The following is a 286,292-nucleotide window of genomic DNA, read 5'->3' as shown; positions in this document are numbered from 1 at the left end:
AACCAAATCTAATATATATTTTTTTTTTCCTCGTGCACATTCGCCCTATGCAGTGTGGTGCCTCCAAGGCACACATTTCATTTTTATTAGCTGGGCAGTGTGAGTCATGCTATTAATCGCTATCAGGAGCAGCACATCACCAGACTGTCCTTTGCTGCACAGCCTATATTTAGAAAGGGAATGAGACTGCTGCTGGCTTATATAATGATGCAGCTATTTATAGATCTCCATTATACCTAGAGAGCACCATCCTGCCATCTGAGCTGAGAGCAGCCAGCCTGACAGAGGTGTGATTATAGATTCCTCATCTTCCCTACCTGTCCTCCAGACACAATTGCAATTTTGTTTACCTTGCCAGTATTTTTTATTCCACCTGCATTAAAAATACATGTAAATTCCTCTGTTCAGACAAAAAAAAAAACCCAAAACCCCAACATTTTAAACCCTGTGATTACTTGTGGAAAGGTAAAACAAAATACAAAACAAAAACTAAAAATCCCCTACATTTTCATTTAACTTCCTTTTCAATAGCATGAAACTCATCAAATGGACTTAAAAACACACCCATATGTCTAGTAGCATTGCACTAAAATTTTCAGATTCTGAGTTTTTTCCGCAATTTTTTTTCTTTTATACTGATTTCTAGTGGCTATGATTAGAAAAAGCAATGAGAAACATGACTTTTTGTTGGGCCTGAGAAAACATAAGGATGGGGGAGTCAAGCATTTGTTTTGGAGGTAGAAATGTGTTTTTTGCTGTATCTAGCATGTCTCACAACAAAGCACTGGTTCAGTCCTGCACAGCAGTTAGTTCAGATGAAATACATTTTCAGACAAATAGTTACAAAGCAGATATTAAAGGCAATTTAAGGTGAGTTAGAAGGCTCAGGGCACAGTCTCTCTGTTTGCACATCACAAAATTTACACATTTGTAAATTTTTTTGAGCTGTAATTTTACCGGTAGAATAGTAAATAGAGCAGATTCCTGCCCTGGCCTCTTGGTGCCCACAGCACCACAAGCAGGAGGCTCAGCCCTGGCTGGAGCTGCTGAAGCAATAATCTCACTGCTGCAGTTAGCTCACACCAAGGCACAGTGTCATTCCACAGCAGGCTCTGGTTGTGGGAAAGCATCAGGCTTGGAGCTGGTACAAACCTGGGAGGAGTGTCAGGTGCACCAGAAGGTCGTGCTGACATCCAGAGGGACATCACCAGGCACAAAAAAGGGGCTTTCCAGGAACCTTGTGGAGTTTAACCAGGGAAAGTGTAAAGTCCTGTTCTGGGGAGGAAAACCCCAGGCACCAGAACAGGCCAGGGACCATCTGGCTCACAAGCATCTTTGCAGAGAAGGATGAGGGGGTCCTGGGGGACACCAGCTTTGACAGGAGCCAGCAATGTCCCTCCTTGTAAAAAAGGCCAACAGCACCCTGGGCTGCACTAGGAAAAGTGTCACCAGCAGATCCAAGAAAGTGACTCAGTCCTGGTGAGACACAGCTGGACTGATGGGGTTGAACTTGACCATCTCTAGAGGTGTTCTCCCACCTCAGCTTGCCTGCAGGCCTGGGAGGGCTGTTCCTCAGCTGCAGAGTCACTTCCTTCACCTTTAAGGTCCCTTCCAACACAAACCTTTCTGTGCTCTACAGCTGCTGGACAGAACAGGGTCAGCACAGGACAGTGGGTGCCAGGCACAGCTTGCTGGAGGAATCCATGGGAGCCATTGGAGTGGATCCTCTATGCAGTGACAGACGGGGTAAGGTATGTCAGAATGGATCTGTGGGACCTGAGGTGCCAAGAGCAGAGTTACCAAAGGTTCTCTGGTTTTCATGCTGTCAGATGCCTGCCTCCAAGAGGGACACAACACATGCTCTGGAGTTGTGCAGCTTCCTATCAGTAAAGCAGCCAGATGCTTGCCCTCCTGTGCAATAAATCACCAGTTAAAGCTCTCCACCAGGCTGTGGGATATTTGGATCTGTCCCTTCCTCTGCTCCCAGGCATTTAAAGCCATGGGGCATGACTGAGGGCTGCTCAGAGTCCTGCTGGTTGAAGCCCAATTGCACACAAATAGTCAGGAGACACCAGTGACAAGCTGTTGTGCTGGCTAAAAGTAATCAGCTCCTACCTGAACAAGTCAAATGCATTTTCCTCCAGCTTCCTGATTTTCCATGCATTTGTTTCTCCCCAGCCCATGGAGGTCCATGCACCAGAGTGAAGCACAGGGAATCCCAGAGCAGTAAGTCCAGGTGTCTTTGTGCTGTCTTTGCTGTTGATTGTAACTGTGCTTGGCAGGGTGTAAAGTCCAGGTGCTGCTTTTGAGCTGCTGTGTGCAGGCTGGGTCACCTGATGCCAGGAGCAGGGACAAGGCAAGCAGGGAACACACCAAGGTCTGCATCTGGCAGCAAATGTGCAGATGTCTAATAAGACAAGAACTTTTCTCTGTCTCCTTTTCTCTTTTTGATCTTTCTTTGGTTTTCTCCCCCTCTTCTCTCATCAGGGTGTTAAATGTGTCTCTTTTAACTCTATTCAGATACCCAGTGCTCACAGAGCTGGCTAAAGTACAATACCCTTTGAAGCTCTGTCACAGCTGATTGAAATCTGCTACTGACTCAACAGTTTTCAGACAGATACAGTCACAGTGCAGTCACATAAACATCAGGAAAACAGGATTAAAAATATTTCCTTGTAGTATCAAAATAGTTTATTTATGCTGCTATAGTACTAGTTACCTATACTATATTGCTATTGCCCAGTACGTATGGCTAGAGGTGGTTTGTGCTAGATTTGCAACAGTCCATGTCATCACAATGTGTCATCACAGGCCACTGTTTAGAGCAAGCACAATAGTTCCAGCTTATTTCATCATCATGTGCTATTTGAAGCGCTTAGAAGACTAACATAAGGCATCAGCCTCTTTACTGCAATTATAAGCAGCTTGTTGCTGCAAATTGAGATAGGTAATGATACAAAAACCTGATGAAATGGCACACATTTTGTTCCTGGCCAGGGCTGCATTTCTCTCAGGCCACAGGATTTATAAAATTCCCTCATCCCCTTTAGCCTGTACATGCAATGCATGCATAAGTACCACAAGAGAATTAAAATATAAAGGGGGCACCGTCAATGTGATGGCCATTAAAATATGGTCACTGACCAAATCCCTTAATATACTGAGTTACTGCTGTTGGCTTTAAATACACTTTGGAGAGGATTAACTGCAAAGCATGTTAAACCAAGGGCATGTCTCTCATCCTCAGCTGCCACAAATGGGATGTAAGTTTTGCATACAGAAGAAAGGAGAAGGATTTTGACAGCTGGAGATGCTTATCTTCCCATACCACAGGGAAGGCTGGGCAAGATGCTGCCTGCCACTTTTCCAGGCTGACATTATCTACACATCAGTGAAGGTGCTGAATGTCAGTCTGTGATAACTGGGGAGCTCCTGCTTCCATATGCAGAGGAGCTTGCCACCACACAACAGCAGCAGATAATGTTCTTTGAAGTGGGGCAGGGCATGCAAGGCACAAAGCATGGATTCAGAATAGGCACCATCCTCACAAATTAATTTGAGGTCTGTTTATTAAAACACGCAATAACACTGCAAATGCCTGTGTTAGCTGGCAATCATTATCCATCACATTTAATTAATCCATTGATATTTAACTTACTCTGAGCTTCCTGTTAATATATAGAGTCTGATTTATTATGATGGGTATTGAATAGTAACCAAAATATTCCCACTAAGACAATGGGTCAAACTGTTGTGGAAGACAAGAACTGTTACTGAAATGTAAGAGTTTTTTGGTGTCCTGGAAGGAATTCAGACCAACCTGTCCTGTCTGGAGGTGGTACAAGCCCAAGCTGTTGAGCCACTGCAGAGGGGGTGGTGCCATTTGTCAACACTTGATGCACATTTCAGGTCCAGAATGTCTCTCTGTTTAGAGAAGAAGCTTTTCCAAATCCCACAGAGAGGTTCTCAGAATACAATGATTAAAAACTATAATACCCCCATAGGGTTATTATTTTGGTGTAACATTGCACTGTGGACCCAGTTTGTGTGTCATGCTGTATCTCAACAGTTGTGTCCTCTTGTGCTGTAGGGCACTGCTCGTGCTTCTTGGTCAGGGAACCCCTCCACCAGCAAACATGTGCCTTCTCTGTCCAGGCAGTCTCTTCCAACAGGGATGCTTATGCAGAAAAAGTTCTCAGTTTTTCCCCCTCACTGTGTATTGTCAGTGTGAGACACCTGAGACCAGGCTTCAGAGAGGCCAGGTAAGGAGTAACATCCAAAACTTCTTTTTCTGCTGCAATATAATGAAATGAGGGTAAGGCACAGGGTAAGGGCAGGTAAGGGGGAACTGAGCTCTCTAGCCCTGTGATTTACTCAGTCAGTCACTCAAGGAGAAGAATATTCAGAAGTTGCTCACGGTTCCAGTGATGCATTTTTACAACCTACAACAAATTGTTCCCCCTCCTCTGCCAAGTGAACAGCTCTATTCCCATGTGAATGGAGGCAGGTACACTGAGGTGGGTAGCAATTTGGGTGTGCAACCACATTTAGAGTGCAATTCACCCAATCATTTAGGTTGGAAAACACCTTTAAGATCATTGACATTGAGTCCAACCATTGACCCAGCTCTGCCAAGTCCACCCTTAAGCCATGTCTCTAACACTACATCTACACATTTTTGATATTTTTCCTCTACTGTCCAGGGTAGCCTGTTCCAATGCTGGTCTACCCTATCAGTGTAGAAATTTCTCCTAATAATTTCAATACAGCCATGCTGTTGATATAGGTAATTGTCCCAGGAGAGCTCTTGATCAGACAAATGTTGGTGTCTGTTACAGGTGAACCCCCTTGCTGACTCGACTGAGTGGAGTCAAGGTTCAGGTACTTAAGTGCAGCAAACCATTATTAAATGATTCTGGTGGTCTGTCCTGTCTCCCATCAGGAGGCTGAGGTCTTCCTAAGCTCCACATCACCTCAGCCAGCCCTGTGTGGGTGTCTTGGCTGCCCTTGGTGTCTCAAGTGGCATTCGAACTCAGGACATCCCTCTGGCTGCCCTGGATGGCTCGAGACCCTGCCAGGGGGCTCAGAGACCATGGCACAGAGCCCAAGACACCTGTGACTTTGATTTTGACCCATGGAGCAAATTATCACCTTTATATGAAGAATTACAAATCAAGAGAGTTTAGGCAGAATAATAGTTAATTTGTCACAGGGTGAAAAATAGATTTTTGGGGTTTTTAGAATGGGGGCTCAGGGTCCCAAGATGGAGGAATTTGGGCGTGCCTCGTCCTTCTTCTTTCTTCTTCCTAGCCTCCATGTTCTGGGTGATGTAGCACTTTTGGATTGGTTTAAGGTAGAAGCTCACTGTCTAACATAGGTGATAGGTATTGGGAAGTTATGGTAAATAATGGACACGCAGTTTTTAGTATAAAAAGACAACACCATCTCTGAGGCGGGCAATGTGCCTCAATCCAACCTGCCAGACAGACCTCGGCAGGACAGGAGAAAGAATTTTAGAGTATAATATAAAAAAAGAATTTTAGAAATAATAAGCAACCTTGAGAACGAGAACAGAAGAATCCTAACTCCTTCTTTGATGGCTGGGCTGTGAAAAGAGACTTTCTAATGCATCTGGGAGTCACTCTGACACCAGCAGAAATCCCAAGAAAGTGGCACCAGGATGTGAGGCTGGGGAGCTGAACTGGAACCTGGCCTCCCATTGCTTACAGTCAGGGTCTGGGTGTGTTTGTCACTGGCAAACCCTTGGTGACTTCCCTCTCAGACTGAAGGACTTTTGCTCCTGGTGTGCAGTCTCATCCCGTGGCCACTGGAGCTGACGGGTGCTGGCTAGCCACTCCCGGAGTGACCGGTGGAGACCACAAATCCCACCACTATCAAGTTCTCTGCCAGAACCCCAAGCAGTGGCTCTGTCTGTGACATGGTGACGCAGGCGAGAGCAGGACTGCGAAGCACTGAGGTGAAGGAAGGAAGGAGCAGACACACATATGGGTATTACTGCGCCTGAGTGGGTCGCTGGTGGTGAGAGAGAGACGGTGAATCTTGTTTCTGACAAAGAAGAACCATCTTCTCTACACCACTGTTTCCAGAGGGCAATAAGTTTCTCCTCTGAAGGGGAGAATTGAATCTCTTCTGGTAAGGCATGTGTCTGCCATACGAACAGCCACAAGCTACGAAGGGCTGAATCCTCAGGGATAGAAAAGCCCACAGTACCTTTTGAAAGAGTCCAGCTTGCTCTGGCCAGCTCCACAGGTCTGCTGCTCTTTTCCATCATCTTTCCTGATGGTTTTCCAGAAGAAGGTTCTGTTGTGGTCAGCCTTGGCTGTGAACTCTGTCCAAATCAGGATCTTCAGTTCTTCAGCTCCTGGTTTGAATCCACTTTTGTGGTCACTTCAAAGCAACCATCAAATGCTACACATACAGGATTTTTACCCAGTGCAGCAATTTGCTCCTCTGGTCTTATCAGATTAATTTCTGCTCTGACACGTCGGGTCACCAGATATTACTGCACCTGAGTGGGTTGCTGGTGGTGAGACAGAGACGGTGAATCTTGTTTCTTGAATCAGAAGGCTTGATTTATTAAGATATTATATATAATACATTATTACTATACTAATAGAATATAGAGAGAGGTTTGCAGAGCTGCTAGGCTAAGCTAGGAATAGAGAGAAAGAATTCCATAACAAAGTTTTGCCCAAGGACTCAGTCCCCTAGCTTGCACTGGTGATTGGCCCTTAATTATAAACATAGAAAATGAGCCAATCAAGAAACCCCTGTTACATTCCACAGCATCTGATAATAATTGTTTACCTTGTCTTCTGAGGCCTCTGGCCTCCAGAAGACACAGATATCCAAAAGAAAGGATTTCTGTGAAGAAATGTCTGCGACATATGGGTGCCAAGGCGCTTTATTCACGCAGGCGGGGCCAGTAATGGCATCAAAAATAACCATAGGGGAGGCACTGATAAAGGGGATGGGTGTGATGGGAGGAGACACGAGGGACCAATGAACGATGCACAAGGGAGGAACAAGGGACACAACTGAACCAATAAGAATGGCACAGGGGAGGGAAAAGGCTCAGGGGACAAATCATATCTTAGGTAAGGGATGATTGACATAGAAAATTCTCGAAATAAAGGGGGGGGGTGGTTACAATGATGGACAGGTAACTGGCAGGAGGAACAAAACATTATGAGGGAGAACATGGGGGGGAACCATGAGGGTCAAACCAAAATCTTCACTTATAAAGAATAACCAACTTTACAATAAAACCCGTATAGAACACACAATGCTACACTGGTGTCCCCAGCTGGCAGACATAGCACTCAGACCCTGCAAGTCTCTGGACTCCGGGTTTTAGCTTTGGCTTGCAGATTAATGGAGCTACAGCAGCTTCAACTCCTCATGAGAGCAGAGCCTGAGGTGGGGGGAGAACAGGGTTGAATGGGGCAGAGCACAAGGTTTTATTGCTTTTACATACCAGGTCTCTTGGCAGACCTGCTTTTCTTTAATCACTGTTGAGTGTATTCTCAGTGTAATGTCTACAAATGGTCCCTCAAATGTATAAACAATTTTTTTTGTATAATAGACACATAGGTAGTAAAACAGTGATTGCTCATTCCTGCTTAAGTGCTGGAGGGAGCTTGAGTAGTTGGGAATAGCTGCTATAAAGGGTTTGAGGTCAGGATCCTTTGAGATTTTGAAATATTTCACCAGGTTTTTAACTAGCCTTAGTATACTGTCTCTCCCTGTCCCCAATTAGTGGGCTTTGTATTTCGGGATTCTGCTATGCATAAAAGTTCTGCTTTACCTAAAGGAAAATAAAACTGCCCTTTAGCAGATATATTGCTTTTCAAAGCAAATTGGTTTCACTATATTTGGAAGCCCATATGTGCTGAAAAAAGCCCTTTAACTGAGAAGAGTTACTCAAAGCCCATAAAATGAACACAGAGTAAATGTTCATGAGCTCAAACCAGGGAGCTGTTTCATTGAACTGCAGGAGACATAATACAACTGTAGAACATTGTTTTCTCCTTTTCTTCACTTTTTGTGCATTGCTATTCAAAGCAGGTGCTATCTAATGGTAGAAACACATTTTAGAGCTATATCCCATCTGAGGTGTTTACAGAATTGATACAATGCAAATTAGACAAATTCCAAGGCTTCCCTCAGCTTCTCAGCTCCCTGGTTTTCAAGTCTCCTGTCATACTGCAGAGCTGGTTTGGAAGCAGCACATCCTTCTGTGGCACTGGGCTTGGGACACTTCTTGGGTCCATATCCATGCCTCACATTTTGCTTGAAACTTGGGAGACCAGGGAGGGCCCAAGGACAGTTCTGGGCTACTGAGCTTCAGAGAATGCCCAAGAGCTGGACCCTGGTACCACTGATGAGCTCTCAGATCCCTCATGGTGAAAGCATTCCCAGAGCTGGGGCTGTGTGGGTGTTTCTTCTTAACATCTCAGGGATTGGAAGATAGGCAAGAGCTGAGTTGCCCTGGGATGGGAGAGCTCCCAGAAAGCCCTGCCTGGGTTGTCCTGCACTGTGCTTCACAGCTGGGCTCCTCCAGACACAGAGGGACATGAAGAGCCTTTTGTTTTGGGGACAGAGAAATGAGTGTGTGAGTTCACAGGGGAGATTCCTTAATGATGAAATCTTTACAAGGCAGATCAGAACTGCTCCTTTGCAGAGACAAGGAACTTGTGAGCCACACAATGGGATGATAAAACAACATTCCACGTTCAGCCCACATTTTCTCCTGCCTCCAGAAGCATTCTAGTTCTTCTGTACACTGCTCAGTGGCTGAGAAAGTGAGACACAACACCTTCCTCCCTGACTTCTAGGATAATTTATTGCTGATACCACAGAAAGCTCAGCTTCTCCTGCCCTTCCCTTGCATGTCCCTATTCCTCTGAATTATTGCCTGAGGTGCTGAGAAAAGCTCTCCTCCCTTTCTGTCCAAAAAAGGACTTTCTTACCAGCAAGCTACAGCTGAAGCTGTGTGGCTTTCCTTTCTCATTTCATCTGGAGCTGGTTAGGGACAAATAAGGGTGAGGTGACAGCTCTGAGTAGCTCCTGGGAGCTACTGGAATAAGCTGCAGGGGAGAAGTGATATTTTGTCTTCAGTAGGCAGAGTAAATAAGAATACTGCCCTGGATGGGCAAGTTAAACCTGGGATAGCTGGTGAGGTTTAGCTGTCACGACCATCTGCCTCACCTCTCTCCTGGAAGCTGCCTCTCCAGATGAATGATTCATGAAGTGCCTCAATTTACAGCTTGGCATACTCATAGGAATTAAAATTAATGTGCACTGGCTTTGATACATTAAGCTGTAAGTGCAGCATTGCAGAGACAGAGGCACATGCCAGTCAGGGTGTGCCTGATGTGAGCAGGAATACTTGGCTCTGCAAGGAGTGCAGGATGGCTCCTAAAAAGAATAAACCTGTCAGCCTTCCTAGTGCCATCCATGTCAAATATGTGCCAATAAATTTATCACCCCCAAGCTATTTTTTCTGTGCCCTCAACAAATAAATTTTTTTTTCAAGAAAAAAAAAATTGGAAATATTTTAGATTATTTGGTTGAAAACTTGTTTCCTCAGCAAAATTAGTATCTTCTTTCTGTTTCTTTCTGAAATGTTTTAAGATCCTGAATTGCAATTGTCACTAAATAGAACACCTCTAACAGGCAGTTTTTACTAACACAGTTGGCTTTGGTTTCATGCAAGGAAATGTCATGGATTGTGATCATGCTTATCAAGAAAAATGAACAATTCTACTCATCACTTCCATGTTATCTGAGATGATCTTGTAATAAATTTCAGGCTTTTAGTGGCATCAAAATCCATACATCAGAATCATGGATAGGATGTGTGAGCTGAATTAGATCCCCAAAATTCACGCTGGGTTTGCTCTGCCAGGTGTGCCTTGGGAGGTCATGGCTAAAGGTTGTGGTTTGTTCCTTTCCAAGGTACCCAGGAGTGAACTCAAAACTTTAAAAGGCTTTGGGACCGCAGCCCCCAGGGTTTCCTGGGACTTGGAGATAAACCAGGCAGTCTCTAACTACGCTGAGCTGAAGAGAGAGGACAAAAGAGAACTTAGGAACTCTGAAATAAAACCAAAATAATAAAAACTTCCTTTGACAAGTTATAAAGACAAAATCAAACAAACATTAAAAAAACCAAGTCTCTTAAGAGAATTGCATTTATACCCAGCTGGTGTTGTGAATGATTTAAGGACAGATTCCAGTTCCATTGCCTTGTTTTCTTTCCTTCTCCTCCTTCCCTCATTCCCTCCTCTCCCTGCTCCCCAGACACGCATGCTGTGCCCTCTGCAAGCCAAGTGTGAAATAGCTGCCTTCACTCATGTGTGACCTGCATCAGCCCTCGGGGAGCCTGGAGGGGAGGGAGTTTCTCCTCCTGATTGTTGAATGCACAGGGTCATAGGCAGGACCTGCAAAGACAGCTCTATTGTCTCACCTCCTGTGCGTGAGGCCCACAGGTTCCTTGGCACAAATACTGAGAATTACACACCAGGGCCTTGGAGTTGCATCTGTTCTGCTCCAGAGGCAGCTGTGTAATGCTACAGTGATGGTAAATGCTTCAGGGCTGTGGGAGCTCGAGAAGAAAATCCCCAGGGATCACTGATAGGGGATCACCTTGCCCTCTGCAGCTCATGCTCTCCCATAGGTTGCTCAGGATAAAGTAGAAAATAAGCAATCCACATGTCCCTGGTATAAAATAGGAGACTCCTTTTGGTTTCATGTGCATGTCTGAGCCACCTAAAACATGCCACCTCTTTATTATTTTGTATGCCTCTGGTGTACAATTGCTGTGATTGTGAGGACAAGGTTATTTTTTGCTTATGAGTGATTTTTCTACAAGAGAAAGTGGTGGTAGCTCTCCTGTTACCTACTGCTGCTCCCCAAAATGTGAGCTTTTCTAATATAAACCAAATCTTGCAGTGACAGGGAGCTGAAGCAGCCCAACATGGCACATACAAAACTGAAAAGTAAATGGAAATTGCAGCTTTGCTTTTATCAGCTTGCAGACAGCTGATTCTTTTTTGTCTTGGCTAGCAGAAGAACCCCACCTCTCGTCTGCCACAATAGATCTGGAGGCTAAGAATAGACATGGCAAGTTCCTCTGATAGGCTTTAGTGGTGTCTCTTGAGAAAAAACTGGCAACCACCAGTCTGTCAAGTTAAGTCTGAGAGAAAGGCAGCCCAGGAAGCACAGGGTGAGCATATTGATGAACTGTTCAGCCTTTGTTTAGGTGCCACCTGTTGCTGGAGAGGTTTTGCTTTTCTCTCCTGTGATTGCGTCAGTGTGCGATGCTTTCCTTGCTGCTTCCTTCCTCCTCCTCAACAAACAAACAAACAAACAATTAAGTTTACAGCCATGCTTATCAGGAAGGCAGGGTTGGATTAGCTTACAAAAAATAAAAATTTCATGGTGTGCTGGAGACAGACACGGAAAGCAGAGGAGCACTTTGGTGTCTGTGTTTGTGCAGTGCTGTGAGCAGTCAGAGCGTGTCACCTTGACCTCAGCAATCAGCAGGAGCCTCCTGCAGCAGAGCTCAGAGACCATCATCCCCCCTCTGGGGCTGCTGACCAGGGCTTACAGCTGGTTTAAATAAGAGGACTCGTTATGGTTCACCCAGCTCTGGAGCACCTAGCTGATAGGTGTTCCCCAAGTGACTGAAAAATGTGCAAAAATTATTGTTGTTTTAAAAAACAGCCAATGTTAATTTCCCTATGAATTACTATGAGCCCAAAGAGCACTTTCACACCTGTGCTGTTGAGAGCAGTGTGTAAAGACCAGCTTGTGGCTCTTAGGAAATAGCAGTGGCTACTTTCTCTTCCTTTTCACCTGCAGAGTGGCAACCCCCTTTTTAAAGGCTAATAAATGAAATTATAGCTTGACTTCAAAAGAGCAATGTGAGAATGGTCAGTACTTTGCTTTTCCATAGGAATGTTGCCTAGGAAACATCAGCCTCTGGCAGCTGTATGTTGGTGAAGACAGATTCACTTTGTGTGTGAGGAGGCAAGTCAAGAAAATGTTCCTAAAAGGAAGGGGGTGCAGGCAGACAAAGCCCCCCTGCAGCCTGTCCTTGCTCTCCTGCAGCTGAGGCATGTCACTAACAGCTAGAGCTGCCAAAGCACCTTGGGATGTTCCTGGCACTCCCTGGTACACTAATTGCTAAATTAAGGTGTTCCAAGCCTCTCTTTGTCTTTGGAGCAGCCCTAGAGGCACGTGAGACACATGGAGTACAACTGAGATGGATCTGCCTGTGCCATGGAGGGGGCACAGTGGGGGGATCTGAGGCTGACTGCCCAAAACACCTGGACAGACACAGAGGTAATCCTTGGAACACTGCTCTGAGGCAGAGGGATGGCATCATTAAAGAATGAGAAGTGACAGAATCAGATAGTAATGAAGACCCTGTCAATACCAAGATAGCAAAGGCACAAGAAAATAAAAGCTTTAAGGGGAACAGGGCAGCTCTCAGGAGGCAGGGAAGAAAAATCTCACTCTTCCAAAGGTACAAGAGCTGTAATTAAAAGCATACTGAAAACAAAGCACAGCAGTTTGGAAACATGTTGAAGTTGAGATGATACTGTCAATAGAGGAGGAAATAAGCCACCTTTTGTTCTTTCACAAAAGCTGTCAGAAACCTACCAGATGAATCAGGAAATAATTTTCTATATGACAAAACTTGAAAAAAAGAAGATTTTGTACAAAAACCTAGGGAAAACTGGAACTAGTGAATGAAGGACTTCAATACAAGCTGAAAAATAACTAGATACCAAAGCTAGCTGAAATCTAGTGGCATGCACAATGCCAGGTACAGTACTGATTTCCTTGGAAGACAGGGTCAAGGACAGGTGACTTCTATAATTTCAGAGTAAATACTCTTTTCAATCCAGCACTGCAATTGCTTAGTGTCTCTGCATTTTCCATAAGTACAAATACAATAATTCTACAAAGCCCATTTCTCTTCACTGCTCAGAACCACCTCACTTGTTCATCTTTTGGTGTATGCACTAGTTGTACATACATGTAGTAGAGAAGGAAAGATTGAGGTGCTCTTTAGAAAAACAGAGGTTGAGATGTGAAGTTTTTAAATTCCAGGACTTGTTTTTTTGTTCAATTCTTTGCTTTAAGTCCCAAAGACCTGGGCATCTTCCACCACTTCTAGAATATGTCTGTATTCTGCAGCCATATCAAATAGTCCCTGCAGCTAAAGCCAGGGACTTGGACCAACAGAAAGATTCCCAAAACCTCATAGAAATTTAAAAATAGAGACTACCCTCTGTCTTTTCTTCTGGCAGGATCTCATGATCAATTTGTCTAATTTAGGCTTTGCAGTCCTCCAGTGGTGACAGGGTTGGCTGTCCTTTTCATCAGGAAACATTACTCTATGTTTATCCTAAACTTCCCTTGCTGCTGTTCAAGCTCACTGCTGTTTTTCCCAGCACTGTTAGGGAGGGGGGAAAATTACTCTGTATTTTGATTCTATATCTTGAACACATAGCCAAAAATAATTATCAACTCATTTTTCAGCCTTCTTTTTAGTGAAACAAAATAAACATCTCTTACACAGCATCATCATCCATTCCTCAGTATATTCCCCCAAGTGATCCCACAGGTTTGTTGACGTATGCTGGATATCAGCAACTAATAAAATAGGGGAATTATTCACCCAGCTACATGGGTTTGTTTATCTATTTCCTCCTGAGTCTGATCCTGTTCTTTCCCTGCAGGAGGGCAAAGATCTTCGATTGCAGCTGGCAATCAGTGGAAGTGTTCTGGCCCAAGGCTGCAGTGTTGGGGTTATGCTCCTTGGGAGCTGTGCACTGGTATCAGAGACAAAACCCAGCCAGAGATTTCTCTGCACTAAACAAGGTGCTCTCCCAAGGTCACTGATTGCATCTGTCAATCCATATCATTTACCTTGAATATTAATGCAAGTGACAGTACACTGTTATGAACTTGTCCTATAATTGCTCCTGTTAGCCCAGGATTCTTGACCTGCTGGACTTCAGGGGATGCTTGGATTGTTTTAAAAAAGCATTTTTGCCATCATTATAATTTTACATTGTGGTTCTGGTTGTGTTAGGCAGTCAGAGATGATCTTCAGGCCATGGATTGATTTAGCAATGAGTGCAGCAGATGCTCTGAGAAGGTGAAGTCTCTAGAGGGGATTTTTGAAAGTGATTCTATCTTCCTCCTGGCATAACTTGCACCTGAGCTCACTGTGGGAAGAAGGAATTCATCAGCACCTGTTAAGGCTCAAATAGAATGGAATCTGCAATATGAATAGTTCATGTTATCCATATTGGCAGATACGGCCCCTTGGGGCAAACTCCCTTTCACTCAAGACTGAATCTTTGCAATAAGGGCCTGGTGGAATATGCATATTTCTGGATTATATGGAAAGTCCTGAAAACATCCCTGGAACAAATGGACTCTACTTATGTGAGCAATGAGTTTAGCTGTGTCATGGGCATCAGTGGAGAGTCCTTTGTGCTTGCAAAGGTCATTAAACTTTCAGCAGTTCCTATCCAAATGTAGCAACAATGGGAATCCCCTTCCTAGGGAAGGGTTTAAAAAAACATCCCTCAAAGAGTTCCATGCAGGTGTCTAGTAACACCTCTGGAACAGGGAATAAGGAGCTCTTCCCTCGTTACAGACCAAAAAGACCTCGTGTGGGCTACAGACTAACACCCACTTCAGTGAAGTGAGAATGGACATGCTGGGAAAGAACAAAAGGCCATTCAGCTCGTTTTGAACGTGTCAAAGAAAAGATTATATGACATGAGAAATAAACTGTGAGGATTTTACATGATGTATTTTCTCAGCTCTCAGCAACCAACCCTTGGTTCAGGGAAAATAGTAAGAAATTGCAAACATTCAGAAGACAGTAATAAGGAGGGGTGGACTGGAGGAAGGCACACAAACCAAAAGGAACGTGGTGCAGGACATTTGTAGTGCAGACACAGGTGGCATCCAGCCTTTGGGCAGTGGGTGTTCACACTTGTGATAGACATAAAATCATAAATTGGAATAAAATGTGGGACATGTTAGCAACTGAAGGGCAAACCTCTCTGCTAGAGACCAGACAAGGGACAGGAACTGTGGATTACAGGCAGAAAAAGTTTCTTGAAGAGGGGCTGAGCTTTGTTGGATTTAGTGCATAAGAACAGATGCAATTAGAAGAGTGTCTGTCTGTGAAGGACAAGGGGGAAAGAGGAAGGAGAAAAGTGGGGTTAGGAATTGGCATGAACCAGCATGGCCCTGCTGGCTCTGACAGTGCTCTGGTGGAGCTCTCCTGAGTCAGTCATGTGTGTAGGAAGCATTGTTAGTGACTGAGGTTGTATAAAGAGATAAAATAACTTTATGCTGACAATTATAGAGACTGACAAGGAAGGAGATCCATGCATCTGTCAGTTTGGTCAGAGGTGTTACCATCAACTAAATATGGGCTCTGACTTTAGGATGTGGAGAATACTGGCTTCAGTGGAGCCCTGCAAAGAATATTAAATGGTAAAGGAACAGAAGCATCTTTAAATTGAGGCTGGAGATTTTGTTCAGAATAGACTCAATAATTCAAGTTGCTCTTCTGCAGTAAAAATCCTGACTGGCTTGCTTCTGAAATTCCCAGAATTTTGTGACCTGATATGTTGAGACATATGAAAACTGAAAGTGATGGGTCAGTTGATCATCTGAATTTACCTGAATGTGAGGGAAAGTCTCAAACCAGAGTGAAAATCATTTGTTCACAGGAATGTGTGTTGAAGTCACTTTTTAAAATTCTGTTTTTAATAGACAGTGCTGCCATTTATTGATTAGAAGGGAGCATATCACCCTGTTACTCCTTGACATCCCATAACACCAGGACACTCAACTGTTTCTGCATTAACAAGAACATATTGAAGAAATATTCCAAAACAAGACTTTTTGGACAATTTTCCAAAAACTCCAAATAAAATCATAATACTCTTCAAACTATCAAAAGCATTGATTTCCCCTTAATTTTAAACAGACTACGATGACAATAAAACATTTTAACTTTACATGTTCAATAGCAATATTTTTATAGAAAACTCTCTAATTAGCTTGTGTGTTTTCTATTTTCTGCTTAATGGTGACAAATGGCATTTAATTCAGGCCAAAATTAATATCATCACAGAATTATGCTGACGAAACCACTGGTTTACATTTGAACTTCACTATTTTCTTCTCAAAGAGGGGAAATATATTTCTGCCTGACACACTGGGTCCTATCTCAAGTCAAGTCACATTCATTGAGTTTTAGGGAAGAAAATACTAACAGTTTTAATGTTCCCATTCTCAATTTGGCAGTGGAAAATAACTGAATTTTTATGGGAAAAGGTTGGATTTATAGTGAATCTTTGTTTCTGACTGATGATAAAGGAAAGAATGATGTGATTATCCTACTTGATAGTGTTTAGGGAAAATAATGATGCATCTGTCTCTTTGATGGATTCCTGTTTTAGCCAAAACTGGCAATACAGAATCCTGGGGATATTATAGCAATTTTCATTTTCCAAAAAGGCTTTCCCAGTAAACAACTCTTCATTGTGAGAATGAGATATCAAAATACATCAGGCATGCATGGGAGAACATGTGTGTTTATAAGTGTGTATTAAAGAGCAATTTTGGATTAAAAAAAAATAAGGCAAATTACTGACAGACTATAAGTCCATTAAAATGAAATTTTAGGCCCTTTGCCTGCAAAATGGTTAAAAACAACTCAATAGAAAGCCTTGAGAAGCACCGAGAAGCACCTTGAAGCACCTTGAAGTCAAAGTTTTCTGCATCCTGTGAACGGGACCATGTCCTGCTGTGCTCTGGTGTAGCAAACCAAAAGGAGTTGAATTCAGGAACCACCACAGTCATTCTAGCATCTTCCTATTCATTTGAAATTTGATATATTTTATTCTTCCCCTTCTGATTCAAGTAGGCTGTGGGTTATGGAAGGTGAAGGTACTAGAATTTTTGAGAAGTTAAAGGGGTTTTGGCAAAAAGAAGATTTGCAGAAGGATAAAGCAGCTGAAGATTTTCAGACAAGCAAAGCACTGTATGTTTTGATTAAAACTGTTCTCATTGAAATCATTAACATTGCTAATTAAATTGTCACTTTTAGATTTCATGATTAATAGTTGATGGAGATGAATGGGGAAAGTCACACCTCTCCAGTCTTTTGCTCCAGGCATTTCAAGATTTCCTTCACAACCACAGAAGTTAGTAGCTGCTTCCACAAGCAGCAACAGCAATGGGATCTGGGTTCCTTAGCTTTGCATTTGAAGCCAAATGTTCCAATATTGATTAGAGTTTGAGAGTCTTTGGATGTTTGGGGGCACTGGAGCCCTCCAAGCACACCTGTGTAGCTTGGCCCCTCTGCTACCTGGGCAATGCATACTGAAGGCTTGTCATCCACAGGGTCATTTCAGGCTTCTCTCTCTAAGCCAGCCACTAATTTTCAGGAAATTGTTAAAAACATATATATTTTTATATGGTTGTCTTTATGTTAAATTTGGATACTGTCCCATCTAAAATGTATTAGAATCAAGTAAACAGGTATTTAATATACTTAGATGCACACAAGAAGCTTTTCTCGGCAGGCAGGGTAGACAACAGACCATCTCCCCAGGTAGGAGCAATACCTGCACACACCATTTTCTTCCCACTGAGAGTTAGGGCTTTCTCTGTTTCCTGCCAAAAGTTTTGACACTGGATGATAAACTCACCACTGCCAGAGAGGCAGCCCTGCCTTGGGGACAGTGGATTGCATGCCAGCCTTGTAATCTTCTATTTTGTGGGTTTTTTGTGTTTTGTTTGGTATTCAGGGTTGTAAAACTCCTTCTCCCTCGGTGCACTTGTGCTTAGTGCCTGTGTCCTATTATTTCAGTTTGCCACTAACCTTTTGCTTCCTCTCCTCCCCTTTTTCTATAAAATCCATGGAACAAATCAGATAATTGGGAAAGAACTGACTACTGTGCTGACTCATACCCATCAATAGCTCTCTTAACAAACTTGTAAATGGAGGATGAGTATTACTGCTGATGGTCCACAAGAAAGAAAATAACTGCTCAATATTCAGATCAACAGCTAAACAGAAGTGGCAATGGGGAAAAACCAAATGCTTCCATTTGCAAATTGACTCAGCTAATGTAGAGCACTTCTAAAGAAAGAAGGCAATTTTAAAGCTTAGTCTTAGGCACTATCTGAATTTAAGCAAAAAATCTGCACACACCTCACTGCAAAATGCTCCCATGAGATAAAAGGGTCACTGTAAAGATCCATTATTGCACTTTCTCCACCTATTCAGTCACTGTGAAGAGGAGGTGAAAATGACCTCTTGCTTTCTACATGGGAAGTGAAATTTCCTCACTTTTAGCTATGCATTCCCAAAGGAGAAATGAAGTAATGTGATATTCAGAGCAGCAACATTTAACATTTCAGCCTGGTTGAGTTCACAGCTGCTGCCCTCGGTGCCTGCTCTCACACATGCCAGGCAGGAGGGCTGGCTGGCACTGCAGGCTCACAGCAGCTGCCAGGCTGGGGGAAATCTGCCTTTCCTGCTTACACAAAGGACTGAAGAACACAGTTCCTATGTTTCGTCCCTCAGGCCTAGGTTTAGGCTCACCTCAGGTCAAGCAGAAAGTTCCTGTTACCCTCTGGGAGGATGAATATCTTCTTTCTTGGAGTTTTCCTGTGTAAAGGCTGAGGTGGTGGAAGTCCTTTCCAGCAGAGACTGGAGACCACCCTGAGCATGCACAGCTTGCTCATTGCTCAGTTTCACTGCTGGATGAACAACCCTCCTGGGTGGGGGAAGTGGAGGAAGCAAAGAGAGAGAAAATAACTCTGCTGCCAGTAATTTAATGCCTGCCTGCCATTAGTGCCTTCTCAGAGCAGGGAGGGTTTTTCCTCTCACAGGGAGGTTCCCCCAGGCATTCCAGCTTTGTGTGCATGGATACAATGCCAGGCTACCTCAGGGACCAGGCCAGGGGTTTGAGATTTAACTAGCTGTGTACTTGCTATGTAATTTAGGATTAGGGGGGAATTACTTGAGTGGCAAAATGTCAAATATAGAGACTTAAAAGTTCCTGAAAAGGCTGTTGTTTATTTATTAACTCTGTTGTTGTTAAATGTATTGACTCTGCCTTTTACTCTTTGCTAACTATTCCACAAGATGAATTAAAATCACAGAAGAATCCCATATTCATGTTTTCAAATAGGTTTAGATATCACATGGATAATTACATTATTTCTACTAACTTGAAGGAAATGTTAAAATGAGAAGCTCATCATCGCACATGAGATGCTATTAATTATTTCAGATATAACCCATTGCTTAATGAGATCCTTTAGACTCTGAACATAGCTTCTGTTTAATTCAGAGCTTTAGTCCCCCACTGCAGCGTAGTGAACACAGGTGACTTCTGGGGTCACACAGACCCATGGGGGAGTGGCCCCATAACACAATAAATTCCAGCAGACAGTCTGGATTGCACCACATCATTATCACTGCCCCACAAAAAATGGAACCCAAGTTTTGAAGGATGTCATGAGAAGATCTTGGTTTGTGAATACCAGGTTTGATCACAGTGTGCTTGGTTGCAATCTGAATCAATGATATTTGTTAGAGAGTTTTGTACAGGGAAACAAGGGACAGGAGTTTGCAACTTCTTTTCTTCCTGGAGATTTTTATTGAACCTTTTTTATTATGATTGTGGGCTATACTGAGCAATAATTCATTATGGACCTGATCCAAAGACCATTTAAGTCAGTGAAGGAAATCCCATGTAATTCAGAAGCCACACCATTCACTGCAGAGTGTTATGGATCGGCTCCAGCACCTATAAAGTCTGTTCTGGAATAGCTCATTCCCAGACTGTAGAGTAGCTCTGTATCAGTGTGATCAGCACATTAATACTGGAAATTTAATGTTTTTTTCTCTGTTTTGATTAAGACTTCCATGTAAATTTTCCCATCTGCCTTCATTAGATATGTTAAGAGAAGCAGCTGTGATCCCCAGGGTTGACTTGGGTTTCACAATAACCACAACCAATGATCTGCTAAGTGCCAGAAGGACTCCATCCTTTACCCCTTTCAGACTGCACCTGGAGAGCTTGCATGGCAATAATTTTTTTTTTCCCATTAAATAAGGCCTATAGATTCATAGACACCATTAAAATAGTGCTGCTCTGGATGTTTCCAAGATCCATGATAATGTAGAGATCCTTAAGGTCCTTCACAGGAATTCAAGGCAAACAGCCAGAAAAAGAAAAAGAAAAAAAAGAAAAAAAAAAAAAAAGAAAAAAAAAGGACAATTAAAAGTTGGTTCTTCTTTGTGCCACTAGGAAGAAAAAGAAAATCAAATGCTATGACAAATAAATATTTAAACCTGTAGAAATGTTCAACAAGTGAAAACAAAAAAGCTAGTCTAGGCTGAAATTAAGCCCTCAGCTTCCTTCCCCACCATATTGCACACTAGCCCTTGTTGAACTGCCTTTGAAATTTCCACATCTTTTATTCTTCACCAGCTCCTCTGCTGTGTTTTCCTTCATCTGCACATCATGCCTAATTCATCACTGGCTGCATATGCATTCATCCAGCAAGAGGTCAAGTCCTCAGTCTGCTCCTTGGGACAGAAAGGTTTATCTTTCTTTGGATACGAGGAATATGCACACATTGTTTTCCTCCAATAAAAGAATAAATATACAAGTCAACCTTTAAAAGAGTGGTGTATTTTAGAGGAAAATACTGGCTAGTTTGGACTTTAAAGTAAAAAAATGTGTGATAAACCTGAAATTTACTTTAAAGATATCTTAATACAATTTTGAGGGACTTCCCCTTTTAGTGTATCTAAACAGAATTCACAATGATACTTGATAGAAGAGATTGTCACTCCCTGTGTGGTTGGTTATTCACCAGCCTGCCCAGTAAAGACAGAAAAAAAAACCATTTAAATATCATTCTAAGAGACCAAGTGGTTTCAGAGGAGAAGGGAACTGAGCTGAATAGTAAACTGCAAGAACCAAATTATGTCAAGCAGTGGAAGAGAGCTGTGTGAGGAAAATGTTGTTCCTTATGCATCTGTGCATGTTGACTGATGTGAGGTAGAAAAGATGTCTTCCCCTTTCTAGTTTGTTTTTTGTAAGGTAGTCTATAGTTTTGCTGTTCTTCATGTGGTTTTGCAATATGAAGTTTGAAAAAAAAAAAGTGTTTTATAGAACTGCAGGGGTAGTTTTATATAACATTGCTCAGCACTGTAAATTTGACTGCAGACCTAACATTTTGGACCTGTTCCTACTTCAGTGCTAAAGGAGATTGAAGCACTTAAGAACCTTATATATATAAATATTAGGTTTAGAAATCTCTGCCCTTAGAAGGACTTCTTCAGTGCTGGGGAGGCTGTTTATTTCCTTCTTTGCATATAGAGCCATGGATTCTCCCCAGAGACCTGGTGCCAGCTCTCCCAGCAGCAAAGAGAATACTACTGAGGTAGTTAGAGATCTCACCCAAGAAAATGGACTTTTTGTCTCTGTGTAATTTACAGAATTCAGTCTTAACTCCAGTCAAGCTAGTGGAATATGGGCCTGGGTGTGCCACATCCCAGGTAAGGCTGGAAACCAAAACACACAGCAGGGAAATAGAAATTTGGGAGAACCACACTGGAGGGACAGTTCAGGTTCTGAGATGTTTTAGCTGGTATCTAGGGACCAGATCTGCAAATACCCATTTTTACAGGCCTCTAATATTTCCAGTGAATGCTATTCTCTGTGCTTGCATGGCTGGACAGTGTAGCTCAGACACAGAAGGGGACGGACAGCTTCTTGAATTGCTGTAAATTATTTATGTCAGTGAAATGGGGAGACACAGAAAGCTTGTGGGATCCCCAACCCTGGGAGTGTTCAAGACTAGGCTGGATGGGGCTCGGCGCAACCTGCTCAAGGGAAAGGTTCCCTGCCCATGGGGATTTGGGAGAAAATGTTCTTCAAATCTCTCCAAACCCAAACTGTTTTATGAATCTACGAATTGTCTGTGCTGACCAGATCTGCTACAGGGCAATAGGGAGTCACCTCTGGATCCAGCCCAAGCAGAAAATCCAATGTCCTGAAACTGTCAGACTGAACTGCAGATGTGCACAAAGGAATCCATGATGTCCAGTCAGAGTTATTAGAGGGTAACTCTGCTTGGGCTGCTATGTGTCCACAAACTTCAGAAAAAAGTATAAAAAGTTATGCATGTTGACAAAATCTGTGTTAGGGCCTGGATACATCCCACATAATGCTGAGTTACTCTGCAGGAACTCACGAGTTCTGAATGTACTTGTGCAGCAGCAGAAGTCTTACAAAGTGCTCCTATTAACTAAAATTACATTTTCTGCTATCTGACATGAAAGGGGAGACTTCCTCCAAATTATCTTCACTTCTGATAAAACACCTTGCAGCTTTCAGAAAGGTGCAGAATAATATAAAATTCACATCCTGTTCAAAATCTGAGACCATTAACTGAGAATGATTTCCCAGAATAGCTGAGAGAGTGATCACTCCTCCCGGACATTCACGCACAAGAAAACTCTTGTGGAGAAATAGATTGTCAAATCACTGAAGAAGGACTGGATATGGGCAGATTAGATTTGAACTGTGCACCTACAACTTTGAAACAATACCCATATGGGTCCTGAGTATGGCTCATCCCACTGTGGGGATCCAGGAGGCAAGCTGACTTATTTCTCACGGATGCAGTTTAATTTTTCTTTTTTGCAGCTAAGTGTCACTGACTAATGAAAATGTATCAGCACAACCCTTGCAGGTTATTGTTCCATGTGGCTGTACTTCTTAGCTGGGAATTTGCAAGCAGGTCATGGCTGAAAGCAATATGAATGCACTTGGCTATTCAAATATTCAAAATATATCATGCTATATTTATTGGAAACAAAGTCTGACAAGATTATATGTATACTAGGAACTGATAATGAAACATGGCATTGCATTGGCACTGGCTTTGTCAGCAGCAGAGAAATTACAAACTTTAAATATTTATATAGTAAAATTAAATGCAGCTATTAGTGTTTCCAAAAAGCATGCACTGCAGTGCTATAGATAGAAATGAAGAATAGAGTTTTGGAATATCTCTAACAGGACAATTTATCATTTGTGCAGAATAGTTCCATGTCTGTGGAAACAGGGTCTTAAAGAAATTAGAAAAAGACTTGCAAAGAACCAACAAGGTCTGAACACAAAAAATGGATGTTCCTAAAGGCTTAAATACACAATGGAAAATGAATGTCATAAGTAATCCATTTTTCTGCATTGCTGATTTATTTATGTTGATTTAAAAACAGTAAGTACACATATTTCTTTAAAATGCTTTGGAAGGCAATGATATTTATGGTCCTTCAAGAGATCATCTACTTATTTTCTTTTAATTAATTTAATTCTTTGAAAAACTACCACTTTGATGTTTATTATTTTTGGTGTGAGAAGATGAGGAATAAACAGAGCAACCCTTAAACACAGTTAATGGTGTTTCATCTCAGTTGCTTTTCTATGCTGGGAGAAATCCTGAAGTCCTGCCTAGAGCATGGAAGAGGAACCCTGGGAGCATTTAGGATGTGGGCCCATTACACCATTTCCTTCAGCAGCCTGATGGAGCAAAGTCTCCTGTTGCAGTCCCAACTTCACCAGCCATAAGCCCAGAGACTCCTGTAGGGCTGGGATTTCTCTTCACTTGTTCCCCAAGTGGGATGAAGACATGGTGATTTCTGCCCAGAAATAAGAAAAACCTGCTTTATTGCAACACTAAAATTAGTAATTTAAAGTCCTGGGAAGCTATGCATATTGATTTGGATTGTCTTCAGTTGTCTTGTCCACGTTGTTGGTGTAAAATTTTAGTAACTTTTTGAGACAAGAGCTTAGGATATGGTGTGGAGCACTGTGCCTCAGTTTGTTTTCTGCATTTCTCTTTTGTCTGCTTGTTAGTGTGAGCTCACTTGAACCTGTTGAAAAGGTGAACTGGGAGAAGGCCTCCTCCCTTCTGGGAGTGATGGCCACAGCAGTGTAAATCAGAATATTGCCACTGAGAGGTGCCTTCCTTTTCTCTTGCCCTGCACAGGCTGGGACCAGAACATCCAGCTGAGACCTAACCCAGCAAAATGAAGCAGTGCTGAGTCTGAAGCCAAAAGAAATCCCTGAACATCTCAGCACTCCACCAGGTGAACTTTAGCATCAGTTCAGAGAAGGATAGAACTGGGTAGTGGGATACTCTCAGGTTGTATCATCTTAAATTGCTGGGGGAGCCCAAACTTGGTGTTCATGCAGCTATGACAGTCTTTAGAGATTGTTGCCTCCTTAGCTCAGCTTCTGCAGAAGCATCCATGTGGTAACCAGGATGGATTTCAGAATCTAAGCATTTGGCATGAATGATGTATGCAAAATGATATTTTTTCCCCATCACTGTATATCTTGACTCTGAAAAGCCATTGACAAAAGAAAAGGATGCATTGTACAAGGATTTCTTATCACTTGTCATGAATTTGACAAAACATGTCTTGTGTATTGCATTTCATCACCTCAGAGATCAGACCCTTCCTGAAGGCTGTGGAAGAGCAAATCCTGCAAGCTGCAAAAAGGCAATGCACCCACACTTGTGCTGCATGGTCCTGAGGCTGTCCAGGCACTGGGCTCTATGCTGGCAGGAGGGATGGACATGGTTGATCTGTTGGTTTTAAGAAAAGCAAATTCTATGCTTAAAATCACAGTCATGATTTGTGAGCTCCCATCTACTGGTAAATGTACTGATATCATGCTGTATGTCTCACACACCACCAAAAGCTGCTGCTGGACCTGTGCATATCAGTGATCCTCAGGTCTTCACAGTTCTAGGCAAGCCAAGAAGCTTATTTAAAAGTAAAGGGACTTGTACTGAGCTTCATAACCTCTGAGCAGAATTCAGTCTGTCGTTCAATCTCTGTCTTTTTTTCCAACTATAAGCTTCAAGGCTTGAAAAAAACCCATTTTTTTTTCCTTACACAGGCATGGAAATGCTATTGCTAAACTTAATGCCTGTGGCACCACATGCACACCACAAAGGAACAGGAGCTCAGTTTAATAGAACTGTATGGTGCCTAAGTTGCATATTTTGCTTCTTATCTTGCAAATAATTTGACAGCTTGCTTTGGTTTATCTTGGTAGATGATGATCATTTACAATTCTGAGGGTGGATGCCCCTTAGAAGATGAAATATTCATTCTACATTTTCTCCTCAAAATTGCTGTTCAGTAAGGGAAATACCATAGTACTAAAAAAACCCTGAAATGGTATTAGAAACATACTTCTGAAAAATTTGGCTGATTTCAATTTTTAGGCCTAATCATCCCTTTGCATTCACATTTGAACCCAGCTGATGGGTATTTTTCAGCCAGGACCTGTCTTTACTGTTTGCTCTTCCACAATCCAAGCTATCAACTTAATTATACTGAGCATCAAGCAGAGAAATCCAAGAAATTCAGAAGAGTTTATGGTCAGAAAATAACACAGCACTCACACCAGCAGCTGCAGTAATTATTTCTGTTGCACTAAAGAGCTTAAGTCTTGTCTTCTAAATTTAGTAAATGGGAAAGCCCAGGCAATAAGGAAAAATATATTTGCATTATGCATATTTTTCATGTGTAAAAGATTCTCTATGGGAAATGCTGTGGTAGAACCAGTCATGAATACTTTAATGTCTTTTGGGAATTTGCAGTCAAATGTCTTTTCCATTTCAAGAAAAATCCTTCTTGGTTGAAAATGCCCCAGGATGTTTGCCTGATCCTGGACTGGGGTTTCCTTTTTGCCATTAAAGTGAAATATCAAATTACAATTTACAAGTAAATTTGCAGTCTGTAGTGATAGCAATATATCATCTGATACAAAGAAGCATTTCCAGAGCTCAGGGAAATAGCTCTGCATTCTTAAATGTCTGAATATTTCAAATACAAGAGTGTCAGCAACAGCATTTTAACCATACTTCCTAATGGGCAGTGGCAGGGGGAAGTGGAAGGATATTTCACATCCCATATTTCACATCACAGCAAAATCGAATACGAGCAGTGGAGCATTCATGCATTTTTTAGTACTTGCCATTACTCTGCAGAGAATTTAGTTTATTAAGTAATGGTTCATTTCAAGAAAAGTTACAATATTTCGTATCAGATGTTGTTTTTCTGCAGAATTTTTCTGTTTTGTGGGGTTTTTTGGTGGTTTTTGTTGTTGATTTTTGGTTTTGGTGGTTTTTTGTGAGGAAGGAGTGGAATATTTATTATTTTTGTTTGGGATTTTTGGTTTGTTGGGTTTTTGAGGGTTTTTGTTTGGTTGTTTTTTTTTTTAGTTTTGTTAGGTTTCTTTTTGTTGTTTTTCCTTTGTTTTTTTTGCATTGTTTTGGGTTTTTTGGAGGGGTGGTGGTGAGGACACACACACGAGCAAACCCTTGTCCAAGCTGGATCAGGGCATTTTCAAAGGAAAAAAAAATAGGATAAATACAATCTTAAACTCTTGGTAATATTTAATCAGAGACCACATTTCAAAATAGCCCTTCAAATATATATATAAGCAAATTATAAATGCTTATACTTTGATAATGAAAATTAATAGATTATTAACATGTTGCTCATCTATGAGAGAAAAAAATACAGTGATCAATATAAAGGGATAAGGTGAGTTTTATAGGTAATTTTATTGTAGAGTGTTTTTACTTTGACAGGCATAATAAATTAATTTATTTTACTGCCCAGTGCCTTAGATAAATGTGCTGAAAAAAAGGGCAAAGAGGACAAAGAATAGAAAATCTGATTTTCCTATTCCTTGAATTTTCTATTCCTTGCCTCCTGAATTGTTTTAATATACCTAACTTATGATGCACCTGTCACATTTTCTGTTAAAGAGTTGAGCTTTTTCTCTCTAGTTTTGTAAGGATTAAGAGCATCCCCACCACCTGGTGCTGGTACCTTTACTGCGGTACTACAGAACTCACAGCCTCTGATGTCAGTAATTTAATGCTGTACATAGGACAATAACTACCAGTTCTGCTGAGCTTGTTTGTCCAAACATGATGCTTTAACCCAATTTGGATGCATTCAGTGGAGAGGAAGAGAACATGCACAAGCAATGCTTGTCTGAGGAGCTGAGCAGACCTGCATGGCACTGATACTGAAGCACTTCCCTGCCTTAATGTGTGCTTGTGTTTTCCTCTGTGAGTGATTTCACTCCATACAGATTTTCTAAGCCCTTGCTTACTAGGATGGTTGGCTTAAGCTTGCTTCCAGGATATGATTGTAACAACACTCCAAAACACAGGAGTCTCTCAATCTAGATCTTGAGTGACTATGGACCATTTTAAAGTGGTTTAGACACTTTGAGCTAAATTTTTAATGGCTTGGATGGAGCTCTGTAGTGTCTCTTAGTCAAACCCTTTGATGATGATCTGCTTGTACTTCCCTTTCAATTCCTAGTGCTTCTGTTTCCAGCACACACCTTGGCTTTCCCCAGCAGCCCCTGCCAGGGGCAGTTTTCTCAGCCCTCCTTCATCAACAACACCCAGCAAAGCTGACACTGAGCAGTAAATATTTATGTGACATCAGATTTCAAACCCAATATGAGCACAAGCTTTCTTAGCTGAGCTTTTACCAATAGCCTGAGAACTTTTTAGGGATGCTGCCCGCACATCTCTTGGAGATTTCCCATTCTTCCCCCTTGGGCAGAGGCAGAGACATTTGTGACACAGTGGCACAAACCTCACTTATCCATGTAAGTTTTCTGTGGGATTGGGTTTGGTTGGTTGGTTGGTTTACCTTTTTGGCTTTCAGCCAGGTTGCTTTGGGGGTTTTTTTGCACTTCACAGCCATAAGGAAAATATTGTCCTTATCCCCTTCCTTTTGGGAGCTGAAGGAAGTAAAGCACTTTTTGGGTTTTTTTGTATGACACCCATCAGCAGTACCAAGCCATGTATCACAAGGAACCATTTTGGAGTAGCATGGTAGTTTTTAAGTGTGAATTGGTAATAGAGGTACATGTTGCCTGTTTTTTTTTAATGATGTGAGGTTTCAAAGCAAACTGATGAATTCTATGTGGCTTTCTATAAATCCATGCCTCATCCTCTCTGGAGTTTCATCTATTTACTTTCCTCTGTGCTGCCTAGCATAAAAGCATCTTTGGTGTTGAACAAATGCAAGCAAATTTTACTCTTAGATGTTTCTCTAGGAGTGTGACAGAGAAAGATAGAAAATTAGCAGCCCAGATCATGCTATGAATGATACATTTCAAATATCATTACAGATCAGTCATGTCTCTTGTATAATTGGGTCACACAAAACAACACAATGAGATAACCTAAGTCTATCAACTTAACATCTTGGCATATTTCTATTTGTTTCTTTATAACCTGCTCCTGAAACTCATTCAAATTCAATCAGGGTCACTTCTTCTGCTTGATCAACTTATGCCTCTTTTTTTCTGACAATAGTAGTCTGTGAAGAAAACTTCAAATGAAATATTTATCTAAAAAATAAAGGTGAATCAAATCTTTCAATATTAGCATGTTTATTTCCCCCCTAAAGGAGGGAAAAGGCTTAGGTAATTTTTTTTCCATCTCTCTTCTTGAAAACTCAGCATAGTTTTCACTTCCTTCTAATTCAGAAACTGGTTATGGTATATTTTATTGCTTCTCCCTACTGAGGAAGCAGGAGTCTGGGTGCAGAAAGAAATCTGCAAATATGAAGGCATGCTATTCTATTAGATATTATTTTAATTTATAGAGTTTATGTTTTCATCACAGCTGTTGGCTAATGAATCAGTTGGAAACCAGGCATGCTTTGCTTGAATCAATACCATTGTTGCAAATATCCACCTACTAATTCAGCCAGTAATTTTCAGTGGATATAATGTTCATGACTGATTTGCTTAGCATGCCAAGGCCACTTATCTATGTTAAATGCAGTGATTTCCTTCTGGTGAGTAAATGATCAAAATGTTTTATGCATAACAGTAAAGAATAATGAATTTTAGGTATCAGATTTGGATCTGTACCTGCTGTTTAGTAAAGCAGACTACTGAGATATACTTACTGGCTCATGAGAGTGGTACATATATTTGTGATTAAACAATATTTTAGGCTTTGTTAGTCAGAGAGAGCTGAGGTCTTATTCATGCAGATGCATCCACATTAATTCTTCCATAATTTACCATATGTGGTAGGTTTAAACCACAAAATCATGGTAAAAGAACTATTTCATCAAACTAGTTCATCACAGGATGTCTGTGTCATTCAGTGCATTAAAACAGACTTTGTTCACTTATGGGCAATTATTCAGCATTGTGTGTTCTCTTTATTGCTCAGTGTATATTCCAGCCATATTTATTGCACACAACACAGTCTTACTTTTCAGACAGATTTATTCAAGTTCTCAAAGCTTTTCAATGGCTTTGATACCTAATTTTGAAGCCCACTAGATGTTTCCATAGGCCTTCAACTCATTTTTATGGAAGATTTCATGCTATGTGGGCCCAAAATAATAAGAGATACAAATCATCCTGTAGAACTGACTTCTGCTTGTAATTATTTCCCAATCTGTTAATGTTTGTGCCATCTGAAAACAGTACCAGCAATGATTCATACTTTCTTCCCTGTCATAGGTGAGAATATTAAAAAGCACCAAGCTAAAAGCAAATCTTGGGGTGATTTGACTGTTGACAATCCCTTTGGGAGGTGATTTTTTTTCCCCATTAATCCTGTAATTTGATAGGTATTGTTCAATCAGTTTAACAATCCATTTATAAAAGGCTACATTTTATTTCATGTAAGGCTATTATTTTGAGCAAATAGTATTAGATCAAATACTTTTAGAAATCTGTTGCTATCTATCCTTTCTGCCAGTTTAGAACTTCATCTGACTGAGAATTTTTTTGAGTATTGCCTTCGAAAATCAAATAATAAGTTACAATTTTTATTGAGATTCTTATCAAAGTGATGACATAAGTGTGATTGAAAAAAAAATCTCAAAAGAAAACTTATAGTGTAAATGGTGTGAAAATGAGGTTCAAAAGCTATTGAAATTTATTTTTTTTCCATACCCCCTAAAAGTAATTTTCTTTGCTGTTTTCCCAGAAAAATGGATATTTTGTTCTTTCTGCAACCAGCTAAAACAGGATTTATGATCAGCTTTAAGCAATTTTATGAAAAAAACCCCAAAGTATCCATGAAAAAATCAGCAATTTTTTCCAGAAAAGGTCAAATAAGAAAAGATAATTGATCTACTCAATTATGCATTAACAGACCTGTTCAACAAAGTAATTTGCAAGTGCCCTCTGAGTATTATTGGTTGCTAGGGCTCACTCAGTTTATCAAGAACTGACTCAGATAAAGGAAAACAGCAATTTTCAGTCTCCTAAGCTACTCTGACATGCCATTTGTTTACTTTTTTCTGGCATGAATACATGCAGTGGGCCTTGAGCAATTCCTGTGTGGAACCCTTGGACTCAAGGTCAGCATGGATTGCACCTCATCTTTGGGTGCCTTAGGATCCCCAAGAATGCAGTGCCTGACCTTGGGGCTGAGAAGGAGGGGAGACTTTACCCTGTAGCAGAAATGGTGTCTGTCTGTCTGCTCCTGAGACCTCAGTCCTTCTCTGCCTCTCTCCCAAGCCAAAGGAAGCCCAACCACTGCTACCTTTCAGAGTGGTCCCACAGCCTCCTTGGATGGGCACTTGGGGAAAGGGGAGCATTGCACACTGCTGGTTTATGGGACATGATTGTTTTCTACCATTGGTTTCTGTGCCTGCTATATCCTGCTGGAACTTTGGCTGCTCCAGTAGCATCACCAACTGTAACAGGAACACAGCAATGATGATTATATCCTCTCAAATCTGATTTGTAGCAGCTAAATCCAATTCTATTTAATTTGAAGATTTTATCTGAGCTTTTACTTGCAATCCAGAGACTCAAGAAGCAGAAAATGGCTTACCATTAATTATGAATATCTGTGAGAAACAGAAATCCAATGACAAATTGTGCTGCCAACCCCCCTTTATGCCTAGTACACATTGGTCATGCTTATTTTGTTCCCACAGAGTGCTTTGTCTGTCATATTCCTATCAGCTTCTTTTATGATCGCTTTTGGATTTATATTATTTTTGATTAGCTCATGTTTTAGATCATTAGTTCAACAAATAACCTGTAGCCCAGTGACAGATAATCTGTGTTGAGTGAGCATCATTCAACCAAGTCCTGACAATTCCTCCTGATTTAGTTTTTAATAGTCATTTTAAACACTTTAAGAAAGAGTTAAATGAACATGAAAATTGTTCTCAGTTTCAAATTTTGTAAATCCATCATCTATTAGACACCCACTCTGGGCTCCATCATGCTAATCAATCATTTTGGGTAAGTTATTACATTTGCATTACATAAAGAGATAAACACTTTCATTTTTCAAGTGCTATTGTACCTGTTATTCTTTCTTGCGTGCACAGACAATGATCACAGGAATAGGTTAATACCAATTTCTGTTTAAAAATTGACCTTTGAATGCCATTAATTTATTGATTTTTAAGTTTCCATACAGTTTAAGTTGCACAAATGGATTTTAAATCACCTACTGACCTGTGTTTCTCCTCTAAAGTCCTCTAATTTTCTGGGAAAAATTGGATTTGGGGCAGTAGAGTCTTAATGGCAAGACATTCTTTGGGTATTGCTCTAAAGTGCTAACCCAAAGAACAATGTCCTCCATCAGCACAGATGTCCTATGGAGGAAAATCACCTAATTATAATGCTGGGGAAATGGTTATCTTATTAGGGAAGTTTAAAAAGATTCTGAGTACGTATTTGCAGACTTGTAATGTTATATTCTATAGTTTCTTATCAAAACTGAGAGGAAAGGATAGGAAGAATATTGAGGTGGAGGCAAGTATGTCAGCCGCTAAGGTCTGTATCCTGATAATAGAATCACAGAACAATTTAGGATGGAAAATATCTCTAAAATCATTGAGTCCAACAATTAACAATTCCAAGTCCACCATGAAATCATGTCTTTAAGTGCCACATATCTTTTAAATACCTCCAGGGATGGTGACTCAACCATTCCCCTGTGCAGCCTGTTTTGATTGTTGGCAACCCTTTGCATGAAGATATTTTATCCTAATATCCAACCTACACCTCTCCTAGCACAAAGTGAGGCTGTTTCCTCTTGTCCTATTGCTTGTGCTTTGGGAGAAGAGACCAACCCCCATCTCACCACAACTTCCCTTCAGGTAGTTGTAAAAAATGAGAATATCCCCCTCAGTCTCCTTTTCTCCAGGCTGAATACCCCCAGCGCCCTCAGCTGCTTCTCATAAGACTTGTGCTCCAGACCCTTCCCCAGCCCCATTGTCCTTCTCTGGACACACTCCAGGTTCTCAAGGCCCTTCTTGTCATGAATGGCCTGGAACTGGACATGGGATTTGAGGAGCAGCATCACCAGTGCTGAATATTGGGGGAAAATCCCTGCCCTGGTCCTGCTGGCCACGCTATTGCTGACACAGGCCAGGATGTCCTTGGCCTTCTTGGCCACCTGGGCACAGCTGGCTCATGCTCAGCTGGCAGCACCCCAGGTCCTTCTCCATTGGACACTTTTCCATCCACTCTTCCCCAAGCCTGGAGCATTGTCTGGGGTTGTCAAAACTCAAGTGCAAGACCTGGCACTTGGCCTTGCTGAATCTTACTCAATTGGTCTTAGCCCATCGATACAGTCTGTACAGACCCCTGTCTGCTCTGGACATACAAGAACTATTTTCCTTGAATACTGTTGTTCTTCCCATTTGAATGGCTCTATGAAGATGGACAGAGAGGGCAGGGTTCAAGACAGAGCACCTTCCTCAAGTTGCCCAGGGGGCATCTGTATCTATGCATTATATATATATATATATCTCCAGGTAAAACCATACAATAGATACAGCATGCATACAAATTTCACAGGTACAAATGTGTACATCTAACACAGGGTATGGGAACATCCATGTATTGCACAAATGTATGTTCCCACACCCTGTGTTAGATGCTGGCCAGGTCTGTGAGGATCTCTAAAGGCAATCAAAAATCAAGGGCAAGGATAGGCCAATAACTTCAGGTTACTAGGCAGGCTCATGCTGCAAGCTAAAAGAGAGAAGTCATTACAATCTCTAGTTTTCTGCTCTTGGCTTTCTGTCTTTCTGTATCTGAGATATGCTTATCTCTTTTGACCATGTAGACTGGCTTAGTGTGTGCTTGCACATCAGCTGGGAGCACAACTCAGCCTGTGTTTGTGGGACTGCCATGAATGAGTGCAGTATTGAAAGGTCAGTCCCTCAAGGATTTAATGAGCCCAAAGCTCACGTCAAGAGCCTGATGGCAAAGATGACATTCTTCCTGAGAGTAAGAGATGACTACTTTGTAATGCTTGTGAACATGCTGTGCCATTCCCAGAGCAGTGCCACAGGCCAGAAAATAAGATAATGGTTTTCAGATCCAAGGCTGAGGTAGTCCAGTGTACAAGTGCCCTGCAGATCCCAGACCAAATTTGGGGCCACCAAGCCCAATGGAATGCTCTACAGCAGGGGGTCTCAATGACCTCAGAGGTCTTTTCCAACTTAAGTGATTCTGTCACCACTGCTCCACAGTTTCAGCACCATGATGAATAGTTTTCTGATGAAAGTCTTGTTTTAAACACTAAAGAGAAGTTTCTGTTTACCAAACTGTAGGCCCCCATCCACTGACCATAAACAATTCAAATGGATGTGTGCATGGCTGGATGAAGAGCAGGTGATTCAGTTCAAAGTGTGGCAGGAGACATATGTATATTAAAATGGGATGAATCGGGACAATAGAATACTCTGATGTTATTGCTAGTCAGCTTCTACTTTTGTGAAAAGAAGAAAATTTCTCAGACACAAAAAACCCAAAATTGAAAAAATATATTTTATTATAATTGCAGTTATTGTCTCTAGACAATTATATTTTATTTTCTTGCATGTTTTCCTGATGTTGCTTGTTCATAGATGTTAACATAGTAATTTCAAGAAAGTGGCATAATATTAAGCTGAAGATTTTGAAAGCATTAAAATTTGCATCTTAGGAACAGTATACTCACTGGAGTTTGTTTTATTTGAAAGCTTGACTCCTTAACGGCAGTTATTTCTCTGTCTTGCCTTAAAATGTGCGAGTTGTGCATGATTAGTAGATTCACAGACATTTTCCTTGAATAATCTTTTTTCTTCTAAACCTGTAGAGCAAATTTAGTGGCTTTTCAGTGCTTTCTTCCCAATTTCCTGTCACTGGTTTTCACTCTCACTGAAAGTGGAAGACAAACCATTACAGATGCAAATCTCCCTGTAAGGCATATTTCATTTAAGATGTATTTCTCTGTCAGGGAGGACATAGAAAAACATCTTCTGAGAGACATTTGAAAAAGAAATCAAACAATCCTGTTGTGAATCACCAAAAGCAAGTGCAATCTTTTCAAAATTCAATAGAAGTGATGTGCACATGCAAAAATTTCTTTTTGAACTTCAAGCTAAACAGCATTCTCTGCTCCTGCTCAAAAAATGACAAGGGCACACCCCAAATTGACACAGTTACATAGTGAATGTGCTTAGGCAAAACACTTTCTTTTTCTGAGTGGAGGAAATTTGTTGTGTGTGTCAGATTTTAAATGCCCAAGGGATACCAGTCATGATATCCATTATTATCAGCCAATAAATCCTTTTCTTACTCCTCAGGGGATTTCAGCAAAAGGCTGCAGAACTCTTCTGACAGAGAATGCCTCAATGTAATGAAAAAATGTTTGAATTATCAACCTCCTGGCCATTGCACCATATGGGAAGCATTGCTTGGGAAATAGTTGTCTAATTTAGCCATATGTTACATAAATGAAGTCAATGATCACAGGTTAAATATCAAATTACCCATGATGTAATATTTAGCAACACTTAAACAAAAAAAGACTGGTTAAAAAGTAAATAGTCATAATATCTAAATATGTGAAACAAAACAACTACATTTACATTTAGATATCTATTGATAGAAATTTTGCAAAAATGGCATAATGTGTTCTGCTCCCACTAGCAAAATCTGACTGGAGAGCAGAGTGAGTTCAACATATGATATCAACTGGACATGTATTAGGTAATGCCTCAGACTATATTCTGATTTATGCCCCAATTAGATACCCAAACATCAATGTCCACATTAAATAGTTTCAAAGTTTCTGCTGCATATCAAGAAATCCAGCTTTACCTTGGGAAATCTGGTGCAGGCAGTTTCCTCGCAAAAAAAACCCAAACCAACCACAAGTGATTCCTAGTGAATGCTAAGTACAAGATTTTGGAAAGAAAAACAAACCTAGGAAGCATGACTCAGTCTTACAGAAAACACCATAGCAACTTTTCTGGTTTATAAGGTCCTGATACAAGAAGTGCAAAATGCTGCACATATGTCCTTGCTTTAAGCCATGTGCAGATTTAAAAATTCCTTAGTAGTATTTTATGTTACCAAGAATCACGAGGCAAGGTAACTCAAATCCATATCTCCAGACTGATTCTGATCTCACACTGACTTAGTATCAGTAAAACACTGTTGGTATCAATTATATTACTTTGCTGATTTGTACTGATACCAATTCAATCAGGAAGACTCGCGATAAGTAGATTGTGAATGACTGGATATCATGTGCTCTCCCTTTTGCTTTCCACTAGAGGTACTAAATCAATTTTCTAAAGTGCCATATATCTTTATAACTGTGGATTTTTATCTCCATTAGCTCCAATTATTCTTGTTTCCCTGCCTGTCATTTTTCATGAATCCTTCACAAACATTATTGCAGTGGCAAATTACCATTGCCCTTTCTTGACTTCAAAATTAGCGTAAATGTTTATGGCATTGTTATATGGTGGTACTGTGATAAAATCTGAATGTTAACACAGGCAGGGAGACTGCACCAGGCAGGTAATGGGAGACTGAAGCCAGAGTTCAGGGCAAGTCTGAATAGAGCATGTTCAGAGCACCTTGGACGTGCTTCCTCCTCTCCATGCCCATCAAAACTGACAGCTGTTGGGACCTTTACTGGAATCATGACAAGAGATAAATAAAGAAAAATACATCTTGTCTTCTTCATCTTTGACTGCAAAGAAAGTGACAGAAAGTAGGCCAAGAGTAAAGAATAAGAGTCTTTGGATAAAACCATTGAAGAGATACTCACTGGCCATCACTCTCTCAGTCCTACGTGGTCTTTACAGGTATCAGCTGATTGACTCCTTCCTCCCTGTTGATTTTGAATTTTCAGATTTTTTCTGCTACAGTATTCCAGGTGACTGTTGTTCCTGATTTACTGCTAACTTCTGTCCTGCCCAGTATGTCTTCTCCTGCCAAATACTTCTGTTTCACTCCTACTTGTGCTTACACCTTCCTTTGATGTCAGTTGAATTTGTGAGGTCTTTGTCATGAGGGAGGCTCACAAGGTGGATCTCTTTTGTCATGCAAGTCCCTTTGTGATGGGAACTTCTGATGAGAACTTTCTGATGGCACTTAATTAACAGCCTCAGAGCGGTGCTGGGTTTATAGCTACTGAAGAACTATCACAGTGGTCATCAGGGGACAGAGCTGGCCACCTGACCAGGAGAGGCTGCAAAGCACTCATGGCCAGCCTGACACGATTTTAAGTTTGCAGTAACAGTATCTGGTCTTCTGCTAGAGACCTGCTACAGTCCAGGGTTTTTTTTCTAGATTTTCCTCTGCTAGACTAAAGATTAAATCTCCAGTTTCCATCTCTTCACATAAAAATGTGAGGCACCAAGAGATCAGTCCATTTACCAAGCAAAGAGGTTTTCACTACACTTAGTGCTCCAGAAGGTGATTTGGAAAGCACAAAAGAAAATCTATAGACACAGACCCTTTTCCAGTTTGGTACTCCAAGACAGATAACTGCAGGCAAGCCACAGAGAGGGCTGTGCTGGAGCCCATGTGGGCTTATCCTCAATTTCAAACAGAAATGGCCTGGCCAGGCACACAGCAGTGATACAAAACTGGCAGAAGAGCCAATTTTCTTCTGTTCAAAGTCTTCAAAATTCATAAGCTGCATGACAGAAATAAAACCAAATGGTACATAGCAGTGCTCAAAAAATAGGGATGAAAACATTTTAGACTTATGACATTGTAGCAAACAGGGGTCTCATTCTCTGATAAGGGGTTCACATTTATGAGCTGACCTTGAACTGAGTGCATCTTCTCACAAAAACACCTATTCAGTGATTTCAGTTCCCCTTCTGGGCTGTGGGAATGAATAATTCCCCCTCTTTTCCTTGGTGCCATGTGCCAGCCAAAGGAGCTTATGAAAGAAAATAAATACATGAACATTCGAGCCTACATGAGAGAATAGAAGTTTTTGTATCACAGATCCAAATGTAGTCACACATGGCTGAAGCAGCAAAAGTCCTCTGGTGAAACCCTGAGAATCTGCTGCCAAATTCTTGTGTATGTTCAATAGCTGAATAGTTGTGGGGGGATTTCCAGGCTCAGCCTGGGTGTGATTACCTGGCACAGGTGCCTCTTCTTCCTGTGCCTGTTCAATGATGACAGCCAGGCCCTCCAGCCTGCAAGGCTCACACATTTGTGTCTCATCACTACAATGAGGAACAAGAACAAACAAGTAAAAGATTCACACAGGAACCCTGAACAGCTGCAGGCTATCCTCCCTGGTATAAATGACATTTCTGGTGATTCAACTTGTGGCAGTTTTTATTTTTGGTGTAAAGGATATACCTTATGCCCGGAATCAGTTTGACAGAGGGAGGAGCAATATCACCGTGTTTCCCTCAGGGGCATCACTTTATCATCATGGAGGAAACAATTTTTCCTTGTGTCAGGTCTGAAGACATTGTAAGAAATGCTTGGAGCAACAGAATTTGAGATAGGAAAAATGTAAAATAGAGGCCAACCCCCTGCACGAAGAGCTGGGGATATTGGTTTAATCTGTGATGTGTGCCAGACCTGTGTACACCTGGCCAGCCCTTCAGACCTGCTGCTCAGGGGGCTCTGCACTGCTTGTTACCTCCACATATGGGGTGAGGAGATCTCAGCTGTGGGGCAGGTATGCACCTGTCTCATAAAGACCCTAAAGACCCTGGCCAAGACCTTTGTGGGCAGAAAAAATTAAAAGCAAATTTTTAAATTTTTTTGTGTTTGTGTGATTTTAATGGAGATGGTGAGACTTGTTGCAGTTGGATGAAACCTCACAGAACAGTCCTCAGAGCTGCAGTTCCCTCAAGATCCACGTAACAGCTGACTCTGGAAATATGTCCCCTTTCTCCAGGGAAACATGGAAATGGGTATCACCTGCACTAGCAACCTGTTCATTTTGAGACTGGGCCCCTGCAAAGGAGTTAGTTAATACAGCTCCTGGCATTTCTCAGCATTTACGAGGGTGGTGTTTTCTGCTGCAGCTGAACCCAAACTGCACCTGTAATTTACTTAGCTCTCCCAGAATGGCTGTTGATGGGCAGGAAAGAAGAAAGGCCTGTAGGTAGTTCAGATGGGCAATAAAAAAGGAACGGATTATTCTCATAAAGTTTTTCTGCTGGTAAACATAGTTTGGACCTGAAGCTCATTTCCAGGTCTTTCATAATTTAGAAAATCCCATATTGGAGACTTTGAGCTAAGACATGGATCTTGCACTTACATATTTTTAGTATACACAGAAAGCACTTAAGCTGAAAACCATAAAATTTGAGAAACCAGAAGTACAACAGAAATGCCAGAGGGTAGAGTCTTTAACCACCCTGTAAAAGCAGAAAAAGAACTATTACCTAATTTCTATATTATTTGTTTTAATGGAAACAATAAATAAACCCCACTTATTTATTGTTCATGTAGTCCACTTGTTCTTCCTTTCAGCAGCCACTTCAGTGAACAGATTTATAGAAATGTCAAATCATTAAAACTTTCTGACCCTTGCAATTTCTGATCTATTAGTAGTCTTGGCTATACAATAGGAAGTATATTCTATCTGTAGTTAATGACCTTTGGTTCCTGCTGTGAACAAAAACAACAGAAAAAAACCAGTGCTACCATTCACCCTTAATATTTGCACAAATCACCTTTGCCTAGAAAGGAAATGATCTTTTGTTTTTGTTTTGTGATTCCCTAACTTCTTCAGGAAATGAGGAGTACTGCCTTTTCTGGCAGCACCAATTAAATAAGCAGGTTTGTTGAAAATTACACAGCATCCTACATTTTTAATCCAGTTGCACGAAGCCATAGTCCCGTGGTGATCCCCAGCATGGGTCTGCTGTTTTGTAAGAGCAGAGAGTGGCAGAGCTGATCTGCTGGAGGCACTATATATGATAATTGCATACAGGTTAAGTGTGGGAACTCAGCACATCATTCCTGATGTGCAGTCACTGAGACAACCCTTGGGGGGCTCGGAAGTCCTGGAACGTTGCCAGAAGTGTTTGGTGGTTGGACTTTGATCCTGCACAGGAAGCAACACCTGTATGAGGATGGGAGGATCACACGGGGATAAGTGGTGAAGGGATAGATTAATTATAGAGTGAAAACACAGGATTTAGAATCTCGGTACAGGGGGTTCTAGGAGACAAGATGGAGGAATTAGGGCGTGTCCTGTCCTTCTTCTTCTTCTTCTTGTCATCCATCTTCGATGGTGATGGTGGCACTTTGAGATTGGTTCTTACTGAATGTGCACTTGTCAATAAGGGTGAAAGGTATTGGGGAGAAAAGGTAAATATCTTACAAGTAGTTTTTGGTATAAAGATAAGTGACTGCCCCGAGGGCAGTCAGAGTGCTCATGGCTGGCTTGCTGTGCGGACCTCTCTCGGGCCGGGAGAAAATATTGTAGATAAGAATTAATAAACAACACTGAAACTGAAAAACCTGAAGACTCCTTTTGTCCTTTGGAGCATGGGCTGCCTCAAGGCCCTCCAGAGCCTTACCAGGCCATTAGAACAGCCGAGATGGGACAGTTAAGTGTTTTGCAAATTAGCAGTGCTTCATCATCCACTTTGCTTTTGCTGCCCGTTCAGGTTGGCATACCAAGTGTGCTGAAGGTGACTTGTTTAATCCCCAGCAGCTGGAACTCCCTGCCATCCCCACAAAATGATTCCTGCCATTTTCAAGTGAAGCTCATGGAGATGGCTGTTCTTCTGTCAGAAGGGACACATGGCACCATGGATTTTGTCCAGCAGCAACCTCCTCTGGGGCTCTGTGTGAGCCACTTGCTGGCAGAGCATCAGGGCTCAGGAGGCCCATTTTGGATTCAGAACAGCACCTTGAGGTGTTTCTCTCTGGACTTGTGAAATCCACCTCCATCCTTCCCCAGGTCTCCCCAGAACAGCTGTGCTGAGATTTACCTCTGTGCACTGGTAGGAAAACCCACACATGGCTCTTGTGGCTGACATTTCCCTGGACCTTCAGCACGTATTTCAGTGAGATAATGCAAGATGTGTGCTCTCTCTGGGTGTCTAAGGTAACAGAAGGAGATTATGTTAAGTGCTCGGTAAGAGGCATTTTCCATTTGCAACATTCAACTTCATTTAGCTGTAATGCATGAAAAAATTGACCCATGTGGGTCTTTATCGAGCCATTTAATTGTAGCCCTGAAGTGCGAATGCGATGAGCATCATGGATTTTGGCACTGTTGACATTTCTTTTAAGCAGATGACAGTTTGAAAGGATGGGAGCATATCCTTTTATCACTGCAACAGATAAATACACTACAGGGTGATTGAAACAGCTTTACACACTGGAAAGTGACAGAAGAGAAAGTGATGGCACAAAAGGCTAGACAAATTTGAATTTAAAAAATTAAGCATAAAACATACAAGTGTTCTTAAAGCCTTTCTGATGAATTCACACTGTGAATAACTGGTGCACTTGACCAACAATTGTCAGTGAGAAAATTAGAAGACTCTTAAAAATTCTTCAGAAGTTTCTTTAAAACAATGGATCTTGCATATGTACAGTGGGAAAGCTGAAGGGAGCCAAGGACCTCTGGTAAAGAACAAGAAGGGTGCCTCTGACAGGGCAGACTCTGATATTCCAAACTATACCCTTTCTCACATCAGTGTTTTAAAAAAGCATTTTGTTTGTTGGTCTGGGAGTCTCAGTACTTTTAGCAAGTACTTTTAGTGCCTTCTGGGATAGCAAGACCTAAGAATGTTCTAGAAACAGACTTTTTTTCATGGTAAGAAGCAATGTTTTCCAGAAGTGGGCTGGACTAGAAGCAGACAGGAATGGGTAAGGAAAAGCTCTGGGTGAGGATCACCAGGACTGTAGAAAACATGAAACCTGTGACTTTAAGGGTCTTGAGTTGCTGAAGGAAATTGCCAAAGGAATATTTTTCTGAGAATCTTTAAGATTTTTCAGCAACAGATTTTTGTTGTTGACAATGTTTTCTCGTAACTCCAAATCATCTGAGCAGCGTCTCACCCCCTAGTGAGAAACTCTGCTGAGACTGTAAAGTGTGGAAGGCACAGGCACCTTTCGAGTCACCTGAAACCAGGCAGATGAATTCCCATATTTATCAACCTAGACAAGCAAAATTAGCTGCCAGCTCAGGAAGCTGCTTGGACTGAGAATCCATTGCAACCTTTTGTATCTCAGGTTCGGTAACTGTTGATTGTTTTCTCCGTGTGTACTTTTATGGTGTTAAAACAGAGTTTAAATGCAGATAATGGTAATTCAGTCACATGCAAGCACCTGTCTAGCATATATGTGTGTTAGCTTATCACTGGCTACCTACTGTCTGTCAGATAACTTGGCAGAGTGAGAAAATCTATTAATAATGAAGCAATAGGCTTCCAAAAAGCATTAACATAGGACCCTAGAAACAGTAAATGTGAAAAATGCCATCTGCATCTAAGAAAGTTTTTGGGGTTTTTTTTGTAAGACATTTATTTGAAGAAATTATAAATAGAAGGACACAATTATTGCAGATGTAAAATAATTTCCTCACCCATTTTATGAATATTTTAGTCTTCTCTATCCCCTACAAAAAAAGACCCTAAGTCTCTGGAGAGAGAAACAGAAATGCTAACAACATTACTCTATCAGGCATGTAATAGGAGGGGATCTTTCTTCTCTCTTGCCACAGCTAATAAATTATAGAAGTTTTTGGGAACCTAATTATGTCACAGAGCAAACACTAACATGACAATATGAATGTTTTCTTCAAGCTAACATGATTTTATGAAACCATTATTTTATTTTAAAAGTACTGCAGAACTCAACTCTGGTCTATTTTTAAAATGATAGATTAAACAGAAAATTTGTAATTAAATACTATCCTGCTTGCTTTGCCACAAAAAGACAGAAGACCAAATGTCAATTTGAAATTAAACTCATATAGAAGCTGAACAAACAACAAGGGGATGTATCACTAAGCAAATTATGGCAGTGCAGATATGTAGCAGATATCCTGATTATCTTTTTTTATTGTTGCTAAACCACTAGGAAAATGCAACTCCATCATACTGTGTTTCATGACAATACTTTTGAAGAACTTGAGGCAATAAAAGCGTGTAAGTTTATGCTCACTATGTATTCATGAAGATTTAATGGCTGCTGAATACATATTTGAAGCAGTTGCAGGAAAGGCCTCAGGGCTGTGATACTCAGTGCTGCCAACCCTCAGCTTCAGCACCCCAGAGCAGAGTCAGTGATGCTCTGCCAGCCCAGCTGAGGATGGGTTTCCTTCCTGCTTGGTGTTCCCATGGCATCCACAACACCCATCTTACCAAGCAAGGAGATATTTAAACCAGTCCAAAGGGAAAACCAGGAGGATGTTGCTGCTGGAAATTGTGAGACTGACTTTCAAATGTGGGTGTTGTCCTGAGAACTGTCCCCAACTAGCATGTGCAGACAGGCTCAGGACCACCACCCCAAGAGATGGACACACTCCTGTCTCCAGGCCCAGGTGCCTCTGACAGGTGGACTGAAGGCTGGGAATTGCCTCCTTCATGCTTTCATGGTTCTAAGCATATAAGAGAGGACCTATCTGTTTTCTTGGTCCTCTGCAGCACAGCTTCCATCCTGAACATTTTTTGCCTGAAGAGAAAGGAGTGGGATTCTTTTTCACCACAGAAGTGTATCTATACCAGTAGCAAGTTAGATACTCCAAATATAGGTCTCAATTCTTTCCAGGGCCAGGATAAATAAGAATTTGTATCACCTGGTTTCTTAGAAGGTGCATTTGTAGCAAACCTAACACAAAATAAAAGCATCTATTGCCTCTGAGTCCCACTCTTCCCCTGAGTGAATGGAAGGCTGCTGTGGTATTTTTGGGGTCCCCTGTCATTGGGAGGAAGTGATGAATCTGACTCCATGTTCTTAGAAGGCTAATTTATTATTTTATGTTACTATATTATATTAAAGAATGTTATACTAAAACTGTAATAAAGAATAGAGAAAGGATACTTACAGAAGGCTTAACAAGTTACTATTAAACACTCATGACCCTCTCCAGAGTCCTGACACAGCTGGGCTGTGATTGGTCATTAAGTCAAAACAATTCACATGAAACCAATCAAACAATGTCCAAACTACATTCCAAAGCAGCAAAACACAGGAGAAGCAAATCAGATAATTATTGTTTTCCTTTTTCTCTGAGGCTTCTTGGCTTCCCGGGAGAAAAAGTTCTGGCAAAGGGATTTTTCAGAAAATATGACAGTGACGGCTGCCAGTGCTGCTGAGATGTCGTGTGAGTATGCCAAGTGAGCCAGGCTCTTCAGAAACCTGTGGTGGGGCACCTATTAAATATTTAGGTGGGTTTTAGCTAAGTGCATCCAAGATGGTGACATTTGTCAGTGGTAAAGCTTCAGGTAAATGAGATTGCTATGGAAAACTAGGAGACTACCATTAAATGCCTTAAGAAGGGTGAGCTGGGCTTCCTTGGATCATGCTGCTGGAGCAAGGTGTGCTAGCTCTGTTATGCTTAGTGTGACAGTAGTGATTTTAGATCTCAGCCTAGAAATTTTGCTGTAGTAAGGAGAAGATCTGTACTGGAGAGAACCTAAAGATGCTGAGTCCTGAATTATATTCTAAACTGGAACAAGAACGCTTTGCAACTTGCTATACCTTCTTTTTTTATGTTAGGAGATAAAACATAGGCAAAATATGTAGGGACATACACCTCTGTGTGGAGATTAGGAGAAATAATGGAAAAGACTTAAAGTTCATGTTGAAACTAATTCTTGTGCAGTTAAGGATTTTGTTTTTCTTTGTCTCACTCTCTTTTTAAAATTATATTTTGTGGACAGTTAAAAGCCTTAAAATGGAGGTACAATTCTCTGGACAGAATAATTAAGTCTTTTCATGCTATTTGCAATTCTCTTTGTTTCATTCCAGAGAAATACAGTGTTACCTCTCCCAGGGCTCCAGAGAACACCAGTACCAATTCTTTCAAAGAGCTCCCTGTAGCCCTCCTCCTCATTTTTTCCACATTCTCTTAGCCAGAGGTACCTTTTTTGCCTGCATTCCTGTTGTTTTTATAACAGATATATTCAGATACATTTTTCATTTTCTCTTGCAGCTTCTGTTTGAGACCCTAAGGGCTTCCAAGTAAAATGCAAAAATAGCATGAGAACAAAGCTTCCAGAGAGACTTTCTTCAATCTGAGTATAAACAGCAAGATTTTTAGCTCTTCAGACTACCTTTTCAAAGTCTTCTCTTTTTTTGGAAGTGTTTGTGAGACAGAATTTGGATTTTTTAAACAGTTTTTCATTCCTGTCTTTGAAAAAATCCTGCCCATCAGTGGATTCAGGTGTAAATAGTGGACCCTATTTGAAGGGGTAGAAAACAAAAAGATTTTTCAAGTTTTGATGTAATTAATCCTTGTTCCACTGCTCGCTGGTAGATCAGGGAGCTGCACTCACAGCCCAGCTTTTCCCATGGTCTCAGCACCTCCCACCCTTTGCAGGCTCTGCTGTGGCTGCCTCCATTCCTCCTCAGCTCCTCTGCAGCTTCCCTGACCTCAGCACCAGGGCTCCCCTACAACTCCTCCCAAACAGATTCTGCATTGTTCACGTGAATCCCTATTTACTGTTTTGTCTGGCATCTTTTTTTTAAACCCTACAAAAGCCCCCAGCTTCAGGCTTTGTCTCCCTTGGTCCCCTGTCCTTATCTGTGCTGAACACCTTCCCAGCACACCTTCCCAGCTTACAGAGACCTTTCAGGCTTGAATTAATCCTTTCCTCTGTCTGGGTTTGCACTTGCACACTTTCCTCATGCTGTGCCTTGGGAAGCTTTTCTTTTCTGCCTTCATTTAGTGCAGAGAGATGCAATGTTTAGAGAGGAAGGAGGCCTGCATGGAAGTGTTTTAAATATGGATCAGAGCATTTAATGAAGGTAAATCATGAGAGACAGAAAGAGTAGGAATCACCAGTCAAACAAACTGAAAAAGCTAAAGAAAGTATTTTATAAAGTCATACATTGCTGCCTTCCTCCTTAAGCCCTTCCTTCTACACAGAACAGATAGCCCAATCTCAAAAATAAACCTCAAAAATAAAGAGAATTGCAGGATCTGTGAAGAAAAAATCCTCTTTTTTATGAATTTATACAAGGGTCAGAGAAAGTGAGACAGAAGGAACTGTGGGGGCAGCACAGGCAGCATGGTGACAAATGAGGTGGCACTCGCTGGATGCCAAGATGATTCCCCTTGTCACAGTGTTTGCCAGAGATCAGGAGGGAGATGTGCCTCACACAGATGTTTGCCAGGGACAGAGAAGGAGGCATTTGTAAAACTTTGGAAGTACCAGAACAAAGCTGTCTGGGGGGAATACAGTCAAAGAGAATGTGAGAATAGCTACTCACTTTTCAAAATTTAGGAAGGTTTATTAAACCTTATCAAAAATGTAACCACAAGACTGAATAAAGAAAAAAGGTTATGGTGCCAGGAGCAAAAGATTTTCCCCACCATGTGATCAGCCCCCTCACAATGCAGGTTCTTCCCCTTTGGAGGCCTTTAACCCCTTCCAAAGTTCTGTCCGTTGACCCCTTCTTCACTGTCCAGTGGTGGAGATCCCTTCCTCAGATCGTGGTTGGAGGATCAGGATCCTCCAGCCAGCCCTCCCAAACGTCCCAACCCTGGCTGTCCCTTGATAACAGTGCAAGGGAGTAAAACATAATTATAAATCTATAAAACTTTTCTTAACCTATATACATGATATTTGTCTGTAAATTGTGAGAGTCAGTCGTGGCATTACTCATCTCTCACAAGAAAGTGCTGAATTTCTCTGTGCTCTGACCCTGATGGATGCTGTGGTACCAGCATTCCCTGTCTGTGCCTCACCAGCACAGAGACAGAGTGCAAAGGGTTTGTGCCCTAAATTAAACGTGGGGAAACCAGGTCACTTCTCATTCTTACAGTACTACACTTATTACTACTACTAAAATAATAACCAAACAGGTCCATCCCAGTCTGAGCACCATCCAATGATTTTTAAACCACGGAAGTCTCCTGCACATGAAAGGTAATAAAAACACTCAATAATGATGTGGGATAACTTCCCTGACTATCTGCTGCCAACAAAAATGCAAATGTGATCTGCCTTGAATTCAAACCCAGAAAACTGCTAAAATGCCAGAAAGAAGTGGACTTTTGCCTAATGACTAGAAGTTCTAGTCCTTCCTCCAAGTAATGAGTTTGGCAGTGTTAGTGTAATGTGTTTCATACCCTTTGAAAAATAAACATTTCTGTTTAGATAAAATCTAAATGAGCTTGGAATTAAAATAATTCTTCATTGGCTTCAAATTAGATGGATTGGCCATGTCTGAGCATTACTGCTGCTAAATTTAATATGACATATTGGCCTGGCATTTCCATTTTTAATGTGGGAGGCTGTGTTTATTTATAAGACCTTTCATCTCAGGGACAGCAGTTTAAATTTTTTGAAAACTAGCAGAGATCTATTTAAATGATGTCTTGCACACTGCTCAGGCTGGGTACCCTGAGAACATGTAAATTTGTCTTACTTATGATAAATGGACCCATGAATAACTTTAAAAATCTTCAATTTTTTGCCTCCTGCAGCTCTTCCTGCTATGAAGCATTCAAGATAAAGTATTTCTTGGATGCTTTGATAGCACTGAGGAAGGTGTGCATTTGGTTGACATCTTTCAAAATATTTCTGGCCTGACATTTTCATGTCGTGTCCTGCAAAGGAGGTAATGCATCATACTGACAACATGCAGGAATTCTTTCCTCCCCGGTTACAAGACCAAAAGGGATCCTGAACAGTGCAGGAAATGTAGCCTGGAGATATTTCTGGCCCCATCTCTTCCAATTTTCTGATCCTGTCTATAAAATTGCTGCAACTTTGGCCACTGTGAGCTGAAGCAGAGCAGTGGGTGGGTTCTCTCTGCGTTCCTTGAGGGGTAGCTTTGAAGCATGTGATAGCATTGAGCCCAGCACAAAGGTAGCAAACTGGGCCATATTCATTCCAAAATCACCCTACACTTTACACACTAGTGTGGAAGTTAGAGCACTAACTGAGAAAACAAAGAACCTTGATCTCCAGCTGTTGGGAAGGATGAAAGTTTGACAAGTCTCACAGATATGTATGTTAGCAGAAAAATTTTTGAATGTAGAATCTGAAGAAGAATAGAAATGAAAGTTTTGATATAGAAGGAAAGAATTGCTGAGCCAGTCTCAGTGGATAACAAGGAGGCAAAGGTTATGTATGTTAGAAGGGGTTTTTATGGTTTAGAGCAAAGGATAAACCCACCTCAAACAAGGGGATGTTTTTACCAAGCAGAAAGATAGCACAGGCAAACAAGCCTGCTGATGTTGCAAGTAGAAAAAGGTCTCAGAATTTTTCACTGCAAGAAAACTGAAAAACATCTTCTAGCTTAAACTGTAATGGACTAACTTTTAGTGATTGGAGAATAGTAACATGAATATGGTAATTACAGTAGTTATGATAGGCTATAGGTAATAGTTAAGGTATAGATTGGTTCTACTGTATTAAGCTGCTCAGCTAATAAAAGTATATAATGCAATGTAACCAAAACCAAAGGGTCTCTAGGCCTGCCTACAGCTGGAGCTGACAGCTGTAGGCACAGGCTCTGTCACCCACGACCCTGGACTGCTGTAATGTCTTGGATGTGATAAACTGCATTTTGGAGAGGCACCTGGAGTCCCACATCTCTCATTCAGGCTCTTACATCCAACCGTCCCCAGGATAAGACTGTCTCCTGGAGGATGCTCCTCTGCACCACCAAGAAACAGGACAAGCTGTGGTCCAAGCAATTTTTATTTGGACAAATTGTAGTTGAATCTGATGGAAAAGACAATCCCAGGCACCATGCTCCTGGGCAAGGGGACTTGCTGCTAGGAAAGAGCTGTCCAGGGTGTGATCAGGAGCAGCAGGGTGCCCAGAGCCTCTCTGTGCTTCACACTGGAAGGCATGGAAGACTTTGCTCATGAAGTAAAAGTGAACTCACGCATTTTGTGAGACTCACAGTGACACTGACCCCAGTGCAATAGCCAGCACCAACAGCAGAAGCAAACAAGTCACTTGTTCTGCAGTTCTCAAATAACACCTCTTTGCATGAAACAGGTGCAGCTGTGTTCCACCAACAACTCAATAGTGCACTCCAAGGACACCATTGAAATGTACATTCTTTGGGGAATAGAGTAGAAAGTAATCTTAGACAGGGAGAAAACAGTAATTCTTTTAATTTGATAAGCTCTTTCCTAGCAGTTGGTCAGCAGATGCAAGCACTTGTATCCAAACCACAATTGCAATGAAGCCATCCCTGTACATGAAATATTTTCAGCGCTTGCTCAGTTTTGATTTTTGGGGACCCCCTTTCTAAAGTGAAGCAGCCCAATTACTCAGTATGCTGGAAATGCAGCTGAGGGGGAGCACAGGGGATGGAAGAGCAGGGCTGTAAACCAGAAGATGACTGGTCAAAGGATATAATTTTATCCTGTGTACTGGAGCCCACGCCAAGTATGCCATGTGTTGGGACACATTGAAGGCTGCCTTAGAACTGTAGAAAATACTTTCAAAATCTGAGAATTAGCAAGTAATTTTGTGATAATTTTTGGGAAAAGCTGGCTGGCAGCTTTGAATTATGTTGCCTTCCAAGGCTGGGGAAACCCTGTTGCAAAGAGGCTGTGTTCAGGGTCACTCTTGTTTTGGTGAGGAGGGGATCTCCCATTTTTCTTCTGTGCTTATGTAAGTCCCTTGCACGTAAAGCATTGAAACTGTGGCTCCGCTGCAGAGTAGCTGCAAAGTTCCTAAGGGTTTTAGACAGCCACTCTCAGCAGCCTTCATAAGAGAACCAGAAAAAGCTCAGCTAAAATCAAACTGCCATGAAACATCCATTAAAGACCTCTCTTTCCGCAGTGTGCAGGCAGCAGCAATGACAGACCAGTCCAAGGGACCCTCTATCGAGTTACAGCTGTGCTGAGGAACAAAATTGCTGCTGTCAGTTATTTGCAGTTAAAGCACAAGCACTGCAGGGGGAAACACCAAATGCTTTTACAGTGCCCCAATGACTGAGAGGCAAGAGCATTATTTGTGTTTAGTGAAAACCCAGCTTAAACCCAGGGAGGAAAAGCACTGAGGCTGTCACCAGCTGTGCCCTGCTGACTGCCTGCCCTTGGGGGAGCCCAAAGCAAAGCTCAGGGGGTGAGGTCTCCAGGCCTGTGAGCAGCTCTGTACTGAGCTGCTGCCTCTGCATTGTCAGCCACCACCCCCCATGTCTCCCTCCCTGGTGGCACCGAGAAGATGGATATAAAAAACTAGATTAAATAATTTTTATTGGTTTTAATTTCCACAAACAGGAGCTTCATAAATTAAATTGTTAGATTTTGTTTGTTGCAGCTGAACAATCTCATAAATAGCTGGAGAACTAATGAAATGTACTTCAGTCACTGAACTGGACTGGTATATGATTTAATTTTCCCATACATTCAGAAACTGTAATTATCAAGATTTCTCAAAAAACATTTGAAAGACTGCTGATACATCCAGAAATGTTTATTCTATTCTTCACAATTATTTTTCCTTTCTAATAGGGTTAGGATTCCTCTTGACCTTCTAAGTTTCAATCTTTTTTTGTCTATAGATCATATTAATTTGACTCTAATAATTTAGATAGAACTTCTTTAATGTCTGTTGTCAATTCATTTATGAGTTGCATTCACAGAGTGCAGAAAGCAAGTAGACAGCAAATTAGTTTTAATTTCTTCGGTGTACTAAAATGTGGAAGAATTATTAGAATTCACCACACTTAGGCCAGGGATAAGAGTTCCTTCAGGCTTGAAATTTCAGATTGGCTTCCTAATAAGTTATATTCATAATGTAGAGTTTAATTATACTCAATGAGATATTCAGAAAACTTTCACTATTATGCAGCTGCCAAAACTGTAGTTACAGTTAATTAATAGTACTATAATCAACCAGTCTTTATGTCTGGGTCAGAATTCTCTTATATAAATGTAGTCCTGCAAAATCCATACCTGAGCTCTGTGTAGTTACTTGGACTGTCCTCACATCTGCTAGGAGAGAAAACTTTGAGAAAATTGACCAAACTATGCTCAGGGGGACCCTGAAGCTGGTTACTGCCTGCGGGATGTCCATCTCCCTGGCTAAGAGGGAGCTGGCTTAGCCCAGGTGCCTCCCTTTTGGGTAGCTGAAGTTAGGTAAGAAGGACTCAAGTCTCCATCTCTTCATCTCTTGGGATCATTACAGCACTTTTTTTTTCTTTTTCTTTTTTTTTTTTTCCAGAGAACAGAATATTCTCTTTATTTTTTTGGTAATTTTTAGTCATGTTAAGTCTTAGGAATTGTAAACAAAAATTAAAGCATCAAAATAGAGAATTAATCCCATCATAAAACTGAATCAATTAGACTTTGAAGCAAAGAATGCAATTCTGATTTATTCTTCTTATATTTGCTTGCCTCATCTTGTCTTCCCTGTGGAAGACTGCTTCAAGATAATGCTTTTCAGATCATATACCCATAAATATAGGAAAATACATACTAGTAGGGCTATCATTCCTATTAGTAATATGTACCATTTAAACTGTTCATGAAGAAAGGATATCCTAAACTAATGCTATAACTTTTTTCAAAGTTTGTGTCATAAAGTTTAAGTGTATTTGAAGATATTTATAAATTACATGTATTCCCAACATGTGTATGATAGATCATTGGTTTGGATTATTAGAAGTCATATCTCAGTAATGCTGCAATCTAAATTTTTCATCCTCAGATAAAAATATCTATCTATCTATCTATCTATCTATCTATCTATCTATCTATCTATCTATCTATCTATCTATCTATCTATCTATCTATCTATAAAAATAGATAGATATCTATCCTCAGATAGATATCTTAAAAGTATCTATCACTTCTTGAAACTGGGTCCCCTGAGACTACAATATAGTGATGCACCAAAAAAAGAGTCAGAACTGAAAAATTTGCCATAGTTGTTTTGTTGGGTTTTTTTTTTGTGGTTATATCAGGTTATATGTGGTTACATATAAAAAGTGAATTTAAGCATAGTGCTTTCACAAGTATTTCAAATATTATTTTGAATACATGTTCCAGTGAGGTATTTTGAATGTAGGATCCCATGAGGGTGTAGCAGTAAGACCTTTAAGTATCTGTGTATAATGTATGAAAAGATCTAAGGGTAAGATGAAAAGAATAAAGTATGGCCATGTCTGATGCTCACACAGTCTGCCAAATATTACAAATTGAAACTGAAGATTGATCTGAAATAAAATGTTCGAAGAGCATCAGGGATTACAGAGCCTTGTGAACAGTGGTGAGGACATGTGGAACACAGATAGCTTTTTTTGTCTATCCTCCCAAAAGTCAGATGGAAGGAGTTTGAAAGGGACAGTCAAATCTGGAAAATCAAGAAATGATTACAGAACTGGTGCCACAACCAGGGATTTGGCTAAGTGGATAATGGGGCTCTCTTTGAGAAGCCTGAGGTGTGACAGGGCTCATCTGTCAGAGAAGGGGAAGATCTTTGGTCACAGGCTGGGGAAGAGGCTTAAACCACAGTAGCTGGGGAGAAGGAGCCTCAGTCCATCCCAATCATACCAGTTTGATACCAGGGCCAGCAAGAAATGCCCAGAGCCTGGAGAGGATTGACAGGTCATCAGGAGAGCACCTGAAGAGCAGCACTGAGGAATTGCAGCCACTCCAGCCAGTAAGTCACCTTCAGTGAGAATCATAGAATCATTAACATCGCAAAAGACTCCCAGATCATTGGGTTCCAACCTTTGACCAAGCACCATCTGATCAACTAAACCACAGCACCAAGTGCTACAGCCAGTCATCTCTTGAACACTTCCAGGGTGGTGGCTCCACCATTACCTTGAGCAGCCCATTCTAATGTTTAACCACCCTTTCAAGGTAGAAATTCTTCCTGATATCTCCCTGAACATCCCCTGCTGCAGCTTGTGGCCATTTCCTCTTATCCTGCGCAGGCTGCCTGGGAGAACACCCCCTGCCTTGCTACAATGTCCTCTCAGAGAGATTTAGAGGGCAATAAAGTCCCCCCCGAGCTTCCCTTTCTCCAGGTTTAACTCCCCCAGCTCCCTCAGCCACTCCTCTCAGGACTCACTCTCCAGACCCTGCACCAACCTTGCTGCCCTGTTGAGCTCTGACTTAAGTGTCTCTGTGCAAACGCACTAAACACGGGGGTAAACAAGACAAGGTGAGTTGTGCACAGCTCTGCAAGGCTGTGATCCTGCTGGCATCCCAGAGCTGTGGTGGGATGGATGCTGGGATGGGAGTGTTCAAATGGAAGGATGCAGGCATTTTAGGAAGCACAGGCAGGGACACCAGGAAGAGGTGTCTCCATCTGTGTAAATGAGCAGCTGCAGTACAAGGAGCTCTGCCTGCAGGTGGGTGAGGAGCTGACTGAGAGCTCAGGGTCAGGACTGAAGGGAGGGCAGGGACAGGGACAGGTAACACTGTAATGGACATCTGTGACTGGGTAGGCTGCCCTACCAGGGGTTCTGAACTGAACACAGGAGAACAGAACAGAATATCTGTTCCAAACAGAACATCTGTTCTCACAGGAGAGCAGATGAAGCCCTCAATAGACAGGTAGGAGCAGCCTCCCATTCACAAGCCCTGGTCCCCAAGGGGCACTTCAACCACCCCAGTATCTGCTGGAAGCACAGCACAGCAGGGCACAGGCAATCCAGGAGGTTCCTGGAATGCACTGATGATAAATTCCTTCTCCGGGTGACAGAGGAGCCCCTGAGGAGAGGTGCTGTGCTCTGCTGGACCTTGCTCTCACAGTGAGGGGCTGCTGAGGAATGTGAGGCTCAGGGGAAGCCTGGGCTCAGTGACCAGGGAATGGTGGAGTTTGGGATCCTCAGGGCAGTGAGGAGGGTGCACAGCCTGCTCAGTGCCCTGCACTTCAGGAGAGCAGACTGGCCTCTTCAGGGATCTGCTTGCTAAAGTACCAACCCTGAAGGGCAGAGGAGCCCTAGGAAGCTGGCTGGTGCTCACAGGTCACCTTTCCCAAGCTCAGGAGCAATGCATCCCAACAGGGGAACACAGGCAAAAATGCCAGGAGGCCTGTGTGGATGAACAAGGAACTCCTGGACAAACTCAAGCACAGGAATGAAGCCTACAGAGGGTGGAAGCAAGGACAGGTAGCATGGGAGGAATACAGAGAAATTCTCCAAGCAGCCAGGGATCAGGCTAGGAACAGTAAAGCCCTGATGGAATTAAATCTGATCAGGGATGTCAAGGGCAAGAAGAGAAGCTTCTATATGTACATCAAGGATAAAAGGAAGACTAGGGAATGTGAGTCCTTGTGGTAATCACATATCCTCTGAACAGAGAGAGACAATTCTCTCCCAGGATTTTCCTGGGAAGCTGTGACAAAGCTCAGAGAAACCAATTCTTATCTCCACTTGCTGCGCCTGCTGTTGTGCACATGTGGAATGTGTTATGGAGATTGTTTACCAAAGGGTGGTTTCTTAACTGAGCTCTGGTGATGGTTTTGGATTCATTGACCAATTGGATCCATGTGTGTGTGTTGTGACTGTGTGGCAAGGGCGATGGGTTTGTCGTAGAGTAGAGTAGTAATAAAGCAATGGATCAGCCTTCTGCAATCATGGAGTCAATGCTCATTTTTCTCTATTCAGAGGCCCACTGTTAGAATAGGCCCTCTTGAGAGGGAAACACTCCTGTGGGGAAAACTGAGGTTCTTAATGACTTCTTTGCCTCTTTCCTCACCAGTAAGCTCTCCAGTCACACCACTTGAGCGACAGAAGGCAGAGGCAGTGACTGGGACAATGAAAAACCACCCACCATTGGAGATCAGATTTGAGACCATCAAAGGAAGCTGAAGGTGCACAAGTCCATGGGACTTGGTGAGATGCACACACAGGGTCCTGAGGAAGCTGGTGGATGAAGTTGCTGAGGCACTGTAAACCCCATCTGCAAGTCATGGCAGTTCAGTGAAGCTCCCACTGATTGGAAAAGGGGAAACATGAGCCCTATTTTTAAAAAGAGAAAAAGGAAAGATCTGGGTAACTACAGGCTGGTCAGTCTCACCTCTGTGCCTGGCAAGATCATGGGGCTAATCTGACTGGAAACTATGCTAAGGCACATCAAAATTATGAAGGTGATTGGTGACAGCTAATGTGGCCTCACTAAGGCATATTAAGGATATGTACCTAATTTCTGAGTAATAAAAAGTGTTAGGCAATATTTTTTATTTCAAATACCCTACTATTGCAGCTGCAGATGCATCATTCAGTTCTTAAATTCTGTTCTGTAGCAGAATCATTTTGCCTTATCTTTAAATAAAACTCTATTCAGAGGATATAGCCTGGAAAAACTATGCCTTATCCGTGAAATTGTTGCTATAATCTAATCAATTAAGATCTTAATGTGTAGGCTTTTTAGCTACTTTTGACTGAGAAAAAACATTTACAATTCAGACTGTGGTTTTGTAACTGTAGCAGCAACTGTAAAATGAAAATCAGGGCTTTTTTTTTTTTTTAATAATTCAAAGATTCTTTTTTATGAATGAAAGAAATTGCAGTCCTAAAAGAGTCAAAGCATGTAATCAGAACTTGTAAAATATTCCATTCTGTTTTATGACATCTCAACTCCAATTAAATAAACAGAGCCAGAAAGAACCAGAGACTTGATTGACTGTTTAAAGGAAAAGCTGTCAGTTTGATTACAGGCAAGTGAACAGACACATTACTAAATGTAAACTGCATTTAATTTTATTATGCAAGCAGCTTTAATAACGTCACAAATAAGTTATGCAAACTGAAACACTGGGTGCAACTGCATACAGATTTCTGATAATGAGTGGGGGCTGTGGATCATAGCTATTTTCAATTTAAGTGTTCTAAATTTATTAGGGAGCAAAAGGTAATTAAAGTGAGCATCAGGGAAAAACCTCACACCATGTTGTTTCAAACCAAAGTGGCAGAGTTTTCAAAAAGGTTTGTAAGAGTAGATTCTTGCAGTGCTGTGAAGAAATGCCCCCATGGTGTTTCTATTCAAAAATTTGCAGCATTTTTCTACTCCCCTTTTCCTCTGGTTTCATTCCCCATGTATAAATAGTTTTGAAATCCAAAATTACTCATTAAGTATGATGGATGTTTGACACTAAGCTTGTGCAGGTGTGCCAGTATACCCACAGAAGGAAGCAAGACAGGAACCATTTCATAGAATCATGGAATCATTTAGAAGTGAAAAGAACTCAAAGACCATCAAGCAGGACTGTTAATACAGCACTGCCAAGTGCACCACTAAGCCCTGTCCCAAAACACCACATCTGCATGTCTTTTAAATACCTCCAGGGATGGTGATTCTGCCACTTCCCCGGGCAGCCTGTTCCAGTGCTTCACAACTCCTTTGATGAAGACATTTTTCCTGATATCCAATCTTTTATCTCCTCTGAAACCACTTGAGGGCATTTACTATCACACTCTCTGGTTAGGAGAGGTTTCTTTCCTTGCTGCCCACGGGAGATAGTTCACACCAGACTCTGCTGAGGACTTCTGAAAATGCTGGGATATCCAGCTGCTGTAAGCCCAAAAGTGGACTTTGCAGCAGTGGCAGGAATTCTGTGCTGCTGTATGCTGAGGGGAGATCAGATTTCAGCTGTGCTCTCCCCCAGCCCATGGGACCCTGGTTTGCCAGGCTGGAGATCCCATCCCTGCCTGCTTCTCTCTGCCTCCTCACCCAGCCAGCAACACAGAGTCACAGACCTGGAACTGCTCTGCTAACGCACAGCTGAGGGAAATGTGCAATCACAGCACCTGATGCACATCAGACAAAGCTCAGGAGGGAAATGGAGATGGGGAGACAGGCAGGGGTGGCTGCTGCAGGATTCCCAGCAGGAGAGCAGCACAGCTCTCTGTCTGAGCACTGGTTCCCAATGCAAAGACAGGGAAAAAATGTGCGTGGGATTGTAGGTCTCACTCAGGGAGTGTGTGGTAAAACACAACTGTCCTGAAGCAGAAGATGGCACATTCTCACAGCAACAATATGTCCAACAAAAAGCAATTCTGTAGCAGGCTTTGTTGTGCTGGCCTTAAAAAAGAAAAAAAAAAATTTAGTCACTGGTGAGGAAGCTGGCAAAGCCTGGAGATCAGCGATCACAATCTTATTACATTCAGTGTGGAAAAAAAGAGAATAAGGGTTAGTTTTGTCAAGCTGAGGGAAATTATAAGAAGTGATTCTTTTCTGACTGGCAATCTTTTTTTTTTTTTTTTTTTTTTCTGGCTCCTCAGAGCACTCTTTTGAAACTTATATGAGATGATTAAAAAGCCATGGATGTACAGTTGAAAATATGTAATATTTTTCTAAAAGCTCCTTTTAATCCACTAGCAAAATGAAGGTGATAAGTTGAGTAACAAACATTGCAAAGAGAAATGGGAGGAATAGACAGCAGTCAGTGCAAACCCAGGGTAAGCTTTTGGAGCACAGAAAAGTGGAACACAGATCAGCAGGTGAGAACTTCAGAAAAGGTACAACTGAGCATCAGTATGAATAGTGATATGAAATTAAAACAACTGTACTAGGAGAAAAAGAATTCTTAGTGTACTAAATATACCTGTCATGAAGAAGAATGATAGCACAGCTAGTAATGAAGGAAAATAGCAGAGTTTTCAATAACTAATAGTAGTAAGTTTTTTGTTTGGAAGGAAACAGAATAGCTTACATATTCATGAAGACACAAGATGTGTTTATTATTCAAAAGACACTGAAAAATAAGATGTTATTTCCAACTGCCTGCAGTTTTTAAACTAGCTGGCCTGAGTAAGCATCAGCATAAAAAGGTCGGGCAGGGAGATGTGTGACTGATGCATCTCCTTTGGTACTGTTAACTCAGAGTGCTTAACAAAATTCCACACAGTAAATGTTCAGCTCTGATCAGCAGCTTGATGTGGGCAGCTGAAGAACACAGCTATTCTGATTTCAACAACACATATAAAAATTAACTAATAATTATCAGTTCAATGAAAGTGACTCAACACAATCTGACCACACAAGACTTGGCAAAACAAACCTGATTTCATTGTTCAGTGTGTTTACCTCCTGACTGATTGCTCTACTATATATATGCATAGTAGATGTAATGGATGTATTTTTGTTTATTATCATCACACACTCATCCTGTCTGAGGAATTGGCACTTTTTGATATCAATAACCCTACACTAAACTCTTTTAAGATCTCAAAGTGAAATCCATGAGGGCATCTCTTAAGTGATTCTCACCAAAATTAGTGCCAAGTGATCCTCTTCATAATTTCTACTTGTGTTCTAGAAATAAATATAAAATCATTCCTAATACAATTTGGCTTAAACCAATATAGGAGAATTTATCTAAAGATGCCTACAGCAACAAGGGCAGAGCACCAACAGAGAATGCTCGCAACAGATCACAAGTTGGGTCCAGACCACAGGCTGAGTCCAAATCATCATGACAGAGCTGAAAGAAATTTTGTGTATGTTGGAACATGGGGTGCAGGTCATGCAAAGAGACTAAGAACTTCTGTCTCAGCACAAAGTACTTCTAAAAGATGTAAGTATCTTAAAAGAGAAGCTGAGCATTACTACAGAAGGTAAAAATTCTGGTACCTACATTTTAAAGAAAATTAAAACCATTTGGGATCACAAAAATAATTTAAATTATTGAAAATTATTATGTGAAATTAAATAAAATTAAATTTATTTTAAAATTATTTAAATTTCTCACAGTGAAAAACTAAGGAGTCTGTTTATCCTGTCAAAGGAAGGACTGGGAAATCACACGAGTTGATTGCCTTGCTGGACAAAGATGCAAAAGGACTCAGTTTTAGCAAAGACCAGCACATGGAGAGGCAGTGGTTGAATATTGAGGTCATCCACAGCCAGGTGAGAAATAAAGCACATTTTAAAAATGACAGGCCTTGACCACTGGAGAAAGACATTAGAGGAATAAATTTGATAACCACAAACCAGGATTAAGTGGCTTTCTGGAAGCTCTGCTTCAGCTAACCAGGAGTAACTGGTCTCTAGGCAAGGGACCAATATTAAGCTTTTTCATGCAGATCATCAGGCTGCTTGTTTAAAGGTCCCCCTCTAATCTTAAATACTAAAACCTGGCAAGACAAAAGACAAGTGTCACAAGGATAAATGCTGAAAGTATCAGAGGACATTTAAAACATGTAAATTATAGAGATGATACTGGGGAATTACTCCATCTTTGATAAATACCAGTATAATTTTGATTTTGCAAAGATTTTAAGCATGGTTATGATTTTATGTGGGTGGTTAAGTCCTCAATGTTTCAATAGAATTTAAGTTTCATCTGAATAACTGGGGCTGTGAAATTTCTTTTTTCAATATTTCAGTGCATCTTCTGCAGCTTATCATTATTTCACCATTTATAACTTATTTCTACAGTCTTTAAGGAAAGGGGAACAAGACTGAATCATATGTTTACAGTATTCTAAACCTCTCTCTAGCAAAGAAATTATTAAAACAGAGGTTTGTCTGAGAGCCAAATAAGATGGGTATAATGGTAAGAGATTACACTCGGAAAAGAGGGTTTGTGAATTTGCTTGAATCTCTGTAGCATGAAAGAGCATGAGAAAACCTGAAAAATCATACTTAATTTCATGCTGTTTCAATATGCCCCACAATATGTTCAATGTGCAATTCTGCAGAGCCACAAATGCTGTATTTTTGTCTGTATCAGGCACATTTGGTCTTTGATAAAACAATTCCTCCATCTTATTAATGGCAGTGGAGAGCATTGGGTCTACTATTTTCTTCCAGAAACACAGGGTAAAAATTTCAAAAGTTTCTCATTTTGGCCTCCAGAGGTCATCAAGACCTTTACTCCAAGAGTGCAGTGTGTGCAGAGCAAGGGTGGCTGGAAAAATTTCATTGATAGCTTCAGTGACTCATCAGCCTTGTTATGGACCAGAATAAAAAGTGGAAAAGTCTATTCCAAAAATATACCTTGTGGAAAATAAAGAGAAAAGGAAAATATTAATGGGGGGTGGGGAGGGAGAGGAGAAGAAAGACAAGAAAGAGAAGAAGAAGGAGGAGAAGGAGAAGAAGAGGTAGTTCAAGGAGTACAAGAATAAAAAGTAGAGAAAGAAGAAGGGAGAGGGGGAAAAAGAAAGGGAGAAAGAAACATAACCAATTATTTATAGTCTTTAAAATCTGTGTTAAATATTTCCTCAGTTATTTTATTTCAAAAGAGTTCCCCAAATGTGTAGGGAATGCTCATCTGTTGCCTGGCTCAACACAAGGCAATCTTTTACCTTGTGGGAGTCCAACTAAGATCTCAAGCAACCAGACAGAAAAGTCCAGATGTCTTGTATACCAGCATTTCACTCTTGTGGAGACAAAATGCCAGGCTGTGGAAGCCAGATAATTCCTCTGCCCCAGAGCAGTGACAGAGGAGAAGACGTGAGTGCACCTGTACTTGCAGAGCACAGGTACAAGTGCACTCACATCTGTAGGTGCCACCTTGCTCCTGCCCTTCCTCCCTGACACAGAAACTGGGTTGTGCTGGGGAGCCTGGGGGATGCTGAAGCTCCTCCCCTGCAGCAGGGAAGGCAGATTTTGGCAACAGGTTGTTAAGTCAAAGTCTGGAATCAATAATTACTGGTCTCAATTTCTTAGCAGTCCTGTTTGTGAAGTTAATATGTGTGGCAAGTACCAATTTGCCTCTGAGAATTGCCCCAATCTCTTTGGAAATTTAGCAGAATATACTCAGAAAGTACATTTATTCTTAATTACATTTATTCTTAATTAAGAAATTCCAAGAAAGTATTTAACCTGTGATCTCAAAATGAAATGTGAAGGTAGTTAATGAGAATGGAAATCTATTCTGAATCTGCAGAGAACCCAGCAAAGTTTTTTCTGTAAAAGATCCAGTAGAATGTATCTATACCATACGTAAATCTTTAAGGGACTATGCCAAATGAAATCCATCCAGTGAGGATACTTATAAATGCAATTTCTCTGCTTCAATGCTCCTCACAATGTCATTCCTAGTCTTGTTACTTAAATTCTTTCTACATCATCAATAGATATCATTCACAAACTGCCTCATACTTCAGCCCTACTAAAAATATCATTCCAAGGGTGTCCCTAGTCCGTGTTTCTTCTTCACGCAGACATATTTCTCAATATAACAAAATGAAAGGAGCACTGAAAAAAGTCCTCAAATGTGCAATATGATAATGTATAGCAAGGAAAATTGCTGGAACTGGAGAGACACTTCCATTGCGTGAAGCCCTGAAGAAAGTACTTCCATTTTTGTACAAGTTTCTGCCCTTCTACCATTTTATGACTTCTACTGCTTCTTAATAAGATGCCTAAAAATTTTTAGCAGGTTTTGAAAAATAATGGGTATGATTTCTAGAATAACAGTATCTATTAAAATGTTGCTGGATGCAAAGTGGCATGATATTACCTTGAGATGATTACATATCTCTCTTTCAACATATTTGTCAGCTTCAATTTTTCCTTTCAAATTTCTGCCATTTAATTATCAAGGGAGACTGTCACAGAATGGAGAAAATTCCAGGTTTATGCTGGATTCCTTGTGTATATGAGAGGAAAAAGTTAGGGCTGTTTAGATGGAAAGAAATCTCAATAACCTAGAGACAGCAGTGTCTGACACTTCCATGATGGTGCATTTGTTCTTGTCAAATCTATGGGAACACATTAGCATAGTTCAATTTAGATGACAGCTTTTCTTGGTTGCTTTTACGGACAATTTAGTCTGTTCTCAAATTCAAAAGGGCTTTTAATGTCTTGTGTTGAGATCTTGTGATCCACATTTACATGGTTTAATGGACTGGTTTATATGGTTTAGTGGTGGACTGGGCAGTGCTGGGTTAACAGTTGGACTTGATGGTCTTAAAAGACTTTTCCAACCTAAATTCCTCTATGGTTCTGTGATCAGCAATATCAAGAAGGAGATCCTGGGTAATTATCCATTGGTTTGTGTGATATTCAGCAACAAAGAAAAGTGAGCATGAACATATAACACTATATTTTCTCTCTAAAAACCTGGCAGCATAAGTTATGTTTTAGCTTGTTCCTTTCGCTGGTTTTCAGTCTTTGGGATATTTTACTTGCTTTCTCTTTGAGAAAATGATGAGAAACTAGTTCCAGGTAAATGGCTCCTACTACTCCTCTTAGGAAAAACACAGATCAGAGATGGGCAAAAGCTTAAAAGACTTGCAGTTCACCTTATTATTAACTTCAATCACAGTAATGGAACTCAATCTGCATGTCCAGGGCAATAGAACACAATGGCAGCCAGTGAAACTCACTGAAATATTTGAGAAGTGGAACACTTGATTTTGCATTATGTCAGTAATATGGTGGCATTCTCTCCTATAAATGAGTTACAAAATCAAAATTAACTGCTCTCGGTACAGATGTAGTGATGATGCAATTTTTTTAACACTGTGCATATCCAGTATATGTTATCTGATATGAAACTGAAATTTCTTATTTGCATGTTGTTATGCTTTTGTGACAGACTTGAGTGTTTGTGGCCACAGAAGATGAAACCTATACCTCTGCAGAATTAATGCATGTGGAATATATAATCACTCTAATAATTTGGGAAATTCTGAAACCTATGGTATTAATTTATCCTGAAAGGGGTAGTTCCACCTGAATTCAGATGAGTTACTTTCTAAGGGAAATACAAAGGAACTTTCTTTGTCTGAATTTTCTTCTTCACATTCAATTTAATCTGTGATCAAGCAGAGAATGTGTGATAAGCTGCCTTTGGTGTTCTGCACCACGCTTTACTGTACGTGCTTAATGACTTTAGGAGATCTGCCAGAGCAACTAACAGAGAGCCTATCTTGTTATGTCATCCCTAAAATGCTCTTGTACAACACACTCTTGTTCCTGATAACTTCTGTAATGTTTGAGTTGTTTCAATTTATTTATTGAATATAATATTCCAACAACTAAAAAAGGTGACCTGCAAATAAAGCTTTGTGTAGTTCTATTGCTAAGTGTATGGAAATTTTCAAAAATGCTAAAAATCAAATTAAAAAGTAACTTGCATTCCAAAAGGGAACACTATGCATTAATGATATCCCTCTGGAACTTATAGATAAGGTAAAATATCCTAAGGAATTCTGTGTTTCTTAATTTAAAATCTTGGTATATTTTCTTGGAGATTGCACTGACAAGCACATTAGAATTGGGAAGGTGTATTTCATGAACAATAAACCCCGTCAGCACAACTTACTGCTGTATCCTGGGCTGATAGTTTAAGAACTCAGTAAAATACTCTGACAGGTTAAATAAGTGGTAATGGCATCATTACGGCTGTGATGGTCCAAGGAAGCAAGCAAGGAAAATGTGCAGAGAGCAGTACAGGTATTATTACCACAGCCCTTGGAAAAAGCATTTAAATTTCTCACCTCAGAGGAACATCCTCCCGGCAAGGAGGTCCCTTTTCACCAGCGAGGTGGGGCCACAGGTGCTCTGCAGAGAGCACTCACAGCAGCACAGAGGGCCTGGCTCTGCAGCCCTGACCTTTTGGTGGCCTTTTGGTGGCCTGTGGCTGGTGGCTGTCTGTGTCAGTAATTATGTCAGCCCATGGGAGTTGGTAATTGCTGCCTTATTGCTGCTCATCTTCATTGTGGGGTCTAGAGGGATGATGCTGGTGTAAGAGCAAAGAATAGTGATTAATGGCTTTATGTGGAAGTCAAAGAGTGAAATCAAACTTTCAGTCCTCAAGATTGTGAGGCCACCTATATGCTCCAGGAATTGAGCAGTTACTAATTAATTGAACAACATAATTAAGTTAAACTGTGAACAAATGTTCTCCACCCTACTTAGTCCAAAGATTTCTTCTTCAGATCAGATTGAAAGGAGATCATTTGTGCTGGAAAGCCTGACCAATATCACTTTGGTTTATAAACTTTTTTAACCTTTTTCATAGTTTTATTTAAATCATTCTTTATTATATGTTTGTCATATAATAAACACAAATAAAATAACCAAGACAATGAAGAGTTTGCTTAAACTACCACATCAAAGAAGTATGCAGCTAAGACCTCTTAAGGCAAGAAATTGATAAAATCCATTCAGCAAGTACAAAACAGTAACTCCATCACCATTATCAAAGCATTCTCCTGAAGCCCATGATCAAGTGAACAAAATACTGGGAAGTAAGAACCCATTTCTTGGAAATAAAGTCACTTTTAGAAGGAGAAAATTAATTGCTTGTGTACTTGTAAATGAATGATGCATTTTTAGGTGCTTATAGAGCCTTCATCTCTAGAAGGGGTAGTGTAATTAAAGTTAACCTGTGACCAAAAGCTGAAAATGTTCTTTTGGATGGAAAGTTAAAACAGTAATCTGCAATGTAGAATATATTGAACTGCATAAAAGCATTTGCTTCAAAGCTCAAGGACACCTCAGTATCTGTAATTAGAAGGGCTCTCAAAGGGCATAGACAGAGTCTTTCAATTGAGGTAGGTGACACTTCCTTTAAAACAGTCCTGCAACATTAAAGTCTGAGTTCCTTTTAACCTTTCAAGGAAAGTAAGTGAAAGACACAGTACAGTCAGCTCTGCTTTTGACTTCACCATCTCAAAGCAGATATACCTCACTACACCATCTCAAAGCAGACCAGTAAAAAGTCAAATGGTGCAGCCAATTTATGTGCCTTTTAAATTGTAATTCTGAAGTCCAGTACTGACTGAAGGAGGTTTCCAACATTAACTTATTAAGGTGTCTGGGTTTTTACAATCTTTCTGGAATTACATCCTCTCTATTCTTGATTGTAACAATAACGATTTATTCTTTCCTCCCCCCCCCCTCCAAAAAAAAATCCCTGAGATACAACCTCCTCATATCATAAAACTGAGGGACTATGGCAGAAGCTAATCCTGACCTTGGAGGAGGCATCTTACAAAAGGAAACATCTATTTACTTAGAGGAGGGCCCAAGAGAAGCTTTGTTTCCTTTCCAAACAGTAAAGGGTGAGTGATAAACATCAAGTTTTGAATGCTGTACATAAAAAGCAGTATTGGAGTGACATATATTTTTCTCCTTTCCTTAAGTATTCTAAGCTTCTTCTGCATCTGGATAATTGGTATTCTCAAGGCAATTCCTCCCTGCATGATTCAGATCCTGGAAGTATCCATGAGTATGTAATGGGAACTCCACACAATACAGTGAAATAGCATGACTTCAAAAATTTCATTATTTTGATTATTTTAGCATCATCCCACTATTATCTTCAGTACCTCTTCTGTGGTACAAAAAACACATTTCTTGTCTCTAAAGGACATATTATGCTATCAGGTTAATCTGAACCAAGTTGCTGCAAAACCACAGAGTGAAATCCTTCCTCACTTTCTGGAGGCTGATTTTAAAGCATGCAATTGATAAAACAGTTTTAATATTAAACTGTTGCTTTTCTTTTATTAATTAAACTGAGGCTATGAACTTAATATAATAATTTGTGTTGACTTTATATATTAGTCCTGTTTGAAGCTTGTACATTGAGCTGCAGCATACTGATGGGACACAGGCAGCATTGACGAGCATCCAGGAGACTGCAGTCTGCAGAAAGTGTTTTTCTTAGTATGAATCAATGTGAAAGAGATTTTATCTAGAATGGTAGAAACTCTAAAGGGGCAGTGTTGTATTCCCTGCTGTCTGAGTGTGTGTGCAAAGCAAGGCTTTGGGAAAAAAGTAAACCCAGTCCTTGGGCAAGGCAGGCAGGATTTGGCACCACAGCCCTTCCTTTGGGAGCACTGGCTCCTCTTCAAGTCTGAAATAGAAGCCACAACCCAGCTGCTATTTAAAGGTTGAGAGCAATTGCTCTGAATTTAGTCTAATTCCATCCATCAATTAGACAAATCTGAAAGGAAATGCAATTGGTACCTGGGGAACAGAGCAGGATTTTAGCAAGGAAAGAAGTGATAAGGTCACTGTCTCCCACGGGACAGAGAAAGAGAAAGACCTCTGATTATCACCTGTGGAACATGCAGATGCAGACTGAAATAAATGAAATTCTAGCAATTACTGGATCATGCTAATATTGTGCCAAATAGAAATCACTTGAATCAGCATATGATTAGCAAAATATTTTATTTGTGTAATGCAAAAAGCTGGTTCTTGCATTTAGCAACCCCCCCTGATTCTAGGGGGGGTGGCTAAATCTCTCCATTCTTTTGCAACCAGTTATGGGCAGATGGATTTAGCCTTCATTATCCAAGATATTATAAATAATTTTTTTTCATCTACATCCATGCTATAGGAACAACATTTAATTATCCCCATCAGCCAGAAATCCATCTGGATTTCAGCTACATCAGCACAAATGTCTGCCCAGGTGTTAGGATGATACAAAGAGGTGCTGGCTGGGGCCTGGTTACTTGGTGCCAGCCCTCAATCTCAGCCTGATCAGCCCAGAACCAGAATATCTCATATTTACTGCCGTGCTCAGTCACAAAGGATGGTCTGCAGGTGAGATGCAGAAAGCATGGTCCCTCTGAAGACCCTAAAATAAGGACAAGAATCCCTGACAAATCTTGTGACTGTCACAGAATGGACCTGTGTTGGTAACATACCGTGCAGCTGGAGAAAAATTTGTCAGACTTCAGCTTAGACCAGCTTGAGATATTTCTGAGCACAGACCTCCTGCATTAGGTTGAGATTCACCACAACAGCAATGTAAAGGCTGGATGATTTTACAAATCAGTTTGAAATTATGTTGCAGTAATGAAATGGGTAGGAAAAAGGTAACAATTTGAAATGAGGTTTTTGTTCCAAGAAAGTAAAAGTAAGGTAATGATGAGACCGCTGTTCAGTTTTGCACACAGGTCTTTTGTTCATTCACAGAAAAGGAAATTCTTTAGAGCAGGAAATTATGAAGAGAAAATGAAAAACACACTAGGCCAGATTTAAAAGTCACTTTTAATTGCAGAAATATCATCTTTAATTGTAGAAATGGCCTGAACTCTGAGGACAAGTAGTATCATCTATCTTTTGCTCAAATTAGTTAAATTCAAAAGAAGAGGTGATTAAAGGCACATGTGAATTAGTCCTTAGACTCTCTAAGAACATTCCTTGGCTATGCTGCAAAGGAACAGAGCATTTTTTATGGATTTGAAATGACACCAAGTCCCAGGATGTCACATGAAGAGAACTTTAATAATTTGGATGACTCCTGGTTCAACAAGAAAATTGGCCAGGGTCATTACAGGTGGGGTGGACAAAATATTAGACAGGAGAAACAGATCATGCCTTGCCAGTGATGTACACAACTACTTGTTAGCAGATTGAATTTATGTTTCTTTCTCTTCATCCTGGAAAGGTTATCAACAACTCCAGTGCAAATAGAACCCTGACAAATTTATTCTGAAAGGCAGTGGGCTTAACAAGCTAACTGTGGCAACAGGTCATATCCCTAACCACGTCAGAGCTGACTTTCTGCAGCATCTTCCATTATCCATCTGTCAAAAAAGTAGGAGCCCTCAGCTTCTTGAGAGACAGACAGAAAACTCTCACTTTGACCAGCAGGAGCAATAAGCAGTGGAAGAGCTTTCTCTGGATCCTCCCTGAGCACTTCACTACCTCACTTTTCCTTAACACTGTTAAGGAAAGAGCAATGACACAAAGGAACATGCTTGTTTTAAGATGGTTAGAGAAACCAGACCTGAAGATGTTTTTTCCAGAGATTTACCTTGTCCCACTACTGGTTATGTTAAAAGGTCAGAGAAGGACAATGCCTCCACCACCATCATCCTAGGACCTCATCCAAGGAATGGTTTATGGGCAGGAACAGAGTCTGGGATGCTCTGACCTCCAACCTCTGTGTCATCCAGGCAGGCTCTGTGCCAGGAGCAGAGGTCAGGCAGAACCAACTTCTTGCTGCTGAAGGGAGTCTGGCCAGGAATTTCAGCAGCAGCCTTCAAGAAGGATGCAAAGGAGCCCATCTGAATACCAATGATTTCCAGGGCCAGTGACTCACTCCAAGGAAGGCACCCTGATGTGAAGAGCGGTGGCACCAGCCCCAGGAAAGCAGCGCCTGCCCGGGGCACTGCAGGCTTGGGTTGTGTTTATGCAGCAGCTGAAATCACTGTGCTGGGGATACCCACACCATTTGCTCAGGCTGACTTGTTAAAGCAATTTTCTGCCTCTAACAGCACTCCTGAGTGGTCATGGGAACCCAGTGCCACCATGAGGCACCTTGGCCAGGGAGCCACAGTGGTGACTTCCCTAGACACAAGGTGGACAGATCCCCACTGCTCTGTCATTGTATATGGGGGAGGAAGGGCAGGTCTCCCTGGCCTCCCTGCTCTTCTCCTGCCAGGCCCTTTTATCCAAGTAAATCTGAATTCCCAGTGGCAGCTGGGTCCATACCCTCTGTCTCTCTGTCTGTCTACTGAGGTGCATTTCTATCCTCACTGGACCCTATAGATCCTGATGTGGTCTCCAGAGACACAGATCAGTTACCATGAGCTCTCCTGGCAGAGGGTAATGAATAATGTACCCCTGCAGGCAGCACACCCTGAATTTTAGCCCTCTGCTTGTCTTTAGCGCACTGCCCAAGAGATACAGAAACCACTTACATTTTACTTATTCTTCCTAAACTCGTTCTTGGGAATAGCTGAGGAATTACAGTTGAAATATTTCAAAAACCCCTACCCCAGGCAGAGGTAAGCGTGGCAAATTTCAGCTTGAGCAGTTCTGTGTAGTGATAAAGCAAAGAAAATAGAGCTAATGGCAAATACGAAGCAGCCTTAGCCACAGGCAGTTTTACTAGCTCCAGCAGGAATGTGTGGTGTTTTTCCCATAAATACTGCATTGAAGTGCTGTATCTCTCACTCTGCTTCTGTTCAGCTAGCAGCACAACCTTAAGCAAACTTCTCTGTATGCACAACCCTAATTGAAAACAAAGTAAATGAATTCCAAGCAGTGCCAATAATAGCTACTAGTTATTTTGCAGTAAAAATACCAATATTTTATCAGTTTTTAATAACTGTGTTTCCCTGCTGTTTGCAATGACAAGAAATTTCTTCCAGTAACAACACAGTTCTTCCCATGAAATTATTCAGCAGGCCTCAAATGAGCAATATATTAAGAATGTGCTACACAAAATTACTGAAATGTAATTGTGCTGCAAAGAAACAGATATAAAGGAGGGTCTATTTCAGTTTCCATTTGGTGACTTTGCCTTAATCTCATTTCCAGTGAAACGCTTTTGCAAGGGGTTTCCATTCAATAACTTTCATCATCACTGACAAATGGAAAGCAAGATATAGTGCTGGGTAGCATGAAAGAATTTTTATGGAATATATTATACACATTTATCTTCTTTTATGCTTGTAATTTATAAAAATAATTTGTGATTTTTTTTCAGCCTCTTCATTACCTGAAAAAAATATTTAAACCATTTATAAAATTGCTCTGCATCTCTGAATGCAATTATCCTGAATGTGCAATTAGTCTTTTCAGGTAAAATATCATCATATAATAAGTTTATCTAGAAGAGTTCTATTCAAATATTTTTGAAAAGCTAAAGTTCTACATAAAAAATGAAAGGTTGCTTCTTCAGCTGGCCTAAATTCTCAATCTGGTGTTTGGATTTGTGGCACACATCTTATGGCCTTACATTTTATGGGATTTGTCAGCAGAGTTAACAACACTTTCCTCATGCAGCTATTGAGTAACAAAATCCTTAGGTTCCATTTGCAGTGAAAGCAGAGCAAGCAATGCTGTTGTTGAGCCTGCACTGACTGTGCCCAGGTGGGGCCACTGAGCCACTCGCTCAGGGCTCTCCCTCCACAAGCACCACAACAGCTCCCAGCACAGGGCAGGCTTTCAGCACCTGGTCTGGTGGGGAAGGGCTCTTCTTCAGTGATTCAGGAGTTTGTAAAATATTGGAATTACCATCCTGGGGTTATTGAAATCTGTCTCTAACACTGTAGGGAAAAGAGTTCCTTTGGTTGCTGTTGAACAGAAAGACTGAGAAAAAAATGATCAAGAGTGTTGAAAGGTTTTGCGGCGACAAAGAATTTCCAGAGATTTCAGAGAATTTAAAAGAAAGAATAAATTATTTCTGGTTTATTAATATTCCTCAGATACTTGTTAAATGTCAATTCAGCCCCAAACTGTCTTTCTCCTTCATGGTACTCTGCCTTATTCAGAGGCCAAATGATCTTATTATTGAGCCTGGTGAGCCCACATCACACAAGAGAATGGAGACTTATGCAACCCCCATGTGGTAACATGCTGATGGAGAAACAGCTTTTATGCCAAAATCATTCTTACAGAACTTGCCCATCCAATTCTAATTAGAAGCTGGAAAATTTTAATGAAAGAAAACCATGAATATTTTAAAGACAATAGCCTGCTGGTAAAGTATTTAAATTCAGATCTTCTGCTTCTCTCTTTTTGCCTACATCCAGCCTTTGCCAGTGCTTCTCTTGGGGGACTCAGAGATGCACAAATTGTAGTCTCTCCTCCAAGCACTGGCTCTGATTTCCTCCCAGCCAGCTGTGGTCAAAAGACTTGCTGGGGAGAAAAACTCCTTCTTGCAGAACAGTATTTATGAGGTCTTGCCAGAACAACCGAGCTTATCCCTCACAATCCATAGTCATTGGCACGGATTTCTAGTGAGTCATTGCTGCCAAAATAATCTGAAATGGTAGCTTACATCTAGAGCTGTACAAAATATTTTCACTTCAGTGACAATGCCCCTAATTTTGTTGGTAATTTCCATGGTGAATAGTGTGCAGCATGGCTAGAGTTTGCAGTCATGATCCAGCCTTGTTTTCATAGAAGATAGGAATGTATAAGGGTGAAACTCTAAGTACACAGACATGTTGGCCAGCTCAAGGCACAGGTAGCAGCTACAGAGATTTATTAACTTGGCTCAGTATGGTAGGCACCTAACTTCCATACAAATTACAAAAGTTGGGTACTTAGCCTGTTTGGCTGCTTTGATTTACACTCATCAATGCGTACCTGCACTGGCAGGTCTCTAAATACCTTTAAAACCGACTCCATTACAGCATAAATCTCCTCACAACCACTTGAACTTTCTTTGTGCTAGGACTGAAGGATATGTAGGCATCTGTCTGCCCCCTCACCCTTTGAAAGCCATGTGGAACTATACTTATATCTCATTCTGTAGCCTTGAGAGCCTGGGCTCTTGCACACGAATCAGATCAGAAACTGGAGCCTCTTTATTAAAACTGTATCTGGAATTTTTTTCAGTTAAAGAAAGCAAACTACAAAAATTACTTTGCTATTCTGACACACTAGCAGAAAATTTGCTTGAATGCACAGAAATATATAGCCAGAAAGAATATATTATATATATACATATATAAAGCCAAGAAAGAATGAAGATTGCATTAAAACACCAAAGTGATCATGAGCAGTAACAGTGAGATTTTTTAGGCTCTTTCAACCACATTTTCCCATTCTATTTTCCATTTGTTAATTTAAAACAAGTGTGCATTTTCCCCACTTGAGGGTTTTTTTAACTGTAATGGTCACCATGGTTATCACAAAGACAATTTAAATGTTAGGAATGCACAAAATTGACTTTTAGTGGTTCATTCTGGAAAATACTCTGAATTTCTGAAGCCTGTGGATAAAGAAGCTGGTTTAAAAACCTCTCTGCTCATTCATTTCATAGATTTGTTCATCTGGATGGTTAAGACTGGGCACATTCCTGAGTTATAGAAATCTGCATCTCGCCCTTAAACTGACTGTTTTACACCAAAGAGTCATTGTGGGCTGCAAACAAGAGAAGCTATAATCCTGGGAATGGGCCTAGGACTCTCTCCTCCTCAGTCAGTACTTGTACCAAGCAGTTCCTTACAAAGGGAAGAATTTATTAATTCTGCCCCTTCAGCCATACCTAATTTCCATGCAGTGTATTTTAAAGTTTAAAAAAGGAGAGCGTTGTACATACATCTGGGCAAACCGGCATTTGACTCAGGTTCCTAAAATACAGACAATGAGGATTTTTCTCCACTGGCCTCCAAAAAGTGCCCAGCTGTCCCTCTGTTTAAACTTGACAACCTGAATATTTCCTTCAGGGGAACTCCCTGCCAAGACATCAGTAATTAAAGGTGCAAGATTTCCTTACACCTCTTTTAGGATTTATCCTTGGCTGGTGGTCCTAACCCTTGTGCAGACCCTGCTGGCAGTGCTTTCTTCTCCTCCTCCTCCCCTGCCTGCCTCCAGCTCTGCCCCATTGCCATCCACACCTGTGCTCTCAGGCAGCAGCAGGACTTCCAGAGGGGAAACAAGCCAGCTCAAATCATCCCCACTGTGGGTATTCCCTGTTAGACTCCCTGCAACTCTACAAACTAATCCCTGATTGCTGTCTTTGCTTTTATTTTTTGTTAACAAAAATCATTAAGCTGGGAACACTGAAATCCCCACTGAGCCTTTTCCTTTTCCAGAACTGCCATATACAGCCGGGCACAGCTGTAATGAAAGTCTCAGAAACACAAAATCAAGCCAATGTAGTAAATTCCCACTGGAAATGATCACCAACATCTATAAAGTTCAACATTATCCTCCGTCTAATATAAAATCCCTTGGCAGAAATGATGCAAACTTGCCTTCACTGAATGTATTAGTGGAGATGGGGGATAACTCTTGCTAATAAATAGACTGTAAATACTCCACAGGCTTCCTGCATCTGAAATGAACAAAAGAAATGGAAAATTAAAGGAAAAGGAAGAGGCAAGGAAAATGAAGAGGAAAGAATAAAGTGATTTTGTGTTTTATTCAGGTTTCTGGTTTTTGGGTTTTTTTACTCTCTCAAGACAAAGTAGGAATTCTACAATTACAAAATCATTTTCTGTGCATCTTGCTAGAGGTGAAATCAGATGAACTCCAACATTTAGACCCAGCTGAGAGTTTGTGCAGGCAAGGCCTTCAAGTTACGTGAATTCAATTGTTGCCCTCTTGACTTTAATGTGATCATGGCCAAGCCAATTAATTCTGTGTTCCAGCCTTGCTTTTGCTCTGGTAGTGATAGCTAAAGCCAATTGGTTTTGCCAACTATGCTTGTTCACAACAAAATTTGAAGATTGCTCAAAAATTATTGTTTTCCTATTTGCTTTTGGAGGCAATGGAGATGAGGCAGAATTTTCTGCCAGGAAAAAGTCCAACACACAGACTCAGAGCAGATGACATTAACCAATCTGATAGTAAAGCTTTGACCCAATTTATGGGAACAGCAATCCCTCGGGACTCCCGTGGGTGCTGTAGCCCAGCAGTGAACACCCTGCAGACACAGCCTGAGGAGCAGCAGGGGATTCCAGCAGAGCACACACAGGGGCTCCAGGGAGCTGAGGCAAACAAGGGGATACATGTCACTATCTCCACTGCAGGCATAAGGATGAAATTTTCCAAATTCATGCAATTTTAGTGTCATCAGAATTTGTCATGTTGTTTGATATTCTTGCCCAAACAAAAAGGAACACAGAAAAATATAATTTCCAAAGAGAAGAAAAATCTTTTTCTTTTTCTCCTAATTTTTTCTTTTATAATTTATTTCCTCTCTCCTTGTCTGACACCTGCCAAACTAGGCTTTCTAAGGAATGTTCTAACCCTGCATGTTATAGCATAGCAGTGATTTCCTCTTGGCTGGATATTACAGTGACCTGAGGAGGTCACTGGGGTGAGAGAAGGACGAGAATCTTGTTTCTTGATCAGAAGGCTGGATTTATTGATATATGATATATAATACATTATAACTATACTAAAAAGAATAAGGAGAGAAGTTGCAGAGCTGCTAAGCTAAGAATAGAATAGAAAGAATCTATAACAAAGTTCTGCGTCCAGGGAATCTTTCCCGAGCTTGCTCCTGTGATTGGCCCTTAATTGTACACATGGAACATGAACCACTCACAGGTGCATCCTATTGCATTTCACAGCAGCTGATAACAATTGTTTACATTCTCTTCTGGGGCCTTTGCTTCCCAGAAGATGCACAAATCCCAAAGAAAGGATTTCTGTGAAAAAATGTCTGCGACAGCTGGAGTTTAGGGAAGTGAGGAAGGAAGTGAAGAAGGAAGGAAGGAAGGAAGAGAGAGAGAGAGAGAGAGAGAAAGAGAGAAAGAAAGAGAGAAAGAAAGAAAGAAAGAAAGAAAGAAAGAAAGAAAGAAAGAAAGAAAGAAAGAAAGAAAGAAAGAAAGAAAGAAAGAAAGAAAGAAAGAAAGAAAGAAAGAAAGAAAGAAAGAAGAAAATTTGAATTACCCAAGTATTGGGTTTATCTCAAAAGAGAGAACAAGGGACATTAAAATTGAGAAAATCCAGGTGTATGGAACAAGCATATACTGCCTTAATTGAAACCCAGAAACATTCTAATTGCTAGAAAATGCTAATAAGCAAAACTACTGGTTCCTTAAATGAACATTTTACTAAATCACAGGCCTTTAATTTCCTCTTGTGCATTTAAATAGCATGCATTGCCTGAAAATAAAGCACCACAAGAAATGTGAAGATTATGTTTACAAAAAAAGAATTGTTTTGACAATTAGAGTTTCTTCAAAATTATATTTTAAAATATTATTCATCAGCTAAGCTCAGAGAAAGCACATAATTTGGCACTAATTTGTCTCTCATTTGAAACAGAGGATGCATTTCAGTGAAGTGTCTTGAGTAACCTTAGCAAGGGAACTTAAAGGAGTTCCTCATTTGACTAAGGGGATGGAAAGCTCTGGCACTTTGGAAATCCCAGCCATGCAATATCCTTATATTTCTAATGAGAGCAACTTCATTAGTGCATTTTTAAAAGAACTTCAAGTGATTAACTGATAATTAACCAGTGGAATTGATTTTGATTTCAGACCATCAGCCCACACATTTCTAGGGTCATTTGACTTAAAGACAGAAAACTTCTCTGCAGTTCAGAGAACTGGACTTTTGGCACAGAATTAAGAGATTTTGCTTAGAATTACTCTGCAAGGTTTATATTAGTTATCCAGGTTTGATAGGACCTCCATTTTCAGGACACCCAGGACATCCCTCTGGCTGTCCTGAGCAGCCCAGACCCCTGCCAGGGGTCTCAGAGACCCTGGCACAGAGCCCAAAATGCCTGTGGTTTTGATTATGACCTGTGGAGCAAGTTACCAACCTTAGATGAAGATCTGCAAGCCATGACAAATTAAGTAGAATGATAGTGAATTTATCACAAGGTGAAAAAGTAGATTTTGGGGGTTTTAGAATGGGGATTCAGGGGGGAAAGATGGAGGGATCTAGGTGTTTCCAGCATTTCTCCTTCTTCTTCTTGGCCTCCATCTTCTGCTGTGATGTTGGCACTTGGTCACTGTGATGACTGGTTTAGAGTAGAAGCTCACTGTCTAACATAGGTGATAGGCATTGGAAAGTAACTGTAAATATTGTATATGTAGTTTTCAGTATAAAAAGATAGCACCACCCCAGGGGCAGGCAGAGTGCCTGGATTGTCTTGCTGAGCGGACCTCGGCAGGACAGGAGAAAGAATTTTATAGATAAGATACAATAAACAACCTTGAGACCAAGAAATGAAGAGCCCTGACTCCTTCTTTGAGCGCCGGGCTGGGAAAAGAGACTTTGGAACTCTTCTTGGGGTCACTCTGACAAGCTAGAGATCCCAACACTCCATTTCATTCCTCTTACTGGACAACTGGAATATTCCTGATCTTTCCACTGAAACAGCAGACTGGCCCTTGAAAATTCCCAGCTGGCCTGAATATTTTCTCAGGACAAGTCATTTGTGCTAAAGGACAGCCTCATTTCATATCTTTCTTTCCTCCAGAAGAAGCTGTGGCAGTAACCCTGCCCCAAGCAGGCAGCCAGCCCTGGGGGCTGCTCAGACCCTGCAGTGAGACTCCCCCATTTCATCAGGGCCAAGCATTCAGTATTCACCTAATGGGGCTTTTCAGTGAGCTCAGAGCAGCTGTGAGCTGGCATTCACTGCTTGCTAAGCAGTCTTCCCTCTCCTCTGCCCACAGAACCATGATTGTGCTGGCCCTGCTTTAATAAGAAAATTTGGTTATTAATGTATGGGGAAATGTGTGCCCCAAGAATATTGGTACAGACAACAGGAACACTGACAGCTTAAAGGGACAAGCTTCTAAGGAATCAGTGTTTGGGCTGAAGGTCCACAGAAATGAATGGACCAAATAACTTCAAAAAGAGCACATTTTTCATCTTAGTGGTCACATTCAGTGCTTCAATGAATTTTTAAAACTCATTGAAGATACAGAAACTGTTACACATTATTCTCCAACAAATGGAAGTTCAGCTGTTAATCTTTTTACAAACCTAATACAAGCAACAAATTTGGTGAAGCTATACCAACAACAGAAAAAACCTCCAGTGAGGATAAGTCCTTTGCTTTAACAGAGAATGGGTGGTAAGTATAGCCTTGTGAACTGTGTAAAAGTTTTATTGTGCAGAAGACTGGTAAAAGTCTAGCAAAAGCAAAGGAAAAAAATGTGAAACAGCACAGACATCTCAACTGTGCCAGGCTTATAGCATAGTATACATAGCTTGTAACTCATATTTCAGTGATATAAAAATATATTTAATCAAATCTACTGAGAACTGTTTCAGGAAGGAATCCTGTGTTTCTTCTGACTCTACACTTCAGCTGAGTATTTGGCTTCCATAGGTCACTTCCACACACAAGAAGCAATTGCTTTTTACAACCTTTATCCATCCATTATAATTATAAAATAAGTTCAGCTTCTTTCTTTTAGGCTTACAGAAGCTTTTTGCATCTCCTGAATAGGAATTGATTGCATCCATGATGACAGGCTGCTTCAAGGACACTGAAGCACACATGTGACATCCACAGGGACCATCCCCATTTCCTGGGAAGGCTGGCATAATTTCCTCAGTCATCCTCATTTTCACTTGACCATTTCCCCATGCTTTCTCAAAAAATGTGGGTATCTCAAACATCTTGCTGAAAGACAAAATATATAGATCTAGATTTATCTTAATTTTCTCTAAACAGTCATTCCCACCTGCTCTGTTTCATGTTCTGCTGGATGATGCCATCTCTACAGGTGAGCTGAAGTGCTTCAGCTCCATTAGAAAAAGTTCAGTCATACACAGGATCTGAAATCTGAATTCTATTTCATCAGAATGAAATACTTGCTGAAATCGCTCCTACTCCTTCACAACAAAAACCAAAATAAAACAAACAACAACAACAAAACCCAAACCAAACAAACCCACAAGAAAAAACTACAGTGCCTGAGCATCTACTTGCACAGCCATGTCATCAGCCACTATAAGGCAGTGTCATTCACCTACAATAACTCCAGATCTATCAGGCAAATTTGACTACCCAAATATTTCTCTGCATGACTCTGAATATTTCATCCACATTATAAGCAAAACTCTCGCTTTTAATATTGACCTTTGTAATTTGACTTCTGTTCACTGTAAGCTCAAAACTGCTCCTTAGTTCAGGTAGGAAATTGCTTTTTCAAAGCAATACCCTGAGGCACACCAAAGTAACAAGGAAATTCAGCTGGCACGCTCCTCTCTGCACTCCTTGCTTGCGAGCAGGAGTCAACAAAGTGCTGCTGCCAGGAGCCCACTTGGATCAGCCACCTCCAGCAGCAATGCCCAAATTTATGGGACTGCTGGTGCCTATGGACTGCAAAGCTTTCCTGTATGTCCTCGAGCACCCAGAGCTCTGTCCCACCCCTGGCAGTGCTCCAGGACAGGCTGGAGGCAGCTCTGAGCAACCTGGCCCTGAGGAAAGTGTCCCTGCAGATGGCAGTGGGGGTTGCAGCTATGTGATCTTCAAGGTGCCCTCCAACCCAGATGGTTCTGTGATGTTCTGAGGGCTGTAGGTCCATCTGACATTCTCACAGCCTTGGGTTGCTGTAGGTCCATCTGACATTCTCACAGCCTTGGGCTGCTCTTCTTTCCATGGGTGACCCAACTCAGCAAGGAGCCCACGCTTCCAAAGCATCAAGGTAGAAGGCTCTTGCACTTGGGAAAGCAGGAATAATATTGCTTACCCAGCCTGACAGACAGTGCCATGAACCTGCCTGGAGAATCCTTTCATTATGCCTGACCCACAAAGATACAACAGGTGAGAATTTCTGTCAGAGATTAGTGTCACGAAAAGAATACGTTCTTGGGCCAAAGAGTGGTGAAAATTAAATCACAGAAGGTTTATTAACTCTCATTCCATCTACAAAAAAGCCCAAATCTAAACAGACAACAAAAACCATAGGAAACAATTTCTTATACAAATAATTTAATAAATGTAAAAGATTGTATTTGTGCTTAGCAAACACCCAAACACTGAGAAGTAAGTATATTTTAAATACTGACCAGGAACCCTAACTCTGTTTAGGGTCCAGAGAGGATCTAACTTCACACTGCTGATGAAAGGGTGAAAGAATCTGAGGATAAAATGAACACATATAAAGTGGGGAATGAGATTTATGTGTGAAAGTCAAATTCAGAGTCTTGCCCCTTCAAGCATTTGTGTTGAAGTTGCATTTGTGGAGAAAAAAAATACATCTCAACACTTAGTTCACACAGAATTCAGTAGGTTTCTACAGATGTATATGGGGACCTGCTTACATAAACTCCTGGGAGGAACACAAACACAGAATAATATCAGATTTCTATTCTTAGTATTGAATCACTAATAATGAAGGAAATCAGTGCAGTGCAATTTCTTTTTCAAATCCAATTCAGTGGTGTCAACAAACACCATTTCAAACTCACCATGATTTTTTTCTGCCCAAGGCTGTGTGGGGAGAGACAATATCTATTTTCATTCCGTGTACAATTCTTAAAAGTAACACTCTAATTGAATGATTCAGAAATACTGGATCTTGGAGCAGTTATTTTTTACCAGTGCTCCAGAATAATACTTCAAAATCCAACAGAATGTCTCCATAAAAACGTATGGATCCCATTATGTATGGCATCAGTAAAAATCAACAGTCTCTGTGCTCTCCAACAGGAGTTTTCCTGATTTTTTTGCCCTGGAAGTTGTCTCTGCTTCCAGTAGACTCCCCTTCCCTGGCACATGGTTTTGGGGTGGCATTAAACAGCAAACATCAAGAAACTGCTTCTACTGCCTCCCCATCCTCTGCTGAGCCTCCCAGGACCAGGCAAGCAGCCATTCAAGCTCCTTGCTGTCCCCCTGGCTCCTCCTGTCTCTCCTGTTGGGATGTTCACAAGGATGTGCAGGTGTAGATCCTTGGCTTCCCCAGGGAACTTCCAACCCCATCATGAGGCTCTCACAAAGATCCTCACCTCACACTACAGCTCTTGGCAAAGCCCAGCTAGTCCTAAAAAAGAGCCCAACAGACAACTTATTTTGACAGCTTTTGAAGCTATCTGACTTTCTTAGTGGCTTTTTCCCTTCTGTCTTTAATAACTTCACCTTCTAATTAGGTCCCATGAAGATACATCTCCTCATTTAACTTAAAAGGTTCATTGACCCTCTGGCATACTGCTATAACCCAGTAACCTGTGAGTACACTAATTAGGACATTATAAAACACTGACTTGATCTGCACACTTCACATTCAGAGGAAGGGACGTGTGCTGTGTTGCAAAGAGAGCTGGCTGAAGCAAGGGAAGCCCAAAGTGAAGGAAAAATTAATAATTTAGGAAAGAAAGTTGGGATTATTCACAGGAAGAAGAGATTGATTTGAGCAGCAAACTTCAAGGAGAGTTGTTAAGGGCAGCACTCAATTTGCTTCAAGAAAGCTCCAGGAGCAGTAAAGAATAAAAAGAGAGCAAAAGGCAGGAGAGGGAAGGGCAGCAATCACTCATTGACTTCTGTAACACCTTCCTACTGCAGCAGAGTCACAGTAACAGAGCACATAAGAAACCAGTCAAGAGTCAGCTCTTGTCACATGCTGCTCCTGGTGTGACCTGTGAGATGCAGATGGTCCCAAATTGTCTCCACTGCATTCATACAAACAGCAATTTAGCTTCACAAGGATATTCATGCAAATTCAGGAGGCACAATTTAAGAGGCACAAGGAAATCACAGCACCTTTCTTAAAGTGTTTTTCTTGTGAAGGCAACTGCCTCATTCTATTCTTATTTACTAGTACATTATTTTTCAGCCAATAAAAGTGGAATGTGTCAAAACAGCTGACAGCACCAAAGAGCCAGAGACAGATGAAACTGCAGATACAAGCTGGTGCTATACATCACTGAGGGTATGAAGCAGGATTTCAAGCACTTGTTTCAGACATCCCTGAAAGTAATGGCTTATGAACCACATCCTGGGCTTTTTAATCATCACAGATATACTGCCTTCAACAGGAGTGCACTGCTAAATATACGTGTACTGATGCCCAACGTGATACTCTAAAACAAGTGTATCGGGCTCAGATCTATGTCAAAACAAAAAAACGCATTAAGGGTGTACATGGAACTGTACTTGTACCAATGAAAAATGTAGCTCATTAAATTGCTAGATTTAATGACAAGATTGTTAACATTGCAGAGATATCTGCAAAATCCTTTGGATCATCCTGGATTATCTCTTCAGCTATTCCTCTTACATAATTTTTAATTTCCTTGGCTGTTAATCCTGTTACAGAGGAGGTTTTGAACATACACTTTAATTTTGCAAATTGATTTCCATGATAGCCCTTTTCATTGTGCCCCTTCACTGTTCAAGCTCTGCAATAATATTATGTAATGGAGCCCACACATCACCCTTCCCTCTTTTATAAAACAGTCACATCACACCATGTACTTTTACAGGCACCTCAGAAAAAATGATTTGCTGGTTCCAAAACCCACACACAATTCTTTTTCTTTTTTTTCTTTTTTTTTTTTCCCACAGAGATCCTGATTTGCTTTTTCAACATCAGTTATTTATCCCTGTAGCAGCCTGAAAAAATAGGCAACGTTAGTCACTGCTGTAAATCCTGAATAAGCGATGTTAACAATTACAGTTTACAAAACTGTTACTGCAGGAGACACCTCAAAGTTCATCAATGAAATAAAGTGTGCCTTAAAGTCTAGTGCTATTCCTATTAATCAAAGCTTTCCTACTTTACAGAAGCAGGCACACTTTGAAGGTATTTGTGTCTGGGGAGCTCAGCTTACTGTAATTCCATAAACATTTGTCTTTCCTGCAGAGACACGAAGGGGCTCAATCAGGTTTGATATGATCTGGAGTGAAAATACTGGGGTGCAGCTCTGACTGAGGGACACACCTTCTACCTCACCAGATATGTGTCTTTGAAACTGGTGCCTTAAAGCCCTGCATTTCATGTTTGGCCAGGAGAAAGAGGAAAGGCTGTGCTGATGCACAGACAAACTTCAATTCCTGTTCAAAAAACTTTTCTCCCTGTTTCTGACTTTTTCTTTTTAAATTCTCCATTATTTTGGAAGACAGAACACTACTGCATCCACAGTCCACCTAATGGCTTGAAAGGAAGGAGTTTCTGGAAGAAACAGCTATTCCAGCTTTACTTGGTATCTGACCAAATTCTTTCTCTCAAGTATCATCTTTATCAACCATGCTTTGTTTTCACATTAGAAGAAAATTTTCCCCTAGATGGTCAGCATGAGATCTAGGTAAGTGTGGGATGGTAATTCTGGCATTTGATTGTTTAAAGCTGACTTTATGCCAATGATAAACAAACCTCAAAGGACACATTCCAGTCAAAAGCAATGTTTGTGTAGATTTCAGGACTCCATCTCTCTCCAACAGGCTGCTACCCAGCCTTTCCACAATCAGCATAGGAACTCACTAATGTTCCCATTTTGATTCCGTATTTTCCTTGCTGTGATACAAAGAGGTTCATGGGAAGCTTTAGAAAAATCTTCCATAAGACATTATGCAATGAAAGACATTTCCTGTGCTCAGACAGACTTGATCTCCAAACACTATGAAAAATTTTGCAAATAATTGTAACTATATGAGCCAACTCTCATCTAAGCTGTCAGAAAAGATTGGGAAGCACTTGCAAAAGACTAAGGGCATTTGGAAGCATGTCAGAAGGATTAAATAAGGAAAAAGAATTGTGGGGCTCTTTGAAGGAGATGGCACAGAGAAGAAAAGAATGGAGAGGAGAAGACAGCATAAATAATGTTTCAAAGCTGGAAGTGTCATAATCAGGTCAAAAGGGAAAAAAAGATGGCTTTAGCAATCTGGGGGTTTATAGCTTGAACGGAGATCAGAGAGTGTGTGTTATCACAGACAAGGAAGGATGTAAAGGGTTCTGGAGAAGGAGATGTAAAATTGTTTCAGTCCAAGTTTTGTCACTGTAGAGCTCAAAACCTTTGTGTCCAAGCCTTACTTGAGAGCATCACTATCAAAATACAAGCCGCATTCATAACCATTTCTTCTCCTCCTTTTACCCAATCCCACATTTCACAGTTTAATAAGTCACCATGGTGGATGAAAAGGCTTTCTTTGACCACATTTAAGCTGTTGGGTTATTTACACAGCAAGTGCAAAAAAAAAAAAGCTGCCCTTGAGTTTCCATTCTCCACTAGCCTTGCCAGCAAAGGAAATCTGCACCAGTTTAGGAAAAGCTCACATTTTATGTGGCTGTGGGTAAAAAAGAAGGAGATGAGCAGGTAGCAACAACCCTGTCTCTCTCTTAGTTTGGGGTTCATTCCAGCTGCATTATTTACACTTAGGCTTTGGGTTTTGGCATTTTTCCTTTAATTTTATATCTCTATTAACTCACATATATTATGATAAGACAATAAGGTTAGGCGTACAAAGTCAGCTACTCAAATCCAAAATTCAGGATGTCTTCAAAAATCAGTATCAGGGCACGTAGAATTGAAGCAGTGTGCCACAGACCCACCTTGATACAAAATCACTCTGAGTAAAAGGTAACCCTGTGTCTCTATCCTGTATGAACCAAGAAATGTGGTTGGATAATGGCCTTTGCAAGTGTTTTCTGGCATCAGAGAAACAAATGTATGCCCTTGTCCTCTGGTCCTCAGGTCTCAGCCACTCCCTCTATCAGCATTTTCCTGGTCTTTTATTTTCTCTTCCTGCCCAGGCACCTCACCTTTCTCTGCCCTGCTCCAATTCCCTCACTTTTATTATTGGAAAATGCTCTCCCACTTCTGCTGAAACAAAGAAAGTCTTAAAAGGAAAAGGCTTCATTTAGAGTCAGTCCAGGAGATCCAGTCCAGTCCCATGTTGTTCAGAAAAATTTGATATTGTTCAAGTTAGATCATTAGGGAAAAAAAAATTAAACTGAACCATACTAATTGAAATTCATTCAGCAAAAATTAGCTCTTTCAGAGCCCCTCTGGTCAGGAGTAAACCCCACTCATGGCCTCTGACCACAGATGAATGTGATGATAGGTGATCCTTTTTCTTTTTTTTTTTTTTAAGAAAAGGCAAGTATGAACTCTGTTTGTTCAGCATGTCCACAGTCCCACTTCTGGGAGCCAACAAAGTCATACCAATATATCACTGTCACTGCTTGATAAACAGCCCCAGATTTATGACAGGCACAGGACCCTAAAATAAACATATAACAAACTGTTCTGAGACCAGTAGAAGAAGCAAAGCCTGGCTTATTAGAGATGAGTTATGGCTGAATTTGCTAACAAACTAAGCTCTGACCAATCCTTTTCCCTTGGCTGAAACAGCCAAAACACTTATTTCAGAAGTGGTCTGCCCAGTGCAATTGAAGATGTGCTCATGTCATTCTGTCCCTTACTGGTCCCTCCCCTTTTTTTTCCTAGTCAACTTTTCAACATCAAACCTGTTAGAAAATTGTGTATCTATGTCCTCTATCTCCATTTCAAACTCAGCAAAACAGCTTGAAAGTCACTAGAGAAATTATACATATATGTGTATTCTCTTCACACAGACATTAGTTGAAATAATAAATCTTAAATCTGCGCAGGAAACAGATATTTTCATAGTTTTCCAAGTACTGATACAATTTTTCTCTTATTAAACATGTCTATAATATCTAATTATTCTGTAGATCATACAGGTCTGTAGGTCATTTTTAGATGATAGAAATTCAAAATTCAAATTATGATATGAGTGACCTGCAATAACCTAGTGAGAAATAACTATTTAGAGAGCAATGAGTCAAAGCCAGTCTGTGGTGCCTCTGACTGCTGATCCATGTTCATGCAGCAAAGGCACACACACTGCTGTGGGACACCTATGCCAGAAGCTTCTGGATCAAGCCACTAAAGATCTTTCAACTTGGCCTTTCTTTCTTAAATGCCTTAGTGAGGATATCCAATGCAAAAATATCCTGGTATATTTGATTTGATTTGATTTCTCTGTATTATAGGAGGAATGATGGTGCCTTCCCATCAGCACAGTTTACACTACAGGGAGCAAATGATTGCAAAACTCAATGACAGTGAAGACAAGGACCTAATGTGAAGTATCAGTGACAAAAATTAGTGGGGAAATAAGTAAGGGGAAAATTAAGAACTGATAAGACAGAGGGAACAACCCCAAACCTCTGAATAACCTACAGCAATTTACACACCCTTGAGAAATGCACAGTTTTTTGAATTAATGTGGTTATGTAGAATACATATTTCTATTCCACCAGCCCATGTGAATAAAGATTTCAGCCTTAGGAAGAGTATGTTCCTTCAGGGCACTCTGAAATACCTGTTCTGTTTATTCTATCCTTCCCTTTCCTATCCTACCAATTCCTATTCTTCTTACATCACACTTATCATTGCATCTTGTCACAATCTTTCAGCTGAATGTTACATAATATTACTCAAAACTGTTACATTCAGTATTCCAAATGTTTCAGTAATTGTTTTATTCTCGAGACAATCTTTTACTAAAAATAAAAAAATGCATATTCATATTACACTAATTTATATATTTTAAAAATCCAGATAGTTTCACAAAATACAAAGTGAATCCTTTTGTTCCTAAAACTAAAATGGGATTTAATTAGACAGAAGGTAGCTCTTGGTGCTGGGGCTAGTAGAGTCAGCATCCCTACAGCCATTCCCATGGCCAGAAAATGCCAGCTGGTGGCTTTTGGTGATTTTTGTAGATCAGACACCAACAAATAATTTTGAACCTTTTGATTCCCTTTTGAAAATTACCCACTGGGCCTAATTTGAGTGTCCTTTTTCTTCTTGATTTCAAGAAGATCCGGGTGTAAGCTGCATATCTGAAACTCTCTGTGGTCCTAAGCTCAAGTGACTGTACGTTAAATATTGGAATTGTTTGGGTTTTTCATGAAAGGTGTCAGAAAGATGCTCCCTCCAGAATCAAAATGGCACAGGGTACTTTCACTCTAAGGAACTTCTGGGGACAAGTGCCATCCACTTAAACTTCAATATTTGCTGTTGTTTTTGAGTTTCACAGCTGTGTAGCTCCTGACCCACGTGCATTTGACCTGCAAGTCCTAAAGATGCACAGCACAAAGTGGTGTGACCTTGTAGAGTAAACCTTGGGGTCCCAGTGTTACAACAACAGGACAAAAAGATAGCTATGAAACTAAATAAAGTGCTCAAAGTTAAAATTTCTCTTTTAAGATCAATGAAAATATTTTATTTGAAGAAGTTATGGCCCATTGCTGTTAATAATGAGGCTGCTGCCAGACAACCTAAGAGATATGTCCCCCCAGGCAATGGTACAGAATTAAAACCAAGTAAAAGAGACTACAATATATTAATTAATCATTGGACTTCCAGCTTCTCATTAACAGTCTCTACTGAAGTTTCAGTAATTCCTAAGCATTCCATAATAAAATAGAACCCACTTCAGGGATTCAAGCAACAACAGATTAATTCAGCAAACTTCTGAACCTAGTGTGGGGATTGAGTTCTAATCCTAAATCTAAGGAGGATTAAGGAGGAAAATACGATGAACACAGAAAGGCCAAGACAAAACCAACCAACCAACCAAAAAACAATGAGGCAAGACAAGGCAAATTTTCTATTATATTAAATTTAAATATGTTAAATATTTTATTATTTTTTCTCACAAAAACTAGAGGAGTTGGATTGCCTGATGCTATTAAGAGATTTTTCAAAGCAATATGAATGCTACCATCTACAAATTAAAGATTTGGAGATTTTGCTCGAGCTTTTTTTAATGGATTTTTTGGGGGTTTTTTTGTTGGTGGTTGATTGGATTGGGATTTTTTTACATTTTGATTTAATACATATAAAGTAAAGGGTGTAGTTAGTGAAGAACCAAAGCCATTAAATTTGCTGAGACACTCTGAATACTCCATGACTCTAGTCAGATGCCAGGAAGCCTGGGTTCAATTATTCTGCACCTTGTGGTGGACAAAGATTTCTGTTGAGTTGTGTCAAGGCTGAAGTGTGAACTTATTAGACTTGCTACCCCTTTTTAGAGACAAGAAAATCTACAAGGGGAGCAGTGGACAAGCAGAGGAGGATCTGTCTAAGAACAAATCCTTTCATATGTGCATTCTGTGGCACAGTGTCACTTAGCCATGAGGAAGTGATGCAGGTCAAGGAGTCCTTTTTTGGAGCCACATAAATAGAGTTTACTAAGAAATTTTACAGAACATTCAACTCCTGTGAATTTTCCTTAAATGTCCTGTGTTCCTTGAAAGAAAAAAAAAAAACAGAAAACCACTTTTCTTTTCCCAAGAGTTTCACTTTTCATCTTCAGCATGGTGTTACAAGTTCATGAGGATAAAAAAAGGCAGTAAAAGCAGTAAGTCAGTCCAGCCTATTCTAATAAACAATGTTACTCTTGCAGTCACCATCTGGCTAAATGGTGCCCCCCTTCAAATACTAGCATTATGAGTTGCCATGGAAAAAAAAAGTAATTCTAAAATTTTTAACGCAAAATAAAGAAAAAGTCTACTCAATATATGTAAGAATGCCATAGTCTGGTAACTTTGAATTAGGTTTGCCATAATTTAGAGGAGTATAGAAAAATGCATTTCAGGACAGGCTGAGTTTTTCCTTAACAAAAGTTACAGCCATTATTTTTTTTTTCTAAATTAAGCCAGGATAACTCTAGAAGGGATCTGCATCAGGTCAATCAATATCATACTGATAAAATATTGTCTATGTAAGGCAGTGAAGAGCTAAGGAAATCACAAAGCTCTCAAAGAATCATAAATAAAAACCCAGTGACTGTATTAGAGTGGTCCCCTCACCAGCACAATTTCAGTTCACACTTTACTTCTCTGTATTTCACTCTCAGTGCCAGGGACTCACTCAATACAAGGAAGTATGAAGACGAACAATAGCTCTTTTCACCTTTACAGAAGTCAGCTCCACAACCACAGTGAGCAGATATTCTGCACCATGCAATGACAGCAAGGAAGGATTCAGTTTTAAGTTTAATTCTGCTGTGCCACAAAGAAGCTGAAAAACTTTCTACAGAAAGTGAGGAATTTCTCAGCATGGATGAAATGGGCTTATGTCAGCTTATATTTGATATCTGTTCTTATTTTTGCCCATATTCAGAAAGATATTTTTAATGATATTTCTTTGAGTTTGAAAAGAAAATCAAGCTAGAAACAGTATAGGAATATTTAAAAGATTATCTGGACTACCTATCTGAAGTGGAGCACTATTGCATTACTGTACCATCTTCAAAGAAATGGTGTCATAAGCAATAATCACTGCCTGAATCTGTGGAGCAAAAGGAAGAAATTAGGCTTGATTAATATATATTTTTGACTAAGTAATTCAACAGAACAAGACATGAAAAGGGAAAAGATCTTAGTACTGTGTTAACAAGTTCACAAAAATGCAGGGAGTGTAACATCTGTGAGCCAGATAAAGTAGGAGGCAGAGAAATAACAAATGAGACAGATGCTGTCAGAGATGGAGACTCACCTGGAGGATAAATTATTCTGTCTAACCATCTCTAGTTCAGGGACCTACAGCTCTCCCAAGGGCTCTGACTTTTTTTAGCTGGTTTAGAATATTCCATTTTTCTGGGGTTGCAGCACTGTGAACATACTATAACTCATTTATATTGAGGATAATTTGATTTGGTTTTTTGTTAAATTTGTTTTGTGTCAAATGAAAACTCCAGGGATATTAGCTGCATTAATTCACACAATTACTAGCAATTTTTTACCAGTTGAATGTCATTTTGTCAACTTGGTAAAGATCAGTAAGACTAAAATAAAAAGAAAGCATGATTTTCAGACACATCTGTTAGCTCTCGGGGCTTTCTCACCCTCCTCAATACAGATGATGAACTACAAGCAAATGGGGCTCATTGGTTTCTTCCTGGTAATCCCATTGCACAAACTTATTTTACATCACCTTTGGGATGAGATACAACCAAACACACAAGCAAATATTCCTCTAAACTTGGTATTCTTATGATGTGAAATGTTTAGAAGTTCAAGATAACTTCCACATTGGAAACACAAAGAAGAATATGTAGCTAAGTTTGGGCCATTGTATTCAGAATGCTAATTTATAGGTATTTTGTATTAAAAGGATATAATCCACAATTTTTAGTTTTCCTTTTATCAGTGAATATCTGTGAAAATCCAGAAGATTGCTCCCATGGTGACTTTGAACCACAAGTATGCTGACCTTTAAAAATCAACACCACTTTGTGGTTCCCTTCTTATCTTTCCTCTCACTGACAACCACGACAGACTGTCAATATCTCAGACCACGGACTGCCAGTGAGTCACCAGCTGTTCAGATACCTCGTTATTCACAGTCCAGTTTCCTCCTCAAGCCTCAAGGGACCACTGGAGTGGGAAGTGCAAGATGTTAGTTGTGATTCTGGATCTGGCACCTTGATAGAGAAGCTGTCCTGCCTTGACTCCTAAGGCAGGAGCAGCTGTATATCCAAGTGGCATTGAGTTTCACAGGGGGGTTTGGCATAAAAAATGCCTGTGCTGCTTTGGGGCCCCATGCTCTGGAAGGCTTTGCAGGGTACATTTTTTTAAAATTAGTTTCCTCCAAATAGCAACAGTAAAAAGAGGAACAGAAAACATTTTGTGTTGCACGATGAGGCCACATCCTTTCCCCAGGAGTGGCAATGCTGCTGCAGTCCCACCAGGATGAGCAAAAGGATGGGAAAGGCAGAGATTGCAGTGGAACAGAGCAGGGCTGCAGGGCCCCAGGAGGTGCTGGGCTGCACTAGCTGGGATAGGGGAATGAGACAGGCTTGGCAGGCTGTGTCTGGAGCAAGGAGAAGAAGGGGAGAATGTGGGAATTTGGCTGGTGAGATGTTCGGTATGTGGTCACACTTTGGTCAGAGAAAAGTGTTCTTTGGTTAGAGAAAAGAGGGAACAGAAAGAGATATTTTTCCAATATCAGCAAGAATCTAGGTCTTGAGGCAATATAAATCAAAATATAAATGTAGCTGCTGACCATGACAACCTAATACAGATTCTCACCTCTCTTCTTAACATGATACTGTTTGGCTAGTATCATGTCCAGCTTCTGCTCCAACCATGGCATGTTATTACAATGAACTTTGCAGCTTCTTTAGTTTCCTATGGAGATCTAGTAATCTGGTTGGGCTTTTTTTTCTTTTTTCTCAATTATCAAATAAAGACCAGCGGTAGGTACTTTTGTACAGCTGACTAAAGGGTCTTCCCATGCTTTTGACATGTATAAATGAATGCAACCAGTTACCACCATTGAGAATGGTGCATATAGAGAGCATTCACTAGGAAAAAATAAGCAAAACTCTTGTTGAAAATCCACCCTGGTGATTTTTGTATTACATATTTGTGTCCTTATAGTATTTAAACTCTTTTTTTTGGTGATATTTTACAGAGGCATGCTTATAATCACACATAATTACCTGAGTAAGAAAAGAAATACTGACTTCCTAAAGAAACACAATAGAATTTTCAGATACTTGTTTCAAAGCACAGCAAAAGGTGTCAGACAGCCCCCACACTTCAAAGTTTCTGACTCAAGCCCAACCACTGCAGCTCAGGTCCATGTAAAATCATCTGCTGAGGTCAAAAAAAGCAGGCTATTGCCTGTGTGACAGTGTCTGAAATAGCAAACCCTGCTTCTAATTACAGAGCTGCTTCCAGGTCTGCTTGGGTTCCTGGTGCTTTCAGTGCCTCAGTCAGAGCTATTTGGTGTTTTCTCTGGCTGCAGTCCTCATGCACCCCTTCAGACTGAGAGAGATAAACACATGGATGGGGCAACTCTCCAAAGCAGTATTGATCAAGAGTGCCTTTCTAATGGCTCCAGGTGGACTTTGGAGCAGGCCTTGGTGCTAGTGCCTATTATCCGAGCACAATAAAGCTTCATGGAATTGTAGCCTAGCCATATAAAAACTGTGAGCCATCCTAGGAGCTGGCTACTGCATTGATTCCACAGATTAGAAGGTCTGTTCCTTTTTGTTTTTCAGAGGGAGGCATCAAAGCTCTGTGGTATATTAAGCATTGTCCATTAAGTATGATATGACAGGAAGCTACCACCTGCTTCTACTTAAACCTCTAAAAATTGGTATCTTAAGCACAGAAAAGCCCTAAATGCTGAAGCACATCACTGTCTTGGGTGCTCAACAACAGTGAGGTGGAAGAGCCTAAAAAAGGGTCTACCTGTTTAAGTCAGAAATGGCTGGAGACAGGTAGAGATGTGCAAAAGACTTTGCAATTAAACTGCTATGTAAGAAAAACTCATTCAGAGCCTTTAGAGAATCAAGTTCCTGATTTACAATGAGCTCCTGGCCTCCTTGAGGAAGGTGCTGATAAACCGTGACTGGACTTTCACCACTGGGAGCTGTGTGACTCATGTGGTTTCCTCCACCATGACAATTCCTCTTTAACACCCTCACTGCTGTTTCTGATTCCTGTGATCTCTAGGGGATGTCTAAACTCAGTTTTGGAGCTGTTTCTTCTATGGTGTGGACCTCCCTCATCCCTGGTGAAGTTCCAACACATCACAGCTCCTGGAAAAGCCTCTGCAGGGCTGTTTCACCAAGGGCAGATGATCACTGTAGGATCCCAACCCTAGAGCAATGAGGGAGAAGGAAGGGACAGAAAAGCTTCAACTTGAGTTAGTTGTCTTGAATGACATAACTGCAGTTACCTTCTTTCAAGATTACTAGGCTCAGTTTTCTTTTCTTTAAGTGTCTGATCTGAGGCTCTTTTCCTTGTTCCTCTAGCAAATTTGAGACTATTTATGTTTCTATTAATCTTCTATTAAGACATTTTTCATCTTTTGTTTTATGATCTCACATTGGCTTTCCTTTGATAAAACATCTATGTTAAGGCATTTCTCTGTGATATTTGGATATAACAGACTTTGAAACAAATTAGTCCTTGATTAGTCCCTGCCTCTTTCTCCTCTCTCTCTGTCTTTCCTTAAACTTATCCCAAAATTTCAGTGAAAAAAAATTTCAACTTAAAACTTGAATTCTTTTGATTAAAACATGTGCAGTGAGACTCACTACTTTTTACCTGAAATGGGGTGGACAGCAGGTAGCATTTAGTGCATTCCCTTTTTCTCAAAATTGCTATCTCTTATTTTTTCCTGCTGCTGTTCTGTACTTTTGCCATATCTGTATTGAAGAAAACATTACAAAAAGAGGAGAAAGGAGGATAAAATAGATTTTCTTTGCCTCTCTGGTGTCATTTCTTTCCCCTGTTGATTTCTGTGAAATGATCAAAGCCATCTACCAAGATAGCAAGAAAAGGCTTAAAACGTGTTTGTCCTCTGGTTTCTGGCTGCTCTGCCTGTGCCTCTTTTTCCCTTTGCCATTTACAGCATTGGTAGCTTCATTAGCAAGGGACTACAACAACCAAACCTGCCCTGATTCTCCAGGGACTGTCCCCATCTTCAATCGCTTATTTAGCTGCTGCTGTACATTCAAACCAGCCCCTTTTCCAGCTGGTTTGACCTGGCCAAACAAACAGGAGCAGCCCTGACCTGACAGTATGTCCTGATTGAGGGGATCCCTCCTGGGTGAACACAGCCTCACCTGGCACAGAGCCTCCCCAGCCATGCCAGGGAGGAAACTGCAGCTCCTGATGCCCTGCCCTGGACATTTAGAACTGCTTCTAAGTCATCTCTTGGACCTGAGGGTCATGCACCTCAGCCAAAAGTGGTCTCCACACCAGTCAAATAGAAGCAGAAGAAACAGATAGTCCAGGTTTGAAAGGGTATGCACCCCACTCTTCACACCCTCCTCTTCCTTCTCACCTCCCAGGAACTGGGAGTTTTGCCACTGCTGACAGGGTCAGATTTTCACATCACACTTACCCCAAGGAATTGTAAAATGTCTGGCTTTTCTGCATAGAAACATGGATTCAGATGCACTGAAGGGAAACATGCAAAGATAAGTTAGCTCAACAGAGAAACCATGAGAATAATCATTCCCAGCCAGTGAAGGAAGCTGACAAACAATTCATGAGTGACCTCTAGAAGTTCAGATAATCAATGGTAAAGCATGCTCTGCCACCAAAACACATAGCTCTCCAGGGGATTTTCATGAGATCAAGATGATGCTGAAAACAGAAGGTCTTCCCAACAGCTTGTTTAGGACCAAGGTGATACCAGTTCCTTTGGGAATCTGAAGAAATACATAACTAGCTTATTGTATACAGAATACAAGTATTGTAAAAGGTGGTATCATGTTTTTTGCAGGGACCTTCTATACAGATTCAGTGAATCACAGGAAATCTGATCTTTCAAAAAAAAAAAACAAAACAAAACAAAACCAACTCAACAAAAACCAAACCAACCAAACCAATAGTTCCCCTGTGTACAGCAAAGAAAATATTATATATTATTAAAATCAGTTAATTATTGGAATTTCTTTTTTTTTTAGCTGAGACAAAAAAAATCAAGCAACAACAACAACAACAACAACAAAACCTGGAAAGAAAGCTACTATCTACAATCTTGGTACATTTAAATGTTTCCTTAATTTTATAAACAAGGTTGCACTGACAGGTGCAATACCAATGTCCATCCTGTTTGCCTTTGAAAACAGCCATCAAGGAAGGCTAAAACCAACATTATTTCCAGTCTAAAAATAAGCTCTGAAAGCACTGTACTCCATGTGTCTCTCAGTCATGCTTTGTTTCTTTTGCACTGCTCTGGCAGAAATGGGCTCTCAAACCAGCTGATAACACTGATCACCTTGCTGGGAGAGATAAAAGGAGTCTCTTTTTGAGAAGACTGAGAACTCTTCTCTTGTCTGTCTTGCCACTGGGAAAACACTTGCAGTTCTGGACACTGATTTCTGAACCCAGGAGTGTGAAGGTAGCCCTGCTGTAATCACTATATGCTTCACCATGGGCAGAAAGTACAAATGAGTTCAGCATCCTCATTTCTGAAGAAAAATTGCTAAACCTTTTTTTTTTTTTCTATTAGCATATCTAAATAGACCAGATAAGCCAGTTCTGCTTAACAAGCTGGTCTTGACTAAAATATCACTAAAATTAAGGAGCCTCTAGAACACTCTGCTTGACCAATACTGATGCTCTGATTTGCAGAAGACAGGTGAAATTGTGAGCTTGATCCTCTTTATTTCAACGCAAAGTGTTCAACAGATATCTACAAACCTTATGCTACCATCAAAAATTTCTTCATAGCAGGGCAGCTGGCAAACAAATCTCTGAAATTACTATTCAGATAGACTCAGAAATAATGGAATTCAGGCCCATTCTGGACAGCCTTATGTGTCCAGAGCAGAGGGACAGAATCTTCTCGCTCTACCTGCTGGTCACACTTCTCTTGGTGCAGCCCAGGACACAGTTTGGTTTCTGGGCTTCAAATGCACATGGACAGCTCATATCCAACCTCTCACCCACCATCACCCCCAAGTCCTGCCAGGCAGGGCTGCTCTCAATTTGTTCATCCCCCAGCCTGGATTGATCCTGAGGGTGCCCTGACCCTTGCACTTCATCTTATTAAACCTCATGAGACTCCCATGGGACCAGTTCTTGAGACTGTCCAGGTCCCAAGGCATCCTGTACCTCAGGTGTGGCAACCACACCACTCAGCTTGATGTCATCTGCAAACTTGCTGAGGGTGCCCTGATCCCTTTGTCTCTGTCATTAATAAAGACATTAAATGGCACTGGTCCCAGTACAGACCCCTGTGGGGCACCACTTCCTGGCTTAGGTGTGTTCCCCCTTGAAAGATGTGGTGGTCAGACCCCAGTGAGCTGCCTTGTAGGGTGACTGAGCTGGTAACAGTGTCTGTCCCCTCCAACTCAGTGACTGCCCTGGAGGAAAGCTGGGGAATGGAGGAGACTCCATTGGTCGGCAGGACAAGTGCTAGAGCTTCCTTCCTGCATGGGCTTGGCAACGGCAGTCCCATTCCTTTTCACATTCCTAGAAGGTCAAAGTTAATCTTTTCAGACCTTCTCAAACCTATTTCAGTTTTACTTCTGACAGTTCTACTGAGGCCACCTTTGGAGAACAACTGTGAAGAGCAGTGAGTTGATAATTCTGCTGTGGTGGCTGTCCCTCAGTGCTGCTACAAATCTTCCTAAATCATGCTGCTCAGAACATGTGGAAATTATGTGCAGTCTTCCAGGAAGCTTTTTGTTGTGGTGTGCTGTAATGTCCCATTTTGGCCTTCCAGGTCATTTCCCCAAGTGTGCCTATACCTCTCTCCCTTCCCCCTTGCCCCCATGCTGAGTGAGTCCTGTCACTCAGACTTAACATTCCAGCAAGGCGTCGTGTGGTTGGTCAAGTTCAAAGGATGCCACTCAGGCCCAGGGGTCATTGGCCTGTCTGGGTGTCATCTTCCCCTGAGACCCTGCCCCTCCCACCTGGTTGGTGGCTCACCTGTACCTCCCCTCCCCCTGTCCCTGAGCTTAAAAGGTGAATCAGACCATGTGGTCTTTGTTCTGTTGGAGCAGTTCCTCACATTCAGACTTCTGTAACCATGGAATAAACCTCTGGACATTAAATCCTCCAGCAGAATCCTTCCTTTTTCTCTTCACCATCGCCTGAAGCTATCCTCCTGAGGTAAACGGGGTCCTAACAAGCCTGGACTTGTTCAGTGCCCAGCTGCAACCACCAGCAAGCCGAGGTATCTCTGGGGTGATACACCGCAGTTGCTGCCTTTGGCCCCGCAGCGAGGGTCAGACTGGCCCAGGCACAATCTAACTGGTAATATTGGGAGCTATTTTTCCAATAGCTTTTCATTTGCTATTCACTTCCAGCAGCAGGAAAGCCTTCCTCAGCTTTCCATTTTAAACATCAAACCAAATCAAACTAAGCCTGAAGATTATTGTTTTCCTATGAAAAACAAATGAATAATTAATTGTCATGGGATTTCTCTGTGTAGTTCCAATCCAAGAGGAATTAACTGGAGTCCTTGAGATGGAAAACAATTAATGAGCACAGGATTTGCAGCCTCTGCATGAACATTCTGGGTTATTCCACATCATATTCTGCCAATAATCCCACTGTTGCTAAAGCACACATCCAGAGCTCAGAAGTTATGGCACGTGTGATGATGACACATTTACAATAATGTCCCAGATGTAATCACCTTTAATTTCAATGGAACACTGGCAGCAATACACACCCAGCATGTATTACAGGGGCTGTAAGAGAGTCATTAGGGTGGGATGCAAATATCTGAAATGAACAATGGACAAAATTTGGCAAGTGCTAATAGAACCATTAAAATATCTGAATAACAAGGAAGATGTTTACTGCTCCCCACAATGGAAGGGTTTAAAACTATTCAGAGCCAGAAAATGAAGCTCTGTGTGTTGTTCAGGAAACACAGCAGTGTTACCACCACTGTATTGCAGCCCAGCCTCTCTCAGCCACTCTCACTGCCCATGCAGGTGTCCCAATATCATGACTTTTCACTGCCCTATTAATTTAAAAAGGGTATCTTGGGATAGACCTAGTCTAAACCCAAGAAATAGAAAGGATAGGATGAGCTTACAGTTAACTATTATGTCTCCAACCCTGGCCTTTCTTGTTGCAGACTCTCCACTATTTTCTAGCATAGACTCTTACAAAACCCAGAGTCTGAAAACAGCTTGTTTTAATATGAAAAATCTTCTGTGGCTTGTAAGTAACCTTGTTCTAAGGACATCCCCTTTTTATGTGGAAGGTGCATGGCCACATTGGGCTTATTCCAATTCCTAGAGAACATATGCATTGATAACGCTTATGTAGAAGTATACATTTGTTTCAGGGGCTTTTGCAAGCTGAATGAACTCAAATTGCCAGAACATCTTGTGTGTTTCTTCCCAACTGTAGATGCTATAAAGCAAATCCTAGCAATTAATGAGTAAATTTCAAAAAAGCTTGAAGTTGCTTTCAGTGGAAAATCAAATGTTTGAAAAATTTTTTTCAGATATCAGCTCCCTTATGACATAAAACTGATCTGGAAATCTCACAAGCACTGTCACTGCAAGGTCAGCAATTCAAGCTTGCGATGCCACAAAGCCAGCTCATGATACCTTGAGGGCTGCTCCTGACAGTAGAAAATGAAGATGTAAAAGAAAAAAGGCATCCTTAGAGTTGGGCAGAGACAAAATTTCTCCATCTATTATGAAAACAGTGGTTCAAGAAAACAGAGAGATCCAAAAGTGTCCCACCTGAGAGGGAAACCCTTCCATTTGCATTCATAGTTTTTTAGATACCAGAGCAGTCAGAGAAGAAACTCAGAAGTATCAGAGATATTAAAAACTTCTGACAATTTTGTTCACATTCACAGATTTAATCACTGAGGAATCAATAATTCACAAATTCTGATATTTGTGATGAATGTGCTGAACATGCTGGAATTTACCCAGCTCTGACTTTCAGAACTGCTGCCTTTTGACTTTGAGATGAAACTGTAAGGAATCAAAATACCAGATACTACTGCATAAATGTGTGCAAGTATCTCAGTGAATCTTTTGGAAGAAGGGAATGGATACTGATTGAATTCATTAGGATAAGAATTCCAAAATATATTAGAATCCTCTAGAAATTGCTCTCTGTGCTCAAGAGCCTGGTGTTCCAGCTGCTATTTTGTGGAGCCTAGTTGAAAGGAATGCTTTATCCTGAGCCTAACTCAGCACCTTAAGGGGTTCCCTCCCTAACACAGGGGTCCTAACTGAGGCTTTAATTCTTTTGTGGCAATTATGTTTTATATGAAAAGGAACTTGTTTTATACAGTCCACTTATGCCCAGAAGTAGAAACCTCACTCGTTTTGTGATAATTTTCAGAAGCAGTGTACCTGAAGATGGCAGATTTGGAAATGGCATTATTTCATATTGCTGCAGAGCAGCAATTGGCACCCCAGCCTATAAAAGATGCTACTCAAACAATATAAAATAGCCAACACCCACAAGAAGAAACAGAGTTCTATTCTATCCCAAAATATACCTCTGCAGAGTACCTGTTATATTGCACTTAATCTAATTTACTAAAGGAGAGATGAATCCCCTTGCTGCAATCAAGCTATTTTTAAAAAGAGATTGGTGGTGATTCAGCTGAATGGTGACTAAACCACTGACAAATTTCCCCTGTCAGCTTGTGTGTATAAAAAGATGCTTTGCTGGAATGTATCATCTGCAGATACCACTGTCTTTTTGGACTGGTGGGGAGTTTTCCAGTCAAACTATATAATTTTAATTATTATTTAAAATTATATGCATATCAAGCTTTTAGCACATTTCAGAGAGGCATCAGGTCATACAATTGAGCTGTACTGGGTTTGCAGGGCCAGGAGTGGCTCCTGTGGGCAGTTTCCAGAAGCTTTCCCCAAGTCCAACAGAGCCAATTCCAGCTGGCTACAAGACAGACCCACCACAGGAGAGAGACTGTGTGGGAGGAACAGCTCTGCAGACTCTTTGGAGCCATTTCTGGAGGACTGTCTCCCATAGAAGGGACTCCCCACTGGAGCAGCAGTGAAGAGTCATCCCACTGAGGAGGGAGGAGTGGCTGAGACAAGGTCTGACCACAGACTTCATTCCCCATCCCCTGGACCACTGGATGAGGGGAAGGTAGAGAAAACCAGGAGTGAAATTATGCCTGGAAAGAAGGGAGAAGAAGGGAAAGATGTTTCCAAGATATGGATTTATTTCTCATTATCCTACTCTGATTTAATTGGTAAATAATTAAACTAACTTCCCCAAGCAGAGTCTGTTTTGCCCATGACAGTAAGTGGTGAGTGATCTCTCCTCTTAGAATGAATCCTTATCTTGATCCAAAAGCCTTTCACTGTATTTTGTTTCCCCTGTCCAGCTGAGGAGAGGAGTGACAGTGGCTTCAATGGCTCCCTGGTGTCCAGCCAGCATCAACCCACCACACAAGCCACAACAGAGAGAATTTGAAACAAATATTGCACGAGATCATTAGCTGAAACTGCTTGTTTAATTTACTTTATCTGAGCTGAATGAATCTTCAGAAAGGATAAACAGAGATACATTCCCATGAACAGAAAAGCAGAGTCATCCCCCATTCTGAATGTTACTCTGCAACTCAAAAGATGCAGGTTGAGGTCTTGCTCTCTATGAGCTGCTGCCTTTGGCAGGTACAGGATTACATCTATGGACTAGGGATGACTCTGATGCCTCCTACAGCTCTTCCTACCTGCAAACTTCCAGTTAATATAGCAGAGCAAGCAGGGGAAAAGGAGAGTTCTTCATTTACATCACCAGTGAGAAAGAAATTAAATCAGTAAACTAAACCAGAAATGGAGTTGAGAAACAACTATTACAGTCCCTTGAGTAGGGCACCTAATTGCTCTATAGCTCCTTTGGAAACTGCCTTCCAGGGACTATAGCAGAAGCTCATGCTCATGACATTTTCAGGATGTAAGTTTGGAATATAATAATCCTGGCAGTTCACTAGCGGGTTTGCTTGGTCCTGAAAAACTGATTTCCTAGGAAATTACTTTTTAAGATCTACCTGTAGTTCTGTCTGGTTTCTCTGATGATTTACAAGACTAGATAACCTGTTTTCTCACCATGGTGAGAACAAGTCTTAGAGAGCACAGAAGAATGTCTGTCCTTCTCTTCACCTTGACTTTAAATCCCACAGTTTATGTCAGTGAAAACTGTTACACATTTAATTAGCTATTTTGTTGATGCAGAGTTAAAGACAGTTCAGTAAATAGTCTATTATTTCTATCCTCATAAGTCAATAATGAAAATTTTGTCACTCACAGGACAGCATATGCAAATAAATGTGCGTATGATAGACTAAAAGCAGAATAAGCAGCATTCACTGGCATCTAATAGGTGTTTAATTGCTTTGGAGTGCTACTAAAAAGCAATATTATTAGGATGTTTTTCTTGCAAATGGGTTTTAGAAGCATATGGTCAGTGCTGTATAATCGCAGACTTATAATTGAAACTAAATAGGTTAGAAATTACAAGGTAGAAGAAAATAAAAGCTCAGTAGCAAGTATATGTATGGCTAACCATGGATAAGTGTGCGCTGTGTGGTGCTTGTGGGTGCACCCAAATGCTGTGCTCCTGCACTACACCTGCCAGGAATTACCATTATGGCTTAGGAGGAACTGTGGCTGTCTAAGGAGACCTCAGGGAAATGAATTCTTAGCTGGGGCTGACATGAGTACAGATTAACCAATTAAGGCACCTGTATCAATATAAGCATCCTGACTCATTGTTTAATGGGATAATTGGAATTCTGTAGAGGAAATAAAGTTGATTACAGAGATCAAACAGAGTGAAAGCTTTCTAAGCATTTGTCTCTTGCTTGTGACAAGTTGTAGCTTATGAGGCTGCTGACATTAATGCCTTAAGTTTTAGCTTTCATATTTTTCAGATTTTGTACTGCCTTAGTGTGTAACTCTGAATTTCATATAAAGTGTTAGCAAGTTCTCTTTACAGCTTAGTTCGACAAAACAATCCTTTTCCAGCCAAGAACCAAGGATACCATCACAGCTTCAGGCCCAAAAAGTACAAACAACAGAGAACTGAGGAGAGCAGTCTGGGAGGATGGGACTTCATAACCTGAATCTGTAATTGGACAATTAACCCCAACATGTGAATGGACCAAAACTTACAAAAGTGTGAGAACTCAGGACCTGTCATCCATCTTGGGTGTAGCCTTGGCCAGGCTCTTGTACTGCCCAAGGTGTATCCTTTGAAGGCCTCTCAATGAACACCTACTTTATTCCTTTAACACTGTCTGGCCTCTGTTCCAGGGAGCCTCTTTAGGCATCAACATGGAACAAATAGCAGTATGGGCAGTAAAAGATCAGGTCATTACTTTTCAGTGCTTACAATAAAATTGTGCACATGCTATGAAGAAATATACAAAGGTCTGTGTGTTTACCAATAAAGATGAAATCTATATTCCAACTTTTTGTATGTATCTGAATTCCCACAATGTTTTGGTTTTACCTGATGAATTGTTCTTGGTATAAAGCAATTCAGCAGATTTTCCCATCATCTTACATGCATCTATAAATCAATTTACAATACAATGTGTCTACTCCGTGGTTTTGATGGGTGGATTTGCCCATGAAAGCATATGATGAACAGATGGTGGAAGAGAAAAAGCCAAAGAGATGAGGGGCTAGTTGGGCTATTCAATCCAAAGAAATAAGATGCGGATGATTTACTCTCTATAAACAGAAGACAAACTGATCTCCAGAGAGAAGGAAGAATGGAAATAAATTCACTGTATTCTCAGGAAGCAATCTATCACAAAAGGTCAGCATGCCTTTATGTTTGAAGAAGAAAATGAAAAGGCATTTGTGGCTTATTGTGTCCAAATGTATTGTTTCCTTTGAAGGATTCAAAATATTTTTGTCCAACGGAAACTGAGGCCTACATAACTTCTCTTACATGTTTCTGAAGAGTAGTCTGGTTATTTAAGAGAGAAAAAGAAAATCAAGTACAATAAAAGGCCTAGCAATATTTTTTCTTCATGTGTCAGATGAAAGTTTTGGGTGTACAAGACTTGTCATATTTTATCTAGAATATCAACAGAGAAAAAATAAAGAACACCTAATGCTTTATTTATTTATTCACATTCTCCCCCTTTTTTATTTTTCCATTCCTGCCATTACTCTTTGCAGGGCACAGATCTTCAGAGGACTCCAGCTGTAATGCTCTGTATTTCTCAGGATGCAAATATTCCATTGGAATAGAGTGAGAATCTTACTGTTCAGTTTTGAAACTGCAGGAGCAGCTGGGGACCATGAAATCGAATAAGGGCCAGTACTAGAACTCTCCTTAGGCTACAGAAATTTGAAAAGCAAAAATCTTCTGCTTGAGGAATTTAAAACCATTTCCTTTCAGTTAAAAATGTCCAACCATCCTATTCCAATTTAATGGAATTCTGGCATTTTAAAATTTTACCCAATTTTACATCAAAGCCCAAGATGAAAAAGGATGGAAATTCTCTATTAAATAACAGAAATTCTCTATTCCATAATGACTGACACTGCCTAGAACACAGAGCACACCATAATGTTATTGAACTGAATAAAATAAATGAGTACTCTGCAAGCTCCAGAACACATAATGAAATGAAAAATAATGAAACACATAATGAAACACAAAAGTCCATTAAATTTATTCTTTTCTATGAGAGTTTACCCACCTTATCAAACTTCTGTGATAAAATTTGGCCCTTCTGGGCCTGATGAGTTTTGCAAATGGTGCAAATGAAACAATTCTTATCCAGCACAGAAGAAAAGTGCACACTGACCAAAAATTAGGACATGCAGAAATTCTTTAAGTGAAACCACATTGAATGAGCCATTAGCATCCTTCTGTAGAAGAAAATTAGGAGAACAGTCACATTAGGACAAAAAGATGACCTTAAAATATGCACTTTCTATAAGCCCAGGATATAGTTAGTGTCTCAGTAGATACCAAATTCTGCTTTGAAATCTGTTTATTGACCTGTAACTTATGCAAGCAGGAAGACTCAAAGGTAATTGACAAGAGAGAGAAAGAAGCAATATGCTGTTGAGTGTACCCTGAGCTGTTTTCTCACCACAAAACTCTCCAATACATGTATACCTTGTAATTAAATATTGTATAAAATTCTTGCTGAATACGATTACCATGGCTTTCAGATATATCTCTCCTGGAAGACCTCACAAGAAAACAAAATAAAAAAAAACAACAACAACAAAAAAAACCAAAACAAACAACAAACAAACAAACAAACAAAAAAAACCCAAAAAAACCCCAAAAACAAACCAAAACAAAACCCAAACCAACAACAGCAAAAAAATCCAAACCAAAAAACCCCAGGCATAATAACAACTATGTATTCTGCTCTTAGAATTTAATATAGTAGAAGGTAAAGTATACTTTTTGTTGCCACTTGCAGCAACAACGTTAACAGCAGCATGTGATTAGGAGTCTGAAGTCTCTCCTTCATCTGAGATTGCTTTCTGAAATCAAATTCAGGCAGAGAGAAAAGGAGAAACAAACAAGTTTACTGCAGCTCTGCAGTAGCAAATAATCAAGATAACTACTTGAGGAACATAAAGTAAAGCACCAGATTCTTCAAATGATATGATAATTGAAACACAGGTGTTGAATATCCAGTTATGTGCAGATCTCTCTCCTCTCAGAGAATGGAAAGGGCACAGAAAGATTTAGCCTGAGATAAACAACAATGCAAGGGAAAAAAAAGAGCCAGTCTGTGCACTGGAGGACAAATCTATCTCAACCTAAAATTTGTCATTGGCTGTGTTGTACAGGCAGTCTGTTCAAACACATGACAAATGACACTGCTATTCATAGAGCAGGCATAGCACAGGTTGCCACAATCTAAATTGTTACCAATAGTGTCCCGTACACCAAGAAATGTCATGCATTCAGCTGTAGAGCATCACAGGCTGAAGGTGTGTATAAGAGGAAATTACAGTCAATAGAGTAAAAATTATCCAATAGCTAGCTATATGCAACTAATCTTCATGATTTGTTAAAAAAACAAAAAACAAAACAAAACAAAAACCCCCGCCAAAAAAATCCCAAAAAACTCCAACCACTGAGGCTTTTAGCACCTCTTTTTGCAGTTGCACTGCATTTCAGGAAATGAGAAATATTGAATCTCTGGTTATAAGGAAGCAATATTTTGTTTTGACAAATGCTCCACATCAGTCCTTGATTTGCACAGCACTGAAGAAAAGGGTGCATCTTCAACTTATTTGTAGCCCCCACCTGTCTTTTTAAATATATTTCAAGAAGGGCACAGATTGTCTAGCCAATGAGTTATACTGTATGCATAAAAATATGTGGATAATAATGTTCTTCTTCATACAGCTTCATGGAGAATCCTGGCCTCAGGCCAAACAACTGCAAAAGCAAAGCTTTTTCCCCTCAGCATTTCAGCAAAGTGCACATAATACATCTTTAAGTAAATTAGTGTTATAACAGGTTTCCACTGATCCATCTTGAAGAGTCAAATGAGAACTAAAAATAGATCCTGTTTTCAATTTCCCCTGAGCACCAAAATGATTTGAAATCCTCCCTTGCCACAGGAAACAAACAGATAAAACCCCTAAATTTGGCAGTGATTCAGTAAATATATGTGCCTGTTTCAGTATTTAAATCCAGGAGCCAAGGAACTCTTTATTAGAGAAGGATTTGCAACCTATCCAATAAAGTTAGGGAGCAAGTGTGACTCTCCAAGAAAACCCCTTCCTCTGTAGTCAGATGCTTTGTGGCATTTGCAAAGGAAAACTCAGCTCAGAGCATGCAGCAGATGCCAAAGCCACCTCTGCAGAGAGGTGCAGAACATGTAAACAGCCACACACCATAACCATTCCTATACTTAAAGGGATTGGCAAAGCAGAGTGAAGATATGATCAGATACTATTCATTGGAATAAACAGGCTAAAAAATAGATCATAATTTCACCCTGAATTATGAAAAGGGGAAACCCCCTATTTGGAAAATTCCTGCAGAATGGCAAAGTCATTGAAACAGTAACAAACACAGCAAGCATTTTGAAGCAGAAGAGCCCTTGGCTTTAGGGCTGAGGGGATTACATGCAGTTTTTCAAGTAAATACTCCTGGAATTGTCTGAGATAAGTGGTTGTATTTTCAAAAATGGAAACAAGATGATCTCATTTAAAGTTTTAGTACTTCCTTAAAATATTTATGCAAAAAAGTGGTCCCTGGCAAGGAGATTTGGATGTGTGGAAGGAGAGGACAAAAAGTAGAAACAGTAGCTCAGCATTCAACTCAATTTTAGCATATACTTTTCTAAAAAGGATAAAATCATAGTGTATGATTTCATAGATATAGTTGAGATCAAATCCCTGAAAGAAAATTTTGCTGAATGTTGATTCAAATGTTGTAAAAATTTTGACTGGTATCAACCAGCCCATCTCCAATTTTGCTAAAAACAGATGCTTGTTAAATTATTTTTCTTAATGCCTGTTAATAGAATTGGCATTGAGTAACAAAAATGGATGATTTTTTGTATCATTGTTGCTAATGTGATGTTCTGTTCGTTTTTGAGCAGGGCATATGTATAACACTCAGCACTAGGGGCAGCATAAGGAGGTAGCACGATTATCATGACATTAAACTAATTAAGATTGGCCTGAAGAAAGCCAAGGGTTTCCTCCTCTCCAGATCTGTAGAACAAAAGGAACGGGGAGAACAAGGGAAATATTAATCACAGTTTATATAAGAAGTGCTTGATTTTGCTCTGCTTATGGAATTGCAGCTGAATAAAGTGAAAGGAGAGAAAGGGAAAGTATTTCTTGGTCCATAGAAAAATAACAAATGGGTTGTTAATTGGCAAGTGTTTAAAGGGCTGGTTCTAATCAGGGTAAATGGGCTTGTTTTTCCAACACTGGGTCTCACATCAAAACAACAAGAAACAATTGAAAAAATCTTTCAAAAAGAAAGCAAGAGGAAGTGGGTTGTCACCAGCTGCTCCAAGACAAAATCCTTCAACAAATGTGTAGCAGCAGATGCTGTGTGAAGCACAGGGAATGCAAATGCACATGAGTCATCCCATAAGCTTAGGGGGACAAGCTGCAGGCCAGATCCTGGGGGCAAAGACTTTTGTGACTTTAACCATCTCCCCACTTGCTTTGTACTTTGTTCAAGTAGACAGTATATTTTTTGGAAGTTTTTCATCCCTTTTAAAGAGCCCTGAGCAGAAGAAGAGTTTCTTACAGAAATATTATTCCTTGGGTTCATGGCATCTAAAACAGGAGATGGTCCAGCATCATTGTCTGTCCAGCAGGGAGAAGAGTTTAAAGCATTTCCCCCTCTCCCCTCTTTTTTAAGGTTCATGATAATGATAAAAATTGTTAAAAGGATCATTTTTATAATTTCCAGCATTTCACTATTTGTTTTGCACTTCAGTTTCATAACCTGGCACACTAGGAAAGGACAGAAAATTGGCATAGCAGCAAAAATAGAAGAACTACCTGCTGTGTTTCACAGAGATAATCCTGAGGATCCCATCTCAGGCTGGTTGCCCCTGGGCAGAGGGATAAGACCTTCCAAAAGTTGAAGCACAATGGAACTTGAAATGAAAGTGACAGAAGGATGCTCTCCAGGAGTTTTCAATAAAATCCTGTTTCTCTAAAAGAAATAGCAAGAAAGAGACAGAGGGAGGAGTCCCAGACTCAGTTCTTGCCTTGGCTGTCCCAGCTATGTATATTTAGGTATTCTCATACTCTAGTCATTATAAAACACACACTGATTTGCACAATTCCATAATCTTATAAGAAAATAGGTCATTGGGGATTATCAAATTCTCATCCATTTAATTTCAAAATTCTTTTCTTGTTTTCCCCCAGCAACACCAAGGTCTCATATGGAGAGGAAAAAATGGATTTAGCAGAAGACTTTGCATGGAGATGGATCTACATTTTGAATCCATTTTTATGTTTGATGCTGCCGTGTTCCACTGTGACAGATCCTGAGGATTCCCTCCTGCCAGTTGCCCTCAAGGCAGCCATCCTCAATTTCTCCACTGAATTCATGCTACTTAACATGTCACAAACAAGGAGAGGCTTTTTGTGCTTTAAAGGGGAACTCCAGAGCTGACTGGAAACAGTGATTTAATTTTGTGAAAATATGATGATATTTTGATATTAGAACATACTGATGTGTGACCTGTCCTGGTTTAAAGAAAACAAAAAACGACGAGAAGGAGTGAGGAGGAGTGAGGAGGATGGGCCCTCAGTACCCAGTGGTGCAGACATTTGGAAATTCACCTGTGCCAGAAGGGACCCTGCAGGAATATCAAGCCAGTGGGGAAAACAGTGACACTCTGAGCTGCACTGGGTGATGATTTTCAGGCTCCACTGGGATGATGCTGTGAACCTGGTGGAACCTGAAACATACACCTGCAGACTCTATCTGTGGTCAGGAGAGGCATGTAAGATTATAGTTTTCTTTGGGATATTTTATCTGCAAAGCTACTTTTTAAGAAACAGAATACTCCAAACACATTTGTACCTGATCTCAGGAAGGAGGCTTGAGGATTGGGCTTTGCCACGTCTCACTGCAGAGCACAGGTGGGAGCCAAGCATTAGCAAATCCTTCTTCTGTACCTGGGCAAATTTAGCAGGAAAGGAATAAAATTAGATCCTGCTGCCCTTTATCCCTTGTTTGCCAGATGTGGTGGAAAGAAACTGATTATATGTGATCCAAGCTAGATTCTTCTCCAGACTCATGATGTGTCCACTTCTCTAATTGTGTTTCCCACGGCGGTAATCAGGGAAAGGGAAGGGATGGGACAGCACACAGGCATGTTCCTCAGCCCTGGGAGCCAAACCATGCCATGAATCTGCAGCTTATGGTGCTTGGCTCCTCAGTGATGAGAGTAGACCACAGAGCAGCTACTGTATTTCCAAGGGAGGGAAATCCAGCCTGACTTGATTTTGTCATAAGTGATTAGATTTTATAGTGTGCTTATGTACTTCTCCTAATCAAATTAGCATGTTGGCTCAAAATCAGCCTAGCAGAAAACCTCTCATTTCCTTACCCATTCTGCTTCATTTATCACCTGGAATTACCAAAGTTTTGAGATTTTCTTTTCTCTCTGCTGGGCCCAGTTCTTCTTAGCTTATAAAATTTGAAACATTCATCGCCCAAGGTTGCAAGAGCAATGAATATTTATAATCCCATCTTCCCAGCACACTCAGAGGTGTCTCACAGTGTGACTTCATATTAGAAATGTCCCACCTGTGGGGATCACTCAGAAAAACACAGATTACAAATCTGTACAACACAGAACAAGGTCAATGCCCAAATTATGGGAATTATCACCTTAAAAAAGGTTGCATATCTGATGATGCACTGCCCCAACACTGATTTATAGGTGCTGTACTAGTGACTCTCCCCTGTGAAGATGGAATTTCAGCTATTAAGTTATGACATTATTCCCTGGTTCTTTTCTCAAGGCCTCTTATGAATCAGCTGCAAATTGTGTAATGCACTCCTCTCACCATTTACAAAGGTAGCCCCTATCTCCAACAGCAAGAAATGAAAAAAGGGTTTCTCACCTGGCTTCAGAGTCCAGGGAAATATTATAGTTTAAAGAACATAGCAACTAGTGACAAAACACATGCAGGACTATGATGATGAGAACTGCTTAGAAAATACTGCAAATGAAACTTCCTGACCCTGCAGGCACCTTCTGGTAATTCACTGCAAATATAGGGTTTTTTGTAGGCTGAGGCCACACTCTAAAAAGCTCAACCCCCATCCCATTCATCTCCAAAAATGCAATTAAAGCTTAATGTTAATTCAGATTATTTTCCTATTCAAGACAGAGCTATGAGGATTACAGTCAGTTTTAACACTTGTCAGGAAAATATGGTTCCTTCCACTTTGCAGACAGGCAATTAACGCTCAGCAGCAGCACTGAAATTAGAAACTATCTAGAGGCCATTTTAGGCCAAGAAAGTTTTGCCATTGATTTTAATGCATCAAGATATAACGTATTCTCCAGTATCATGCCCTTTCCTATTTTTCCCAAACTTTGGTTGAACCATTAAATTGAAGCCTGCCCTGTAAATCCCATAAGCTATTAATGTAGTTCCCTTAGCTGGAAGATAGATTAATGACCTGAGACTTCTGTAGAATATTTGCTACTTCAGTGCAAATTAATATCATATTTTATCCTCATTTTATACCCACATCCAGCACTTCCTTCTGCAAAGGATACCAGAAGGAGCTGATTATTTAAATGCCAAGATTCTAAATCTTATCTTCAAATTTTTAATCAAGCTGTTAAACATGAGTCTTAAATTGCTGCATTTCCATTTTTCATACTTCTCTCACCTCATTTTTCATGATAAGAACAAATAAAAAATTAAGCATGTAGATGTGTTTAGGAGGGGTTTTTTAATACTAATGAAGTTTTTTAAATACTTTATGTTTTTCAGGACTCTGTTCTCCTCCACACATTGGGCTGGGACTAAATTAAAATGTCTTTCATTTCACCCAGGTCTAAGTTCTCCACTTTAAAATGAGTAGTTTTAAATTTTCTAGGTATCAAATGCTATCCTGCCAATAATGATTTTGTCCACAGTCTCTGATTTTTTATGTATTTTTAATTAAATTACCAATTCTTATTCCACTGCCTAAAATAATATTTTTTGCTAAACACACTTCTCTGCTGATGAATGCAATTTCTGGAGAAAGCAAAATCACGAAAACCTGAAAATTGCTTGAGACACCTGTTTAGTTCTAGAAAACTCAGGTCAGGCCTCCTTTCTGTAGGAATTAAAATTTATGGCAAAGTCTCCAGTTCCTCAGGCAAGCACATCAAGCTATTAGAAGAAATAAAAGAAGCAGAAGTGGGGGAAAAGACAACGTGGTTTTCTCTTACTATTCCTGCTTGCCAGCACTCTAAAAAAGTTTGGCCCTTATTTTTAAACAGTAAAACTAGGTTGAAACTTCAAACTTACAGAAAAATTTTTATTTCTATACTTCAAACCCTCAATAATAATATTACTACTAATAAAAGGAAAAATGCTACGAAAATCACAGAAAACAAACAGCAATTTGGAGTGAACTATACATTATATTTTCTTTCTATGTTTGTTATTATAAAAAATCTATGAAGAAAACATAGTCACTTTACAAAGTTTTTATTGTTGAATTCTTATGCTGTTTTGGCACCAGCATTAGGTATCAAGTCAGAGGCACATCACAAATGTAAAACAGATTTGCAAACACATTCACTTACACTTGATTAATCTGCCTTGTAAACTTCATTAGTTGGTATTGGGGATTGCTGTGGTCAAAATATTTTGGGGAGCACACTTTAGACACTCACCTCTCTCTTGATTAGAATTATCCTTTATATCCAGTCTTAACATATTTAGAACTCAATATGACATTTTGAGGGGACCTACAAGGAACGTCTCATTCAACTGGCTGACCACTTCAGGTCTGAACAAAAGGTAAAATATGTTGTTAAAGGTATTCTCTAAATGCTCCTTAAATTCTATCAGACTATTGACAGCCACCAGATCTCCAGGAAGCCTGTTCCAGTGTTTGACCATCCTCTTGGCAAATAAGTGCTCCCTAATGTCCAGTGTAAACCTCCCCTGGGGCAGGTCAGCAGCCCCTCCTGACTGCAGGAGTTGTATTAGCAGTGTTCCTTCCCTGCTGCCCCATTCCCCAGTGGTGCCAATTGTCACTGCCCTTCAGAGCAGCTGATGCCCTCCACAGGTCTTCCTCCAGCAGCTGAACTCTTCCTTGTCCCTGCAGTCATTCCTGTGGATTGACTTCTCTGTGGATTGAATTTTCTGTGACTCAGCCTGCCATGTCCTCCTGTTCAACAAGGGTCTCTGACTCCTCCTGTCTTGTCCTCTCTCTTACACAGTTTCCTCCATGGCCATCTGAATGTGACCATGCTTTGAGTCTTCCCTTCCAGCTGTAAAGGTACACTTGGCAAAAGGTTTGGCTGTGCCCTGAGGTTCAGCTCAGTGAATTAACCATGAGAAATTACTGGACAAGGCAGAAAACGGAGCAGGAAGCTAACAAGTGTTGCAAATAATACCATGAAGGATGACTAAATTTCACAGGTAGTTAAGATGTGAAGATGGCCAAAATGGGAGGTTTAGATTGGTTATTACGAAAACTGTTTTCACTAGAAGAATTACTAACCATTGGAACAAGTGGCCCAGGGAAGGTATTAACCTGGAACTATTTAAAATACTTTAAATTGTTGTTGTGGCACTTAGGAACATGATTTAGTAGTGGACTTGGCAGTGTTAGGATAAAGGTTGGACTCAATGGTCATTTCCAACCTAAATGACTCTATGTAATCTCACATATAATGGAGGGGAGAACAAAGGCATTTTGAAGAGTAAACCCTTGCTAGGTCCCTAGGTACTGCTAAATGATTGGATAGGAAACCCTAGCAGAAACACCAAGTTCAGATACAGAGGTAGCAAAAGAGATTTGTGAGGAAAAAGTAACCAGGGTACAAAATTATTTGAGAGTAGAGTGAAAGGGAGGTGATCAAGATAAATGAGAGAACAGGCATGGAGAATGGAGGGGAAGGGAACAAAAGGGGACAGCTGAGTGAGCTACTCTTGTTTGAGCTCTGCACCTGATGACCACAATCAATCCTATCTTCTCATTGAACTCAACTCCTATTTTCTGAGTAAGGGGTCTACCATGAGAATTCCTGCATGGACCCTTTGTTTGAGAAATAGCTTTGAAGTTAGAAAAAAGAGATACCAGGATACAGAAGCAAGAGAGGTAGCAATGTAGGGAACATGAAAAAATTCAGAATGACAAACTCTGCCTGTCCTGGCTTCAGCTGGGACAGAGTTAATTTTCTTCCTAGTAGCTGGTACAGTGCTGTATTTGAAATTCAGCATGACAATAATGTTGACAGCACACTGAAGTTTTGGTTGCTAAGTAGTGTTTACCTTAGGTCAGGGACTTTTATGTCTATGCTCTGAGAGTGAGGAGCTGCACAAAATCTGGAAGGGAACAGAGATGGGAAAGCTGACCTAAACTGACCAAAGGGACATTCCACACCACAGAACATCATGCACCCTGTATGAACTGGGGGAGTCACCCAGAAAGGGACTGATTGCAGTTCAGGAATGGGCTGGGTACCAGTCAGTGGGTGGTGAGTAACTATGTATTATTTGTCTTTTAGGTTTTATCTCTCTCTCTCTCTCTCTCTCCTATTCTTTTTATTAGTATTATTGTTATTTTAGTTAATTTCAATTATGAAATTGTCCTTATCTCAACACATAAGTTTTACTTTTTCCCTCCTGATTCTCCTTCCCATCCCACCTGAGGCAGGGTGGGGAGTAACTGAACAGCTGTGTGGGACTCTGTTGCCAGCTGGGGTTAAACCACAACACCCCCATAAAATTCCATGCAGACACTGCTGTCTATTGTCACTGGTTCATTGGTGCCCAAGCTGCTAAGCCTTTTGGCAGGGAAAATCAGAATGCATTTGACTCCACTCTGCTTCAGCCAGCATGCTTCCAGGGCCCAACATAATTCTTTTAATGCCAGGTCCAGTACCACTGCACTGCAGCACTGCCATACTTTGTCTCAGCAAGGAAAAGAGCAAGCTAAACAACTACACCTCCACTCAAAACTTCCCCTCCTTTTGTCCTAGAGGCAGCACTACAAGCAGGACTAACATAAATAAATAAATTGGCAGTAGTATTGCTTCTGAGATCTCAGTAACTCTAACTTGTTATAATACAAGTAAATTGAATAATTGGAAGACTCAACAGAAGCTTTCATAGAAAACACTGCGACCCAAGACTGAGACCCTATCTAAAATAATGAAAAGGGGAAGAAAAGGGAAATTCACTAAACCAAAATCCGGAGGAACAAATTACAATGTCTAAGTTTCAACTTTGATTTAACAATTGAAACATCATGTTCTCTAACATTACACGTGACATGCCGTGGCATGATTTCTCTGATGTGCCAAACTCAAGACAACTGCCTGGTTTAGATGTTATTAGTCTGCTGACACCCTGTCTGTCTTAATTCTGTTGTTTCCAAGTAGAGACAAAGTCACAGCTCTAAACCATGGTGTGGATACCCACACATTGCACTTGTCTTTCCAATGGTGCCTTCCCAACAGATCAGTTTACAAAGGCCAATCCCATTTGGCTGGTATCATTCTCTTGAAATCTAAACTGTTTGAGAAGATAAATTATTGTTACTACATGCATAGCACCTGTCATATTTTACCCACTGAAGTGTGTATAAAATACATTTTCAGTGACTGTCAGGGAAGGAAGGATTGGTGCTGGCTGCCACTAGTGACAAGTCCCTTCCTCCAGCCTTTTGCCTGAGTTGTGCAAAGCCCTCATGAAGACTTTTCCACATCCTTTACCAGACCTGAGGAAAACCTCAACCTGGGCTCTGGGTACTTGCCACAAATTCTTTCAACTTTAACCTGTGAAATAGATGCTGTGTTTCGACTGTTGGCAATTGGCTCAGTGTGAGAGGATGAGGCAGAGGAGACTCTGGGCTCTTGTTCAGCAGTGATACTGCTGCTCTCAGTTTGTCAACCAGCCAGGCACAAACAGTTTGTTGTGCAAGTGTTATCATTTTACTGAGCAGATCCCCAGTGCCACACTACAGCTGGCAAACAGAAACAGGAGCAGCTCCATTAAAAGCATGTGCTGCACTCCAGCCTTCTACAGGACACACTTCCCACATCCATCATCTTTGCTCTGGCTTCCCCACATTCACTCTGGCTTTTCCACGTCCCCACACTTGCCACCACAACCTTAAGTATACCAAGTTTGAAGATTTTCAGCCTACTGAAGAAAAAACACATTTAGCATTCACACAGTGAGAAAGCTGTCTTTTCCAAAATGTTACATTTAAGATTGATTCAGAATCATAATGGAATGAGACCTCAGCTGAGAAAAGGGAGAAGATGAAGTTAATTAAAGTGCTGTCCAGCTGGAACTTGAAAATTCTTCAATCAAGGAAATATATCATACTCTGCCTCTTCCCATGTACTTTGAAAAATAGCAACTGCTGTGGATTTAATTAAAACTTAGACTTCGTTTTTAGTGAATACTCTTTACTTGATTGATTATTATTCAGTCAAGATGCAAAGTTACAACCCTCATCATGAAAAAGAATGTTTTCCTACGTTATGATAACCTATGTGAGTTTTTTGTTTGTTTTGAATGTCTTGTAATACCTGGGGAAAGCTGGAGAACAGAAAGGTTACTAGCTCAGCTGGCTTAAGTTGGCCTTTCCATTTAGTCTAAAGGTGGAGGATTTTGCTTGCTCTGTTTTGCTCAATAAATTTTCATTGTTTCTCAACCACAGATTTGAAGTTAAAATGTTATATTAAGAGTCAGATGCTCAAAGATTGCACAAAACTCTTTCTACATCAAAGCCCATAATCCATATTTCTTCACTAGTAGGGAACCATGCTGCAGCTAAACAAGCCCACCTGGAAGCAGCAAGATACTTCATTTTAATCTTTCTGTGGTTTCCTCATCACCTACAGAATCCAAATCCCAGGTCCTCAAATACACCTGTATATAATTCTAAAAAGATTCAAAACATTTCTTCTCCCAGCTACAAGCACAACAACAGCTCAGAGGTCTTTTGGCATCAAGAACAGTAACATTTATACCAGCCTCCCTCAGCTGCAGTGCCACATTACAAAAAAAGGATGAATTCAAAATCACTGCAGGGGTGGATTTCTCCACCTGCAGGTGCTCTGTCAGCAGAGCAGACTGCTCTAAGCTGGTCCCATGCTCCAATGGCATAGATCCAAGTCTGGTGGGCTTTGCATGTTTGCATACAGTCTCGCACTAAGAAGGATGTGCTGATTTCAGAGGCCATTTGGAGAGCTTGGAAAAGATGGGATGATACATGGCCCAGGCTAATAAGATGTTTCAGACATTAGCTGATCTCATCCTGGTATCTGCATCCTGGTGTCTGCACTGCCCTCTCAAGTACAGGCATGCTGGGGAGTCAAAACCACACCATATCAATCAGTTTTCACCATCTGAACATGCTCCCTCCCACCCTCTGTGCTGGTAGAGTAGATTCACTCTGCAAACTGAAAATAAATCCTTCTGGCCTAATTGATAAATCAAATCTATGAGCTAAAGACATTGCTTCACTGTCTGCCTCAGTGGGGAAAATGCTGCAACAACCACATTAGAGAGTTACAGCCTGCCTTCAGTGACCAGCATTCAGCAGTGGAGGAATCTTTACCCTTCTAACATAACTGCCCTCCCAAACTCAAACAGAGATGCTGTGTTTCTTACTATAGTCTCTGTTAGGGCAGTGCAGAGTAGGAGCAGTCACTGAGCCTCCTGAATCAATACAAAAAACAAGGAAGGTCTTTAAAAATATGCATACTAAGAAGACCGAAGTTAAGGTTAAAATGTCCACTTTAACCTGAAGACACAAATAACAGAACCAAATAGGTTTAAGGGTTGTAAGACTGGAAGGGATGAAAGAAAACTTGTATGCAGGAGTTATGTGAGTTCCCACTGGGTGGTTGTGTAAATACCGTCCTTTCAATGTGTAATCTGTAACCGTGGCAACCCAGCTCTTTTTTAAAGGGGGCAGGGTTGGAAAATAAGGCCTTCAGTCCCCACAGCCTGAGATAACCATCACAGAATAGCACAGGCTTAGGCAGGGAGACACATCTGGTGGGAAGGAGTCGAGGAGAGGCTGAGGAGGCTGCAGAAGGGTTAGGGTCAGGCAGGTGAGAAAAGGAAAATGCTCTCTGATACCTATATACCTGCAACATGCACCACTGCTCACTTACAGGGTCTGTTTAATTTTCAATCTTTGTTGTGTGATTAACCTAAGGGTTTAATCAATCAAAATGAAGTTAGAAAAAACAGGAATAAGAATAAAATAGTCCTAAATGAGGTTTTCCTCCATAAGCATTAGGATAGAAATGGGGAAAGATAATAACAGACAGCTGCTGCTCTCTGTGACTTCCTGTCCCAGTCTCCACCTTAGCATTTACAATTTTATGTCACATCATAGATTCATAGAATATGGATTTAGATGCCAGAAAATTCTACATAGATTTTAGAGACGCTATATTCCTCATATTAACAGGTTTTAGTGTTTGTATTTGGGCTTTTTCATTCTTTCATATCCTTTGCAAAAGGAAAGCTGGAAATCTTGCAATACTTCCTTTAATAAAAACCTTTTTTTGATGTTTTCTGTCCTGTAGACAAGCTCACATAATGAAAGAATTTGCAACACAAATTAATCCCCCAGTCTAACTTGAAATATGGTGGATAAATCCACAGAAAGCCCTATAGAGTATTGATATACTTTTATTCAACTTTTAAAAATGTGCTTCCATGGGTCTAGGATAAAATAGAAAAATAAGATAAAAGACTCAGTACACCTATTAATGTTACCAAAAAAAAAAAAACAAGAAAAAAAGAAAAACAACTACAAAATCCATTCAGTGTAGGAACTGAAATTAACAAATTAGTATTCCTAGAATTAGTTTTTCACATTCACAGTAGTGCAGAAAAACTAAATTTAAGGCAATGTGATAGAGACATGTAATTTACATACCCCCTTCCAGAGCAAGGAGTAGTGCTGACAAGTACACGTGACATAAGAGAAGAGAAAATGTTGCAATGCTCATTCAGCAATACCCCAGGAAGATCCACACAGAAAAATGCTTTTCTCTCTAAATTGTCTACTGCAGCCTTTGAATTTTCAATACACTTATTTCATGTTAGTCTGTTTTAATCAACAAAAAGCAACTCACTGCCTGTTTTAGAGACCCCAGAGTCACACTCAGATCTGTGATGGTGAAGCCTCATGCCAGGCTGCAGAAAGCAGGGATCACACAGCAATGCAGCCTCTGCATCCAGGGCATGCACAGAGCAGAGTCAGAGCATCCACAACAATTCACAGTGGTGTGGATTTGAATTAAGAACCACCATGGAGAATGAATATACACCACAAACATTTGCCAAGTGTCTAGACAAGCACTTCTGGTGGTGTTAGCTGAGTAAATTTGCAGTGAGTTTGCACAAGCTACAACAGAGCTGTGAACACCAGCCTAGAAAAGGCCAAATAAGGTGACAGATTCATCCCATGGAGTCAATTCCCATCTTTAGGGCAACACAGTGGGTCAGGCACATCCACCCAAGAAAATGCTTCACAGAAATAACAAGACACAAAAAAATTATAAGAGGTCTGTACACAACATCATGCAAGTCAATATGTTAGGATAATAGCAAGCTCAAGTCCTACTTTCTCCAGTTTCCCATTCCTCATTGAATTTGGTGGCTTGAGAGCATGGATGATATCATGTGGAAGAAAAAGGCAAATCAAAAGGATAAAATGGGGAAAGTTAGGAGAAGAGAGATGACCAAGGGAACAATTTTTGCCAATTCACTGACCTTGGTATATTCTGTTGTATTTTTTAAAGATAATTTTTCCCTTTAGAAATACTCATCATTGGCCACATGCCTGGATGAGTCAAAAAGAAGACACATGGGCACTCAACAGACAGGGAGATTTAACATATTGTCATTGTTCTCTGGAATTTATTTTGGATAATGAATATTCCAGAACAGAATTCTTTTCTTTTGGTCCAAATATTACAGAAAATATTTAGCTTAAACCAGTCTGCTAATGTATTCTAATAACTGTGTATCTTTGACAGTAACATTAGCAGCTAAAAATCCACAAAATAAACAATATAGGGAAAACTAGGCCATCAGTCATCGTATAGAATGAAAAATGCAATCAGAGCTACTTTTAATAAATGCTCACACAGCATTTCTGCACTTTTGTGTTTCTTTTACAGAAGATTTGACGTCGCTGAGTATTCAGTGTTGAATTTTTATTTCCGAAAGAAGTTATAAATTAAGCAGCCTATTGTGCTTAGAGTAAGGTTATGATCACTGTACTATATGTCAAGTCATTCTTTCAGACTTTGAGCTAAAAATACAACTTTGTGAAAATCCCTGCTACTGCTAACAACCCCATGAAGTTCTTTGAAGTGCAGTGTGGCTGTCAAATGTGTCAGTTACCGAGGGAGCCTCTCATGGTGCTGAAGAATGAAATATTTGATTTGTGAGTCATGAAGACTGGAATAGAGACGTGCTGACACAGAACTGAGCAGGTTCAATAGCCTGATCACCAGTTCTTTAGCTGGGTACGTGAATGTCAGATGCCAGAAGTGGATCAAAGTGCCCCAGGGTGCCGAGAGCTCTGTGTGGCACATTTGGAGCCATTAGAGAGTCTGTCCCTGCACTGCACTGCAAGCACAGGGAAATCTGCGCAGAACTGAAGCCGAAATGCTGGAGGAGGCATTAAGGGAGAAGCACAATGGGACAAGTGCTTGGGAAGACACTCTGAGCAAACCAAATCAATCAGAGTGGCTTGTGACTTGAGCCATCCTGCAAGACCTTAGGTTGAATGCAGCATCTCTAGCACACCCAGCCACACTTTGTAGTTCTGATGTTCTGATGTCTCACAGCCTCTCCCCAGAGAAATGGTCTTTATAGGATGAAAGAACATGGCCTCAAATGCTGGTTGTCAGGGCCAGTTCCCACTGCTATGCATTATATGCAACATTTGAACCCTCCAATTACAACCCTGTTATGCTAACCACTGCCCAAAATACTATGAAACCCCCACTCCAAATCCAAAAATACTGTTATCACTCACATATCTTTGATTGTGCTAAGTGTTTTTTCAATATATTAAAAAAAAAAGAACATGAAGAACATTTAGTCTTTTTCATTTTTAAATTATATCTACGCCTCCTAATCAGGGACTGCAAAATAAAGTCACGTCATTGGACTTTGAGTTCACTTCTTCTTTTGCAACATAATGCAACATATTTTTAATTTCTTCATCTGAAATTCATAAAAGAAGCTGCTGTCACTCTACAAAAAACAGATTTCTCTTCTTATTCCCACCATCAAGATACTTCCAGGATTTTTCAAGCTGATTCTGAGCTAGTGTAGAAATTGTTATTGTTTTAATGTAATGGTTTAGCTCTTAAAAATCCAACATATTTATTTGAAGGAAATAGAACAGTTTTACTTCTCTTTCTAATATCTGAATATTAAAAGTATTGCTGTATGCTTTAGTTCTCCAAGGTTCGAATCTCCCTGAAAACGTTTCTTATATTGCTCATTTATTTTTTATATTTATATATAAATTCGAATCTCTCTAGCCAGATTACTCACAGCTTCTAATAGAAAGTAGCTGTAAGTGAAGATTGGCATGTGCTACTCTCCTCAAAATCACTTTGCCATGTTATTCCACCTGTTGTACCCATGTTTGCTACACTATTTTTGGTATTGACACAACACTGCTACCTTTGTGAGCAGCTCTATGATTGAAGATTTAATGAAAATTGCTAAAGATGAAAGATGAAGCACTGAATTTCATGAAATTGTAAATCGTACTACAATTAATTTGAAGATGCACATTCCAAGCATGTGCCATGACACAAACCCACGTGTTTAAAGGAGAAAGCATCAGTCTTCTTTTAACACTACCTAGATTTTACATCACAGTCCTAATTTTGTTTAAACAAAATTTTAATGTTTGACTATGGAAAGGATGAGCTTGCTTTGTTTAAAATTAGAAGTACACCCAAAAAAGGTTGAAGGAAATTATTGGCCTGTAGGGTCAGGCAGGAAGAGCATTGGTCACACCCTCAGTAATGCCTGGATGTCTGTGAAAGTCACAAGAAATTCTCAGAGTTTTTAGAAAGAAGAATCTGTACAGGTGTGCAGATTAACTTCATAATCTTGCGATGAGTTCCACTGATCTTTCAATTCATATGAACAATAACTTCCAAAGAGCATTAGAAATAATGAAGTCATGATGAAGTACAAATAGGGAAAGTATGCCAAACCTCAGCCTGAGGTGGCTGGCAAGTTATAGAAACATTTTTACATGCTTAAACTAGCAGGAGAGTTGCATAATTGATTGGAAAATTACAGAGAAATTAAACTTTCATTTTCATGGAAAAAGTAATTTTGTACCCAGGGGGCTTCACTCAGAAAGTTCCTTTGGTGTTCAAGCACTCCACTCCCGACAGTTCATGTCCAGGAGCAGGAGTACCACACCTGTGCCCTGCCAGAGCCAGGAATCTCATCAGCTCATTAACCTGAGCTCTGTATCACATGAAAGCAGTCACCCGGCCTTCTGACCTGAGCAAGCCTTCCCAGACCAGTGGTACAGCCTCATGTTCCCAATCCAGGCATGCTTCCCTCACGCCAAGCTGCCTCCTCTTCAGCTGGATCTGACTCAAGAAAACAGATGAGCCTTTTAAAGGATTTTCACATTCCCATGGATTATAGGAAGACACAGCTTATTAAAGCTCATTTGGAGCATTTCCTCAAAGAGGAATCTTACTGTGCTTCAGTCCTGTTGCAATTCATCAATGTTGATTTTTTAAACTGGTGTCCACTGTATTTATTTGTTGACTTTTTCAATATTTACACAGGATGTAATGATCCACTGATAGTTCACTAAGTAGTTCATTTATCTTGTTAGAAATCAAACTAGGAAATCTCTAGGAAGCATGGCCAGCAAGCCAAGGGAGGTAATCCTTTCCCTCTTACTCCACTTCCATGAGAGCCCACCTGGAGTACTGAATCCAGCTCTGGAATCCCCAACTTATGGATGTGGACCTGTTATAGGGAGTCCAGAGGAGGCCATGAAGATCATCATAGGGTTGGAGAACCTCTCCTGCCTCTCATACAGGCTGAGAGGTGGGATTGTTCATCTAGAAGAAGGTTCCAGGAGATCTTGCAGCAGTATTCCAGTACCTAGGACAGGTGCAGAGGAACTTTTCACAAGAGCATGCAGTGATCTGATACAGGAGAATGGCTTTAAGATGAAAGAGGTTTAGGTCACATATTAGGAAGAAATTCTTTACTGGGAAGGTGGTGAGGCACTGGAACAAGTTGTGTCTACAAGTGGTTGTGTTCAACCACTACAGCAGTGGTTGAACTAGGCAACCTGAACTAGTGAAAGGTGTCCCTGCTCACAGTAGAGGAGTTGGAAGTAGATAATCTTTAAGGTCCCCTCCAACCCAGACCATTCAATGATTCTATGATCTCCAAACTGTTTTACAAGAGCTCATAGCCAGAGATTTATGACCTGCAGATCAGTATGCAAGGATCAGTGTTTTCAGAATTCCTCCATTTCATATATTTCCAAGAGAAAATCACATTTTATAAAACCACAAATGCAATCTAGGCATTGTACCTAGAACCTGCAGGGCAAGTGGTTATTTGTAGCACAGATCCTGAACTGCCCCTGTGCTAGGTTGTCCCTGTGGTTCCCTTTTCCCTGGAACCTCTTCTTGCCACCCTCAGTTCATGGCCAGAACAACCAGGCCTCAGCCCTCCTGAGGGAGACTGAATGATATTGCAACACAAATATTAGCAGCAAGACTCTTGAGATCCTCTGAAAGGGAAACAAAGGAAGATTCTGTCCACACCATTGCCCCTCTCTGTACTATCACACAGTGAACCTAAGTCACTGTTCCTTGCTTCTTCATCAGCCTCCAGGTTTTCTGGTATCAGCCTTTGGATAGGTTGGGCCAGCAGCTGCTCCTGGACATATTGTAACTAACCCCAATAGAATCAGCCACAATTTTCCAGCTTTACACAGATATTACAGACAAGGACTATGCAGAGTGTTGGTGCAAGGCAATGCAGACATTTTAAGATTATAGTAATAGATATATTCAGAACTTCAAAGTAATCATGCTCATATACTAATGAAGGTAATATATATATTTTAGTTTGACTAAAGAGGTCATAAGATTTTTCAAGGAAGAGATGGAGACAATTGAAATGCTTAGAGATTAATTACTGCTTCTATTTTATGGATTTTTACTGGTTTGTAAAGTGGAATGTGATAAAATAGCTTCAGAACACTGTGCTGAAATGGAAAAAAAAATACATTACTTTTTCAAAGCTCTCCCTTCTCTGGTAATTATTTGTTGAAGTTAATTAGGAATTTCAGGACTTTTTTCTGGGGGGGGGAAGTATTTGTTTTAGGAAATAAAAAAAAATTGCTCTAATACCAAATTTATTTAGAAAAACACTCACCCTGGCTTAATGAGGGAAAGAGGAGTAAAGAGCTCAGGTTTGTGATCCTCTGTCACACTGGTGTGTACTTTATTCTCCAAGTGCTTCAGCTGGGGCCAACAAATCTGCATGTACAGAGCAGAGCACTTATCAGGTTATATAAGATTAAAAAGGGTGGCAGATTTAGGTCATACCAAAGGTAAAAATATCCATTATTTTTCAGAAATAAAAAAGTAGATACCATAAAATAGGAAAAGACAATACATATTTGACAAAATTTGGGGGGAAGAGACAAGCCTTGTATACAACTAAGAGGTAGCAAAGAAAATTGATGCCACAAGCTCCATGGCTGGAAGCTCTCCATCTCAGTGGGAGCACTGAGACAACCAGAACAACCTGCCACAAAGTCACCACCTGAGGAGGTACCACCCTCATTGATTTCTTTGATTTAGAAATTATTCCAGTGCTCTAGTCAGCCAGATAATCGTTTTACAAAAAGAATTATTAGTATCAGAACTTCTGCAGCTCTGAAATGTCCCTCAGCAAGCAAACAACTAACTCTTCCACCCACTCAGTACGCCCCCACTTGTGAATTGCAATTAGCATTGCAAATGTCTTTCCCTTTTCAGAACTATTGATTGTGCTATTAAATAGCAGCAGAGAGTTTAAATGCTTGGAAATCTGCTTTAACTTCCATTCTATGTTACCTATCTACCTACCAAACTATCAACTATCTGTCTGTCTATCTATCTATCTATCTATCTATCTATCTATCTATCTATCTATCTATCAGAAAAAAAATAAATCCAATTTTCTACAGGTGCTACCATGACACAACCATTGCACAACCTTCTATCTATGGGCAATATATTTAATACTATAGTATTCCCACTCACCTTTTAAAGGATTTATTTAACATGGTCTGAATTTTTTCCCGCTAATTAGGGGAAATTCTCCCATTGTATATCCCCCCTGATAGTAGCCTAGACAAAACTTTTATGACTAGTTAAAAGAAACAGTATTAGCCCAGTTCATCTTCTGTGTGTCTTTGTTTTTTCTGCTTAATACCCCACTTTATTTAAATCTGAATATATAGATACATATGGATGTGTTGGTTATGAGGCAGAAAGAAAGTGAGATATTCAATATATAGTTGCTCTTACATCCAGACATTGCTTTAAAGGCTGAACACAAGGCTGTATTATGACTGACAAGAGTTCAGAAAATTGCAATTGTGGGCAGTGAGCAAATGCCACATTGGTACAAGTGTTCTTAATACACCTTGTGCAACACTGGTATAAACCCAGCAATTTACCACACACTGCAAGATGATTGCAAACATCCTCTATAATCCTGTGTAGGCCTAGTGGTGGAGCTGAGAGGGGAAGCAGAAAGACTAAGCCCTTCCTAAGAAGGACTCTGAGGAAGAGGTTGAGCTGGAGCCTCACTCTACCATGCCTATGCCCCACATCACAACCTCCTCAATTAAGAAAAAGAAGGTAAAGTAGTAAATACCTGAAAAAAAACTCTGAAAAATATAAAACTTTTTCCCTTTTGAGAGGACTGGAGGGCTCAGTATGCTGACTAGACCCAATCTGCTGCTCACTGTCATCTTTGAAAGGTCATGGGAATCAGGAGAGGTGTCTGAGAACTGGAAGTAGCAGAAGTCACCCCAATCTTCAAGAAGGGAAAGAAGGAAAACTCAGGGAGCTACCAACCAGTCAGGTCAGCCTCAGCTCAGTCCCTGGAATGGTGATGGAGCAGAGAGGAAAGTGGTGGATATCAGTTAGCTCAACTTAAACAGGGTTTTCAACACTCTCTCTCACAATATCCTGATAGACAAACTCAGGAAGTGTGGACTGGATGAGTGGACAGTGAGGTGGATTGAGAACTGTCTGAATGGCTGATCTCAGAAGATCATGGGGCCCAAGGTGTAGTTGGAGGCCTGTCACTGGTGGTGGTCCCCAAGGTTCAATACTGGGCCCAGTATTATTTGACATATCCATCAGTGACTTGGGGCAGAGGCCTCCTCAGTGAGCTCCCTGCAGAGCCAGAGCTGGGCAGCCCTTCAGAAGGGCCTGACAGGCTGGAGAGAGGGGCAGAGGAAGGGTCTGGGATTCAGAAAAGGCAAATGCAGGGCCCTGCACTGGGGAAGGACCAGCCCAGGCAGCAGCACAGGCTGGGGGTGCCCTGCTGGAAAGCAGCTCTGCAGAGAAGGGCCTGGGCTCCCATGGACAATGAGCTGTCCATGAGCCAGCAGTGCCCTGGGGCCGAGAGGGCCAAGGGGATCCTGGGGTGCATTAGGGACAGCAGGGCAGGGAGGTGATCCTGCCCCTCCACCCAGCCCAGTGAGGCCTGTCTGGAGGGCTGTGTCTTGCCTCAAGACCAGAGAGACACAAGGAGCTCCTGAAGTGGGTCCAGCAGAGAGCAACAAAGACATTTAAGGGGCTGGAGCACCTCTCTTGTGAGACTGAGGGAGCTGGGCCTGTTGAGCCCTGAGAAGAGGCAGCTGAGAGAGGACCTCATCAGAGTCTGTAAGTATTTGAAAGGAGGGTGTCAAGAGGAGCCAGGATTGCAATCTTCCCAGGATTGCCAAATTTAGGACAAGAGGCAACAGGCAGAGACTGAAGCACAGGAAGTTCCACCTGAATATGTGGAAGAATTTCTTCCCTGTGCAGTAACCAAGCACTTGCACAGATTACCCAGAGAGGTCATGGAGTCTCCCTCATGGAAGATGTTCAAGAACCATCTGGACAGAATCCTGTGCCAGGTGCTCTGGGATGGCCCTGCTTGAGCAGGGAGGTGGGACCAGATGACCTTCCAGCCTTTCCCATTCTGTGATTCTGTGAGATTGCTGTACCACCACAAAAAGATTCACAAGCTCTGTGTCCAGGAAGGGACGAGACAGAAAACTGCAATTTTAACAACTTCTGACACTAGAGGATGAGCAGGGTATGGAAAATCAACACATCAGAAGGGCTTTGTTTATTTCAGTCACAGACAAACTTCAACATTTGCATTTGCAAATGCAAATGCAAACTTCAACATTTCATTTGCATTTGCACAAACAGCAAAGTGTGCTACAGTAAGCTTTTCTAAATTGATTAGCTGGAGGAGGGGAAAGCAGACCTTCCTAGCTTTGAAGATCTATTACAGCGACCTGACGAGGTCGCTGGGGTGAGAGAAGGATGAGAATCTTGTTTGATGATCAGAAGGCTGGATTTATTGATATATGCTATATAAAAGCTAAGAATAGAATAGAAAAGAATCTAAAAAAAAGTTCTGTGTCCAGGGAATCTTTTTCCGAGCTTGCTCCTGTGATTGGCCCTTAATTGTACACATGGAACATGAACCAATCACAGGTGCATCCTATTGCATTTCACAGCAGCTGATAACAATTGTTTACATTCTTCTCTGGGGCCTTTGCTTCCCAGAAGATGCACAAATCCCAAAGAAAGGATTTCTGTGAAAAATGTCTGCGACAAAGATCCATTTGTAAGCAGGGGAGGAATGTGATGAGTGATCCTATGAGGTAATCCAGAGGAGGGGAGTCCTTGCTGCTCCAGAGGACTCCGCCTTGGGAGAGCCCACTGGGCTAATCCTCAGCTGCAGCAACCAAGGCAGCTTTTCCTGAAGGGCTTGGGGAAGAGATGGGGAAACTTTTGATACAAGTTTGCCATGCTTAATTTGATGCTTTCATAGAAGCAGCTCCATATCCATAATCAAGAGCTTTTCTCTTTGCTTTCCTGTTTTGATTTTAAGCTTGTCTAGCCACAGTATTTTGACAAATTTAGAGTGCATCAGCATTAGGGATGTAATATATTCAAGTGATGTTGCAGACAGGCCGTATGCAAACTGAGACAAGTCTGGGAATCCATGGGGTCATGGTGAAGTGCTAGGAACAAAGGAAAAAACCTCATAGGGAGGGATTATTCACTTGTTTCTGACACAGAGTTTCAAGCTGTGAGAATCAGCTGCGTTGAAAAAGTCTCACATTATCACATGTGTCTCTTCTGATAAAACATCAGGTAACCCTCTGTTCCAGGTGTAAAGTACTCAGCTTGCTTATTGACTGCACAGTGGTAAATTCTTCATTAAAGCTGGTTTCTAGCTGTATCTCAGAAATTGAATGTTCATTTAAGTGAAAAGTGACCTGAAACCATTGCTACTGAGCAATCAGACATTATACAGGAAAGTCTGTGCAAGTCATCAGACAGATTGCAATAAGGTATCTCAGAGGTGAAAGATAAAAACCCAACTACAGTTGGCTTGGCAAAAAGTGTTCTCACAGGAACATCTTGCTCCACGAACACTGCCATTCTTAGAAACAGACCAGCTTTAGGCATGGTTTCTAAGATTCAGGGGAGTCTGGAGACTAGACAAACATCCCTTCTTGAAAACAAGAATTTAAATTTTTTTCCTGAACTGAGATGGACCGATCAACCCGGGCCAGAAGTGTGGAATCCCCCGAGAAAACTGCCATGACAAGAAGGGGAGCTTAAACTTGTGGTTCTTGCATGCCAACAAACTTTGGTAAGTAATTAGCTCAAGACCATTACTTTCTTAATTGGTTAGCTATTCCTTCCTTCCTATGTCTGCAAATGAGAGGGAAAATTTTCCTGTGATAGGAAACTCAGCTATAATGTTATATCCTAAGGAGACTAGTTTCAAAGTGTTTGTTTTTCTCTTGAGACCTGATGAGACAGAATCTAACTGTTTTTATCTCTATGAGTTCAGGAACTCAATGACCTTTTTATCTATGTAGACAAAAGTAAGGCCATTCCCCAGGCAGGTGGTCCACACCACTGCATCTCCAATCTGTAACTTCTCATTGGAACTGCATTTCACTGCTCTAGCTCCAGCACCTCTAGATGAGCCTCACACTTCAATCAAGGTAATTTCCAGCCAGTGATAATTTTTATCCCCCTACTTTTACATTGATTTATAGAAATTGTGATGAAAGATTCAGGAAAAAAAATCTGTTAGTGTTCAATTACTTCTTTTTTTTTATAGCAAGCTGGTTACATTAAGCAAAAAAGACATTAAACTGCCACACTGACATGGAACAACAAGCTGACTTAGATTTGCTTTTGGAAAAAGAGTCAGCAGAAATGAATTTATATTTCCTTAAATGTTGCATATGTGCAAATATTCTGAGCGTTCAGTAAGCAGGCAGTTCAGTAAACCTACAGCATGCTATAAAACCTCAGCAGAATCTGAAATGGGAATATTACAGAAAAAGGAGTTATGGGTGCAAAATATGCTTGGACAGAAATTACCATTTCCCTGTATAATTACATAGTTTATTACAGCTGATTTTTCATGCAATTAGTAAATTAGATCAGGATGTTCTAAGTTTATTTTTTCAGCAATCTGCAAAATATTAAAAGCAATAAAATAACAAATCCAGACATTTATATTGAAGTGCCTATGGGGCAAGTTGCCATATTTCAGGCTTACTAAGGACTTTATTGCCAAATCCCAATTTATAGGACTCTGACATAAAATGAATCCTTTTAGTGCAGCTGTGTTTATTTTAGTACAGAGTATGCCTACGTTTGTGCTTTAGTTCAGATCATGAACGTGCTTTTGAAGGCAGATTGTGCAGTTGCTGCCACTTAGAATGCTTTGATTCATATGATGGAAGGGCCTCAGAGGATACTTTTACAATTAACCAGCTTCTTTTCAAATTAAATCAAACTGGAGGATGGGATTGAGGAACACATTTACTGTCCTCCAGCTGCTATGACCATTTTGTCCTTTGAACCAGAGCAGAACTAGTTTGAAGTAAAACTCACCTGAAATGGGAAAAATTTTTTTCTCAATCAGTCCTCAACACCTAGATTTCTTCCTAGGGCACTGAACTTCTTGCATGTGAAGGTACAGCCTCCAGAGACCCACAGTAAGCACTGAAAATTCCTTTCCATTCCTCATAAGGAAAAAAAAAATCCCAGCCTCAGTGTACAGTGGGTTTCCCAAGTGCTTTTGAGCCTCTGATGTACAAGTGAGATCATAAATTATCTAATTACTAAACCACAGAGAAATTTAATGTGATCTTTCCCAAACAGCAATCAACCTAATATTATCCTACAAAAACACCAAAGACATTTCAAACCAGACTGGTGTGTGTCATTAGAATAACATGGCTTATGTCACATCACATTCACTGGCTTGCATGAAAACCTCCAGAAAGAAATATCTTCCTTTTGTCTTTATTTTAGACTGTAAGGCCACTGGCTTAGGGACCACAACATTGTGATACAGGAGTGGAAATCCCCTTTCTGTTCATGACTTGGGCTTGCTGCTGTTTATCCATTCAGCAACATCACCTCCCTGTGTATGCTCCTCACAAAAGCTAAGTGTATTTGTCCACACATTTGGCAATTAGGGATTTCCATCTGGAGTTAAGTTATGCACTCTTACTGAAGTGCTTCTCAAGGACAGTCAGTCTCAATAATACAAAACCTCCTACAACAGTAGTGGTGTTAACTTCAATGTCAAGTACCTAGATTTGTTAAAATATTTTAAATTTAAATTTGAAATCAAACAATAAAAGTTGTACAGGACATTTTAAGTCAAGTATAAGCTCTGCTTCTATGATCTTAGACTTTTCTATATCATTTGGTGATTTTATTTATTTTGCAAAAGGATAATAAATAACAGGAGTTACAGCAGTTTCCATGCAGCCAGATAATGATTAGTACTCCCTAGGACAGAGTTCAAGGGAATGTCACCCCTTAACCCTGTATCCCTTCAGGGAAGTTTAGCTGTTAACACAGTCTCCAACAAGTGCAAAGTAGTATGTAGCACATACAAATTTCATGGTTATGTAATTATGCAAATGTCACTTACATGAACTATGTCATCCATAAGAGAAAAAATACCACTAAGCCTTGTGGAAAAGAATTTCCTGCTTTTAGAGGCACTAAATTTAGATGTCTAATTTAAGCACCAAGGCAGCCATTATCTGATTCTGTTTATGATCAAAGCAGGGAATAATTGCACCTGTCTCTGCTGAGGAACAACATAATTTTCATAGTGGGTGGAAGCCAGTGATACGCTGGGAGGGATTAGGAAATATATGAGCTGGATGGCAAAGCCTTTGATTCTGAATGGAAACAGATGGAGACCCTGGCACATCAGGGCCAGGGGTTTTCTACCAGCCAGGACTTTGAGGACATGCTGTGTAGACCATATTCAAGTCCTTCCCCACACACAGTAGATCCACTTTTATACCTTGCCAAGAGACATGTTTCACAGGTTTTTCTGGATTTGATACGATGATAGAACCAGTCTTGAGTTTTCTGAGTTCCCATTAACTACATTTTTATAAGGCATATACATTTTTATCTATTACTCAATGTTAACATTGCAAATGCACAGTTCACTTCGGTTTGATATGTGTGTGGCATAGCAAGCTTTAAGAGGATGCCACTGGAGTGCTCTAACAAAGCCCACCACACCAATACAATCCTCTGTGGTACCTGTAAAGCAGCAGGGTGCATTCCACTTTAATGCCAGGGCCAGCCTGGGAGCTGGAATCCAAGAACCTCTCTGTAAGAGGCATCTTTCACCAGGCAGCAGCACAGGACTGAACCTAGGAAGTTGTAAGAAAGTGAGAAGCAAATGGTAAAATGGAATATCTGAACATGGAAGGTCCTCCCAGGAGTTCTTAAGAATAACAAAGCTGAGGCAGGACTTCTGCCTGTCTGTCATTTAACTTAAATCATAGCTATTCTCTGACAACACAAGATCAATTTGCAATGCTTTGGAGATTCAGTGTGTATTTGCTTTGCTTGCTTTCTCTTTATTTGGAGAATATAAAATGAGGATAGGAAAAAAGACAAAATTTTCACAGAAAATCTTGTTCTCAAGGCAGAGAGAAAGCAACTGGAATAAAAAAGCCTTTTCTTGATAAGGGATAAGGTGGTACTACAGAGCCATGAACTAAGCAGCACTATGTAAACCAAACTTAACAGAGTCTGATGGGCCAGTCAGGTGATAAACATGTAGACATCAGAAATCTGCTTACACAGAAACAGAAGTGATAGCACTGAAAAACTTTTCAGAGAATGCATTATTGCTGAAAGGTGGGTACAGAGTTTAATCCAGTCTGGGAAAACTGCCTGCACTTTTGGTTTTCCAATGAAGGAACCTGCTGGTGGCAAAGCAGGAGTTATTTCAAGCATGTAGATGCAGGGAACAGAAGAAGTTGCTTATGAGAGGTGGGTGAAATTGCCAAAGATCATGAGGACTGGTTGGGAGTTAAGGCTGAAATAAGTAGCTGTGGGGCAAATGAACAATCACATTCATGAGAACTGATCATGCTCATCTTACAGAAAAGACTCATATACTAAGGAATGACTTACCTTATTTCAAAAGTGCAAAATATTTACACAGTAACAGAAGATCCCAAGACATATATTATCTACAGCAAGAGTGGAAAGCTTAGACCACTTTATCATTACACTGCAAGAGAACTTGGTATATTCTGTACAGAGAGACTTCATGATGAATACTTAACATCTTTTGAAAGATGCAGTGTCAAAACCACTAGAACTTCTAGAAAAAAAAAAAAAAGAGAGGTTCATGAAAATGTCTGTTAAACTTTCTGGTTCTGCTAAGTGGATAAAGTATTGGATAAAGTATAAGGAGAGCCTTACTTATACAGAGGAACCGTAACAGATGCAAAACCAGCTTTCAGTAGTAGGGGGAAAAAATACATGCCAGTGAGGGACCAGGAAAAAAGGCAAGAGAAAATTATTTAAGACTTATCCACAGAGCACAAGAAGAAACTAAATTATGAAGATCTGTGCATCTAAACTCCAAAACTCAACACCTTTTGCCATTCTGAAGATGGAACAAGAACAACAGATGCTGCAAATCCTGTCAATCTCTGTAGTGGTTTTTTGAGGTGGGCAGATGGGCCCATTATAAAATCATCATCTTGTACACAGCATTTCAGTACAGCTCAGTTATGACCAGTGTGTCTATTCCCATGTTTCAATTCCCACTTATTTCCTTTGTAGTGAATGGAGCACAAATGCAGAGACACAGCAATTAAATTGTCATTCACAAAGGCTGAAATTGAAGCACATCTTTCCAACAGAGGCATCTATGCCTGCATTCACATTATTACTAGATCCTTCACTGTTTCCTTTTCAGTGGTTTTACAGTTGCCTAATAATTAGATATTCAGTTCATTGCTCAAAAAACTCCTGGAAACATGATGTGAAAAAGAAAAAAATAAATGAGAAAGTGGTATACCTGTCTGAAGAAATGCAGAGAAAGCCAAACCCCATCTGTCTGCAGTCATCTGCCTGGACATTGGATGTAGATTGTCTGAAAGCTACACACTTGCAGAGTAGGTAGAGCTACACATCAATTTGCACACCACAGCACATTAGTTTGCCACAAAGAAAATGTGCTGTTACATACTTTTGGCTAGCCCTGCCTCATGTTCTATTAGCCCTGGCCATAGGAGACTTGCCCAGTCTTGCTGTTCCCAGATGAAACTTATTCCTGAAATCTATCCCAGCAAACCACCAAAAATTATCTTAGTTTCTTAAGCTATAATTAGATGTTTCATTCCCATTGCACTGATCTGCCTCTGAGCAAATTTTGTCTTTGTTGCTAGATAGGAATAGTCTTTCCCATATGTAACAGGTATTCATTAACCATTTTTACTGGTGTCCTTTCAAAATTACAGGCCCCAGCATATCTCCAATAACACCTGGTGACTGCTGGTTTAAGATCTGCTTCTGCATGCAAGAATTGACTGGCCAAAGAGGACAAAGATACCGGCTCTGCCATACAAATAGAAGTGGCAGGTCATCCTGCCACATCCACCACTGCATCCTCCAGGCTGGGTAGGGAAGGGAAGGACAGGGAGCACAGGTGCAGTGAAATTTAGGGGCAGATAGGGAATAACTGCTAAGAACACATGGAGAAAGGACAGGTGATCCTGAGGTTCATAAACTCTTCTGTATTTTTCGAGGCTTAGCAGCATTCAGGCAGAAGCAAGAGCTCATTTTATTTTAAAAGATGCTGTCTGGGCATTACAGAAATAGACTGGACTCTGACTGGCATTACATTAACCAGCCTCACTATCATTGCTATAACACAACTCATCTCTAGCTACACAGGGAATGGCTACAGCTCTGCAGAATATGGCTCCAGCAGAGCATGGTCAGGGAGTACTGCAGCAGCTGATTCTCTAACAGCAGTAGAGCCAGGCCTGCATTTATCCATCCTGCTGAGCTCTGTGCCCTGCTCCTCAGAAAAGCAGCCTTTGCCATATTCCCAACATGACAGATCTATCAAAAGCTCTGCTTCTTGGTGACACTGCTGCACATAATACCAGGTGCAGAACTAGAGATGATATCAAGGAGCTGCTCAGTTATCTTTGCTTGCTCAAAGTCTGGAAAGTAACAATGATGAAGCTAATTAATGGGAGGCAATTAGTGCAGGTATCTGAACAAGAAAATTTTAAAAAATGAAACAGATCAAATCTGGATTTGGTTGTATCTTTTTCTATCTTGTCATGATAATTTCTGTTGAGTTACACATTTGACATCATAGAAAGAATTCAGTTTGATGTGAAGACATTTACGTGTAGGCATTCACAAATGCCTAAACCCTAGCTTTAGTTAGCAAATGCTAAGGAGCTCCTGAGGAAGAGTTCATTTGGACACCTGCCTGGAATTCAGATGCCTAAACACAGACAACCCATGCTGTTTGGGTGCTGTGGAGATCCCTGACCAGCCCCTAGCACATGCTCCAGGGAGTTCTCCTGGACCCCTCTGCTAATGCCCAGTCTTGAGCAGACATTTAAAAAGCAACCTAAGAGATCTCCAGTATTTATATTCTCACATTCAAGGCTGCAGAACACACTTTTTAAGCATCACTGGAGGTCAACAAGTACTGGAAAGAATTGTTAATTTGAGTTCCAAATGAGAAGCAGAGCAGGGAAACACATTGAGAATCCACACAGCCTGTCTTCTTGACTAAGGCTCTGGAGAGAGACTTGGGACATTCAAAAAGAGCAGCACACTGAGCCAAAATCTGCTGTTTGTAATGTGGGCATCACTATGTGGCTTGATGTCATAAAATCCAGACAAAAAACAATTTCTTACTTCATGGGAGGAGCCCACAGAGGAGAAACAAATACCTAAGGCAATGCACTAAGGAGCCTCATTAAATTGTCTAGAAACACTGAAGGAGATCCAAACTGTAAAAATGCAGAGGAGCAAATCTGATGAATCATACACTGCAGGACAGATACTCCATGGGAGAAAGGGAACAGAAAGGTAGCAAGGCTGAAAAAGATCTGAGCAGCATACACAGGAGGAAGAGTCAGAACTGGGATTGTGGTATCTAGTAACAACAAAAAAAATAAGCCCAAACTAACAGCCAGTGCCAATTGCACTTTTATCAGGAGCTCCACTGTGTGCAGTCTGTAATAAAGAGTTGAGGAGCAGGAGAGCACCAGGGCCCCAGTGGGGATCCCATGGGTTTACCAAGCCCTCCTGGGAGATGGCAGGGGCTGGGCAGCCCTTCCTGATGGCACATTCTTGAAAGCATGCCCCAAACACTGCCATGTGTCTACCTTCATGCCAGGATGAATTGGAAGGGATCCAGACAAAAGCAAGGCAAATGACAAAGAGCTGGAGGGAATGACTTCAAAGGAAAGATTAAATGAGCTAAAATATGCATAGCATGGCTAAGAAACCACTGTAGGTCAGCAGAGAGGGAATACAGAACTGTGAGCCATTCTTAGGCAGAGGTATAAAAGAAAAGGTCTATCATTGACAGCAAATAGGCAGCAGGAAGAATTTATCTTCTTATTAATATTCTTCTCCTTATTTTGCTCCATACATAGTAGCTTTATCATACCATCATGGAATGCCAGAAGGAGGAAGGACACAAGCACTGAGAAAAACCCCATCTTTCTTACGAGTGTACTTTGAATTTCATTTTATAATTCATTTAATTTCCTCCTTTCTTCCTGCTGTAGGCCAGGCTCATCGTCACACAGGACTAAGGAACCAGTTCTCTCTGAAACCAAGACTATTTCAACAAGGCACATTCAAAATAATTTATGAACATTTCCAGTATTGCTACAAGATTATTCCTTCTTCTATGCCTTGTTATTTCAGGACCAAACAGTCTTGGAATTCCTTGGGCTCATACAATTTCAATGAAATAATAAATTATATTATGATTTTTCATGAGAATTTCTCCTCCCATCTGTTTTTTTGTTGTCATTGTTTTTGATTTTGCTTGGGGATTTTTTTCTGTTCTGTCTTTGGGGCACACACAGAGACATCTGAAAACAGATTCACCCAAGTCTCACCTCTCAGAAGGAGAATCCTTGTCTTGTCATCAGTTCCCTGTTTAGGTCAATTGTAGTCACTCAGGGAGGAGAATTCTTTCCATGTTGCTCTCCCCTATGTCCAAATTCTAATTTTTCAACAGCTACCTTCATACTGTTTTCTTTATATTAGTTTCTTCTTTGATTACTAATGATTGCATGCTTTTCCCAGTAAGGATTTTTTTTTCCCTAGTAAATCTTTTGAGGATTTCACTCCCACTATGCCTTTTCTTCCTTGTCACTCTTTACTCACTGGTGAAATGTATACAGCTGTTTTTATGTTATTTTTAATACCAGAAGGTCAGAACCTTGTCTGCACATAATCATACAAGTGAATACTTAACTCTGAGGAAGGTTTCCTCGGATCATGGAAGGCTGATATTCTTCTAGGCAGTAAAATTATCCCCAGTGATATGAAAGAGAAAGACACTTGCTTTGCTAACAAGTCTCTTAAAAGTTTGAGTTAAGAGCATCTCATCCTTTATGTTCAGCAGCCATTTGACCAAGAACTGAAAGAACTGAAAGAAATATCAGTGAATCACAGAAGTTACAGCTGTGCAAAGCTCACAAACTGAGCTTTGTCTGCTCTATGCCCTACTCTCTTCATTATGGAAAAGGTCCCTACACTACCATTTGCTTTCTTTTTCAGGTCATAAACTCATTTCCATTCATAATGCAAAAAAGGAGTAATACAAACCAAGGCACGCAAAACTACATTTTAAAGCAAAATAAGCCTGTGGAACTTATGACAAGTTGGAAATGTTTGAACATCTTTCACTAGAGTTAGCAGCTTGAGCAGTATGAGAAAATTAATGGGAATCTATGGATTTTTATGATTTTCCCCATATAAAATTGGTTTTGAGTAAGCACATTTAAGGGAGTGAAATGGTGCATTTTGGCAAGGAGCCTCTGTATGATACATATTTATACTTCTGTGCAATATAATGCATACATTACAACCAAAATTATATTTTACATTGCAATATTTTATATTGTCAAAAATGAGAATTTCTGGGGATTTGATTTGATTTGATTTAGAAGTGAAAATAGATGGAATTCTATTTTTTTAAAGGACCTGGTAATACTTTTTTCCCCCTTCTTGTTGCTTTCCTGGTGAGCAAGCAATCAAATTTTAAAAGGATAATCTTTTCCCAACCTTTGGCTATAGTTAACAATGCTACTTAGAGACAGCAGTTTGAAAAGTTACAGTATAATTGATGCAGCATGAACTGAATCAAGAGGACAAAGTTGATGTGCAGATATTAACATAATCCACTCCTCACATTCCAGAGGAGTTCACATTCTTTCCCAGCATGTAATTTCCTTATTAAAAACACTTTACCTTTCCAGTACAGACCTTTCTTGGATGTACAAATGACAGCCTTTACATCCTGAAAGACACTCTGTAGTCTTCCCTGCTGTCATAGCCTGCACATTTGGAAGAGGAAAATGCCCAAGTTTGGGGATTCTTTTTGCACAAGGAGCAGTCAGCCAACTGGAACCTCCTTCATGCAGTTGTTTCTACATACACACAGAGACACAAACATGAATAAACCTTTTAGCTTCCTAATAACATGCAAACATGCTCAAATCAGTTCTGCATTAGATTACTGATCCTCATTTATGTTACTGCCTGGAAACATATGACAGTGGCTCAGAGGAGATGCCTTTTATTTTTAAGTTTACTTAATTGTTTGAATAAGCAGACTCAAAAGGGAAAGGGCAAATGAGTTTGTTCTCTGAAGGGATGAATGCACTGCTAGCTTTCCAGTGGGACTCATTGTTTTCTCTCTACTGCAGACACACTTGTGAAATTACAAAATTCCAGAATGAAGTCAAATGTTAGAAACCACCTAATTTGGGCTCATGATGAAGCTTTCAGGTGCCTGTTATTAGTACAGCCATTTTCCAAATCTGACCATGCACTTGTGAGATGAACCAGTCTTGAAAGACCTCATTTTTCCATGATCCACACAGAACCAAGCAGTCACATCTGTGATATCTCACTCTCAAAAACCACACAGCAACTTTCTTCTGCTGCTTCAAACAGTCTCTGCATTCAGCATGGGCACCAGTGTGTGAAGAGGAAGGGACAGAGGGACGTGAAAAAGGAGTAAAGGAGTCAAGTGTGGTGGGGTTCCTCCCTCAGCACCTCTGCTGGATTTCTACCTGGAGATTACACAACCAGAAAGCTCAGCAGCACTTCCCCATATCTCCAGCTGTACTCATGTGGCACGCAGGTCCTGCAGTTTGAAGTGGTTATTTGCCAACTAGATGTGTCAGAGGAGATCCTATAGGATCTCCTTCCTGCCAGCTGTTTTCCAGAAATGGAGCCAGTGTTAATAACAGGAACAGGCAGAGCAGTGGCTGCTTAGCACATTGGAAATGAGGCCACTTGCATTTAAGAGCTTATAAATGGATTCAGTTTTCTAATTTCAGGACCTACATGCAGGAAAAAACCCTAATTTATCGTATGGTTTTCATTTTTAACCTCTCTGTAGATGTGCGGATCTTTAGTTTTCAGTTCTGCGCATACACTTTATAATCTCTCTAAGTATAAACCAGTCAAATGGTCTTCCTATATCTAAATTTAGTATTCTCTGATCAATGTATCTTTCATATGCATGAAAGAACTACCCCACATGCTACTGCAGACTCCTACATTTGCCTGTTTTTTTATTCAGCTGTATTGGATTTTCTTTTTTTTTTGAGCAGTCATACTCCTTTGACAGTACATAGCTGTCGTGGTTCTGTCTCACAGGTTTCTATACATCAGAGACCAGCTTTAAAACTATTTTGACAGGTTAAAAGCTGGGATTTTTCCAGGGACAGAATGGAGAGAAGCAGGAATAAGAGAAGTGAAAAAGAGTATTCCTTGACACCCCCTAATCTCCTCAGTGCAGATGGCACTGTCATTTTCAAGTAGCTTCTGTGCACAACAGCCACTGCGAAAGAGTGAAAGTTGGAACGCTGAAAATAGTCTTTTTTGGGAGAGGAATATACATATCTGTATGTTCATCTATCCAATATGCCCAGCTGTGAATGCACAAGCAGACAAATGAGCAAAGCTTACCTTCCCACTTCCTCCCCTTGTCCATTCACTAAAATTAATTGTTCCCCAAGATGCTGTAGGCCACATTGTTAATTATTGTCTCTCTCTTCTGCACCTGAGGCATCACACTGGTTTAGAAAACAGCCTGCAAACAGATGGAGAGCTGCTGGAGATGAATCTGAAGGTACGTGGGAAAAAAATAAAAAGGATGCAGACTTTATGGTACTGCAGGCTCAGATGGTCTATTAATTTTCAATAATATTCTGGAAAGGAAGGAGGTCTCTACATGTTTTTAGGCTTAATTTGTTTTCACAAAAGGAGTTACAAGAGCCAATTACTTTTATGATTTCATCACAATCACCTACGTTTAAAGAATATTTATGGGAAAATATTCCAATCACCCCTGCACCAGCCTTGCTGTTTGTCAGACAACCCTTCCCCCCATGGGCAGCTGTGCATGCACCCTGCCTGACAGAACCAAGGCTGCCTGACTTGCAGACCAGACAGAAATGCCAGCTTGAAGTGGATGCTGCATGCAGCCTCTTGCCTGCTGCCTTAATGCCACTGGTTCATCCCCAGCACCAACCCCAACAAGCTGGTTCTGCCACCACGTTGTCACAGAAAGCCACAGGGCAGCCTGGGGCAAAGCTTCCCTCACATGCCCAGGCTGCCCCCATCCCATTTGTGTGAGGCAATGTCCTGATACAATCCCAACAAAAGTGCTTCTCTCTTGGATCCAGTCTGACAATTAACAAAAAGCCACTGCAGTTGTTGACATTGTCTGGTTTTTCATCTTCCCAGGCTGAGGATCAAAGTTGGTACAGCCATAACAAGGAAGCAGGCATGCCTCTAATGGTGCTCAAAGCTGTCCTGTCCTACTGAGGAGGGCACTGCAAAGGCACACAAAGCACAGGCATCCAGACCTACCTGATGTGCACCATGCCAGCTTCAAAACAGGTAAAAGGGTTTCCCTTTCATAAGTACTTCAATGTGATCATTTTCTGTGTAAAAGTACCCAAGAGATATATCCAAAAACCATAAGCTCTTCTAATAGAGCCATCTCACTCTCTTCAAAGGGAAAACTATTGCTGCACATAAGGAACAGTTGCAATTTCTAAATGGGGAAAAAAGCCTTTCAGACTTGGCTGTAAGTTCAGCTCTGCACATTAGCCAAATTACTTCAGAAAGGCAGTGAAAAAGTTATTAATAGATTTATCAAATGACTATCCAAAGGAATGCAGATATGTTAGCCAAGAAGCAAGAAAAAGCAAGTTAATTATGCCACGACCAGCCCTCTGATCCATATAGGAGCAAGGAAAAAGAGGTTATACCTAAAATGCAGTGGCCACTCTTCCTTTTACAGTGTTGGCATTGTGCATATTTTGTGGAGCAGAGTCTACTTGGCAGAGATTGGCACACAACTTGTCGAGTGTTGTACACAGTGTCAGGCTGCTATATGAATGTGTAAAGGAACTCTGGAACTTAAGTATGGTGTCATTTCCTCCAGTACCCAAATTCTGTATATAAGTATTTTGCAATCTAGCAGAGATTCTCAACTGCCATAACTTCATTAAATTCTTGCTACAGAAACAACTAAATGCATTGTATATGATTCCATACATTTAGCTTAGATAACTAAATCTACTGTCTCTCACTCTTTTAAAAGCTTATTAAATATAATAAATATGTCACAAGAATCAGTCTGTATCACTATCACCTGCACAGGTTAATACGCAGTATATTGTTGCATGACCTTGGGATTCCTAGTCAAGGATTCTTAATCTGCCTTTTCCCCTGTTCTGCAGATGGTGCAAAATGTGAATATTTAAAGCTGGTAGGGCTGAATATGTCTCTAGCTCCTTCTCTCTTTGCAGAGGCAGTATCAAGGCCTCTGGCACTCCATTTGCCCCATGGGTGAGAGGTGGAGGTAAAGGTGATTTCTGCTAAACCATCTTCCCCCTCAGTGCTGCAGAGGATGAGATGGGTAACTGGCCAGTGGTGGTGCTTAGCCAGAGCACTGCAGACTTCCCAAAAGCAGCGCTGCAAATAATACCAGAAAATAATTTGATCTGGAAAGGACAATCTATTCCAACACTATTTTAGATTCCTTTCTTTCTTCAGTCAACCCTTTGTTTTATTTTGGACAACAAATCTTTGGTAAAATGCAATTGTCTTTAATGAATTGCTTTTCTGAGCTGTCACTGTCATTGTACTGAAAATTCAGGGTGATTTATTTGACTGGTAGCAGAGGTGTAAGAAAAAAACTTTAGCTCTTCTCCATTCTAACAGGAGTATTTGCTCTGGTAGGATCAGTTCAGTGGTGGGGGCTTTTGGCTATGGAGAGCACAAAAGAAAGATGCCAGTATCTGGATACCTATCAGACACTAAGGTTTGTAGGCTGGGCTGAGAACAAACTTGTCCAATGGTGGTGATATATCACAGATTCTTCTCTGGCTCTCATAGGCCCAAGGACGCTTCTTTCATTACTACCTTTTATGAGGCAAAATAAGAAAAGATCTATGAAATCAATTCACACTCTCAAAATGGTGCTTTAGTCATGGGTCACACAATTAGCCACATCTGCAAAGCGGTACATTTGCTGATTGCTAAATTCGCACCTCCAAGAACCTGGGCTAAATTTTAGTTTAAACATTTTGGTACATGGAAAAAATGTTGCAATTGCACACATAAATGCCAGATATTGCAATGAACATATGAGTGAAGGACGGTTTTTTCCTCTGGAAAAAGAAGGTTGTGGCTGAAGGTTCTGGCCTCTTCTGTATAATTTGTATCCTCTCTTGTGTCCCCCAAGATATTTCTATCCTTCAGAGCCACAAGATATTTCTGGGAAGAGCTGCATCTCAGCCAGACTTTATCTGTTAACTTTTAACTCACACTCGATACAAAAACCTTTTACATCCCAACAAAATAAGATTTTGCCTCTAGCATCAATTATCATTCATCTGGCTTTTGAAGAAGTTGACAGGTCTGTATTGTCCTTGCTTTCCTTTTTCATGTATCTTGAAAGATATTTGCCTTTCGTTCACCTCATGGCACCTCAACATCCTCCTCACTTCTCAAAGATATCTGCTAACAAGGCTTTCAGACATCATCAACCCACTTTTAAAAATTCAACGACACCATAGGTGCAACCTGATTTAAAATAGTCTTAGCCAGTTCCTGACCCCTTATGGTGCTAAGTAATGTTACAATTTACCCACAGACTACTTCTGTATGCATGTAAGGCCCGATGAAGTTACATAAGTAAAACATGGTAAGCAGTCTTCTTGTTCTGATAATTAACAATAATAAGGCTTCATCTAAAGTGCTGGTATTTACAAAACCTTGAGAGTTGTCAATAGACATCCCAGATTTTGTTGTATGCCTCAAATGGATAATTTAGGATACCCTTCTGTAAAAGCCTGTCAGTGACATCAGTGACCTTGCTGAGCTCACTGAGAATGATCAGCCCAATGCAGAAAGGACAAAATAGAAAGCAAAAGCAGAATGAAAACAAATAAACAAACAAACAGGCAAGCAAAAAACCAAACAACTTCTCTGTCATGGCAATTAGCAAGCAATCTTTTGGGGGATGATCTCAGCCCAGGCTAGCATCTGCTCCTAGGAGGAGAAAAAACTAATTCAATATCAGACAGGAGTAAAATGTTTCAGCAGAGAGGGAAGACTTGCTCTAAATTTCAAACAGGAGACATTGGTAAAAAGAAAGAAGAAAGAAAGAGCATGAGAAAAGCCTACGAGGAATGAAAAAAAGCTAACAGGAAAGGAAGGAAAGGAAGGAAAAGGAAAGCAAGCAGGGAGGACAAAGAGAGTTGCATGAAGTAGTTCTATGAGGAGACCATGTCAAAAGCCAAAACCAGTGCAGCATTACAATGGCACTTTAGTAGAGGAGAGAAACCCAACCCAATAGTAGCCAGAAGAAAACCCAGAGGTATTTAAAGTCTTCATTAAATGGAGGCACCATGAGCAAAACTGAAAGTAAAATAACAAAATTTGCACTAATGTCTCAAACATTCTCTCATAAAATCTGAACTTTCCCCAAATCAACACAGCCAAAATAGCTAAACTATTTGCAGTACTTACATGTAGTGCCTGCACCTGTCTATAAGAGTGATTATTAATTTTCTGTGCATAGGTCATGTAAAAAGTCACGTAGTTTCTCTGTGATTTAGTTTCCCATCTGCAAAGCTGCCACCTCTGCTTCATTAAAGGCAAAGAGGCAAAAAGTTGACAAGGAAGAATATAAATAAAGAAGGACAAAGCAGATGATTTAATGGCAACATCAGGCTCAGGTCCAGATTAAATTAAAAAGCATATAAAACAGTGAAGCAGTTAACTGATATATTTTATTATAAAAACATAAGTATCTTCCAAAATATATCTAAAAAGGGAACATGACAATTCAAAATATCAAAATAGTATGAAATTAAATTCCTCTCTTTTCTGTAGGCATTCACAGGCTCTGCTTCCCTGTTGCCTCCCTTCTAGTAAGACTTTTCCCCTTCTTTACTCTTCCTAATTGCCAAGGTTTAAAGGACACTGAAGAGCACAGGATGGGTTCATTAGAATTGCAAAGCATCACCGCATTCCATTTTCAGCATGGCACCATTTATCTCTGTTGCCACACCATACTGTGAGGTGGCACCAAAAACCAGACGCTGCAATCCAGAGCTAGGGAATGCTAATCATCCTACATCAGACCCAAACCATGCAGGATTCAAGGTTAACTGTGGTGGAGAACATCTGTTCAAGGAAATAAATGACTCCCAAAGGCAAACAGGAGTGGGCTTTAGATTTTCGACATGACCAGCTTCTTTCTGTTGGCTTGGAAGGCCTGGTTTAAATTCTTGGCCATTTGTTTCCATCTCTTGTGTCTACATAACCAATTCTGTCCCCTTCCTTCAATGGAGGGCACAACTATCTCTCCTCAGACCTTTTGAAGGCACCAGGTTGTTACCCATGGTAAAAATTAACATGACCATGTCTTTCTTTGCTTAGTTGCAGCGAAGTAACAATATAAATTACACCTCCTGCACAGACCTCAGCACAGCATCTATGCATAAATAGCATCCTGTAGTTTGGCCAAAGGAATCTGTCTAGCCAGTTGCCCAGGTTCACCCTGTCCAGACTGATACCTGAGTTTAGTCTACCTCAGAAATTCTACCTTTCCATAAAATTTTCTTTAAAAATATTTCTATTCTAATGTTGTTCATATTAAATGCCACACATGTATCCTGTCTTACAGCAAAAATAGGCAGAACTGGAAAAGGTACTCAGTCAGCACTACATTGTGGTGCCAAAGCACAACTAAGAAGTAACTATGAGGTTGCCAGATCAGAGACTGCACATTAAATTCTTGCATTTGGTCTAAGTCTGTAGCCCTGCTCTTATTGTAGTCTATAGCAAGCCTGCAGTTAATTGCAGCAATAGTAAAATGTATTTTAGGGAGCCACCATAAAGAGGTAGGCTGGATTATCTAATGACACATACGTATTTTACTAAATGTGTTACTTGTCAAGCTAATTAGTTACCCTGTAAATGAAAAGGTCAACCCTGCATAGCATTTGCATCTCATCTTTCTGAGTCAAATTTCCTGTGCATGGTAGGTGGAAAGAATTAAATTCTACTGAAGTTGTGAACTGCTGATAGGAGGAACAATTTGGCAGGCAGAGAAAAATTTTAAAAAAGCTGTTCAAATCTGATCTGAAGCTAAGAACATGGAACATGTCCATCAGGAAGACACCAATCCCATGGCCACCAGCTCCATATTGTACAATTTGTTTCAAATAGCTCTGCAGCCAAGCAATACATTGAAACTGTCAGTCACACTTTACACTTTTTCCACTGCTTCTGCTGCTCTTTACTAAGCCACATATGCAAGTAGAGGAGAGACAAGGCTGATGAAATCACTCCACTGCACCAAGGTGCTACTTTTGACCCCAAATTGCCACTCTGTAGAGGAGTTCCCTGACAAGCCACAGTATCGTGTGCACACTCCACTGCGTGCATATTTCCCCCTATTTCTACAGCTGGAGGAGAAATCCATCACAATATAACTATTCTACACCTGCAGCTCACTAATTTTGAAGCTCTCGGGGCCTTGCACATCTATAGCAGCCCTTTTCCAACACCTTTGTCATATACATACATCTGAAGTATGAATACTTGGCACAATAACAAATACTTGAGAGCTATGGACAAAGCCATCAGCAAGAGGTTAAAGAAAAAGCATCAGAAGCCTTCCTGGGGAATATCAAACCAAAATAAACAGAATGTTTCAGGGCAGTCAGCAGATTAAGCAGGAACTTTGAAATTTTTTTCTTTTTCAGAGAAACATCCAGCTTTGTGTTTCAGTCTGTAAACATCCTATGCCAGAAAGGGATCTTCAGAGACTCTTTGTCCTTGCTAAAGGGCTTTACTTAATGGGGTGTTACATGAAAAAGCCTATCTGTCTTTCAGGAAAATGTGCCCTGCGGGCTCACTGAAACACTGGCAATATCTAGAGGAAAAAGAAAACCAGGATATGAAATATGTCCTGGCTCTTCTAGGTTTAAATATATATTAAGTCACTCTGCCAGGACTGAAAACTCTGGTGTCATAAATTTCACAGTAACCTGTGTGCATTAAGTAGATGTCAGGGGACCCTGCTCCCTTCAACAGGAGTCACATCTTCCAGGCAGAGAATCTCACTGTCAAAGGCTTGAGCTTTGCTTGCAGAAGCTGCCCCAGCCAGCTCTGAGCTCACTCTGCAGACAGGCTCTCCACTGCAGGGAAGCCATGGGATCCTTACAGCCCCCTGCCCATGGGCTGACCCCTGCAGCACTTCCACTGGGACTGACACAGCAGCTGGGAATTTAAAGCCCTTACACCTACACTGCAAATGATTACATCACTCTTCAAATGACAGGTCCTTTGAAATAGCTGAATTATGTTGGACTATTTCCTTTGTGAGTTCTTTGGTAAGAACTTTGCACCCCACTTAGCAGGCCTATACGTAACAGGAGCAAGTGGATGGCTTAAGATACAATATAAAGTCTTAGCTTATAACTTGTGTTTCAAAACCCTTCATTCCCCATATATTTGACCAAAGTTTTAACTTCAGATGTACTTAAAGATGCCTTTTTTTTTTCTGGTGCACATACAAGCTTATGCATAGGCAGCACTAGGAATCAATTAGCCCATTTTAAGGGGAGTGAACACATACTCAGTTCTAGACTTCAGAGAAGACACACTCACACACTCCCTCCATGTATTTTTCATCAGGCAGGATTTTCCTGAATCCAAATAGCAATGAATATGGCACTCATGTTCACCCTCCTCTACTCATGGTTCATGTAAGAAATACTTCCTTCTGGCTTTGAGTTACCCATCTTATCTGTCAGAAGGGATAATAACTCCTCTGTGTTACATCAACTTGATTATCTGGAAAGGAAAAAAAATCCTGATTTTACTTGTAAGTCTTACACAAGAGAAATTTAGGAGATAGCAGTAAATTTTTAAATCTCTCTCTTGTATGATCCTGGCTAAAAGATCTCTTTCTTCCCTCCTTTGATTTTGACTTGGTTCAAGAATATCTGCCTTGTATGCAACTGTTGAAATCTTCTGGAACCATCAAAATTCCCACAATATGTACAATTGTGGAATTAATCTGAAAAGGTTTTGGTGTTAGGAAGGCAAACATTCTGTGTCAGCTTCAGCATTTCATGAGGAATATTGAAATTCCCAGTGTTTACATCAAGGACCCTAGTACCTTTAAACCCAAATTACCTTTGAAGCCAGTAACCAACAGTTCCTTTTGGTACCTCTTCAGCTGGTTCAGCTCTGTGCTGTGCTGATTCACCACATCAGCCCCAACTGTCCTATTCCTAAATTATTTTTTGTCCTGCTCTTTAAGATATAACTTGCAGCAGAAAGAAAAATGGGAACACCAGTGCAGACTTATTCTTAAAACAAATGCTCCCTTAATCAAAACTGGATGACTAACAAGCATAAAATTATGGCTCTAATACCACATATAATCGTTTATCTCATTGCAAAGAGGCATACATCATTTGCATTGTGTTCCAGTAGTGTTTTATACCCACTTTACCATAATCTAAATGAGCATGCACAACGCAGACAAATGGAGATTCTAGCCCATCTTATGCATTTGCCTGGAGAGCACAATGATGTTTGTTGTGTGCACTTTTAAAAATCATGTTCCTATAAATAAACACATTAAAATGTAAAGACAAAGCAGTGGGCAATCTCACTGCCTGAGCATTTTTAATTGTGAGATATACTTTTCACAAAAAAGGGATGTTTTTGTAATAGTTTTTTTCTGGGCAGCAGTTTTAATAAATTATATTTGAAACTTACATGAGCTATGGAATAGGTTTGTTGAAGTGAATTTAAACCTATGGATACATCAGCTCAGCATGTGGGTACTGCCAACCACACTTACAGCTCAGACTAGAGAGTATTTTCTTCTGCCCATTCCTCATTATCTGGGATGAAATGAACAGTCCAAGCCAAGGACTCAGCTTTAAGCAACTTTAAAAACTTACCAAAATGGCAACTGCCAAAGTATGTATTTCTTTCCTTGAGCCTACTTCTGCACAAAGGCTGTAAGAAGCTTTCACTTCTCCATCTGCAGCATCCTCCCTATTCCCAAAACCACCACAGCTGTGAAGTTCAATAATGCATAGTCCTTCAGGGAGAGCAGGTATGGCTTCACATGACAATATTTGCAAGAGCTGATTTCAGCTCCCATGTATGACTTTACATCCTTTTCTGACCTTGTAGATCTGTGAGAAACTGGCACTTGAAATTCTGACATTTTTATAAGAGACAAGCTGATCTTATACCTAATTTTAGAGAGCTTTATAAAGGTCTTTTTCCTATTCACAAGGATAACTCGCTCAGCACAGCTGATCTTACTGTACAGAACTATGAGGCTTTACAAGCAAAAAAAAAAGCATACTAAATATATGGCAAAATTCTATTTTGTATTGTTAAGATCATTTATCTGTGACATATGTGGCATGAAGATGAAAATATGACATGCTCTAAAGGCTTTATTGTTATTTCACTTGGACTGAACTGCATTGCTTATGCTCAATGCACCATTTGTTCAACATGCTTTTCTGATTCTGCCCACAACTTAAAGCTACCATCCAAAAATCAAGGGAGCAGTACAATCTTGACACAGATTAACCTCAAAAATAAACTGTAACTACATTAAAGAACTGTGAAATTCTACCTGGAGATTATTTGCTCAAAGAACAGGAACATGATAGAGATGGTAGGAGGATGTATTGAAGATGCCCCTGCCCATCACAGGGGTGTTAGTCTAGGTGACCTTTAAATGTCCCTTCCAACACAAACTATTCTATAATTCTATGATTCTATGATTCTATGAATGATCCTCAGCAAAATAAAAGAGATAGATGGATACTCTGCACAGCACATTGAATGCTTTAGAGTTCAGCAGAGTATCATTCCTCTTTTTCCATCAGACTGTCTTGTATGGACTTAGCACTTAAGAGAATAACTACATTACATATTTTACATACTATTACAGCGACCTGATGAGGTTTTCAGGTGAGAGTAGGATGAGAATCTTGTTTCTTGATCAGAAGGCTGGATTTATTGATATAAGACATATAATACATTATAACTATACTAAAAAAGAATAAGGAGAGAAGTTGCAGAGGCTGCTAAGCTAAGAATAGAATAGAAAAGAATCTAAAAACAAGAGAGTTCTCTGTCCCTGTGTTCCAGAGAGCTTGCCCTGTGATTGGCCCTTAACTGTACACATGGAACATGAACCAATCACTGGTGCATCCTATTGCATTCCACAGCAGCTGATAATCACTGTTTACATTCTCTTTCTGGGGCCTCAGCTTCCCAGAAGATGAACCAGTCTGAAAGAAAGGATTTCTATGAAAAAATGTCTGCGACAACATACCAGAACAATAACTATATTACATATTGGAGTAAGTATATTTATATCTGGAAATTAAGGATTCTATATTATTTATCTTGGTAAGCATTGTGCAGGTATTTTATTATCTGTATGTCCCACTCTTATTATTGATTGACATTCAGTGTTCAGCTGCTAGGGGTGGGTTTAATTGCATTCCTCTACTACTTTAAACTTTACTACTTCTTTCCTACCAGCATAATATTAAAAACAATATTTTGTCTTTACACACTCGTGTTTCTGCATTCATTCTAATTTTTTCCCTGGAGAGCCTGCTGTCTTTCCAGTAACCCTCCTCTTGTATACCAGAGTGGTGTTCAGCTTTCACCACTAGTTCTGCATCATTTGTTTCATCTCTTCTCACAAAGTATTCCCCTTTAGCTTACATGCTTTATTTTTTTATCCTAAATTAATTTAAATTTCATTTCATCAGTTCTCAGTATTTATCTCAGCTTAGCTTTTTAGACAAATCTAAAATTTGTGTGTGTCTACATATGACAGAGTGTCAAGAAACTTATGTATCCAAGCACAATGTGCCCTTTAGTTTACTTTTCTTTGGCTATTCAGGACTGTTCACACAGAAATATTGCCCACTCATCAAGCTTGACTTTAAACAACAGCAATTGTTTTTCCATATTACACATCCACAGAATCACAAAATGTTCTGAGTTGGAAGGGACCGCCAAAGATCACCGAGTCCAGCTCTTAAGCTAACAGGCCATACAGGGATTGAACCAGTGACCTTGGCCTTATCAGCACCAGTTGAGATAGCAACAGATGAGATAATTCCATTTAATTCTCCCTCCAACTATCTCCCAAAAATACAGAAAAAACTACTACCCTCTTTCTGTCTTTTGATGTCTCCCTAGCTGTGAACAAGATGTTGAAAAAATATTCGAAAGGTTTTCTTACTTCACCTTAATGATTTCTCTGGAATTTGTGAATGTAATTCATCTAGATCAGTTACCTTGTCAAAATGTAATGTTTCCATATACTTAACAGTGTGCTCTAGCATAATCATAAACCCTTTAATACCTTCTGTGGGAAAATACATTTTCATCTTCCAGATGTGACCTTCAGCTTTTGTCAGAAATGCTATACTATGAAAGTTAAAACACATTGAGTTATCTGCAATATATTCTTTAGTAACAACAGCTCTTATTCATGTTGCTTTATGACCTTGCAAGCTAGGTTTGACAGCTAATGCTACATATTCTATGCTTATAAAACCATTTCTTTTTACCATATTAATGCCATCAATTAGCATTATTATTACCAACATTAAAGTCTAAATTTTGCTTATCATCAATTTATCAATATCTTCAGCCTTCCTTGCAGCGGCAAGAACTCTCCCTTTTTCATGTGAAGCATTTTCTTCCTCTGTAAATAATTTCATTGAGTGTGAGGTAAAGTCTGGGTTATCTGGTCCAAGCAATATAGCTCACACTTGGCATTCACACACTTCTCACATATGTGAGTGTACACTTTGAGAGCTTCTACCTTCTGCATCAGACCATTGTACAGTACAGAACCATCTGTAGCTGTCTGTCATGACATATACAGAAAGAGGGAAATTCTAAATTTGCTTCACACTACCAACTTGTGCATCTGATGTTGGGTGTTATAAGAGAGAGGCAAAAGTTTGCAGGCCTAACAGCACTTCAAGCAGTGGAGAGCACTGGAATAAGAGGATGCATAACATACATGAGCCTGTTCATTCATGGAGCACAAACTGACAGCTCTGAAACTGTAGACAGAGCTTGGCCCAATGTGTGTGATATTACACACATGGCAAAGCTTGAATATTCCAATTCAGATTTTTTTCCACACTGCTCAGGTATGAAGCACCTGTCTGGTGCTTCACAACCTAAGCCTGTTGACAGATCATGTGTTATTAGTTTTATATCATTTCACTAAATGTTCCCTGACAAATGTTTTGTGGATATGCAGAAAGAGAGAAGCTGGGTGTATAAATGTATCCATGCAAGGTACAGGGTCTGGAGAAACTAACTACACTGCCAACAACAATGAAAGCATCAAAGTACACAAGGAAACAGTTGTTATTGTGAAATCTTACATGTCACATCACTGTACAAGACAAGCATTTGACTAGCCAAACTACAATACATACATATGTATGTGTGTATACATCTATATATACAGATATATGTATATATATATGCCAAATAATATATGTATTATCTATTATGTAGCATATATATGTATATATATATATGCTAGATAATATATGCATTATCTATTATGTAGCATATATATTTATATATAGCTACATATTTATATATAGCTATATTTATATATAAGCCAGCTTTGCATGGCTTTCTGCACAATTAGAGCATTACCTGAGCAAGTCCCCATCTGAGCCAGCTGCAATTAATGCAAGATTTTCCATTTCAAGCAGTGTTTTTCTATGAATCTATGCCAGTTTGCAGTGATCCCATTTGCACCTCCCATCAGTTCATGCTATCACCCTCACTGTGTGTCTTTTACTGCTACTGTGCCTTTCATCTGCAGATCACTTCCTTTTCATGCACTGTCATCTCCACCTTTTTCCTTAGAATACACTTTCACTTCACTGATTCTATATTTAAAGCTTGCAGCTCTCCCCATTTGCTTTGTCTAATTGGCTCTTAAAACCTTTTTCACAATGAAGTAACTAATTAAATTATTTTGATCAGTTTCCAAAATTTTCCTGAGGAAATGAATAATGTATCAGTTTGCATTATAATTTTCTTAGCTATTTCATTTAGGTAATTTTGGAGCATTTTTGCATTCATTCAGACAGAGATAAAGAAGCAAGTTTGGCTCTGTAAGGAAGCTGGCTTGGAAAACTGTGTCCAAAGAGTCCTATAGATCAGTCTCTACCTAAGTAAGATGATATAACTAAATTGTCCTTGAAGCATAGACTAGAGTGTTCCAAACCCATGGAAAATCAGGGTTACAATTACTCCTACTCCCACTCTGTAGCTCATTGAATCATTAAATCTGTTATAGTCTGCCTTATCCTCTGGGCAGAGTTTGAAAGTACCCACCTTCCCCAACAACCTATATGCTGAGGAACTTTCCAGGTCAGACTGTGCTTGCAAAAGCAGAAAAAAGGGGCTGAAACAAGATGTCCTCTTGAAAAGGCAGAGGAGGTAAGAGGAATCACCACCTACTGCTGCTCTGGTTCCCTTTTAAAAGCAAAGATTGATTCTTCTATGTGTTTTCCTGTGAAGAGGAGGATTAAGTTCCTACTTTCATGGCTGTAAATCATGTGTGGAGAGAAATGCATGCAGAGAAATGCACAGTTAAGCACGTAAGCCTCCAAGAGGGCGGGGATTTAAAACTTGAGTGAGTCCCCAGGGCTTTTCTCTTGCTGCCTCAGATGGCTCAGTGCTTAGGGCTGTGCACACCACTATAGGTCATATACATTCTTTCTTTGCCCTTGTACAGGAAACATAAATGCCAACCCAAGGCCACAGGTTCTGCCACAAGTCTCCAAATATCTCATGGTATCAAAGTCTTTGTTTGGCCAAAACTTTAATCTCTCTAACTTATCAATAATTTAATTACTTCTTTCACACATGTAGTGCTGTATGCCTCTGATCATTTACAGATGAAATGTTTCATAGCTGGAACAGAGCAGGATATGCACGCAGGGATATGAATGTCAGCACTGCCAGGCAACACACTCACTGATGCACTGTATTTAAATCCTTCTGTACCAATGGACACCAAACCTGGCAGGTGCTGGAATCATTGATGTGTGCCTCCCCTGCCTTCTGTGCCTACCATTCCATGCATGACACATCAGAAGTCATGCCTCCACCTGTTTTTTGGTTTTATGGTCTTGCTATAGCTCTGAATTTCTATTCTTCTCATCCACTGCTCTGTGACCACAGACAGAGTATTGTGTGATCCCACTGATGCAGCAGTGGGCAAGGGAAAGGAGCAGAGCAGAGGTGTCAGGTGCACTGGAATGGTTGGAAGCTGGAGGTTCTGCAGGAAGAACTCATTGTTCAGAGTCTGTATTTGAGGATTGGAGGGAAGAGCAATGTCTCAATGTTCCTAACATCCCAAACTGCAGTATGATTTACAGGTCAGAGGCACAATCAGCTCCATAGCCAGCATGACAGAGTGAGATGTTAACTCTCCCCTTCCAGCACCCCTCCAAGCCTCAGAGAAGCTTCATCCCCAGGCCCTAACAGAGCAAATGCCAGCTGGGGTGATTTCCTCATGCTCTGAGTCACCCACTGTGTGGGCTGAACACTCATCCTGAACTGTGACACAACCACCTACCTCTGAACTTTGACAACCTGTGCCCATAACGTTATTGAGTGATCATGACCATTTTCAGTTAACTTTTTCTTTAATGCTTCATTTGCTAAAAAGGCAATTTTAGCTCCTGAAGAAGGCATTTTAAGCAAAACTCAGAAATGTGACCTGGAAAGATAATATGAATGGGATTTTTCTCTGTCATATCTCTATGCTTTTGATTATTCTTGACATTCTATAATGTTAGGTTATAAATAGAAAGGATTTTGAAAATGTCGTAATATCCTGAGTTTAATAAGAGAATACCACAGCTAGAAAATGTGCTTAAGAAATCAAGATTACATAGCAGACTCAAGGGGAAGAATTAAACTGGGCTTCACTGCAATGGAACTTAACAGCTACAAAAAAATGTGAACTGTGAACTCAAGCTGGAAGCTAAAACTGAAATGTAAACATTGCTTATTGAAAGCAAGATGCTGCATTAATAACAGCAACCACAAAAGTTGAAGACTTGTGGCATTACTGGATAGAGCAGTGATGCTTTTTCACCCTTTCAAGTGGATCTAATTCAGATTATGTCCCCCAGCTAACCCAAACATTCAAAGTCCTTGTACTTGATCCTTCAGTAGAGCATGAATTTGTTTTGGAATGTCCTAGCTGAATTGACTTCTTTTCCTCTTGCCTTTCTATCTCATATAGAAATTATTCTCATCTCTTTGCAGGTCTTCTGTGTCTTAGCACAGGAAAAGGGGCTGGTACTGATGAATACATGACAAGCTTTTCCAATTTGCATAAATTAGATCAGAATATTTACTAAAGATCAAAATCAATTCTTTCTTTGCTATGCTTGAACCTAAAGCACAGTGCAATTCTGTTTTGATCTGTACAGAACACTTTGCTGACTATATCAACAGCTACAAATTCACCCCAGACTACGTGGAACAGACTTTGCCTCCTAGAATGTGCCTGTGAGATTTCAGGGGCTGAGCACCACTGTGCATCACTCCTCCAGGAGGTACCAACCACTGACTCCTCTGGAGTCTGGGGATGGCCAAGAAGAGTCACAAACATGGCTAGATTTGGGTTTGACTAGTACTGAAGCATAACTGAAGTTATAATAATAAAACCATGGCAATGAGATGATATGTGCTGATGTAACTCTGGTGAAAATTTCAATGAGTGATCTTCAAGATCAATAAAAATTAGACTCTTAACATAGTCAATAAAATGGTTCAGAAGTATTTCAGAAAGGAATATATGAAGCAGAAAAATTTATAAATAACTTAGGCAATTTCTGTGGAGCTTTGCCCAAACTGATATTTATTCTACTATACCATCCCATTCTAACAGTCCCTTGTTTAGTTATCTAAGGCAACCAATGAAAACCCAGTGAAAAATACCTTTTTCACTCTAGAACCCTAGCTTCTTGATTACAAAGAAGTGATGCTTTAATTACCTTTGGATAATTAGAGGGGATCAGTCAGAGCAGAAAACACAAACAGACCAAGGATCAGTGTAATGTGACAGCTGCAGAAGGGCAAGGTCTGGCACACTGCCACTGCCCCATTGTGGAATTAACATCCACAGTAGTAAGCAAAACAACAAGGAGTAATAAAAACTCCACAGCAAAACATATAGATTTGTTTTTCCACCTGCTCCAAGCAAAAATATTTGGCTGTAATTGCATGATGGGAGAAAGAGCACCCTTTGAAGTTTAAGAGTTACCTGCATATTTAGAAAATGTTTTCTAAGATAGGTCATTTTTCTTCCATATGTGACTGATCTGCTCTGTGTGAATGCAAATTCTCTTTTCTGCTTTGTTATTTGTCAAGAAAATTGCAATCAATATTATTTTAATCCACCTCATATACAGTGTTGAACCTTTTATTTGTCTCAATGAATAAATAATTGGAACTGAGACTCTGCTCAGTATTTTCTCAGTGCCTAAAAAAAAAAAAAAGCTGAATTCTCTTTGCACTTTTAAGCTTTGAATTATGGACCATCCCATTGCCTGGAAGCAACTGACGTTCTTAAATTATAAACAGTGAATTATCTTCTTGCTTTTGTACAAGAAGATACAAAAACATTATTAAAACAAAAGTATACATGTTTAGGAGACAATAAAAAATTAATATAATCAGTAAAAATTGATATTCATATTTTCTTTGCAGTTTTTTTCTTTTTTGGCTTTTAAATTAACATTTCCTGGACTTGATTGCATTAATTTAGTTTTAGGAAAGATTGCCATGTTGGATATACATATGAATCAAACATTTACATTAACTCTAACTGCAGTCATCAGAAGATATGGGAAATTTGTGTGTACCTACTGATGGAGAAGGTGAATTCCCACAATCCCAAAATCCTTAAATGTACATAACAAAGGTAATTTTGGTAATGTTTTGGAAGAATAAAAATAAATGTCCTGTTACGATGCATATTTCTGCACCCAGACTGACATTCCTCTTTTGAAGAGTTTTAGCATCTGTAACAAGTAATATTTATAACACGTCAAAAGTAGAAGTAGGTCTTGAGAAAATCAGGCTGACATTTAGAGAGCTACATTTGGTGCAACTCAAATTTACTGCAGCTGCAGTATAAATAATCTGAGCACTGCCAAAGATGAGCTACTTATGTCTGTATACACACAGAACAATTTAAACTTCTCCACATTTAATTTCAAATAAAGGACAGTTTTACGGCTGATCAGTGCAGTACACAGGATCTCAAGCATGACAAAACCATGAAATCTGAAGGAAATTCCATCACAAAGAGCCTAAGAACACACCATTTTCTTCAAAACTGCTTCATAGCCCTTGCCACTAAATCCAGGTGTAATGCAGAAATTTGGTGTAATTCCTTCTTAATTATGTTGAGTACCATTTGCAGATAAAATCTGTAAAAGTTAGAGTCGATGCTTTCTACTGCTCTTTATATTTTGGATAGTGCTGGATAAAGGGGGCTGGAGGAATACAGGCAAAGAAGGCACTGGAATTTTAGGACAAATTCTTGCTATAGTAAACACCTCTGTGCTAGCTTTTGTCCAGGTACTGCACAGCAGCTGAGCCAGAGATGCTCAGCTCCTCTGTAGGTTTGGAAGGGTCACAGCCAGCACTGCCACCCCTTCAGGGATGGCATGGGAGCCACGTCACCTACAGGGACTGCAAATTTCATCCATCAATTTTGGCTCAAGGGGATGGAGGAAAACGAGACATTCAGGACTCAGTTGGGCCAAGTCAGTATTGGAAGATTTGACCATTAGGGCGCATTGGATTAAAGGAGGGATCTCTTCTTAAACTGTCCCCTTGAGGTCACTTTTTTTACTATCTCAGAGTCAATTTTTACAATAAGTTTATGGACCATGGGCTTTAGGGAAAAATTGATGCCAGTATAAGCTCAGTAAAAGGGAAAAAACAGTGTTCTGATTTTTTAAAAAATGGCATTGCTGACATTGGTGCTTGCCTTCTCCACATTTCAGTGTTGTCTCACAAACAGTATAGGCTGTGGTAAACTGGAAAAGCACTAGAATAAGGGGGGAAATAAAAACAGGGAACCCTGCTGACAAACATTTTTTCAGATGTTGTTTCTCATCATAAAAATCAAGTTCCTATTTCCAGTCTTAGAAATTATGTAATTCAGATATTTGTCCCTCTTTCTTTTTTTTTCCTGTTGCACAATTGTCCCAGGGTGACTTTATGATGCTTGTATCCCCAATCCTCTGTTCTGTTTATGCTGGATATTAAGTTCTGCCCTTCTAAGACTGGTTCTGAGGGTGAAGCGGGGGAGAAGGAAAAGTGGTGGAATTTTTCATGGCTGTATTCACAAACAGAGATAAGAGCGAGATAAGAGCTTCACCTCTCTCTTGGTGTTGTCTGCAGCACAGACAGCAGCAGAGCACTCTCCTTTGTCTTTAGTTAGACTTTTTTAGTTGGCTGAGGCCAGAAGATTTTTGGAACTGTTCAGCCATTGTTCCATCAGGAACACCAGGACTGTCCTCCGGGGCCCCCAAGCTGCGCTGCGGCCGGGACACCGGAGCCGAGCCCGAGAGACTGAGGGAGAGCCGAGGGCACAGCCACGGAAAGGACTCTGAGCTACAGGGGACTTTCTGGATCTGCCATCTCTTCAGAACAATGAGGGGTTCCATTGTTTAGTATTATTCATTTTCTCATCTTTGTGAATACTTTGCTTGTTAAATAAACAGTTTCTTCCCACTTTTCACAAAGGAGTTTTATGTCTCCTGAACTGGTAGGGGGAGGGGCTGCTTGAATTTGTTTTACAGAAGAGATCACTTCAAAAGTTTCCTCCCAAATTTGTCCTAAACTAGGACAACAATTCTTAAATTCTTAGACTTGCCTTATTTTAATGACATATGAACAACATCCAGGTGGCTGTAATGTATTTAGTTTCATTGAGAATTATTCTGAATATTTAAGAAAATAATGGACATGTTTTGAAAGTGTTCCTAAATAAATAAATAAATAAATAAATAAATAAATAAATAAATAAGGCATGTGTTGATGTTTAATAGAATTTTTGCTGAAATCTGTAATTTTTAATTAACTCCCTTTGAAATCTTTGAGTCATCTCATGAAGGAAGAGAAAGTCTATGTTAGATTTAGGAGACTAATCATTCAATCAAAGAACAATTTAATCCATATTCACTGTGTTCTCTACAGAAACAGAGTCAGACTTTAAAGTGTTCATTGCAACCTTTTCATGAACATTTTTACTTTTCAAGACAAATTACTCACTTACCCAGGAACATCACTGATTTTGCAGGAGTGTCATCATCCAAAGCTAAGCTTGTAAATTTATAGCTGAAGATAAAATTAAGAGTAAGTTCTGACAGATTTAGAGAAATATATGAAATTACATTACACAAATGCCCTTAACCTTGTCCTGTAGATATGATATTTAATAACTGCATTTAAATATATTATCTTATTAGGATCAATTGGATTGTTTAAAAATGTGTTTCTTCTCTTTTGGCATCCTAGAGAGAAGAGATAAAGTTACTGAAGTGCCATACCTATGCATTCCTTCTGCTGGCTCACAACAACAGCTGGACGTACCTGTGGGCATAGTTTTGCAGCTAGAACATAAACCAATATATCTGTCAGTCAGGAAGACATAAAAATTACTTAAGCTGCATCTATAATTAAATGTGCCTAAAAAGTGGGGGCCAAAAAAATCCACAGACAGCAATAAAAAAAAATCCATCCCTTCTGGCAGATCTGACATGACCCTGATCTCTCATGTCATATATGTCTTGATTTTGTCACTAATGCAATTTATCTGAAGGGGCTAAATCTTGACTGACACTATTGGGGAAGTCAGAATCAGGCCCAGAGATGTTTGGATCACCAGATGGATTCCACAAGTGTCATGGCCTTCCCAGTCCCATTCACAAAATCATTTGTTGCACCCACTGCCAATGGAAGTGTCCTTGCACAATAAGCTTCACTCTTCATGCCAGGTTTTTCAAGAGCAACAAATCATCCAACATCAAGCCATGGCTGATATCCCATGGCCTGTCCCTTAATTTTATGATTACTCACAATGAAACCAAGGCATGGAACAGCTTCCCTGTTCTAAGCACTGTCTGAACAGGAAAGAGGAGGGTATCACAGCCAGAATAAACTTACCAGCAAAAATGCAAAGTCTGCACCTGACTGAGCTTGCACAGAAACACTCTGTGAGTCCCTGCTGGAGACCAGCTGAGGATGGTTGTGTGCTTACAGTGCAGACCATCTGGAAACAGGGAGCAATTCAGGGTCTGAACAGGGTCTGTGGCTTCAGGGCTAATCCTGTACTGCTTGGTCCACCAGATTTGCTCCTCTTCTGAGAGGGCTGCAGATCCCAATGTTAGTCTAGTTCAGAAGAACAGAGACTGAAATAGGTGCAGTGGAGAGAGATCTCCTACCTGCTTTGTTTTTTCATTTGCTTGTTTGTAAGACAGTGATCCTCTTGTTCTGTTTCTACACCTTTGGAAAAAAAACCAAAACAGGATCACAGAATGGTTTGGGTTGAAAGAGAGTTGGTTGAAATTGCCAACAGCTCTGTAACATCTTGAAACAATGCATTCAACTGCTACAACTTGAGTAAAAGTGAGACAGAAACAGATCAATACTACACGGTGCTTATTCTGTTTCTGATAGAGATGCACAGATGAGTAAAGCAATGGCTACTGAGTTGCTCTGACTTTCTGGCTTTAGAAAATGTCTGACTGGTTGATTGCTGCTATATTATGCTAAGCAACACAAATAAAGGAAGCCTCTTCTGTTATACTAGTGATAACATCATCTCTGTTATCTCTAAGGTGCAGGGAATACTATAAGCCGTATTTTAAAGGTGAGATAATCTTTCTGTTGGAGGTAGAAAACTACTTTCTTAAGGTAGAAAATTCTGTCTGCATCAAAGTCACAGCTCCTAAATGACTTCTCTACACACTGGCTACATGTAGCTGGGGCAAAAGAGGAAGTTTCAGGCTCCTGACACATCAGCAATACCCTATCCAAATAAATACATCTTCTAATGCAGCTGGGCTACGTCAGCTCATCTTCTACATCCTTATCAGTTATTCCTAACCAACTTTCTTATCATAACTACTTCTTCATACAGCTTCTGTTTGTTGCAACATTATGTCCCACAGGCAAAAAACTGAAATGTTCTAGCTCGTAATTTCATGCATTTCTAATTTATTGTCTCACTTTAAATCTCCATTAAAATTAAAATAGAAGAAGTGGGGAGAAGAAAGCCCTTTGCATGCTTATTCACCAAGCAGCTTTCTAAGGTTCTTAGAGGTCTAATTATGATATGAAAACATGATTTCCAACTTTGCAGATGATACTAAATTGGAAGAGAATAAAAACAAATGAGGAATAATTAGGTAGTGCAACCAGATATAAAAGAATTTAGATCATTTTATATTTCAGGAATAATAGATGGCAAATGCAGGGCTCTGCAAATAAATTGAGAATAATTAGCCTCACAGTGTGGCATAAAAAGTGAGATCCTGTTTAGAAAGACAAGAGGCTACAACACAGTGAGATAAATTCTGAACTTTGCAAAATTCTCATCTAAGATTCCCTTATGTAACTTGCTAGCAGTCTCAGTGGTACTCCCCCAGAAATGAGAAAAAACTCAGTGTCAGCAAGAAAAAAACCACTTGGCCTCAAGGAAAGGAAGGGCTACAGGGTGATACAGTCTGAGAAGTTTCTTCCACAGCAATTACACAGGACCATATTAGCTAAATAATGGACCCCAGGCTGTATTCAATCTGAAGGGTGTCTCTGCCCAAACCAGTATCTTTCTCTGGGGACATAACGAAAAAGAGTGGGGAGAAAACATCAAGGAAATGTTTTGCTTCTCTGCTCGAGTGCTCCTGCAGAAGAGCCACCTGACTCTGCGGCAGAAATGCACTGCTTGTTTGGAAAGAGCTCTGGGCTGATCAGGAGCAGTCATTTTTTATTTCCTTACGTTATGTTATGTTCCTTAATGTATTCAGGCCTGAAGTTGGAAAAAGGTTTCCAGCAGTTGAGCTGGGAGGTTCCAGGAGAGCTGTCAGTGGGAACAATGGTGGGAAGATACCTTGCTGGTTTTAAAATGTTGCTTTATGAACCATGACAGATTAAATGCTGAGGTAGCTGGGATGGCAAGGGACATCACCCTAAGAGATCACCATGGTTTCCTGCGCTGCTGCTTTCCGCTCTATATACTGCTGCCTACTTCTCTTGACTGAAACACAACCTGTCAAAAACGCACTCCCTCTTCTGCATATATCAGCACATTAATTTTCAGCTATGTGATACGGGATGTTCTTCTGTATCAACACAAGACAAAAAAAAAGAGCATTTTTTTCCTTTTTGAAGAGATGAAAATTTCTTCAGGAAACTGGTTTTTTTATTTTATGGAATTGTCTGTTCATTTTGAAGGTGGGTGAAGATGGAAAATGGACAAATGCATGGGGGAATTAATATCACTGCGGGTGAATCAGTACTGCAAGAGATTACTGACTATGGAATATTTTCACCGAAAACAGAATTAAATAGACCTCTCTAGTATAATGATGTCGAAAATCCATCATTAGTTCTCAGAATTTGATATGTATTAGGTTGATCTGTCTGCCCATCAAGAGAAGCCTTTTGGGGGGTGAAGATTTAGCTTCCTAGGTTTTCTTATAGTAAACTTTGAGCTTTTTTAACGATAGCAAAATAGACAAAAGCTTCATTTTAGGACATTTCTACATTTCTGTCTAGCCATGTTTTCCACAGAATAGGTCTGAGTTATTAGCCATCTTTCAAAGCATGCCATTGTGAAAAGCCATTGAAATCTTCCAGATGCAATAAAGTGTATTTCAGCATTTCAGTGCTAAACGCCTGCATAATTTATGGCAGAGTGCACATAATTTCTATGTATGGCTATACCTAACACAGGCTCATTTCACATTTGAAATTCAATTCTTCCAGCTGACTAATTGATTCATTTTCATAAATACTCTAAAATTTGTAATAGGAACAATGCTTTGCGGTAAGATATTGTTTTGGCCGGTACCCAAATTAACTATGAATATTTACTTTCAACAAAAGCCAGTGGGACCAACAGCAAATAATGAAAACAGTGATTTATAATTTCTTTTTACAGTCCTTTTGTTACATGAGGTTCAGCAAAATTTCAAATCCTATAAACCATACCCTTAAAATACAGTTATTATGATAGTCAATCTCAATTTTCTGTTCTCTGCCTCCTTCTGCCCATTCCCCTCCAGGAGCCCTCCCTCTGCTGGGATCCCTCTAATTCTTTCTTGGGATGTGAGACAGTGAACAAGCTTCTGACATGAGATTTGATAGCCACTCTGTCCATGATCCTTCACCAGAAGAGCTGAATTAGGATGTTTTCAGGGAAGGTAGAAAATAGTTTGCTTCCAGAAAGAATGATAAATCATTCCCAAAACCCTTGAATGTATATCCTAAAGTCACTTGGGTTCTCAGAGCAAGGACCTGGTTTAAAACATACAAGCTCAGACCAAGGCAATGTTCTCAGGAAGGGCTGATGAGGGTTGCAGTTCAGTTCCCACAAGTCCCATTAGGCCAAGTTGTGCAGCTGCAGCAGGAAAGATGGGATTAACAAAGTACGGAAAATGATTTGTTAGTCCAGTGCAACTCTTGCATGATCAGGTTTAGAGAGAAGCACCTGCACTGGTGATGGGCACTTCTACCAGCTCTAGGCTTTTGGGAGCACAGTCCAACCTCGTCACATCACCCTCCTCCCCAGCTGCATCACAGCAGCTCTCCATCCTGCCTGACCATTAGTCTGTGGAAGTGACACCTGGCATTTGGGGAAACAGGCAGGATGGGCCTCAGGTACCTTTAGGATCAAAGATATTCATATATTAATAACATCAGTTTTAGATTAGCATGATTTTAAGTGTATGGGAGGTAACTTAAAAGTTGTGACTATCATTGAGCTCTCTATGTCCCAGAGCTCTGTAACAAAGTTCAGGGACTGTAGCCACATTTCTCTTCTCAAAGAAAAACAAGGCACAATTCTTCCCAAGAATATTTCTGGGTTTCACATTCTCTGAACCTCAGAGAATGATAGAAACAATTCTTATTTGCTGTGCCTGTGCTGTGCAAAAGTAGAAGCCAATATGGAGATTGCTTACCCAAAGTGATGGTGTTTTGTTTCCTTGGGCTATCAGGGCCAAGCGTGTGTGTGTGTGTCAGGACTGTCAGCTGACAGTCATGAGATTCTGTGCAGTTGTGTGCAGATTTGAATGTTTGGCAGATTCAGTTTAGATGTAATGTAATATAGTGTCATAGAGGATAGAATAATATAGTATAATGAAGTAATTAATTAGCCTGATAAGATGGAGTCAGATGCATCATTTCTCCTTTGTCAGGGGCGAAAATATTATTGATAAGGGACAGGCACACCTTCCCCTGAAACCCATCAGCTTCCCACTCTTCTTAGCTCTGTGCTATTGCCTTGGGCTGTTTTAGCCCCAGATGGGACAGGACGAGGCAGCAGAACCAGATTTGCCCTCCGAAAGCATTCTGTAGTCTTCCATAGGCACAAGGAGAGCCTACCATAGAAAATCTACCTTCAAATCCACCAGCTGTGCTCTAAGAGTCCTCACTCTGTCTCCCAGCCACTTAGGAAACCTGCCACTAGGAATCACAGCTGCTGGAAGCTGCCACACACCCACCAGGAAGGAAACACCCTGTCAACTTGCACTGCAGCAGGCAAGCAGCTCCCAGGGGGCTGTGCCAGAGCCCAGGGCTGGGCACCAGGAACCTGCAGCCCTGGCTGCCATCACATTCCCTCTCCTGCAAATCCCAGCTGTGCCCTCCTCTGCACCCTGCTGTGCTCTTGCCCTTCTTTTTCTGCAGAAGATATGCGCAGTTTGAGCTTTTCTTTTTTTCTTTTTTTGTCTCCTGGAAGTTTTATTGCCCCAAGAATTAATCATGACACTTAATTAAATTTTGTTAGTGATATATACATAAGTCTTTAATTTATTTGTTGTTGAGAAAAGCAACTCTGTATAAATAAAAATAAAAACTATTAAGAAGTTAAAAACAGCCTGACTTGCTCTGCAGAATTTTCAATCCTCCAGGATTCAGCAAAAATAGAATGAAGTACTTACATCTTCAAAAAGCATTAAGCCAAGTACTTCATCAAAGGTTAAAGTGCAGAAATATGAAATAGCTTGAAAAGTTGGCTCACTGGACTGCAAATTGGCTAAGAAGAGGAAGTGAATTAGAAGAAGAAAAGAATTTATAAGAAGTTTTGATAGAGATCAGCAGATCTTCAGCCTCTCCATATAATATTAACAGTGGCATCAAAAATTTCTGCTGTCAGTTCCTAATAGTAAATTCTGGTTAACAATAAGGAAAGAACAATACAATCAGAAGCAGGAAAATCTAAAATATTCATGCATTGCAGTACTCATAAATAACAACCCATGAGAGGGGAAAACAGTCAAGAAAGGGATCTCTACCTAATGGAAAATTGTTGCAGAATTACAAGGAAAACAATTTTGTTCCAGAAAAAAAGTGTGTACTCAGTTCAACCAGAAGTGCAGCTCCTGTAAATAAGACAAGCTAAATCACCTTAGAATCAGGCTCAGCTTCCAGGAAAGCTGAGAAAGTCTTAGGTGTGTATATACATATATATATATATATATATATATATATATATGTGTGTGTGTGTGTGCACGTACGCGTGTGTGTGTATAATTAACAAAACATAATCTAAACTAAACTGAATTCAATACTTTGTTAAAGACTGAAAGCATTTGAATAGGCACACATTTATATAGTACAATTTTTATCTCATCTGCAGTGTCCTATCTGTCAGCCTTACAGAGTCTGTGGTTTGCCTCAAACCACATTCCCAAGTATTTTCCACTTTTACCAATTTTGTAATCATCACAGGTGCTCTGTTTTATCAGCATGAGGTCCACCATGAGTCTGGGATACCCAAAGTCAAGGCCCCCGACTGCTCTGCATCACTGGAGATGCATCAGGGCAGATTGTGTGAGTAGAGTGTTAACCAGGCATCACAATTCCTAGCTCAAGTTTAAAACCAGGAATTTTTCCTCCAAAATTCTACATTTTTTCCTCCAAGCCCTATAGTTTCCTACACAATACACAGTGGTGTTACAGCAGAAAAACTCACATCTTCCTCTAATCAAAGGCTTAGGCTGACCTTACAGTCGCTGCATCACTGCCAGCACTCTAGTGAAGTCTAAAAGGAAGCATAAGATTTCAAAGGACTTCCTTGCTTCTTTAAGAAAAAAAAAAAAAAAAAGGAAACAAACAAAAGAAACCTTGTAATTTAAATTTTTACATAGTATTTGCTTTGCATGTCCATTTGAAATATTCCCTATGGAACTGCATCTCTAACTAGACATTCTTTGCAATTTTATTGTTCAAAATTCCTGGTAATATTGTGAATGACCATGTAAATGTAATAAATTTCCTTCATCCTTTCACAGGATGCTGGTTGTTTCCTTGCTATATGCCAATGCAATTTAAAGGAATTTCTGCAACTATTTTTGGCATTCTGAATTTTAAAAAATTAGGGAAAAAAATATGTTAAAGAACAGCATTTTTCAGATGTGTATCTTTTCCATACTCTGATCTTGGACAAATTTGGCTAGGAATGCAGACAAACACTGAGCTAGGAAGCAGGAACTAACTTGAGATTTTATATTTGCCATGAACCAGTGGACTCAGAGAAATTATGGATTGCTAAAATTTCAACGTGACCAGTGAGGACATAACAAAAGGATTTTAAGAACATCAGAGATGTCTGATTATATTAGGATAAGTATCATATTAAACAGGGGAGAAAATCTATATAATTTCCTCAGAAGAAAATGCCCTCCTATACTGCTGATTGGTAAAATAAGCAAATGGCACCACTGAGTCAACTACAACTGTAGTGGCTAGATCTCTGCACAGAATCTGATGGATTTCTCCATTGTGAAAGGAATCTGATCAAAAAGTAATGAAATTTCTTTCTGAAAATTGGTATTAATAGTTCAGGTTACAAAGAGGCAGTGCTGTTTTCAAAAGGCTGTCTCATTCCTCATTTTCCAGTTAAGTCATAGTTATTCTAACCCATAAAACATTATTCATGTTGAACAATGGCAAATTTTTTGAAATCTGTGATAGAGCACCTGTATAACATGTTTAGGCATGAAAACAAAAAAGGATGACAGAAGTGTAAAGACACCAACTGTTTAAAAATATACGTGTAATGAAATAATAACCATAAAAATATCTCCATAATAAATGTTCAAAATTAATTTTTTTTGTTTGCTCTTGGTTCTGAAAACTGTGTTTATCTGAGTAAACATAATTCTCTTTGAAGACCAGACTATCCTTTAGCATGCATGATTTTCCTGTCAATCAGCAATTTCCATAGCTATGCATTTGCACTGTGGCTAGAGTTCTCTGGATGCTTCATTACCAGTGGCTTCCACTTGTCCCAGTGCCACTCTGTTTTTCAAAACCATGCACTCTGGAAATTACTAGTGTTCATAACGCAAGGGATTAATGAGAAAAAATCAGGGGGAAAGGATGTGTCCCCAGATCTCTTCACAAAAGGGCACCAGCACAGGAAATCACAGAGAGAGAAAGCAAAAACTGAAGATTAATATTCTTGTTTCAGCCTGACACATTCATTTTCCAGGCATCAGCCTGAGAACATTCATGCTAAAAGCAGTGGGAAATAGCCTGTAAAAATTGACTTCATCTTTATAGGCAGTGTTTTTTGAGAATGAACTTTAGCAAAATCTTTGATAATTCAATGCCTTAGAATCATGGAATGAGGGTTTTCAATTTGCCTAGCTATGGAAAATACAGAAACAACAAACTTATTGGGAAAAAAGCTATTATGCTTCTTCTGGTTCAGAGCTTGCTACTCAGGACTATTCTTTCAAGGGCACTTTTCTTAATCCTTTCTCAAAGGTAGGTTCACACCTTTCCAGTGAAGAGCTTCTAATTTTTTCCTTTTTTAGATTCATAGTCATCTGCATTCACTGCATTGACTGATTTCTGACTTCCTAGTATTACAAGCTTTATTTTGGCCAGAACTAGATTCCTGCTTTCCACTGGCAGTTATGAATCTTTCAGTAAAAGCGAGACTTACATAAAAATGAAGGTGTAAATTTCAAGTGGGTACGTAAAACTGGAAAGGCAGAAGACTATGAAGACAAACATAAGGCAATACATCACTAAGAGCATCAGTTTCTTTTTGATCTATTATAATATATCCCTTAATGTAATTTAAACATTGTATCCCCAAATGTCATGAAACAAAATGTAAAAAGCAGTTTCAATGGACCAGGCCTTCAATTACTATGAATGGAAGTCACAGTCATCTAACTGCACTAAATGGATCCTCTTCTTATTTCATTTTTAGACCTTCCAATTACTGCAGTTTTTAACTATGTCTCCAAAAATCATTGGTTTTTGTCAAGCTACTCATTACTTTCTCTAATTATCATCACATATCTCCTTCCATGTTAATTTCTTTTTCACTAAGGAGTTCACTAATAATCCAAGTGAAAATTTGGTGCAATCACTTATAAACTGCTTCCCATTAGAGAAAAATAACAGAAATTTGAATAAAGTCTTTCATGTGTCTACACAAAGTATGAAAATATAAATAAAGGACACCAAAGATTGAACACAATGAGCAGAAAAAAACCCCATGAAAGTTACTTCCAATGCACTTGAAGTACATGGTTAACCACAAAGTCTGGAGGCACAAATTGAGAAAAGATTACAGCTTTGGGCAGAATCTCTCCCTCTTTCCAAATGCTGACATATCTATCCAAGAACAGTGACCATTTTAATGTTGAATCTACTTGACATAGCATGACAGATAAAATTAACCTACAATGCTAAGCAAAAAAAATCAGTGCATACTGATCTGAACACAGATTTCTGTTCTACTGGAAAACACCAGATTTGTTTTCATTATGAGAAGAACAAAAGGAAAAGCTGAATTTTATTTGTAAGCAAAATAATTGGATAAATTAATATGTTCCACTTCAGACTGAGTATTTTTGTTCTGATTTTGATTTACTGTTATGTTCAAACTATAGGTTGGAAAAATAAGAAGTACATTGAAATAAGAAACCACAGAATTTCATTATGGATGAAAAATGGCATTTTCATCATTTATCCTTAATTAGATTTTATTGAAAGTGAAGCCTCACACAAAATTTTACTATTTATAAATAAAAATGATTTTTCCAATGGGAAACTTGTACTTTGGAAACCCCTCCACTTTTGACTTTTACAACTGAGAAAATAATGTGCCCATGTTATCAGTCCATAGTACAACTTTTAAATGGCTTAGAATTTCATCATAACCAAATCAAGCCAAAATCCACTTAGGTGAAAACCAACTTATTGGAGCTGACAGACAGTAAAAAGTGGAGATACTAGAGACAAGCCAGAAACTGAGTGCAAACTGTGAGTCCTAACACACAGCATACACCGAACACCAGTAAGCAGATAACATTAGAGAATGAAGAGCATTAAATGTCCAGGGCAGCAGACACAGAAAGAGGAAGGCACTTAAGAAGACATGGAGAAGTGGAAGCATTGAAGAAACGTTCACACAAGTATACTACAATGTGAACAAAAATGATGCTCTGAGAGGCTGTTGCAGCAATACATTATAGGAAGGAAAAAGTTGGAGTATGCACCAAGACTTTAAGTGTATTCACTACAAACCAGGCAAAATAGGAAGAAAAACAGTTAAGGTATTTTATATTTTGCAGACAAGTCTTTATTTAGAAATCAGTTTGGGGAACTAAAATTCTTCAGAGTCCCTAATTACACTCAGTTTTGTATCAAGCAGCAAAAAAATGGGAAAAAATCACTTTCAGCAACAGATTAAAACAAGCAATGGCTCAAAACATAAAGACCATGCACTTAGCCCTTATTCATATGTGAAAAATTAATCCAAACACTTAGAAGAAGTCTATATGAGCCATGAAGCTGATTAATCTCAAAATTAGAATATTTATTATGTGCTAAATTATGTGCACTTAGCCACCCAATATTAAAAATATTACAATCCAGTAAAATGAAGGAAATGGTTGTACTTCAGACTGTCATAAAATGTTGCTTGGAGAAGTCATGGCTGAAATACAGTATGTTGTTTAGCATCCTGACAAAGGTGATCACTGGTGAGGAAGCCAAAGAGAATGGACTGGGGGTTTTGCAGGAGCAGAGGTGGAAAGGGGGTCATGTAAAATGATTTGCTACAAGCAAATTTTTCCTTAGCAGCTGTGGGACAAACCAAAACCCTGACAACTGCTTTAGAGGATGGATGGAAAACATGCTTCATGCCTACTGGGTAGTAGGATGCCTCCTTTCCTCCAGGAAGCAAAAAATGCTAAGGGGAAAAGTTTTCCCAAGCCAAGTTCCAGCAGAAGAAAATATAACTGGAGGCACTCAGCCCCAGGGACCTGGAGTGCTCAAGCAAAGAAAAACTCTTACCTCAGGTTTTAATTTTTATTTGATTTATATCAGAAAGAATATTTAATAGCTCCCCTATTCACCTATGTGCTCTGTAATGTTCACACATACAGAGTATGAAGATTATAAGACAGACTAATGCCTCTCTCCACTGAAATTACTGTAATAGCAAAGCCATTTTGCAAATGACAGTGTAAGTATCAGCTCAGATAATTCTGGAAAATTAATGCCTCAAATGAAATGCTGCCTCAGAGCTGAGGGAATACATTTTATTTTTGTTCTTTTTACTCTTACTTCATATATATTGTTTACTACTCTGTAAATAAGATTATAGTTTCTTTTGGTTTTTTTTTACCCCACTCTTCAGCATGAAGCCAGTGCAGTCATTTAGCAGGCTTTAAAACCAAAAAGGATCTCAGAATCAGCTGACATGAATGCTGAGTGCTACTAACCAGAGAAAGGTGAACAGCCTGCAGGATGAGGTGGAGATCAGAGGCATGCACTCAGTCTCCCTTCACCTGGAAAAGGGGATGGGAAAGCCACACACAACTCCAGGCAGCAATTCATTCATCTTATGTGCCCTAAAATTGCTCTGCAGAGGTGCTGCTCTCTCTGCACACTGATAAATGGAGGCCAAATCATTAGCATGGACTAAAGCACCTGATTTCTGAAGCCTTAGAATACATTAAAAAGATTCTGCACTAAAGACTATCTGACTCTGCAGGACAATGACAAGGAAGAAAAGCTACACAGGACATGACCAGAACAGTAAGGGTGGAATGAATAACAAGGTGACTGGAACAGTAATACAAGTTTGCTGGTTGTTTGCTTGTCAATTTGTTGATATATTTCTATTTTTGAGACCTAGAGAACTACCTCATTCTATTTATGCTACCAGCAACTTGGTATTTACTACTACTAACAATTTTTCTTAAGCTAAGTTTGTATATGCCTCTCATTCTATCAGATTATACAATTATCAAACAAAAATGGCAAATTCTTTCCTTGGCCAGATCATTGGAGGTTCTTAGCCCACAGCACACTAAACACAGGCTTTATCCATTATGTGGAAAATATCCATAATAAATTAAGCACACTCCAAGAATCCTCTAAGAGGTATGAATAAAACAAAATCAAGTACAGAGCCTATATACCTCAAAGATGCTCTGAACTGCAGCACATTTGGATCTGTGTCATACAATGAAGATAAAGAAAATTCATTCTTTCTCAAGATACTATTTCCTATATCCACTTCTTCAATTACATTAATTTTAATTTATTATCTGTTTTCTGAGCCACTTGATGTTTTCAGTGCTTCAAGGCTGTGGTATCTGCTTTTGAGAGTTTGAGTTATCATAAGGTTTTAATTGTCATACTAATTGTGGTAATTCATTTATTGTGTTGTCTTTCTACTGAATTCAGGCTCCAAGTCAAACTCATAAATTGATAAAATTAACTCTGTCACTGAATTTACCTGGTTACAAAACATCAAAAAGTACTTTGCAGAAACTCACATTCTCAGTCTGCAAAAACCACCATGATAATGGACACTCAGTGGATAAGAAATTTGCTGAATGATGATACCCAATGAATTGTGTCAAAGGTGCCCAAGGCAGGGGGGTTGGGACCAATCTATGATTCTATGATTTGAAGATTTGAGGATTTCATTCAGGGCTTGTCAATTATTAATAATATAAGTTAGAGCTGGGAAAGATTTTGCTGGTTTTGGAATCCATAAGTCTGTCAGTTCCTTCTGACTGAATAGTTTGATAGGAAACATACCACATTATAGTCAAAGTCAAAAGGACAAAATTAAAAGCAAATGAAAAAAGAAAATATAAAAAAGAAAATGAAAAAAGAAAATATAAAAAATCTCAAGCTATTTCACTGCTAGAACTACTGGAAAGCATGTACTACTGCATCTTACCACTTAGACAATAATTTTCATTTTTTTCTTCTCTCCTTCCCTTTATTACAGTTTTTCTTGCATGCAATTACACTATTGCTTTAATTAGGATCAAAAGTGAATCTTCTCTCTCCACTTGGGTTCAGAGAGGTCTCAGAGAAAGTGAATTAGTTTTCTAGTAGGGTTACTCAGTGGTCAGTAATAATGAAGCCTTGTTCACTTAGCGCTTTCTTGATAACCCAAGCATAACAGAGGTCATGGTTTGTTAGATAATGGGATGTGCAGGACTGAAAATATTGGGAGACACTAAATGCAAGATGTTCTTGACAAACTGGAGAAATGATCTGGAAAACTGCAATTCACTAAGTGTAAATTCTAGCTCTAGATGAGTGTACACAAATACAACATGGGAAACAGCTAACCATGGCAGCAGCCATGCTGGAAAAGATCTGGAGGAGGCTAACAGAAAATGACTCAGCACTGATCTACCGCTGTGGAAATTAATGCCCCTTATGCTAGGAGCTTATACTCCTTATACAAACAGGAGTTTAATCTGTAAGTGGTACAAAATAATCCTCTTTCCTACTTTCTTCACCAGCCCTGGAGTCTCAGCAGATCTGATGTGTCGGGTGTGGCATATCCTTTCAAGAAGGATGCAGGCAATCAAAAGAGGACACAAAGGAGAATGCTGAATAAGGTGAAAGAGATTTGATCTCTGGGAAAAAAAAAATTGAAATTTGGAATTTTATCTGGGGAAGGGTGCTTGCAAGGCACAAGAGAAAATATGTTCTTTGTGAATCAGAAGAAATATGAAAGGTCTAGATCATAGCAAAGAGCTTGGAGATGGTTTTTTATATTGGTTAAACCAGTTGAATAAATTTTTCTGGAAGCTGTGAAAACTCGATCAGCATGGTTTTAAGCACTGCTTGATTGAAACCGTCAGAAATGTCACAGGTAGAGGGATCTTGGCTTGAAGCAAGAACCTCTAGTCTAGATGGCAGACACAGCTCAACTGAATAGCCTGCAGTCTGCCTGTTACACTTTGTATTTTTGCTCTGCAGATGACAAAAAGATATACTGGGATGTAATACTTTGCAAACTCCACAAGAAAATAAACATAGGCTTGGCTGGTCCAAAACTTGCACAAGGCACCCCCCCTCCTGTGTGTGCACAGGCAGTGTGAGATGGGCACATGTGATCACCAGACAGCCCTGGCAGCCCTGCTGCTCACACTGCATCACCACACTGCACATGGGGGTGCCAATGAGGGCAGCAACGTCCTGCTGACCTCTGTCCTGCATTCCATGACCCACAGTGTTTCCCCATCTGACTTCCATGTTGTTTTTGAGGGATGGTCAATTAGATCATTGCTCTTTTCCTCCTTCTCATTGTTTCACCTCAACCCCTTCTCTACTTCATCTGTTGGGGTTTTTTCCTGTCCCATGCATCTCCTCCATTTCTTCTACTTGTAGCAATTTTTCAGAGCCACAAATGTCTTCCATTTGTTTCAACATGGTTTGCATCTATTTAGAATGCAAAAATGTCCTATGAGCTTCTCTTCAGCTTTTGCAGCTGGGATTTCTGCCCTTAAGGCCTTGTCAGTGCTCATCCCTTTAAGTGCCAGCCATGGAAGGGGTTCACAATCAACATGGAGATGGCAACAGCTCAGACTATCTCACTTACCAAAACAATCCTGCACCACATCCGCCAGCCTGCTTAGTTTTCTGTTGTCAGATTCCTGTAGGTTATGAGCAAACATCTCCAACAAAAGATGTTGCAAGATGTGGGATGGGGATAACACAAAAAGCATATCAAACCTGCTAAAACTAAACACTGTTAGAAGATGTGAGACGGGGTACTTTGACTCCTTGTGGCTTATGAAAAAACAATCCTTAAATATTACTTTATTTGAAAGGCACCAGTTAATTCTGTATAATGTAGACTATTAGCAATTGATACACTTGCTTTGTTCAGGGAAATTTGAAGAATAAAACAGATTTCTGTTTCCATCAAAACACTTCAAGCTGGATTTAATAGTGCTGAAATGCTAATTGTGAATTGTATTTCACATCATACACTGCAGACTAATTTACAAAGAGGAAAACATTATGGTAAATACCACAATGCATTCACTATGAGTCATCTAAGCATATGATGAACTGGAACAATACCAGCAGCACAACATAAAGCAGCTGAATAAAAGCTAGAGGGAGTACAATACCTTTTGATCAGGCCTAGCATATACTAAGCATATATACAGCTGCACACACACCATTAGGCTTCTGGCAAAGAAAACAACATTTTTTGAACATATTTTGTCTCTCCCTCTTCTTTCCCCAGTGCAACATTCCCAAATACATTTGCATTAAGTAACCAAGAAGCAAAAGAAGTAATCTTGCTTGTATGAAGAACAGGCAGCTTCAGCATCTGTTCCCCATGCTCCACTGTGATGCTGACCATGCTTATATTACACAGATGCTTGCTTTTAGCATCCTAATGAGAACTTTCAAGAATTCAATTACTATTAAATTAGCTTTACTGAATGTTATCAGAATGCTTCTGAGGGTTTTGTATTATCCCATCAGCACAGGAAGGAAGGAATACCACATTGTCAATCCAATTATTTTTTGTGTACTTTTTACAAGAAGGGGAAAGGGTCAAGCGTATGATTTCTCAGGCGAAAAGGAAGAAGGGAGATGGCATCTCTGGGAATTCAGTACCAGTTCCTTGGAACTTGAAGAAACTCACTTTTGTCAAAGCCTCTCAATCCTCTCAGTAACCACCAGCTTTTAGTAGTCACTGTAGCATTTCCAGAGACAGTGGCTCCCTCTGAAACAGCTATCAAGCAGTCAGGATCCTCATTATCCGCAACACAGTGCTGGAATTCAAAACACATTAGTTTATTCTCTGCCTCATAAAACTTCTCTGAGGTGAAAGAAGCCCTGAAAAAGCTCAAATGGCTTCCTCCAGCTGGACTCTGAAGCCCTCTTAAAAGCCCCATGACTATGAGTGTATGATTCTGAGATACCTGGGTGTGCAGGTGGGATTGCTCCCAGGGATAGCTCTGCTTTCAGAAGAAAGGTCAGAACACTGGTCCCTAGCCCTTCCATCCAATAACTATTCATGTTTTCCCCAGTACCTTGAAGCATTGTCCAAAGCAATATTACAGAGGGTAGTGTATTTCAGTTATAGTTCCCTGGTAACGTTATGTTAGATATTTGTAAATAGGTATTATGTGGACACATTACATTTCTCTCAGCTTTCCTCCTTCACATCCCTGGATACTCATATTTTGCTCTAAAATATGCACTAGAAAGCTCTTTGGTACTTTACTCCTTTGATTTCCATTCTGGTAGTTGTGTTTCCACAACTTTTTTCTGAGGATCAAGCATTAACAGGCCGCCATTGGTTCAAAATTGTATTCTGTTTCTGAGATGTGTAACAACCCTGTTAAGAACTGAGCCAGAAACTAGAGTAGGGATTTGATATATAAATCCTCAGATGTCCCACTGTGCCCATCATTCATCAATAGCTCACTCAACAGCCCTACTATTAGAAACAGAGGATGCCAGCAGGGATTAAAGCACAAGGAACTCTGAGTGCATATTAACTGAATTAAATTGTCAATGTATTAAACTTCCATGAATTCACAGGTTGATTTAAGCTTGTGTAGAAACTAAACTTCTACCAGGTGATACAAAAATACCCACATACAAATACATACTTAAAAAAATAAGGAATCAATACTCTCAATTCATTGCAAATTTAAAAGAATCAAACACAATTAAAACCTGCTTAGCTTAGCAGTAATGCAGAAGAATTTAATTACTTCTCTCAGAGCTTAGATTTCCTTCTCTGTTAAAACCTTTTCTTCTGGAGAACTTTAGCTGTTCAGGGAGCATAAAGAACAGTAAATAAATATGTGGCAATAGTAATTTAGTTATTCATATGACTGGAAAAATGGTTGTATTTATCCCTTCAGCATACACAGTGCCATAAGATTGCCTTTTCTAATTTATCGAACTAAGCCAGGAAACAATTACCATCCAAAAATGCCAAATCCCCAGGCACACATACACCCAGCTAACTCATGTTGTGACTGCAATCTGGAACATCCGTGTGCCATGCAGCCACAGGGGACCTCAGTGACACTGTAGGGTGGCAAAGCACAGCACTGTGCTCATGGAACAGAAGCAGGGCACGTTCTGTGCACAGGCAGCACCCAGGGGCTGCAGCATTCTCCCAGCATCAGTCCCTCCTGAGCCAGGCAGGTGAGCAGCCCTGGGGGAGGGCAGCAGATGTGCTCCATCTCCCATCCCTCAGAGCCAAGGCAGGATGCATCCTGATCATTTGCACTCCAAGGCAGATATTCCAGGAGCCACCAGCTGTCACAGCACCAGGAGCTGATGGAGGACAACACGCAGCAAAGGGTGTCAGGCCCAGGCAGCTCCCAGAGGAGGGCAGGGTTTTCCATTCAATGCATCAGCAGCCTTTATAATGTCAGAGGAGTGACCTACTTCAGCTGAACCACAGCACAGAAATCTCCCCACTTCCAGTAAATTGGAGAATAGGATAAGACACCATGTTTTAAAGCTGGGCAAAACCAGGACAGTTTCCCAGCTATTTTCCTTCATGCTTCTTCTACATTCATTTTTATATGAGGTTTTAAACTAAACTTGGAAGGCTTTTTCAAAGTCAGACCTATGGCTTTTTCCTGTGTTTATTTTTACCCAGCTGAGCTTCTACTGAATTCAATTTCAACCCAGTAAACTTGATTAAGAAGAGCTTTGGGGGGACCTTGGTACGTCTGAGAGCAGGGGCTTCCAGCTTTCCCTCCTCCTCTGCTAGTCCAGGATAACTGGCAGCAGCATCACAAGCTACTTTACCTCTTATCACCTCACAGTAATAATCAATACAAACTGAAAAAGCAAACAGTGCAGCTATTATTTGAGAAAGAAACTGCAAAGACACCCATGGTCTATGGTCTGTGGAGATGACTCATTCCACAGCGCAATCTAATTCCAAAACAATTACAGCAAAATCAAAATCCTCACACAAAGGAGAGACAAAACACAAAGTCTGGACCTCTGCTGAGCACATGACTCTATAAAGCTGACATGACTGCAGAGATTGTACTGCCTTCTAACCATAAAGCACAACAGTCCATTTTCTTTAAACTCTTCCATGGAGAATTAACTGGTAAAGAAAACAGACTACAGGGCAGTATGGTTCAAATGTGGGTGCTTGTGCATCAAATTTGCTACTGCAGTTTAATTCAAAAAGAGAATTAGCATTCTTTTCCTCCACTGTAATTTAAAATAAATTACCCACTGACCAAAACCAATAGATTATCATATTAATTGGTAACTTTTATGTTCATTATATTGTAAAAGAAAACCACAATTTCTCTAAATATGTTCATTACTCAGATAATTATCCAAAACAATTATGCAATACAATTACCCAGACAATTACTTAGGAGGGAATTATCTCCAGATGCATCACAAGCTATTCTACGAAGTGCTCAGTATTTATTGTTATAGTTGTATTGGCTATGATTGATCAAATGAGTCATATATTGTTCCATCAATTCTCCTTTGTGAGCAAATACTTCTAGAGCAAATATCCACTAACTCTAACTTCAGGTGATGTAAATATTCATGTGAACATATGAGCTCACACTTCACATTCATACTCTGGGGCAGAAAAAGTCTGAACTAACCGAAATCTAATCCAGGCAAAATGCCACTTGACTATGTATTGCACTGTCTGTACTTGCCCTTAAAGCAATATTTTCTACCTGTTAAAAGCAAATTAAGCCAAGTTCTGTGAAACAACCAGATAAACAGTGAGATTCCTTCTCTTGATCTGAAACTAGTTACTAATTTGGTAGAAAGATTATTTTAAACATCACAGTTTTCCATGTCAGTGGAAACTGAAAATTAAGTGGTAGCTATTGTGATCTCATACAGTATTGCAAATTCTCATAATGCAAAAACACTTAAGCTTTTATTTTAGATCTGAATTTATGGGCTTCTTGTTTTGAATTTAAGATAGATTATCTTTTAATTATTACCTTTTCTTCAGGTTTGGAATGAACCTAAGAATTCAAAGCCAAAGCAGGCAAAATTAGCCTGTGTTTGTGAGCACAAAGAATGGAAATTACAAATCAGGCTTCAACATTTATTAACTGAGTAAAAAATTTGACAGATTAGCTGTTTTATAATTAAAGCTATGAAAGCCGTAAGAAAGTGTAGGGCTGAATCAACAACTCTTGAGCAAGTTCACCACAAACTCATTAGTATTTTTGCATCATTGCATTTCTAAGATTTTTTGAAAGTTTCAAGGGTCATAATGCCAAGGCTCAGTGAGGTCCAGTATAGTCTTTGAATCACCTTAAGCAGCAAGGTTTAAAAAGCCCACAAAGTACACCTCGTTTTACTGTTTTAAAACATTGCACATAAAGATATTACAGTTCAATCATAACAAAGACTTGCCACAGCTTACCCTGACAGCACATTCTTCAAAATATTCTTAGGCCTTATTTTCAGATGTTTTTGTCCTAGCTGGACAGATTTGACAGTATAGATAGGCAACTAAGCCCTAGGGCTAGGCATGAGTTTCACTTCTTAACAATATTTTATCTACAAAGAGCAGCATAGGAAAAGACAAGTTGCTCTGTGCTCTGCTGCTTCTATTGACTTTAAAACGCAAACTCATACTTCCTCCTCTGCTTTCATAGAAGAATTTAATTGGTGCCAAAGTGAAAGATCCCAGCATGACCTGTCTCCACTCTAAGCCACTCTAGCTGTGATTGTGAGCAAATTTGTACATTCAGGCACTGCTGCAAGAGAGACCTTCCTAATAAGCTGAGGTTTTGCACTGATGGAGGAAAAAAAGAAGTGCTTGGTTGGAAACGGAGAGCTGACACTTGGTTTACCCCACCCTTAGAGTTAAAGCTTTAAAGGCCTCAATAAGAACCAAATGAAAACAGAATAAACACTTGACTATTTACTCCACACAGAAGAGTTAGTACAGGTAAAGTGCTAGCAACTTGTGTAGGATAAGAGCTAACCTATATTGTATTAACCTATATTGTGTAGGCATTAGGATTGCAACTCCTCACATATTTTTCCACTTTTCTGACGAGAGTCTCCCTAGGGAGACTCCTTTGCAGTTTCTAGGTTTTCACTGCACTGTGAGCAAGTCTGAGTTAGCTTTAAACTACCTGCTGCTGCTTGTAATGAAAAGTCAGTCACTCAGCCTCAGCACAACATGTTCACTACCCACCAGTGCAAGGTGGGCATGCTTTATCACAGAATCATAGAATGGTTTGGGCTAAAAGGCACCTTAAACATCACCTAGTTCCAACTCCCTGTCACGGACAGGGAAACCTTCTACTAGACCAGGTTTATTCAGAACCCCATCCAACCTAACCTTGAACACTGCCAGGGATTGGGCACTTCTATGGGCAATGCATTCCTGCGCCTCAGCACACTTACAGTAAAGAATTTCTTCCTAATCTCTAATCTAAACCCTCTTTTAGTTTAAAACCATTGCCCCTTGTCCCTGGAGCCTTCTCTTCTCTAGATGGATCAGCCCCAACCCTCTCAGTCATTATGAACTGCACTGCTGCTGCATGGCATCCCTTGCTTTCACACAGTGCCCCTTTTCCTTGGGGTGTTGTGGAAGGGCATGGTCTGATGCAAATATAATATACACACCCATCACTGACCTGGCAATATCCACAGCCAACATGTGTGGCAACGTGTCCCTCTTTCTGATTTTGACTTTAAAAAGCTTAATCCTTGCACATTAAAATAAGAATTTAACCACAAAGAAATTTGTAATAGTTTGTCTGAGTATGTTGAGATAGATATTAGAAAAAGAGGTTTTTGACTGTTTTTCCAGTGCTGTCAATGGAGAACCATAGCATGCAGGTAAAGAGCAACAGAGTGAAGAAATTATTGGAAAGATAATGCCAGTTGTTTGAAACAGTGCTTCAATGGGGCTAAATGTGAACACAGGCTAAATGTCTCAGCGTCCCAATAGTCTTCTAAGGAAAACTGAAGCCTGCTGAAAATAGTCTTGTTCTAGACAAATTTTCCCAACCTCAGCTACTTTTCTATTTATCTTTAACATATCACAGATGTATAAAAAATATATCACACACAAATCTGGACTGAATAATTATTTCATCCATATAAATGTATTATTTTAAACTTAGGAAAATATTGACCAAGAGAAATACACAAGCAACAGAAACACCTTTAAAATTCTCTGTCTTTATAACTAAAACATAAAACCATTTGTTTTCCCATAACTTTGGCCTGAAACAGTTGAGCATCACCTCCACATACTTAGAGGAGTGCTTTCTGCAACCAGTAAAACTGGAAAGGACAGCCAAAGCCAGAGGTGAAAGGCAGAGCTGGCACATGGGTATCACTCTTTTCTTGCGCAACTGAATTGGTTGATATCCTGAGTTTGTCACATTTGTCACACATAAGCATGACAACTCACAGATCTCCTCTTCCAGTTTTGACACTGGAAGGATGGATAAACCAAAAATTTTATTCTTTGTTAGAGATCCTTGCCCCAGGTAGTTTGTCTGAAAGAAGGTTCAGCTTGGCACACTGGGAAGTAGTTCATTGCTAAGACAAAAAAAAGATCTGTTTGAGCTGCTGTGCCATAAGAGAAGATAAGGGAAAATAACCTGCAGGATGGGTTCAGGACAACAGCACTCAAATACAAATAATGGACAGAAGATTTAATGACCTTTGGGGTACCATTATGGCTGAAATTTGTGATCCAATGAATCATTTATTTGCCACTGACTGTAATGGGACTATGATTGAATTGTTTTTGTGTTCTCCCAAAGTGTGGAGGACTCAATTTTTTAAACTTTAGGCGCAAACCAGGAAAGAATGAGACAAAGAAACTAGCCATAAAGCAGAAAATGTAAACAGTAATTACAAAATTAGTATTTTCTTTAACAGGATTTTTGAACAGAGAAATAGCCATGTAGACTAAAGTCAACCAGACTATTTTTTTGTAAGTTCTAAAATGTTCTGCAGAGAAGCATTTATTTAAATGACATTTTAAGGAGGATCCATGACAATTTCAGAAGGGAAACAAGGAAGAGAAAAAGGAATCAAAACACTTCCTTTCTCAGTTTGAAAACTGACATTTTTATTCAAACATTTTCACCTAACAGAATTATAACACTGTGACTTTCTGCCAGTTTGGAACAAAAATAGGTGTATAACCTTCAAAAAAATCATCATAAAATCAATCTCTTTCCTTTGACCTGCTGTCTAATTGTCTGGAATTATATCATATAGCTTAAGAAGCTGCCAAGAAACGTCCAAATTCAAAGACATTATGAAAGTAAGCAGAAAATAAGCTATTTTTTTAATGTAATCTCACTGATTTCGTAAAAAACCTTGGCTTGATAGCCTCTTTAAATTGCTTTTTTTCCCTATATGTGAAGATATAAATACCCTCTTGCTACTAGATGTTTTTGTATCACTAGTGATCTCTGATCAAGCTGCCTCACTTTTTATTAGCAAAAATAAATTTTATAATGTTATTTGCCATACCACCAAAATCTTAAAATATTTTCAGTTCTTATCTATAATTTTGTAGGTGAGAATTGTAGGTGCTGTTGAATGGGATTTAACTGGAAGCTCACTTTTCCTTTTAAAAATATGCATTAATGTCAGGATGGGCACAGATGAGGCAAATCCCCTTCTTCCTGGCAGGCTGAATGAGTGATGTTGGCAGGTAGGAAATCAATGCTTCTTTGGCCTGGAAACCAATAACACAAAACTAAAGACGGGGCAGAGGGTTTTTTCAGTGTCTCTACAAAACCAAACCTCATCTTAGGGACTCCTGGAGTCCATTTCCAGAGCCAGTTTTTTACTCTGCACTGCTGTGCTGCCCCTGGCCTGGATGTGCAGAAATCCAGTGGTGGCAACATCTGGCACAACTTGGAGAGGTGAGGTGGAAACCAGCTAATTAGGAGCCTGTCACTAGAGGGCAATGCAGCACTTTAGCTGTCCCATCCGTGCCACCCGGTGTGTCCAGCCTGAGCTCTCCAGGAGCTCCGGGCAGCTCCCGATCCCGCCCGCAGCCCAGGTAGAGGCATCTTATTGTAATTCACTGCCTGCGGCTGTGCGCATCCACCCAGCCCCGGCTCTGCCCTGCCAGGAGACGGAACGGCCTCACTCAGCCTAGAGGAGGACACTGCTAAAACTGAATCCATTCCATCAGAACGGCCTCACTCAGCCTAGAGGAGGACACTGCCTAAAGAGAATCCATTCCATCAGAACAGCCTCACTTAGCCCAGAGGAGGACACTGCTTAAACTGAATCCATTTCATCAGAACAACCTCACTCAGCCTAGAGGAGGACACTGCTTAAACTGAATCCATTCCATCAGAACAGCCTCACTCAGCCTAGAGGAGGACACTGCTTAAACTGAATCCATTTCATCAGAACAACCTCACTTAGTCTAGAGGAGGACACTGCTTAAACTGAATCCATTCCATCAGAACAGCCTCACTTAGCCCAGAGGAGGACACTGCCTAAAGAGAATCCATTTCATCAGAACAGCCTCACTTAGCCAAGAGGAGGACACTGCTAAAACTGAATCCATTTCATCAGAACAGCCTCACTTAGTCTAGAGGAGGACACTGCCTAAACAGAATCCATTTCATTAGGCGGAGACTTGTGGGACTTTGCAAAACCTGGAATGCTTGTTTGGTAGGCCTTTAGTCAGATCAGGGGATATCTGCAGGTAACAGGACCTCCTGGCAAGGTTGATATTGTAGAAGACAATAGCAAGAGAGAGGCAAGAGCTTGAGGGAAAATTAAGTGCTCATATAAGCAAGCAAGAATCCCATTTAAGACCAAGAATCATAGCAGTTGTTAGGCATCCAAAATAGCACCTATTCACAATCAGTTCTGTGCAGAGAGAGAGAGAGAGCAAACAACCAAGTTTAGAATGGGAGAGCCCAGAGGATATGTCAAATTTTGAACTCAGTGTTGAGGTGCAATAAGTTTGGTGCCACTGTTACATTATGAGAGTTAGGTCTAAGATTCTCAGTATTTAAAGAAGATTCTTATTTTCACAGAAATGGAAAAATTTCTCTTTTTCATGCAGATTAAAATTCTCTACCCAGTTATAAATCAAAAATTAACAACTTTATCTAGGTCAGACCATTGAAGCTACATTAAAGTTTTATCCTCATTCACTAAATTTTAATTTTAATGTGGCACATCTGACAAGTCTTGTGGGACTACTTAGAATCCATTGACATCCTTCTGTCACTGGTATCAAAGCCTCATCTTTGAGACTCTTGTTTCCAGATACCTAGCTGTCATTGGATTATTTTGTCTCTGCAATGGTGTCACAATTGATGGCTGTGCAGGCATTCACATGCATGTCCCACATATGTCAGCCAAAGCTCACACACCACAGAAATAAACAGCTTTACCTCTAGAAACACAGATTTCTATGTAGCCACTTAAAGGGGAAGCTATAAATCATTTTTTATCCCTTCCAGCTTTTTTTAAGTTATTGTAACTGGTTGCCTGCAAGGAAAAACTCTACAACAACTCTACAGTTCAATTTGCAAACAATATTTAATTACAGGACTGGCTATGAGAAGAAAAAAAATATTTTCCATATCACTGCCATCATTTTTATGACTATTTATGATAGAAATGTTGATGCACTATTTGACAAAACTGTCAGTAGACCTGGAAGACATCTAATTCTAGAGTAGAAACAGTTCCACATTATTTATCTAGTCAGTCAGTTCAAAACTATGGCAGAAATTTAGTGTTTCAGCTATTGTGGCCTTTAGCACCCGAGCAATTACCAGGCTTAATTACAGGCCTCTTACAAAATAGTAGTTTTGACGCATTCATGGAATGTCAAAGTATGTTCACAGATCCTTCCCTGGCCAAAATATCACTGCCAACATTTCAAAAATACAAATGGTGAAATGCACATCTATAAGGTAGGTGTAAATGGCTTCACAGCAACTTCTTGGAAATTAATTTGACCCAGGAAAGAATCCCCAAACTTTTCTTCTGTTCGTGTTCCCAAGCAGTTGCCAAGGTTTGTGCTCAGACCTCAGACCTGCTGTTAGCATGGCTGTGGCTCAACAGGGGCAATACCCTGTCAGTCAGGGCAGCTGGCTAATCCTGGGCTTGTGTGCAAGAGAGAGGGGAAAGATGTAGGACAGAAAGAGACATTCCTAACACATGCAAAATGACAGCACATGGCAAAATTACAAAGAGATTTTCTTTTCATTTGCAGTTGTGTTGCTGTCTTTCTTATGGGGCCCTGACACACTCAGGGAAACACCACTGTCCTTGTGTTTCCCAGGAGGGAAGGTGTTGCACTAGGTCTGAACTCACCAAAGTATTACATCACCCTGCATTTCTCATCACAAACCTGAAACTTCTTCCTACTGGAGGTCTTTAAAGTCTCATTCTTCCTTCTGGGACACTGCACATAGACCAAAGGCTTTCAGGCACCAGAGGCTTCTAACAGACACGGGGCTGGGATGAAGGAAAGGAAGGACAAAGCACATCCAGTAATACATGCTGTACCTAGTTAACATAAGCTGGCAGTGTTCTCACTGCATCTTTGACTTTGAATGCAGCACACACTCCATTCTGTCCCCATCAGTATGCATCAATCTTTTAACCTGAATTTACAGACAATGTTAAATGTTTTACCTGTCTCACAGTCACTTGAAGCTTTCTGCACTGTTTTCTCACTTTCCTCCTTCAGAATCACTGCCTCATATGGGGAAATTGTGGTTCACTTACTTTCTTCTGTAAGAATAAAAGTGTGAAGATAAAACTCCACGAGTGACAAGAAATGTTTCTGCCCATTAGGAATACTGGCCTGGTTCTCTATCTAGTCTGGCCTGGTCTTTAGGTGGGAAGACTAAATAATGTACCTCACAGCAATAAGGCACTGGTAATTTTTCTTAAGAAAAAATATTTTATTTACATGTGCTTGATATTGATAATTGACCTTTTGGTTCAAAGCTGAAGTTCTACTCCTGAACCCAGCTACAACTAAGTCCCAAGTATTTGTTCTTCTTGACATATTAGGATTACATTTATTGAACTTCAGCTTTGTTTTTAATTGAATGCTGATGCATAATCTTACCACTTATTAGCCTTATTTCTCTTTCCTGTTGCAGATCCTAAGTGTTCCAAGCACCATTCCTCCTTAAAACTAAAGCTCCTGCTTGTTTGCTTTTTCATTTCCTTAGCCAGCTTTCAGATTGCATTTTCCTGAACACCACAGCTATTTATTCAGGGAAAGGACTAAAGGACAGATTCCTTCTGACATTCTCAGCATGCTGCTGTGAAGACTTCTGGCTTCAAGGGCCCACAATAATGGAAGATGAAAGCTTTTTAACAGTTCACCTTCTTGAGTAAATTACTAACACACAAAGTTCAAAATAGGTGCAAAATTCATATTCCCCTCCTCGGGAACTGACATCAACAAAAGCAAACTAAATGTATCAGGACCATTGAACACACATTTTTCCATTTACATACAGCAGAAAAAAAATTACTTTTTTCCAAAGGAGAAAAAGAAGTAAATAAAAAGGCCTTTTTATAGAGCCTAATTTCAAGGATATTTCAGTATCCATTCTCCATTATTTGTGCTTGGATTTATATCTTCCAGCACACAAATCAGCCAATTCTGCAACTTGGCTTCATTAAATTACTTTATACATAATTCAAGATGGAAGTAAATTCTTTTCTTTTTACTCACACCGTCCCTCTTTACACCTGCAGTCAGTCATAGGACTACATTTTGATAAAGTGGCTCAGTGACTGTTACATCTTCTGACAGTAGCAAACTTAGAAACATTTTTCAAGCATGGCCGTTCCCGTGGCTCGGGGCAGGGTGAATTCCAATTTCCATCAGTAAAATATATGTGGGCCACAAGGAGTACACTGGTACCACAGAGCCCCTGGAGCCATGAAGCATCCAAAGCACTCAGAACAGCTCAGGCACTTTGTCCCACTGACCCACATTCACCACCAGTCCCTGCCCATTCAAATATGCTGTTTAGACTCCCCTAAGTCCCTGTATCAGTTGATGCTTGTCACTGATTAACATTCTCAAATACCAAAAATATTTCTGAATTCCAAACAGGAAAGGACATCAGGTGTTACAGCTAGGAAGCATTCTGATTAATGTTGACCAATATATTTAAAAAAATGAAGAATAGGGTCATCACTTTCTTTTAGACATCAGATATAGCACTTTGCACCAAGGAAAATCCCCCACTGAGTTTGTACTTGCCTAGCAGAGGAGAAGTAAAAAAGGAACTCAAATCATTTAAAACTTTGCTCATCTGTCATAACATTAACAATTTTCCAACTTTAACATGGCCCTGAATACAACATAGGCCTAAAAGCAAAAATAAAATGAAAAAACTCCCCAAACACCTTCATCTTCACATTAAGATGGATTTTTGCAATGAATGAATAACCTCTTTCACTTTTAATTTAGACCTACCCATCAACATGGCTGTTATTATTCACAGCAGCAAAGTCCTTGCCACACTACAGCAGAAATAATAGCTGCATCTCTGGGTTCTGTTTTCCCCAAGAATTCACAATGTTATTTAAATAAGTCTAGTATGCCATAGGTACAGCAGACAAGGCTGCTTCTAATGAAGGGCTATTTTTATTTCTGTCCCAATTTTATATAACATGACTGGAATTTGCTTGAGGAAGAAAGGATCATTAATAGCATGCCATCTCTCCCCTGCATGCAAGGACTCATGACATCCTTGGACATTTTCAATAGTCATGTTGACATCTATATTCTACGAAGAAGCACTATGTCATTTACTAAACAGCACAGGCAAGACAGTAACCTTGGTGTTTCCATAATACATGATGCAGTGTTTTCCTGAGAGAAGAAAAGAAATAATCTACTGCCAAGTAAGTCAAGAACTGAGGAAAAACCATCATCTTCTTCATGTATGCCTCTGCAAGACCCAGCACAATGTGATGTCCCTGCCTGGCTTATGACTGGGACTCTGATCCTGCTGCCACACTGGACCATTGGGTCTCCTCTCCTGCATGGCAGGAAAGTGAATTATAGCACTGAGTAAAGCTTTCCCCAGTCTAATTCCACAGTTCAGTCTTTCAAAAGGACCTCAGTGAGATGCCCAGAGCACGTGCTGTTATGATAAGTGCTGGGTATTCATGTCCCCAAGGCCTATCTGACTGCTCCTGCCTCACTTTCCACAGCAATATTTTAATTAGAATCCAGAGGAGGTACCTCTGCAGAACTATCTGAAACTAAGTTGTATGTGTGCTCTCCAGGTTACTTCTTGAAAACAAATGCTGGTATCTGCAGTCTTATTATTCACACATAAAATGGTATGGAAAAATTAATTACAAATGACACAGGTAGCTAAGTTATTATATTGTACTTAGAATCTTCACCCTTTTTATGGACAGCCTCTAAGTGTACTTAGATTTCTTTAGGTGAAGCTCTGTAGCATCATCAGTATTTCTACCAAAGTGATCATTTGGGATGTATCAACAAATGCAACTATTAACATAGAGCCTACCTTTCAAGAGAGTGGACAGCCAGCCATGATGGAAGATGTAGGTAGAGGCATCTTACCGTAATTCAGATCTGCAGAAGACCAAACAGAAAATTAGGGAATGAACTGAAAAAAGGACCTTGATGTGAAAATGTCTGTTTAACCACCCCAAAAAGAACTGTTTCTCTGGTTTCAGACATATTTTTATGCCAGGCTTATTATTTCAGGCTTATGTAAGTGGTTGGAGTTCATCTTAAAGCCACCATTTAGAGCTGTTGTATTCAGAGGTAAGTGATCACTAATCAGAGAGGAAGATGAGAAATGTTATATAACTCAGGGTAAGGATCTCTATAGTAGAGGAAATTTTGGAACTATCCAGAACTTGCAAGGAGAGACTAAAATAAAAATAGTACCTAGATGACAGGCTTTTATTGATACTGACATTTTACCTTTACACTGCCTATTTGTGAAGAGATAAAAAATACACCAGGTCCTGAAGGAAAGGCTGTCTTGAAGTGTGTAATGAGCACTGCCAGGAGGCAAGAAGTTTCTTCCAGGACCTGGTTTCCAACACCTTAAGGCTGCAACCCACTGAACCAGGAGAGGCTCTGCCAGCAGGTGCACTCCAGAGGTGAAAGAACTGAAACACATCACCTGAAAGGTAGGGCACCTGGAAGACCCTGAAGCTCTTTGCTCCAAACTTGCTGAGATAACCTTGCTGAGAAAACACAAAGGCCCTTTAAACTGCCTTTCATGGCTTATGTGCCATTCTATATAGCTAAAGTGAAGAACACAATCTGAATACCTAGCAACCTCAAAATAATGTTCAAAATAATAGAGACACCCCTAAATTCTACTGAAGTTAATATAATTTTTCAGTTTGAATTTTGAATGTTATGAACTTTTATGATTGCTGAACTCAAAAAAACCCCCATGCCCTAAAGTCCACAATATTACAAGGAATCTAAGTCCAATAATCTTTTTTAAATCAAGCATTTGTTTAAAATTGTACAACTTATATCAGAGTTAGGGCTGAAAAAATAAACTACTTAACATAAAGTAGGTTTATGTCACAGTTGGAACACAATAAATATAGTTTATTCAGAGCAACCAGAAGTGATTTTTGTCCAGGAATATCTTATTTCTATCAGTATAACTGTGTTGTGCATCACTTCCATGTGTGTGTAACAGCAGTTCCCAAACTGTGATCATTCCACTCATTTATACTACAGTGCACAGTAGTATATTCTCCTCATTTCTCTGATTACAGTAGGTAGCAAGAAAAGAGGTGTGAACAGTATGTTGCTAATGAAAAAAATGTGGGTGCCAAGAATGAATTGCAATAATTGTAATATTTGATATTAAGAAGATGAGGGAAAGAAATTACTGACACACTTTCTCAGCTGCTCACTCAGTCACCATACTGATAGGTAAGCTGCTCAAGACTTATGTATGAGAGACTTAATACAGCTAATAATAAATTATAATGAAGTCTGAACAAGGATATATGAAAATTACTGTGTCCGCATGACATTTCCTACTGCAGGAGGAAAGGCTGAGTCAGCAGGAGACTGGAGAGCTGTAGTTATGAAATGGAAATGAGATTTTCAACTCAAGGAACATCAGAGAGATGGAGTTCTAACTCCCAGTGAAAGCCAGCAGGCAGAGCACATAACCCACCTGGTCCCATACAAAGTAAGAAAAATGCAAGCCCTCTCCCAGTGCCATGCCTGGACTGGAACAGTGTGCAGAAAACATATTTATTGCAGCTTTGTGCCATATTATCTCCAGGGCTTCAAGCCTCTACTGCAGGGTAGGATAGTTAGCTTTCCTATTAAACATGGCAGGATACAGCTGGAAGTTGAAGCAGAAGAGATTGTGTTTCATTAAACTTCCCTGAGTCTTACACTTCAGTGGTGTGTTAAGACCTAAAAGCATTTTATCCAAAACCCTGGACTCTTCTGTAGAATTCAAAATACAGACCAAGTGTTCCAGCTCAGCAAAGGAATGATGCAGCAGTCCATCACTGTTGAGAAATATTTTTTTCCAGGTGTTTGAGTACAACCTATGGGGTGACTAATCCTCTACCTCAGTCTGAAAATCCCAGCTCCACACTGTTCCCAGCTGGGAACAGGAGTGTGCTTTTGAAGAGACTCTCCTGAGCATTCCCCATGACATCATTTTGCTTTTCAGTGCAGGGCAATCTGAGAGCACAGACTGTGCTCATTTGGGATGGAACTGAACTGGGGTGCCCTGAGTGTGCTGCGTTGCTCGTGGGCACTCATTCAGCAGGGTGGAAGTGCATCTTTTAGAGGGTGTCAGTGTGGCTGTTGAGTCTCCTGCATTCTCTGCTCACCTGTGCAGGATCACTCCTCTGTGAATACAGAAACACAACTGTGCACCCTACATACACCGCTACTGCCAATATGCACATCTCAACCAGGAAGTTAGGAAAAAAGAATTCTGAGATGGAAGTTGTCTCTTTAACTGAAGTGAACATTTGAACAAATGGGTATTTGCAAAGTTACTAATATAAACCCCTTTGTACAACTTTACAGGGACAGGGAATATAAGAGCAACCAAGGGCATTCAGACAGACTAGACAAGCATATTGTACCTATGAAATGCTCTTTATCATTACTGCAAGCACTAGTGCTTGCATACAAGGCATGTAACTCTTGTCACGTTGTCTGTAGCATCATGACAGAGCTTATAGTTTCAGGAGGGATGTGGGCTGAAGATTAATTCATTTCATATGCATTCAGATATTTTCATTTTCAGTTTTTTCATTTTCTCCCATATGGAAGGGACAAAAAGACAGGCAGCTTTGAAGGAAAAACCTTTTTCATTTTAAACATTCTTTCCTAAAATTTAGTATTTCCTCTGAAATAGCATATTGGTCTTCCTTAAATGAAGATTTGAATAGTGAATAATAAATAAAATAAAAATATGTATTTCTTTAATAATGAAATGTTGGAACACTTTGTAAATTTCTTTCCTTTGTTGTTGTTGTTATTACTTGATTTTCCATTTCAATGAAAAACTGATGCTTGGAACCAGCAAATAGGCATGCATCTGTTGAATAATGCTAATTCATATTCAAGCTGTGCTACTTAATTACAATGCATTTTTCATGGTACCATCACAGATAACCATGGATGATTCTTGGTCAGTCACGACTTTCTTAATTAGCAGGAACTATTTTATTTTTTGACTTTTCATGGATTGAATAGGGTATGCCTTCCAGCTCTCATGATCAAGCATACTCCCTCCCCAAAGCATAGGATTAAAGGCATTATATTGATCAAATTACAAGCAGACATCTTTTTGCTTTGCTCTGCAAATGTAGAAATTAAATATTCACAAACCAAATGTATTACAGTGAATAAAAAACTGACTCAGTCCTGGAAAAGCAAAACACAATGTATCTGAGGAATTTCACCCTAAAAAGCTTCCTTCTTGAATAATTTTAAGAGTATTTTTAGATATTAGTGTAGGTGTTGGGGAAAAGCCCACATTGCTTTAAAGTCTGCCTTTTGTTTAAAACACCATTTCAAGAGATGATGTTATGCAATTAGAAAGAAGAAAGGGAAAGAGTCTAAAACCAAGTGATTCAACCCAGTTATAGTAATAGAATTTCACACAGTCTGTAGAAGGTTCTGTCTCAGAAAGCTTTAGAAATATTCTCAGGTATATAGTTTAGTAGATCATTGATATTTATGTTCATATTACATGAAAATATCAATCAAAATCTTTCTTTCCAAACAGGTTTAGACTAAATTATTCTCTTTACAAGTAAGTCTCAATCCATATGTCTATATGAGTTTCTTAAATACCAAGTCCAAAAGTACAGGAACCTTAAATGGATGCTTTTGCTACCTGCCTTAGATCAGCTGCAGTCCTTTGTGTCATGCAGTGGGCACTGAATCAAAGAAAAATTCCATCTGTGTCTAGTAAAGAGGCTGAGCTGGTACTGGAAGGATACTCTCCACAAAAGAGGAATAATACAGCAAAGAAAATCCAACATTTTTTCCACAAACCTTGAAGACAGAGACTGTTTCAGAGGGAGAAAACACTGTTTACTTTTAGTGCTGCCTGCAATCTTTAGTCCTCTGCTTAGGACTGCCAAAAATCTTATACATACCGGGTCATATCAATAGGACTTTCCAAAACAATATCATTTTTCTGAGAACAGCCACTAGCAGATATTGGGTGGGAGTGGAAGGAGAGAGAAGGCACACAGTCGTATACTTTGTTCTTATATGAACATACTTTGTTCTCATATGCCCTCCTCACTTCTGGGAGTTTGGACAACACCCAACAAGGAGGTTACAGCCACAATATGGGGCTTAACAGGCTGCCAGCCATCTTCTTCCCATTAATGCCCTGGCCTGCTTTTAACACAGTTCTATTTTGTACACTGACAAACTCAGGCTTCAGTTTCTGGATGAATTCTTGGTGTGGTTTAAACAGCTTTCATTTGGTATCTCATGTAAGAGGCAGCCAAGGGAGAAAGGAAGGAGAGGACTAAAGGGGATGAAATCCCTGTCCCAACAGGCTTCAAATCATGGAGGCTTTCTGATCATATTGGAAACTTTGTCCAAACTTTGTCCAGGTGTGTACTTACCATCATCTATGTTATTTAAAATGTGTGTAAAACAAGACTGTGTAAATTTTTGCCCAGGCTTTCAGCTGGAGCCTCTATTGCAATATATCAAAACATGACCTTTATCTCTCAGGAAGGCATGACTTTGCAAAATTTTTTGGTTTTTGTAGCATAGGTCTGTTAAGAAAATAAAATTTCACAACTAAACTAGAAATTATTGTGAAAAGACACTCCACTGGGAGCCTGGGGCTAGTCACTAAACATGGCAAACAGGCTACAAGTCAGATTTATTCCAGTGGAGCCTCCATAACCTGATGGCACCAGCCAAATGGAAGATTTAATGTCTTCTCATGTATTTAGACCAAAAATCTTCCCACTACACCACAGATACTCCTAAGAAGAAGGTCTTTTAGGACAGCAGAACCCTAACAATGAGAAAAACAAGGCTTTTGAATTTTACCCTTTTATATATTTTTTAAATCTGGCTGAAGAAGCCCAGGGCCTGTTTTTTAGTTCCATTCCTCTGCAGCTAAGTAGAAGTAGCAGAAATGGCAGGCAGGCAGATAGATTGGGTACATTAGTTCACATTCTAAACAAATAGCAAAATTCCTTTCAGCAATTTATGCATTGACAGACCACTTCAGCTGCTGGCAAATCTCTACTGAAGTCCAGAGTGCTACCTCTAAACAATATTTTACCATCAAGGATACAAAGACCCAAAGCTCAAAAATTAATGATTAAAATACTTTAGGTAATGACAACAACATACATGTTTAAACTTAGTTCCAAATGCAACAGGGTACTTATTTACCCATGAAGTCCTAAGGTTAGATATTTTTTTTCTTTTACTAGGAATACTAGGAATTGTGGGAACATGCCCATGTGTTTTAATGTTATCAGCTCGCCATATCTATTCACCTGTCAGGTGCTGCACCATATTTAGCAATTCCTGTCAGCTCCTTCACGACATTCATCACTGGATTGCCATTTTTGCCTATTCCTGAATACCCTGCAGCTGCTTCTCTGAAAGTGTGAGTCATCCAAAACTGTTAAATCTTAAAGTCAGTCTCAGTTTGGCTCCCAGCAAAATCAACACATATGACAAACCATCTACACTTGTGTGGAGGTGTTCAAGAGACTTATAGTGAAACCCTTAAGTGTTGTGGGGAGGCAAAGATTCCAGCACCTGCACATTTTGCATGGTGTGGAAGCTCAATAACTGCACTGTAATCTCCTGGGGGCTAACCAGGAAAGTCAGTCAGCACCACCTCATGAGCTGCAATTCAACTGTGGTGAGGCACCTATCCCTTAAAATAGGCTTGATGAGCAAGAAGAATCCCATGGCCTCACCCACTGCAAACTTGACGTGATCAGCGCTCAAGCTATGCTGATGTCACCATTCTCCTGTACACAGACTTCACAGAACCACAGAAAATGGCAAGCTGGAACAGACCCACAAGGATGATCGAGTCCTGATCCCTCACAGGACCGCCCCAGGAATCCCACCACGTATCTGAGAGCATAGTCTAAAATGCTTCTTGAACTCTGTAAGGCTTGGTGCTATGATCATTTCCCTGGGCAACCTGTCCCACTGCCCAACCACTCTCTGGGTGAAGAACTTTTTTCTAATATCCAAACTAAACCTCCCCTAACACAACTTCAGGCAATTCCCTTGGGTCCTGTCACTGGTTATCACAGAGAATAAATCAGTGTCTGCCCTTCCTCTTCCCCTCATGAGGAAGTTGTAACTGCAGAAGTTGTAACAGGTCCTCAGTCTCCTCCAGGCTGAACAGACCAAGTGACCTAAGCTGCTCCTCCTATGTCTTCCCCTCAAGGCCCTTCACCATCCTCATGGCCTCCTTTGGACATTCTCTAAGAGATTAATGTCTTTCTCATATTGTGGCACCCAAAACTGCCCCCGGAACTCAAGATGAGACTGCCACAGAGCAGAACAGTGCATAGATGGACAATCCCTTCCCTTGCCTGGCCTGTGATGCTGGGCTTGATGATCCCTCATGATCCCTCATGGCCCTCATGGCTGCCAGGGCACTGCTGTCTCATGTGCAGCTTTCCATCAACCAAGACCTCCAGGTCCCTTTCTGCAGCACTGTTTTCCAGCATTTCATTCCCCAGTCTGTCTGTACACCCAGGGTTGCCCTGTCCCAGGTACAGAATCCAGCACTTTTCCTTGTTGAATTTCACGTGGTTGGTGATTGCCCAGTCCTCTAATTTATAAAGGTCTCTCTGCAGGGCCTCCCTGCCTTCCAAGGAGTCAACACCTTCTCCCAGTTTTGCAGAGTTGCTCAGTATCCCATCCAGTTCTGCATCCAAGTCATTTATGGAGATGTTGAAGAGCACAGGGCCGAGGATGGAGCCCTGTGGAACTGCACTAGTGACAGGTCCCCAGTCTGATGTCACCCTTCACTGTAACCCTTTGTGCCTGACCCATGAGCCAGTTGCTCACCCATCCCATAATATGTTTATCCAGCTGTGTGCTGGACATTTTGTCCAGAAGGATCCTGGGAAAGATAGTATTGAAAGTTTTACTGAAATCCAAAGACTGACTTCCCTACATCAATTAGGGGATTTACCTTGTCATTTAGTTATATTACACCAGAATCAAAGCCAAATTTAAGATCAAATCTCAGCAAACTTTGACAAAACTCTAAGCAGCTATGAATGCTATGTACTTAAAATACTATATATGAACATATATATATATATATATAAATGAAATTCCATATTTATGCATATGAAACTTCTAAGGAAGGTGCCTTCTGATCAATAGAAATACTAAGAATTATTTTAAATAATTTCCAATTAATCAATCTTTATATCACTGAGAAAATATAAAATGGAGCTCAGCTGGACATAAATTGTTCACATTAGGCAGCCTCTTAAATGCTAACAGCAAAAAAATTTGATATCTGGCTGCAGGAATTCTTTCAAACAGCAACAAGAAATAAACAGAAGCAATACATTTAGTTATACACATATGGGAACAAAATTGCAAAGTTATACACTGACATTTCGTCAATCGTTTGCTGTAAATGGTGCATTTTTAAGATTGCCAGAGATTATCACCAACTGCCTGATGTTCAGTGCCTTCCCCTACAATGATGTTCTCAGAAGTAGTTTGAGTTTTGCTTGGGGAGGTCCCAGGAGGTAATTTTTATTTGGTTTCAAATTTTTCTCTCCTGTAGAAAATCTGATAGAATATTTCAAGTGGTAAATGTCGATGTTCTATTATTACTTTACATATTTCAGGTTTATAACTGAACTACTGAGTGGCATTAGACTGTTTTGTATGTTTCCAGCTATTCCAATTCTTTGCTTCATAAACTTCTGAAAACAATAAAATCTTGTTTTGATGGAGCAGCTTCTAAACATGACCACAAGGTAAAATACCAAAAGCAAACCTTCAGGCTGTTTATGTAAGCACTAGGGGAGTGATTACAAAGTAAAACAAAGAAGTGTCAAGAGTATATTGATCAGTGGCAACATTTTGTATTTATTTATTTGTTTTAAAATATTAAAGAAAAAAAATTAAATACTTAGAATATATATTTCAGGCTACCCAGTGGACACCACACTTTTCTTTCTCCCCTACACAGACTTCATCTCTTTCCCTCCCCTCTTAAAATTCTGACTTCAAAATGATTTTGTCATCTAGGCTTTTTTTATTGTACAAGAATAGAGCTAGGCAGCCAAAGATAAGCTCAACATTTATGTATTCAAATCTGCATTTTGCAGGCATTTCTGCTCTTTTGGCATTGTTACTGTTCCTCAGTTCCTGTTCTTCCTAAGATGAATTGTAGAGCCTTCTAGCAGCCTGGCACTGGTCAGGTCTGATGAATGTCTAGACCTTGAGGTCGAGATGTGGTCAGAGGAGACACTCTCTCCTATGAGATTCTTGCTGCAGAACTGGGGAACATAATTCACCAAAGTCTTGAAAATCTACAAGAATTACCAAAATGATTAGGAGTCCGGAGCATATCTTTTTCTAGGAGAGATTGAGGGAGCTGGGTTTGTTTAATCTGGAGAAGACTGAGAATGGATCTCATTAATGCCTATAGATATCTCAAAGCTGGATGCCAAGAGAATGGTGCCAGACTCTTTTCAGTAGTGCCCAGTAACAGGATGAGGAGCAGTGGCCAGAAACTAAAACTTAGGAAGTTCCACCTCAACATGAGGAAGAATTTGTTTGCATTGAGGGTGGCAGAGCACTGGAACAGGCTGCCCAAGGAGGTTGTGGAGTCGCCCTCTCTGAATATTCAAAAACCACCTAGACACAGGTGACCCTGCCTTGGCAGAGATTTGGCCAGGATTATCTCCAGAAGTCCCTGCCAACCTCAACAGTTCTCTCACTCTGTCAAGAAATGTATTAAAAAACTCACTGTATCTCGATATTCCCTTGTGGGAACACTGTGTAAATGGCATCTGTCAGAGCAGCACAGGCTGCCAGAAAACCGGGGCCATGGAGGGCTCCCCATGCTGGGGACAGCAGGGCAGGGCCTGCAGCCCGGCCCAGCCCAGCCCAGCCCAGCCCAGCCCAGCCCAGCCCAGCCCGGAGCAGGGCAGCCACAGGAAAATGGGGCAGCCCCAGCACAGGCACCTCTCTGGGGCTGGGGACAGGAGTGGGCTGGGGCTGGGGACAGGAATGATCTGGGCCTGGAACACGAATGTTCTTGGGCTGGGGGCAGGAATGGGTTGGGGACAGGAATGTTCTGGGGCTGGGGGCAGGAATGGGCTGGGGCTGGGCTCGGATGTGCAGCTGCAGCTGTGCCTGGCTCAGAGCTCATGGCTGGGCAGGACTGTGGGGAGATGGAGGACGGCCCTGCTGCAGCAGCCCTGGGGCAGGGGATGGCCTGGGGACGGGAGCCCAGCAGGGGATGGGGAGCCCTGAGGGTGCACAGGCAACACTGGGGGTGTCCTCAGGGCCCTGACAGCACAGGGTGTTATTGATGTAGCTTTAGGCCAAGGATTAGATAGTGAGGCATAGTCTCTCCTCAGCTGGGTGTTTGGTGACTGATGGGAAACTGTGTGTCCAAATTAGATTTGCTGGTGAATGTTTGGGCTGTTTTCAGAGGGCTGTTACTGAGAAAGACAGATTTGATGTTTTCTGTTTTGCACAGCCTTCTTTCCTCACTACTGCACTGATCACTGCACTCATCAGCCAGCTCTAGGCATGAGAACAGTGTTTCTGCTGTTCCAGAATATCTGAGGGGGCAGATTGCTCCAGCCAGCAAAACACATGGCTTGTAGGATGGCTGGTGAGTCTGAGAAAGATACATGCAGGAAAGCAGGTATTGCTGGGGAACAGTGGGCAGAAATGCAGATGAAATCTTCCTAAGAGCAGCACTCCTAAGACCTCCAGGAACACCTTTTCCCTGACAGCATATAAGCAAAGCCCAGCCTCTTCTGGCTTTTCCTCCTTGCTCCCCAACCAAGATCATAGAATCCAAGATTCACCAGATGGATTGGGTTGGAAGGGATCTTTGAAGATCCTATAGCCCAGCTCCCCTACTATGGCCAGTGACATGTACCCCTAGATGAGGCTGCTCAAAGCCCCATCCAAACCGGCCTTGAGCACCACCAGCACTGCATCCCTGTAAGTAGTAATGCTGCCTGGCACAGATTCAGTTCTGGCTCTGGGTTGGTCTGATGACTGCAAAGTTTACTTATAACTCAACTTCCTGGTGAAGTGTGAAGCTACTGGAATTGCTCCAAACTTATGTTCTCCTACAGATCATTAAAATGGCCACTAGTAAGCAGCGAGATGCAACAACAATGGATCTACAAAGAGAAACAAGTTGGCACCACCATGAGACAGAAAACTATCCAACTGGATCGATTCTGAATAAACTACTGAGTTTGGACTTTTATAGAAGGAGTTAGAAGAAAATATACAGGAAAAACAAAGAAACACTGATGAGTCAAGAAACTTTCATGGTAATTTTGCATTCATTTTTCATCAAGACTCCTACTGGGTCGTGTACATATCCTCTATTCTCACATCTTTTGAAATTATGTTTGCAAGCATGAAATCTAATATAGTAATGGTGCCAAGTAAAGAAAGCAGTGTCTCCTTATGTGCCATATGATAGTTTACATGCAGCTTAAAGAGGGAAGATATTCTCCCATTGTTCAATATAAATTTTTATTCTGGTATTAAAAGTTCAAGAAGTCTACCCAACTTTTAAAAACAGTTGAGTTCACTTCAATTCACTCTTTCTCTCAACTTTAGACTAAGTAACATGCTTTCCTATTAAGCCTGATGGAATTTCAGGAGCACTCAGGGTTGGTTTTTTTGCAAAAATAAATAAAAGTGTTAAGCTGTGGGCACATTTTGTCAGATAGGTGTGTCACCTTGTGGTTCTGTCAGACACCAGAACTACAGAGTAATGTACATCAATAACAGTGCAGAAATCAGAAGTGGAGGACAGCATTTTACAGTTTGGTTTGCTTTGTTACAGTAATTTTATATAAAAGCCACTGAAATAGAAAATAAGCAAGTAGCTATTTAAAGAACCTTTTCCAATTGCTAAAGGCTGGGTGAATTTTACAAAGACAAAAAAGTTTTCCGCAGATAAGTACCCAAATTTTTATATACTTTTGCTGTACTACAGCAGTGTACCATGGTAGTTTTCAGAGACATCTCTCCTCCTGAGGTTTCTAGGAAGGTTCCCAGGCACAGCTCCATAATGGTGTGTGACTTTATACACAAAATTAGGCATCTGTTAATTAATGTGGGGTTGCTTTTATCACAGAAAGTTACCAGAAATTTCCTAACAAGATAAATTGAAAGCAAAACAGCACAAAGAAGTAACTGAGTTTAAGAATATCAAGAAAAAAATATGATGATTGAGACTGCTCAGGCTGCAACAGAGACAGACTTATTTTGTTTCCTGCAGAAATAAGATTACCATCATTCAGCTACAAAACACAAGCCTGCATCGACAATCTGCCTTAGTTTTCCTCAGTGTAACCTTTTGCACATTATCATTTTCAGCTTAAAATTACCTGAACCAAAGAGGCCCCAAATGCAGGCACCCTCCTGAATGCCTCTATCAGAGAGAACAGCTTAGAGGTTAAAATAGTTCTGGCAACCTTAGTTTTCATCCAGATACTCAGAGCAAATTTTTAATCTGCTCCCACTTTTCCTAAAGAGAAATAGGTTACTGCATGCAAGAACTTTTCCCCAAACTTTTATGCACATTAAGTAAAAGCCAATGTTCCCCATTTTAAAATTTTGCAGAGTAGAACACAGACTCCAAAACGTCTACAGTCTAATCAAAAAGAGAAGATTATTTTCAGAAGACTACTTCAAAATATAAAGAAATAACCAGAACTCATGGCTTTTCAAAGTCCTTGGCTGAAAGAGACAGTTTCTGTATATTTTATATAGATACAAAAAGGAAAGGGAATTCTAATGTAAGAAGAGAGTCTGCTGAGAAGGGACAGGTTGTTCTCAGCAGGCTTGAATATGAACAAACTCACAGGCAAGCTTTGAACCTTACCTTGTAATTGGTGTTGATATAAGAAGAGTGACTGTGTGCAAGAAAGGAAGACGATGCCCCCCGTCCCTGAGGGTTGCACTTCAAACCTGATTGAGAGAAATTCTTCCCTTGGTACAATCACTTCTACTTCAGTGAAACTCCAGCATAACGAGCATTTTATATGCACTGCAGAGGGACCAGAATACTAATTTCTAAATGGAAATTGATAAACATCTTCCTCTACTTAGGCTTGTGGCTATGACAGAGAAGGCAGGCATGGATGGAACTCCAAATAGAAATGCCTCTGCAGAGATGAAAGCATTCAATATCCAGTAAATACACAAGTCCTTTACAACAAATAAATCCCAAACAACAATTTTTTCTGGTACCAGAACATTAATTCACAGAAAGATCTTTTAAAAGTCATCACATTTGATTTTGCTTTTGGATAGCTGAAAAGTTATTATATCCCAAAAGGCAGAACATATTTGAATAATAAACTCCTTACTATAACAAGATGATTATGTATAAATATTTGCCTATCACAACAGTGTGCTTGAACTACTGCATCTTTAAAATTGTATTAGCTATCCACATATGTCAAACTGGAAGTGAGATTAATATAAGCAAGTGTCTCATTAACTTCCCTTCCTGCACTGGGAAAATGAGCCATGAACAAATTTCAGAAGTTATGAGGGTTAATTTGGATAAGCAGACAAAATGTTGATGTTTGCCTGATTTATCTCTTGAGTCTGAACCATCAACCTCATAAGCCTGAAACTCTACTTATTTTAGCAAGGTTTTCCTGATTTTTTAGCTCAGGCAGAAATGAATGGGAGTTCATGGCATTCTTGTGCCTCAGGCAGGGAATGTACAGGTCTTGCAAGTCTGGATTTTTTTTGTAAAAGATGTTTTTTATCAGCAGAATTCACTTTTCTGCCTTGCCAGTGTTCAGGACAGAAAATCACATTTTTAGTGAGCCTTTCCTTAATTTTTAGAATGGTGGTATCATGAATGATACCTCTTTTGCCTGATTATTTTGAAAGCCACAATCAAATGACAGAAAAGGAAGAACTGCTAACCTCATCTTTTGTGTGTTATATGATGACTGTTCCCCATTCTCTCAAAAAGTTCATCTTGCACACCTCAGGTTATTGGCAGACATAAGTTTCTCCTCCTTCTGAGCACCTACACAGGCATGTTGACCATGAGACATGTTGGTAATTCTAGTGTGAGTATGTCATCCTTGCTTTCATCTAGTGTGAGGGGTTCAAAAGATGGTTGGGCAAGACACTGCAGGAACCAATCCTTTCAGTTTGGGGAGGCAAAAGATAACTTTTAGCTCTGATCCTGAGAGAGGGAAGAAGGAAGACCCTCCTTTTGGGACATGTGCTAGAGGCAGGGATGATGGCAACAGCAGGAAGCAAAATGATGAATGCAAAACTCACAAGAGACAGGACTGCAGCTACAGCACATTGGGGGCAATGGACAAGACACAGTCCAGGAACTGGCTCTACTTTCAGACTGTGAAACCAGACTCATCTGATCCCCCTCAGTGTTCCAGCAATCATAGAAACTTCCCTCTGTGTTTGTTTCCAAGATGTTCAAGACTGTTTCTGTTATATTGTGTATGATCCCTTTAGACCATGAACAGCTCTGAACTGAAATACACTAATAAAATTACCTCTGACAATTTAAAGACACCCAAGTTTTATCAGCTGCAGTAAAACGAAATATGTCCAGCTAAGTCTGTAAGGTTATATTAGTGCTAAAATAGATTGCAGACTTACAGACTATTAAAGAAAACGGATTTGTCTTCAAGATACTATTTTTTCCTCAGAAGGAAAGAACATCCTCTTCACCATACAAATACATCTACTGGCAAAGGACAACTGGGAAGCAGTTACTTCTGATAAATTTACCTGAATTTGTAAAACTAATAACAGTCTCTCTCAGAAGGATCTTTGCAGCTGTCATTCACTTCTGCCCTGGTAGCACCCTCACCTCTGTTCTAGGCTTGGTAACTTTTTTGAAAATGATGCAAAAAATATTTGACAGAAACCACTTCTTCCATTTAAAGCCAGCAGCAGTCCATCCATTTCATGCCCATACATACAAGGATTGTTAGCACACAAGTGACAGAGCAAATAAAATTATCCTATAAAATTCAGTCTTAAATGGATGATAATTATTTAAAATGTCCCAGGGCACTTTGTGGGCAATAAGCAAATAATGAAAATATCATTGCTTCCTAAGGCATATATTTAAATTCCAGTATCTTGTCTTAAAATAAATAAACTAACCAAGCAACCAACCGGAGAACAAATGTGCTGAAAGGCAAATAGGAATTCCTCTGCCTTCCTATCAAGATAACAGTAAGCCTTAAATGAAGAAGGTTCATCTCTTTTTGAGAAGAATTTAGTGTATTTCTACCAAATAATACATATAAGCTTGCACTTGAATGAACATACATTTTTCATCTTCATGATGAGTTATGCAGAAAGGAGAGATTGTGCATATGTCTTTCCTTAATAAAATTTTATATTTACATGAATCTGTTCATGGCTTAAGCCATTTCTTTCAGATGTCTTCAGTTAAACAGTCCTGTTGTCTCTTCATTCCTTTTGCAAATTAGGCTGTCACTAGGTCATGCCTTGCTGTTTAGTTATTTTTAGCCTTCCCATTACACCTGGAGATGTTTGCAGCTAAAGTGCTGCCATCTGGAGTTGTTAATGGCATGCTGGTGGAAGTGTAATCACTGCATGACTTTGTTCTGCACTTCCCCAGGGTGCAGAAAAATGTGATACACATTTAATTTATGTTAGTTTGGGCTTACAGCTGCTCATCATCAAGTGTGATAATATATAAAATTTGGTGTTCTCCTTCAATGTCTTGCCATCCAAAATTACCTTTGACATATCAACAGTTCCTACCATAACCAAAATATACCTGTACACACTAAAAATAGCTTTAGGTGAAGCCTGTTCAATTTTTCTAGGAATTCCAAATCTAGGAGCCTTTGAAATCAAGATGCAATTACATTCATCTTAGTAGGAGGTTCCTCACTTGTTTCTACTGCCACTGATTTTGGGATGGAAATTTATCTCTGCTTTTCACTCTCTTTAAGCTGCAGACAGGAGATTTTATCTGCATTATCTGATTTGTCTCTGCTATGTGATTGCAGAAAATGATGTATTATTGTCTTAACTGCAGTGATTTATAAACAAAGAACCTAAATTCTGCCTTCCAGCCAGGGATTGTTTAGGCCTGGGAAAGGACATTATCATGTAGGTGCTTTGCTGTTTAATTTGTTTTTGTTTGTGGGTTTTTTTAACGACAGCATTTTACCAGGGTACAATCAAAATCATGCTCAAATTAAAAATAAATGGAGGTCTTTTTCCATGTTAACACATTATTCTGACTCAAAGGACACTTGGCCTCCTAACTGGGAAAAAAAGTCTGAATTACAGAAGAGGAAACAAGAAGAACTTTAATAGCCAAGTAACTGCATAATTCATAGAAGATGAAACAACACATGCAGCACAGAACCTGTTGTACAGAAGACCTATACTTTGAGCTGCTGAGCAGCATTACCAGTCACAGCTCTTGGCATTGCTCAGATGTATTCTGCCTAAGCTTCTCACTTTGGAGAAAAATCATTGATTTTCACATAGAAGCTTGACTTAAGCCCACAGACTACTCCACTAAAGAATGTACCCCTAGCTTGGGCTCCATCCTCACAAGCTCTCTTCTTGGGCACCAAGCACCCCAAAATGCACCTCAAGCCAGAGACAAGACTCACTCACTGTCACTCTCATGTGGGAGGTCTGCATGACTCTTCTCCCAGGGCAGTCTTGCAGAGAGCCCAGAGGCGGGAGATTTGCTTGAGTGTAAATAAATGCCAGGTATGGGAAAAGCTGATGTTTTACAGAAAGGAGGGAGCCTTCTCATCCCAGATAGGGAGCAGGAGGATTTTTCTGAGTTACACTCACACAGATCTTCTCTCACATTAGTGTTGCCCAAGTAGTGAGCACAGTAGTATTCCTGAAGTAATCCCCCTATTTCAGCACCACAGAGTTGGTGATTTCAGTCTCTACCCTCAGGAGGCAATGCCACCCAGGGGGTTACCAGACCACTTTTTCTCCCCACTCACACTAAGTGTATTCATTTGGGAAGCACTGCAGTGTACAGGCAGCATAGGAATGAAATCCCAATGCTTCAGTCTCAGGGCAAACAATAAAAAACTTGCCTGAGATTAGACAGTTTTGAAAGGCAGAGCATGCTGTTAGGCAGCCAAGCTGGAAAACCTTGACTTTTGACTTTTTAACTAAATGTACATGTTTGACAAATAACAATTTGAGAATTTTACTTCATGTATAGCCCACGTGTTTGAGTCACATAAAACTCTAAATATCAGCCAATCTGAGGAATGGGCAGTGGACATGCGTGGATGGTGGGGTACGTACATTTTCACATTTTCCTAGATCTGATGTTGACGCAGTTGCAAATTTCCATATTGCATTACAGCAAAAGGCTGTAATTTGTCACAGTCACACAAAACAAATTTGTAAATCTGTCTTAGCAGTATTTTTCCTAAACAAACTTCTAGTATCTCTCAAATCTGCTCTATATTTTCCATATTTGCCCAAATGCTCTAACTTTTTGTTTCTAGCTCTATGTTCCTTACATTTTTTTTAATTACATCCTATATACAAGTAAGATTAGAATACACTCGAAGACAACAGAAAAAAAAAAAACATTAATTTTTTGAAACAGAGATTGCTTCATTCAGATTGGTGGGAGGATAAAGCCTACTCTGATGATCTGGTTGTCCATTGAGATGAAGGTGTTGAAAATGCAAGTGAAAATGTAAGTGTTAATGTTAATATTCTGTCAAGAGATAAACAAATAAACTGATTTTTATATTAGAGGATCGTACATCAGGTGAATGCCTGGAATGGATGTATGGAGGCAGCCTTTATTTTGTTCAATACTACCTAATTCTGTTCAATATTTATATACCATAGCTAAAACAAGGAAAAAAAAAAAAAACAAAAAAAAAAAAAAAAAAAGGAAGGAAAGACAGAACAAAATAGAGAAGAGAAATTTGGAGGCAATTCCTGTTACTAGAGTAGCAAGTTCTGAGGTAATGGAAAGAAACATCTCTGGCTGGACTTCATTTTCCACATTTGCAAAACACACATCTGTAAGTCTATCTTTGGACCACAGCTGCTGTGCTTTGCACTCCAGGCTTAGCTGAAAGAAAAGAAATGAAATGTTTCTTTCTGGGAAAAAAAAATGCATGTACAGCCGCTTAACAGAACACACCAGGGTGAGAAGATTGTGTTATATGACCAGTCACAAACTTTGGCTTTATTAGTTCAATATGAAAACTTCTAGTTTGTTTTTACTGTATCCTTAGGTTGCTATTCTTGAAGGAGGGAAACCTACAGATTCCCTTCTAGGCATGATTTTGGACCAGCTGTAAAATTTTTCATGGGTGAATTGTCAGCAGGATTATTCTCCAGTGTGATCATATGTTTCACATGAACATGAGGAGAGGGTGACCACTATGGTTTTATTAGAGTTTCTTATATAGATTTTTTTAAAACTAAGTGCAAGAAGGCAATGTAAAATGCCAAATTGGTTCTACCATTCTTATAAAAAAATGGGGGAAAGTTTTTATATGCCAGGTGGAAACAATGACCTTGTAAGAACTATTTACTAATATAAGTCATCTGAGGATAGAATATTCATAGTAATTGGGAACTTAATTAGATATCTGGCAGTGCTTAAGCAACTAATTTATCTTAAAAAAAAAAAACAAAGCCAGATCAACTAGGGTCACCTCTCCAGTGAAATAAGTGCAATCTTTTCCTTAATGCACATTCAAAACCAAAGTCTTTCAGCATCATTTTGCTTTAAAAGAATGTTTTGACAGAGAAAAGGATTTTCTTTTGGTCAATTTTATTTCATGATTGCAACTATTGTTGATTATAAAGAAAATAAAGGAATGTCTCCTCAAATACTCTGAAGAAAAATCTAAATTGTTGAAAATACTTTTATCGCTTTCCTAAAAAAAAAAGAAAGACTAATATATCTCAGGGTATGGGGTGCAGGTGCCCAGGAACTGTCAGGGGCAATGTCTCTGAGGAGCATCCAGGCCTTTCCCATGCCAGATACAGCAGCTTCCAGGCAGGAATGAAGGACTGAATTTGAGCCTGGAAAATGCTGGGGAGAGAGCAAGTGTTTTAATTTTGTATTTGTTTCTCATTACCCCAATCTGCTTTAATTGTTGATGAATCAAATAAATTTCCCTGCAGTCAAGTCAGTTTTTGTTGTGATGATAACTGAAGAAATCTTCCTGTCTTTATATCCACCCAGAAGCTTTTTAATCTAATTTCCTATCCCTGTCCTGTTGAGCGAGGGAAGGAGGGAGTGGCTGGGTGGGCATCCAGGTGCTGGCCAAGGCATTGGAACCCAGCACACTCCGGGTGGAGAAACAAAGAACACCTCCTGCTGTCACCTCCCAGCCCCCATCCTGTCACACCACAGGTGTGTCTTATCCTGCTAGTGCAGGCTGAGGTCACAACAAACAGCATAAGCCAGTCCTATGGCCAGACACCTCCAAGGAAAGTAAATTCCCCATTATTATCAAGAAACAACTAGCTTTTCTTTCTGCACCATGAGAACCACTGATAAGATGAATTATTTTAGACCACACAGAGGTCAGTACAGCAGAAGTTAAAATTCAATGCTTGTTTTACAAAGTTAGTGAGATACAGAAAAAATTCACTACTATGATACAACAGAAGCAGCCTTTTCTACAAATAACTATAATTTGAAATTCTATAAAGTTCTCCAAATGGGGAACACAAAGTCTTCTACTTCCAGGCATGTGAGCTAACCTTAGTAAATAGACAAAAGGGTCTGAGATATGTGTACGTGCTACTACTACACAGTAGCAAATTAAAAGTGCTTCAAAAACTTTTGCAACCCACAATCCTTTTGAGCTACTTTACATACCTTGGGGGAGCCCTAAGCTTTAAGAGCAGAAGGACATCCAAATTCATTGAAACATGAGCAGAAACTGAGCAAGCTCAGCAAAGCAAGGTTGAAGGTAGATCTCTCCATTAGTAGGGCAAAAATGTATTTTCTTCAGGAGAGGTTCTGTTTATATCTTGGTTGTTTTTTTCCAGTACTTGCATTCTTCTCCACCTGAAATCATGTTATTTCTCTTTTTAAGGTTGCTTAATCCAATTTCCTCTTGAAATAATTTCTATTTATTGCTAATACATACAGTTTGCTACAGTATTCCCTTATGTGAACTAAAATGCTTCACTTCAATGCCTTGTCTACAAGTTTCCAAGTCTGCTTGTCATCTTCATAGTATATGACCTCACATTTTTGAAGCAACTAGTCTTAAACCATGGAGAGGTATCAATCTATAGCATTCCTTCAGTATATTTCATCCCACTGTGAGATGCCCTCTTAGCCTCAATTTATCTATGCTGTCTAATATACTACAGCCTGTAGCTAGGTCTGTCTAATCTGTCTTCATAACTCATATCCTCACAGTCCTAAGCACTTATACAATTCTTCGCTGCAGCCTCTTCAATCTTGACAGCAGGTTTTTCAATATGGGAAAGAATTTGCTCACAGCATTTAGAAGATGGGTGAAACTCAAATTACATTATTATAGATTTTATCATAAACTACAGACTCATTGGAAATTGTTTGAACTACTCAATTTTTTGCATATTGTTACAAAATTTAATAAAGATAAAACTATTAGAGTTCAGTTGAAAGTATCTTTCAAACATTTAAAGGGAAGTAAGAAACTTATAACTACTACAGACAATGATTTCCTCAGTAAGAACAATCAAGTGGATTTTACTCATGTGGTACCCATTTGGGAATTTGTTCCAAAAAAGTCTTGCAAAAGACACACATATATGATAGTATGAAACTCTTAGAAAAATGACTAATTTGTATTTCCAAGGACAGTAATGTCAGTTTTCCCACACATTTATAAGCACTGCAGTATTTCATACAAGTGTATATTTCTAAGGACAGACAGGGGAAAGTTCAGGCTTTATTTGTGGGGATCAAATAGCACTGAAAACACACCTGCATCCAGAAATGCAGCAAAGCACTGAACTGGTATTGATATGGCACTCACCCCGTGGGGGATCCAGTGAGGCACAACCCCAGACCCAGGGTATAATTACTCCAAAGGAATCCAATAGCATTTGCTCTGAAGTCATTAACAGAAACCCCTGCCCTACCACATTTGTCTGGGAAGATTTCTGGAGACTGGGAAGCCTGAGTTGTGGGTAGGGTGAAGTTATTTTATCATTCCTTAACTAGTAGCTCATTTGCATTGAGAGAGAATCACAACAAAACCAGACCCCTCCATCCTTCCACCACCATAGAAATGCTTCCACTCATGTGGAAAAAACTCCAGCACCATCCCATTGGAATACCTATTACCAGTATTGCTTTCAGCCATTTTTGCACATTCCATTACACACACATAGAAAGGTGAACAATCACTTTACAAAGACTCCTGTGCAAGAAAATAATGCAGAATGCTTAAGTAAACCAGAAGACCCAAACCTGCATTTTACAGGTGCAACAATATTTTGTGTGGAAAATCTGCTGTCACCCTCTTTGGGCAGCTCTGTTACTCTGAGAGAAAAAAAATCTAGGAATTACTGCAAAATGCAGTAACTGAAAAACAAGTTTATAAAATTGCATCACTAAAATAACGTATTTTAATATTTAATCATATTTCATCACTACTGTGGTTTGTTATTCTTTTTTTAAACTCCTAGAAGGACAGAATCTGAACTGATTTCTTGACTGGATTCCCAACAAAGTAAAAAAACATAGCCAGAAAGGGATTAGTTAATGGAGGAAAAATCACAAACAGAAAGAAACAGAGCAAGGAAGATTTGGAAGCTTGGTTACACGCATAAAACTGATGTTACCTGAGGCACCACAGGACAGCCCCATATATCACAGAAATCTTACATCTATTTCAGAAGGTAGGCTATTATTCCTACAAAACAGAACACTGTCTTGTCTGTGCCTCACACTCTTGTGGATGTTCTTTTCAGTGACAATGAAATTGCATGTAATCTCTTCTGATTACACCAAAATTGCTAGGATTTGCAAAGAACACATTTGAATTCATACATCCAAAAAGTAAACCAAGCTTATAATTTAGGCAACATAACTTTTGTCGATCTGACATCAGACCATTCTGACTGAAAGATTTAAGTCTGACTGAAAGGTTTAGGGAAACTATTTTTGGATCCATCAATAAAAGACAGTTTCCCAAGGAATCGTGATATTTATGTGGAGGGAGAAAATCGGTTCTGCCTGCATAGATAGGAATGTTCACTCTTTATCTGCAAATGTGACATTTTCTACTATGCATTTGGAAATAAAGATTCGTCAGCAGTGTCAGATTTCCACAAGCATGATGTGTTGTGTGAACATAACTAAGCAAGGGACCCTGTGCATTCAGTTACAGCTTTGCTGAACTACAGCAGTACAATACAGCAATAATTACCAGACAGTTCAGAAAGAGACCTAAAGAGGTAGCTACCATCACCATGGAAAGGGATGGAGATACTGAAAAGATCACAATGGCAAATCTACTACTTGCATTTTTAGCATAAAGCAATGTTTCAATGATGAATTATCACCCAAGAAAATGAAGAACAGCCTTTCTTCCATTCTGCATAAAGTCTGCCTCTGCAACACCTCATTTTGGCTTCAGAGGTAATTCACTAGGATTTCCAGATCTGGATGGTTAAAAAATTCAAAAAAAATCCCTTGGGTTTAGGGTTTTTTTTCATTAAGCATTATTAAATAAAACACTAATTTAATTAATATTCTTGGGAGATACAAAATCAAATAGCAATCAGAATACCTTTAATTCCCTCTTTGCTGATCCACAGTGTAAAATGAAATAAGAGAATGGCTTTTGTTTCCAATATTACTACAGCATAGCAGTTTCCTTGTGTGGTTTTACACAGGTTTTGAACACCTGGTTTGGCAGCTTTATTCAAACAAAAATTCAGACCTAACCTTGCTGAGATGGGAGGAGATGGGGCTTTTAGGATTCAAATAGAAACGAAAAATTCTCATGGAAGACAGGAAGATTTATATTCCTAGTTCCCACAAGAATGTTAAAATTATGTCTTCTTACCATCAGAACACCCTTTTAAATTCCTATCCATTAACAAAAGGTGAGGTCAGTGGCAGTAAGTAAAAACAACTAATATCCAGCTAGAGAGAATCAAACAAACAGAGCCAGAAATCAATTTGCAGAATCTTGGCCAACAGCAAAATAACTGTACATCTCTCCTGAGGTTCCTAGTTTAAATTCTCTGTCATTGTATCACACACAAAGTCCTGCAGCAGCTGACTTCACTAGCTTGGCTCCCTGTGTTCCCCAGAGCACTAAGGACCAAACCTCACAAGCAATAGCATGGCTGTCCTCACACGTCAGCTATACCACTGGAGTCTATACCCACAGAAGGAACAGTTCTCTTCTTCTCTGGTGATGAGTTCTACCTGTGGGGGAGACAAGGGCCATGCCCTGGGACTCTGTGCCTCTGTTTCCCCCTCCACATGATTCATTTGGAGGCAGGTGGGAGCTGGAGTGGAAGCAAGACACGAGAGATAGGTACTGTCATAGATTTGAGTCATTCCTCCAGCTCAGCAGGGCACGAGAGCAGCAGTTTGCCAATGCATTGCCATTATGGTTGCTCTCCCCTGCTTCCCTGTTCAGATGGGGAAATTCAGTCCAATCCTTTCTGGCTATGAAGAATTTTGCTTTATCAGAGTGGATTTGCTGCTTCAGTCACATTAGAGACCTTTAAAATAAAAAGACTACATTCTCTGATATCTTCTGTACCTTCACTGTCATGCTCAAACTTGAAGCTTGAGATTTTCTAAATAATCAATCCACCTGTTAGCAAGGTCTTGATCACAGCACATGATTAAGATCTGGACTTATGTTCTGCTCCAAGAAGAGCAGCAGCAAAAAGCCTCCTCATACTAACGCTACTCTTATATTCCATGGTCTGGATGTTCTTCTCCTAGAATAACATAGATGTAGTGTTCATCACAAAAAGAAAGAAAGAAATGAATTAAACAGTTCTACTAGCTTCTTAACCTTCAGTGCAGTTTAAGCATTGCCTACTTTGCAAGTTACAACCTAGTCTGTTTGATTTTAACATATATAACTTTAAATTTTACATATCATATTTTTTTGGGGTTTATTTAAACTTTGTTCTTTCAGGGTTGCTGTGTTGTGTTTTTGGGTTTTGTGTTGGGTTTTTTTTTCTGTCTTTCTTTCTGCTGTCCTTATTTTCCTTTCCAACATAACCTTTTAAATAGTCTAGCAAGTTTTTCCCTGATATTTTCTGTGTATCTGTATAGTCTATAACAAAGACCCACAAATGTATTTCCCATAGAAATAAGTGGGCAAAGGCATATAAATCCCTTTGTGACTGTGGCTCCCAAGGCTTAATGGCTCCACCTACAAACTGGGTTTTGAACACAGTAAGCAAAAATCTTAGAGTCTTGTCCCCAGAGATTGTCATCTGATTAGGAAAAAACAGCAGGAGGACAAGGTAAGGTCTATTCCCATTAGCAGATGAGAACAGAGGCATAGTTTAATTATCTAAGGTGATCCCAAAAATCCGTGTTAGAAATACAAGTCAAGATCATTTCTTCCAACTCACATTCCAAGCAATGTCCAACCTCCATATATGATGATTTTTTCTTAAGTTGCAGTAACTCCTACTCTAGCTTGAGTTTATCTAAATATGCAGAGTGAACAGGTCTTTCTGATCACATGAGTTGACTTTCAACTATTTCTAAGCTGGACCAATGCATGCAAATATGGACTGAGGAGGGAGCACCAGCCCTTCTCTTGGACATGGCCTCTTTCTTGGTCCACACAAGGTCAGCAGGACAAATGTCCTGTGCATGGGAATGTGACTCCTGCTTCCATGGCTGGAACTGTTAATTACAGTTCACATGTCCAGCAGATGTTTGTGAGCTCCATCAAACTGTTCCACAAGTCCTGCATGAAGGAGTGGACATTTTCTGCCTTAGTGGCTGCAGAGGTCATAAAGGATCCTCCTAGCATGACAATTTCAAGCTGAAACAGGGATTGCTGGAAGCTCTTATAACTTCATTGGCTCCTCTTTACTGCATCTCTGCACAGAAGAGTTTGCAAGTGTCACTATTCCGCACATTTTTGACACTTTTGTGTCAAAAGTCACTGTTGACACAAAGTCAATAGTGACTTTGCAAGTGTCACTATTCCACATTTGGATAATGAGATTAATGAGAGCTGAGCTCCAGAAAGTTGTTTATTAGGCATTTTTGTAATGAACTAAAATGCTGATAAGTACTATGTCTTTTGTGACATACAACAAGTGAGCTGGGCACTGAAAAGATGTCACCTGACAAATACTGTGGCAGAAGAAACATCTGGAATATATATGACAATTATTTTACCAACATAAATTATCTTTGTTCCATTATACTTATTTACAGTATAGTTTTGCTACTGAATCCGAATTGGGAGCATTGCAGCTCCAGTATATCAGTATTCCTACACTGGTGTAGCACAAAAAAACCATTCTGGAAGCTTTAATTAATTCTAAACAATCACCTAGGAACCTTTCTTCTTCAGCACACAAGCAAATTCCCAATGACAGAACAGTGCAACCAGCATATTTACGTAAGGATTCCTTCGTCCCAGAAGATGTAAAATGTGTTTTTGACCAGACAAGAGTGTTATTGTTCTGCAATATACACAGAATCTTATTAACCTGGCTGAGAAGATAAAAGGAATGGCAATAGCACAGTTAGTGAATTTTAATAGAAAGTCTATACATATACTGACTCTTGTTAAAACAAAAAAAAAGCAAGAGATCTTTTTTTACTTTGATGAGACAGAAGACAATTAGAGGAGTCATTCCAAAACAAGATACAATTTTATCAACTGAGTTCCACATTTTGGGCTCTTGATAGACCTTTACTTCCTTTCTGATTTTGCCCTATACACAGTGAATGAGCTTATGACTGATTCAAATGAGACAATAAAAATCAGGAACCTCACTACAGCACGGTTATTTTGTCCTCCCTGCTCAGATCACAACCTCTGTCCCTATGTCAGCAGCTTCCTCAGATGCCATTTAAAATCCCCTTAGCACAGAGGTGTTTCTTCTTTCTCCTCTACGCTTTTTCTGCTCTTCCTTAAACAGTTTTTGTCTGATCTTGGTTGAACAGGACTTTTCTGTTGAAGGTAAGAGAAGTCAAAAGCCACATATGAGAGAGCTGGCAAACGAGCTTGCAAAGCCACTCTCCATCATTTACCAACAGTCATAGCTCACTGGTGAGGTTCCGCATGACTGGAAGCTGGCCAATGTGATACCCATTCACAAAAAAGGTGCAAAGGAAGATCCTGGTAATTATAGACCAGTCAGCCTGACCTCAGTACCTGGCAAAATAATGGAACAGTTTATATTAAGCGCCATCATGCAAAATTTACAAGATGGCCAGGGTATCAGACCCAGCCAGCACGGATTTAGGAGGGGTAGGTCATGTTTGACCAACCTGGTCGCCTTTTATGACCAGGTAACCCGCCTAGTGGATGCAGGGAAGGCTGTAGATGTTGTTTACTTGGATTTCAGCAAGGCCTTTGACACTGTCTCCCACAGCAGTCTCCTAGACAAACTGGCAGGCCGTGGCTTGGACAGGAGCACTCTTTGCTGGGTTCAGAACTGGCTGCATGGCCAGGCCCAGAGAGTGGTGGTGAATGGTGCTGCATCCAGCTGGCGACCAGTCACCAGTGGTGTCCCTCAGGGATCTATGCTGGGGCCAGTTCTGTTTAATATTTTTATTGATTGACATGGATGAGGGTTTAGAGTCCTTTATTAGCAAATTTGCAGATGACAATAAGCTGGGAACGTGTGTTGATCTGTTAGAGGGACAGAGGGCTTTGCAGAGGGACTTGGAACGGTTGGATGGATGGGCAGAATCTAACGGGATGAAGTTCATTAAGTCCAAGTGCCGAGTCCAGCACTTTGGCCACAATAACCCCCTGCACCGATATAAGCTGGGGACGGTGTGGTTGGACAGTGCTCAGGTGGAAAGGGACCTGGGGGTGCTGGTTGACAGTCAGCTGAACATGAGCCAGCAGTGTGCCCAGGTGGCCAAGAAGGCCAATGGCTCCTGGCCAGTATCAGGAACGGTGTGGCCAGCAGGAGCAGGGAGGTCATTCTGCCCCTGTACTCGGCACTGGTGAGGCCTCTCCTGGAGTATTGCGTCCAGTTCTGGGCCCCTCACTTTAGGAGGGACGTTGAGATGCTTGAGCGTGTCCTAAGGAGAACAACGAGGCTGGTGAGGGGCTTGGAACACAAGCCATATGAAGAACGACTGAGGGAGCTGGGGTTGTTCAGCCTGGAGAAAAGGAGACTCAGGGGTGACCTTATCACTCCCTTCAACTTCCTGAAGGGTGGCTGTGGTGAGCTGGGGGTCGGTCTCTTTCTCCAGGCAACAACAGACAGAACAAGAGGACACAGTCTCAAGCTGCACCAAGGGAGATACAGGCTAGAATTAAGGAGGAAGTATTTTACAGAAAGAGTGGTCAAATACTGGAATCATCTACCAAGGGAGGTGGTAGAGTCACCATCCCTCGAAGAGTTTAAAAAAAGACTGGATGTGGCACTTGGTGCCATGATCTAGTTGAGGTGTTAGAACATGGGTTGGACTCGATGATCTTAAAAGTCTCTTCCAACCTAGAATTTCTGTGATTCTGTGTGACATGACTCAACTGAAAGCAAAGAGGGTCGGTAATTGCTATTACTGAGAAATAACAGTAAAAAAATAAAAAGCCCTACAAGAAACTCAGTATTAGCATATTACTATTTAGGAAGAGAGGACAAGAAACACCAACTTTCAGGTCATATCTGTGCTCAGCTCATCAATAACACATGACTCCAAAACAAACTGAATATCACTTCATTTTCAGCCTCACTTAATATTTTGTCACTTTTTGCTGATGTGAGCATTCACTTCAGTCCTTTACATTTACTTGTAATTCAATGTCCAGTGCTGATGTAAACCTCTCACTTTCTTCTGTCCCTTCAGATTGCACTAAGCTCCTTTTGTTCTTCTCATGCCTTAGCTTTAAGAGTTTATGATTTACAGGATGTTTCTCCTACAACCTCCTAGGCTACTCTTTTCCTATGAAATATTTACACAACCTGACTGAACATGGGAACAACCATGGCAGCATTTTCCCTGGTTTCTCTGACTCATTACTGGAGATAATAATCTAATTTTACTTCCATTAAAAAACAGGTATTACATATAAGCAACTGATTTGAGAAAGAAAAACTTCTAATAGATTGGGGTTAACTCACATAGAAAAGTATGTACCTGTAGCACAGCAGTAATCAAATGAGGATTTACAGTAATTTAAGTGATGTTTTATAGCAGAAATTTCATTTGCATTTGTTATAATTCTTAATCAGGTCTCAGAAATAGAAACTTAATTCCAGCCTTTTAAATCTTCAGGTTAATGAGCTTCAACCTGAAATAAGGAGAATATATGATCAGAAAAAAAAACTTCACAAAACCAGAAAAGCTTGGCCTTGAAAAATATTCATGCCACATTAGTAGGTGTTACATCCTCTATATTTATAACATAACATCAAGTTGCTAAAACAGTAAGAGAGTAGCAGTGATTCAATTGTAGTAAAAGGTTAGGCAAGCCAAGGTAACTAATACTTGAAACAACAGTGTCAAAAAGGGGTTCAAGCAAGTCTCAGGTTTATTTTTTATTTAACAAGAATATTAAATGAAGTTTCCTGGAGAGTAAACAAAAGTTTCAAGCCTTGAGAACTCAAGAGGATGCCGGTTTATTTCTAGTGCTCTGTGAACTGAAGCAAGCACTCTTACACCTGCAGTACATGGTTGTGCTACATATTTTGGGGCAGGGCAGGTTCTGAGCAGGAAGGCAGGTTGGAGGAAGGGACTGGTGATCTGTTTGTAGGAGACCATAAAAAACACACCCTGAAACAGCAATGTGTGGCCATATTACTCCTGCTCTGTTGTCATACAGCAATCACACAATAATTAAATGAACAATATTTTCCAAACAGATTAAATCAGGATTTCCTATTTTCTTATAATAAGAAGATAATTTCTTATTTCTGGTCACAAAGAAAATGCAAAGAAGTAAAGCCACATTAGATATCTTCCCTCAAAATCTCTTGACATACAGAGAGGAAAACTGTCATTTGAGGTAGGTGAGACCTAAACCAAGAGAGACCCTTAGAGGGGGTGTAGAACCACCCACCAAAAATGCTGAGCTTTTCTTCAGAGATGAGAAGTGGAAAGCCACCCACTCCTGCCTCAGGCTCAGGATTACCATGAGCATCATGATAGTAGTAGGCAGTGATAAAAAACTGTTACTTGGAGTAAAAGAAACAAGAACACATAATGTTCTACTGAGGTCTGAGACTGCAGAGTGATCAGTCTTTGCTGGGAATGGCTTTCCATGGTCAGGCTCTTTTCTCAGCAAGGTGCAAATAGCCTTCAGACATAAAAAAAACAGCTTTTGGGAAACCTGAATTTTCATCGGAGTCAGGAGATGTAAAATTAATGTCAGCAACAACACCAAAAAAAAAAATTGAACTCACACCTTCTTAAGAAGGGTGAAGAGATGGTCCAATAATCTCCTTGAGGAGCAGCCTGTCGCCATCTTCCCAGAGAAAAGGGAATGTGTTGGGCAATTCACCCCAAACGCTCACACTGGGAGGTATTTACTAGACAACCCTCCCTACAGTTAGCACACACCCCAATATCAGAAGGGCGCAGCTCAGGCCAGGCTCTGGGCCATGAGGAACTTCAATGCCATTCTCCAGCTGTAAGCTCAAGTGCCTGTCAAAGGATTCTTTGCATCTGCAACATCCCTTCATCTCACCTGCTCTTTCAGTTAAGAGCACAGAAAAGGAGGCCAAAGGACAATTTGTGAGCTACATAGATATACCTCCAAATGACGGAGACTGATGTCTTGTACAGTCTGATGAGTGCTACATTGTAAAATCTCCTTTTACAGTACATTCTATCTTTACTGGTAGCAGAGGCTCTGAGGGGTTTTCTGTTGCTTTATCTCATTGCTTGTTATGGGGAACGGTAAATTGCAATTTTGTGGTCTGGTAAGAAGTCATTTTGCTATGCATCACTACAAGTAAAAGATCTGTACAAAAATGAAGCCAACAAAAAAAATGCTACTTAAAGATACCTTCTTAAAGTAATGAAGTTGAGAAGCTGCTGCACTTACCAGTTGACAGATGTGTAACTCTGGAAAAGAGTTAATTAATATAGTCAAATAGCTGTACCTTCTGTTCCTTATTATATCTTGTTGTGGACAACACTTTTAGGAATATCTCATTTCCTTTGTCATCTGAGCTGAAGGGGGAAAATGAGCTCTGATTTAAGATCCTATTTCCCAGCATCTACTTCACAAGCTAGCTACTATACTTAATCAACAATAAGGCTATAAATATGCACACCTTGTTATTTCAATGTTTCACTTGATGAAACATAAGAGGCCACTAGTGGACAGCTAGAATAAGAATGAAGAATTACTGCAGCAGCTCCTAGATGACCTGATATAATGCAAACCTGATGATAGAGCCAAAACTGGGGGGAGGACAATATTTCACTCTGCCAGGTTTCAGTGACATAGACCACATCAGGGCTATTATCCATGATGGAAATTTAGATATGTTGCAATTTCTTTGGGAAAGACAGGCTGTTTAGTAAAGAAACAAAAGAAATGACATTGAAACACCAGAGTCCACCACTTGTGACTAGGTGGGCTATCCCAGAAAAGAATAGCTGATAGACTTTTATGAAAGATGCAATATCACTTTTCCTCAGCCAGGTGTCATGTATTCCAATCTAAAGGGGCATTTTACACCTGAAATATTACTGAGAGGCATTTGAAAACAGAAAATGAGACTGGCTGCACATAGGTGAAAATGTTATGATAAATATGCCACCTATGAGTAAGATATATATTATAGAAGGATATATTGAGGAGGAGAGGATATATTGAGGGAATATATATAAAAGGAGATATACAAGAGTAGGTCACAAAAGTATTCGCAGGTGTCAATCCATTTTACATAGGAAATAAGGACAGATTAGCTTAAGTTAATGTCCAGATCATCTCTTCAACATGTTATGGTGTCAACACTCTGCACTGTTGCTATAGCAAAAGAAAAGGTGAAAACAAAATAAAGAGAGACAAAAAGATCAGCGAAAATTATCTGCTTCCTCCCACACACACCTTTATAACAGAATTTTGCTTCTGAATGAGGTTGCCCTTCTGTGCATATTCACGTGAATTGAGACACGGTTTCAAGGGTCAGCAAATAATGAGCCTCTATGAAAATGACTTGCAGAACCTTAAATTCTTGGAATTTCTTCTATGAAAAAACAGCAACTGATTAGAAAACCCCACCTCTAACAGGGAAATATCAGGTTCAATGAAGTGTTTTCTCCTCAAATAATACATTCTTTTCTTGTGAACCTAAAGGAAGAAGGAAAAAGATTTCACAGCAGCCAGCTGCACAGGGACATGATTCAGAACAGGGGCTGGAACACAGATCTCTCCAAACACTCCCAAATGTGCTAGCCACTGAGTTTATGGCAATTCACTTCTGATCCATGCTGGGAAGAAAATTCATTCTGAAGTATTACAAAAATTTAGGCTATTTCAAATAACAAGAGCTACCATCCAGTAAAGCCTAATCTCAGTCCCAGAGATACAGTTAAAGGATCAAAGCTATTCCAGAATCCACTGTTGGCTATGCAGCTTCACATCATATATTTGCAACACTTGCATGGACATTCTCTAGAAAATCAGCAGTAACCCCTTCAGAAATTAATTCTTCTCTCTTTGTACCACAAAAGAGCACAACACTCTTTAATCATTTTCAGTGTATGAATATCTTTCCCTGTTGGGATTTAAAAGAGAAATTAGTCCCAAAACAGTGACTCCAGTACGATTCACAGCCCTCCCATAAACTCCTCAGCACTATTTCAGGACTAATTGACAATGCAGTTACATTGTTGGTGATATAAAAAGAAATCTACCGCAGTATTTCTTCAGTGTCTTATGACTTAAGTGCAGCAGGTATTTTCTGAAGCAAATAAAACTATCCAGTAAATCCTCTGTAACATTCTGGGGTAGGGAAAGAGAATATTTTCAAAAGGCTGCCACTGTAGACTTGTTTTCATGACCCACCTGGGAAAAAAAAGGCCATAGCTAAACTGAGTAAGACAACTTCACTTTGTTTCCCTGCAATAAAGATGAAATCATCACTGGGCAACAACACACTGAATTTTAAACTCAGTGCATGGAAAGGATATTTTGAGGGGAATATATCTTTTTCCTTTCATGCTGATCAATAAGTCAAGCACTTCATCACTAGAGTTCATGATCATAAATGTAAAGTGATTTAAGACCCAGAATTCACAAGAAGTCACAGGAAATTTTGCTTTCTTACATTACATTTTCAACAGATTGGCAGCATGGCAGAGCCTCAATGCTGAATTGCAGATGTCAGATTTAAAAATTCCTGCCTGTGCAGCACTGAACTGTGATGCAAAGGAGCTGGGCAGGGCTGCTTTGCAGTGATCTGGTATCTGGGCCAATACCTAGTTCATCTGCAGACTTTTGTGTCTATTAGGATTAATAAATATTTAAAAGCTCCTCCACCAGCTCCAATGGCAAAGAAGACAGAGATCTGATGTTCTGACCTGTTTTCCTATTTAGTCTTGAATAATTCCATGGCAGTTGCAGCCAACTGCACTGATATTCCCAGTCACTGAATTAGCAGATAATGTTCTCTCTGGTGATCAGTACCAGAAGATAACACTGTATAACACTGCATTTGTATAGAGCAAAAGGATCAAACACTGGCTTTAATGGATGCAGTAGCTTTGTCTTCAATGGGATCAGGATATATTTTCAGAATTACTTTTTTTTAAACTTAAACATGAAGAGTACCATAAATGTGTGTTGTAGTGAACCTGTCCTTATAATATTCAATTTAAGAAAGCCTCATAGTTGTTGCACTTGTTTTGGTGTTTAAGACAGAAGCAAAGAGTCACTTTATCCAGTCTAGGTGATGCCTAATTCAGTTTTGTTTGTATCCTGCTGAGATCAGACCACACTCTTGCAGGCAGGATGCAGTTTACTACCAGAATCTGCCAGAGTGAAGCAGTGTAGATCAGCAGGATCTACACAACTTCTCACTGCAGACTTCCATGTGTTGCAAATCAAGGAAGGCAACAGAAAAATGCCTGGTTATATGCCTGATTTAGAAAAAAGTCCAAGTTACTAAAAAGAAGCTGGATCATTTTTTTGGGAGAGAAAAAAAATTCAAACAAAAACAACTAACCAACCAAAACAAACAGGGTAATTAGCATTAGCCAGAGATGGCACAAGTATATTGCTTCCTTCCAATAAATCACAGAAACACCAGCAAAGCCCAGTAACAGCAATCATTGCAAAATTGCTGCATTATATAGTTGTTTTTACTCTCAAGTACACAATTACCATTACTAATAATTTTATTAAATGAGCATATTATAAACACATAAAGAATTGATTATACATAAAATAATTGATTCTTAGTTAGGAATAAACATCTTTCCTATATGCCTTTGTTAGACTGGGATTTTTGTTTGGTTGATTTGTGTGTATGTGTTTTTCCAGTGGAATTTTTATAAGCACAGAACTAAAGATGACTCAGAATTTTTATGAAGAGAATTGGGATATATATTTGTGATAAGACAGAGGGGACAAGTCTATTGCAGAGTCACACAGTTGTGTAAAAAATGCTAAAGCTGGAGCTTGTTGAACTCTGGATGCTGTATTAGCAGGCAGAGGCTGGGAATACTAATCACAGAAAACTTGCTGTAAATCTAAGAGATAAACAACAGCGTCAGGGACTGAAAATTCCTGGCAGATGAGCTTTGTGCCAGAATTGCTTTAAAGATGGTAAAAAATACTGCAAAACTGCCATGAAATAATGGAAGAGGGTATCACATTCTTCCCTGAGAAATCTGTTCTCATCTGGGTGTGAATCACTTGAATGTGAGACCCTCTTCTCCCAAGGCATAAATTGCACAAGTACAGTACCATTCCCACCAGCAGCAGCAGCCAACAAATCCTTCATGGAATTCCCTCCTGTCCTGTTCATACAGGAAAAAAAGTGCCAACATGTTGAACATACATACACCCTGAATCAGTAAAGAGGAGAAGCTGTTGCACATATAGGAATTTTTCCCCATTATTTACTTTTGAAAGAGTATGCCCACCATCTGGTTGGAACACCAGACCAGAATGGTAAGGAACTAATGGGAAAGTTTTAGTGCATCTGAATGGTTTGAAAATAGAAAGGTGATGTCAATTATACTTACAGTGAAAACTGCAGCAATTAAATCACTTTGGTAAACAAAATTATTGCAATTTTCTGCACAGAGTCACTACACTGAAAACAAATGAGAAAAGTTTATATTTGTAATCAACAGAGAAAAAGAAATTACATAACTGTGTTAGCTTCAAATTAGTTCTGGTTTTGGACAGAAGATATATGTGCTAGTACAAGATACTTGAAAAATTATTTTGTTTTTTTTTAAAGTATGCGAATTTATCACTAATCAAGAAGAATGCATGACTTTTTTGCATTGTTTCAAGGTAACGGGCAGGAAAATAGGAACTATAGGCTTTCCTCTTAAAAACTTGGGGGAAAGAAACAATGTTAGGACAAAAACTGTTGGAAGATTTCATAATTGAAGCCAGAGTTCCAAAGCCTTTAAAATGTATGATATTTTTAAAGAATCATTAAGTTGTTTCTCCAACCATCACTGCTAGAAGCTTGCACTTCAGTCTGCAATTCCCAAGCTTCAGCTTCCAGTTGTCCATTCCCAGAGTATCCACTTGTCACAGATTTACCCCAGCCAACAGCCAAGCCCCTCACAGCCACTGGCTCACTCCCCCACCAGCAGGTTTGGGCAGACAGTGGGAAGGCTGAAAGTGAGAAAACTCTGGGTTGGTATAACAAAAGTTTAATAGAGAAAGCAAAAGCCATGCACACAAGTGCAGCAAAACCAGGAATTCATTCACTGCATCCCATGGCTGGGCAGGTGTTCAGCCATCTCCAGGAGAGTAAGTGCCTCATTGCACATAAAGGTGACTTGGGAGGACATCACTCCAAACATTCCCCCTTCTTCTACTTCCCCTTATATTCAGGATGAAGATACATAGTCTGGAATATGCCTTTAGGTCACCTCTCCCAGTTCTGCCTCCTCCCAGCTTCCCATGCACTCCCAGCCCCCTCACCAGTATGGCAATAGGAAAAGCAGAAAAGGCCTTGGCTCTGTGTTAGCCCTGCTCATCAGTAACAAAAACATCTCTGTATTATCAACCCTGCGCCAGCATAAATCCAATATACAGCCCCACACCAGTCACTGTGAAGAAAATTAACTCTGCCCCAGCCAAAAGCAGCTCACTCTTAAATTCATCAGACTTCTGCAGTGAGACAGCTTCTTGCTACACAGACACTACGTCTACCTTTAAATGCCCTCTGCAGTGAACTGGATTTCTTTTTCCCCTCTCTTGCAAGAAAGAATATGATGAAGTGTCAAAAAATAGCCTTGAATTTGCCTTCTGAAGTCTTCCCAGATAGTCAAGGTACTTGTATAAAAGTACAATTACTGAGTATCCTGGCACTACTTTCACTAATGCCAAAAAATGGCCATATTTTCATGGCTATATTTTCACTCAATAGCCAGCCCACTGACATTTGCTAGGACCTCACTCATCATTTCTGGCACCAGTCTTTAAGAGGAGCTCAGTTCAGTCACTGCGCCTCCTTGGGCCCTGAGCCATTGCCCAGCATCTGCCCAGGCAAGCAGGTGCTGCTCACTGCTGGCTGCCCCCTCTCTGGCTGTGTTTCACATGCCATTCTGGAATGCCCATCTTCTCCCATGATAGCCCTGAGATTTCCAAATGACTCTTCTGCCTTTACATAACACTTCATTAACTTGTTCTCTGAAACTTCATCAGCAATTATTTTGTTCAACACTGGCAGACATTTTAAAAATCCCAACATCTCTACAGAATCACAGAATGACTAGGTTGGAAGAGACCTTCAAGATCATCAAGGCCAACCCATGTCCTAAACACCTTAACTAAACCATGGTACCAAGTGCCACATCCAGTCGTTTTCTGAACACATCACACAGGGATGGTGACTCCACCACCTCCCCAGGCAGGCCATGCCAATATTTTATCACTCTTTCAGTGAAAAACTTCTTCCTAATATCCAACCTATATTTCCCCTGATGCAGCTGGAGACTTTTAGAGAAGGGTATTGGGTTTTTTCACACTACCTTCTTGATCTCCCACTCTTGTTAAAGACAAGCATAGCCATTTCAAACAGAGCACCTGAACTTGCTCATTGAAACACCTTAATTATTACATTTTAATTCATTTAATATATGCTACATTGATTTCACTTGGCAGTAATTATTTTTCTAATCATAATGTTTCTCTGCCAAAAGTCAGTTGTTTTACTGGAGTCTGTGACAACAGTGTTGCCTTTATCTCACTGATTTGTAATTTAATTAAAACTGATACCAAAGAAATAAATGAACTGTTTATTATAAAACCATGTTGAATAACACTCATTAGAATTAAGGGATTACAGCTTACATTGATTATTATCATTCTTTTCATGATTTGTTGAGAACTGATAAAAGGCTGGCCAATTTAAACCTACCTAGCACAGCCAGTTAATTTATAAACACACAGACAGAACATTAGTTTTTATTGTGTCCCCCATATCTTCTGTAACACTCCCAGAGATGCTGAACTGGTTTGGAGAACTCCTCAGCCAGTTTCTTCAGCACTCTTGGCTGCATTGCAAGATTGCTGTGTTCATTGATACCAGTGGCTGCTCACCAGCAATGCTGCTCACATACACTACCACATTTCCAGGCACTTGCTCTTCCCTCTGGGTACTGATATTTGAATTTGTGCATTTGCTGACTAGGTGAAGGAATGAAACAACAGCACAACACTTCTGTTCTTATGAGCAAAACAAAAGACAACATATTTCAAATTTTTCCAGTGGAAGCCAACTCCCAAAGTTTAAATCAGTGAACACTGTCTTTCTTTTCTTGAAAATATCAACAGTAGTGAGTAGCTCTGAAAAGAGGAAACAACAAACAAACAAACCCAACAAAAATGCAACAAAGAAGCCCAAACCCAAGAGGGCAAACAGAAGAGGAGAGAGCAAGCAGCACAGGAGGAGAGAGGTCGGTAACAAAGAGCAGCTGGGCAGTCCCCCGGGAAATCCTGTGATTGAATCACAGCTACTGACCTCCCAGCCAGGGCTGAGGCACACAGCAAGGCAGGGCATCCTCTGGGAAACAGGAGCCTTTGCTGTGCTGCCAGCCTGAAACCTTTCTGATTGCTCTGTTAGTGCTTTCCAGCAGCTCCATACAGCTCCGTATTTCACCCTCACAGAGGAATGTAACTCTTGTCTAAAAACTTTCAAAGGATGAAAAGAACATACTTACTCCTAGGAGCACAAAAATCACGCAAAAGAGTAAATGCATTAAATGTGCCTTCTCTAATCTTGGGATTATGGAACCCAGCCAAGAACTGGAGTTCCTATCAGCACCAATTAAAGACATGTATTTTACAGTATAAAAAGGACATGAGGGGAGGGGACATCATATAAATTCACCAGCAAAGGTCAAAGAAACCAAAAGTCTAGCAAGAAATAAGCAAGTAAATGTCCAGAGTATCTTTACTGAATCAATAGAAACATAGGCTCTCAGTGTGCTGTTATAGCACACCATTTTAAGGACCTGGACTGATAACTATCTCTCCAGATTGAGAGAGAATAATAACTAACACCTGAGAATGCTAACATAACTTTTAGAAGAAGGTTTCAAAATACTCCAACCAAAAAATATCAAGACAATGGTCCAAATCTAAAGTCTAAAACTGAATCATAGTACACAGGCATTACATCCCTGGTATCTAAAAGCATATATTTTCTAAAATTCATGTCAAAGTAATACATGCACAGACAGAGAGCTCAACATAGCTTTCAATGTACAGACAAACACATAGCTCATTTTGCCAGAAGGATGTGGTTGAGTTTGAGGTGCTCCAGAGCAGAAACCACAGGTATCCCATGCTTTTATCTGACAGCTGACTTGAAAAGGACAGGATCACACAGCTTCAATATCCAGAACATTATCAGACCTTTATTCAGATTAAAGCAGAGTACTACTATTTGCAAGACTTCAAGGTAGCAATAAAATAACTATCCATGCCCAAAATATTTAAATGCCAGTACGGACTCACAGTCAGGTAACTTATTACTGATCACCCCACTTCTTCCAAGGTCTGGGAGCACAAACATGTTCCTAGTGTCCCATGGGTTTTGAGTCACTTCCACAGTCATGCAGTAAATAAATGTTGTTAGCTGAGGAGCCAGTCCCAGCTTTATCAAATAATGGTCCAGACTGCTGTGGCAACACAAGAGAAAGAGAACTCCCATTTGAGGCCAAGAAGGACCACCAAGAGGATTGGAGGGATTGAGCACCTCTCCTATAAAGAAGGATTGAGAGAATTGGGACTGATCAACCTGGAGAAGGCTTTGGTGTGACCTAATTGCAGCCTTGCAGTACCTGAAGGGAGCCTACAAGAAAGATGGAGAGGGACTTTTCACAAGGGACTGGCACAAGGGGTTCTCTAAAGAAGCTGTGGATGCCCCACCTCTGGAGGTGTTCAAGGCCAGGCAGCATGGAACTCTGACCAAACAGGTTGAGAAAACAAGTCTCCCTGTCCTGGGCACCAAGGTTGGACCTTACAACCCAAACCATTCTATGATTCTGTGATTCTCTTCATGTCCTCACCATCACAGTCTGGTGTTTCCAAACTTCACATGTAGTCAGTCAGGAACCCAACAGGACCTTGACCATTGTCAATGTGTGGCTTCACCTACATGCCTCTCACCATCAAAACAGAACAGTGAGGCTGAATCTGTCAACTAGAACACTGGTGGATAAATCTATTGAGAGAGAGCTGAAGACAAAAAATGTCTTCCTGCTTTGCTAAGAACCTAATTCTGTCATCTGATCAGTGTTCCTCTCAATGTTCCCTGAAAACAAACAGACTTCACTTGATTTCAAGATCACCTAAATGGTCTTTGCATCCCAAAACAAGAGTTACTGTCTCTACTGGAAAAAGAAAAACACTGACTAATACACCACTTCTTACCCAGTTCAAGCCTCCAAAAGAATTTTGCATGGCAACCTGCATGAGCACCCATGGGAGTCCTGTGCTTGTCTCATCAGCCATGAAATCCTGAGCTGAACAAAGCAAGGTCAAACATGTTCTCTACAGATACTGATGTCACCTTTTCACAAGAATCAGTCTTGACACATTTTTCCTCTTGTTCTCCCTTACAATGATGCCTTATTTCAATTGTTACAAGGAAAAAGAACAGCCTGAAGGCCAGAACAGAACTACAATGGAATACCAACCTGACACACTGGAGATAGGTGTGCATTTACCAAAATAATCCCTTCTCCTCCTGGTCAGCTGGCATTGAGGAGAGCAGCATTCCCAGGAATGACATCCTGTTTTCCATCTCATGTAACCTCTACCTCCAAAACAAAGGCAGGAGTGGTTCAAGAGCTTGTGGGTGTGTTTTGAATCGGCCCCACGCCAAAATCTACAGCAGCACTGCAATAAGGTGGCAGAGAAGGCAGAACTGTAAATCAGCAGTCAAGACAAGGAGGGATAGGCAAGATTCTAGTTAGTTATTCTATCTTGTGGGTGACTGATCTGCAATGAAAAAGGTGATGAACACCTTTTGAAGTTCAGTGAAGGTACCATTATAAGAGAGAAATAACAGAAAACTAATCTTAGCTCACATTCCCCAATATCACCCTTACAGTTTTCATACTAGACACGTTTCCTACTTTTTCTTCCCAATACCTTAACACTGGACTGAATGAATTTGCAGATGTGTGCAGACTAGTGCCCATATGATTAATCCAGATTTGAACCTGCAGTTATCATCATTAGTGCTTGTTCTGAGTAGTGGGGATGTTTTTCTCACAAAGTGATCCCTTTGAACCTTCCAAGCAATCAACTGCTATAAAAACAGCTTTGAAAAGCTACAGTAGTTTACACTTTATTTTTCCAACAAATACTCCTGTCAATACTGATTAGTACTGAATAGTTAATACTACATCACTTTAGGAACTATTGTGGAAATTACATAGCATAGCTAAAAAAAACCACTTCTCACTATTTCTGATTGCAGATATTATTGGTTCCTATTGTCTCATTGGAGGACTTCAAAAACAACTTGCAGTTGTGTGTGTTTTCTTACTCTACAAAACATTGAGTGAATTATCCACTACATTAAAGATATTGTCTCCAGAATATGTACATGAGGTTTCTGTGTTGTACAGACATTATTGTGTTGAAACCTTGGTGAATTAATTTTGTGGTAAAATGTAAAATCAGAAGAAAAAGGAATTATCTGTTTAACTGTAAGGTAATTTTCTGCAGATAGACAGTCAGTTTGTAGCAGACCATACTTTTCATTTTAATCCATAGGTCAGATCTCAGGTCCAGTATTCTGCTCCCTTCTGAAAAACCCCAGAGGTTATCAGGGAGACAGTGCATATCCAAGGGCTCTACAGAATGGCTTCCAGTGAAATATTGCTGGGTCAGGGAGGGAAGCAGGAGGGCAGCATAAGTAAGAAAAACTCAGTCTTTCTCCTAAAGCTATATGCAGTTCAGAAAAGATCCTTTGCTGTGATTTTCTTCCAGTTCCATCTACACTAGAGCAAAAAGGAATCATTCCTTATGTGGCAAAACCATACAAGAGGAAGTAATCTTCTATCTAGTCATACTCTATTTTCATATTTCCATGTTTACTAAAACATGGAAAATTCATTGTGTTCTGTAAGCCTACCCCCAGATGATGAATTCTGATTGCATTTAAGCTTCATGATAAATATAGCACCTAGCATACCTAATGATTACAGCCTATGCTCATTACCACAGGAAACTGCTTTCCAAAGTTGTTTAGGGTAGACAACTCCCCCAGTCCCAGGTCCTTCCTCATTAAGCCACAATTAGTATGATAAATGGGGATGATTATTTGGTTACAGGCAATAAAGGCACTGCTTGCTCATCAAAAAATGGGGAGAAAAAATTAAATATCACAAGAAATGGCTTAATAATTAATAATAGTACCTCAGTCACCTGCAAATTAAGCAGAACTCCATCCAGGTGTTCATTGCAGGCTGCAGTTCAAAGCCAACATGGCCTTAACCTCAAAACAGCCATCTGCATTAATGGGGTAGGCAGAAGGATGAAATCGTGCTTGTCCTTGCCAGGAGTGCTGCAAGGTGCTTGAGACAGAGTGTGTACAGTCAAGCTGAAGCTGGAGTTGGTAATCATTTTGGCTAAAGCAGCTGCAGCCTGAGGAGCCCGTGAGTGCATCCTTGGTGGTTCCCTAATTTGTAAGCAGCATCTAGGTCAGCATTTCCCGGTCCACAAAGTGACCTAAAGAGCACTTGAGGATCCAATATTTTAATATACATTGAATTAAGGAAGACTGTTCTGAGGCACATGGTCAGTACTAGGTTAAATCAAAAGGATTCACTTTTCTGTCATTTAGTTACAAATACAACATTATATAATCTCATTTAATTGCACTCTTCACCTCTTTAACATCCTCAGCCTTCTGTCTCAACTCATCTCTCCTCAGGAAACACCTCCTGCTGACTGAAACTGCCTGCCAATAATTAAGCTCAGTATCCTCTTTTCTCCCAGGGGGACACAAGGCCATGTCCATGTCATAGAAATCAAATGCAATAGGGCTCAGCAGCACCTCAAGAGGGTCACCTAATTCACCTTTCGCCCCAAAGGCAGGATCAACTTCTTCTAAATTGTTCTTGACAGAAGTTCATTTAATCTGCTCTTAAATCCTCCAGTGGCTCCACAGCCTCCCTCAGCAATCTAGGCTGTGATCAGCCTCCTTTACCATTAGAAAACTCCAAATGCTCAAGGTACATTTCCTTTACTGTAATTTAGCCCATCACTTCTTGTACCAGTCTGTCACACTTAGAACTGCATTAAGTCAGAGAGTTTTACTTGACTTAATTTACTGCCAACCAACATAAATACACAGCCACTGGTTCATACTGATGGGGAAAAAAACAAACAGAAATCACTGTGCAAAAACCTACTTAAATTCCTGACCTTCCCCCTTCTGCTCTCAAGTACTCTTCTTTTGCCTCTTTTTGATCTCAGTGCACCAGAATTCCTCCAGTGAGGAGGAATTTTGGTTGCGTAGGAGGCTGAAGAAGTGCAACTCATTCTAACCCTCGATGGTTAAGGTTTCCTGCCATGTTCCTTATTTTCCTTCCCCAATGTGGGTTGCCCATGAACCCCAGTCCCTCAGCAATGTCCCATTATGAGTAAACCACGGCCACAGTCCCCCTGTTGTGTCCTTTCCCCAAGCGTGCAGGTTTGTTGACTTCTCCCGGCAGACTGGTGCCCACAGCTCTGCATGGGAGTCATGGGCAGGTCAGGAGGAGGAGCAGGCAGAACTGCAGTGGTGGGCAGCCTCCTCCAGCCTGAGGGCCCTCATCTCAGGGCTTTCATTACTTCTGCTCCTCAAACAAGTACAGTGTGGTGGTGGTCTCAGGCTGCACGGGCAGGATGTGACTTTGGCACAGGTATCGCTGGGGGTGGCTACATCCAGCTCATCTCCATCCCTGATGGAGCCCTGATCTGCTCAACTTCTCAGAACTACTCCTCCTATCACCCCCTTTACTTCTGAAGTCAGGCTTTCTTCGTATTTCAGTTTCTTTGCTCCACTGCTGAAAGGAACTTACATCTGCACAAGTACTTTCCTCTGCTTAATCAAAGCCTGTGTACTTGTATGCAAACATACTAATTGCAGGCAAAATTGCTCTTATGTAAGCCACTACCTGATGTTTTTCATGGAGTTGGAAGTGCACAACAAAGACCTTTGTGCCCATTAAACATTTTAGGAAAAGCTTTTAACTTTAGGTGAGGAAATGTGTCATGGGGAATTTGAGTGCATTATCATCAATATCATCAGAAGAGAAGAATAATTTTTTCCTGACAGTTGTCTTTTACAGCCTGTCATTAGAATGATCCCTTTATAGCACCCATTCATATACATGACATCTTAAGTCATACCAATCCATCTCCTCAGCAGATAAAAGACTATCATCTTTCTAAGATCTCATTTTTTTTTCATTTGAAAGCCTGAGTCAGAAATTATTTCACAAGCATTAACTAGTCCAGCCTACCAGTTTCCTGGAATGCTCGAGCGCTTTCTAGAGCCATCTCTTCTTCCTTCCTTTCTGCACCCAACCCAGTCTTGTAAAAGAAAAGTACAAGAACGCAAGACACTTCCCCAATGAAGGACTAAGTGACACAGACCATGTTTACCAACCCAGATTACTGACAAGCATATGATTTTGTGATCAAGAAGCCTGTCTGACCAGATGGAATATACACTTCAACTGTTTTGTTTTCAAAGCCACCCCCCACAAAAATAATCTCTGAGCTGGAGATGACTAACAGCACATATGAGGGCAGCTGTCTCTGTGAGATGCTTGGAACAGACAACAAACCAGTTGGGATTTGGTGACCAGCCTAGCAAAGGCTCTTTGCTCTGGTGCTGTGTAAAATTCTCATAATAGTTAACACCTGACTTCGAGTTCTCCTCAGTCCTGTCTTAGATCCCCACAGTTCATTTGCTCACATCTCTCACTAGAGATAAATATCTCACTAGAGAGACAAATGCGTACATCCCACATCTTGTTTTCCTCACTTAAAGCAGTCAGGATAACTGAGGTAACTTCCACACATATTTACATCTTCATAACATGGAACCATCATCCTGCAGCCAATCAGCTTGTTCCAAGTTCAACTCCTTTTACATTTTCAGGGTAAATCTCAGTCAACAAATATGCTTCCTCTCCTCTGCAAGTAAATACTTCTCCATGCTTGGCTTCTTGATTTCACACCTGCTTTCTTCAAGGACTGCAACAGTGACTTTTCATTCCACACACTGCATTTAGATGGGTAAGGTCCAACCTAATATCCACTCACAATAATGGTGTGATATTAAATCAGACTCATAGGCTGTGTTCCCTTCATACATTGACTATTTCACAGGGTAACTGTATTCAGTCTATGGAAAGGCTTCATGTATGACTCACAAAGAGCTTTTTTACTTATTCTAAAGCTCAGGTGCCCAGTCTCATATTTATTGTTTGCATTGCTGGCACTCAATGTCAGCATGCTGTCACTGAAGAAACATGGTATTGTGATAGAGCTTTTAGCACTAAGATTACTTGTCAATGGAAGACAAAAAAAAAAAAAAAGTACCTTTCAAGATCTTATAATTAGCACAGCATAATAGATAAGAGTTTTAATGAGGAAATCACCTCCTTGATTGTGAAGGGAAATATTAACAGTTTTCTCTTCTGCTGCAATATTAAAGAACTGAAGTTTATTCCTCATGCAGCTGAAGGTATCTCTTCATAGCAAAGTCAGTACCACCCAGAAAAGAGACAAAAAAGTAAAAACCTGTACACTTCTGTAAAGGCAAACCATCAGACTGGTAGCTTGTTCCGTGATGGATAATGAAATGCACATTTATTGCTCACTACCACCTGCTCCAACAGAAAAATGGCAGTGCAAGCCACAATCTTCTCAGTCAGAACATACATAAAATAAAAGAAATATATGCAGAACTCACCTCACTGTGTCTAGTACATGGCACTGGATCTGAACTTTCAGTCACTCCAAAAGCAATCCTCTCCCTGAATTCACAGGGAAGTTTTCTCCCTGTATTTTGTGCATACAGAAGTCAGATTTACCTAGTAGGTCATCATACATATTTCTGAAGTCTGTGTTCTAGTGAGTTTGATTTTAAATATTTAACATTAGGTAGAATTGTTTGGAGTTATATGGAATGGAAGATATTTTCTCCTAATTTTTAACACTTGCACATAACAGTGCTGCATATTTCGAAATGTCCACTTTTCATGCTGGATACATGTAAGGGAGTGAGGCTGATAAACAGACAGAACCAGGAGGTGCAGGATTCTGGATAAACAGAAGTTACCCAACACATTAATAACTATGGATTTCTATCAAAATGCACAATAAAAGATTGAAAGCTCAGCACAAGAAGAGACATTTTCACTTGTTCACATCAGTAGCAAGCAAATCCATCTGTTTGATCAAATCTTTGTCCAAGTAGTGCACAGAGTACAGTTTGCTGCAAAAGTTGAAGTATGCCTGAAAAGGTAAAAATACAGTCCTTTGACTACTCAAAGACTCTGGCTATTTATATATTTTTACAAAAATATCCTTCCCAGTACCTTCCCTATTTTAGCCAAATTCCACTTTATGTAGATACATTTTCCAGCCTGCAAGCCCTCTAGGTTTAATGAGATGCTTTCATTGGAATTGAGCTGGCAATTGAAACACAGGACTGTGGATGTGGCAGGGGCCTCTGCAGAGGGACTCAGCTCACTGCCCCATGGGCTTCTGCTCTGCAGAGGCCTGAGTCACTGCTGGCCTACCAACCCACCCTGTTGCCTTTATGCTGGCCATGCCAACCAGAATTTAAATATTTTCCTTTATAATCTGAAAATTAAATCTCACTATACACGGCCAAGCAAATTCTCTGCCTTCCTTTCTAAAACCTAGCAAACAATGATGCTGACATTCCACTTCCATACACACCCACACATTTCCAAATTTCAGTTTGAAGTGAAATAAAAACAAATTAAAAAGCCTCTTTTTTTTCCAATGTTATAGAACCACAGAATTGCTGAGGTAGGAAGGGACCTCTTGGGGTTATCTTGTCCAATCTTTCCACTCAAGCAGGGCCACCCAGGGCTGGCTGCCAAGGAACTTATCCAGATGACTTTAGATTATGCCCAAGGATACACAGATAGAGACTCAATAACCTTCTGAGCAATCTGTGCCAGTGCTTGGTCACCCTCATGGTGAAAAGCTTTATTTCCTGTGGTTCCACATGCTGTCTGAAGTAGGGCACTTTTAATGGGAACTTTTATTGGCAACAAGATTCCTGCCCATGTATTGGTGAGCAGAACACTGTCATTTGTGGATGAAGATTAAGAGCTACTGATCAGTACTGCACTGCTACTCTTGCCCCTTCAGATTTAAAGAATAAAGCTGACCATACTCATCAATATCCCCACACTGTGAAGAAATCATCTCCATAGATCTTTATAAATCCATGAAGAGCATTGAGCAAATCACAGGAAAGACTAAAGTCTGTAGCATGAAAGCAGAACTGGCTTATGCAACCAGCTTCATGTGTATTTTATTACTATTTCTTTTAAGCATAGCAGCCAATAGATTAAGTCTGAACATGAAAGGTCATCTAACAAAAGTTGGAAAGAAATGCTATCTTCTAATGTTCATGTTTTTACATAGGGAAAAAAAATATTTTTCAAGATCAAGCTATTTTCTCCAGCTTCTTGCCTGTGGTGGAGGAGCATAGCTATACTCACTTCAGTAAAATTCTCCAGATGGTAATAATGTAAAATAATCTGTGTTTTTAAACTATATATATATATACATATACACACACATATTTTAATTCTAATACATATTAAGAAGATAGAAAACCATTAATTACGAAACAAAATTAAAAGGAAAAAAAAAACCACAAAACCAACCTACAAACAGTTGGAGGGTTGATAGAGCGCCTTTAATGGCCTTTAAATGCCTGCTAAGGCAACTTAGATATTCAAACAGCAATATCTGCTCCTGGTGCTTAGCATGTACAACAACTACTCTGGACAGCCTCCATTATTTACATTTTGATTGTTTAAGGCCTTTGACTTTTTCCAGCCTACATTGATTAGCTTGCAGGGAGAGGGACAGCACAGGCAACACAGGCTTCCATTTGATGTGCCATTTCACAAAACCCTTACAATAATCAATGAAAAACATGCCAGAAAAGGAGATGCTGCAATAAATGTACTACATTGCAAAGAAAACCTAACTTTCTACAGCATAGATGCTGTATGTCATGCGAAAGTGCATGCAAAGATGCACGTATATTTATCTCTCTGGTGAAAAAAGATTTATCTCTAATGAGAGAAGGATACACTTGAAAGCAGGAATCATATTTCTCAGCCAAAACAACACCAGGGTACATCCTCAACAGTTTTCATGCTCTTATGTTGTTATTAATAAGCAACTGCCTATGACCTTATCACATACACCAAGAAAACAAGATGTTTTGCCAGCACATTTCTAATTTGATGGATCATGATTTTTATCTCCCAGCAAGGATTCGATCTTTGCATGTCCTTTTTTTATGGCTACTATTTAAGGCACTGAGCCATGGCAGTATCTCCCCTGAACCACTTCTACAATACAAAAAATAGTTTAAAAATGCATGAGAGGGTACCAGTCATTTTTGCAGTAACTGGTGAGTGTGACTGAGGAGTACAAGACCCATAACATCAACAATGACTGACCTATGACATCCACTTACAACACACTACACTAGTGTTTGGCTGTCAGTTCTCTTTTGGCACTCATGGTACTTCAGGGCCACGCCTGAAATTTAGCTGGTTCTGCCAGTGTGGCATCTTAATATTCTGTTGTAAATACACAAAGAAGTGCAAAACACAGCTATAGGGACTCATCCCCAAATGGACCATTAACTGTTGGCACTGGTGCTTAGCACCAATCAATAACGGATAGAAACTGACTACCACTGCCAGTTCATTATATTATTGTAAAACTTCCACACCTCCTCCCTGCGAGTTCCCATGGGCATCTCCTCACAACACTGACTCCTTTCCTCTTCCTTCTGCATGACCAGCTTACTCCTTCCTGTCCCTTGCACAATTCCCTAACCCTTCCTCCTCAGAAAACAGCCACCAAACTCCAGCCCTCCTCTTGAGGAGCCAACCCACTCTTTCATAGCACCCATCCTTATTGGCCACAGCTGTGGCCTGTTAAGGGCAGGGCTGTTCCTGCTCTTTGGCAATCAGTACAGCTGCAGCTCCTCAGGGGTGAGATTGCCTTCAGCACTGTCTCTATTCTCCCACAACCCATCCTCCCACAGACAGCCACCTTTAATTTCTGATCTCCTCTGTTCCCCAGTCCCTCTTCTCACCATATGGAGGAAAGGAATGAACACACAGAGCTCTTGTGACCAGAAGTTACAGGTTTCTCACCAGAGTGAAGTGGCCACACTGTCTTCCAAACATTCTGTGGACAAGAAGGTACCAAAGTTTTATATAGTGCCTGCACACCTAAAGCAGCAAGAAACTTCTGATCAATGAGCAGGCAAAGCATTTAAGAAGCCACACAAGGGCCAGAATTATCCTTCCCTCTGCTAACACTGGGGACTCTGTGATTTTCTGAGGTGGGCTTATGAATATTTCTTTTATTTTTGTAAGGTTTTTTTAAGCCACTTAGATTTATGGTTTACAGCACATCCTGACAAAGACTTCCAAATTCAGTTTTGAAAAGTCCCTGACACAGATCACCCACTAATTGAAGCCATCAAGCAAAAACCAAGGAATGCCTGAGCAAGCCACAAGTAGTTTTTTCTTTGCTCTTTGCAAAGTTTCTCAAAGAACAGGGTCTCTGATTTTCTTCCTCTACTTTTCAGACTTAAAAATAGCATTTCCAATGAGCTGCCCTCAGAGGATGCAAATTGTGGTATCTGCCAGCCTCACTCACCGGGATTTGGAGGGAAGTGCTGCTATAATTGCATCCTATCTGGATGTACTGTGATGCTCTCTAGTCCTACTATGTCAGGAAGGAGCAAGAGGGAGCTGTTCCATGAGGAAGAGGAAGCTGCAAGCCAAGCATGGTGGCAAAGCTGGCAAAGGCAAGGTACCAGCAGCAAGATCCATCTCATCACACTGTGTGAGGTAAGATCCCAGAGCAGGCAAGTCCATAATCACAGAATCATATAATCCTTTGAGTTGGAATGGAACTTTGAAAAATCATCAAGTCCAACACGCATGCAAACTGATCATGAATATTCCCATGGATGGAGAATCTCTGGGCAATCTCTTTCAGTGTTTTGTCACTCCCATTAAACAAAATGCCTTCCTTATATCTAACTTAAATCAACCATCCTTCATTTTAAAACCATTACCCTCTATCCTATCAGCATGTGCCCATGTAAAACATTTCTCTCCCTCTCTTTTTATAAGTTTCCTTTAGGTACTGGAAGGCTGCTATAAGGTCCCCCTGTATCCTCCAGGCTGAACAGGAATAAATAATAAGATCTCAGGCCTGATGTCAAGAACTCAGTCCCCAAGTCAGGGCCAGGATCTTGTGTGTGAACAGGCACAAGTGACAAGCTGCAACACCCACTGCAGAGTGTCCCCAGCAGCAACCAATCCCATTCCCAAGCAGCTGTTGGAACCTCTGCCATGGGAAGCCTTCTTCCAGCTTTTGGTTAAAAAAGCCCCAATGCAAAAAAGGCTTTTCAAATATCTCTGTCTGACCAGAGAGCTGGCCTTGAGTGCAGAGGGCCAGACTCCTGGGGAGGGGTGTGCAATCATGTTCCAGGCTCTGCCACTGCTACTCCAGAGGCAAGGGGGGCTTTCCCTGCTGAATGCATTGCTCCATGCATTGCAGTTGCTTCTGTGGAAAATGCCTTACAGACTGGATGACTGACATGACTTCCTTGCTTAAGTCTCTCCTCTCTGATGTGACCCTTTATTTACTCTTTAAAAAAGCTATTGAGTGAATTTCAATTTAGATTATTTGAAATAACAAGATTTTAAAAGCAGGTCAGGTAGAGGAAATCACTGTTGGAAGGCCATAGCTGAGCCACCAATTTCATCCTCAATATGGATTTGTATCCCATCCTCTCAAAATTCTTATTAAAAAAAAAGCTTCAACCCACAAGAGCTGACATCAGGTCAACAGTATAACGTCTTCTTAAGTATCACATTGATGGCACAAGTGTGTTTTCAGTGACATTTTAACCAATGAAAAATTCCCCTGTTCAAGTGCTGCAATGATTCAAAACCTAACTGAAAGTTGCACAAATAGCTCAGCACTTCTCATCACTTATAATAGTACTCTGTGAGTCAAGGGCAGGTAATTTAAAGACAAAATATGTGCATCAAAGCTACCTTAAGGAATTGGTACAGGCAATAATGACCTCAAAATGACTACTCACAGGATTAAATACTGTATACAGGAGCCAGCAATTTTAACCTCATTAACTGCAGAGTAACCTCAGTTCACTAACTCAATTACTTAAATGATTTGCACAATCACTGTTCCTTAATTACTAGCACAACTTTAATATTAAAGGTGTAAAACTGTGGAGACATCATTAAAAAATAAAGTTGATAGAGAATATTTACTCGGTTCTCCTCCAGTGCTTTAAATTCATTCTGCCTGAAAATGGAGCTGGGAAGAATACTGACTGTTAAAGCTATTGTCCTTCCAAAGTTGTCTGTTGCTTTGGAAGAATTTGAGATGCCATCTGTGAAAATGGAGAGGGATTTAACAAACTCTGGATCTGATATAGGGAGGTCAGCTTCATGATGGTTTTTCTGTTGGCAGTCTTGCATACAAATTTAAGAGGGATGGGAATGGGCTTTGGATCAGTTTTTCACTTTGATATGGATGGTATGGTGGTGGTGCTTGATCATTTCAAAAAGCAGTAGAAAAGTTTGTAGACAAGTAAGTGAACTGTCTTGAACTTGACAAAGAAAGAACCAGAGCTGGGAGAAAATATTATCCTGGAAAGAAGGAGACAAGACAGCAATAGAGACACAAGTTGTCAGGGTAAGGATCACTATTGAGCTGCCATCTCAGTAATATTATGCAAGGAAAAACAAAGGGATAGAGGAAAAAGTTCCAGGACATCTCTTGGAAAACTAGCAGAGAATGGAAAGGGAGAGAGAAGGAAAAAGGATTTCTCTGAGGGGTGCACTGAAGAAGCAATTAATCACAGAATGAAGAAGAGAAGCAGTACCACAGTCACAGCTGAAAGCAGAGGAGTCAAGCAGATCCTTTCTTTTCTCACAGTGCTGAAGGAAACCTCCCTGTCATGTAATTGGAAGTCAGATGCCAATTTTAAGCCTCGGTGCATAAGGAGGCCTTGGGAATGTTTTTAATAGAACAGACCGTGACACATAACTTGCTTCAGTTTTAGTGCAAAACCAAAGTTTGCATGAATTGGTTCATTATAATACTTTCATGTGTTGTTTTTTCCCCTGCTTTCTACAGCTGTATGAAAGTAAGAAAATAGTCCCCATTAGATCTATTAATTCCACAACAATAATACATACAGTACGACAACAGGCCACAAAATAATGAAGTTGTAAAATCTATGGAGGGGAGAAGTCCATTTTTTTTAACCTACTGGGAAACAGACTACAGAAGCATTTAACCAGTTATCTGTATACTCTGCCCTTTTCTCAGCATATCTGGAAGCACAAGCTCTCTTCCCTGACACCTCAGGAGAGGAGCTGCCAAGCATGGCTCTGCCTCCACTGCTGCAGCTACACCCACTCCTGTCCTCTGTGGCAGGAGTCTCCTTCTCCTCTTCTGAATGTGTCTGAATGTCCACCAGGCCTAGAATGGAGAACACAGAAACATTGCTGCCAGTGACTAACCCAGCCTCCAGCACCCTGAAATCTGGAGGGAACACAATCAAATCCTCCATAAGGTGTATCCACCTTTATTGACTGCCATGGTTGTGGGGTCTCTTCTCAACACAATGCCCTTAAGAAACTGTCCTTGTTGTTTCACACCAGATATGTTCATATGTGCAATTTTTATGAAAAATTCCTTTCTAAAGATGAAAGTTATCTGCCTCTTGTGTCTTTCTCTCTTGAATTTGGTGTCCTTAGTGATGTTCCCATACAGGACCTCTCTTTATCTCCCTGTAAGTGCCAGTCTGGATTGATTTTCTTTCCTCAGCAAATTCCAGTCACTCCCTCCAGAACTATTTCCAAATCTTCCTGTGATCTCTCTCTGGCTGTTGGCTGCAGTCCAGGTCCTTCTGGAACCTGACATCACACTAAGGTCACTTTCTTAAGTGTAGGTTTGTGACTAAGTTGTGACAAAAGGGGAATTCATTTTACTTTCTGCTTTCCCCCTTTACTTAACAACATGCTGTTTATATATATTTCTGTCTCTATACCAGCTCCTGAAATGTTTGAGTGCTCTTTCACATTTAGCAGTAATATAAAATAGCAGCAGCTCAGTTGAGTGGTTTAGCAGTATTTCTATTCCTTCCAGTGCCTGATCCAGCTATTCTGAAGTTAGATTGTGGATCTCCACATTGTGCCCCTGCCTGCCTTTAGCCCATAGGCTTCTCAGTGCCTGCTGTGTTTGTACAGTCCTGACCAAAGGCCCACCTTCACCCACAGTAATGTCTGCAATAAAAATAAATGTGGGTTTTTTCCTGTGGCACACAGTGTGTGTCAGGCTTAAAAATGTTTGTTATACAATCCTAGGAGAGAAATTTAATGTGTCCAGCTACCCTTAAGTTTTTCAGGGTCAGTTTCCAAATCCAGAGAGGCATATACCCAAGACAGCCATTCAAACAGATGCAACAACCACTGCTCCAAATTTTGGCTTCACTTCATCTCATTACAAAAAGCAGCTCATGTCCTGCTGTGGAGGAGGTGCAGGATTATGCAGGAGGTCAGACTCCATCATTCTGCTGATCACTTCTGTCCTTTACTGTCTAAAAATAAGTTTTCAAAGCCCTTCTTAAGTCTAATAGAGGGTTCATAAGAAATCCTTGAAGTGAGATCCATTTCTGGATCCATGCAAACAGCTGAATGGATCAATTTACAAGCAAAGGCTCCAATCCAGCAGAGAGATCCATTCTTATTCCCTTTACTAACAGTTTTCAAAATCCTAAATGTTGATGCTTCATTCTGCACTTTCTGCAATTTCTTTTGAGTGACTTTCACAAAGGACAGTTGGCTAATATTCAGTACTCAGCTTTGTACACAAAAAGTGCAAAGCAACATTCCAGCAAATTTCCTTGTCCTCCTGCACTTCAGTGGGGGGCTTTGCTGTTGCTTGTGAACAATTGATTTGCAGCAGCAGCACAGGTTATCACCAGCTTCTTCTTATATCCTATCCTCAAGCTAATAATTCATTGTACCATAGGAAGACAGTATAAGAAGATTGAAATAACTTTTGGGAAATAACTAATTCCTGAAATTATAGAGGTTGGATCAACTTTTCTTTCTTTTTCCTAACCAAAAATCACAAATTACTATTTTCACATTATTTTTAGAGCAGCTGCTGAATATGCTTATGGAAATTTCCACTTAAAAGAATAGCCATGATTTTTGAAGACTTGCCCTATATTAAAATGTTTGGGCTTAGAATTATCTGGTATCTTAGAAATACAATATTACATAAAATTCTTAGATTTTAATAAAATTTCTGGATATGGATCAGTTAATAAACTTTGTTTCACCAACCACCTAACAGACACCCAGCTATGACTGCTTAATGAATGTTTCCCTGAAATGAAATCTGGAACATTTCAAGCTACCAGACTGATGGAAAAAATAATTCTCTGTAAGAAAAACCCTGTTGCGGATTCAGTTCTACATAGCTGAAGCTCACTTTATTTCAATTGACAGCACTTTCACCTTTGAAAATCTTCACACATAGCATTGTGGCAGTTTTTTATGTTCACAGTGATTATTTACTGAACAATAAACTAAAATAGGGTGCTGGGAGTGCCAGGTCAACTGTTCCCACACAGTCCAGCTTCCACAAGTTCTGTATCCCTTCTGGACCTATAGGTTCTGCAGGGAAAGGCAGGCACAGAGCCTTTCCCAGGGGCAGAATGGAAATGCTTGAGCATTACACTAGGACTAAAAGCTTGCACACTTTCAAGGGGTGTTACACAAATGCAAGTGGGCCAACTGCAAATGTTCAACCCTCTCCCTGCACTGGGGCACAAAGTGCAGAGCTGCACCTGCAGGAGGATAATGGGAGCTGTACCTGGTGATGGGAGCTGCACATGGTGATAAGAGCTGCACCTGGTGATGGGAGCTGCACCTGCAGTGGGAGCTGCACCTGGTGATGGGAGCTGTACCTGGTGATGGGAGCTGCACATGGTGATAAGAGCTGCACCTGGTGATGGGAGCTGCACCTGGTGATGGGAGCTGCACATGGTGATAAGAGCTGCACCTGGTGATGGGAGCTGTACCTGGTGATGGGAGCTGCACATGGTGATAAGAGCTGCACCTGGTGATGGGAGCTGCACCTGCAATGGGAGCTGCACCTGCAATGGGAGCTGCACCTGCAGTGGGAGCTGCACCTGCAGTGGGAGCTGCACCTGCAGTGGGAGCTGCACCTGGTGATGGAAGCTGCACCTGCAATGGGAGCTGCACCTGGTGATGGGAGCTGCACCTGCAGTGGGAGCTGCACCTGCAGTGGGAACTGCACCTGCAATGGGAGCTGCACCTGCAATGGGAGCTGCACCTGCAATGGGAGCTGCATCTAGTGATGGGAGCTGCACCTGCAATGGGAGCTGCACCTGGTGATGGGAGCCATGCCAGCTGCCTCCTGCTGGCCTCAGCTACAGGTTTCAGGCACATGAGGCCACCAGCCAGGTATCACCTATGCACTGTCTCGAAGGTGTACAACATGTCCTGGAGAAGGCTGTGACACCTTGGGCTGCCACATTTCCATCTTTCTTTTCATGAGAAGGGAGGACTGGAGACTGGGAACAAGCCCCAGTGCTTGAGCTTACATTACCAAACACACAGGGAGATGCCAGCCAGCCCTAGTAGGAATCCAAGATGGACCAGCACAGGCTTGCTTTGTATTCCTGTTGTACAACCCTGCGCTCAAGGCAATAAATCAGCTTCCTCGTTCTCATCTTAACACTTTTATAGCCCCTGCTACAGACACTGCCTCATAATATTATCACAAAAATAATATTTGTGATGATGGTGGAGTTGAATCAGTAGTGAGTGCAACTTAGGCACTGGGCTGACAATGAACAGTGCATCACTGAGTGTGGAGAGGCAGCCACAGCCACAGTAATGAAACATTGGGGACTGTGGTTCCTGTGATAAACAATATGCCACTTCCTTGCTGCTTCCACCAAAGCATAAGAGACTACTGATCAACTGCATGTGAGTGACAGAGCAGTTGCCAAATTGCTAATTTATTCGGGTTTGTCAAGCAAATAGCAGCAGTGGCTGTGGAAGAACTATTAGAGGATGTGAATATGGATTTTGCTTCATAATTGTCAGGATATTGTAATACATTGGTAATGAGACAGTTTTAGGCAGCTCCACCATTTTTTCCAAAATCATTAATTAGAACAGTTCAGCTAAGAATGGTGTACCTTTCTCTTGAGTTCATGAACTGACTTTTGACAGAAAAACACACAGACAGGAGAAGGGGAAGAAAATACACAAAGGTGGAGCTAAGACATCCTAGTTAGGGACTGGCTTTATTTTTATGGCATTAGCGAAAAGATATCAAAACCGACCTTTTCACTAGACAAATACCTTTCAATCTTGTCAGCTCAACATGAGCGTGGCTATTTCAGCTACTAGACTGAACTAACAAATGTCAGAAACACCAACTGGTGTTTGTGAATCCTCTCTGGTACTGACACGAGGGCTGCAGTGTCATTTTTGCAAAAGTAACAAAACAAAACAGAGCTTACTATCCCTGCTGAGGAAGGAAGGCAGCACAAGAGAACATCTACTCCCAGGACAGAGATTTCACAACCTCTGGGCAACCTCTGTCAGTGTTTGATCAGCCTTTGACAAAAGGTTTAAGTGGAACTTTCTGTGTTTCAAATTGTGACAATTACCTCTTGTCCTGTCACTGGGCACTAGAGTCTGGCTCTGTCATCTTTACTTTGCTCATCCCAACCCAAGCAGGTATTTATGCCAGTGGGTAAGTGTGGCAATGTCCCTCACTTGGAGTCACCAAATGTGGCAGTGTTCTCAGGGGTCCCAGGATGAGGGAAGAGATGAGAATCTTGACTCCATGTTTCAGAAGGTTTATTTATTATTTCATGATATATATTATATTAAAAGAAAATTATATATTAAAACTATACTAAAAGAATAGAAGAAAGGATTTCATGAGAAGGCTAGCAAGGAATGATAATAAAATCTTGTGACTGCTCACAGCCTCGACACAGGTGGCTGTCACTGGTCATCAAGTAAAAACAATTTCACATTCTAGGTAAACAATTCTCCAAATCACATTCCAAAGCAGCAAATCATGGAGAAGCTGAAGCTTCTCAGCTTCTCAGGAGGAAAAATCCTAACAAAAGGATTTTTCATAAAATATGTCGGTGACAGGTAAGATCCCCTGACTCTTCTCCAGAGCTGAGTCCCAGCTCTCTCAGGCCCACCTAATCTGACAAATGCTCCAGTCCTTTAATCTTCTTTGTGGCCTTTCAGAGGACTTGCTGCAGCACATTCATGTCTCTCTTGTGCTGGGCAGCCCAGCCCTGAAGCCAGATCTCAGATGTGTCTCACGAGTGCTGAGTGGATGGGGAGGATCACCACCCTCAGTCTGGTGACACCCTGCCTGCTGCAGTACATGGCCACAGCCAATCTGGTCCCAGGCGCCAAAAGACAATACAAAACTTGTCATAGAATCATGGAAATATTTAGATTGGAAATGACCTGTAAGATGACTGAGTTCAACTGTTAATTTTGCAGTGCCAAGTCCACCACAAAACCCTGTCCCCAAGTGTCACATCTACACATCTTGTACATAGCTCCAGGGATGGTGACTCCACCACATCCCTGGGACCTTATTCCAATGTTTGACAACCTCTTCTGTGAAGAAATCTTTCCTAATGTTAAATCTAAACTTTCCCTGGTGCAACTTGAGGTCATTTTCACTTGTCCTCTGTTTGTTCTTCTGCACCGTGTGTAGGAAAGAGAGAAAGTTTTACCTCCCCAATGTCCAAGCCTTTGTAGAAGTTGCAAACTACTCAGCCAACCAGCTAGAAATGTGAAGGCAACATCAGAAAGGTGGTTGGGAGGGAACTTTTTCAAATATTCTGGGACATTATGCCAAGGGATTTCTTTTACTCCTATACCTAATCTACCTAATTTTTTACCATTTTCAGATAACACTAGAAAACTTTTACATAGGAAACCTGTTCAAATATTCAGCTGGAAGCCATGTGGAAGTCATTCTCTAGCACTTCTCATTGTGCAGAGACTACAGCTGTCAAATGTTGACACTTTTTTTGGTCTAAGAGACAATAAATTTATAGAACAATCTCAGAAGTCTATGTAGCTTATCTTCACAAGTCTTTTTAGTTTAGCTTTTCTATTGAAACACTTCAAGCACTTCAAACAAGTATCACATGGCTTTCTGAAGCCTGCTACAGAAATGATAATAGAAGGCCTATTGTAGAAGAAGCATAACTGAACACACAAGGAAGACATGATTCATTGGAACTGGGACAGTTCAATGTCTTCTGTAGACAAGTATTTACTTCTTCCTGATTCACAATCACCTGAGGTATTTCTCTAAGCAGCAGCGAAGTGTCAAAGGCAAGAAGAATTTTAACAGTTCAGCATGTGAATAACAGACTGATGCTGAGACACAGCCAGCTGAAGCTGTCATAAGGACGATGAGATAGACAGGTTTGCTCAGGGATTGAACATTATAAGCAACTCAGTAGTGCTGGCTGCAGATGTGCCCTGTGCAAATACACTGGGAGAAAGGCAATGAAAGCCCATAAAAACGGATATAAGATGAGAGAAACTTTTATAGAAGTACTGCAGCCTGGAAAGGGTTGTGGAACTATGGTCAAAATGAGACTCCTACCCTATTCAGAGAAATGGAACTTTGTAGGTGTTTGAAATAACAGATCTGTGGTGGGAAAAAAATGCAGACTCTGTATCAATTTCTTTTTTGAATGAAAAAACTTGTAAGACCCTGGCTAATAATGAAATCATCAGGTCAAAGGGATATCTAACTGGACAGGAGAGAAATTGAGATGCTATTCTTGCTGAGCCAAGGTGGAAGGAAGATATTCATTGACCTTAATCAAAAAGTTAACTGAAAATATTTAAACAAACCTGGCAGAAGAGCTAGAGGCTTTACTGCAGGAATCTGGGAAGTCTGAGAATGTCTCCAAAGGGCTCAACAACCAAAGCTGCAATTTTTGCTGTGGAAAAGCATCCAAAGAAAGGCTGAAACCTGGCTTTTGAATTGATTTTCGCAGTTTCAAGAGGTTTGATCATATGTTTGTTATTTATAAGAAAGGAGCCAGAGTCAACACATTTCTGGACTAAAATCTCTGTAACTATAAAAGCCAAGACAAATTATTTCTAAATATGCATTTTAAGTATCAAGAAGATACTTAATAGTGGATATTCACACAAGAAAAGAGTTCAAATATTGATTTACACAACAAATTTTTTTTCTCGGCAAAAGGACAAAATCCTTGTTATTTTGCACCAAATGACCCTCAGAGGATATGAACTAGCTTCATTTTTCTTTGGAAGCCTCTCAGTGCCTCATATTTCATGGGTGATGGATACCTGTCTGTGTTTCACAGGAAGAGCTGCCATGCAGGGAGGCACCTTTCAGACAAGAATCACAGAATAGTTGTTTGGGATGATGGTTTACAGTGCACTTGCAGCACATATGAAATCCCTTCAGAACCAAAGATGATTTTTATAAAACAGATAAAACCAGAACTGAATTTTGGGACAATCAGGCAGTAGTTCAATGTGATTGTGGAAGAGTCATAAATCAGGCAAAGATCTGCCCAGCAGAGTAATCCACTTGCCAGCAGAGTTATCTGAAACATTCAAGTCTCTGGCAGCAATTTTAGCTAAAGAATCCACTGTAATTAACTCATTAGCAGTTGTTTCAATGAGTTTAGCACTGTAAGCCTCTGAGGCTCCAGAAAGCCAGATATTTCAGAGGCTGAAATTTTGCTAGGATGTGGCAGCTGTTTGCACAAGGCTTTCCTCAGTAAACAGAAGTGAGTTCGAACATTTTCCACTTCTTGGGAAAATGTAACCTTTGTGGCAACCCTTCCTGGCAGAACTCATCCTGTGGTGCTTTTCCATGGCTACTCAGGCTACACAGCAAGGCCAACAATAAACACAAATCATTTTATGCTCAACAGTCAGGTCTTTCTTTACTTTTGGGGCTAAAACAAAACCTGCTACAGCTCCATTAGGGACTGCAGCAGCTGGCAGTACTGACTTTGTGCAGCAAAGAACAATAGATGTATAACACACAAAGGTCACTTCTGTGACGGAGTGGGACCTGCTCTAACAAGTTATGAATATGTAACAGAAAATGGAGTTTGACAGGTGTTTTCTGTTCTCCAGGATGAAGTCCACAATGTGGAAACCTCTTCCCTTTACTGGGTCTTGCAAAAGATACTGAAACCCACCACAGCATCACACCAAGCCCTGTTTCAGTCAGTGCTGCTCCCTGACCAGGAGTGCATGACCCAGAGACTTCTCTTGCAAAGCATCCCAGGCAGGAGCACCTTATCCAAGTCCTCATTGCACAGCTTCAGGCACTGAGTCAGCACAGGCCACCAGGGGCCAACCATGCAGCCACCAACTGCACCCTCCCTTAGATCTCACCCAGATTCTCTGTACATGCCATGCACAAGCCCAGAATGCTGGCTGGACAGCAGTAATCCCAGTGTGCAGGTAACACCAAAGGGTCCCTCCAACCTAGGCAGTCCTCAGCATCCCCTGTCCCTTTTCATCAGGGACACAGCCTTTCAGTAAAAACATATTGCAGGAAAAGAGGGAGAAAACCACTCCACACCAGGACAGCTTTGCTTTCCACACTTATCCATTCAGAATCCATTCTTGCCAGTATGCCCCAAGGACAACCCCTGCAACTCCTGGCCTTCTAGGCTGGACTCCTTGAAGATCTCTGTTCCATGAGGGGCTGTTCTGCTCCAAGTCTTTCTGGCATATGTGTGTTTTACCACCACCCCTGTCAACTCTGCTTCCACCAGTTAAGTCACAGTCCTCCCCATGGAGAACCAGGAAGTCACAGAGACACTGTGCCATGTTTTCCTGTGGGATTGGCTCTGACATGCACAACAGAGCTAGAAAAGCTGAGCCTGCCCTTGGTTCATGTGCCTAGTACAGTCCTTTATATTGTAAGGCAGAGGATCTGGACAGACTTGTTGATTTGAGAAAAACAACACATGTTTCAGCACTTAAGTTGTTTCTTGTATCAGATGCTCAATGCAGAATTGTCTGAATTTTATTTTTAAATATTGAGGGGAAATTTTCATGAACTATCATCAGTTTGTAGCTGGATCATAGTTTCTAGAGTTTCATCACAGTTCAGTAGTATTAATGATTCTCTAATGAAAGCTAGAATTCGTAGACACTGACAACATACCAGAACTGCAGAAAAACACAGATCCAGATAATTCTGAAAGACTTCAGTGAAGGTCACAAGAATTTGCAGTCCAGCCAATGCCTGCTCAAGTCTGGGTGCAGCTAAAAACAAGCACCCTGCTCCTCTATTACTTTTAGATCTGGACCCTACTGACACTAAAAGAGAACTGGGGGAGGAAAGGACAGCTCCATTATGGAGTTGGAAGGAACAGGACAGCCCAGTCAGGACACACCTGGGGTGCTGGTCTGACTTTGTTTAGCTCTGTCTGCAGCCAAACTCCAGCTTGCAGTAGTGATTATACAGCTCCAAAAATACGGTTCTTCAAAAGCCATGAGGAGATGTAAGATCTGTTGGGCCAAACATGTCCCAGACAGTGTCCAGGACACCTGCCAGCTCAGCCACAGACCAAACACACTGAGAAGTGGCACCAAATATCCCCTGATCTGCTGGCAGAGCAGGAGCCCTGTGTTGGTGGGCTTGAGCCCTTCAGGACAACCTTCCACGCCTCCTGTGCCACCTAGCTGACACTAAGGGTCAGTTTGTGTCAGGGCAGACAGGACAGGTGACTCCAGAATAAAGTAAAAAGCAGCAAGACAAGACAGGACCTCACTTCAGCTCCATCAGTGCTCCAGACAGCCCCTGAAGCAGTGATCTCAAACTTCTGGTGTAGCTGATAGCTGAGGTAGCTGTCCTTACATCTTTAGCTAATTTTCATATGCAAACAGGGCCTCATCTTGCACATTATTTGATGAATAACCTTTACTACTGCTACTGATGTCCTCTTCAGCACAGATAGGCTGTGCACTTGCCACAATCAACTGTTACAAACCAAGTCTTTCTCGGTCTGCTGCATTCCAGTTTTGGAAGAGGAAAAGACTAAATTTGAAGCTTAATTATTTAAAATAAATTAGTTTCCCTGCTTAAGAGTTAGAGATGTGATTTAACAAGTTGGGGACTGACATTTAAAAGTTTAGTGGTGAGTCAGACTGTGCCAAAAGGGTGCAATTGAGAACAGAGTGGAAAGTGAATGTAAACTCTCTGGAGCTTTAATCTTGATTGCAATATTACTGACAAAACTCAGCCCAGAACTGACCCAGATTCATCTTGCCTAGCTTTATAAACATAGATGTGACACCCCATTTAGAAACTGTTGTCCTACACACCATCTGTAGTTTATGGAGAAAAATCAAGACCTCTGGGGAAATCAGCCTGATCTGAAATCCAGATTTTAACAGCCTGTTAGCAATATTCCCTTCCCTTTTAAAAGAAGTCTCCTGGTTGCATCACCCCTTGCATCTGTGAGCTGTAGGAGTCAGGCTGTTCATAAAAATCTGCTTCAGACACCAGAACATCTAGAACTTACCCTCTCTACCCAACTTTCCTAGCTTGCTGTCTCGCTTGCTCTGTCACTCTCCAGGAATGAGGATTCCCGTGGCTCAGGGCACAGCCCAGCAGGTGCCACTCTGCACACACAGCAGGTATTGCTCACCTCCACGCTGGTGTGTTAAAGCACAGAGCTTACACAGCCATGGAACACATCTCCAGCTGATTATGAGCACCCACAGGACTCCAGAAGAAGCCTCATGAGCCTTGTTGAACAGCTGCCAGTTTCTGGTGGCCCCCGTGGGCACCAGGGACACTGCTCTGCTGACCAACAGCAGCCACACTCCTCTGCCAAAGGCTGCCCCAGCCTACACTGGTATTTGGGGTTATCCTGCCTCAGCTGTTGGTCTCTTTGGCCAGACTGCCAGGATGCTTCTGAACAGCAGCCCTGCCCTCCAGCCTATCAGCCTGGTGTCATACAGGGAGGACACTGCTTCCCTTTACCATCCTCCAATACATTCTCCCAGGCATTTCAAAGGTAAAAACATCCCACCTCTGTTTTCTTTTGCCTCTTTCTGAATCCCCCCACACAAGGGGGATCATTACAAAGTGAAATAAGAACCTGTGTGTGACAGAGTCAGATTACATTAGACTGCACTAACAAAGCTCAGGAAAAGAAATTGAATGGGAAAACTTTCCCTATTCTTGTATTTTAAGTGCATACAGACAATGTAAGATTTCTATTTGCCTTAAAGGTACATAAATTTTTACTGGCTTTATTTTCTGGAAACAAAGCATAATGTTCAGTATCACAGCATAGTGATAGGGGTCTGTAAGTTGTATAGTCACTGGCTAGATCAATAAAATCAAAATGCAGTTTCAAATTGACCAAATATAAAATAACTTAGCTGAAGGCAAAGAACCAGAACAGTCTACAAGGTTGATGGACCATTGAAGAAAAAGATTCAAGAATTCTTTCAGTAAAGTTATTCAATATGTCAAGGTGTAATAAACTGGTATTTAAAAATACACATTGTACTATTCTTAGCCTGGAAATCAAGAGACCACACCACTACTATAACTAACTAAATAAATACATTCATTGTACTATCAAAACACTGTGATCATTTTTCATTTTCTTCAATAAGAAAAAAATGTCATTTCCTGCAGTGAACTCAAGGTGAAGAGGGATTAAAGTGATAACATTAAAAAAAGTGCATTTGTTCATATCATCTAAAATAGGTGGAGAATAATGACACAGAAGAAAATATCAAGACGACAATGCAAGCTATGGAAGATTTTAAGATGGCCTTTCATGCTGAAAATCAATGCTAAAATGGCACTTTCCAGTTCCATGTATCTGTGTTCTCCCTATTTTTTCTCCAAGATTCTCCACATTTGTAAGTGGTTACTGTTTTAAAGTGATCAGACTTGCCAATCATTTTCTAATTGGGATACTGCCCAGTTTCAGAATTCCAACAGGAAGTTAAGATTCTGCAATCACAGTTTGTATTTAGAGATACGAAAACATAAATTGTCCCTATCCTATAAACTAGCTCCTCAGTTAGGGAAAACTGAGACCCTAAGAAGATCTTTTTGTTTCTGGTTTTTCCCCCCAAAAAATGATGGGCTAGTCTGTAAAACACACCCACATTACAGATGGAAAATCTAATTCCAGGGGTTTCATTGGTATTGATCACAGCAGGGATTGGAACGCAGGTGTCCCAGGGCAGGATCCTAAGTGGAATCATACAGTGCTATTAGGAGCATTTTACAAATGGTCCATGAGCTGGGAACAGCCAGAGCACATCCACATATTGCACAGATGCCTTGGGAGTTCCTGGGATGAGAAGCACAGCAGGGCTGGGAACAGGACTCTGGGGTCAGGCTCCAGACCTTGAGGATTGAATTCCATAGGAAGAGATTGCTTTCCTTAGAGTGAAGAGAAGAAGGTCAGAAGGATGCTGGTTGGAAGACAACTCCAGTGGTCACCCAGAGCAGCCTCCTGCCCAAAGCAGGAGCAACAGCTCAGCTCTGCCACAGCTTTGTCTTGCTCAGTCTTGAATACTCTGGCAGGCAAAGAGAGCACCACCCACCCAGAGATAAGGCTTCTCCTCACATCTAATCTGAGCCCTGTAAGCTTCAGTGCAGCCACTTATTCCTTGCCATATGTTTTGACTCCACCAGGGAGACTTTGGCTCTGTCATCTCTATCCCTGTTCTTTAAACAGCTGTACACTGCTCTGTGCTACACCTGCCCTTCCAGTCCTTCACTGATTCCCTCAGTCTCTCAGTGCAGTCCCTGTTGACCCACTGAACCCTCTTCTGTATGTAAAGAGGCTGCCACTGCTCCTCTGGGGGATATTCAAACAAATCAGGAAACACTGCATTAGGTCACTTCAATGTTTTTCTCCTTTTCCTTGCCTTCCCTGAACTTCTTTTGCAAAACAAGCATATTACCACAAATAGTTTCAATGCTACGAATTAACCTTATCTGATAAAAATTAACATGACCCAAAAGCTGTTCCATTGATCCATGACAAAATATGGGGTTATCTTCTTTACTTGAGGTGCCTAACAAAGACAGAGAAGAAAACAAAGAAAGATTTAAGCCTAGGCTATTCTTTTTTTTCCAGCTAATAATTGGAAAAAGCACCTGAAAAGAGCAATTAATCTTCCTTATCTGAGCTGACTTATCATAAGAGGCATCACCTTCTGGAGTTGTCTGTTCACTTCATTGCTTACAAATGGAGGGTGATAGACTTAGGCTCAGACATCAAGCTTAGTGCAGATGACTCCCATGTTCCTAGCAATGTTTGCTAATAATATGCAGGCTAAACAGACAAGCTAAGTTCCTCTCCTAAATCTAAGCTGATTTGATAAAGGAAGCAGTAGTAAAAATGTAGTTATATTTTGATAGAACAAGAAGCAGTTACAAATCCAAATGCAAAGATGGCACTAATGGTGCAATTTGCATCACTCTCCAAAGCTAATGTGCAGCCATTACACTTTCTTTCAGTACAGTGTAAAAATGTACAGTAGCTATTTAATTCAAGAGTTTGCAGACTCTGGGAAGTTTCACTGCTTTCTTGCCAGAGTGGACACCTTAACTCTATTCTCTTACTTCATTCATCTCCTCTATGAAATTCCTACACATTATTATAAACGGAACACATGACATCTCCTAATTTGCACAATGTTCTTTTATATGATTTGTCAACATTACACTCATGAAGTGTAGAAATTTAAGCCCTTCTTTACTACAAAATCACTCCAAAGCCTAAGTTCTTGTGTTATTCATACCCCTGCAACATCATGGCAGATTTAATTTATCAGCACCACTGTCTGTTCCAAAGCTGATAGCAAGGAGTAAGAGCATTGTGAGGGGTCATCACATTTCACAAATGTTTTGGCTGGGAGAGGTAGATCAAAAGGCACTTTGGCAAGGAGGACCCCTAGGCACAGAAATGTAAGAAAAGTACCTTGGTTAGGAATTTATCTGCCTCCTTGCTCTGGAGTAGAAGCAGTGAGGAAGTGAAGTCAAAGCCTGGCCTCAAGCAGCCAGGAGGGGTGATGGACTGGACTAGAGCAAGACAGCCAGGAACCCACCCAGCAAGTGGCCGAGGAAGGAAAGATGAAGAGTGCTGCCTTCACTCCCATGAAGCAGCCTTTCCTGGAGACTTGATGCAGTGCCATCTGAAAGTCATCACGGAAAAAGTCTGATTTCTAGGCAAGATGTTTTTCAAAGCCCTTCAATTGTGCAGATCAATGTTGGATGACTGATATTGCCATTCTGTCAAAGAGAAATCACTGGGACCAGTGAAAAAACTTAAATCTTAACTACTACAGGTTTTCCTGTTCTATAAAATCTTATTTTAAATGTATTTATATATGGAAACACCTGGGAAACAAAGCAGACATTATAGAATTGTAATTCTGTAGTTTTTAACAGAAACACTGCAGTTCTGCCTGAGCCAAAGTTCTTCAAAGGATAAACATATTTAACTGATGGGATGAGAAATTCAGTATGGCAAAGATCTTATTCAGCCTCAATAAAGTCTGACCAAGATAGAGAATGAAAGACAGACAAATTCACATAAGCACTAGCACTGAAGATACAGAGGTGGGGGGAAGGATCAGGGAGAGATGAACATTTAATACCATAGTTTTGGCAAAGACTCATATCCTATAATTTTAGCTATCAAGACAGCATCCTCCAGAGAGCGGTGCAAAGCACAAATTCAAATTCCTCCCAGTGTGAGAAGCAAAGACAAACTAGAATGCTAACACAAGCATCTGTATTTGTTGACTGGAGTTAAAGAGAAGTATTAATTTTCTTCTGTCAAAATTAAATAGATTTATATTTGGGCTTACTAAAGGTTTGTTCAAAAAAGCTTAATGGTGAAAAATAAAAATAATAATGGTGAAAAAAATATAATGGTAAAAAAAATCCAGCAGAGAATTGGTAACAAAAGCAAAATAGCTCAGAGTTAAGCCCTGTGCCATACCTTGCAGCCATGACCTTCAGCTCCAGCAGGTACTGCTTCTCCAACTCCCTTATCTACCTTTCTATATAACGAGTCCAGCTCACAGAAAGTGCGTTCACTGAGCACATTTCAGATCAAAAACCTTATTAAAGGAACATAATGTGAGGAAGATAGGACCAAGTGATTGACAGTAATTGTATTGGAAATGCGAAAGGCTGCACAGCCCTTTTTGAAATGCAGATTTTGCAGGACTGTGAGAGGTTGAGATCCAATGCTGCATTGGGCCCATTAAACAGCTTTTTAGGCCAGAAGGGATATCTTTAGAGTCTCACTTCACAGACCACAACATTTCACTGTTTAATTCCTTCATTAAAGCAGTAAGAGTTCATTGTGCTGTATCATATCTAGATTTAAAAGGATTTTCAAGGAAAAGAATAATCTATAAAACTCCTAGATAAAGTTATTCCAGCAGTTATTCAGCCTTGCTGTAAAAAGTCCTCTTTTTTGTCACCTGAAATAATCTGGTTTTAGAGATTGAGTAGCATCATGCTTTCATTCACTAGATTAAATTGTCATCCTGTATCAAAAAATGTCACTGTGTAGCAACTCTTAAACCATGATAAAATAGCGTGCCAACCTTCTCTTTGTCAAAATAAAAAGAATGTGCTTTTTCACTTCTCACAGACAGCATGTCCAGACCTCTGACTGTGCTGGAAGGATTTCAGAGGCATTTAAAACATCAGCACCACAACTGGACTCAGATCTCAGCAGCAGTTTCACCAGGACACAAGTGACATCATACCTTAACTCCTACAGGATACCTCTTCAGCAGATATATTCAGGTATCCCCGGTTTCCTTAGTGCCACACATGGGGTGGCTCCAGAGTTCCCTGACAGCACAATGGCTTTGTACCACCAGTCAGAGGTGGCAGCTGTGGAAAACCAGAGCCTGAAACACCTGAGGGAATGGTGTCTTACAGAAGACTATGTTGTGGTGATGCCTAAAGACTTCTGGCTCTTTCATATATTTGTAGCTTTGTAGATTTTTTTATATATGGTTGTATAGTCTCTAGTACTTTTCCTGCCCTTTCTCACATTTTAGAATACTAAGCTAACCCTTTCTAACACATCCTTGAACTTCTGTTGAGTCTTATTCTCAAGAAGAGAATTTCTGACAAGGACATCTTGTTTTTCACCAGAATTGGAGGGACATAACAAGACATAGGGCAAAGAAACCCCTGGACCAACTAACTCCAAGGGGCAGACATGAGGGTGGGTTACTGGAGCAACTGATCTCTTCTGGGATGTACCTGCTAGATATTGTAATTAATTGACCTTTTTAAAATTGCAGAAACCCTATGGCCATGTGCACACAGCCATATTTGTACATCTGCAAGCTTCCATTAAAGAACTGCTTTTTATCTTACCCCTTTAATATTGTTTTTGTCTTGATTCTAGGCAACAGTGGAGTCAGAAATACCTGAGCTAGCTTTTAAAAACTTCACTGTGACAGCACGGAGCTCTATACAGCTAAATTTATCTTGTTTCTTGGCAGTCTCCAGCATAGGCATACTGGGTAGGATTCATCTGGCCAAGTGCAGACATACACATCTGAGCCAGACACCCTTGGCTCCTACATGGACATCTTCTCTGAGAGTAGGTGTTTGAAATAGATTACATGAGTCACCCCTCCAAAGAGCCTACTTTTCTCCACAGATCACACAGGGAACCTAGAATAGCTCAGAAGTAGGCACCTCCAGGCTGTAGTAAAGTTTGCCAAATTGAATCCCACCCCCTCCAAGGAGAGAGGATAGACTTGAAAAAACACATTAGAAAATTTCAGAAGTCCTGGTTTTGCCTTTTTCTTCTTCCCCTTTCCATCAGGCTTGGTATGAAAACACGGAGTGTTTGTGGGAAAATTGAAAAGAGTTTTGTCAAACTTCTTCATTCAAAATTAATCTTTCCAAGTACTGTATGATACTATTAGTACTGCTTCACTTCAAACCTACATGTATTAAGAATTTCAAATTAATTTTATTTAAAGAATCTCTAGTGGAAAGTTACACTTTTCCATATAACTTTCCACCTTTTTTCATTTCAACATATTAGTAGTTTCTTACCTTTTTTCTGGATGATTTCATAAAGGTCTGGAAAAGGGTGAGTGAACACTTCAGTGTTTGCATTATGACACTAATGTATATCAGGGTACTGCACCAACTGCAGCCTGATTATTTTGGAGACTTTTCTGTTTCTCATTTGCTTTTGGCAAGCAACAATAGTTATGTGCAAAGTGTTGCTTAGGAACTATATACTAGATAATGCATGAACTCAATAATTATTACTGCAGCTGACCTTCATTTCTCTGCAGACATTAATAATTAAAGGATACATTTTCATTAGGATTTGAGAAAAAAAAAAACCCAAAAACTTAAACCACACAAATCCAGATAACAAAAGATTTCTTTCTGGTTACAACTATCCAGTTTCATACTGAGCAAAAATGGGAATAGTGTTTATGTCATGCTCATAACTTCAGATTCCAAAGGGTCCATGCACCTTCTTCATTCCTTTGATTTATATTGTAAGAACAAAGTGATTGGGCAGGTTGAGCCCATGGTGCTGGACATAAGGTGTTTCAAGATTTAGTTCAAGAGATTTTAAAGGACGTCCTCTGCTACACACTGCTTCAGTAGAAACAAAAGAAATTCTTTTTAGCTGAAAAACTTACTCATTTTTATTTTTTCTTCCTTTAGCTAGCAAAAACTAGTATTTATATTAAAAATTGTTATTTTAACCCCTTTGCTGTGCTGCTCTACTGAGATTCAATAGTTTAAGAGAATGAGGAAGAGAATCAGGAAGATGTGGCCACAGAAATGCCATTCATTTGCCAGTATCAATTACCCAATGTGCTACTGACCTTAAAAGTTGTGCTGGATGAATAAGCTGGAAGAGACTCACAAATACAATGATGATGTTGTCCTCTCCTTGGTTATTCCAATGTTTTCATCTTCCAGGTGCAAAGTTTTCAAGCAGTAATACTTTTTCCTGTACTACAGCATTATTTCTCTTTTTCCTTGTTTGAAGAAGACAACCATAGATGTTCCTATTTTAAATGCTGACTGAAAATACAAGAAATTCTCAATATTGCTCTAAAGTAAGCTAAATTAAATTTTTGCCTTTGAACTGGGACGGAACATTCTGAGTCAAATTTTCATTTACTTTGTGGTATATTTAAACTTGAAGTTTTAGATGTTCTTTTGGTCTTTCTCAGCAGCTTTTTTAAGTTTCAGCAATGAAAAGGGTTAGCATGCAAAAGCTTAAAAGTTTAGTATTTCTGAGTACAGTAAATGAAATGCACCTTTTACATCATACCATGAAATTAATTATGCCAGAGAGAAAGAAAACTTGTCTTATACAAACTCTCAAAGATTTCTCCATGAAAAGAATTCAGACCAACAATCAATACAGACATTTGAAAATGCGTTGCTACAAAGGTTTTCTCCTCAGAATTTATGATTAATTTAAATTTGAATTCCACATTGCAAGGTAATGCTGAATGCCCAAAAGATAAATTATGGCAAGATAGATTTCAAATAGAAGAACCTATGAAGTATTTAAGAAACAAGATTACATAAACAGTGCCACATTATAAACATCCAACTTGTCCCTTTTTATTTAATAGCAACATGATGCAGAATCATTTACAGGTTAAGGAGCAATAACCCCATTTTTAGACAGAAATCAAATAGTTCTTTGAATGAGACATGTATCCTCATGTATTTACATGAGTTAAAAATGACAGAAAATCTTATCTAAATAAACTATTGTTTGACTATGAAGCATCACTTATATCTTTTACTTGCAAAGTTTTCAAACTTTTTATGAGTGATATCTGAGTTTCCTCAGTCATTTTGTGATTGGTATACAAGAATAATGCAGTATTTAACTTTCTGAGCATGTAACTGCACTTGTTGGCTGACGATTATTTCTGTTGTGGATAGGACAAATTACATTGCATTGGGCTTTGTTGTGTTACAAGGTTTGCGTCATCCCTTTTCATTATTTAAATCTTTTTTTTTTCAATAGACTCACACTGTAACTACATTAATTATAATGAAAATTACTAATTATGGTAGTACTACTCATTATGTTTTGCATATATTAACAGCACAAGCAGCAATTGATTCCTGGTGTACAGCACACTGGAAATTCAGTTTGATTTTTGTGGCTCTTACTGCATACCAAAACTGCTCTTGCCCCCAGACAGACAAGGTCCTTGTGTTACAGCACAAGTTTGATTCAGAATCTTGCACATTCATATTATATACTTTGAAACTTAAGCATTTTCTCTCCACTTGCAGATTTCCTCACCCCTTGACACCGCTCAACTCCTCAAAGCACTGCCAGACATGGAGACAGAACAGCCTGAGCAGAGGCATCCTGCTGGGAGACAGCGGCACCCCCAACACACAACTGACACAAGCTTCTTCTAGCCCATCACTGAGACCTGTAGGCACAGACCACGATGTTTTCACAAGTCTAATTTATTTCACACAACAATATTCCACCTATTCTATTCATACAGCAGGCCTGGTGCCGCGATTCAGGAACATGCTTTTACAATGTACACAGAAAACATTTTCCCAGGCTGTGAATTCTTCTATGGATCAACCAATAAGCCAAAAAAAGGCCAGGATTTTATGTTTCCACCTTGGGAAAATTTTGTGTTTCTATCCTGGAAAATTACCAAACAGTAGAATATTTGTATTTTCTGCAAAGATTTTCACCACAAGATTAAGTTTGAGAGATTGTTCTGGTGATGCCTAATAGTCTCCAGCCCGGTGTGCTGTCACACATGCTCTCTCACCAGGCATGGTTCTGCAGCTCAGAGTCCACAAAGAGGGACAGGGAGGCAACTGGAGAACAGGAATTGCTGCAAAAATTGAAAGAAAGACAATCCAGTAGGACAAGGCATGAAAACAAGCAGGGGAGAGCTCATGTAATGGCCTCTACTCAAAAATATTTCTTTGTAGTCATAGCTTCCCCCAGCTACCAACAGCTTTCTGTGTAAGGAAAAAAAAACCAAACAAAAAACAACATTAAACCAAACAATCAAAAAAAAAAAAAAAAAAAAAAAAAAACAAACAGCAAAATGTATATGTATAGTCCTGAATACTCAGTTGCAGATTTAAATGGACTGAATGAATACCCTAAACAATAAATCAATGACCATAACATGAGCACAGATCTGCCTCTCATGTGCTACAGGGTATATAGGAATATATTTCCATTAAAAAATCCTTAAGGATTCACTTCTGTCTCAATAGGGACAAGGCAAAGGAAGGGAACAGATGATGGTTTAATGCAAGAAGTTAAAGCTGACTGTCTAGAGCAGTCCTGTTATGTACCTGGCTCTCAAGCACACCCAAAGCACAGAGCTTTGTACACACCAGGCAAAGACAGCTTTGCAGGGTGCTCACTGCTGTAGGGCTGCCCAAGACCTTCACTTAGCTGCAGTATTTGGCACAGTCACTGCAGCAATCCTGAACGATGCCTGTGTGCTTCTTAAAGCCCTTTTCCAAGTCTCTGTGTGATTTAACTGAGAGCCAATATTCTATTTCCACAATATTTTAAGTTAACAGCAAAAAAATTCTGGTCATATCTTATTACTCTGCTTGTCTTTTCCCCCAGGGCCTTTCTGCTGCCTCTGACAGCTTTCTGATTGCAGCCTTTCCTCGCCCAGCGCTGCCTCAAGTTCCATCATCCAAATTACTGTACTTTAAGTCCCCTGCAGTAACTGTGGTTATTTCCAATATCCCAACAGGAAGACCCCCGTCAAGATGAGTCATTCTTATTTCCAAGGGTGTTGTGCTGAGGCTGCTCAGAGGAAGATGCAGCAGCAGCTGCTTTGTATTAGCCTAGTGGGGGGAAAAAAGCACAAGGCCCTGCTTTCAGCTAAATTCCTTTCCAGCAATATGGACATTTTTTTCCAAAAATGATGAAAATGACAAACACTTACTCTAACAAAAACCCTGTTGGAAGCACCAGAGTCCTAAAAACCTCTGGAATTGTGCCATGATGTGCGGAAAATGGAACTGGCTATTTTAAACTTGCTGCCGTCTGGACAGAAAGCGATGCTTTGCTGTGAACTGCTGGGCCTCTGAACTGTTCATTCATGCATTATTTTTTGGCAGCCTTCACCATTTCCACAGAATCACTGGCAGCAGCCTCGCTAGAGAGCAGGTAATTCTGACCCTGCAACTTATCTACTGCTATTACTGACAAACAGGTTTTTAGCTGCATCCTAGCAGATTATTCAGAGCTGGTTTAGGATGGTGTAACGCTGCCATGAAATCTCACATATACAGATTCTCTGAAGATTCAAAATAATCCTTGCTTTCCACTCAAAGAGCACAAGAAAAACCTTTCAGCATGTTACTTCTGCAGAACAGACAGAGCCAGCTCACACAGACCTTCAAACAATGCAGCTAGAATTGGGTCAACATGTAGCAGAAGTCTGAAAAGTTTTGATTCTAAATCAAATATCAATTTCCAGCTCTAATTCTGATATCTTTGAAAAGAATCCTTGCATATTATACATATATTATATAGTCACTGGAATATCATCTCATTTACTCTTGGGCTCCAGAGAGGCAGTTAAAAATAAGCAAATGCCTGTGTGTATCAGCATAAGAACCCCACATTCCCAAGACTTTGAACATCACTGGAAAATTTGTCACCATATGCATGCATTGCTGAGGTGTGATATGATGTGGCTTTCTGGAGCCTCTGCAATTAGTCAGTGATACACAAAATGAGGAATCATGGTCAGTGCACAGAAAACACAAGCAAGGCCAACCAACAAGTATCTGAATTTTCAACGTGCTGCTGAAATTCTGGTTTGGGCTCTTCTATACCAGAGCTGAGTGGGACAGCCCAAGGTCAGAGAAACAGGATTTCAGACATGGTGGGGAAACATCTCCTAGAGTCCATCTCACATATGTTACTTTGAAAGCTGTCCTTTCAATTGCAGATGTTTGTTACATTTGTTCTTCCCAGCTACTCTTCTTTTCCCAAGTGGAATGGAAGTGGTGCCTGACAGGCTGTTTAGAAGATTAGGGATTTCTTTGTTTTTCACTCTTAATGTTCTTGCTGAATTTATTTATAGCTTGGCTGGTTATTAGAACTTGTTCCATATGGTAATCTGGCAATGCCAAGAAAAGGATTTAAAATTAAAAAATATATTATTTCAGCAAGAATATATATTTTTGTGATTTGGAAATTCACTCAAAAGCATTGGAGGACAATTTAACCCAGCTTTTCAGGGGAGAAGTGAGGGAGGAAAGTAGCCAGAGGGTAAATGGGAGACTATATGAAAGTAAAAATTTCCTTTCATGTTGTTGGAAAGTGGCCCAAAAGCTCATTGTGTTGAAGCCTACTTCAACAAGAAAAAAGAGCACAGCTTTTCTGGATTACAGGGTTTTCCAGTCTTCTGCTTCTGTAGGAAATGCAGCTATGAACCCCTGGGAGGAAAGCAAAAGGGAAACAACCCAAGAAGCAAACAATTTGGACCCAGACTAAGACAAATTAGATACATGCCTGCATAACTAGAACAGAAAATACTAATAAATTACGTATTTGGGGATTTAAGCATGTAGAGAAAAGGCTGTTCTGCAATGCCAAGGGGACAATAAGAAATTATATATATCCAGGTTACATTGAAAATCATGCTTTAATATTTCAAATGTCACAGTAATACCACAATGCAGGCTTTTGGCCCCTGCTTCAATTAGACTTGACCAAAAATCTCAGATACACATTTGATGAGGGGGCTTTGACTAGAAAAGAAAATTTCCTGCTTTGTAACTGGTTAGAATAGAGATTTGGTTTGCAGCCTACCTTCAGCATATATTTCTAAAAAAAGGAAGCACACAAGTAAAACATAACAAAACAGAAAACAGATTTCCAAGTCCCACATGCTTTTGAACATGTCACAATTTCCCCAGAGTATTCAGACCAGGATGGCAGAAGCACTGGAAAAATATATTGCACACACAGCATCAGCAGGCAAAAATTGCGTTTTTATCACCAATAAAGTAAAAAGTCTGAACTTACAGAAAAAGTACTTCTCCCATAGACAAATTATTAAAAGTGAAGACAACATTCTCTATTCCTCCAGTTACAACAGTGGAGACCTATTTGTAGAAGAGAAAGGACTGATGAGTACAATCTTTGCCAAATTCTGACCAAAACTTCACAGGATTCAATATTATCACCAGCAGTAAGGTCAGTGTGACATTCAAGAAAGACTGATTGCAGCCATTAGAGAGCTATTTGCTTTTTTGATGTCATAGTCTATTGTAAAGCCAAGTAAAAATACACAGAAATCAGGTGTGCTGCTGATTTTGTTTCTATCTTGGCCACTGTGCAAAATACAGCAGCCAGCAGCATCAGTCAAAAAATACAGGTATTAGTGAACTGATAAGTAAATCAAACTTTGGGTTTTATTTCCTCACCTTGCATTTAAGGAGCAAAGGAGTTTGTCACAAAACAAGTCCTAAGAGGAGTGCTGATGCATACTGCTCTCAGTCTCAAGACTTTTCAAAGACATTCAGTTATTGAGTTGGATGGAGTTTTGAACAAAGGCCAAGATTTGTGGTCTTTTACAGAAGTCTGTGAGAGCTGGTTGGCTTATGGGGTTCAGGAAGAAAACAGAACTGTTCCAGGGAAGGGGGCCTGACACACAGAGATGCATCATCTGGCTTGGCTACTGTGCTGCTGCTACCAACAAGAGCCAGCCAAGGGTCCCCAGGCCCACCAGAGAGGTGGGGATCTGTCCCAGGCCCTGGGGATGCCCTCTGAGCCAAGCAGCAAGGGGGGCTGGTGCTCCCAGCCCAGTACACAGAGGAAGTGGCACAACACACTGAGGGACAGCATCATGGTGGGTGAAATCATCCCATCCCTGTTTGCACTACACAGTGACAGAGCCCTGAGGCACAAATCCCCAGCAGCCTGTCCAGCAGGAACACATCCACCACCCTGCAGTGATCCCAAGAGATGAGGGAGTGCAAGGGGAACAGAAACATTACCCTGCTCCTGGACAACAGTAAACCCTGCTGCAGAAAATGGCACAATCTCAAGTGGTGGCTTAAACTCAATACACCTGAAGAGAAGGCAGATAATACACAATAAAATCACACTGGACATTAGCAGTGCTCAGGCAGATTTTGTACTCCATATATGAGGGGAGGAAAAGTCCTCTGCTCTTCCCGTACTCCAGCAAAATCCATGAGATTTTCATGCCATACTAAATCATTCAGTAGTTTCCTCTTCAACACATCTCAGCTTTCATTAAGGTCACACTAATTACAGGAAAAGCCCTTGCTTGTATGAAAATGTATCTTTATATTTACAACTGCTTGCACTTTAAGACTGCCCATTATGCCCCAAACGAAGGCACAATGAATTTAACAACTACAGATTTGTTTCTTGCAATAATTGAAGGTAAATGATCCTTTTCTGTTCAAGTCTTTCATGCAAAGGCCAGACTAGGAAATGTTCTAGGCAGGTGGGACCATAAATGAGCCTTACTTGGTCTTATCCTATGCAAGCTATTACAGCTCCAGAGCTCAGTCCCCAAGGGGACTGGGTGCCAGTAGCCAGCTCGCTCTCAGACCAAGGCCGTGGGTCACCCCCTGGCAAGCAGGGAATATTCAGCTCTTAGTGATTAGGCAGCTCTTGTGATTTCAGCTTTGCTTGCTAGGTAGCTTTTTCCCTTGGCCTAAGGCTCCAGCAGACGGTAGAGAGAGGAGAAGCAGAAGATGCTGGCTGTTCCATGAGTATGGCTTTATTGGAGGGGTTCCGTGAAGGGTCTCAGCTCTTCTTCTTCCGAGTTAGTAGAGGTGCAGTATGCTACTTTTATACCCTTGGCCCGGATCCAATCCTGACCAATGGCAAAGGTGTTAGAGTGACCATAAGTGACCAACAGTAGGGTTAACAAGATATTGCCTTACATGGCTATAGGGATAAGGTACAAGGCGGATGTCCCTGGAGACAGGAAACTTCTTTGTCACTGTGTCAGCATTCTGTTCTCCAAGGGGCCCTGGCTAAACCCGAGGGGTTTACTACAGGACCACAAACTCCAAGACAAGATTCTTCTCTGCCCTAATCAATGGGAAGCTCAGGGTCAAAGGCTACTGCAACATAGAAGGGATGGCCAACTAAATTCTAATATTTCCTTTCTTCCCCACATGAAAATTCTTCCTGAAACATACTTTCACACACATATTTTATAAAAGTGTCAAGGTAAAAGACATATTAGGGTCATAACAGGGAATAATAGCACATCTGTGAAAATTCAATTTCTGCGCAAGTATATGCTGCATTTTCTAGTTTATTTCCTGATCCTGCAGAAATCAGTATCTAGTGTGTGCCATCTCATGTATGCACCAGTTTTCCATTTACCACATCCTTTTACAGTGAATGCAGTATTAATAGTGTTCTTATCCCTTCCAATAGAGCACATTGCAGCAGTAAAAATACTGCAGGCAAAATAGGATTATCATAGCTTACATCCACAGCACAGGACATGTAAGGTCAAAAGTTTTCCTTGATTATGGATATCCCAGTTGAGATACCACCCACCTCATTTTTTGAGACTACTTAGCATTCTCTCTGCTTTTACGCTGACAGCAAAAACTTTATGGACTGCAGTTATGGCCATGAGCGCTCTGTATTTTCTAAAATAAGATCCCAAGAACATTTAGTCTAACAAAAAATTAATGACAAGCTTGAGTCAATGAGAGTGTGGTTAGTGGGTGTGCTGGCATTAAAAGAGAACTCAGAAGAACCAGCAGAGAGATTGCCAAGATCTCCTTAAATGTGCCCACCTCTCCCCAGAAGGAAACCACTTTTCCCTTCCTCATCCAGTCCCTGTATCATTCAGACTACCCAGACACCAAAAAAGATACACTTTGGTGTCAGGACCACCCCTCCAACTCATCATTCCTCGACACAATTCACAAATAAGCAGTTTCCCTACAGAGAGAGGTGCCATGGTGCTTAGCCATGCATTGCTGCAGATGGATTTATGTCATTTCCACTGCACACCACTGAAGAGGGAGGTCTCCTGCCAGCAGCAGACACAGTGCCAGGCTGAGATCTGTAATGTGGATTGTGGACCCTGCTCAAGTGCCTGCATGATTCTCCCAAGTAGGAGCACAGAGCTTTTTCCCACCAGATGACAAAGATGATAAAGTGGGAATAAGAGCAGCTCCATCCTGTTCCTCTGCACAGAGCCTGTGAAAGCCATGAGCAAGTGGGTCTGTGGGACAGCAGTGCTTTTCTTCCTGCCACAGAAAAACCAGCAGGACTTGGAATTTCAGGGAGGATCACTGAAGAAAAAGGCTCAGGTATAATTCAGTCCATGAAATTAAAAAGAATTGAGGATGAGAGGTGCAGGACACAAAGCAATCACTGCCCTTACTTGTGTGCTGTCTGGGGAAAAGGGCCAAGAGGAAACAGTTTTATTACCCCATGACTTAACTGAGCCAGGGGAAATACAGGGACACTTCTGACATGGATCATTATCAGTGAAGCTGCATAGCTCCTACCATAGCCTGTTCATTCTACATCCCTCAGAGACATAACTCTGCTTCTCAGTGGCCTGCATATGAATGAATTACAGGAAAAATTATACACTGCTCAGACTTGTTCTACTTCACATGTACAAAATCCTTGCTGCCTGGCCTGGAAGGAGAAAGGAAGTTTAACATTCTTCTCTGGGAAAAACCTTGGCAGTGGTTTCTCCCATCATCCAGCATTCCACGAAGTCCAAAGGAAACACTTTCAAAAATACCACCAGAAAACATCTAGAGTCCAGTTATAACCTGCTTCCTGCTGCTTTCATCATGTCCTCTCTGCCCTGGAACAGTTTAGCCCTCCTACACTGCAGAAAATGGGTGGTGAGGGGAGAGGATATAAAGAAGTAAATGAGTGGACAAGATGGACACATCAACCACTCAAAGCTCCCATAGCTAACACAGGAAAAGAAAAAAAGCTATCAAGGTAGTATCAGCATGTAATCCTGATGACAGAGCATCACACATTAACCCAATTCCTTCCAAGAAAAGAAGTAAAGGTTACAGGAGTAGGAATTCCCTGCTGCAAGACTGCAGAAAAACCTCAGAGAGTATTTCTTTATTCATGGCAGGGTTTAAAAAACAGTGCCTATTGGCTCTGGCACAGCTAGTATATGTCACACACACAAGCACAGGCAGCAGACTCAGCCCTTCTGTGCTGTAGCATCAAAACAATGTTTGCATGAGCCTAGAAAACCCTCGACTCCTGTCCCACAGGGGACACTCAGACAAACTATAAAAGTGTGTCTGAACTCATTTCTGGCTTCCCACATTTCTGTGCTGCACAGAATTATTCTTCCTGAGTCTACCCCAGCCAGATCTGTGAGTCCATACACACACTCTCTGGAGGCCTGCAAAGCATTCTCTGAGCAAGCATTAAAACAGATCTTCTGAAATGATTACAACTTGAAACATTGGAGCAAAAAAATGAAAAGGGACCAACTGTCTGGATAGCCTGAAACCCATGCATGCAAAGGTTCCAGCAATGGAAGAGGGCTCTCCAGTGCAAAATTAAATTCAGCCCTCACCTCATCTTTACTTCATTGAAAACCTTTGCTGCTTGATGATCAGAAAAGTTTCAAAAAGCTGCATTGTCTGTGAGCCACAGTGCCTGCTCAGACACACATATATGTGTGTGGGACAGCACAGTGCAGTATGGGAGACTGCAGTCACAGGTAATATGAGTAACATGGACAGGCAGCACAGAGCTGCAGCATGAAACAGTCCAGCAGAGACCTTACAGCTCTCAGTAATACCTAAAGAGCTGCTGTTTTCTCCAGAGAGCACCACTTGGAGAAGTCTGGAGCCAACCACCGTCTTCAAGTAAGAGAATTTCCATTTCATGTCTTGTCTCCAGTGGAAACACCATTAGCCTGGAAGGATTTGAAAAGAATTCCCATAGTATGAAATATTTTAGGTTTACAAGATAGATGTGACCAGGTTTAACTATTGGTGAATTGATTTCTCAAATATTTGTCCTGGTTCCTAGAAGATGCCCAAGCTCTTTGGCACCAGTCACAGCTGTGCTGGACACCATGATAAGAAGTGAAGAAAATATATGGTCATGGTGCAGTGCACAATTTTGGTCAGCCTAGAGAGATCACATGAATGATAAATAGTTTGCAACCACTGCCTGTGACACCAATCAATACCAACAGCCCAGTCAGGTAACAGATAATGCTTTGTAGGTGTCCTGGGACAGCCCTCAAGTCTCCATTTTCCATTCATCGAGGCTCAACCCAGAACTCTTCCAGCACTGTTGTCACACTTTCTCCCCCAGCACAGATGAGGCTGCTGCTCCCCTGATGGGTCTGTACTAATGTTCTTACCAAAATATAGACTAACACACTGCCATCACCCACCTTAATCACCATCAGTGGGAAAGAAATGCAAGTAGAGGCAGTTGGCTTTACCACATAAAAGAAAGAGGTGCAGGAACTATCAACTGTTTAAAGACTAACTGCATATCTCTCAGGCTGGGAGAACCAGGAGATGAGGCACTTGCCATAACAGCATCAGCAGAGTCCCCAGAAAGGCAAGTTGAGTTTGATGCCAAGCCCTGTGTGCCTGATCCTTTGCTGCAGATGATCCCACAGGACCCCCACCATTCCCTACAATGCCTTGGGGCTTTCTTGTTCTCTGCTCTGCAACAGAAAGTGGCAGCTGCTCCTCCCCAGGACAGCCTGGCCTTGAATCCTCTTAGCTGCAACATCATGTTCTTACAATCAGGCACTATGTCAAAACAATGTCTTTTGGTTTATTTTTTTTAATTTATAAAAGATAAACACCTCATGGGAAAGGCAGGCTGGTAAAACACAAATCTACATCCTTTCTCCATTTATTAAGAATTGTGAAAAGCAAATAAATGTTTTGCTGGGAAAAGTGAATGTTCCAGCAGCCACATATGATCTCATTCTGGCACTGTGCTCATATGCTAGTTGAATCTCACAATGCAGTTTCAGACACCTGCATGCTGTGTGCATCTGTATTTCTCTCCCATATTTATGCAAAACATATTGAAGATAGGTACAATGCTGTCAGAAGAGAGAGCAGAAACTGCTCTTACAAACACATCAGTAGTCATGGAATTTCAGAGCCTAAAGAGAGAGTTGATAATTTCAATACCACAAACCACCACATTTCCCAGTGGCAATATATTTCTAGCATCACTAGGAACTACATGTTCTTCCCACAGTTATTTCCTTCTGCATCTGTAATACCTTGTTTTCTGAAGTCATTTCATTGTGAATGTAGAGAAGTCAGGTAACAGCTGTAGATGGAGAGGGAAACAATCCAGGAAAACCTTGTGTCACTCTCTGGTCTTGTTGCTGCAATTTCAGGAATAGAGGCAGCCAGTTTGTTTGCTTTATAACCTGAAGGAAAAGACTAAAACTATGAGCTACAGCCTGCTAGATTTTCTACAACATCCCAAGACCAGAAAGAAATTAATAACACGAAGAAATACATGGAATATCTTCTTCATTACAGACAGGAAGTGTGCTGAGGACTGTTATCTTGTCAGTAATCAATAACTAAAGAACTGCCTGACTAAGACACTTATTTGAAAAATTCACAGAAGTGCTAGGATTTGTTAGAGAGCATTGCAGTGGAGAGTTTGATCAGCTCCAGAGGCAGTGGAAAATGCCACCCATGTTTATATAAATGAATAACCAGAAAGCCCACTCAAGGTGTTGTAATAACTGGTGCAGTTCTGATACTGTACTCTAGGTATCTGATAATAGCATTGTTTCAAAGTGATTACCAGGAGTTATCCATACAGCTAAAGAGGGAACATTTCTATTGTGTGTCTTCAGAGAACAGTTACACCAACCTGATGCAAATCTAAGTGCCTTTCTTTATCTCCCTTTACGAGACCACCCTCCACAGCACTCCATCTCTTCCCTTATCATTTTCCAGTGAAAGATGTACTTAAAGCCTTTTTTGTTTGTTCCAATACTTGCAGAAACATTTTTCTTTTGCTCTTAGGGCTGCCTCTCTTTGTGAACTGTTCTAACTGATCACTCCATTACACCAGTCCATTAGTCCTTCTTGAAGAACATCCCCCTGTACTCACAGCTTTGTCATAGTTGCACAGAGCCTACAGCCTCAGCTCAGCAGCTGAGGGACTCTGGCTGACCTTCTCACCATGGGTATGTGTTGCAACACCACTAAATTGTTCACACCATCCATAATACACAAGGTATTAAGGTGTTCTCAGCATAATTCCTCAGTGTGACTTCTCACAGTAACATCCAGTCTCTTGAAGATTACTACTGCTGCACTATTTACTTTCTGGATAGGAAATAAACCTACTTGAATCTCAAGAAGAAAGAATTTAACTAAACCTAAGGAAATTATTTTTCTTAAAGTAACACCGATTGTGTGAGGTTTTTTGTATGCATACGGTCTAATACACACATACAGTTAGAAGCTGAAGTAAGTTAAAGAAAAAAATGTCACTGCTGAATAAATGGCAGTCCTAAAAAGTCCTAAAAAGTGCAGAGTCTTACTCGGTTTTTTCTCTTCTTTTTTCAGCAATAGGTCCTACAATACCAATTTTGTCCCTATTTCCAGTTGCTGTAGATGATGGGTGATTAAGATTTCATTCACAACCACTTATGCTAGCATGTCTTGAGACAAATCTGTAAAGGTAAATTGCATGCATTCATTTAAGTCTCAGACATCAAAGAAACTAAGATGAACCTTAAGCAGATTGCTTTTCAAAAACCAATTTTAAAGCCAGTCTCATGTTTTTGATCATTCTGAGCTGGAGGTAACTCAAATCATTTTCTCTCCATCTAACCTTCAGCATTGCTCACTGTTCTTCCCATGTGCTGAATGAAAAAAGAGATCAGCAGATCAATTACTTAAAGCCTGTTGTAAAATGGCTGCATGCATTTTATAAGATTCATATTTGCTGTGGAGGATGATCAGTACAGATATTTATCGTGTAGTGAGGATGTAGCAGAAAGATTAATTCTTGGAAGAAATTCAGCCTGGCAAATAAGGTACCATGCAGCTACTGTCCATATATCAAACCATATCCTCTCCAGTAAGATTGACAAGGCTGTTCACACACAGCAGCAATACCTAGGCCTGACCTGGCTGCAAGAGTGAAGGCACTGCATGCAAAAATTGCTGTAATTCTTGCTGTCAGTCCCACCTTTCTTCAAAGAGAGAAGCAAAGTACAGTTCAAAGAGGTTTGAAAAGGGTTTTCACCCCTTCCAGTAAAATTGTTGCCAGTCTCACTTTGTCAAAGGTCTCTCATCAAAATGTGCTCTTTTGAACTGATATAGTTCCTGTGCTACCCATAAACAAGGAAAGTCTGAGAATCCTTTTAAATTCAGAAATGCCACAATACAAAAGTCACTGAAACCAATTTTTTAAGCCCTTTTTTTTTTTTTTTTTTTTTTTTTTTTTTTTAATTTAGGATGCTTGATGTCTTTGCTGTCCCAACAGACAGGTAGTTAAAAGGAAGGCAAACTGTTTAAAAAGAAAAAGGGGGATGTGTGGAAACCATACAACAAAGTAGCTACAAATGGGGCACTGCTGTAGAACTCCACTTTTGAGACACAGGAGCAAGGGAATAAATCAAATAACTCAGACTGTCCAAGGCAATATGATGGAGCGTGGAATTTTTGGCACATAACAGTCTCATGATTAATGAAAACACAAATAAAAATCAATGGCTGAGTTGTTCAAAGAACAAATTTTCCCTAGCAGTAAAAAGACTTGAATACTGGCTGCCAGCCTAATTTCATTAGGAAATGCATTCCAATTAATGGAAGCTCTGCAAACAAGAGATAATTACTAAGGCGAGACGGAGGAAAGGCCTTACAGCCTTTCAGCTTCTCTTCCTTGGCTGCAGCTTGCCCTTTTCTCCATCCAATCCATTTAAGATGGGGTTCATTGGAATTCTGTAAGTGCATTTTCCAACCTCCTCACCATTCCTGCTGCACAGGAGTCTCCTTGCCTGCTTCTGTCATTGGCCTCATCCCCCCCTCACACTATATACTGTAAAGTTTCCCATGCTGGGGAGGGATGTGTTTGTTCTCACATCTCAGTGTCTGAATGCCATTGTTTGAATGGCACCAGTTGTGCCATTATTTCTGTGCTACTTGTTCATATTCATTTTGATGCTACATTTCCTGTGCCAAATTAAATACTGGCACAGACAGGTGCCTGAAATCAAAGTTGTGCCTGCTTATGCTCTGGTGAATTTAGCTTTTTCACTTTCATGATTTCATTTCCCAGGAAAACAGCAATTATGTAACCTTAATAAAACACGCCAACAATATTAAGCTCACAACTGCACTCCTTTCACCCCAAGGGCTTCTTTCAATGGGAGGATGGAAAGTTTCTTAAAACCAAACAAGCAACCCAGACCTTTTGTTTTAACAGACGTGCTTCCCTGTTCCATCTGCACGTAGGCAGACACTTGAGGTGCTTTGCCTCCGTCACGTCCCCTGAATGCTGTGCTCTCACCAGCTCCACCACGTCTCTCTCACAATCAGTCCTGGCCTTGACCCAGAGGATGCTGGACAGCCCATCATGAAGGTGTGCAAAGAAGTGCCTCCTGCAGAGCTCAGCAATGAGGAGGAACCATACTTGAAGTCCTTCCATTGTACACCAGAAGATGCTGCAGCCAGGGACAAGGCTGCTTGGCAGGAGCTGCATCCCACTTGGGTTTTTCACCCTGCTGCTCTGCAGAAAAACTTCAGTTACATCCATCTATACAGTGAATAAAGCCTAAGTGGCTGCAACTCCATTCTCTTGCTCTCTTTGATGCCCAGCCCAAGCTGAGTGCCCATGGACCCAGAGGCTGCTGTGTCAGCTCACATGGGCCAGCATGGCACCCCAGGGCTCAGCACTGACTCCTGTGCAGTGAGGGTGCTGCCACTCTCTCAGCTGCTGCCAGCTACCCTGGGTGTGGAAACACCAGGGGTCAAAGCTACAAAAACCAAGCATGAGCATAGAGGCAACCTTACTGCTTTTGGGAGACCTAAATCTCAGTGGGACATTCACTTCATCATCTGTTTACATTTAACTTATTTGAAAACTCAAATAAGTCTGTCAACAGCCACCACATGGCATCACCTGTACCCAGTATCTTCCCTAAAAGGCAAAATAAAGGATATACACAGAAAAAGCACTGGCTTTCACAGAATCATAGAATTGTTATGGTTGGGAAAGACCTTTAAGATCAATTCCAACCATCAATCTAGCACCATCACCATCTTCACCATTAAACCATGTCCTCATGTGACATAGCTTCATGTTATTTGAACACTTCCAGGGATGGTGACTCACTCACCTCTCTGGGTTGCCTTTTTCAATATTTTATAAGCATGTCCCTGAAAAAACTTTTCCTAAAATCTAAGCTAAACCACCCTCGGTGCAACTTAGAGCCACTTTGTCTCATCCTGTTACATTTTACTAGAAGAGACCAAGCCCTGCCTGCCTGAGAGCAATAAGGTCTCCCCTGAGCCTCCTTTTCTCCAGGCCAAACAACCCCAGCTGCCCCTGCAGCTCCTCATAGGACTTGCACTCCTGCCCTTTCACCAGCTTTGTTGCCCTTCTCTGGACTCATTCCAGGGTTTGTGGCAAGGGATACAGGAATAATTCACCAATTCTAATCATGTGAGTCACCAATTAAAAAAAAAAAAATTTAAAAAGAACAAATTAAAACAAAACAAAAATCAGACAAAAACATCAGCCTTTTTCACAGGCAGCAGCAGCACTATGCTAACCATTGTGATGCCATACACTGCCAGTTTCCAGAGGCTGACCAGCTCTCCACATGCATTTTAGACACGGCTCTGCAGTTCTGAGTGTTGGGTCAGATGTGTAATGTACCTTTCTCTCCCACTGTGGCGATACAAGCTCATCATTTTAAAGGTCTTCCCTGGCATGGCTGCCAGGCTGTTTGTCTGAGCTGCAGTGGTATTTTTGGAGACAAAGACTTGGACAGGGTGCAGGACAGGTGGCCTGGCAGCAGTGGTAGGAAGCTATCAAACCGTGCAGCGTACATTTCAAAACACAAACCAGGGGGAGAGGAGATAAATCATTTACTGTATTTAACTTAGCATATTGCCACTTTTTGTGACTCATATAGTCCTGCGGAAGACTCCCCAGACAGGTTAAGCCAAGTTTGAAAGAAAGACGATGTAAAGCTTACAGACTGCCAGGCATTTGTGAAGTCAGTAGGCATAAATGCATGGAGGCAGCAGTGAAAACAACAAAATTGAAAATGGGAAGGCATGTGTATCAGCCCATCTTCCTTCCCTCTCCCTGGGTTTCTGTGCTTCACTGGTCAAAAATAAACCTGAACCATCCTCTGAAGGCCAGTGCAAAGAGGCATCAGCCACAAAAAAGCATCAGTACCTTGCACTCCACCTGAAGAGTCTGTCCACAGCACTGCTGCTGGTTGCACCAGGCCAAGCAAACCCCCGCCTCCTTCCAGGGGCAGGGCTGGACACCTGCCATCGTGTCACCAGGTCACTTGGCCAGAGCTGGTGGGCACCCACAGCACAGTCAAGCTACAGGTGGCCCCGATCTGCAGCCAAGCACACACAGGAACCACCTGGAACCACATCCACAGCAGGACCAAGAGTGCAGCAAAGCTGGGGCTCAGTGGAAAATGTCTCACACAGCCCCTCTTGTGCTGTGCCCAAGCCTTGAGACACTTGTGCATCCCACTCCTGGTTACCCTCTTACTGAAGGCCTTCTCAGCAGCAAGCAACAAACAGCAAAAAGCCTTCTGACTGAACTGCAAAGGCATCCTTCTCTTTCTGGGGTACTTAGAGCCTCCAACTCTGCATGTCACTGGAGATGTACTTGCAGTTTACAGAGGGGGCTGTCGGGCACACTTGACTGGAATACACATGATGTGAGATTTGCAAACCCAGGCACAGTGCAATTTTTTCCCTCTCAGCCCAATTCAAATCAAAAAATTTCAAACTAGGGGCCTCTTTGGGAAGACTGCATTGCATAGCAATTCTTCTGAAGGTAGTTAGTTTTAATCCAGTTACCAAGAGCTACACTAATTCTGTGTTTTTCATTTTAAGATAAATTCCTTGAAAATCAAGATTTTCTGCACACTGGAACTTTTGTCCCCCTTTTAAATGTGCAGGCTGTTCCCAGCTAAATACAACAAAGGGGAGGCACCACCAACCTACTCAAATCCAACAAGATTCATGACAGATGCAGCCAGACAAGGGAAGCCCAAACTGGAGTCCCTGCACAAGAAAAAATTATCCCATTAAAACAACCACAATGCCAGATACTAGAGTGCTCATGGGGTGGAGAGATTTCATTGCAGCTCAGCAGCGCGTAAAGCTTCAAGCAGACCTCATTGCTAGTTAGTCACAGGGTAATGCAAATACAAAGCACAACACTATAAAAACAATCTTGTGCAGAGCTGCCCCCATCTCACAGAACAATTTATGAAAAAATTAGGATGTCACACAATGCTGCATGCCCTACAGCATGTGAAATTATCTTTACCAGACAAACTTATAAGAAAAGTCATCAGCTATACTTGGCTAGACATTTTCCCCACATCCTTCAATAATTTATATTGCATTCATAAATTCACTGACTGTGCTGTCTCTCTCTCTCTCCCTGACCCATCTCAGCCTGGCCCAGAATGGACACCAGAATAACCTGCTATTGTTTCCAGGGTCATCACAACAAGTGTGCCCCCGCAATCCTTCATTCTTTTATTGCAAATGCACACTGCTTCCATGCCTGGTTCTTTCTTCCATCTGAGTCAGGAGAATGAATCATCAAAAATGCTATTGTCAAATGCTTTCTATGAATTATGTTCTGCACTGCAGTGGCTTGCTCTGCTCAGGATTCTCCAGTTTATTGGTATTCCTCTGTGGGATTGCTTTTTGAAATCACTAAACCAAAGTCTGATTATCCCCAAAAGGGGGCAGCCCATTTTAAGCCATTTTTAATGGGCATGAAATTGAAAGCAGGAGCCAGTTTGTTACATGACTGATGTCAAAAAGTAACATCACCATAGGTGTCCAGAAAATATTATTGGAAAAAAATTGAATATGTATTATATGTAGATATTATATAACTCAGCAATATCTGATAAACAGGATACCGGTAAGTTCCAGGAACACATGCACCAACACACAATACCTACTGCTGTATTTGTCAGTCTCACTTTGTTTCAAGGGCATTTGCTCACATTAGGAATCTGGGGTACAGAAGAGAAGGAAGTGTTGCTGATCTTTGGTGTACAAGTTTATCCTATTAATATTCTTTAGCAAGTACAGACAATTAAGAATTCTGTGTGGGTTTTGATCCCCTGACCCTGCCTGGAGTACAAACTGAATGTGCTGAATGACCTAAGTGAACCAAAATCTGCACCTCCTAAAAGCCATACGTACACCAAAATTAGACATCCTTGCTCATTATTTTGATGTTGAACAACTAATATAAAAAGACAAAACTATTGTAAAAAAAAGCAGAGTATAGAGATTAACACTAGATAGTTTTAGTCTAGAAATAAGGCACATGTTTTGAACAATGAGAGCTTATGAAATGAGAATTCCCATAGAGCAGAAGCCTAACAACATCTGTGTATTAACTCTTCTTTGAAGCTACTATCTCTTTCTCAAGACTTTAAATTTTTAAGATTTTTTTTAAGGTTGCGTGCCTGTGACAGGTAATTCATGTCACAAATAGAAAGTTATTTCAGTTATTTTCAATTTCATTGCTTTTCTCTCGAATAAGTAGTCCTCCAAAATTGCTCTGCAAAAGCTTGTATTAGATCCTCCATCATTTGCCCTGGCAGATCAAAGCTAGATGACTTTCTAGCAATACAAAGTCAGATGCAAGAATCCCTGGATCTCTTTCATGCTAAAAGTCAGACTAGAGGAACACAGCTCTTTTCCTTCTTACTGTCTATGACATGAAAGTCATGATCACCACCTTTTCTTATGTTCAACCAGGTATTTAAGCTAGGTCCTAATGAAAATATCATCCTAAGACAATTAAATACTTATTTAAACAATAACATATTTAGAGTGTCAGGAAAGAATTTAATTTCTTCATAAACTCCACCTTATGCTACTTCTTTTTTATAAGGACACAGAAGCAGAATATATTATTAGAAAATAATTATGTTGGCCCTCAGGAATGTAAAAATTGAAAAAAACAAAAGTGATACCGTTTCCAGTATAATGACTGTAAGGAGACCAGAAAACGGCATAAAGTATATCCATTTTAATGACAAAGGCTGTAATGAGACAAAGAAAAGTGAAAAACTAGTCTGCTTCAGAAGTCTGCACGATCTGATCCTCCATCAATTATCTATTCCAATCATGTAGAAAAGAGTTTCTGTCTACAGAGCAAATCCACTCTGGTAGTTAATCCTGCTGTCTTGTAGTTCCCCCTGGAGACCTGAGGATACAAAGCATTATGTCCCTGGGTAGCACTGTGCAGCCACAGTTTAACAATTCCCTCATCACATCCTTGCCATGTGTATCTCCGGGAAGCACAGAGACAATGACAATCCCACACATTGATTTTATCCCATGCTGATGCAGCAGGAGCCCAGCTTCCAGCCCTGCCTTACTCCTTTGCAGCTGAACCTACCAACACACTCCCTGCTCAGCAGGAGGCTGCAGCCACAGCTCCGGCTCTGCCTCACACCATCAGCTGCCTAGTGAAATGCTCCAGGTCATGAACATTTGCAAATTAAACATCATAATGGGATCTCTGAATTACCAGATAATCACATTAAATCGCTTTTTTCTGAAAATTACATACCTCAACTGATACAGAAATTAAAATGCAATAAATAGGATACAACCTTTCCCACCTGCGCAGGACTGCTGAACTATGAAATTCCCTTCACTGTTTAAAGTACCTAGTTTATAAAGGCCAGTAACTCTTCAACACATTTTGCTTTTATTTGTAGTCTGGTAAAGGCCTCTCTTTTTTCCTTGCTAACATGCCACTTTTGTGATCTCATTTCTTCTTTCATCTGCCTTTTGTCACACAGACCCTTTGAGTGTGACAGTGGTTGTAATTCCTTTCCATCTTTTTGTAGTTTTTCCTTTGGAATTAGCATCCCAGGTTATAGAAATAAAAAGTACCTCATATACTAACTTGAGCATGTCCACTTACTTATAGCTTGTGCATTTTATTCCTTTCCTACTAGGCATCTTCTTCATTTGGGCTTTCAATTATACAGAATTTCATCTCAGCAGAACTTTTTATTACATGGTGGTGAGATCAAATAGTAAACCACAGAAGATCTTCACAGACAGAGTACACTGCATTTAATATATGTGGGATATGAAAGGTTTTGTATATAAACAGCTTTTTAGCCCTACGTAATATATTTCCAGCAAGGGTTTTTTACTGAACCAATATCTTCTCAATTATCTTCAGATCAACACAGCATTTCCTTAAAAACATCCATATGTAATTTAATATCATAATAACCTTTAAATGTAAAGCCTTTTCAAAGTAACTATTTAGCTTCTCATGGCCTATATTTATCAGAGAACATGATTCCAAAACAGATTTCAGACTACAGTATTCCTTGATGCAGAATAAATCTTCATATACTCACAGAAACACCACTTAAAGAATTTAGGAGACATTAGGAAACATTTTCCACCCAGAGGCAATTGCATTAAAAAAAAAAAAAAAAGAAGCAAAATGTTTTACTGATTTTGATTCAGTTACATGGAACCACAAAACAGCAGTAGATTTTTAGTTACATATGGAAAATTTTCTGCCATATCATTATTCCCATTATCCTGAGGTGGTCTACCCTCAAATACCACCATCAACAATGTCACTACTGCACTTTTTTCTTCTACTACTACTACTCCTACTTTTTTCTTCAACTACTGCATGTTCTCCTTCTTCCTCTCTGTACCTTTCCTTCATATCTTAAGAAATAAGGTTTTGGCATCAGAAAAATTCTTTGTAATTCTTTGACTCTGTAAGCTTTTCTGCCCATGGAAGACTTTCAGTCCAAGACAACCTCTCCAGGAATTATATTTTCCTTAGTTAATTGTATTCATGTTAATACAACATTTAGCTATAAACATTTACATGAACACACATGGACCCACTCTCTGTAAAGGAGCCTTGAGCTGGCCACATGTGCCTCTCCAAACTGAGTGTGTTGGGGTTGAAGCTATGACAACATGTTTTCAGATGTGAATTTGCAACAAGGGAAGACAAAAAAAGCACACAAAATGCACTTTACTTGATCCATTTCTTCAAACAGAGTGTTTGAGCAGATGAGGAACAGCTGGGACTGAAGCTCCAGCATGCTGCAGTGTCCCAGCTCCCTGCCCTGCCCTGGCATTCTGTACCTGACACACACAAGCCTTGCCCAGCACAGATACCCTGACGGTGCCTGGGGCCCACCCATGTCCCGTGGCATGCACAGGCCTATTGTTTTCACTCAGCTGCTTACAATCACTCATAAGTCTGTCAAGATTCATGAGCACTTCTCACATACAATTGTGGGAACAGAAGTTCAACTTCCATGCCATTTTGCTCCATGACGAACAGTGCTGATCTTTAAAGCTTGGGAAAAAAAAGAATATTTTTATGACCTCATTGCAGCTCTTCCTAGCTGTGACCCTGATGTTTGTGGAAAGAGCAAAGAATCACATGCCATACATCTTGCTAATCCATTCAGTTCTTGTGTTAGGAATCATCCATAAATAGTTATTGCTCATAGAAAATACTTGTGCCCCTAAGGCTGGGTGCTAGGTTGCAACCAGAAAGCTCCTAACCAGTATTGCTCTTGGTATGTATGCCTATGACATTAGTATGTATTTCTCTTCCATCAAGGTTAGTCAGTATCTTTCATACAGATGATTTAATAAGCAAAATGTTCTGAGCAGAGGTATCAGCCAGGTGAACAGAAGTTCTCCCAGGTAAGTGTGCAATGCCTGCTGGTGGGCAGGTCACTGGAATACAGACACACAGGGCAGCAGCACTCTTGGCTTCTCAGTAAGGACACTGATAGTCCTGGCTACACGAGACAGCCACAGCCAAGTTCACTCTTCTCGCAAGATACAGAAGACTATCTTGCCAGAAAAATGAGATAAGATAGTAAGTTGTAGACTTTAACACTAAAAGACCAAGACACAAGACTAAGAGAACATTACACTAAGCTCCAGTTGAACAGCACAGTCCTTTATCAGACATCTTCAGTCCAGCTGTAAAACAGCAGGGCACAGCTCAGCACAAACTGGGGTGAGCAAAAGAAAGCAACTGGATCTTCTTTTTAAGCCTGATGGGAAATTATCAGTTCTCATAAGAAATTCAATTTGTGGCAAAAACTGGGGAGAAATGATCATTTTAAGGCATCACTTCACAGAGGAGAAAGAGAGAGTTCTACCAATGTTACAAACAGTTCCAATGTGTAAGTGTGGCTGCAACTGCTGGAGAATATAGACTGTGCATGTTGTAGGCTGCTGCCACTGGTAAACTGACATGGGAATTGAACATAAACACAGACTAGGATTTAATGCAGTAACTGAAACGGGGATAGAGTGAGGAAGGATGTATTTTTATGGTCACAGGGAAAAAAGCGTAAATTTGTTCTTGAGGACAAACATGGAGGGACACGCTTTCTATTTTGATTTTTATAAATTAAAAAAACCCAACTATTTGAAAAAGAATTTATCATCACAGTATAAAAAAGATTCTCACTGAGACCAACACCTGAAATTTGGTTATGCATTTGCTCTTGGGTACTTATCAAATTTTGTATTTAGTGGTGTCATCAGCACGGTCCAGTGGATAAAAGAGCAGCTTGAGACTCATTGATACTACCCCTGGCTCTGTTTCTAGGTGATCTGGGCATGTAATTTCAAAGTCCTCTGCAAAGCAAGCCAGCTTCATTATTTTCAATTTTAGTAGGATGGAAGAATAAATCGTTCCAGTGGGCAAAAGTGGGAGAGAAATGGCACGTACAATTACTAACTGTACTAATTGTATATGAAATACCTGGATTCAACTGAGGAGCATTTTCCATTGCTTTAGCAAAAAGGTGAAAAACATGCAGGTGAACATTAACTGTTCTAAATGCAAAACATTTTCATGCATTACTCTCAGCCCTGTCAGTAGTGAACAGCATTAACAAAAACTGAACAGATACAGCTGTAGTTTAATGCAATGGACTTTCTAAATTCTAATTCTAGTTCTTGAGGATGGGAGCAGAACCTCATTAAGATCCCTTGGGCTCATCATGATATCCAAGTTGTAACTCTGAAATTGGTTTTTCTTTCTGTCACCAAACATTTCAACATTAAGACATTTCAATATAATCTTAAACAATCACAGCTCTGAAGAGAGCCACAAAATTCTTTCACAGGTAAGCAATATAAACACAGTCACAGGAAAACTCTCTACTAAGGTTTTCATACAACCTCTGTCAAGCAGAATGCAGAATCTCCTCTAGCCCAACATAAAAATTTCATCTTTGTCCCTTACTGCACTTAGTCAATTCAGAAGCCTTGCCTCAGTTGGGCACTACATTCATCTGCTCTGGTTACAGGCCAAAAAAAACAGAGAACAGAAGGAATAATAAGTCAAATTCCTGGTCTCTTTGTCCTGGGTATTTAGGAAGGCTCAAGAAACATGGTAAGAGAGCAACAGGAGAGGGGAGTACAGACATCCCTTAAGTTCTAAAGCATGACCTTCCCTGCTTTCATTCCTGCCAGTAAAAACATTAACATAAAACCAATTCTTTGATATAATATCTGAGTAGAGCAAGAGATTACATTAAGTTCTATCAATATTCAGAGGCCTGAATAAAGCTCCAAAGTTCTCTAAACAAATAGAGGTCCTCTTGGAAATGGCCATAAATTGCACAAAAAACCACCTTGAACTGAAGTAATGTTTTTTTTATTTGACAGGAGTCTCTAATAAGAGTTCAGATCTGAAAAATACAAGTCTTCAAAAATCACAGATCTTTTTGACTGGAATTTATTTTTGCATCATGTTTGTACTGTTACTAATATTCCAGTGGTGAGTTTACCTCACTGTTACAAAGACAAACCTTGCTTGCTCAGTTTCACCTTCTAGACAGTGCATTTCATCAGGCTGGCATTGGCTACAGTGAAGAATTTCTTCCCCTGTGATGAACCAGAACAGGTACTAAAACACAGCAAGCAAAACTGGGCCAGCTCTCTTTGGTGAATCAAGCAGATAGTGAACTTGGGTTCCATTTTTTCTAATCCTTTCCTGTCATGACATTATCTAACCCCTCTTCTCTCTCTTAACAGCAATAAAATGTACATGTGCAAAATACTTCTCTATCCTTAGTACTGTCATTACATCTCTAAGAGCCACAGCAGCCCACTAAAACCTCACTCAGGGTACACTACAGCTTGCACCCACTTTACTAACACCATCAGATCCCTTTGCATCAGATAGCTTTTCTCTTTCTTACATTTACTGTGGAAAACTGATATTGTTACCATCTATGTCATCAATAAAGCGCTAAATAGTCACTGCTAATAACCAGTTCTTATAGGATCCTACAGAAAGGTACACACTCAGTGAGGATTACCCATTTACAGTCATGTTTCATAGCCTGTCTGCCAGCTTTTAGTCCATTTAAGAAGCATCAAATTGATTTCATTTCAGTCTAGTCACTTGATCAAAAAATCATGACTCACAGAAGCATATTATATATTACTTCAACGCAATGGCATTGATCGAACTGTTTTTGTTATCTCTCAAAAAAGAGAATAAAGAAAGGAACAAAAAGGCAGGTTGATAAAATCTATTTTCCAAAAATCACGGGTGACTAGACTTAAAGAATGATAGGAAGCTTAAATGTAGCCCAGTGAGAGAGTTTCTTTCATTTTTTCCAGGACCAGAGCCAAATTGATAGGCTTCCAATTATCCAGAAGATTCCTCTTGAAAGCATTGGTGACAAATTTCCAAGTTCACTGTAATTTTTCCATGTTTCAAAGCATAGTGAAAAATTCAAGCTTCATAACCCAAAGAACTCTACAGTGAATTCTGTAAAAACTTGTGGGTATTAGTTGTCAGGTCCAGATGTTTAAACAAGCCAAACAGTAGCACAAGAGCAGCTCCCACAGCAGAGATGGAGGAGGCTGTTTTGTGCTTCACCATCACCACCAGCTGAGATACAGTCTAGTACTTTATCCTCTACTGACACCTGAAGAAAAGGTGATTCAATGAATACTTTCCCTAATTCTAATAGACATTTTTCAACCAACAACAGCCCACTCTTTTTTCAGACTCCTTTTGTTCTTAGTAGACTTCTTTAAAATAAAAAAAAAGAAAGGCAAGAAAAAGGTATTTCATCCATTATTCCATTCACCATTGAGATTTCTGGTGCCTTTATCAATTTCTTAAAGTACTTAACTTTTATTTTATAGAAGATTCATACTCCTACTGTCTCACTTGGGGATTTCCACAGCAATAATTTTTCTTTGTTGGGTTTCCTTTGTCTTTTTGGTCATCAAGTCTAACATTCTTAGACAGGAAAAAGCTGTTTTATCATTTTTATTTGTCTTGAAACTCGTTGTCAGTACTATAAAACTGGCCACTTTCATAAACCAGTGAGAACAGGGACTTAAATATATTTATTATAGGAAAATTGAACAAAATCATGATCACTTATGCCTAATTGGCTACTTATTAGTGATTTGCATGCCACGTAGAGAAGCATTGTAGGAGAGGAAAAGCTGTGGCACTGCTGACTACAGCTACCATGACACTCAGTACAGAACCTCTCTGTCACAGAAAATCCTTGTGTGAGTCCCCCAGAGTTCTGTTCTCTGCTGCAGAAAAAATCACCCAAGAGAGGCTGCTGGTCCCAGGCTCATGGCACAGATGGGGGCTCCTTACAGGCCCCACCACTCAGCCCCTCGAGGAGCAGCAGCACAGACCAGATGGCTCCTGGCTCACCCTGCAGCACCCTGAACCACAGGTTTCCTCAGAACTGGCTTTGTGATGTCCCTCTGATGCACAGCAGAGCAATTCTGCCTGCAGCCTCCCATCCAGGGACAGTTAAGGACATCTCCATTGGATTTAGGGATATTTACTTGGCTCTGGCCAGCTGAGATACAAACTAGATAGCAACTGAACAGCATTTCCAAGATCAGATACCAAAACACAAATTCAAGAACAGGACACAAAATTCAATGAATATCATATGCAGATCAAGTGAGGAAAAGAGATTCTTAATCAGGGTATGTAAGACTTTATGGTGGAAAGACTGTATTTATTAATGGTAGTTTAGTATTTATACCATGCCCCAGGACTATTCTTTCTGCTGTGCAAAGATCAAAAAAAGCCTTTTTACTTTAGAAAGAAAAAAGTAATTTTCTAGATGTCAATGGACTGTGTTTTCTGTTCTTCTGCAATAGCTATTCTCTGAAAGCTTAAACGGATTGCTCTTTAACCATAATGTTGTTAAAGAAATGCCAGGAAGTTTATTCATGGTTTATTAATACTGCAGAGGGCCCAATGCAGCAAGATGTCCAGACTTCCAAAAAACAGGCTTGCCAACCATCCCCTTGGCCAGTTTCCAATCAAGGAAGAACATTATAGCCAAGCTGCAGCTACAATGACTTCAGAATTTGTTGAAAAAATAAAAAGTAGAATGATCCAATACACAAAGTCTTACTCCAATTTTATACACACACACAAAAAAAAAAAAGGTCCCAAAATGCCACCCACATTTTATTTGCACCACCACATAAAGTCCAGACAAGGTCTGTAAGAATATGTTTTCCCCAAATGATTTTTCAGAATTCAGGTTGGTATCCTGACACCAAAAGGCAAAGCCCCTAACCAATTGCAGTACATTTCTTAATTCTACCATATGCTTTCTTTCCCTGCAGAATATTGATAATTCTGTCATCTGGGTTCCTCTTATCTTTTTGATAAATGAGGCTATTGCCTTCCTAAGTCATTAAGGCATTTAACCTCTCCTTTACATTTGAAACACATATCTGATATACAAAATAATTATGAAGCCCTTCACTAGAAAACTATTTTGGCCAACACCAACTCCACTTAGGTTTGCAGTTTCTGAGATCTTTTAAGATTGCTCTCTAACAAGATTACCTGCATTTCCTCCATCAGGGCCAAACATGTTTCCTTTTCAAGGTTAGTGTTTGCAGATTTTTGTTCATTTTTGGAGTGTTATAGGATGAAAAAATGGGTTGTAAAGTGATAGTTTTCCCATGAAAAATAGCTCAGCTTCTTCTGAAGGCACATTCCACTAGTGATCAGTCACCTTGCTCTCTATGAAAATGAATGACTATGATAAATAGAAGTGTGCTGTTGTATTCCTTTATAGAAGAGGATCCCAGCACAAGGTCCAGAAACAGACTCCCAAGGCATTACAAGGCTGTCCCTCAGCAGGGTTTGGGGAGGGAGAGGGCAGGGATTCCACCACACCCATTCCCCAGCATTCAGCTCCTGCCACCAGGCAATGGCTCCTCACCTCTTACTCCTCTGTATTCCAGAAATGAAAGCAGAGACATTTCAGGTGTGATTGCCTGTCCAAGTTGTTTCAACCATTCATAAACGAAAAAAATTCCTTTACTATAAAAGTTGCCCACAAAAGGGTGGCTGTTCAGTATTTCTGGTGGATGAAAACATCTGTCATTATTTGACACTCAGGCAGCCTTTTTTCTTTTCCATAACATATGCAATATTAGGAATAATGAGTTTACCAGGACTCCACGTCCTATAAACACAAAGTGTTGGGTTTTTTTTAGAGCATTCTCAAATGCAGAACTACTTCAATAATACAATTTAAATCCAAAGATTATGTATCAGTGTTTCTTCTGTAATTCTTTTTCTTCAAAAACAAAAAAAATTACTTTATCAAACTGCACAATCACAGGGAAAAATCTGGGAGCCTGACAGGCAGAAGCCATTCACTTTTCATGGTGCACTGTTCCTCACCATCTCAGTGCCAAAACATTTCTGCAGAGCTGTCACAGGGGAACTTGAGGTAAAATCCCTAAGATTTATGTTAAGCAAGAGTTTGGGTATCAGGTGACAGTTATTCTTAAATCTTCCTAATGAGGTCATAATGAATTTTGTTTTCAAACACAGTGTTTCTGATTCCAAAATTAAACTTTGAAAGAATCTGATGGGTTTCAGACTTCATTTTAACAAGTATTTCTAAATGTTTTAAGGTTCTTTTAAGGGCAAATACTTTTGAATATGTACCCAGCTCTGGAAGGCCACAGAGAAGCCTGGAACATTTCTCCTATGAAGACAAGCTGAGAGAGTTGGGGTTCCAGTAACTAAAGGGGCTACAGCAGAGCTGGAGAGGGAATTTTTACAAGGGCTTGTAGTGATAGGACAAGCAGGAATGACTTTAAACCATTCTTTTAAGTTCAAAGAGGGCAGGTTTAGATCAGTTCTTAAGAAAAAAATCTTTAGTGTGAGGGTTTTGAGGCACTGCACAGGTTCCCCAGAGAAGTTCTGGATGACCCAGCCCTGGAACAGTTCAAGGCCAGGTTCAATGGGGCTCTGAGCAGCCTGGTCTAGTGAAAGGTTCCCTGCTTGGTAAGGGCTTGAAATGAGATGATCTTTAAGGTCCCTTCCAACCCAAACCATTCTATGATTCTGTAACTTTACAATATGGCTTATTTATTCAGTGATACCAAGGAGACAGCCTTAGCAGTTTTTGCATAGTTCTCCTAAAATGCACATGGACTTTGGGATTTTTTTTTTAAGCACCAGTAAATAACAGTCCTAAACAATGCAATATTACTTCATACTGTTAAACACCAGTTCAGGTACTATGTGTTTTGTTTTCTCCGTTCTACTCTAGGCTGTTATGAAAACATAAACAAACTTAAAACATTTGTTGCTATTTGTGCTATGTACAGCTCTACTCAGCCCAGAGTCTTTTTCCCTTGTTCATTACTTCTATCTGGAACTGGGAAACTTTTCTTGAAGCAGTATTGTTTTTCATGTGGGAAAAAAAAGAAGGCAAGAGAAAATGAAGTGTTTAAAAGTCTCACATTTTACAGAGTACATAACACCCAGTTATAAATATGCTACAATCAGCACACTACAAATTTTATGAAGAAAGAAACAGATGATGGTGGAATTCAGTTCGTGCTAAGAAAGCAGGAACAGGGCTTAGAAGAATGCTTACATCTGTCCCTAATTTGCTTGCACATAAACCCACGGTAATCTGCTTTATTGCCAAAGTCATATAAAGAAATTGAGCACCAAGCAGCATAGGTAATCTTCAACTGGACGCCCTCCAGCCTAATTAGACACAAATGCCCAGAAGGCCAGAGACTGAAATATGGCATGTAGATTTTGAAATATATGAAGAGACAGAACAGTCTCATTAGCAGCCATCCGGGTGTGTGCTTAAGCCTCTGAAGTTCCTTTTCTGACTGAGGGAAGGAGCAAGCCATGTCCATGCCCGAGGCTAAGCACAAGGAAAGCATCCTGCACCTTCTGGAAATGGCCCTGATCTCCCTACCCCCACCCCAGCACACTCCTCCTGGGCTTTGTGCAACTCTTGGCAACTCCTTTGTGCAGACTTACCCACAGTCAGCCAGCTGATTTAGTGTCAATAATGCTGGAAAGCCAAAACATTATAAGTCATTGAAAAAATAAGACAAAGAAGCAATTCTGTGGAGAGTTTATAGAGATATTGGTTCGTTATTCACTATTTAGTAGATACATTTCTTAAAGAAAGTTAGTCATGGAGTTTTGCCAAAAGCCATTTTCAAAGTGATAATTTTCCTTATTTCAAACCACTAAATGCTTTTATTTTTATTGCATCAAACAATTATGGTTGGCTACTTTCTGACTACACTCTTGTCTCTCTTTGATTTCATTTATGCATCTATTTTATATAACAATGAAAAACTATGAGTGAATTAAAGAAATAGACAGAGGAGAAGTCCATGACAATTTTAAGGCAGAATGGCTGTGGCAGAAAAGGCTCTGTGCAGAAATGACCTCCATGTTGCAGATTTCAGGCACTTTCAGGGACTATCTATTTTTGGAACCATAATAGCTGCACTTAACTAACCAGAGGGTGTGATAGAAATGTTTTTATCAAGTTATCTCCATCTAAGTTATTTGGAGGAACAATGCAAGGCAACACATTACTTCCTTTTTCAATTGAATTTTTACATTATCAGGAAATATCACACTGGCCACAAAACTATAAACAACTTTCGGTTTTAGTAACGTAAAAGGAGCTTTGTGCTTCTTTTCATCTTCTGCAAACACAACACAAAGAAAACACAGGGACACAGGAGCCCAGAAATCTTGTGTGCAATAAAAAATTGTGGATAAAGCCTTCTGTTAATTGACATTCAAGGTCAGTTTGTACCTTTGCTTGTGATACTGTATCAGTGCCTGAGATCACCAATCAGCCCCATTTTCTTGACAAATTTTATGGGAAGAGAATCTGACATCTAACCTTAGTAGCAAGCACCACTGAAGTGTTACTATTACAAAACAAATAGGCAAATGTTAACTAGGGATAATTTTTTTAAAGAACTTATCTATAGATTTTTTTAATGTTTTTTTATATTTGCAAAGGGCTTGTTTGAGAATCTTTTTAAGAATATGTACCAGAATATGCACTGTTCTCTTTTGCCCGTCGCTGTGCCTTAAGGTTTGAGTTTCAAGGAAAGAAAATAAAGCAGTAAGAAAGGATTTACTTGGCCGCAACGTGGCAAGCCTTGCAGTACGTCCCATGGCTGTGTGACCGCACCCAGCGGCGCAAACCGGGGGATGCCCCTCGGGCAGGGGCCCGCAGCCCGCCGGCCTGTCTGCCTCCGGGCCACGCGCAGACAGACAGACAGACACACAGACAGGCAGACATGAGCTCACCGCCCACGCAGGAGTCAGCTCTGCTCCCGAGCCGCAGGCCTCGCCACAGAAAGCCGCGCCCAGCCGGGTGCGTCTGTGCCCAGCTCGGGCAGCCGAGCTCAGGCGGCAGGATCCACCCCGACGTACCGGGATCCTGCAGAGCCCGGGGGGACACGGCACCAGCGAGGCCCAGCCTTCGCTAAGGACAAATGTAAACAAGAAGAAATAAAGGGGGAAGCGGGCAACCCTTGGCTGGTTGAAGCGCATGGAAGGGCAGATGGCACCTGTGTGTGCCCAGGCCCAGGCCCAGGCTCAGGCTAGAGCCAAGCGGCCCCGAGGGCACACGCAGGGGCGGTTGTGAAGGACAGGGTGTGGGGATGTCCAGCCAAGCCAAGCCAAGCCAAGCCAAGCCAAGCCAAGCCAAGCCAAGCCAAGAGGAGGCCGTCGGCGAAGCCAAGCGCAGTGGCAGAGGCTGGGAAAGGAGATGCCCCCGGCGGGGAAGGGTGGCGGAGGCGGAGGGCAGTGAGGGGGAAGCCTGCGAGCCCCGGCCCCAGGGAAGCAGGGCTCAGCTCTGAGCTGAGGAGCTGCACCCTCCCCGAGGCAGGTGCGCCATGCCCGGCCCGGTGCCTGACCCCGAGGGCTGCCCCTCGGGGACCCTGCATCGCCCCGACCCCGCCACGGGCAGCATCCCCCTTACCTTCCGCTGCGGGCGGGGCCGCTGCTCGCCCGCTCCCCCGGCTGCTCCTGCCAGGGGCGGCGGGGCCGGCCTGGGGACCCCGCGGGGCAGGGGTGGCCGGACCAGCCCAGCCCAGCCCGGCCCGGCCCGGCCCAGCGAGGCGGCGAGGCGCGCCCGGGGCCGGCGGCGGCGCGGAGCCGAGCGGGGAAACCCGGGCTCTCCCGGCTCCCCCGGCCGCCTGGCACCTGTTGCCAGGGAAACCCAGGTGTCTCCTCATCCGCGGCCATCCCCGGCGCAGCGGCGGGGGCGAGGGGCGCGGGGGCGGCGGCGCTTGCGGCGCGGGGGCGGCGGCGGAAATTTAACAAGCAGCTTTTTCTGCTGGGAACGTGTCTTTGGGCAGGTTTCTCCTAGTTTTGGGCACGATAAACCTGCTCGTCTGTTACGCTAGGGCCTGTTTGAGAAGAAGTAATTGTGATTTGGGCAGGAATTGCCAGTCCCTGCGAGCCCAGAGAGGCTCCTGTCTCCTGGCCTTGTTTGCAGGACTCTGTGGAACAGGTGGAGAAATCATGAGCAGATTTCCTTTGGCTTTCTGACAGTGGAGAGCGATGTCATTGCATTGACTGGTTCAGCAGCAGTTCTGTATGTAGCATAAGGGCATGTCAGCCTGGAGGAGAAGATCACAGAAATTATGCCACTCAAAAATTGCCTCCATTCCCTTCCTTGCAGCTGGCAACTAATCAGTTCCAGGAATTTGAGGGAGGCTGTGTATTAAGGTAACTCTGCAGCTAGCTGGGCTTGCCAGCCCCCATTCATCCTTAAGGCTCACCCTTTGTGCCATTCCTGGCTCTCTCTGACTGAAGACTTGTCCTTTGCATATTTCTTCTGCAACAGAAAGGGTGAGCCTCTCCATTTGGATCCTTGTGGCACTTGTTTATTTCCAACATCCTGTAGTACTCTGCCTATAAACTAAAATACGGTCTTACAATAAAAGTAAAAGTTAATTTGACATTTTCTGATTGTATATTCATTACAATTTTCTTATAAGCACTTGATATTATCTTTTCCTACCCCAGGAGAATTTTGAAGCTGTTTTATATATGTTCTGCTTCAAAAACCAAAAATGAAGCGTGACTGTATATATTTTTGATATATTAATAAACAAGAAATGTATATGGTTTTATTCCATTTAATATATCAAGACCTGACAGACAGATGGATTGCCTCTGCATAGGCCATGTTCTGGCACTGGGGGCCCAACAGTAGATGTTACAATCCCATATTCTTCTGCCAGTAATACTGGGGAGAACCTGACACTGGGCAATAGGCATTTCTGCCCTGTAGACCTTTTAATCCCATTAAAAATCACCAGGCAGTGGCTGGCTTTCCCTTATCTCAGAAAAATCACATCTGGTTTCAGCATACCACATGGCTGGGCTGGAGTCTCTTCTGAAACTCCAAACCAATCTTATCGTAACCAAAAACTGCTCATAGAGGCAGTGCTGCTGTTGTCTTGTAAGGGAAGAAATGCCGTCAATTTAGAGAGAGAAGGATATTTTGTTTCCAGATGCATCCTCCTGCAGCAGTTGCTGTGGTTTTATAAATTCTGAAGTTGTTTTGCCACATCAGCACTAAAAACTGTCATAAAACATCAAAGGCATCAGCTGAACAAGAGGCTACTCAGTACCTCTGATGTGTGCTTGTTTCAGTTTCTGTGTCAAGACAGGCCACAGGTAGCAGTTTTCAGAGCCTGTCGGATCTTCAGACCCCCTGCACACTGACCCACAAGGCAAGGTCCTGTACTTTTCCCTCATTTGAGCAAGGCTAAAAGCTCTCTTGAGGATTAGAAGGACACATGCTGTGTCTACCATGTGCACTAATAAATGATCAGTAATTACTTCTTCCTCAGTTCTATGCGTAATTATTTCACCTTTCTCACTGTCTTAGGTTGAAAGATTTAGCTGGGGGTGTGTATTCTATTTGCCACCTGTTAGAAGTGGGGCAATTATCTTCTGTTAATTGTGCAGTTTATCTATTCCACAAACCAATCCTCTCTCCAGGAAATATCTTCTGTTAATGGGCCATTGAGCCTCACTGAATGACTGATAAAATTACTTCATCCCACTGGGAGGAGGTCTGCCAAGCATTCCTACCTGGATATGATCTGAGATTTGGAACATCAGAGCGGCCTTTTCCCACTGGATTCCCAGAGGAGCAGCTTTCTTCTCCACTGGATTCCCAGATGAAGACCAGGCCCATCTACATCACCACCAGACCTTCAGAAGAAAATTATACCCTTCTATAGGATCCCTGCTTCAGCAGAAACACACCTGTCACTCCAGGAGGGCTGCAGCCACC

General features: G+C 40.5%; 1 long non-coding RNA gene across 7 annotated transcripts; it reads right to left on the bottom strand.

Moving 5' to 3' along the window:
• Nucleotides 1-55,363: 55,363 nt before the first annotated feature.
• On the bottom strand, nucleotides 55,364-284,042 carry LOC134433715 (uncharacterized). 7 transcript variants are annotated; one of them, XR_010031696.1, is made up of 13 exons: nucleotides 283,959-284,042; nucleotides 183,735-183,802; nucleotides 180,853-180,951; nucleotides 135,952-136,075; nucleotides 134,236-134,399; nucleotides 127,990-128,102; nucleotides 120,527-120,630; nucleotides 119,048-119,233; nucleotides 105,915-106,009; nucleotides 104,876-105,032; nucleotides 101,065-101,236; nucleotides 91,771-91,826; nucleotides 87,153-87,195 (listed from the first exon to the last, which is right to left on the bottom strand). It is a non-coding gene; the product is annotated as an uncharacterized LOC134433715 (long non-coding RNA). The 7 variants fall into 7 exon arrangements; XR_010031695.1 differs by lacking the exon at nucleotides 119,048-119,233; XR_010031697.1 differs by lacking the exons at nucleotides 87,153-87,195; nucleotides 91,771-91,826; nucleotides 119,048-119,233 and adding an exon at nucleotides 55,364-56,649.
• Between the last annotated feature and the right edge of the window lie 2,250 nt (nucleotides 284,043-286,292).

This window comes from Melospiza melodia, chromosome 2, assembly GCF_035770615.1.
Source record: "Melospiza melodia melodia isolate bMelMel2 chromosome 2, bMelMel2.pri, whole genome shotgun sequence".
Classification (NCBI taxonomy): Eukaryota; Metazoa; Chordata; class Aves; order Passeriformes; family Passerellidae; genus Melospiza; species Melospiza melodia.
This window is presented reverse-complemented; position numbering and strand designations above follow the sequence as displayed.